The sequence below is a fragment of the Canis lupus genome, chromosome 27, assembly GCF_011100685.1.
Source record: "Canis lupus familiaris isolate Mischka breed German Shepherd chromosome 27, alternate assembly UU_Cfam_GSD_1.0, whole genome shotgun sequence".
NCBI classification, from domain to species: Eukaryota; Metazoa; Chordata; class Mammalia; order Carnivora; family Canidae; genus Canis; species Canis lupus.
The window spans coordinates 11,805,227-12,093,584 of record NC_049248.1 but is presented as its reverse complement, the minus strand read 5'-3'; the positions used below and the strand labels follow the sequence as shown (position 1 = coordinate 12,093,584).

Here is a 288,358-nt window from a genome sequence, read left to right as displayed (position 1 = left end):
ATCTACCTTGTTGCAAATGACAAGATTTCCTTTTTTTTTTTTTTTTTTTATAGCTGAATAGTATTCTATTGCACATACACACACCACATTTTCTTTATACATTCATTTGTCCACAGGAACTTAGGTTGTTTCCGTGTCTTGGCTACTTTAACTAATACTGTAGTGAACATGGGGGTATGGGATGATTCTTTGACAAAGTGAATTTCATTTCCTTCAGATATTTACTCAGGAGTGGAATTGCTGGATCATATGGTTCTATTTTTAATTTTTGAGGAACTTCCATACTGTTGTAGCTGTACCAATTTATATTCCCATCATCAGTGCACAAAGGTTCCCTTTTTCCACATCCTTGTCAGTATTTGCTATCTTGTGTCTTTTTTTTTTTTTTTTTTTTTAAATGAGTGCCTACCCCTAGGGAAAGGTCTGCTGAGGGACTTGTGGTTGAACTGATTTATCATTTTTCTTGTCCCCGTGAGGAAATTTCTGCCTTTCTTCACTGCATGGCTTAGGGCTGTTTTTGCATTTGAGTAGGAGATTTGAGATTCTGTCTATGGAGTTCCTGTCTGGGTGAATTCAAAGCAGAGATCCCTGAGCGGGAGCACATGAGACATTGATCAAATATATAGGAAGCCCTACTAGATTCAGGCAGCTTTCTAGGCACTGACCACGACCATAATCCAGTCACAGAGCAAATAACATCACTTGAGTTCTAGATGGGAGTCAGACAGTCCTACAGTGCAGCCAATATGACATCATCCTGGCTGCTTCTAGGTGTGGATGAATCTTCTTTCCTGTTTTTTTTTTTTTTTTTTTTTTAATTTTTATTTATTTATGATAGTCACAGAGAGAGAGAGAGAGAGGCAGAGACACAGGCAGAGGGAGAAGCAGGCTCCATGCACCGGGAGCCCGATGTGGGATTCGATCCCGGGTCTCCAGGATCGCGCCCTAGGCCGAAGGCAGGCGCCAAACCGCTGCGCCACCTAGGGATCCCTTCTTTCCTGTTTTTTAAATTGAAGTATAGTTTATACTTGATAACTATAATGTTATGTCACTTGACAAGTTTATACCTTACGTTACACTTACCCCAAGTATAGCTAATATCTGTCACCATACAATTCTATTACAATACCATTGACTATATTCCCAATGTGTTCTCTCTTTTTGATGATAGCCATTCTAACAGGTTTGAAGTGATACCTCATTGTGGTTTTGGCTTCTGATTCTCTGAGGACTAGTGATATTGAATATTTTTTCATATACCTGTTGACCATCTGAATATCTTCTTTGGAAAATGTCTTTTCAGGTCTTTTGCCTAGTTTTTAATTGGGTTATTTGTTTTTGATATTGTTATATAAGCTTTTTGTGTATTTGGATTTTAACCCCTTATCAAATGCATGGTTTGCAAATACTTTCTCCCACCTTGCAGGGTACCTTTTCATTTTGTTGACCACTTCTTCTAGGGGTTTTATGTTTATCATATCTTAGATTTAAGGTTTTAATCCATTTTCAGTTAATTGGTGTAAGATAGGGATCTAGTTTCATTCTTTACATGTGAATATCTGATTTTCCGTGCACCATTTATTGAAGAGGCCATCTTTTCTCCACTGAATATTCTTGACTTTTTTGTCAAATATTAGTTGATCATATCAATTTCTGTATTTTTTCATTGCTGGTGTGTAGAAATGCAATTTTTCCATATAATGTATATATGTATGTATTTTTTTAATTCTTTAGTATTTTCTGTATTTTAGAATTATGGCACCTGTGAATATGACAGTTCTTCCTTTCCAGTCTGGAAGCCTTCTATTCCTGTTTGATCGTGCTGACTAGATCTCTCTTACAGTGTTGATTAGAAGATATCCTTGCTTGTTCCTGATTTTGGGGGAAAATCCTTAATAATAATTATAATTATAAATAATAATTATTATAATAATTATTATGCCATTGAGCATGATCTTAGCAGTATGTTTTTTTTTTTTTTTTGTAGACACCTTAATCAGGTTTAAGAAGTTTTCTTCTGTTCCTAGTTTCTTCACAGTTTATACCATGACTGGATATTATATTTTGTCCAGTGCTTTTTCTGCATCTATTGAGGTGATCATGTGATTTTGTTTTTTATTTTGTGAACGTGATGAATCTCTTTAATGATTTTTAGTTGTTAAACCACTCTTGTATTCTTCAGGTAAATCCCATTTGGTCATAGTTTATTTTTATTTTTTATTTTTTTTTAATTTTTATTTATTTATGATAGTCACAGAGAGAGAGAGAGAGAGAGGCAGAGACACAGGCAGAGGGAGAAGCAGGCTCCATGCACCGGGAGCCCGACGTGGGATTCAATCCCGGGTCTCCAGGATCGCGCCCTGGGCCAAAGGCAGGCACTAAACCGCTGCGCCACCCAGGGTTCCCCTGGTCATAGTTTAGAATCCTCTTTAGATGTTACTAGTTTCAGTTTGCTGACATTCTGTTGAGGATTTTTATATCTTTAGTCATAAGAGTTACTGGTCTGTAGTTTTATTTTTCTTATTCTTTGTCTGCCCTTGGTATCAGTGTAGTACTAATCTTATGGAATGAGGTGGGAAGTTCCTCTTTCTCTATTTTCTGGAAGAGTGTGGGATAAATATTAATTCTTCTGTAACTATTTAGTAGAAATCATTGGTGAAGTTATCTGGACCTGGGGATTTCTTTATGGGAAGATTTTAAATTATTAATTTCTTTAATTGTTCTAGGTCTTTAGGGTTTTTTTTTTTTTATTTCTTCTTGAATCACTTTCGTTAATTTTTTCTTCTAGGAATAGTTCCATTTTGTCTAAGTTGTCATAAAGTTATTCACCAGATCTCCTTATAATCCTTTTAATTTCTATAAGGTCAATAGTGATGTCCCTCTTGTAGTCATGATTTTATTAATTTTCCAATTTATGTCTTTTCTCTTTTTTGGGGGGCCAGCCAAGCTAAAGGATAGTCTGTTTTCTGGATCTTTTCATAGAATCCACATTCAGTTTTACTGAACTTTTTTCTCTACTGTTTTTGTGTTTTAATATTTCATTGATCATCGCCCTAATATTTTTTTTCTTATGCTAGCTTTGCATTTAGTTTGCTTTTTATTTTTTTTCTAGTTTATTAAGCTTGATACGTTTTGAGATTATCTTCTTTCCTAATACAGGCACTTTAGGGATAAATTTATAAAATTTACCCTAAGCACTGCGCTGGTGGTATCCCATAAATTTTTTAAATAAATTTTTTATATGTTGTGTTTTCATTTCCTTTTAGCTTAATATATTTAAAATAATTTTTTGTGATTTCTTCTTGGACCCATTGCTTATTGAGAAGACATTAAGGAAGAATTTAGAAAAATTCAGAATTTAGAAAATTCTCATTTGTGGATTTCTCAAATTTTGTTACTGTTGATTTATTAATGAATTCTGTAGTTCTCAGAGAATACGCTTTATATGATTATTCAGTCTTTTAAAATGAATTGAGATTTGTTCTGTGACGTAGTATGCAGTCTATCCTGGAGTAAGTTCCATGTGTACTTTCAAAAATGTTATGTTCTCCTGTTATTGGATGGGAATTTTCTTTAGAGTTTAGTTTAAATTAGTGGATAATGCTCAGATTTCCATATCCTTATTTTCTGTCTGGTGGGTCCTTTTTTTTTTTTTAAGATTTTATTTTTAAGTAATCTCTATCTCCAACATGAGGCTCAAACTTAAAACCCCGGGATCAAGAATTGAATGCTGCATCAACTAAGCCAGCTAGGCAACCTCATTTTGTCTAATTGTTCTGTACTTCTGTGAGAGTAGAATGTTCAGATCTTGGACTGTTCGTGTTGAACTGTCTTTTGCTTTCTTATTTGTCAGGTTTTTCTTCACTAGATTGAGGCTTTCTTTTTATGTGTGTGTATGTTTATAGTTTATCTTCCTCACGATTTGAATTTTTGTTGTTATAAAATGTACTTCTTTACCACCTGTATATCTTTGTCTTAAAGTATATGTTATCTGGTTGAGTCACTCCATCTCTCTTAATGGTTAGTGTTTGCTATGACCTTTTACTTTCAGCCAGTTATCTGTGAATATAAAATGTGTCTCTTTTTTTTTTTTTAATTTTTATTTATTTATGATAGTCACAGAGAGAGAGAGAGAGAGAGGCAGAGACACAGGCAGAGGGAGAAGCAGGCTCCATGCACCGGGAGCCCGATGTGGGATTCGATCCCGGGTCTCCAGGATCGCGCCCTGGGCCAAAGGCAGGCGCCAAACCGCTGCGCCACCCAGAGATCCCAAAATGTGTCTCTTGTAGACAGCATATAGTTGAATCTTGTTTTGTTTTACCCAGTCTAACGATCTTTCTCTATACATAGAGGTATTTTTTTGAAAAGGAAAAACTGTGTATATTTAAGGTGTTCAACCTTTTGCTTTGATTGAAGTGTTTCTTCACCTTTAGTGTTACTAATGATATGGTTGGGTTTACATCCGACATTTTGATGGTTTTTTTAAAAGATGTTTGTTTTTGGATCTTTTTTTTTCGGTTCTTTTCTGCCTTTTGTATTTAGGTATTTTCTAGTATGTCATTTTAATTTCTTTTTTGATTGATATATATATACACACATAGTACATCTATACACATATTAGATATTGAATATATGTATATATTTTAGAGAGGGAGAGAGGGTAAGGAGGGGCAGAGGGAGAGGAAGAGAGAATCTTCAGTAGGCCCTACACCCAGCACAGAGCCTGTCGCAGGGCTCGGTATCACAACCCTGAGATCATGACCTGAGCCAAAATCAAGAGTCTGAAGCTTAACCGTTTGAAACATCCAGGCCCTCCAATTTTTTAACTATATTTTTGAGAATAAAACAATTTTAGTGATTATTCTAGGGTTGTAATATGCATTTTGTCAAAATCTACTTTATGATAGTACTGAGGTAATTCCTTTTGTAAAGTATAAAATTTTACTTTAGTGTATCTCCATTCCCTCTCTCTTCCTTTTTGCTGTTATTGTCGTTTATATTTGTTATAACCAATATCATGTTACAATCATTGCTTAATATGATCTTACATGTTTTAAAAGGGTTAAAGAGAAAAAAGAAGAAAGCATTGTATATGGAGTCTTTTTTTTTTTTTTTTTAAGATTTTATTTATTTATTCATGAGAGACACAGAGAGGGAGAGAGGCAGAGACACAGGCAGAGGGAGAAGCAGGCTCCATACAGGGAGCCCGACGTGGGACTTGATCCTGGGACTCCAGGATCAGGCCCTGGGCCGAAGGCGGCGCTAAACCCCTGAGCCACCCGGGCTGCCCTGGAGTCTTTTATATTAACCTACATAATTCACTGTTTCTGGTACTTCTTAATTCTTCTTGAGGATTTAAGTTAACATTTCGTCATTTCCTTACTCCAATATAATTCTGTTTTCTCCCCTGTCCTGTCCTTAGTCTTTCATACCTTTTATTTTTAAAAAATGTTGTGTTCTATTTCTTTTTGATTTTTAAAAATTCCTCCTTAGGGATGCAATGTGTACAGCATAATGACTATAGTTAACACTGCTGTATGATATACAGGGAAATTCTTGAGAATAAGTCCCATGAATTCTCATCCCAAAGGAAAAAAATGGTTTTTTTTTTAAGTTTCTACATGAGATGATATTGAATAGTAGCTGAACCTATTGTGGTAATCATTTTAAAATATATGCAAATCAGACCATCATGCTGTATGCCTTCAACTTAATACAGTGATGTAGGTCAGTCATTTCTCAATAAAGCTGAAAAAAATCACAAAAAAAGAAAAAAATTCCTCCTTTTCAGTTTGTGTCCTTATTTGTTGTGTTTATTGATTCTTATGTTATTTCTACTTAAAACTTCATTTCTGAAGTGATTTATTCTTCTAATTCTTCAGCTCTGTCACCTCAGTTTTGAGGGTTTGTTTGTTTGTTTGTTTATTTATTTATTTATTTATTTATTTATTTATTTATTTATTTATGATAGAGAGAGAGAGAGAGAGGCAGAGACACAGGCAGAGGGAGAAGCAGGCTCCATGCACTGGGAACCTGATGTGAGATTTGATCCCGGGTCTCCAGTATCGCGCCCTGGGCCAAAGGCAGGCGCCAAACTGCTGCGCCACCCAGGGATCCCAGTTTTGAGGTTTTTAATGTTAATTTGTGTTATTCTTTTATGGCTAGTATTATGTTAAAGTATTATTTTGCAATAGGTTATAAATTTTATTTATTCCAGAGCCATACATTTCTGGCATATTTTGTCAGGATGTTATTCTTCTTTTTATTTTTGGTTTTGTTTTGAATACCAGGTTTTTAAATGAGATTTGCCCTTAATACTTTTATTGTCTTATTTTCATGTATAATTGTTTTTCTTGAGCTTGTGGAAGAAGGCAGTCAGTGTTCATCATAACTTTTGTAACTTGAAACTTGATAGAACTCTCATGGTGTGTGTGTTCTAAAAAATGGCACCTTGCTTTCTGACATTTCCTGTTTCCTTCTCCCGTTTTTTTTTTCTGTACCTTATCTCTCTTACACCTATCATTCTCATTTTTCCTTCTACTCTCAGTAATTTATCCTCAGTATGGCAGCTTTGTCTGGAAGGGAACCCTGGAATGTCAGCTTTGAGAGTTCACAGTGGTTCAAAGTGCACTAGTCCCTTCAGTGCCAACCATGAATTCATTGTGTTCACTCATTTCTGGAGTGGCCCAAACCCCTCCTAGTCAGCTGATGTTCTTGATGTGTTTGCCCTGCTTTCCATTGTAATCTTATCTTGTGTGTTCTCCTGTTCTAGTTCTTCTCATTGCCCTGTTTTTTTCTTTCTGATTCCTCCTGCAAAAGTGCTGATGCCAGTCAGGTCTTCATGCATAGCTCTTGGTAGTTTTTCATGCCTTTTTGGATTTTGTGATAATATTTTTTTCCTTAGCTCTGTTGTGAATGTTGTCCATGGGTTTTTGGTTTTGCTACCTAGTTGTTTTCTCTCTTTTCATGTGGAGGAATTGTGGAGATTTTTCATACTTGTGCTGCTACTACTGCTGTCATCTCAGGTATTATAACAACTTCACTTATGATGAAGGAGTCTCCCTCCCAAGGTTAGGTGCACATGTCAAAACTCATAACAGTAGTGCTTTCGTAGGACCAAACAAAGATTTATTACCCACATAGGTGGGGAATTCTGAAACAGGGGCAGAGGACAGCTTTCTGGGAAGAAGTCCAGAAACAGAGAAAGTGAATGCAAATGCACAAGTGTTCTACAAAGGTAAGTCCAGTTGGTGCAGATTTTGAAAGAAGCACACTCCCCAAGCATGGAATATGAAAAGAGGTAGCAAGTGGCTCTTGTATTTGTATTTGGGGGTATTGATGAGGTTGAGACCTATCCAGTACACTGCTGAAAATGACAGACACAGGGAAGGGATGATATTCAGAGGTTGTCAGCACTAAATCAAAACATCAGGGGATCCCTGGGTGGCTCAGCGGTTTGGCGCCTGCCTTTGGCCCAGGACGCGATCCTGGAGTCCCGGGATCGAGTCCCACGTCGGGCTTCCGGCATGGAGCCCGCTTCTCCCTCCTCCTGTGTCTCTGCCTCTCTCTCAATCTCTGTGTCTATCATGAATAAATAAATAAATAAATCTTAAAAAAAAAAAAAAACATCAACAGCGATCTCCGTTTCTTTTTTTTGGTCTTCATAGTAGAGACCCATTTTTTAACTCCTGTTGTTGTGGCATTACTACTGAAGAACTGGGTTTTGATTTTGTCTGCCATATTTATTTTTGGTACCCATGATCAGCTCCTTGAAGAAACTCGCCTCCTTGAGAAACCAAGAGATAGGCCTTCTTAGTAATCCCAACCAGAGAGATGAAAGGTGAAGACTATATACAGTTATCTTTACTTTCAGAAACAAGTCACCATCGGTTGGACAAATCAGTAAATAACCAAAGAATATGTTAAGAATGAGTGATAGCCTTTTTAATTCTGTTTTTTTGTTCAGCTCTGTTAATTATATGTATCATTTAAGATACTTAATTTTATCAAGCATTTACTGAGTGTCTCATCATTCCACTTAATTTGTGCACACAGTGTTGTGTGAGATCCTGGGAATATAAATAAGCCAGGGTCTAGTATTTACTTGATTCTAATATCATATTGATTCTTAAGAACTTTTATTGATTTACAAACTACTACATGAAATGTGCATTTCAGTTGTAAAATGTTACCCCATCTCAGAAATGTTAAAATATGGAAAAATACATCCTAAAATTGAGGAATTATTTATGAAATTTCTATTAGTACCAAGCATAATGCTAAATGCTTTTTTTTTTTTTAAGATTTTATTTATTTGCTTGACAGAGCACAAGCAGGTGGAGCAGCAGGCAAAGGGAGAGAGAGAGGGAGAAGCAAAAGCAGTCTTCCCACTCAGCAGATGGTAGGGCTTGATCCCAGGACCCTGGGATTATGACCTGAGCCAACAGCAGATGCTTAACCACCTGAGCCACCCAGGTGTCCCCATGCTAAATGCTTTTGCGTATATTATCTTTTAATCTTTAAGCAACTCAGTGAGGGTCGATTATTATCTTTCATTTATAGATAAAATAAAGCTGGCAGAAATTATTTAAGTATTGTCAGAAGGACATTGAACTCTGATTTTTTACCAATTTATAAGTTTTCAGTCAGTATATAAAGTGAGTGTATCTTTTAAGGAGGGATTTTTTTTTTCCTGTTTGTTTTCCTGTTTTTACTTCAGAGAGTGAATTTTAACTTTTTATTTAATAATATACAAAGGACTTACTTAGAAGGCTTTTTTTCTTCCCAAAGTTTTTCGAAGATGTGATTATGGAATTTGCGCTTGAGGGTAGTTAATGAACTGCTAAGTCACTTAATACTATTCTTCAGTTTTCAGTTGTGTTGCTTGTCTTTCTTGGCAGCTTCTCAGAACTCTCTTACTATACTGAGTTTTGGTAGGCTTTAGTTTGAAATATGTAGACCTATTTAAATTTGGGCTTGAACTATGATATCGTTCCTATAAATAACATAATCATTTCAGTAAACCTAATAAAGCAGTTCATTTAAAACGTGGAAGAAATCATCTCAGACATTGACATTGTGACAGTTTTTTGGGGAAATCAGAAGGAAAAGTAGTCTGCTAGGGAAAAAAGAAAAATAAAAATGGGAGGAGAAATTGTGGTGATCTGGGCTGGCAGGGTAGGGATAAGTTTCTGAAATAGAAAATTTGTTTGGTAAACTAGTCATGCTAATCTTGTGATCAGTTTTTTAAAAATCTGGCCTGAATTTAAAACACCTTAGGCTAGGGCCATTCCATGTACAATAACAGGTGTTAACTCTGCTTAGATAAAAATTATCTTACTGCTCTTGATTTTAATTTAATATGCTGGTGGTCTCTTCAGTATTTGAAATCATCAGATAGTGTCCAGGACCTAAAAACTGATTCTATACCCTGAAATATGTAATGTTCTTTATTTCAGTTGGTTACATTTTCCACTTATCTCTCCTAGTCTATTTATGAAAATATTGTATTTGGGTTTTTTTGTTGTTGAAAATATTGTATTTGATATTAGGTAAATATCAAAGAATTTTTTTCTTGAATATTATTTTGTCACAGAAAATGATTTGTTCATTATTTAGGAATATTTACTAATAACTCCATGATACTGCAGAGTTCTGTGGTTGAGTACTAATCAGGCTATCTTTTCCTTCATATAGTATGGATTGCTTGTGAAATTTTTGGGTCTGTCTGGTTTCATGAACACATGATGCCTGTGACAGCACTTGTTTTTGTTTGTTTGGTTTTTTTGTTTGTTTGTTTGTTTGTTTTTTGGTGGTTTTTTTTTTTTTTTCTACCTGACTTGTAGAGGTTAAGTAACCAGATAGCAGAAAACAAGCAGAAATGATCATTTACTAGACTAGACTGGAGTTTACAGAAAGAACTCCACCAGAACACCTTTTTTAGCCTCAAGTATATGTTTTTACTTTCAGTTACCAAAACCATAGGAAATGATGGAAGAAACAGGCTTGGATTCTTTGTTTTTAACACATCAAGAAGGGGTAGACCTATTGCAGATTTAGAACTACTTTACAGTGCCAACTTTAAACCCTGGGATTTTTCTTTTTGCCTACCTGTCTTCTAATAAAATGAATTTTGTGGAAGGATGAAGATGTGAGTACTAGAGATGGGAATTGACAGCAGTGCTAATACTTGAGCCTTCTCTCTGCTAGTTTGTAATGAACCTGTGGCCTATTGCCAAGTACTTGGTGGGGAGTTTTGGACACCATGAAAATATATTTGAATTTATTATGTGACTTATTTTTCATAGGTACATTTGGCCTTAAGATATGTGTTACTTGGGATTTGTGTGTGTTATTGTGGAAAACAAGAGTGTTTTAATGGGCAAAGTCAAGTTTTGATAAAAGAAAATTTATAAATGTTTGAGTTTTTCTGTTTTTGTTCATAGGCAGGCAGTGGTTAAAGGTTCTCTTCCACATCCTTTTGCCTTGACATTATTTGAGGACACATTGTACTGGACTGACTGGAACACACACTCCATTTTGGCTTGCAACAAGTACACTGGCGAGGGTCTGCGTGAAATCCATTCTAACATCTTCTCTCCCATGGATATACATGCCTTCAGCCAACAGAGACAGCCAAATGGTAAGTGATCTTGATTTTTAAATTGCAAGTTGGAATAGCTTTAGCACTCAGATGTCTGGCTTTAGTCAGGGCAGGAGGAGAGAAGATACATCCAAAGGTAGTGGGAAGGAGTAAAACATAAAGAAAACATCAAAATACAATTCAGGTTAAAGGCAGCCTAAACTGTAACTTGTTAATCTATCACTGTCAGCCACCTCAGCCCTTTGTTTGGGTTATAGTGGTTGAGAAGAGAGAAATAAAATAAGAAATCGAGATAGCTAAGTTTATACACGAATGCATTTCTTATTTATGTTACTTCTCAGTGTGTTTTTAAAAAGAAGTACTTTTCTTAAATAGAAACTTCTGTGAATCTAACTGGTGAATTGAATTATCTTAGGTTGCCTAATACCTGCATAAATCTGCATAACCTCCTCCCCACTCCGTTTTCTTAGTTTTGCTTCTATTTTTGTTCAACCTTTGTAGTGACTTGGGCTTTGGCTGCTGGGAACAATTTCTTCTAAGAGAGAAGTAGAATTAGGTTTAAAAGGAATATGAGAATGTTAAATGTTTGGCACTTGTATATAAATAAATGTCTGGCATGTGTCTGAGTATATTTCAGATTGTATTCCATAGCCAAAAATAAAGGGTGTTTGGATTGTGCATTGCTTTGTATTAGCTCTATTCATTTGGGTGGGGGAGGGGATAGTCAAATAATGTATTATATTGGAATCTGATGATCATGAGTCCATAAAAGTGTTTTTAAATGTATGTGTAGCCCCTTCATAAAAATGTTATATGAATTTTTTATTTTCGTGGTTAGCCCTTAGGAGAGAATTTCCCTGGGTTTTTGTTGTTGTTTTGTTTTTTTAATGGCACTGTTGATCCTTTGTGTTTTACTAGTTTCAGAATTTGCAGTTGTCATTGCTGTATCTTTCATATTTTGTTGGTCTCCATCTTAGGTTGATTTTTAAATGAATATTATTTAAATCCATCCCTTTCCATAGTTTCAACAAATGTGCTAATGAATCTCCACTTCTGTTTTTTCTCTTTTGGTCTATTATGCCTATCCATGTTAATCTTTCCAAAGTGGATTTTTCAACATCCTAATTACTTCTTTGGCTTTCAGTGCCATCCACCACAATTTGTCCCTATTCTCTGTGCTCACTCGGCTTTAGCTCTTATTAGTCAACAGAAACCTCAATATCCAGTTGGAATATTTGCCTTATTATCTCACCCAATGTACAGCCTCCAAGCTTTTTATTCATATAATTTTACCACATTTGAAATGTCCTTCTCTCCTTCCTGTCCTTCAAGGGTCCTGTCATGTCCTATGTCCTTCATGAAAGTTTTCGTTAACCCATAGTGATTTATTTTCCATTTGACTCTCTACTTATTTATGTCTATCATGTGCAAGATAGCACTTAGTTTCATTGTTTTGTATTGTTTTCTAATTTGTTAATTTGGGCATACTGACTAAATTGTAAGCTCTTTTAGGGTAGTGGGTAGTGGCGTCCTGCTTTATTTCTTGTATATTCCTCTTTGGGTACAAAATACTAAGTCACTTCTCGCTGATTAATTCCTTTTCTTGCAGATGGTTTGGTAGTCAAGGACCTGGATGACATTTGGTAATAATTTAGTTTATCACAGTTGCTCATGTTATGGTTGTTAACCTTTGTGTACCTAGAGTGAGGGAGGGCATCTATAATCATTGGTATTAATCAGTGTGATTTATATTTGACAGCTACAAATCCATGTGGAATTGATAATGGTGGTTGTTCCCACTTATGTTTGATGTCTCCAGTCAAGCCTTTTTATCAGTGTGCTTGCCCAACTGGGGTCAAACTCCTGGAGAATGGAAAAACCTGCAAAGATGGTAAGAAGTTGGTCTCCAAGAAGGAAAAATTTCCCATCACAACTGGAATTCTTTATGATTTGTTTTATTTCTCTATAGTAAGCTCTGTATATTAATTACAGTGTTTGGGAGACAAGTCACTTAATTTTTGTCTTCACAATCAGTTATATAACAAGGGTGTTTTGTGTTTTAGGGCATATCTTTAATACTGCTTATTAAGTCATTTTAGCATTTTGACTGAATTTTTAACATGGTATTTTTTTAGATGCTATTTCTTTTTTGATGAAATGTCAGTTATAGGTATCACAGTTGATTCTTGTGAAAAATTCAATCTTTTAACAATGGATAGCATTTCCTCTGTGCAAGGAAGCAGTGTTTACTAAACTTTAAACTACAGCGATTTATCATGGGGTAGGTATATTTCTAAATAATTATTGATGATATTTTAAATCACCTTTTAACAACAGAGAAGTGCTTTCAGAAGAAGAAAAAAAAAACCCATATTCTGCTGTATTAAAGCAACTTTTTTCTATACTTAAACACTGCCTCTTCTCCTTATTCTCTTAATTCCCGATAGAAAGAGGGCATATTGAAGAAATATGTTGATTTAGGACATTTCAGGGGACTTCTGGTTTGGGAAACCATCAATTCTTTTTCTTCTTAATGAGAATGTTATTCTTCATTCTTACTTCTATGGATTACTATTTGATTTTCTAGCCACCAGCAAGACCTGGTAAGAAAATTGTTACATTTAGCAACGGCTTCTTTATCTAACTCTGAAAAGCAGAAGCCTTTATTTCAGAGTGTGTTAGGGAGTTCCTGGCAAGGGGGTCAGGGAGTCAGAGAGATGGAATTGAGTTGGTGTACAGGATATTTGTCATGACTTGGCATTGATAAATTATCCTCATAGTCAAAGGTGAAGCTGGCTGACTCTTGTCAGACGGTTTCCATGGCAAACAATAATTTGGTTTCAATTTAAAACAAAAGGTTTTTGTAATGTTTCTTTTTTGTTTAAAAATGTAGCCTGACTTTAAAATAGAGGATTTATTTTAGCAATAGTGGTCTGTCTATACCCTCACAGCAGTGCAAATGTACATGTCTAGTATTTGGAATTTTAGATGTACATTTGGCATGTAGTAGCTTCAAGTTAACTATTCTGTTTTGATCACCTTGCTCAAATTAACAGCTTCACTTTCTATGATTTCTTTGCAGAGTTTTGGGGCTGGCTCTTTTTGGTAGTTAGTAGAGGCAGTGAATAGTACAAAGTTATTCCTACTTGATACCTGCTATGGCATTTAGGGCTGTATTTTCTCTAAGATCAAGTCATTTATAATTAGTCCTTGAATCAAAAAACTGTAAAGAAGGGCTTTACTCCTCTTCTCAGTTTTATTCAGCTATAATTCCAGATTGATATGAAGCGTATTTTCTTTTAGATTCATTTCTTTGGGAATCCTTTTTCACTCTTTGAGTTGTCAGCTTGCTTATTATCTTTTATAGTTAGATGCTTTTATCAGTGCTTTACTTGAACATTAAAAAAATCAAAACAAAAAAAGGTTGAAATTAATATCCTTATTCTCAGCTGTGTTTTATGTAATACTAATTTGGGTTAAAAACATTTCATAAATAAGTGATTTAAAACTCAGTGAAACAAAAAATTGAAAGTGTTTCTTTAAAAAAAAAAAGATTTATTTATTAATGAAAGACACAGAAAGAGAGAGAGAGAGGGAGAGACACAGGCAGAGGGAGAAGCAGGTCCCATGCAAGGAGCCTGACATGGGACTCAATCCCAGGTCTCCAGGATCAGGCCCTGGGACAAAAGTGGCGCTAGGCGCTAAACCGCAGAGCCACCGGGGCTGCCCAAGTGTTTCTTTTCTAATGATAATAACACATTAGTTAATATTTATCAAATATTTGTGTTCAGTACTTTCCTGATTTTTACATGGATCTTATTTAACCCTCAGAGCAACCTATGAGATATAGATGAAGAAACTAGTTTTAGCAAGATGAAGTTTTGGCTAAGTTTGTATAGGAACTTAAATCCAGCTGTGTCAGATCCACAGCTCTTCATCTTAACTAGTATGTTACATTTATCTGATGCCCTCTCTTTGCTGCTGCTTTTTCCTTCACTATAGCCCCCTCTGTACTTTATTATGTCAGGTATTGCCTTATTCTCTTTGTTAAGACAGCTTAACTGAAATATAACTTACATGCTATAAATTTCAGTTATTTCAAATACACAGTTCGGTGGTTTTTAACTAATTTACAACTGTGAAACCATCACAATCCAGTTTTAGAACATTCTCAACAAACACAAAAGATCTTTGTCTTTTACGTTTGTAAATAAACCTCCTTCTCAAAGGATCTATACTATGTCTCCTTCCTCCTTTAATATTCAGCTACTTAACTTCTTAGTCATTACATAGTCACTCTTCATTATATCTTTAAGTAGCTGTAACTAATTCCAGGGGATATAAGCAAGTGAACCAGAGGAGGAATCAAAACTTGATTTGGAGAGCTGAGCCAATATAGAGCTTGACCTCATAGTCACGCTATTACTAGTTAACTGTTACTTTCCATTTCCACCCTAAATAGACCCTGAATGTCCTTTTATACTACTTCACTTTTCAATTCCTGAAGTTCTTTACTCTTGATTTAGAGTGACTAAATTTTGCCTATGGGTTTCAATTTTTTCTTCATTTATCTCACTTCACTGTTCTAGGTGCCACTGAATTACTGCTTTTAGCACGAAGGACAGACTTGAGACGTATTTCTTTGGATACGCCAGATTTTACGGACATTGTTTTACAGTTAGAAGACATCCGTCATGCCATTGCCATAGATTATGATCCTGTGGAAGGCTATATCTACTGGACTGATGATGAAGTGAGGGCCATACGCCGCTCATTCATAGATGGATCTGGCAGTCAGTTTGTGGTCACCGCTCAAATTGCACATCCTGATGGCATTGCTGTTGACTGGGTTGCCCGAAATCTTTATTGGACAGATACTGGCACTGATCGGATAGAAGTGACAAGGCTCAATGGTACCATGAGGAAGATCTTGATTTCAGAGGACTTAGAGGAACCCCGGGCTATTGTGTTAGATCCCATGGTTGGGTAAGAAGCTCTGCTGATAGAAAAATTTTGCCTGGTGTTTCTATTTTCTCCAGATTCCTAAAAACATTGACAAAAACAATATGGAGTATGTGTTGGTTTTCAGTAAACAGCTCTTCAGTGGCTGTTCATTTTTAGAAAATAGTGATTGGAATAAAATCTCAAGTTAAAGAATTGTTAGTTTTTTTCCTTGAATATTTTGAATACTTTTTTTTTCTAAATTAAGTCAGTGCTTGCTGACTTTGGGTGTTGTGTTGGCTACAGATTTTGCTGAGGTTGCATCATGACCGTGAAAAATGTGGAAAGAAATTATTTTCAGAACTCTTTTTCTTCCCCTAGGAGATTTAATTTTATCCCATTTTCAGTACTTCTAGAATGGTATGCTAAAGGATATATCTTACTTTGTATATCCCAAAATACATGACTAACACAATTTTTTTTTTGAAAGGGGAGGAGGTCATGACACTTTGACCACAGTCCAGGGAAATACAGCTTTCTATATACTCATCAATGTTATTTGTTACTATGAGATTCATTCTTAGAGTGAATGAAGTGACAAATTATTTCACTTCAGTGTAAAACAGTGTCTTGGAACCACTTAAACTCCTAGGAGCCACAACAATTACTTAGCACTACAGAAAGAGTAAGTTTTTTTGGGAATTCAGTTTGTCATCTGAAAATTACTATTAGGATAGCCTTTTTGTGTCAGAGATGACAAGCCAACAAGAAAAAAAAGATGACTGGAGTGTCTGGCTGCCTGAGAAGAGCATGCGACTTTTGATCTTGGAGTCATGAGTTCAAGCTCCATGTTTGGTGTAGAGATTACTTAAATTAAAAATTTAGAAAAAAAGAAAAAGAGATGACTGTTAATGGGAAGGAGCACAAAGTATTTTGGAAAAAAAAAAAAAAAAAGATCTCATTGGAAGAAATTTTTTATTATCCGCTCTAGAAAACACTGTTTGATCTGAAAATATCCTACCAGCATGTACAAACTGCTATTATGTCTTAAACATAAATTTTGAGTATATTTCTTATTTTTTTCTTTCTATGGTGTTAACTGAGACCAGTGTGATATGAGGGTGGACCTCACCTTTAGGATATCTGAAAGTTACAGTTTATTATCTGTTTTTAGCTCATTTTCTGTATACCTCTGTAGGTACATGTATTGGACTGACTGGGGAGAAATCCCGAAAATTGAGCGAGCAGCTCTGGATGGTTCTGACCGAGTAGTGTTGGTTAATACTTCTCTTGGTTGGCCAAATGGTTTAGCCTTGGATTATGATGAAGGCAAAATATACTGGGGAGATGCCAAAACAGACAAAATTGAGGTTGGTTTCTTGCTTTTTCATTTTTAAATCAGTTTCATAATGGTTTTTGAGTTGATAATAATTTGATGCAGATATTCTAACCTCTTGTCTGGGGTGCCAGAGGTATCTTTTACAGGAATTTTACTCAACTTTCAGGATTCTAGGGATTATGTACTTTCTTCCATTGAACCTTAAGATTTTTGAGCTGTACTGGCATGAGAAATGGATATTCCTTTATTTCTAGTCCTAAAAGCTTATCTGAGTGATTTTCCTCATTATAGATAAAGCTACTGTCTGAATTTTCTAGGGACAGTGTCTGCACAAATCAAGTATTATTTAAGACCTATACTGGAAGAGCTGGTAGTTCTGTCAGGAGAACAAAGCCCATATGTGTATATATAACTTTTTTTATTACTAGTGTTGGGGACAGGTGGTAGCATATATTAAGTTGTAAGGTGGTTGCATGCAAACAATTTTTAAATTGATTTATGAGCTGTGTAGGAGAATGATTAATTAATCAAAGCTTGAGGGAAAATATTTACCGTATGGTAGAATTAAGTTGTAGCAATCAGGATAGAATTATGGTGGAAATAACCAGTGGTGAATCACAATAAACTAGTGGTTTATGGCAATGTTTTGTAGATGGCATATACTTTGATGTTGAATGTGAACTCTAAATTTCACAGCTTTGAATTAGGCTGTGCTATAGGTCTTAGGATCACATTCTTAAAACAGTTTCTTTCACAGTATTTCTTGGGAGAGTGCATGACTTTTTTTTTTTTTTTTAAGTGCATGACTTCTTATATAAGGAATAGGCTTGGAATGGCCCTTTGGAGCCACAACACATATCTTCTAACAGATAGGTAATTTGAGCCCGGAGCCATTATTTTAGAAAGGTAGTTCTTAAGAGTGCCAGGGACTCAGGGAATAATGAATTAAAGGGCCTTCTTTTCAGAATGGAAACTTGGAATAGAAAAACGCATTAGTATTCCACAGGCTCAAATACTGAAGACTGCATCTCTTATTCTTCCAGCTGGTTTGCATTAATAGAAAATTTTGCATAGACTTAACTATATAAATTTTCTCCCTGTTAGGGTTTCACTGTTGTTCTCCTCTACCCCCACCCCCGTTAAATCCAAGTTAGTGTTTGAATCTTTAACAGTTTAGAGTACAGTGCTAATGAGACCAAAGTTATGGGTTCTTTTTTTTTTTTTTTAAGACAGGCTATTAGCGTCCTACTTGGATCAGCCTAAGTACAGATTGCACATCCATTTCCAAGCAGTTCACAAATATGTATTGTTGACCAGTTATGGACCCTACATGAGGTATAGGTATTACTACTCTTAGAAAAACAATTTAAAGCTCATATGTCGTACAAGAATTTTTGTACATAAGGGAAGAACACTTGATTTATTATTTCATAGGGATTTTTAAAATTCTATATTTGGTAACCTTTAAGCTTGTGCTATGATTGATTCGATTGTAAATAAAACATTTGTTTCTTACTGGGAATTTTTCTTTTTCTTTTTTTTTTTTTAATTTTTATTTATTTATTTTTTAATTTATTTATGATAGTCACAGAGAGAGAGAGAAAGGCAGAGACACAGGCAGAGGGAGAAGCAGGCTCCATGCACCAGGAGCCCGACGTGGGATTCGATCCCGGGTCTCCAGGATCGCACCCTGAGCCAAAGGCAGGCGCCAAATCGCTGCGCCACCTAGGGATCCCTCTTACTGGGAATTTTTCATGTCTTATTTCCCACACTTCAGGTCACTTTCATTACTTTAGATATAGAAATTTTTTTTTAAGATTTTTTTTTTTTTTTAATTTTCATCCATTTATGATAGTCACACAGAGAAAGAGAAAGGCAGAGACATAGGCAGAGGGAGAAGCAGGCTCCATGCACCGGGAGCCCGATGTGGGATTCAATCCCGGGTCTCCAGGATCGGGCCCTGGGCCAAAGGCAGGCGCTAAACCGCTGCGCCACCCAGGGATCTCTAGATACAGAAATTTTATTCAAAAATCACAACTAGTCTGGAGGGATATAGGTAGAGGAGTGAGAATTTTTGGAGGTTCTGTGTTGACCATGTTTGAGAATAAGAATGAACCACATATAACAACATATAATATTGATTAGACAGGATTTATTTTCTTGGTTTGCAATAAGTGCAGTAGATCTTAAAATTGGTGTTCATTCTGGCCTGTTCTGTCTTACTGAGCTGTATACATGTATGCAGTGGTGTCATTTCCTCCCTCACTTCTCTCCTTTCTTCTTCCTTGAGTGGTACCAGCATCCTTAAAAATCTGCCTTCACACCTATCGCCTATTTCTCCTCTTCCAGGTTTGCTCTCTGTCCTTGTTTTGATAGATTATTTGGGATTAGTGGTACATCTTCCTCCACCAGATTTTACATACAAAGACCTCCCTTTGTTTTTTCCCCTGGAGATTCTGATGAAGTTTCTCTAATTGAGTATCAATACTTTTGTAATTTTCTTTTCTTAGACACATCTGGGAAATAGAGCAGGTATTGTTATTTATTCTCTTCCTAATTTATGTTTCTAGAATACAGTATATTAAGGAAAGAGCACAGCTCTTCATCTAAATTAATCCTGCATAACTGGGGGAGGAAAACTGTTAGTTTCTCTTTTTGAGACTAGTGGTGATTATAGGAGCAACTACCACAACAAGTTTATGTCTCACTTTACTGGATAGTAAGTTGAATATAGTGAACTTGAAAACTTTTGGAAAAATAAATACTTTTTTAAATGCTTCTTTTTCTAAAGAGATTATTGGCTAGCCTTTTGTTACGTAGCCTGTGATCCTAACTACTGATCTTTACTAGTTTCTTTTTTTCCTCCCAAAGATTTTATTTATTTATTTGAGAGGGAGAGAGAGCACGAGTGGGGAAAGGGGCAGGCAGAGGGAGAAGCTGATTCCCCACTTAGCAGGGAGCCTGATGTGGGACTCCATCTGTGGAGACTCCTGGATCATGACCTGAGCCAAAGGCAGACACTTAACTGAGTCACCCAGGCGCCCCATGATGATTTTTCTTAATCGTTTTTTTCTAAGATTAATTCTTCCTTAAGAAATTATAATCATCTGCTGTTGAAATAAAGCTCTTTTGATTATATGACGGGTACCAACAAGTACTTCCTTTTGAATCCTTGCCAGTTTTTAACATTCTGTGCTCCTTAAATTTGATTTTACTTTCAGTTTTAAAGAAATATTCAAGATAATGAGCTTAGATACCTGAATCTTTGCTCATTTCTACTTTACAACACTATATGTATGTATGTGAATGTGTATTTTCCCCCACTTGTTCCAAACATATTATGACTGAAGAATGATATTGATAAACACTCAATAGATTTCTCAGCTCAACAGAATACCTGGATTAGGGGCTTATATTCATTGAGTTTTAAACATCGTGCTGTCCTTTTATATTATCTTGCATCTGTTTGGGGTATATTTTACAATAACATATTTTTGAATTCCTATTTGAAAGTTACCTTTTGATGTACAATTCAAGCAACATTATTTAACTTGTTATAATCTACAGCAGCCAAAGTAGTACATCATCTAATTATATACCCTGTTGTCTCATTATCCACTCTACTTTGTCTGGCTCTAAAAAAATTATTGCACATACATAATGAGAGAAACTTGCTTGATGATGAGTGTAATCATGCTTCCCTAAAATGCCACAACAAACCCTAGAGCCTCACCAAACAGGATGCTTTGCCTTGCTTAGGAGTTAGTATAGTTTTATCTATGTAAATTAGAATAATCTGATGCATGTTATTTTAGTGACCACGTTTGAACTTGCTCTTGATCTTTTTAAAAATGTTCTGTTGTTACCCTTCTTCTCATGTTTTAGTATAAAACCATGTAATATGTGTGGAGATATTTTTAGTTTCAGCCTACCTTTTTTTTCCTTTGGTTTTTGTATACCTGAAGTAAAAGAGTGCAGATTTTAATGTCCTACTTTCTTAAGAGGAGAAGTTAGCTTCTTCATAGTTGGTAACGGTGTTTAGTTGTTATGAGTGGTAATCTGTGGATCTTTATTGAAATGTTTTGTAATAGCAGACTCTGACCTTAATTCTTATTTGATTTTCCATTTAACTGAGAGACCTTAGATAATTCATATAATAATCTGTTCTTTGTATTTTGACAGGTAAGATCATTTAAGCCAGATGATGTTTAGGTTTCTTCCCATTATAACATCTTCTGGTGTTTTTTAATACTAACTGCATTATTTTTGATTAAGAACAGATAATATATTTGCTTTGGGAGAGTTGCTTAAAGGAAATTTATATTCAGGTGACACGAATATTTTCTTTTTTATTTACATTTTTCCTTATTTACTGTGCATTGAATCCCTATTAACTAAAGAAAGGGTTCAATATATTTAGTAATTCAGTTTTACTGAAAGTATTTTCTCCTTTTAATATTCATTTATATTTTGTATTGACCTTTATACAAGCTATTCCATTATTAACATGCCTAGTAGGTTTAAATAAATGTTTAAAGCTGTTGTTTGAAATTAGCCAAACATGTAAATGCTTTTTACTAATGGAGTCCCTATAAAACATTATTTTTCAGGAGGTTATTTCTCTGTAGATGGGAAACTATTATACTTTTATGTGTTTCATATAAATTTTATTTTTACTGCTTTTAGAAGGTTTGGAAAGGGTAGGTAGCTAAATAATGGCAAAGACCACAATTTTGAGACTTATTCGGAGGGAATTTGTAAAACATTGAGCAGTTAAAAGTGACAAGTATTTTAACTTCTTACTTAAGTTTAAAATGATCACCAGCTATTTAAAGATTCTATATAATAGTTTTTCTTAAAGTTATCCATATGAACAAAGGCTTCTCCTTCAGTTTTTTTTTCCACTTTAAGTGTAGTTTACAATTAAAAATTTAGACCTTCTAAGAATATTACAGTGTAGGCCCTATAATTTTTTGTTGTTGAACTCGTAGATTTCCCAAACCATTCATTCATTGTACTATCATTTTGTTGTTGTTGTTAGATTGGATCTGAAATAAGTAAGTCTCAGAGAAGAATTAGAATTCTTTTGGTTGTAGCAAGATTTTTCAGTAGACTGGTATTTAGTATTTCATTTATAATTACGAGCTTCTGAAATCTTCTAGGCTTCTAGAGTTTGTGTGAATGAAATTAGAGGCTTTATGTGATTTTTAAAAACCCTGTTCAGGATTTTTTGTTCTTACTGTTCATTTATTTTTGATTTTTGATTGACTAATGACTTGGCTTTTATATTTGGTTGAGATTTATAATATTGCTTTTATGTTTTAGCTACAGTGTTATTCTTAAAATATGAAAAAAAAACTCTTTTATGCCATAATAAATTTCATTAGTCTAAAGATAGTAAGTAAACAATGTTTCATGGGTTTCAAAATTGTTTTTGCTAGTTCTCATAAAATTAGCTATGTCTAGATATAATGCTCACACAAACATTATTCTTTTTGTCCCAGGTTTCTCTTCCTAAAATTAAGCATTCTTCAGTGCTTTGCTTAGTTTGCTTCTTTTATTTGCCTAAGGTCATATAATTTTCTATTTGGAAAAAAAATGGAATTCCAGTTTTCTGATTCCTAATACAGTATTTTTTGTGTTGTGTGCTATTTTGCCTCTTTTTTAGAAAGAAATTTTGAAATAATTTCAGACTTACAAAAATTTGCAATAATAGATCTTTCACCAAGTTTCATTTTACCTGCTCCTAGAACAATTATCAACTCCAGGAAATTAACATTTGATACAATTTCCATTATTCCTATTATATTTATTAATTGGAATTCTCTTGTAAGGAAGAGCTGTTCCCTCTCCTTTTCAGTTTTTTATATGTATATTAATATGGAACCATGGATATTTATTTTATAAAATTGTAGAATATTATAAGGTTATATTCCATTATTATCATTGTATTGTTGCAAAAATTGTTCCAGAGTTGGCATTAGGAGCCCTTCAACTTGATTCCTGTGACCTTTTCACTAATCTCCATCTCTTTTTTTTAATTGTGGTAAAGAAAAAAACCCCACATAACATAAAATCTACCATCTTAACCATATTTAAGCAGAGAGTAGAGTAGTGTTAACTATGCATGTTGTGCAAGAAAATCTCTAGAACTTTTTCATTTTGCAAAACTGAAATTCTATCAAACCAACTTCCTTTTCTCCCCACCCCAGCAACTACCAGTTTATTTTCTGTTTCTAAGAGTTTGTCTTCTTTAGATACCTAAAGGGAAATCATGCAGTGGAATAAGAATCATAGAGTATTGTCTTTTTGTTGCTGGCTTATTTCACTTAGCATAAGTCCTCATAGTTCCTCCACTTTGTAGCATATAACAAGATTCTCTTCTTAAAGGCTGAGTAATATTTTATGTATGCACCACATTTTCTCTATCCATTTATCAGTGGATATTGAAGTTGGTTCCACCTTTTGGCTATTATGAATAATGCTTCAGTGAACATGGATGTGCAAATATCTCTTTGAGATCTTGTTTTCATTTCTTTTAGATATATACCCAGAAGTGGGATTGTTGGATCATGTGATTCTATTTTTAAGTTTTCAAGGAACTTCCACTGTTTTAAAGCACTTTCTGGAACAATATATTCAGCTTTATCTCATATTTTCTTGCCTCAGCCATGGAATCATCTATTGCTCTAAGGAGCCATGGTTCTGTCTAATGAAGAATAATATTTAAAAAACAATATATGGGGGTGGGGTGGGTGGGCACCTGGCTGGCTCAGGCAAAAGAGCATGTTACTCTTGATCTCAGGGTTGTGAGTTCGAGCCCTACATAGGGTGTGGAGATTACTTTTTAAAAAAACTTAAAAATAAATAAATGGCAATATCTGAATACTCTCTGGTCCTAGAGTATTTTGCCTTTCACTAATAAGGTGTTGATTATTATTTCTACTCAGACTCCAAATAGAATTTATTCTAGGGATGCCTGGATGGCTTAGCAGTTGAGCATCTGCCTTTTGGCTCAGGCCATGATCTTGGAGTCCCCAGATCCAGTCCCACATTGGGCTCCCTACAGGGAGCCTGCTTCTCCTTCTACCTATGTCTTTGCCTCTCTCTGTGTGTCTCTCATGAATAAATAAAATCGTTTTTAAAAAAAGAATTTATTTTAGTTGTGCTTGAAGAGAATGAAAGGAAAGAGAGCAGTTTTCCCTTGTTAATATGTTTATGTTTTCTGCATTAGGGTTTTTTTGAAGGCTTTAGGACAGTGGGACTCTTAGAAGTGTCTGAGGAAGCAGTTGAGTATAATTGACCAAGGTGGTGTTGTATTCATAATAATGGTGTCTTGAACTGAAAATCTGTTCTTAATTTTCTAGTTCTCCTGAGTAACTTTGGTTTTAGAAAGCTTTGGTCACAATAGCAATTCCTAGCTCTATCTGTAAAAGAGCATAGTAGCTGTAATTGTTTAATATTCTAAACATGACTCCTTGAAAAAAATAAAACTACCCTAGTGAAGCTATGATATTTTCTCTTTTCACATTAAAAATCACTTGTATTTACTGAAATAACTTGAACAGTTTAAAAGGCTTTTTTTAAAAATAAAGATTTTATGTATTCATGAGAGAGACAGAGAGAGAGAGAGAGAAAGAGAGAGAGAGGCAGAGACATATGCAGAGGGAGAAGCAGGCCCCCTGCAATGAGCCTGATGTGGGACTCAATCCCAGGACCCCGGAATCATGACCTGAGCTAAAGGCAGCCGCTCAACCACTGAGCCACCAAGGTGCTCCGCAAAGGCTGTAAAACCTAGGACAATAATTGCCCTTAATGCTTTTATCACAGGTACATTGCATCTCTTTACTTCCCCTATTGGTCTCAAAGCATTTCTCTTTACTTTTCACCCCACAGATTCTGCATGATTGACTGTTACTTCCATGGATATTTATTCCATTTTTTAAAATGACATTTCTGTGAAATTTTATTTTATACCCTATTATCAGTCAGCCTCCAATGAGATCTATTTTCTCTTTATATGTGAAGATTAATTCCCTACCTGTTTTGGATATTGGCTGGGACATTAGAAGATGAATGGTTCATTATAAGCACAGTGTTTAAGTTTTTCTTTTAGGATGTCATAGTATTCCCACTCTAGTTCCTTTTATGATAGGTGCCTGGTTGTCCTATTGTCATCTATTTCTTGAACATGTCTAGTCAAGTGAAGTTGCATAGCAACAACTTTGGTAGTAGACTGGCTGCATTCCAAAATTTCATGGGTAATCCTGTCTTGACATTTAATAAGCTGATGAAACTACTCAAAAAACCAGATGTGATATCTATAGAAGGTTTGCTATAACCTCCTTTCTGTGGAGATATTCTGGTTAACCCACATCTGTTTCCTGTTGTAGCCCATATTCTCAGTGTGGTTTGTAATATTTGGGAATGCCTCAGAATAGTTAAATCCGTACCACAATGTGGTTGAAACAGTTGAAACCACTGGAGACTCTGGTTCAGATTTGGAGGTAGATTTTAGAAGTGACAGAAGCCCAATTTCAGTTTAACTAATTAAACCACTCTGAGGTAATACAGCAAAGCACACCCTCAAAAGCTGCCAAAAGATTTAATTAGTGTTGGCTCAACTTTTAAAGCATAAGGGTAATCTTTTGGAATCGCTTAAAATGGTTCATTTGTTCTGAGTTCAGAATGTACAAGCAAGCTTTAACCAGGATTTGTGTTGTTATTTTAAACATAAGGGGCTTAAAACCATATTTACAAACCCAGTAACCTGTCCAAAACTGTTACTTGTTGGTTAAGAGAAATGTGATAGTGCTTTTCTTTGAGACAAAGCAGCATGTTCTTTTTTTCACTATGTTGCTTCTGCCTAGTAGAGATTGTGTGGCTGGTAAAAGAGAAATATTTAGGGAGGAAGCCATTTTCTAATAGAAGTGTCACCTTTGCAAAAGTAATGGAAGGAAACAGATTTCAGAAAGTAATCATTGGACTCTGTGCTTAAAGGGAAATGTATGGTTCTTTAGATGTAAAGTCTCACAATCAGATTTTTTTTTAAGCTGTTGATCCCTTAATATCTTCAGAGGATTCTTATAATTGCTTTCCACATCATAACAAAAATGATAACAGCATTTGGTAATGACAGCTATTATTACTATTATTATTCAAGTGCCCTTGGATTTTCACCTTATCTTTCCTTCCTTTTTTCATTTAATTATGAAAAATTTAAGACATGCAGTAAAGCAGAGTGAAGATTCTCAGGAACCATCAGCTTTAATCATTACTATTAGTATAGGGTCAATCTAGAATTCTCTTAATGGGAAAGCCAAGGAGATGGCAGATATGGATTATCTTATTAATATAACTGTGGTTTTAATACTTACATGTTGGGATAACCTAAAAGAAATGAAAGAATCAAGCCTTTGTTCTTGTTCTTACAAGTCTCAGCTAGTACTTTGAAATGTAAACTTGTAAATGTGATAAAAGATGGAAAACATAATTTTATTAATTTTTTCCCATCAGAAATCATTTTTTGAAATAATTTTAGCCCATATTAGAATTAAATGTAGGATAGCTAAAGAGGGAGGAAAGACCGAATGGAAGACACTTAATCATTTGTGGCTTCACTGAGCCTGAAGGGTATAGGGCAGCCTTGTCAGAGGCAGATGTTGAAAGGACAGAGATGTAATCTAAAAAAGAAGTAAATTAATTTTGTTGTAGGCTGTATAGTCACCACCATGAAATTCTAATCCTGCATAGTCCATTATGGTAGCCAGTGGCCACATATAGTTATGGAGCACTGAGAAAGTGGCTACTCTAACTAGCCATGCTTGAAGTGTAAAATACATACTAAGAAGACCTAGTATGAAAAAAACCATCAAAGTCTCACTAATAAATTTTTAAGTATTGATTACACGTTGAAATAAAAATATTTGGGTATGTTGGATTAGATAAAATACAGTATTAAAATTAATTTTACCTGTTTCTTTTTATTTTTTAAAATTTGGCTACTAGAAAATTTAAAATTACACACATGACTCCCATTTGGGGCTTAAATATTTCTCTTGGGCTGCCCTGTTCTAGACTCAGTCCTGTCTTAAAAACTGCAACAGACAAAACAGGAAGATAGGGAATTAAGGGAACAATGTGCTTATAAAATTACATTAAAAGATCTTTAGCACATTTTAATTACATTGTTTATTTGGAAATAGATGTGATACATCTAGCTTTAATGTGCACTTTATTTACTCCCTCCCACCATACCCCTCCCCTGCCCCAAAGGAAAATGACTCCTGGTTTTTCTTTTAAAGTGAAAGAAGGATTAGCTAAAAAGGACTAACGTTTTAATGGGTAAACCTACAAAATCCTTAGTAGTGGCTTTTAAGGAACTGTATTTGAATTCTTGGCCCCACTGTGCTAATCTAAAGATCTTTGTAAGACCTTTATTACCATTTGTTGTTGTTCGACAGATGTTGCTAAAAAACCTTTTATTTTTAATATGTCCTTTGCTCTTTTCTCTTCTTCCTGAGAACCCTGGCTTGCACTTAAAGCAGCATTAACACTGATCCAAACACCAGTTTTGACAAGGGCCTAGACCAAAGCATTTTTAATCTATAATCCTTTATGTGTAATTCTGAAATGAAAAAGCTCTCAAAACCAAGTTATTTCTGCTAATTCATTTGGTGGCAAACCTGACTTGAAGCAATGGAAGACTATCTGGAGTCTTTATTTATCCGTCTTTGTGGGAATATGTATATGTTTTGCTGCAAAAAATATTAATGTGTTTGGCAGCAAGTGCTGCCCTGGACCTAGGCAGGGGTGATATGCTATGTTCATTGTGTTTACCTTTTTAAATACCACAAAAAAATCTGAATTCTGAAATATGGCTGGCCTTAAGACTTTCAGATTTTGGACCTCTGTTACTATCCCACAGTAACTGGAAATATTTTATTAACCATACTTATGTATTGAAGATGTTTATTTTAGTACAGTCTGAACACAGTGACAGAGGTAAATGAGGTCTTCCTGAAATAGAATTTTGTCATGTCACTCTCCTTTAAGTCCTCTCAGAAGCATCTTGTTTTCTGTAGTTCTCATCTTGGAATTTCATACCTGCTATAGGATGGTATCTGCCTGAGGTTGTGTCTCCTTTGAGTCCCTTTTGTGTTCTTTCTGCCTGGACATATTTCTTTCAAAGTCAGTCACACAAGGCATCTTTGACTATATCTTAACATGTGTGTTTTTTTTTTTTTTTTCATATTCTGGAAAATCCTTTTCTCTTTCTCTTTGTCAAAATTCTTCCAATTCTTCAAGATGTGCATGAGCTCCTACTATTTCCTATACTTTTTCCTGATAAGCTACAGGCCAGAGAGGTGTCACCTTTGCAAAAGTAATGGAACCATATGTGTATGGTTTTAATGTAAATATAGTTTACCTCCTCAACTAAATTGTAATCGGCTCCGTTATAAACTTCTTAGCATTCATTACGATGTCTTTCATAGTGAATGTTCATTAGATATGTTTATCACTGATTTTGGGGCTAGGGGAGTAGAATTAGGATCTGGTACAGCAGCAAAAGTATATGTGATCTAATTGCCAAATTGTTTGCTCCTTTTTGTTTACTGTTTTAGTTAACAAACATCTAAGTAGTGTAAGCAAACTATACAAATGGGGTTGGAAATGGGAATAAGGCTGCAGCCTTAGGTAGTTTTCCATTAGTTGCCAGAACATAGAAAGGTCTGTATTGTTTTTATTCTTCAGTTTAGCAGTGTGGAGTTGTATTGGTTTTTTATTTCCACATATTGTTTTATGTTAATGTTTCAGTTTTTATTTTGAAATACTACATTTAAATATATTAATTCATTACAGCCATTTAAATATAGCTGTTTACATTAAGGGACTAAGGCATTTTATTAAATAATTTTAAAGGCCAAGAACTAACATTTGCTGAGCATCTACACATCCGATACTATCCTATATATTTAATATTATTTTCTTTAATCCTTAAATAATTTAGTGATACAAGTTCTCTTCCTGTTTTACTTGTGAGAAATAGCCTGAGGGTACCCAGTGAATGATAGAGTTTATATTTGTTATGCCAAAATGTTGTTTGCTAATGATTACATATTTGCAGAGAGCGGAAGCATAGAGAGTAGCTGCTAAGTAGAAAATGCTTAATTGTGTAAACTAAATAGAAAATGCTTAATTGTGTAAACTAAAAGGATCTTTTGGAATTGTGCTTTTGTTGTTTTTCTTACTGTGATGTTCAGTTTCTTTGCCCATTATCCAAATTCTACTTAAGCTGCCATCTTTTAAGCTGTTCATTTATCAGATGAACAAACAAATGTTGCGGGCTGAAATAACAAAAAGGAGAAAAGGTTGGTTGATCCTATAATGTCTTTGGAGGAAAAATTAAAATTCTGTTTTTATAAAGAAGTTCAATATTAGGCATTTAATATAGCCTGTAGATCAGCAAGTAAATTTTAATAGGAAGGCGAGTATATGAGCATAGTACAACAAAATTAATGTTAATTTATTAAATGTAAGATAATGCAGAATAGTTGATTTAAGATAATACTGAAACTAGAAATAAAATCAAGTCAGACATTTTTAATATATTATAAACTTGTATGAAAGTAGTACTTTAGAGTGTTACAGTGCATAATATTTAGCACTGTGTGTTGGACACCCTCTGATAGGATGAACTTCCCCAGCAGAGAACAGAAGTTCACTGTTAAGTATATGACATTTTAGATGAGGTAGCAGTACATGTTCCAGGAGATGCAGTTCGAAATATCATGGTAGAAACTGATTCAGAGACCTTAGATTAGAACTTTATACATATTTCTTATCTTTTTACATAATAGTAGAAGCTATAAGATTTGGTAGGCTTTGAAGGGTGGTTTGCAAAGAAGAACTCGGGAAGCCTTGGAAAATATCCAACCAGGTTTGAAAAAGGAAAGGGAACCAGTAAAATGAAGCGAAAAGAAGCCATCCTGGCCGTAGAAAAAGATAAGGTCATGTCATAATAGTGCCATGAAAATCCAGTGCATAGTTTCAGTGAGTGATTAGGAGTATCAAATGTTTAAAAAAAAAAAAAAAGGCAAATGAGCACAAGAACTAAGAAAAGCAATGGAAGCAGTCATTGACCATTTTCAGTAGATTTATTTCATCTGAGTCATAGATTGGAAGTCAATTGTTGAGAGTTAAGGGACTGAGTGGTAAGAGATGGAGGCAGCTGTTCCAGATCACATTCAAAAAATATGGCAGGAAAAACAGAATCATTCAACTTTAAACCATGTCTTTTTAAGTTGGGGGAAAATGTGTTGTGCTAAAGACAGAAAAAAAAGGACCCTGTGGAGACAGAGATACTGAAGATCTGGGAAAGAAGAAAATAGTATTGAGAGGAAGTTCTTGTAAGGGGGTTAGAGGAAGATGCTGGAGTCAAGAGATAATCTATGTATTAGGATGGGGGTAAAAGTACAGAGTTTTAAAAAATAAACTTTCCTTACCTAAAATAAAGATGTTTCTGTCATAGGTCTAATAAAGGAAAGCTTTTTCACTATGATCACTGTTTTCCAGGCAGTAATACAGCAGGGCCAGAAAATCTTTCTTGGAGCTCTGCTTTTAGGAGGGATCAGGAATATTCATTCTCCAAAAATACGGAGTAATGTGGTTGGCTTTTTTTTTTTTTTTTTTCTTTAACATGGGTTTAAAATTTTTACATGGTTTTAAAATTTGGGCAAGAATACCTTTCATTCATTCAAATGGGTAAGCTGTAGGATCTAAGGATAAGACCTGTTACATAAATTTTCATTTCCATTTTATTTATTTATTTATTTATTTATTTATTTATTTATTTATTTATGATTTTATTTATTTATTCATGAGAGAGAGAGAGAGAGAGGCAGAGACATAGGCAGAGGGAGAAGCAGGCTCCATGCAGGGAGCCTGACGTGGGACTCGATCCTGGGTCTCCAGGATCATACCCTGGGCCAAAGGCGGCGCGAAACCACTGAGCCATCCGGGTTGCCCTCATTTCCATTTTAGAAAGGTTTCTTTAAGTGTCTTAGGAAACTATCTCCTTTTAAATATTATTTGACAAATATTTATTGAGTTCTTTGTTAGACTAATAGTATATGTGGTCAACACATAAATGGATGAATTAGTTTCCTGCTATTCTAGAGGTCACATTCTAGTTAGGTATGTAAACAAATTATTGACTCTTTTTCTCTGCTTCGTCCTTTTACTCTTAAATACCAAAATAATTTTAAGATATAACATAGACATAGAGTATGTCCAGGAGTGATCTGTTGTAAGAAAATATGAATGTAAAAAAATGTAGACTTATGTCTCAAATTAAGAAATTATTAACTTTACACAGTATTTAGTGTAGGAACTAGAATAATGTTTAATTCTTTTAAACTGTTTTTTACTTATAAAAAAACATTCTATTTAAATAGAGATTTATACAGCTGGCTTAATAGAAGTCCTGCTGTATCTGATAGGAACAGATAAACATTCAGTTAATCTCTTCTATCAGATATAACTGAAATATTTATTGATAACTTGTAAGTGAAAATACAAGGATATACACAGTTTTGCTCACTCAATTGTTAAGTACTTTGTTTTCAAGATTTGGCTGTTCTTGGAAAGTCAGCAAGAATTTTAAAATTTTAGAGAGGAGAGATAAAGATAACATCTGGTTGTCATTCCATTTAGGCGATCACAGTATTGACTTACACAGACTATTTTCTACTAATTTTATGATAAAATTAATACTTGCATAAAAGATTATGATACTGTTCTTAGGAGGGTTGGGGGAAAAAGACTTACTCCATCTTTTACAACAGAAGATTAGTACATGTTGCTGGAATGTCAAGGAAAGAAAAGATGTCTTTGCCACTTCTAGGAAATTACTGAAGTTTTTAATGAGACTGTCAGAATTAATTTAATAATGTTGCTGTATAGGGTAGTTGGAAAGAGTAGGTATGTCATAGTTACTCGAAACTTAGTTTCAGAAAGTGTTATAAACTCCAGATACATTTACAATTATAATCTTAGGAGACTGAGAGATATATTGAGAGCCTTTTATCTGTAGGCTCTCAAAAAAATTTAAACAAAAACAATGAAATAAATATAGTAAGTGGAAGGAGTCCTAAAAAAGATAATAACTGGGACGCCTGTGTGGCTCGCGGTTGAGTGCCTGCCTTCATCCCAGGGCATGATCCTGGAGTCTCGGGATCAAGTCCCACCCACATCAGGTTCCCTGCATGGGGCCTGCTTCTCCCTCTGCCTGTGTCTCTGCCTCTTTCATTCTGAGTCTCTCATGCATAAATAAATAAAATCTAAAAAAATATATATATAATAACTATGTTTCTAAGCTGTGTGATCGTATATGAATCTCGGTTTCCTTCACTGTAAAAAAGACAGAACTCTCAGGAAAAATATATTAAACAAAATATGTAATATAATGTATAGGAAGGTACATTAGAATATTAAAAAAATGTACAAGCAAATTTAAGTTAATTTATTTTTTTAAGTTTTACATAGTTAATAGAGATAAATTCGTAAACTAATATTGCTAGAATTTTTAGAAGGGTAATAATTATTGAAATTGTAGAAATAGAGATAAAAATGAGCTTCTACTGAGTATTTAAAATCATTCTTGTTAAATTAGCATGCTGTCTTTTTGTAAAAGAAAGCACTATAATAGGTATAACCAAGATGACACTTTTCAGTTTTGATACAGCAGGCAGTTGGATTGGTTATTTTTATATACGTTTGAAGATTAAGTACACATCTTTACTTCTTGTCTTTAAACTTAAACTTGAAGGTTATGAATACTGATGGCACTGGGAGACGAGTACTAGTGGAAGATAAAATTCCTCACATATTTGGGTTTACTTTGTTGGGTGACTATGTTTACTGGACTGACTGGCAGAGGCGTAGCATCGAAAGAGTACACAAACGAAGTGCAGAAAGGGAAATCATCATAGATCAGCTTCCTGACCTCATGGGCCTAAAGGCCACAAATGTTCATCGAATCATTGGTAAGTAATTCCAAAATTCTCTCAGAGATGGAAACCAGGAATGAGAAAATATAGAAATAGTGGCTTGTAAAGCGGCAATGTAAATTGTTGATGTGTTATGGGAATGTAGAAATCATCTGTTAATTCTTTTTTAACCAGGAATAGCCTTTTAAATGTAGGCTTTGTACTTAAAATGTAGTACATGGTCCCATTTCTGACTTTGACTAGTGCACTGGTCCTTAGGCAGTCTGGTGGTATACTGCTCCCAGGAGGTCACCATATGATGCTAACTTAGTATGGGCAGCTGAGTTGCATTGTTCATAAACTACACGTCAGAACTCCTGGGTTCAAGTATTCCTCCTGCCTCAGTCTCCCGAGTAGGTGAGACTACAGGCCTGTGCCATTGTGCCTGGCTTTTTATTCCCTGTTAATAGTATTTTTTATGAGATTAGACTTGAATGTATATTTGGGAGCAGATATAATCATACGTCTTTGTGAACCACACCCTAGTCATTTTTAAGTGAACATGTGTTGATTGTGTCGATGTTTGTGTCCCTCTATGCCCTTTTTTAATTAATGTATCTTTTAGGTTCCAACCCCTGTGCTGAGGAAAATGGGGGATGTAGCCATCTTTGCCTCTATAGGCCTCAGGGCCTCCGCTGTGCCTGCCCCATTGGCTTTGAACTCATCAGTGACATGAAAACCTGCATTGTCCCAGAGGCTTTCCTTTTGTTTTCACGGAGAGCAGATATTAGGCGAATTTCTTTGGAAACTAACAATAATAATGTGGCCATTCCTCTCACTGGTGTCAAAGAAGCTTCTGCTTTGGATTTTGATGTAACTGACAACCGCATTTACTGGACCGATATATCACTCAAGGTTAGCCCAAGAACAAGAATGTTAAAACTGAAGACTAGAAGGGAAAATTTACAAAATGTCTGAGTCTTCATGCTATGATCACTCTCCTTCATTGCTTAATAGGCAGAATTCAACAAAAGCCCTTAACTTTTTAAAGGACGTCAAAGAGAAGGTCCATTCATTATTTAATTAAGTGCTTTTTAAAATACAGGATATTTTGCTTGAGTGTTTTAAATCTGCAAGATATAATCTTCTACTTTTTTTCTTTTTTTTTTTAATTTTTTTTTTGTAAATTTATATTTATTTATGAGAGTCACAGAGAGAGAGAGAGAGAGGGAGGCAGAGACACAGGCAGAGGGAGAAGCAGGCTCCATGCACCGGGAGCCCGACGTGGGATTCGATCCCGGATCTCCAGGATCGCACCCTGGGCCAAAGGCAGGCGCCAAACCGCTGCGCCACCCAGGGATCCCTTCTACTTTTTTTCTATTTGAGGATGATGAGTGATATTTTCTACAAGAGTCAGCAGTTATTTATCCCATATAAATGACTTCTAGAGACTTGACTCAATTTATTTTAAACAAAATTTTGTAGTCTGGCTGAGGTAGAAAACACCAATTTGAGTTAGAGTATAGCTTTTTCCTAAAATAAATATCAAAAAGCATACTGAATCAATAGGAAGAAAGAACTCCTGACCAGAAAATCTGGAGAATAATCTTTTGTACTTCTAGATTGTTTTGGGCTTATTTGAGATAACTTGTGTAAAATTTGTCTAATTTGCAAATACCATGGGTATTGGAGCTAGAGTTGAATTCTAATGATCAGTAAAATCTATTAATTGAGTGAATAAATGAAGTAAATAAATATATTTTGGCTTGTATTGTATGGCCTTCTAAATTTCCTCATCTTGAAAATGGAGATAATACTTATCTTGCAGGGCTATTTTGAGGATTAAATGAGAAAATAAATGTATACAAAGTACTTAAGGCAATGCTTGCTAAGAAGTAGCAGCTATTATTACTTTAAATTTTGGGAGGATTCAGAGTTACAGTGGTAATAATGTGATAATGGTTATATACATTTTATAATGGATAAAGTTGTTGGGATATTTTCAGATTGACATGATGACATGGCATACTCTCAAGAACCTTCAGGAAGCTGACTACCAGTTATGAGTCTACAACATTCTGGTCATATCTTTTTTTTCACTTGATTACTAATAGATTACTAATAGATTTTGAAGGCAAAATCATTCTACTGTCTTACTGGAATAAATTTTTGATCCTTAAGAATTACAAAAATTTCTCCCTGGCTTTGATAGTAAAACTTGAGGTCACAGTTGAATTTATTAGAGATTGACATCAGGTTTTTTCTGTGCTTGTAAAATATGTGAATTAAGAAACTATACCTCTGGCTCTTCTGAATCCTCCCAACCAGCAAAAACCAAAACAAATACTCTTTCTGGATGGTGTTTTGTACTTAAGCCTTGTGATTCGGTTGTTACTGTTATTTTTGCAGACCATCAGCAGAGCCTTTATGAATGGCAGTGCACTGGAACATGTGGTAGAATTCGGCTTGGATTACCCAGAAGGCATGGCAGTAGACTGGCTCGGAAAGAACTTGTACTGGGCTGACACAGGAACGAATCGAATTGAGGTGTCAAAGCTAGACGGGCAGCACCGACAGGTTTTGGTGTGGAAAGACCTAGATAGTCCCAGAGCTCTTGCACTGGACCCTGCTGAAGGGTAAACAACTTTGATGCATGCATTTTTTGCAACTATACATGGCCTGGTTATGCATTATATCTTTGATGTCTTAAGTAGTGCTTATTTAGGACTCTAATAACTAAACCATAGGTAGTAGGCTTTATTTTAAAACCCATTAGTTGAGGGGCACCTGGGTGGCTCATTCAGTTAAGCGTCTGACTCTTGATTTTGGCTCACGTCATGATCTGAGGGTTGTGAGATCAAACCCCACTTTGGGCTCTGCGCTCAACATGGAGTCTGCTTGAGATTCTCTTTCTCTTTTCTCCCTCCCCCTCCCCCTGGTTGCACTTGTGCACTCACTGTCTCTCTCTAAAATAAACAGAATCTTTAAAACCCATTAGTGGAGATTTCACTGATTTAGAATTACTTATTAGCTAAATTTTACTTTTGTCATTATTAACATTAGGTAGAGAAAGATTAGTGAAATGGATTAGTGTTTTAAATTACCCGGCATACTTATATGCTAATAAACAGCCTTTCTGAAGATATCAAGTTTGCATTTGCTTGCATACTCTCTCAGGTTAAACCAGATTCCAAAACCCACTGAAATAATTCCATATACTAAGAATTAGTTGTATTTTAAAAAGCTCCATTTTAGAATATTCATTGATTCAAAATGGACAATTAGTTTGATCATGTTTAGAAGCTTAGAGAAACTTTGATATTAAATAGTAAACTTTTCAATAAATAAATAGTTGTTTATTTATAACATGACATTGTGTTTCAAGGATAAGTGATCCTCTGACATGATTTAGCAAGTTTTAGAAAGCCAACAGCTAAGAAATCTGAAATTTGAAGAATAATTCCACTTTCAAAAGCAGAAGTTAACAATGAGAACATATAAGCATATTTACCATATCTGTAGTTTAAAAAGTTTCTTTGAAATCACATTAATTGCATTATCAGCTAGTTACCATCTAGTTAGAAGGCCATAGCAAAGAAAGTTCTTTGTGCTGACATGTTGTGATTGGATTACGGTGATCTTGATTCCAAGCATGAGTTACCAGATAGATAACTTCAATAGTTGAGACTAAGGACTCTAGTTTATGGCAACTGACATTTCTCTCACAGTTGTTTCTCCTTGCTTCTTGTGTGCACATGCCTGTCACCTGACAAATGTGAATACAGAGTGAGCCCAGGACTAATTTTAATTTTCAGAAGTGTGTTCATGCATTGTTACCAAGTCAGCCATCAGCTGACAAGCTAATGAGTAAATGTCTGTACTCAGATACTTGATGAGAGTTGGCATGTGAAGTGCTTTCCTAGTCCCCATATTCAGAATGTCTCAGAACTAGTTACTAGTTTAATTGAAAAAGCCTTTAGCTAAGGATTAGTTTCTAGTTCTCACTCTGCCACGTGACTGAGTTGAAGAAATGAGATCATTCACATTTCTTTTATTGCTTTGGCCTCTTTACATCTGTAAAAAGCCTATACTATGGGGCTGCTCTAAGTATAATGTGGAAAACTTGAAAAAATAAAACAAAAGCAAGAGAGCGTTTTAAAATTTCACAGGGATTATAGTAGTAGTGTCACTGCCCAGCTGACTTGATAAAGGGTGATTCATTGCTTTTATACATATAGTATGTATCCTTACACTGTGTGACCAAATGCATTTCAAATTTTGCTTTTTAACTTCATTTAAAGGCTATTAAGTTTTACCTTTGATGTACTCCTGCAACTTGTTTTTGGGGAGAGTGATTATGCAAGTCAAAAAAGAAGTCTAAAAATTTGAAAACTCAAATTACTTGTGTTTGGAAAAATATAAAAAGAAAATATTCAGAAATGAAATCAGATTCTGAGCTTAGAGCTTTAATTTTTTGGTATCTTGAATATTAGATTTATAAATGCAAGAGCTGCAGTAAGGAAATCATTGGTTTGTTTCCAGTTTCTGGGTTTTGGATGGAACAAATTCATTGGAAAGACTAAAGAAAGCTGACTCACTTCCTTTTTAGGATATGAGAAAAAAAATATTTTGTTGAGGGTGCCAAAATAATTGAAAAAATTATAACCATGATTCTGTTTTATCAATTTCTTTGATTTAATGTATATTTTCTTTAGTTATTATGCATGAATATGACCCTTTCTCCCAAATAATCAAAAGTGAAATGCTAAATATCTGTTGTTTTGAATTTAGATTTATGTATTGGACTGAATGGGGTGGAAAACCTAAGATAGACAGAGCTGCCATGGATGGAAGTGAACGTACTACATTAGTTCCAAATGTGGGGCGGGCAAATGGCCTAACTATTGATTATGCTAAAAGGAGGCTTTATTGGACAGACCTGGACACTAACTTAATAGAATCTTCGAATATGCTTGGTAAGCTGTACTTCTTTTTATTCAGGCAGATAGTATGTTCTTTCTGTGTAAAAATCTGTGGCTGCTCTTTACCATTGGTTAGGACTATTAATAGAACATCATATGAATGTCTAGATTCTTCCTCTGTCTCTTATTGTGTCCTGTTTATTATTGTTAATAGTGGGCCAGGTACTTGGATTCGCATCTCTTTATTTTGTGGAAATTTTATTATTATTGGGCTTGTAATAGAATTTATAACTCCCTAGATATTCCTGAAGTGACTTTTTGTACTAGTAAAATAAGTATATTCATTTCCATCTTTTTATTGAAGGAAGAAGAAAAGTTCAACTTGTAGACCCTTATGGAGAAAAGTAAGACTGTAGTCAAAATAGACCATTTGTAGAAGTTTTAACAAACTCAGTGATTTATAGCAAGAATATAAGTTTGAATCATGGGGTCAGACTGCAGATAGATTGATTTCAGAGGACTGGTCTGGTTTTTAAATTGCTTTTAAATAAAATGTTCTATTTTAAATTGCTTACAAATGTAATATTTTCTGAGTTACAACTTTTTTTTCTTTTTGCCAATAAGACGTATACCCTCACATGTTTCATACCTCTGATTCTCCCCTGTCTACTGCCGTTCTGAAAATAGGACTCAACCGTGAAGTTATAGCAGATGATTTGCCTCATCCTTTTGGCTTAACTCAGTACCAAGATTACATCTACTGGACCGATTGGAGCCGACGCAGCATTGAACGTGCCAACAAAACCAGTGGCCAAAACCGCACCATCATTCAGGGCCATTTGGATTATGTGATGGACATCCTCGTCTTTCACTCCTCTCGGCAGGCGGGCTGGAATGAGTGTGCTTCCAGCAATGGGCACTGCTCCCACCTCTGCTTGGCTGTTCCAGTAGGAGGTTTTGTTTGTGGATGTCCTGCCCACTACTCTCTTAATGCCGACAACAGGACTTGTAGTGGTAAGCTGCATTTCTCCCCAAAGCAAACTAGAATTTGAGGAGAAAGCAGGATTTTGAAAACACTGTGTAGTTCATGTTCTTTTAGGGTTAAAAGTTGTAGAAGTCCAGAATTGATCATTTGTCTAACAAAAGAGAAGGAATAAAGATGGAAAAATATAAGTTTTTGTAACTCACTATTTGATGATAGCTAGTTGCTGTTATAGAAAAATTGTTATAGAAAAATTAAATCTTTTACTTTGAAGCATTAAATATCTAATGCACAATTGCATATTGAAAAAGACAGTCATGCATTGCTATACATAATTTATATTCATTTTTATAAAAAAGTATAAACAGTACAATAAAGAATCTTCAAAATACAACCTCTTTGTCCTTTGAAGTTCATAGAATAGACTAAAGATAAAAAACTGAAGTGTATAAGAGGCCAGGTGGAAAATGCATCTGAGTAAATTTAGCCCTGTATGAAACATTGTAAATATATGGGAACTAGAGAGCACATGCTCTGAACATAGTGGGTGGTCGCTACTTAATTTCAATTGATGTTAGTAGATCTCCTCATCCAGTCATGAATCCAGAATTTTTTTTTTTTTGGCTGCAATATCTTCTGATATTTAAATATTAGCAATACTTATATTAAACATACATTAACCACATACACACAGCACTAATAGCAAAACACTGTAAACAGACATTGTTGCCTTGGAGAAAGTTGGTTTATGGTTCAAGTATATGTGAAGGCCCATGTCTTTTTTTTTTTTTTTTAAAGGTTTATTTATTCATCAGAGACACAGACTGAGGGAGAAGCAGACTCCTTGAAGGGAGCCCGATCTGGGACTCAATCCCGGATCCTGGGATCAGGCCCTGAGCCAAAGGCAGACGCTCAACCACTGAGCCACCCAGGTGTCCCAAGGCCTGTGTCTTGTTGGGTAGACAAGAACTAATTGGTAGATAGGATAAAGAAATAGAGATTTCTCAAAGAAAGAGTAAATTCATGGTAGAGACATGTTAGGATTATGACTGACTAGCATAGATGGTAACAAAACTCCTATAGGGTATTAGATTAACTAATACTATTCAAGTATTAGTAGTTTTATATAACATATATTTATAATATAGAAAATATTACATATGAATAATGTAAAATAAGTATATTTTAATATAACATTTATATATTCTATAATTATATATTAAATAATATAACAAATATTACATATAATAATCATTAACTATTTAGTTAACTATTGAAATTACTTTATTATGTGCCTGAAAGTATAAGAAGTCACATGGGAAAGGATTCATTGTGTTCAGACACAAGGCTTCAGCTGTGAAAAACAACAGTATGAGTTGATAGTTTAATGATTTGGAGTCTTTGCCGCATATTAGTTTTGTGTTTTACTACAGCTAGTCACATAAACTTTTTTTTTAAGATTTTTATTTATTTGAGAGAGAGACAGTATGAGTGAGTAGGGCATTGGGGCAGGGCAGACAGAAAGGGAGAAGCAGACTCCCCGCTGAGTGGGAGTCCAGAGGTGAAGCTCAATCCCAGGACCCTAAGATCATGTATGACCTGAGCTGAAGGCAGATGCTTAACCAACTGACCCACCCAGGTGCCCCCAGTCACATAAATTTTTTAAGTCTTAAATTTCCCATTTGTAAATGGGAATAATAACTACCATGTAAGGTTGCTATGAAAATTAAGACATAACATGATTTGATTGCTGTATAGAATGTATTCGAAGAGAAAAAGGCGTGGTAGCAGGGACGTCAACTAGACTGGTGTGGTAATCAGGTAGACTTGCTTGGGATGGTAGCAGTGGTGATGGAAAGAAGCTGGATTAAAGGTGTATTTTGAAGCTAGAGTGAACAGAACTTGTTAATGGGTTGTATGTGAGGGAAGAAAGGGAAAATAAGCAAGGATGACTTTTAGATTTTAGGTTTGAATAGTTTAGATAGGAGACAAGAAGACTAGAGAGGAAGACTAGTTTTCAGAATGAAATAAAAAGTTTAATTTTTGGCATATTAGATTGATTTTCCTATGGGACATTGAAATAGATACATTAAATAGGTGATTGGAGAGAGGGGAGGAAACATGAGATAGTAGATAAATTTTGGAATTGCTAGCATATGCTTAAAATGGATGAAATTATTTAGGGAGGGGATCCCTGGGTGGCTCAGCGGTTTAGCGCCTGCCTTCATGCCCAAGGCGTGATCCTGGAGTCCCAGGATCGAGTCCCACATCGGGCTCCCTGCATGGAGCCTGCTTCTCCCTCTGCCTGTGTCTCTGCCTCTTTCTCTCTCTCTCTCTCTCTCTCTCTCATAAATAAATAAAATCTTTATATAAAAAAAAGATTATTTAGGGAGAAGGTTTAGAGTTGGGGTCAGCAAACTTTCTGTTAGGGCTAGAGAGTAAATATTTAGGCTTTGTGAATCATAGTTTCTCAAACCTCTTCACCTCTGTCCTCTGGTAACCTAAGGAACTCAGTTTGAGAAGGGAAAGCAACAGCCAAAGAGGTCAAAGGAAAAGCAGGAGAGAATAGTGGCATCAGAAATAAGATTGTTCCCAAAAAGTACTATGTTGAATGCTGCTGAGAGATTAAGTGAATCCTAAAATAGAATTTTCTGGATTTTTGAGTAAGGAGGTTATTAGTAACCCTGAAAGAGAGTAATTGCAGGGAAATAACGGTGAAAGATAGAGTTGGTCAAAATGTGAATGGAGAAAGGGAAAGAGGTATGTTTTTTAAAGAAGTTTGACTTTGAATGGAAGGAGAACATAGAGGTAGTAATGGAGGATGGAGACAAAGGGACTATGGAAAGACCTTTGGAGATCATTATTTTAGCTGCTTTTATCTGTGCATATTAGTTGGTGAGTGAAGGCTATGAGAAATCAGTGCTGAGTGTTTCTAGTATCTGTCTTTGGCTACCTTTTGGTGATAGATCACTAATGTTTCAAGAAGCTTTCTGTTGTATGCTCTTTCTATAATGAGTACTATTTAATATTTGTGTAGAGATGTATTAGCCAGTGTTCTTTACCTGTGCTTTTTCTTTTTCCTGTAACATTTATCACTCTTTGATATCCTATATAATTTATGTACTCTAATATTTACATATTATAACTTCTTTATTATGTTAACTGCTTTTTCTCTGTCTCTTGGAATATAAACTCCTTGAAGTAGCTTTTTTGTTTTGTTTTGTGTTTTCACTGATATATCTTAGGTGCCTAGAATAGTGCTTGATAAATAGTAATGATTCAAGAAATCATTATTAAAAAAGGATGAAGACAGGACAGGACTTGGAAGAATACATATGATCTTCCATTTGATAGCTCTGTGACCTTGGGGAAAAACTTAACCTTTCTGAATTTGCTTACCTAAAAATGAAGGTGATAATTTTGGAGATTAACATCTAGAATGATAAAGGACATGTTGGAAGTCCTAAATAAATGTTTGTTTCTTTTCCTTCTCAATTCTCTGAAATCATCTTATTCTTTTACTTTAAAAAGTGGTGGCCACAGGGCTCTCCATAGTTATTGTCATCTAATGTTTATTGCATCATGTGTGTGTATTCATTTATTCTTTCAATGAATTATTTATTAAATGTCTGCTACATACTGAACATTGTTTGAGCCAGTGGAAAATGTAGCAGTGGATGAAATAGACATCAGTCTCTGCCCTCATAGAGCTTCTATTCTAGTGGACAGATATTGAACCAAATAAGTAAACTATACCATGTATTAGATGGAGATAAATGTTACAGAGAAATATTAAGAGTAAGAAAACGTGAGGATGAGGATTGCAACATTAAATATGATAATCAGAGAAATCCTTACTGATAAAGTGACATTATGTCAAGAACTGAGGGAGGTAAGGAGATGAACTAGGTGGATATTTGGGAGAAGACCTAAGTAAAGGGGATAGTAAATGCAAAGGCCCGAGGAGGGAGCAGTGCCACTGGAACAGAGTAAATAAAGAGATTAAGTTAGGGAAGAAACAGGAAGCCAAATTGTGGAATCCCTTGCTCAGTACTGAGGTGGCTGGTCTCTATGGTACCACTGTGCAAATTAGGAAAAGATGTTTCCTTTGGGCAGTCATAGACACACACGTGCATAGCTTGGCTAATGAAGTGTGGACTAGACCTTGGTCCCTACTCAGTGCCCACGGCACAGTGCACAAATGGCACAGTCAGTTGCATGGACTTGGCCTTATAGTTAGTTTATGAAGTTCTTACACAGGAGCATCACCTCTCTTTAAGCTACAGGTGAACAACCTTCCAAAGAGCTGAAAACCTCCCTCCTACTTAACACCTCACCCCCCAACTTATGCATGTGGCTGTCTTCATTGTGAGAATGCAAATCTCAGCCTGTATGACAGTTTTTAAATTACCATTTTGCAGGAGATAAGGGAGTTAATGGTTATATAAATTAGATGGATTTAGGTTTACAAAATTGCATATTCTTTGTCGCTTTAAGCATGGAATGACTAATCAAGTCTTCACTGAAATAAGTCAGAACATTAGCTCCCTCTTAGAGATATTGAGCCAATTAATTGTAGTTGTTAATGTCATCCATAGGCTTTTTGAAACAAGCTTTTCTTTGAAGCCATATATGGCTTTGTCTTAATCTACATTTCTAGAACACCTAACTGTAGACTCTAATTGAAGGTTAAAACTGGACTCAAAAAAAAAAAAAGTACCCAGTGCATTGTAGAAGTCAAATATATATTTGATTGTTTCCCACACAGGAAAAGCTGGCAACTAAAACTCTGGAGTCTAAGCCTCATTGTACATCTTTGTATAAGTGGTGATTATTCAGTTAGAAACTTAGTTTAGAGCCTCCCCTCCCCCCTTTCCTTGATTTACAAGAAAGTAGTACTGCCAAAAAATAATTCTTTAAAAAGAAAAAAGATAGCAACTCTGTTGTGACATGTATTTTTACTACTTAAGGCATGGATTCTACTGAAATTGCTAAAAGTTGTTAAGTCAATATGTGAGGGAGTTGATTCCAGATAATGGAGGGTTCCCATGGGATCATTGAAATACTTTTAAATCTTCCAAACTGGGTATGGGCTTTTAGCCAGTGAAGAATTTACATAAAGCAGAATTCTTGTGTTGTGAACGTAACATTGTGTGTCAACTATGCTTCACTTAAAAAAATAAAAAAGAATTTCAGTGTTGTGAATACCAAGTTTCTTTATGAATACCAATGAGTTTCTTTGGATTGAAGCCAGTGTACATTTGAGCGTAAATGTAAAGTAAACCAGGGAACCACACATAATGGAGTTGTAAAGAATGGGGGTTAGGAGGAAATAAAGTAAGGAGTTCTGGATTGGCCATTTATGTTTATATCCATGAGAAGGACAAAATTCTACTGGATTCAGGTGATGACTGAATATCAAAAGAATAGAGTATAATTATGGAATTTATATATGTATGTTTTAATGAAGATTTTCAAAATGCTGATAGACTTTGAAGTTGTCAGTAGCGCTATAAAATTCTGTTGTTCTCTAGATATTTTCCTGCATTAAAAGTAATTATATAGTAATCAGTGGCTTAGTCCCAGAAATGGGAAATTTAGTTTCTATTGCATTTCTCCATTTCATAAATTTAGGACATCATAAGAACAGAATATTTTTTATGAGAATTAGAGATAATGACTATAAAGTATTTGTTTTTACTAGTTTTATGTGTTTGAGAGAGAGAGGAGGAAGATAGATTTTACTGGCTCTCTCTCCTTGTAAGTATAACATACACAGAATGCAAAATAAAACTTGTATCTGCAATCCATGAGGATTTAATTTCTATTGATACCAACCTTATTTTTTAAAAAAAGATTTTATTTATTTATTTGGCAAAAAGAGAGTGAGCCTGAGGATAAGCAGAGGGAGTGGCAGAGGGAGAAGCTGATGGCCCGCTCAGCAGGGAGCCAATATGGGTGATGCGGGATACCCAGGACCCTGGGATCATGACCTCAGCCGAAGGCAGCTGCCTTTAACACAACTGAGCCACCCAGGAACCCCAATACCAAATTTATTACTGCTACTACTGATATAATAAACAGTAGTTATTTTTACTTTACATTTATATAATTTTTCATTGAGGTATAATTGACATAACTAACCTTGTAATTTTTAAAGTGTGTTCATATATGTTGTAAAATTCTTAAAGCAACTCAGTGAGCAGGACAAGATAGCTATAACCTTATTTTAGAGTAGAGCAAACTTTGATCCAAAGAGGTTCAGTAACTTAGTTATGATCAAATGATTAGATTAATGGGAGAGCTGAGACTAAAACCAACCTTGAAATTTCTGCTTTGACCAGTGGAAGCCATGGTTCTGCCACCCACAAGAATAGGTTATGGAAGAGTTAGAATTATTTGCTTTGTAGATGAAAATTTTGATAATCTTTATCAGTGCTTTGTTGAAATCAAGTCCTCTTTTATTTTTTCTTTCTTTATTTTTTTTATATTTTTTTCCTCTTTTATAAACTCTGGACAAGATGGAACAAAATAGGCTAGAGACCTGTATCACTGGGTAAATTCATAACTGATTTGGTAGCATAGTGCTGATTAGGGTAACCTTGAGGAGAGTTTCTGGGGACATTCCAAGGGTTTTATCTTCAGCCTTACCTCTTCAGCATCTGTGTCTGTTTTGTATGAGATGCAGACAATAGGCTATCAAATATTTGGATGATAACAAGGCTTAGAGTAATTTTGTTTCAAATTTGCTCTTTTTTTCCTTTAAGCTCCAACTACTTTCCTGCTCTTCAGTCAAAAGAGTGCCATCAACCGCATGGTGATTGATGAGCAGCAGAGCCCTGACATCATCCTTCCTATCCACAGTCTTCGGAATGTCCGGGCCATTGATTATGACCCACTGGACAAGCAACTCTATTGGATTGACTCACGACAAAACATGATCCGAAAAGCACAAGAAGATGGCAGCCAGGTAATTCAGGGTTCATTTCGAAATCTCTTTCTTTTGCCTGGTAATTACAGTAACCAACCACCCTATTTTACTTATTTCTTGAGTGAGAGAAAGAAAAACTGAAATTCTGGACCTAGTAGCTTTTTTCCTCCTAATAATCCTTGATAACGATAATATTATTGGAATAAAAATTGTATAAGGAAAATTTATGTTCATATGTTGGTAATGACTTTGTCACTGCCACTCATATTTGTTTATATAGTTTTTTCCACTATGGTTTCATTTACATGGAATGTTAGAAGCTTTGAAATCAAATCGACCTTGGTTTTGATCTTTGCTCTGTCACTTACTAGGATTCTTAGGAATATTTTTTTTTAAGATTTATTTATTTATTTGAGAGAAAGCAAGAGAGCCGGGCAGGAGGGATGAGAGCAGAGCCTGACATGAGGCTTGATTCCAGGACCCTGAGTCCGAAATCAAAAAGTAGGCTGCATAACTGACTGAGCCACCCAGGCACCCCTCTTATGAACTCTTTAGCTGAAAACTATGAAAAGCACATATCCCATTATCTGTTACATAGTAGGTAGAGACTCAGTAAATAACACTTTTATTAACAATTTTAAAAAGTTTAAAGGACAGGAAACATATAACACATTCTCATTAAATTAAAAAACATCTAGGATATGTTATCACTAACCTGATGATGGGGGGGGGTGCTATTATTTGGTGACTATAGAGTGAGAATGAAAATATTATCATCAGGGCAGCCCGGGTGGCTCAGCGGTTTAGCACCTGCCTTCAGCCCAGGGCGTGATCCTGGAGTCCTAGGATCGAGTCCCACATTGGGCTCCCTGCATAGAGTCTGCTTCTCCCTCTGCCTGTGTCTCTGCCTCTCTCTGTGTGTCTCTCATGAATAAATAAAATCTTTAAAAAAAAGAAGAAGAAAATATTATCATCAAATCTTGTCTATACTTACATACCAGTCACAATTTGCATACTGTTATCTATACTATGTGACTTTCTTTCTGTGACTAAGCAGTTTTAGAATGGGTTTGCTTATTTGTCTTCCTTATAACAGTGATCTTGGATTTTGACTGTATCAAAATTTAGGGTGATTGGATTACTAATTTTTGATATGTCTTAATATCCCACAAAAAAGGCAAGGAAATAATGTATTTAGAGGCTCTTGAGGGATTATTAAGGAGATAACAGTTATAGTGGTATATCACAGATGCACCTTCCACGGTATAGAGCCAGAGCTAACAGGCTGGTAAATAGTAGAGAGAAATTATAGATGTTACTATACAGCCAAGGACACAGCAGATAAACAAGATAGCCTCATTAAAGGGTATGTTAACTCAGAGTTGCCAAGTAAAAGAAATATAACTTATTCAGGTAGAACACAGATGAACTGAACCTCTCTAATTGCTTTGTTAAAAAGATTGTTTTTCAGTGGTTTGAGGATTGGAGAAAGACATGAGTGGTAGATGTGGTTTATAGCCCTAATTGGTGTATTTCTCTACAGAGTTTTTCCCTTCAGCACAATTGACATTTTTTAGGCTGTATAATTCTTTGTTGTGGTGGGATGACCTGCACATAGTAAGCTATTTACCAGCATCCTTGACCTCTGTCCACTAGATGTCAGTTATGCCCCCCTGGTGTGGCAATCCAGAGTGTCTCCACACAGTGCGAAATGCCCTGAGTTGAGAACCACCACTTTAATGGTATTTCTGAGGGGTGGTTCTAGCTGCTGTCCTCTCCTGTTTACAGGAGACAGTTCTTATCAATGCACTAATACGTTCCTAGAGCACCTAATATGGCCTCAGCTCTCTTATCTGCCCCATGTCATTAAAAACCAGAGGGAACATTTGAAATGTATGGTAGCAGAAAAGCACATTACACATTACAAAATGTATTAGTACGAAATGTCCAGTGACTTGAGATTTCCTTCTCAGGTTTGTAACCATGTATGTACGTGTAAGCATTGTGAGTGATCACCTCAGGGTTCCCCAGCTTGGAGTCTGATTTTCTCTGTGTATGTCTTTTTCTATCCCTAGGGCTTTACTGTGGTTGTGAGCTCAGTTCCAAATCAGAACCTAGAAATACAACCCTATGACCTCAGCATTGATATTTATAGCCGCTACATTTACTGGACTTGTGAGGCCACCAATGTCATTAATGTAACAAGATTAGATGGGAGATCAATTGGAGTGGTACTGAAAGGCGAGCAAGACAGACCTCGAGCCATTGTGGTAAACCCGGAGAAGGGGTATGTTGCTGAAGCTGCACACAGATATCTTCGCATCTGAGACCCTCATCAGCCTTCCTTTCTGCTCCTTTGTTGTTTACCTTTAAGTATCCTGTACTCTAGTGAAAAACTTGATATTCGCCATCCACCTGCCCCTGCATTTTCTTATATCCTTGCTTTCTCTGATTTTACTGCCTAGAATTTCTTTCTGTAGTCACTATTGCTGTAGTTCTCATTCCTAACCATGCCTTCAGGACCCTTTGCACTGCAGCATCCTCTGTGAAGTTTTCCTTGATCTGCCCAACCCGAGCCAGATGTGATTTCCCCCTTTTCCAAATGCCCAGCACTCTGTACCTATGCCTCTCTAGTTATGCTTAGTCCTCTACCTTCTACTTGTTTTCAGTGTTGTATTTTCTACTAGACTTTAGGTTCCTTTATGAGAAGAACTAGTATATTTTCTTTCATTCAATACAGAGCTTTACATTTGGTAAATAATACTTATTTGCAACTGAATGAATAAGCAGTTCAGCAGAGAAGTAGCTTATTGCAAAAGAGTTATAGGAAAGAGATGAGCTATAGAAGTTAAATATAAGAAATAATTCACATGTGACTTATTTTTGGTTATGAAATAGACTAATTGGAGAAGGAATTTAAAATTTTGTGTTCAAGTCTCTCTGGTTACGATTATTTTATTTATATATACTGTAATGTTCCAAAAGCATAGGTGTGCCTGTGTCTATCACTTTATTTTATTTTATTTTTAAGTAATTTCTACACCCAACATAGGGCTTGAACTCACAACCCCAGGATCAAGAGTCCCATGCTCTACCAACGGAACCAGCCAGGCACCCCATCACTTCATTTTATTAATCCATGAAAATTAACTCCCCAAAGAAAAAAAGAAATTAGTTTCCTAAGAACTTCTATATACTCTGTGTTACTGTTGTTAAAAGTAATAAAAGTATCCCATGGCCTTTAAAAATTATATATTCTACATTTAAAAATAAGATTTTAAAATATTTTACTCCTTTTAAGAATATTCTCACTTTGTATGGTTTCTTATTTTAATGAACTTACGGTTTTCTCCTTTCTCTTCAGGTATATGTATTTTACCAATCTTCAGGAAAGGTCTCCCAAAATTGAACGGGCTGCTTTGGATGGAACAGAACGGGAGGTCCTCTTTTTCAGTGGCTTAAGTAAACCAATTGCTTTAGCCCTTGATAGCAGATTGGGCAAGCTTTTTTGGGCAGATTCAGATCTCCGGCGAATTGAAAGCAGTGATCTCTCAGGTACCTAAGAAATGTATTTCCTTATTTTAATTTGAGTTATTAAGATGATTCGTTACTAGAATTTGTATTTTTCTTCCATTGTATTATTTTTGCACATTTCTTTATGATTCTACTTACTAACAGGTAGTTAGCATCATGTTGGTTGGAAAGCACTTTTTCTTCAACCATCAGCATGATTAGTTCCTCTGTTATCTAGTAATTTCCTAATTTTCTTGATTTGGGCTCTACAAATAATATATTTCTTTTTTTTATAATTTTTTTTTTAATTTTTATTTATTTATTGATAGTCACAGAGAGAGAGAGAGAGGCAGAGACACAGGCAGAGGGAGAAGCAGGCTCCATGCACCGGGAGCCTGATGTGGGATTCGATCCCGGGTCTCCAGGATCGCGCCCTGGGCCAAAGGCAGGCGCCAAACTGCTGTGCCACCCAGGGATCCCCTATATTTTTAATGCATCACTTCTTTTCTAATTCTTCTGCTCTAGTTTATGTTCTCATCTTCTCTGGCCTGAGGTCTAGCCAATGAAATCTCTTGCCTGCTGATTTTCCCCCCTGAAAGTTTATACACTGTTCCTAAATTGATTTTCTGAGCATGGTTTCTAATCATGTCACTGCTACTAAATCACATCACTGCTACTAAAAAAATGTTCAGAATAGTCTTATAACCTGAAGAAAAAGTCTAGTTGTATACTTACATTGCTGTTTGCCTTTCACAGACCCATCATCAAACTCAAATGATCTAAACATTGCTGGTGTTTTAAACAAATTAAATCATTTGTTGGTTCTTCAGATATACTTTTACTTTCTTATCTGTCTTCAGACCTCTGTCTACAATCATAGTTATTTCACTTCCCCTTTGATTTCTGATGTCCAAATACTCTATGTGGCCTCACTAGTGATCAGGTAAATGAAATTAAAATAATAAACTATGTCTATCAGAGTGGCCAAAATATGTTAAAGTTGGTTATACCCAACATTGGTCAGAATGGTAGAGAATGGCATGCTGTCAATGCATTTTGGTATAAATGGAATTGATAAGACCTTTTTGGAAGACAGTTTGCCAGTGAATTTCCCTCTTAGATAGGTTTTTGTTTGTTTGTTTTACAGAAATACCCATTTGTACAGAGGTCACTGCTGAGCATTATTAGTAATAGTCTGTCACAGAGAAATACACTTTGCTATGTCAAGTGTATGGAATATTACAATTATTCCCCCAAAATGAGATAGATCTGTGTGCACTGACATAGAAGGATAATTTTTAAAAATTACGTTGTATAACAATGTTTATTAAGATCTAGTTTTTGGGATGCCTGGGTGGCTCAGCAGTTGAGCGTCTGCCTTCGACTTAGGTCGTGATCCCGGGGTCCTGGGATCGAGTCCCACCCACCTCGGGGTCCCTGCATGGAACCCTCTCCCTCTGCCTGCGTCTCTGCCTTCTCTCTCTGTATGTCTCATGAATAAAATCTTAAGGAAAAAAAATCTAATTTTTAAAACTTAAATTAATTTTATATATGTATACACACACTATAATTGATGGCAGCTTACCCTCTAAAAGTATTTATACTATGTGTGGACACTGTACGTATACACACATACCAATAGTTGTATATACTATTAAGAAATATATGGGTATAGGGATGCCTGGGTGGCTCAGTGGTTGAGCGTCTGCCTTTGTTTAGGGCATGATCGAGTCCCACATTGGCTCCCTGCATGGAGCCTGCTTCTCCCTCTGCCTATGTCTCTGCCTCTCTCTCTGTGTCTGTCATGGATAAATAAATCTTTAAAAAAAAAAAAAAAGAAACATGGGTATATACGTTTGTATGTTCTTCGAGGAATAGGCAAGCATATACACCTCGAGAAAGGCCTGGAAGGCTAGCATACTAATATGTTATTTCTATGTCATTTGAGTTTTTATATGTTTAATACATTTATAATTTTTTTAAAAAAACTATAAGATATCTTTTCAGGCTCAAATGCCTCCTTCCATTATGCTTTCTCTGATTCCAGTCATGTACGCATTTATGGATGTGTGTACACATACCTCACATGGTATATTCTTTCCCTCATCTGATCATCTGTATATCTTATGTCATTTATAATTTGAATAATACTTATGTCAGTGTTCTCTTACTAGTGTTGAGGGTGGGGTTCCCCCCTCTTTCTTTCTTTTCATTTATGGCGTTTATTTTTTGTTATAAGGGTAATACATACCATTAAAGACAATTTAGAAAAGAAAAAAAAATCTGAAACACTGTCATTAGTAACACTTTAACTTCTATTTTTTAATGCATCTTTTTTTCTGCCCTTGTAAAATGGTTCCAACATACAGAAAGTATAAAGTGCTTGCCATCCAACTTTGTTAAATCTTAGTGTTTGGAGCCATATTTGCTTTTGAACTCCTTCCCTTCCTCCTTCTCTTCCTTGAGATGAAAAATTAGAATCTTAAAGCCCTTGTGTGTCCCTTCCCAATTCTATTCTCCTCACTCTTTTCCTCGAGGTAACTGTTGATGTTTTTATTGCCATGCATATTTTGTTCTGTGTGTGTGAGTGTTACCATACATACACATATAGCTATTTAAAACTTTTTTTCACTTTTTTATTTTTATTTTTTTTTAAATTTTATTTATTTACTCATGAGAGACACAGAAAAGCAGAGAGAGAGCCAGGCTCTCCCTGGGAAGCCTGATACACCACTCAGTCCCAGGACCCCAGGATCAGACCTGAGCCAAAGGCAGATACTCAACCACTGAGACACCCAGGCACCCCATTTTTTTCACTTTTTAAACTGAATATAATCTTATGTATTCCTTTGTAGCTAGCTTTTTTCAGATATATTATGGTTTTGAGATAATCTGTGTTGATCCATAACTCTGTTAGTTATTTTCAGCACTAAATTAGTACTTCATTGTATGAATCATTCTGTACTTTATTCTGTCTTTCTAAACTGCTATTCCCCATTTTTTGGCATTAAAGGCAGTGGTTTAGTGAGTATTTTTATACAGATACTTGAACTTTTCTCTGTGGCCTAAACCTTGTAGTAGAATTGTGTTATGTATATATTCACCTTGAATAGATACATCCAGGTTTCTCTTTAATGATTATATCAACTTAAAATCCCCATTAGGAGGGGATGCCTGGGTGGCTCAGTGGTTGAGCGGCTGCCTTCGGCTCAGGTCATGATCCCAAAGTCCCTGGATTGAGTCCCACATCAGGCTCCCTGCATGGAGCCTCCTTCTCCCTCTGCCTGTGTCTCTTCCTCTCTGTCTCTGTCTCTCATGAATAAATAAATAAATCTTTAAAAAACAATCCCCACTAGAAGTATATGAGTTAACCTTCCAGTATTTGGTATTGTTAGAATTCCCAATTTTTACTAATCCAGTGGTTTAAAAAGTATATCTCATTGATAAAATTTGGATTTCCCTGTCTGATATTAATTTATTGGTCATTCATATTCCATGAATTGCTATTTATTGCCCATTTTTCTGTTACTGATTTTTAAAAATTCTGTATCAGACTGTTAATCCATTATCAAGTTACATATATATTGGAGGAGAATTAGCATGTTTAAGAAATTCAGTCTTTTCATCTACGATGGTGGTCAGAGATCCCTCCATTTGTTTAGGTCTTATTTGATCATTTTTAGTACATCTTTACACTTTCTTCTATAGAAAAGGATATGTATTGCATGAATCTTCTTCCAATTTGTGATTTACCTTTTTTCACACTTCCAATGATGTCTTTAGATGAAAAAGAAGTTCTTAATTTTAGTGCAGTACAGTTTACTAATTTTTCCCATATGATTAGTGCCTTTTATGTTCTATTTAAGAAATCTTTGCCTACTGCAAAGTCACAAAGATATTTTGTGGTGGTTTTTTTTTTTCCTAAAATTTTTTTTGTTTAACTTTTCTCATTTAGATTTATGATCTATTTAGAATATATTTTTGTAAATGGTGTGAGGTAAGGGTTAAAAAATATTTTTCCCTCATATTACTATTTGATTTTACAAAGTTTCTGAGAAGGTGATTCTTTCTTCACTATACTCTAACATCACCTTTGTTATAAATGAAGTGACTGTATAAGTTTGTTCCTGGAATCTAATGTTCCCTTGGTCACTTGGTCTTTCATGATATTTTGTCTTAATTCTTATAATGTCCTAACAAATTTATCAGGTGGTTTCCTTTAATATTTCTTAAAGATAGTTATTGTTGACCATTTACACTTCCATTTATATTCTAGAATCTGCCTCTGAGTTTCCACCAAAAATGAAAGAAACCTAGTAGAATTTTGACTGGGTTTACTTTGAATTTATAGGTCAATTTGTTATTTTTTATAATATTAGTCTTCCAAATGCTAAACATGGTATATCCCTCCATTTATTTAGAACTTTAATTTTCTCTGTGTTTTATACTTTTCTGTGTAGATATCTTTCATTAGAGTTATTTCTTGGTATTTGAGGCTTTTGAATGCTAGTGATAAAGAGTATTCTAAATTTTTAATATTTCATTTTCTGATTGTGGGTGGAATACAAAAGCAGTTTCCTTTTTTTCTCCCATTCTGTTTTGGAGCTTGGTCCCAGGGACCTTGCTAAATTCAGTTATCTGTGGTTTCTTTAATATTTGAAGATCATAGAATCATTTATCTACAAATTAATGAAAGCTTCATTTCTTCTTTTTCAGTTCTTTTTCCTTGTTGCTTTATTGCACTGGCTGGAACTTCCAATACAGTGTTAAATAGAATAATAATAAGAATCATCATCATCATCATCATCCTTGGGTTGTTTTGTTTTGTTTTGTTTTCTTGATTTGGAGGAAATCATTCAATACTTCGTGATTAGGTATTATGTTTGCTAAGGTTTTTCTGTAGATAACGTATTTAACAGATTAAGGAGGTTCCCTTCTATTCCTACTTTGCTAGAATAAATCAAACTTGGCATGATACATTTTTTTATTATATTGGTCGATTTTGTTTACGATGTTTGTGTCTGTATTCATGAGAATGATTATCCTTTAGTTTTCCTTTCTTATAATGTACTTGTTGGTGTTTTGCCATCAAGGTTACGTTGGCCTCATGAAAAGAAATATTTCCTCTTTTTCTGTTTTCTAAAAAAGGTTAGTATAATGTTGGTGGTTTTCTTTCTTTTTTTTTTCTCCTTCCTTATAGATTTGTAAACAATCATACACCTTGGTCATGGATTTCTTTATGCGTCATATTTTTAGCCTCTTACAGACAGAGCCTTTTACACTGGATTGCATTTAGTACCTGTGTAGCTTATTGAATAAAGAAGCATATCTTTTCATTGTTGGTTGTGGTGTTTAACTTACACCCCTTTTAACTGCCATTAAAGTAGATCAGGTCCTTATCATGTCAGGGGTCCTCAGTGACACTGTTAACAGCTCTTTTTTCTCAGTGGTCCACTTTAAGCCATCCTTGTAATACCACCAGCTAATCTTTTTTATTCACTCCTAATATTTTAGGCTTAATTTAAATTTTCATCAAAGTAATACATGTAAATATTTGTGGAAATCAAATGCTTCTTAGTTTATAACAAAAAACAAGTGTACTGCTCTATCTACTCTCAGTTCCTACCCTAAACATCTACTTTGTTATTTAAAATAACTTGCTTAAAATGGCTATTTCTTGATATTTCAACTTTAGACATCACACATTGACTTCCTGTGATGGAAAATAAAGATTTTGCTTTCTTTAACTGTATAGCCTCAAAATATTCAAGAATTTTCCTCCCATCCTCCCAGGATAGTTATAAATTTTAAGTTCCTACTTAATTGTTATTTATGGCTATGAAAATATTACCATTAGCATGTTTCCTTCTATAGCTTTTTTCCCCCAAAGCTAATCTTGTCTAATGTAAATATTGTTTCAGTACCTACAGATGCATCAAGCAATACATCTTTTTTATTTTTAATTAAAAGCATACCTCTTGAATTTATCATCTTATTCCAATCTAGGTTTGCTTGCTTTTTAGGCCAACTTCCTTTCGCCATTATTATCCTGGGAATGCACTTGCCAGTCTCCGTGGTGCTGAAACCTATTTACTGAATTCCATTTCTCTGGCTAATTTCTTTTTCTTGGTAGAATACGTCCTCTATTAGCTTCTTGAAAGGAGTTCATAGTAGGTTAAATTTTTTCATTTATTTGTCTGAATTTTTCTCCCTTACACTTGGTTAATAATTTGGATGTTTGGATCCCTGAATGGCTCAGCAGTTTAGCGCCTGCCTTTGGCCCAGGGCGTGATTCTGGAGTCCTGGGATTGAGTCTCGTGTTGGGCTCCCTGCATGGAACCTGCTTCTCCCTCTGCCTGTCTCTCTCTCTCTCTCTCTCATGAGTAAATAAAATCTTAAAAAAATAATATTAATTAGGATGTTGTATAGCATTCATGTCTCATAACTGTTTTCTCCCAATTTTGAAGGTAGAACTCTGTTGTCTTCAAGATCTCATGTTGAGAAGTTTGATATCATTGTGGTTCCTAACTATTTATATATGATCCTCTATTTTCCCCTCCAGAAGCTTTTAACATCTCTTCTTCCAGATGTTCTAGAATTTAATGATAATTAAATTGTGCCTTTGTATGATCCCTCCTTGACTTCCCTCTTTGTCTCTTTCTTACGTTGAACTGATTAGTAGGTGATGCCTTTCTATCTGGAAACTTACATCTTCAGTTCTTAGGAAGTTGTATTTGTTTTTTGTTTTTTTTAATGTTGTTTCTTTAATTATCTTCCCATTCTGGAACTTTTACTCAGTTGTTGGATTTTTTTTTTTTTTTTAAGATTTTATTTATTTATTCATGACAGAGAGAGAGAGAGGCAGAGACACAGGCAGAGGGAGAAGCAGGCTCCATGCCGGGAGCCCGATGCAGGACTCGATCCCGGGACTCCAGGACCGTGCCCTGGGCCAAAGGCAGGCGCTAAACCGCTGAGCCACCCAGGGATCCCCTTGGATCTTAACTATAACTATTTTTCTCAATTATCCATGGCTTTGTCCTTTTGTTCTGCTTTGAGTTTTTCAAGTTTATCTTCCAGTCTTTTTTTTGAATTTTTTTTTCAGGTATCATTTTTTATTTCCAAGGACTCTTGTGTTCTGTGAATGCCTTGCCCCCATCATAAGTATCCTGTTAGGTTTTTGTTGCTCTTGATTTGTTTTCTTCTGCATTAAATTTCATCTATTTCTCTAAATTCCTTTATTCTGTTTGTTTTGGGCTTTGAATTTAAAAGTAGAAGTTTTGGGGCACCTGAGTGGCTCAGATGGTTAGGCATCAGCCTTTGGCTCAAGTCATGATCTCAGGATCCTGGGATGAAGCCCCATATCCGGGCTCCCTGCTCAGCAGGGAGCCTGCCTCTCCCTCTGCCTCTCCCCCTGCTTGTGCCCTCTCTCTTTCTCTCTCAAATGAATAAATAAAATCTTTAAATAAATTTTAGATATCTGGTGATCTTTAGTTGTCTTTTTTTTTTTAATATTTTTTATTTATTTATTTATGATAGTCACACAGAGAGAGAGAGAGAGAGAGAGAGGGGCAGAGACACAGGCAGAGGGAGAAGCAGGCTCCATGCACTGGGAGCCCGACGTGGGATTCGATCCCGGGTCTCCAGGATCGCGCTCTGGGCCAAAGGCAGGCGCCAAACCGCTGATCTAGGGATCAACTAGGGATCCCTAGTTGTCTTAAACTTAATAGTGAGGCATTAAAAACTCTGCCTTTCCCCACTGCTGCTGCCTGTGAAGGAGTGGGAATCTTATGAACACCTGGCTCTTTTCTGATGGGACCCCCAAGGTGACACTATCTGAAGTTTTTTTCTCTTGGACACCTCAGGTTTTTTTATTTTATTATTGTTGGTGGTGGTTTGTATTTCCTATAGGGATGTCTTCTGGTCTTCTGGAGGAATATAAAAGCTGGCTGCTAGTATTCTTGGAACCTTAGTCTCACCAATTAGAAAGTAGATTTTTAACTAATATCCCCTGTAAAATCCCATGTATGGCACTACCTCTTTGTCTTTGCCTGGTATGTTAAAAATCTGGTTCAGTTTCTTTAGCAGGTATATCTTCAGTCTTCTGATAGAGGAAGAGAGGAGACCCAAGAGGTGAATAGCTTCTTTTACTTATTTTCAATCAGTCCTCTTCTCTCAGCCCCAGCCATGTAACTCCTCCCCTTGCTCATCCAAAATTACCTGGTGCTTCCAGTTCCTGAGCTAATTGATTTTGTTGTTGGCTTCACCAGCTGCGGGCATTTAGTTTTCTTTGGGCAACTATGTCATTATCCCTGGTCTGCTCCAACTTCTAATTTGTATCATTTTGTGCTCTGTTGTCCTGTTTGTTCTTATGGCATTATACCTTAATTTTTTACTACAATTTTTAGGAAGAAGCCTAAGAGAACTTGTGTTTAACTTACCATGGATCTGAATGTTTATCTAAGCAGTGCTTTCTCATCTGGAATATCTCCCTGTTTTTCTCCCTTTTAAAAACTTAGCTTTATGCTTGCCTCTTTCCTAGAACTTTCCCTGATATTTCTAAAATAGAAACTAATACCTCTCTTTTAATTAAACTCTAATCACTTAGGAACCAAGAAAATGTTCTATAGATATTTGAAGGACTATTATGAGGATCAGGGAAGGAATGAATACATTTTTTCTTTTTGAGTGAGGGAGAATCTATGGGGATGGAGAATGGGGCACAGATTCCAACACACTGTATGAAACAACCTTCTTAAAGTTCAACAGTAAGAACAGTTGTCTGTTAAGAGTTAACATCCTATGTCTGGGATGTTATAGAAAGAATTCTTTGTGGTAAGGTTTGAACCAGATAACTTTTGAATCAGTCATTTTTTCTGTGTTTTGAGTGGCCAGATAGAGTGAGGGTGGAGTTGTTCTTCACAGAGCCTTCAGGTGTACTCAGCAAGTAGGGGAGGCCAAGAGCTGAGAACTCAGAGCTCTGGGCTCACCACGACTGCTTTATCTAGAGAAGTCCCATTTTTATTTGATTTATATGTTAAGACTCTTCATAAAATGTAATTTGAAAAATGGACTCTGCTTTTTAAAAATTTTGAAAGCTACTCTGTCTTTTCCATGTTTCTATGAACGAGAGTATTTTAGTATGTATTGGGCACTTACTTGCTTTTGTTTGTGGTTAAATGTCTAATCTGTTCTCTGATGTGTATGTGTCTTCTCAGAATGATTTTAACTTGCGGTAGACACTTCATCATATTTTTCTTTTCAGTACTTTTGGAATCTAACTGATATTTGATTGTAATTGCTAAATATGTGACTTGACCCATATGAATCATTTCTGTTCAATGTTCTCTTTTCAAAGGTGCCAACCGAATAGTATTAGAAGACTCCAATATCTTGCAGCCTGTGGGACTGACTGTGTTTGAAAACTGGCTATATTGGATTGATAAGCAGCAGCAAATGATTGAAAAAATTGACATGACAGGCCGAGAGGGTAGAACCAAAGTCCAGGCTCGAATTGCCCAGCTTAGTGACATTCATGCTGTGAAAGAGCTGAACCTTCAGGAATATAGTAAGTGCTGATGGCATACTGCTAATTGCAGGATTCATGTTTGTTGTAAGAAATTAAGATAGAATTAAGATGTTCTGTGTCTTCTTACCTTTTTTATTTTAATTAATTTATTTTTAAAGATTTTATTTATTAATTTGAGAGAGTGAATGAGTGAGAGCAGGAGCCAGGGGAGTGGAGCAGAGGGAGGGAGAGAAGCAGACTTCTTCCCACTTGTCAGGGAACCTGATGTAGGGCTAGGCAGAAGAAGGCAGACACTTAACTGACCTCAGTGCCCCTTCTTACCTTTTTCTTTAAAGATTTTTTGCACTTTTAATTTTGCCATTTTTTTAAAACCTTACACAAACTCATCTGGGAGCTTTTTCAAATTAACATATTTTCCCCATAAAACAGGAGTGGGGAAAGGAATGGTCTTGCTCCTTTTCAAATGTTTCCCCAAATACAAGGGCTTTACTTGTCATGTCTTCTTTTTCACCTTCAGCCCCTTTAAGAATATTGGTAAAAGGATATATTTCTCTTGTTCCTTGTGTGCCCCCATCATTTGAACAAAAGCAAAAATTATATTTGTGTAATTTTGAATATAGTTATCTTGGAATAACCTTACAAAGCAAAAACAAACTACAAATTAGTGTGTTTAGAAGTTTTTGAAATAAGTTTAGAGAAGATTGCTTAACAGCACTTGGTTTTCTTCCTGCTAGATACATTTTTTGTTTCTCAGCTTAGAAAAGTGCCCATAACATTTTTTTTATCTTACTAAAATCTTTTGAATATGGCTAATCATCTTGCCCTAATTTCTTGATAATATGAAAAGACTCCTCGTAGCAATCACTACTCTGGGTTTTATGTGATTGTACCAGGAATGCTAATGTTAAATGAAATATTAAAGAGAGAACTATTGAACTCCTTAACTTCTCAGCCTAATGCTTTAAAATCGAACTGAAGTATGAAAGGAGAATAGCGGAATGGAAGCACCATTGCTTGTTCAAGTTTTCATTATGTTGTCACTGTTCATGAACTTAGAGGGATTTGAGAATTAGAATCGTTGTCACTCTAAGTTATGACATACGACTTAGGCTGAACATTTAATAGAAGTAAGGCCTTAATTTCTAAGCTATTTATTCAGTTGACCAATGAATGTTTTATTGCAGGAACTCTCAACGGAGATTTTCAGAACTTTTGAGGGAATATCTTTTTTTTTATAATTCAACACTTAAATATGATTTTTTATTAGGAAAAAATTTTTCTTTAAATTTCTGATATTAAAGAGAATGAGATTTTTATCAGAAATTTCATGGAATTAAAAGGTTGTGCTATGTAGGTTATATATTCTAGTGTAATATGACTGATGGCTGTTTTGGGACATCTGTGTAGTCTAACACATCTGCTGAGTTACAGATAGCTGACTCTTTCAATCTCATCAACACACACTGAAGCAGGGCTGATGTGTTATTGAGAATACAGACAATAAATGGGTGGCTACATTAGATGTTGGTATTCTGATGACATGTCAAGTTGCTTATAACACAGGCTAAGTGGAAAATTCAAAGCAACATCATTAAATCCAATTTGTGAAACAGACTTTGAAAAATTGCTTAAGTTTGTATTTATTTAATTTAGTCCAAATTTAAGGAAATTAAACATTTGTAACATTGCAAATTACCTTTTGCAGTTGACTAAGCAAATAATTTTGGTTGTCTCTGAGTGGTTGCAATCCATGTGAATTTAAGTTTTTTCTTCTTAACAACTCTAATATTCCATATTTCATAATTTCTATATTTCATTCAACTATAGTTTATGAGTAAAGTCATCTTTTAGAAAGGTAGAATTTCTGAGTTAAAATCTTTAGAAGAGTTTTTATATTTTAAATAGAATAATGTCTAGGACTCTGCATTCTCCCTAGCAATGTTTTTAGTTTCACTAATCAATTTGTTATATATATAAATATTTTTGTGTTTTTAAATTGTCCTCATTTTCTTGCAATTGTGTAGGGATATAATGAGGAATTTTATTGTTAGTGGGATTAAAGTCCAAGGTAATTTTATGTTTGATTTCCTTGGCAATTCATAAGTTGATTTTGACTGAGGTGTCATTTCTTCCCTTCCTCTCTCCCTTCTTTTTCTTTCTTTCGTCGTCTTCTCCTTTTTTATTTTTCCCCAGGACAGCACCCTTGCGCTCAGGATAATGGTGGCTGTTCACATATTTGTCTTGTGAAAGGAGATGGTACTACAAGGTGCTCTTGCCCCATGCACTTGGTTCTGCTTCAAGATGAGCTGTCCTGTGGAGGTAAATATGTTATTTCCTTCTGCAGGTCCATATACCAGTTAACATGTTCTATGACTTAATCTAGCATTCTGTGATTTGGTAGTGAAATTACTCTTTCTCCTAACTTGATTGGTCACTTACATTCCATTCATCTGTACTATCTTAGCCTTTTGGGTTATTTGTGAATAAAGAATAACCCAAAATAAAGAGTAATTTCACTGCCAAATCAACAGAATGCTAGATTAAGAGAGGCAGAGGGAGAGGGAGAAGAGCTAATCCATCATGACAAGTAGCAGATGTAACCTAACCTTGGGACTAAGGTGGAAATGCCCTTATTGGGGGAAATTAATCTTGTAAATGAATATATTTCTTAATAATAAAGTAGCTTTTTTCACCCCAGAAAGTCACAAAATAAATTAATTCTACTTCCTAAAAAAAAAAAAAAAAAAAAATATCTACTTCCTATAATCTCCATTTACTGAATTCTAGATTCTACCAATTTAATGTATCATTTGCTGGGAATGTATCCAGTGAAAAAAGCATTCTTTTATTCCCATCTATTGGTAGTTTGGTATTGTTTTTACTTATTTACCTAGCAAAAAAAAATTTTTTAAGATACTACTGCAGTAATGTGATAGTGAAATTGGTTCAGTCACTCATGAGAGCATAATAAATTGGTATATTCTTTTGTTAAAGCATAGCATGGTAGCATCAAATACCATAATAATAGTCACTACCTTAATTCAGAATTCTCCTCTTGGGGATAATCCTAAATTAATTCAACTGAAGAGAAAAGACCATTCTCTACAGTGGCAGTCTGCAGATTGAAAGCAATTTAATTTTTAATGATAGGAAAATTAGGTAAAATAATTTGGTTTATACAGCTTTTAAACATGACCATAAGCTCATATAAAAATGTAGCCAAAATTTGGCTTAACTAGAAGCCAAAAAATATTTTTTGATTTTTCAAAAAATCAACTATTCAGATATGATTTTCTACTATGACAACTACACAAAATACATATTTCTGTGTACAAAGATTGGTTTATATACTCAAGATATAAAAGTTGTTGATAGGATGGAATTTTAAGCATATCTTACTCTAACTTTACTTTAAAAAAATGTATTGAGTAGCAGCTGTGAGACACTCTGCTGAGACTGCAGGAGATTTGAAGATCTTTGAGATAGAGCATACAGGTTAGTGGGGTAGATCAAATATGTGCACAGTAAAAGCTAGGTTCTGGTACTTGAAGGGTCTTTCCCCAAAATAGCAAGTGTTGAACAATAATGTGAATGTCTTTAATGCCACTGAACTATATACATTAAAATAGTAAAGTTTGTTATGTATATTTTACCACAATAAAAAAAATAGCATGTGTTTGTATATCAAGGTGCCAGGTTGTTACTCTAATAAGGCAAATCTTAGAAAAATTACCTTTATGTAATTATAACATAGATAAAACAAAGATACCATCTTTCACTTAGAAGATGTCTTTTAAGCCCCGGTGGCGCAGCGGTTTGGCGCCGCCTGCAGCCCAGGGCGTGATCCTGGAGACCCTGGATCGAGTCCCATGTCAGGCTTTCTGTATGGAGCCTGCTTCTCCCTCTGCCTGTGTCTCTGCCTCTCATTCTCTCTCTGTCTCTATAAATAAATAAATAAAATCTTAAAAAAAAAAAAAAAAGATGTCTTTTAAAAGACCTTTGACTTTTTTCTTCACATTTAGTGATTATTTTAAAAGCGTGTATTAAATATTTTTAACTATGTGTTAAATTAATAGGGCCTTTTAACAAATGTGTTACCAGCACTCAAATCAAGGTATACAGTGTTGTCATTAGGAAAAGTACCCTGGTGTCCTTCCATAGCCACTTCTCTTTCAGAAGTAACCACTAATCTGATTCTTATCCCCATAATTTAGCTTTGTCTCTTCTTGAACTTTATGTAGGAATCATGACATTTGTATTCTTTTTGTGTCTGATTCTCTTAAGATTTTTGTGATTCAGCCATATAGAGGAGTTTATCAGTAGTTTATTTCTTTTTATTGCCGAGTAGCGTTTCATTGTAAAAATATGCCACAGTTTATTCCCCTTTTGAGGGACATTTTAATTGTTTTATTTTTTTGTTCTTAGAAATAAAACTACAGTCAGTGTTAGTGTATAAGATTTTTTTGTTATGGCACCTGGCTGGCTGGTTGGTGGAATATATGACTTTTGATCTTGGGGTTGTGAGTTGGAGACCCATGTTCAGTTTAGAGATTACTTAAAAATAAAATCTTCATAGGGATGCCTGGGTGGCTCAGCAGTTGAGCATCTGCCTTTAGCCCAGGGCGTGATCCTGGTGTCCCGAGATTGAGTCCCACATCAGGTTCCCTGCATGGAGCCTGCTTCTCCCTCTGCCTGTGTCTCTGCCTCTCTCTCTCTCTCTCTCTCTCTCTCTCTCTCATGAATAAATAAAATCTTTAAAAAAAATTTTTAAAGATTTTATTTATTTATTAGAGTGAGCGAGAGATAAGAGAACGAGCAGGAAGAGAGGGAGAGGGAAAAGCAGGCTCTGCACTAAGCAGGGAGCCTAACATAGAGCTTGATCCTAGGACCCAAAGATCCTGACTGGAGTTGGAAGGCAGATATTTAACCAGCTGAGCCACCTAGATGCCCCAATAAATTCTTTTTTTAAAAAAGTTGGGATTGATTGATAATTTAACATTGACTTTACAGTGGAGATAAATGAAGTACAGAATCTTAATTCATTTGCCTGACTTTCAAGATATGTTTTCATTTGAGCCTGCCTTATCTACTGCCTTATCTCCTTTTATATCTCACTTTATTTTTGTTTGGCTGTTTAGAATTAGATGATTACTGTTGCATGTTCTGTTTTGTTTTGCCTCTGGACTTACTTGTGGTATTTCCGGATTTTTTTTTTTCTTTTTTTGCATGCCATCCTAAGTCTTAATTTATTTTTCAAGGAGCATCTCCTCATGATCTATAAACCTTTACTGGCGGCAGGGCGCCTGGGTGGCTCAGTGATTGAGCATCTGCCTTTGGGTCAGGTCATGATCCTGGGATCAAGTCCCGCATCAGGCTCCCCACAGGGAAGCCTACTTCTCCCTCTGCCTATGTCTCTGCCTCTCTCTCTGTCTCTCATAAATAAATAAATAAATAATATTTTTAAAAAAATAAATAAACCTCCACTAGCCATTATTATTCTCCCCTTCCTCTGAATTGTAGCATTGTTACCACAGTTTGCCTAACATAAAGTTCAGAGTGACATTTTGTTGTATGTTCATTAGTCTCTTCCTAGCCCTAATCAAAATAAAACTCTTTAAAGCATGGACCATATATTTTACCTGTTTTTATTCTCCTCATAATCATTTATAGTGCTGAATATGTAATAGACTCAGATTCCCTCTCTAAATAATAGCTCAAATTCCCCATGTAAAATGTTCACATTTGCAGTATTCTCTACTTTAAAGATAAAAAGTTTGTGTTGCCTAGGTGGTGCAGTTGTTTAAGCATTGAACTCTTGGTTTCTGCTCAGGTCGTGATCTCACGGTTGTGAGATTGAGCCCTACTTCGGGCTCTGCCCTCAGCACCGAGTCTGCTTCAGATTCTCTCTCCTCCTCTCTCCCTCTTGCATAGTCTCTTTCTCTGTCTCTCTCAAATAAAATATTTTTTTTATTTAAAAAAAAAAGGTCTTCTGATCCATAGTCCTGTTAATAAAGTTATGTTATCTAGAGAATTTACTAACAAACAAGTTTTTTTGTTTTATTTTGTTCTAAAGATTTTATTTATTTATTTATTCATGAGAGACACAGAGAGGTGGAGACATAGGCAGAGGGAGAAGGAGACTCCCTATAGAGAGCCTGATGTGGGACTCAGTCTGGAGATTCCAGGATCACACCCTTAGCTGAAGGCAGATGCTCAACCACTGAGCCACCCAGTGTCCCTAACAGACATGTTTTTAAAAGAAGTCAGTGAGCCTGTGGTAATAGCAATGAAAGGCAATGGGCCAAAACTAAGGAGACTCTCCTTCTGGTCCTGTCTTTTATTGTTAGCTATCTCTTTTTTATCTGAAGCTCTGTGACCTTGGCCAGTCACTCTCTGAGCCTCAGAGGCGTGTCCTCATTTGTAAAAACCAAGAAATTGGTCTTGAATGGCAATTTTCAAAGTGGCCTCAGCAACTTTTACATTTTTAAAAGTTATTGAGGACCCCAAACAGCTTTTGTTTGCATAGGTTATGTTTATCTATATTTAATACAGTCAAAATTAAAACCAAGAACTTTAAAGAATATTTATAAAAAATAACAGTAATAAGCCCTTACATGTTCACAAGTTAAACCTGTTAAGAGGGATGCCTTTAAAAAAAATAAAAATAAAAAATAAACCTGTTAAGAAAGTTAACTACATTTTCTGAAGCAAAATAATTTTAATAAGAAATGTGGCAATTTTTTTCATTTTTATAAATTCTTTAATGGTGGCCAGATCCTCCTATCTACTTCTACATTCAATCTGTTGTAATGTGTGGTTTTGTTTGAAATATATAAGGAAATTTAGCCTTGTAGAGAGGTGTAGCTGGTGAACAGAGAGCTATAGTAATAGTCTTTTCAAATAATTATATATCTTGAATTCTACACCAAATATTTCAAGTGGAAGTTTTCTGTAGGTTTAGTTGCCATGTGGAATTTGAAACCATAGTAACTTTTCATAATCTCATATTAAAATTTGTTGATCTATTTTGTTCTCTGAATGGGTATTTTACCCAAGCATGATTTTATAACCATACACCATGGTCATTTAGAAATACTAGAATTCCAATCAGAAATTCCCAGATCTTCAGATTTTAGACAAATATCAGAAATCACATGTTTATATCACCACCTATCTCACTAGGAAAAACTTTCGAGTACTGGGAATCTGTCAGCCTTGCAGTGTTAGATACAGGTTTTCCAAAATTCTCATTTCTGGTTAAAAGTTCCATTGTTATGCTACAAAAATACAGTGTTATTGATTTGCCATTGTTTTCCTTGAAGTAACAGGGGCTCACTAGTTCATTTTTTAGAAAACTTCCTGCCAGATACCTAAGTATAAATAACTATAGTTTGTCAGTAGTTCTTTCAAATTAAAATAAAGATGGTGTTCCATTTTGGGTTAAGCTTACATCTCAAAGTGCTTTCCCATGAGAAACCATCATACTGGGGTATGCAACTTGAGCTTTATGCATAATTCCCATTTTATCAGATACTATGGTAAAAACAGCATATATTCAAGGAGTTGATTTTATTTTATTTTTTTAAGGAGTTGATTTTAATATAGTAAATACTTTGATTCATCAAGAACACTTTAAAATAAAACTGGCCTTTTCTTTTTTTTTTTTTAACTGTGAGTATGTGGTGGGTGTGTAGAATGCACTGACTACTAAGACAGTTTGATACCACTGCCTTGAGTTTGCTAAGGAGCTGAGACTTTTACCCATCATTCCTTTTGTTGCATCAGTGCAAGTGTAATGAGAAAGGCAAGTGTCATCTCAGTATTATTATAAAATAGTTTTGACTTTGTAGATCTCCTTCCCCAGGGATTCCTGGACCACTCTTTGAAATACCTCAGCACTAGAAAACTTATGAATTTTAGACTAACTTTAAAATATTTGGAGGTTGATGATTATAGTGATCATTCCTCAGTTATGTGTGAGATTATAATGGATTGCAAATAATCCCACTTGAAGTATCATATATGAGAAAACTTCTTTCTGTCTTACAGTTTTGCAAGTCAGTAAATCTAAATGTAATGTAAAAATTGTATGCTCTGTTTAGATGGTATAGTTTACAGATTTTATCTATTAAAAAGTGGTTTGCATATGTTAATTAGTAAATGAGCTTCACTCAAGTGTGTTTGTACTTTTGTGTGACTATTGTTTTTGTCACTCCTCTCCCTCCTGTTCTTCATATTTGAAGAACCCCCAACATGTTCTCCTCAGCAGTTTACTTGTTTCACGGGAGAAATTGACTGTATCCCTGTGGCTTGGCGGTGCGATGGGTTTACTGAATGTGAAGACCACAGTGATGAGCTCAATTGCCCTGTTTGCTCAGAGTCCCAATTCCAGTGTGCCAGTGGGCAGTGTATTGATGGTGCCCTCCGATGCAATGGAGATGCAAACTGCCAGGATAAATCAGATGAGAAGAACTGTGAAGGTATCCGAAATTCCTGGGGCCTGGTTATTTATTCTTTTTTTTCCATTAACATTGGATTATTCGAAATTCAGACTATTGCTTTGGCTCAGTGGTAGTTTCGGGGTTTTTTTCATTTGACATTATTATGACATTATTATGACATTTGACATTATTTGTTTAAACATATTAGCATATTCCAAATTGTTGTTTTAATCCACTTAACATGCATAAGGTTTATATACTTTAGTAAGCTTTGCAGATTGAGAGATGAGGCCCAAATTTTATAGACTTTCAGTATGTAAAAATAGGGCAGCCCGGGTGGCTCAGCGGTTTAGCACCGCCTTCAGCCCAGGGTGTGATCCTGGAGACCCAGGATTGAGTCCCCCGTCAGGCTTCCCACATGGAGTCTGTTTCTCCTTCTGCCTGTGTCTCTGCCTCTCTCTCTCTGTGTGTCTCTTGTGAATAAATAAATAAAATCTTTCTAAAAAAAAATAGCCTGTTTCCAGTGAACTCTGAATTAGTGGATTTATTACAATGTAAAATAATTTCATCTCTTCCTCTTTGCACCACTAACTTGTAACATGGTGAAAATGAACAAATTCTTTAGAATTTTTTAGTTTTAAGAAATGCATGTAGATAGAATTCTTTCATTCTTAACAGAATTATTAGTGAAAGATGAATTAAATGTAAAAGAACAAAACAGGAAATTTCCTGTTGGATTTCTTTTCCACTCTTTTTTCTCTACCAATGGAAATCCCCAGAGAATAATTTTTAAGTTATATTTTAAAGTCTAATTTGTTTTTCCTTTGCACCCCGAAAGTACTTTTTGACTCTTGCCAGAGTTTGACTTTACATGCTAGTAAAAATAAGAAAACTATTTACATTGTTTTCTCAGTGCTGTGTTTAATTGATCAGTTCCGCTGTTCCAACGGTCAGTGCATTGGAAAACATAAGAAATGTGATCATAATGTGGATTGCAGTGACAAATCAGATGAACTGGATTGTTGTAAGTAGGACTAAAACCATATATATTACTCTTACAGGAGAATTGTTAAAATACTTTTTCTTTATGGGTAAGTTTTGCTTATAATTAGTATTTCTTTATTAAGAAAGAAGCATTAGGGCATTTGGGTGGCTCAGTCAGTTAAACGTCCAACTCTTTGAGCTCAGGTCACAATCTCAGGGCATGAGGTTAAGCCCTGAGTCTGCTTGAAATTCTGTCCCTCTCCTTTTGTACCTCTCCCCACTTGTGCTCTCTTTCTCTCTAAAATAAACATCTTTTAAAAAAAGGAAAAGAAACAAGCATTAATGTTAAGCTAGTTATTTGTAGAAGGATTTTTTATGTTTTGCTTTTAATAATTCTTTAAAGACAGCAGTTTTCTTGGCACAAAAATCTTCACAGAAACATTTAGGAAAGCATCAGAAAAGAGTAAATATTATTTTGCCACAACTAAGTTAGGAAATTCTCAGACCATTTAGATATGTAGAAATCAGTCAGTGGTATAAGCTTGAGCTTCTGAGCATTAGCCCATGTTTATCATCTCTCATTTTTTTCTTGACCTGTTTCCAGCAGTTTCTCAGTGACTTTAAGAGCTTCCTTAGAATACAGACTAAGGATTTTTGGCTAACATATATACCCCTATGCCTAAAGACTCTAGGATACCTAACCCATAGTTTCTTCAAGGTTCATAACTACTGACCAATGTCCTGATATAAAATACATCCCAAATTGATAAACTTAGTTCTAAATGGAATTCAGCATATGGCAGGTCTACCCTATCAAACTGATTTAATGGAATTTAGGTAGACTTCATTTAAAAACTCTTTGCTTGTAATGAAGACATTATGCTAGTATTTAACAAAATTCAAATGGGAGCCTTACTAAGACTTTTAGAACCTATTCATTTGTTCAGCAAACTTTTATTGGTTCCAGTACCAAGTTTTTCAAAGTCCTCTATGGTTGAGGTACTAGTGAGAATAAAGATTTTAAAGCTAAATAGAGAATGGATTTGAATTCTAGCTCCACCTCTTACCAGCAAATTATTTGTTGTTAAACTTTAGTTTCTTTATCTTTAAAATGAAGATAATATTGAACCTGGTGGTTGTGAAAAGTTTAAACAATTTAATGTATATAAGATCTATATAGCCTGGCTCATAGTAGATACTATTGATCAAGGAGTGTGATAAGTGATATTAAATATGGTATAATAGAGATCCGTACAATAGAAGCACCAAAGAGAGAGTGGTCAGATCTTCATGAATGAAGATGGGGTTCATCAAGGAAGATTCTTAGAAAAATAGTGCTTAAGATTGGGTCTTGATCGGTGAATAGGGTTAATTATACAGATAAATGGAGAGATTGCATTTCAAGCAGAGAGAATATGCTATTCAAAAGCAGAGTGAAACAGGCAGCTTTGTGAAACTACATGTAACTGGGGCTGCCAAAATATAGGCTGTGTCTTGAGGATGGGTATCAGTAAGATAACATACTTAAAGATGAGATCATGGAAGACTTTGCTTTTCTTCTAAAGAACCTAGACAGGATCCAGAATAATGAAGAGCCATTGAGAAGCTTAAGTAAAGGATTGGCATGGCTATGTAATTGTAAAAGCTGTAGAAGTAGGTGGATTGGAAGTATAAGATTATAGGCAGGGAAATGTTAGATTGGGTGCTTTCACACTTTTTTGATCACATCAAGAGGAATACAAAGATGGGGTGTACACATAAACAAAAAGTTTCTTCTTTGAAGAAACAAAAGAAACCTATGACAGTACTCACCCATATTATGTAGAATGTATCCTGAAGTTTTCTGTTTTAAAATGCTGATTGCGACACACTAAATTGTTTTCACTATCTAATGACTTACAGCCTCTGGTTTAAAAATGCTTAGGAGGAGGCTGTTGTAGTTCAAGCAGAAGATAATTATCTAGATCAAGAGGAGCAGTGGTCGTAGAAAGGAGAGGATAGATTTCAGAGTTACTTCAGAAAAAGAGTACAAAGGGTTTTGTGACTAGATGAGTTGATAAATTTAGGTTGACTCAGGTACCTCACTGCTATTACTTAGACTATATAGCAGGGATTAAAAACTAAAGGATCATTCCATATTTGACTGCAGATGTAATATTTGGCTGGTACAGGTTTTTTATTAATTTTTTACAATTTAATTTAAATGCTTTCAATTTGCCCCAGGTGCCATCCTTTATTTATGATCTAATTTATCCCTGAAGCTGACAAAACATGTCAGATATTGGTGAAGGTGAAGGTGAAGGCGGTGTAGATAGGTTGCATTCAGGTTGTCAATGGGCTATCCCAGGATGCTGTTGATGATTGTATGGGTCCTTAGATCAAGAGAAACAGTTTATTAGCTGTTTCTGAAACTGGCCTCTTCAGTTTATTAAAGATAGTTAAAACTGAGGCAGTGGATGAAGTTTCTCAGAGTTCAGTAGAGGAAAATAGCAGGAGATAGAACTCTGGCAAGCACCTACACTTAACGAGACAGAAGAGAAGGAAGCCAACAAAAGGAGACAGAGAAAGAATGATCAGAGATAGTAAAACTAAGAGAGTGGTATTTTGGAAGGATATCGATTAGACATTTTTGAGTAGTTAACAAGAGGCATCCGTATTGAATGTTTAGAGAGGTCAGCAAGAGGAAGAGTTCAGTGATTATGGCAAATAGGAGAACTTTGACCTCTACCAGACAGGTTTCACTGTGGTGGTGATTTCAGTGAGCTAAGTAATGTGACCCAGAGACTAAGAGTTGGTGAGAGTGGATATAAACTATTCTTTCTCAAAGCGTGGCATTAAAAAGCAGTGCCAAGGCACTAGAAAGGAATAAGAAAGCTAGATGGCTGCTCACAAGGACTAGAGAGAGTCAGTACCCGGAGTCCGCAGACAAAATATGTAACTGGCAGCCCCTGTGTATTCTGTAACTTACGGATATCCTTTTTCTCTGATTTATTTAGTCTGTCAGGGAGCAAGTTTAGCTGTGTGGGTGGGAGACTTTAAGGTAAGATGAAGCAGGAGGAAGGTTTTTAAAAGATCTGCAGTTGTGGGGCCCCTGGGTGGCTCAGCTGATTGAGCATCTGACCCTGGATTTCCGCTCTGGTTATGATCTTAGGGTTGTGAGATCAAGCCCCTTTGTGTAGGGTTCTCTGCTCAGCAGGGAATCTACTTGAGATTCTCTCCCTCTCCTTCCCCTCTTCCCTGCTCACCCTCTTGGTCTCTCGCACTCTTTTTCAAAAAAAAAAAAATATATATATATAATGTGTGTGTGTGTGTGTATATATATATATATATATGTATGATCTGCAGTATGAGATAAGTCTGACTATTCAGAATGGAAAGATTTTCCTTCTAAATAGAAGAGTGACACTAAGTTTGACAACCCTTTTGCTATTTCCCTTTACCTATAATATTGATGCCCCCTGCTTCTAAAGCTTCAGATAGCTTAGGGATTTAGTTAAGCTGAATGCTGTTGGCAGGGTCTTCCTCTAGTGCTCTCATGCTCTGGCCTTTCTAAGTACTCAAGTATCAGAGACCTTACATTTCTTGCCCTCAAGATTCATCCTGAAGTCACCAACATATTGGGCCTCAGAGCTAATGCTCTCTTTAGCTTCTAATCTCACCTTCACCAGGCCTGTATGTCACTTTTCAAACCTAAAATCAAGCTCAGAGCTGGTTTTTGGCTTCTTCATTATGCCAGGTAAAACATTTGATGACTTTCCTGGGTCCATCCTTTTTGGCCCTGAAATTCAAAATAACCATGTTGTTTTATTATATACAAAATGAAGTAGGATAAATTTCGTCTATGTATTTAGAGCTTGATGTTTAAATCTATAATTCACTTACATCTTTGTTTTTATCAATTTACAGGTATACTTTTCAATGTATTATTTTATTTCTGTCTTCACTTAAGGATAGTTCATTTTGATTTCTAATGATATTTACCTGTATACCCATGGGGCATGGTGTAATGTATTCATAAAAACAAACAAAAAAAAATGGCTGTAACTTCCCTAACTCACATTCTATGTAGAGGCCCTCTTTTTTAATAACTATTTTGAGTCTACAGTTATTTCTCCATTATATAACTGTACTGCATTCTCATTTTAGATCCAACTGAGGAACCAGCTCCACAGGCCACCAATACAGTTGGTTCAGTTATTGGAGTAATTGTCACCATTTTTGTGTCTGGAACAATATACTTTATCTGCCAGAGAATGTTGTGTCCACGTATGAAGGGAGATGGGGAAACCATGACTAACGATTATGTAGTTCATGGACCAGCTTCTGTGCCCCTTGGTTATGTGCCACATCCAAGTTCTTTGTCAGGATCTCTTCCAGGTGAGTTAAGACTGATTGAGAACCAAGTCTTGGTTCCTGGCAAGATTGCCAAATTTCCATTATGGAAACAGGATATTACCTAGAGTCTATTTCAAACTAGGCTACTTTGGGTTTAAAAAATTATAAGAATATTCTCTTTTAGCACTGTTTCTTTCTATGAAAGGATATAAAGCAAATACATAATACATGCATTTATATATACCTACTGTGTTTATTGCATGTACTTACGTATATTGCATTTCTGGATGTACTCTACTGAAAGTGAATAGCTAGACATTTGGTGAAGAATCATAAACTACAAGTCCTTTAGATGCACTACCAGGGGACCTCAGTACTGCTGAGTCCATGAATTAAAGGTGGCAAAAAAAAAAAAAAAATAGATATCCTTTTCAGCAGATTTGGAAATAGCTGGGTGATAGTAGGGAGGGATATATTATCTATTAGGGTTTATTTAGGTGTGTAGCCAAGTAGCCAGAAATTCTATGTACTTGGGTAGACCATATTGCTCTAGGAAAGTATGGCTTTCTTTTCAATACTTTCTGGTACCCATAGTGAAAAGAAGCCTTTTTTAAAAATTAATATGGAGAAGGAGGCATCAAGCAAAAGCTCTCAGAAAATAACTTATTCTGGGTGTTAAATCTAAGTAAACAAATAGGATTTTGAAAATGTTAATGATAATGGTTTCTTGTTGCTATACCTATTTTCAGTTAGTGAAACATGGGAAATCAACTTGGAAAATAATAGAATATCTTCTTCAGCATTGGTGGTTGTGATACCAACAACATTTGCATCCAGTAGATGAAGAAGTAATCTTCCATACTTTATATTCATGTCTTTAAAATTGGATTTAGTTTCATTTTGAGCAAATCTATTGTTTAATCTATCCTACTTTGCAACCTCCACTCCATAGTCCATTTCTTTTGCAAACCCTCTAAGGTTGAAAACTTCCTATTTTGAAAAGCTCTGCTTCTGTCCTTGGAGAGAAGGGGTGGGAGCTATTTACTTGGCCTTATTCTAGGCCACTTCTCAGTAGAATACGTGTTCACTTCTAGAGAATATTCATTTCCCTTCTCCATTAAGTATTTTCAATTATTATTAGGAAAAGAGGGCTTAAATTGTTTTGAAATCAAACTGTTAGGCTATTGGTATTTGTAATCTGAGTATTGAATAAAAATATTTTATGCATGGAAGTAATTTTTTTAGATCTTACTCATCTTCAGTATTTATCCTCCTCCGTTTTAGGAATGTCTCGAGGTAAATCAATGATCAGCTCCCTAAGTATCATGGGGGGAAGCAGTGGACCCCCTTATGACCGAGCTCATGTCACAGGAGCATCATCAAGTAGTTCTTCAAGCACCAAAGGCACTTACTTCCCTGCAGTAAGCAGTCTTGTTTTCCTTTGTTTCACTTTGAACACTAAGATAAATAGGATCCTAGATTTTTAAGTTATTTAAATGAGGGTACTCAATGATGGTAATATAAAAAGTTTTTTTAGTATAGAACTTAGGCATATAGAGATCACAGATAGGATTTACCACCACCATGTGAACATTTTTAAATCTTTAAATTTGCCAGCATGTTTGTAAGCACTAGACAGTAATTTCATAGTTTGGGTAAAAGTAGAACTACTGAGTAGTATCTCCTGAGGCTTAGACTCTTCATTCTGTGACCTCCCCATAAAGGAAGCACACCTGGTATTTCTCCTAAGTCAGTAATGTTTCTCTAAACATTTATAATTTTAAAAAATCAGAACCGAACTGTACTGAACTTAAAACAGTGACTTACAGATTTTGTTCTAATCACCTTGCACTGTTCAGCCATGATGAAATTGTGTCTTGCGAGGGGTGGAGACCTCCTCCCTACTCCTAAAGCACTATTTGAGGCCAGTTCTTTGGGAAAGAAGGTTGTGCTAACCGTGTAAAGGAAAAGAGTACTAACAGGTGAAGGAAGAAAGTATAATGGTCTTTATCTGTCAGAGACTATTGTTATTTTAATAATTTAATTACTTTTCCATTTAGATTTTGAACCCTCCGCCATCCCCAGCCACAGAGCGATCGCATTATACTATGGAATTTGGTTATTCTTCAAATAGTCCTTCCACTCATAGGTCCTACAGGTAATACATATCTTCCTCTAGTATAATCAAAGTATTTATTAAAAGAAAGAAGTATTCTAGTTGTGGGTTTGATGTAGCCCTGCATAAGTAGATGCTGGTCACTGAGAGAGAATAGGCATCTTGTCAGGTAATGTTAATGTTGCCCCTGCCATACATCCTTTTCTTTCAGGCATTATACATTTTTTAAAAGAAAATCACAAATGCTGACTTTTAGAGTAATAAAGCAGAGCCCCTAATTTTTTGGCAATATTCTAAGGAGAAGTCACCCACCAAAATAACTGATCTTAAAATAGGTTACTGCTCCAGTTAGATTTGATAGATCATCTAGGAATGGATTATTGACTTAAGACTGGTTCAGAGAGTTGGGAGAGCTGTAAAATAGCGGGGGCGGGGGCGGGGGGGGGGACTAAGATCATGGGAGTTGAGAGAAGTTGAGAGGTTCAAGCCCTTGCTTCACATGCTTTATTGTGATCTGGAATGAAAAATTTCTCACGAAGTTGCTTGGAATAAATCATGACTTAGTAGAATAAATGAAATATATTTGTAAGACAAAAGGGGAGAAATTATGCCTTTCTGCTGCTTTGTGTCTGTAGAGCAGGTGACATACTAGCGTATTAGCGCCTTCCTTTTTTCATCTTCTTTCAAAGGCCAGCACAAAGTTAACAGTTTGACAATCTCTATTTGAATGCTGAGTGCTATGTTTATTGGCATCCCTCAAGTGCCTGTTATCCTCTAGTTAAGGTCTTTCCTAGACTTCTAGTCAAATTGTCCTGATACAACTTTACAGATGTATAGAAACCAAGTGGAAACTGTTTATAGTATCTTATTCAGAATTCACATTTCAGTTTATAGAAAACACTATTTGAGACAGGCTTGATTATGAACTGATATTTTTATGTTTTATTGTAAATGTTGCTTTCCTTGCCACTGGTTTGTTCTAAAAAGGCAAAATAAAAAGCAGAAACCTGGAAACTTTAAAAAAAAACAAATGAAAGACATAAAATTTTACTTTTAAAAAGTTAATTTCTTTGGGGCACCTGGCTGGCTCAGTTGGTAGAGCATCTGACTCTTGACCTCAGGGTCATGAGTTCAAGCCCTGCGCTGGGTGTGGAGCCTACTTAAGAAATAAGTAAGTAAATGTAAATTAATTTCTTTAAATTGAATAAAACATTGTTTGATTAAAATGAACATAATTGTAGCAAAAACATTTCTTATTGGACCATTTCCCACGTCTTAAATTAGGCCGTTTCTTTCTTCTGAGTCACACTTTTCATCATTTGTTGAGATTTTTGTCCAGACTGGAATATAAAAGAATTTTGTTAATTTTCTTTTTTCTTAGCTCTGTTTTATTTTCCCCCCATGAAAATGGAAGTAGTGGGCCTTTTAAATGTCAGGCCAAGAAATTTCACCAAGACTCAATGTGTGATTGAACAGAAAGATAAAACCTAAAAAGTACTATGACATCATGTCAATATTGATAGTAAAAACACTTGAGAACCTGCTCAGCAGGTCATGTAACTTTTGGTCTTTGGCGGCCATTGCTTTTGAGGCAAACCCTCAGTGATATCATATGGTTATATCTTGGGATAGTATCTTGTGGCACGCTGTAGCACTGGCCGTTTTATGAATTGTTACTTCAGTTTTACTTGTACTCTTGGCCCTCTCTTCAGTCACTTTGGTGACAAAGCATATGAAGAAATCTTGATTGGGATAAATATGAAATTATGAAATAAGATCAGCTTTACTATATTTAGAATATGAGGTGTATGAAGTTACAGATAGAGGTAGAAATGATAGAAAAGCTATCACTTTTAGCTCTTTTCACTAGTGTGTTCATGGCTTCTAGGTGCCTTTTTTATTAGTCGTGCTGCAAATTTGATTAACAGCTATAGATTACATGAAAATGTAGAACAATTAAGTATAAGAAATAAATTAGGTCTCTGAAATACATATTAGAAAGTAGGTATTTAGAATAGATGATGATGTTAGACAGTATACTTGTCTATACACAGGGGATCAAAACTCTTTTCCCCAAACCACAGCACTTTCTCTTTGCTGATAGTAACAGTGATGGGATAGATATGCCCCTTAGGCTGCCTACCAAAATTCAGTCAGGCTTGCACAATATTTGAGTTTTAAAGAGAGAATGAAGTCTTCAGACATCATAAGTCGTTCATTAAATTATAGAGCAGTTAAAGGATGTTAAAGGAATACAAACATGTTTGAGTAGTATCAAATATGTAAAGACCCACTCTTCTGACAGACTCTGGAACAACAGAAATTGTTGAGATCCATCCACTATGTAGACTAAATGCAAAATGTGTAATAGAGTGCCAGAGGTGATCATTAAGTATAACTTTGAATAGTTCTTTGCTATCCGGTGATATGGTTTAACTTAAAGATGTAAGTAAGAGCACATCCAGAGACTAGGTTGAGTTTATTACCTCTGCATTCCCATCCTATCCATTTTTAAATGCCTCTAGTCACATTTTATTTGCAAATATGAAATATATGCTGTCTTCCTTAATTGGCCATTGCAAATTACCTCCTATTATGTACAAGTTTAAATATGTAAAAGTTTAAATTGAAGGTAATAGCATATTACCTTCAAAGTGAAGTTTACATCTAGTATGTCTGTATTCTGAGAGGGAAAACTGCTTTTCTATAAAACTAAATGTCTGCCTGTCTTGATTTCCCCCATGCCAGCTACAGGCCATATAGTTACCGGCACTTTGCACCCCCGACCACACCCTGCAGCACAGACGTTTGTGACAGTGACTATGCTCCCAGCCGAAGAATGACCTCAGTGGCAACAGCCAAGGGCTACACTAGTGACTTGAACTATGACTCAGAGCCTGTGCCCCCACCTCCCACACCCCGAAGCCAATACCTGTCAGCAGAAGAGAACTATGAAAGCTGTCCACCTTCTCCATACACAGAGAGGAGCTACTCTCATCACCTCTACCCACCGCCGCCCTCTCCCTGTACAGACTCCTCCTGAGGAGGGGCCCTCCTCCTCTGACTGCCTCCAACACAAAAATGTAAATACAAATTTGATTGAGATCTGGAGGGGGGGAGGGAGCTGTTAGAGAAAGATGAGGCAGACCATGTACAGTTAAAAATTATAAATGGGGTAGGGAATACTGGAGATATTTGTACAGAAGAAAAGGATATTTATATATTTTCTTAAAACAGCAGATTTGCTGCTTGTGCCATAAAAATTTGTATAAAAAATAAATTTGTACTAAAAGTTTTATTTTTGCAAACTAAATACACAAAGCATGCCTTAAACCCAGTGAAGTGACTGAGTACAAGGGAAACAGGAATAATAAAGGCATCACTGACCAGGAATGTCTAGGCTTTATTGATACCAAAAAAAGAGAGAGTGAGAGAAAAAGAAGAAGAAGAAAAATTTAAGTCCATCTCAGAGAAGCAAACCATAGATACTTGGAAGTAGCCAAATAGCCTTCGTGTTAACTAATATTTGAGGGCCAACAAGTTTAAGAAATCACGAAAGGAAAAAAAAGGAATTAAAACTAACTTTGGACAAAGGGCTTTGTTTTCTTTAGGAATCCAATTATTTTAGTGAGGAAGATAGGTATTTATAAAAATCCCTTCTGAGTGTTGCTATTGTAGGAGATCAGCTGTCCGGTAAGATGGTGTGGGGCTCTTTGTGTGTGCAAGTCTTCTGTCCCTACCTTAGAACCCACAACCTCTGTCAAAAGAATTTTTTCTCTAGGTGTTTTTACCTTGCTTCCTCACCCAGCAACCTACTAGTAGGCCATTTTGCCAAGATACACAATTTATTCAAAGCTTTTTATCTGAGGATTGATTACATGGGATTTTCTAAATTAAGGTTTCATTTTAATATTTTTACTAGCTCCATTCCTCTGTAGGCTTAGCTCTTCAATTTGACTGCTGTTTTTGCGTAATGATCAAAGGTTAGACATATTACTGTTCCTCTTCCAAGATTGTTTTAATGCTCATTAAAATCTCTTTTTACAACACATATAGGCAATGTTTAAGAATTACAAATTTAACCATTATGTTTTTGTTGTAAATTAATCATATATCCTTGCAGTACTTTCAGCATATAATATCACAATATGAAATCATTTATATATTTTTTTTTCCTAGTAAAACATTTAAATATGTTCCGGTTAGAGACAATCTATTTAAAAAGAGAAGTTTTTGTTATCATTAGGTTTTCCCTTTATTAACTGTTTGACATTTTCATGTTCTTTAGGCCAATTTTTCTCAGAATGATGTCTACATACATACCTCTTTTAATTTGTGACGTGAGTTTAATATCTTCCTGTTATCCAATGTGAATTTTAGATTGTTTTCAGATTATCCACAAATTATTCCTATACTCACTTCTTATATATTTTTGTGTGTTCTCTCTTATCCCATTATGGATTAAGAAGATTTAACAAATTTACCAATATGGATTTAATGAGAAGGCCAACCAATAACTTCTCAGCTGTCAGAACTTGGGTGGAGGGGAATAATGGAAGGCTCTTCCATGACCTGCCTGACCTGCGTGGTACTCGGGCTGCTACATCTTCAGCTCTTAGGGCTGACATATGGAATGATTCTAGCACTGCTCTGCCACCTTGCCAGAAGTTAGCTTCCTGCTTTTTACATGTTTCTAGCACTTCTCTGCTAAAACTGAATGTGTTTTTAAACTAACGTATTTTTACTTTTAACAGATGTTGGTCAGTTATTGAATGATTTTTATTTTATTTTTTTTTAATTCTGCCTTGCTGAGGCCTCTCTGGATTTCAGGGCCCAAGAGAAAACAATGAAAGAAAAGATTCAGGATTTTGGCAGAGGCGAAGTAAGTTTTTAAGCAATTAAAAATACCTAAGGAAACTAATTTTTTTAAAGATAGAAAAAAATGTGGTTTCAGAATAATGCTTAGATTGTTGGGGACACCTTATATTAATCAGGTGCACTTGATTTTGCATATAAGTTAATGGTTATCCATCAGTGTCTTGCATTTCATCAGGCAAGCATTAACACTTCCTGTTGGCGGTCACAGTGCTCACAGTCTAACAGAATGGACACTGGAGTTGCATTCTGTGACATGGGGGCCTTTGATGCTTAAATGAAGATGGAAAGGTTAGCAATAACTGGGTATCAATTAGAATTTGAGAATTCTATATGTTTACATTTTTTTAATGTGCATCTTTATCCGGTGGGCTTCCCATGTGGAAACTTGCACTATAACGAATTAAGAAGAATATTGCCTTGTTATATCTCAGTCCAAGTGCTTGTACTGCGATGGCAATGGCCTCTTCTTGCAAAATACTGATTTGTGTGCCAATTTGTTTGAAATTATTTGAAGGCAGGTTCCGCTTAAACTCAAAATCCTCTTTCTGGGGTAGTTGAGTTGGATTCTTAGTATTTGGGGAGGGTACCTTTAAATGAGAGAATTATCAGAATTCAGCAAGATTGGCCCTCAGGTTACATGGACAGTTAAGCTTAAGTAAACTATCTTGATTATTAAACATAAGTTTAATTGGAAAAATTGAAGATAAAAAATAAACATGAGCACAAGTCAGGAAAAAGTAGAAAAGGGTGTGGAATTTACTTTATTGCTATATTAATTATCATGGGGGGAAAAGGAATAAAATATTATTAGATTCTTTAAATACTAAAGTATATAATTTTGAACATATATCTTAAAGTATGCCTATTTACTGATATGATTAAAATTATGAGAAATGAGCTCTAGCAGAGTATACTTCTTGTGCACTATATAATAGACTAGTCTTCACTGAGGGTAGTCTTTTATAACTCTGAACTTTAATAATTTGAACTTACCTCCTTCAGAGCCCTGGTCTTCTAAACAGTGGCCCAAGGGATTTTGCTGCTTAAATCAGATAATGGTATATTCACAAGAAAAAAACAGAGTTAAGGGATAGAATTTGTCAGTATTAATTTTTGTTTCATGAAATTTTATTCTGCCTTTGATATTTGCTGCCGCTCTTCTGTAGTAGCATACATGAGATGTTTGTCTAGCAGGAAATTATTTTAATTTTAATATAAAATACTTCATGATATACCATCAAGAGGTATATGACCTTTGAGAACAACTATTCTAAAGGGATGATATGTGTTTAGAAATGAAGACTGTACAGCACATTTTCACCTTATCGGGCAATAATTTGGGAGCAGAGCTTTTGAGCAGTAAAATTTTAGCGTGGTTGAGCATTTGAAAATACTCTAAAGTCAGTAATTTGTATAAGGCCAACTCCAGCTTTGATAATACATAAATATAGACACCATCTGCATTAGGTAGCAATTAGTTTTGGGGTAAAGTCTTTTAAGTTTTGCTGTAAAGACCTATTAATGAAGAATACTTCACGCAGAGTTAGTAGCTGAGTCACCTAACCTATTAATGAATTCCTGTGCCAGCAATTATAATAGTCTACTTCTGGTACCAGAGAGGCTTGCTTTCAGTGAACATGCTTCTCTGTGATAGTTGTGCTAGTATAGTCTTGTGCCGAGATTCAATTCCTAGAACTGTGGTTTTTAAAATTTAAAACAACTTAAAATTGCTTTTTCTCTTGCATGGGAAACTTGCCACTTCATTGATTTGCATGCCATAAGAGCTGTGCATATTGGTTACCATTAAACATGTAGCAAAATTCAGTAACAAAAGTCTTGGGCTTTTCATACTAATAAGCTTACATGACATACCTAGTATGTTTGAGGTGTGGCTATGAGTATGTGATTATCAGTTGGCCAGCAAATGTTGGGCATCCACAAATGAGACTATATACTAAGTGTAGACAGGGACAGAGTCATAAGTGTATAATCAAGTATTGTTTAAAACATATTCTCAGAATTCTTGAATTTAATTTCATTTGGTATTCCTTTCTTTATTCAAAGCCTAAAATGAGCCAAGAAAAATAACATGATTTTAGAAGTACTAGTAGCTGTATATGTGGTTTCTGATTTCTGGGATGTAATCATTTTGTAATATTGTCTCAAAATTTGGCGTTTGAAATTTTCAGTTTTAGGGGATATTTAACATCTATAGTTTCAAATTTTTAAATTTATGAGCATTGTAAATCCATATACTCAGGATATTTCCCTTGGACTTGATTCTACACCTGAGTAGAGTAGAAGGAGGGGAGTAGTCAGTAAGTTTTTAGCTCTTGCCCTCCTTCAGTCCAGGAACATTTTCCTCAGTTTTTCTTTTTCATAAGGCATCCTTAAGCTATGATTAAGTTTATTGCTGGAAAAAATCCTCATGACTTTACAGATAGAACTATAAACTATGTGATTTCTTGTACTCAGAGGATAGACCTAACAAAAATTAACTTTCAGATTTTCACCATTACCTAGGGTTTACCCAAAAGTTTACACCAAAGATTTAGAGACAATGTGCTTTTGCTTAACTGTCCGGTTTTTCTTTTTAAACAAATATAAGCAGGGCAGGGATATATAGATACATGTCTAAATATGAATATTGAAAGGAAAAGAAAGTGAACAAATCTAATTTTACATGAAATTAAATATCTGGGGTTAGTAGAAAAATTTGAAAAGAGTTAAGAGGATACCAAGAAGCTTAAGCTGGACTAGCCTTATTTGCAAGTGAAGGATCTGGTGCTGCTTTCAGATGTTTATCCTTTGTGTTTTAAAATTTTTTCTTAAGCTTTAATCTTTGTTATTGTCTTAAAGTCAGCTGGTGTTTCTTGTTCATGGACTTTGGTACGATGGTGCTTTGCAAGGATGTATTTATATTTTAATGGCCAACATTTGGTCAGCCCGTGTCCACTATTCACTTCCCCCTTTTTGTAAAATAAGTGCTTTAATTGTAAAATGTATAAAAATACCTTGTATAAATTCCCTTTTGATTATTACAATAAGCTGAGTTGTAACAAATGAAATGTTGATTTTTATAATAAAACCGTGGAAAGTAAAAGTGTCAGTTCTTTTTAGCAAGAAATTAAAACAGCTGACGGTGCTTTGATGTGACTTGTGTTTCAGAGGAAACAAAACCCACCTTTATTGTTTGTACTTCAAATAAAATACAACCTTGGAAGAGAGGGTTGGGAGGCCTATTGATTGCATAGTTCAGTGTTTGACCATCCTTGTATTGAGAACAGGGAATAAGGAAAACATTTTGTGCTTCCTGCTCTGGCTTCCAGTCAACTCCTGGAAGGAGCCTTGCTGTGGACTCCAAACATCCCCCTTCTCCAAATTAGCTTTAAAAATGAACATTGCTTTTCCTGATGCAGAGCCCAATATGATAGGATACTGAAGGGTAGCAGAATATACCACCTCAAAATACACCACTTGGCATCTTGATTATTTTGTTAGGTAAGCACTTTAAAAACAGTTAATACAGGTAGAGGCTTTCTCTGAGCTCTCCTTATTTGCCTAAAGACAGATCCTCCAGAAGGAACACAGTTACAAATCATAAATCCCCTCCCTGAGAGTTTCATCAACCAGGGAAAATTACCACAGAAGAGGAGACAAACCAGCCAGCCAGACTTTGCCACAGCAGTCATATCTCCCACCTGCTCTTCTAAGGGCCCAATCATCTTTCCTAAAAAAAATCACTCTTCCCTGAGAGGCATGTATCTTCCCTCCCCTTTCCCTAGAGGGAAGATACTAAGCCATCTTGGGGAGTTTCTCATTGTCTCCCACGGATATATAAAGTGTACATGTTAAAGTTCTGGTGTTTTCTCTTGTTAATCTGTTTATTACAAGGGTCAAAAAAAGGAGGTCTCAGCTAAGAACTTAGGAGGGTAGACAATTTTATTTTCCTTTCCTATAATACTCTATCAAGAGAGGGATGAAAGAACCAATGAGAACTCAAAACCACTCGATTGCTGCTCCAGTGTCGAAGTTTGCTGTTTTAATGGGAAGAGAGGAAAGCTTTATTATATGGCATTAAGGAATTAAATGTTAGTGTGACATTAGTAGATGCTTTTGAGTAAGTGAACTTACCTTGATTTTTTTGCTGACCCCTCGTGTTCTTTCTTCTGGAAAACAAAAATCACAAGTCGTACTGTTACCAGTCTAGTCAAAGAAAGGAAGGGCAGAATCAGGTTGGTTTGCCTGATTTAAGCAGGCTCAAGAATGAGAAGGACAGTGCAAGTTGTTTTGGGTCCTTATCTCTGCAGGTAGGTTTTCTAAGTTTATACAGTCTTTTAAATTTTTAATCCTTTGCTTCATGTACAGTTGCATTGTTTCTGTAAATTGAAAATAAAGAGTGTTGGGATTCAAGACATGATACCTCAAAATATGGTACTTGAGCATGGTGAGTATTTTAAGCTGAAGGAATTTGAGAAATGGCATATGCAGGAGGAACCCTCTGACCTTTCCCTGAAGCAGGTCATAAACCCTAATGTGAGAGGAGCCTTCCCTGTACTCAGGGAAAGGAGCATCCTTACTTCAGAAGATGAAGGAACACAGAAGAGGAATTTGAACAAACCAGCCATGCTAAGTTTGCCCCAGTGTGTTACATATAGCTCATATGTTCTATCCTATCTTTCCATAACTCTACAGTTTTCGTCAAAACTAGCATAAAACACGGGTTTAACCATTTCTTTGGGTCTTCATTTCCTTAGGAGGGCTCCTGTGTCATGTAAAACAATATATTTGTATGCATTTCTTTTGTTCATCTCTTACAGGGATCCAACTCAAGAACTTAGAAGATATTTTTCCTTTCCTACACTGTGCTCAGTATTTATTTATCCTACCATACAGGCTCCACAGCAGCTCCACCACTACCACCACCACCACCCTGCCCTAGTCCCATACCCTGCAAATTATCTACTATTTGTATGGTTTTTTTTTTTTTTAAGATTGTATTTATTTATTCATGAGAGACACAGGGAGGCAGAGATATAGGCAGAGGGAGAAGCAGGCTCCCTGTGGGGAGCCCAAAGCAGGACTCAATCCCAGGATCCTGGGATCATGACCTAAGCCAAAGGCAGACACTCAACCACCCAAGTGAGCCACCCAAGTGACCTTACTATTTGCATTTATTAATTCATCTTTAATCACCATATAAAGCCAATCTTTCTAAGACACTAAAAATAAAGGACCATTTCGTTAAGATGTGTCCAACATTTACTATGCACTAGGTACTATGCAAAGTGTCCACTGCCCTTTTTTTCCCCCCTCAATAATCAACTGATTAATAACCAACTTTGACAGGAAATGCCCAGTTTGAAAAACCAGTACAAAATTTTTATCAAGCAGTTGGTAGTGGGTGGAGCGAAAAGGACACTAAATTGAGATTGAGATTCTAATCTCTGTAGTTAGAAGAGAACTACTAGAAATGAACTACTACTATCTCTTAGTAGTTCATTTTAATGAACTACTAAGGCATGTCTGAACTCATTTAATCTCTCAGTATTTGTTGGTATTAGGCTCTAATAGAGTTTTCTGAACCTTGACTCTAATTGGCCAGTTCCACTACCTGTTCCAGAGAGCCGCTTGTACCTAAGGCATTGTAGGCGATGAATAGTATTATTACAAGGTAGAGTCCGCTGGAGGCCAAACACCTGTGAAGTGTCCTATTCTGGGCAGATGTCTATCTGAAGAGGCCTTCCAACGTGGCCCCTTCTCTAGTCTTGTTCTGCTTTCCAAAGTAATTTATATCTCTCACAAGAGACTTGGTATGGGGCCCATCATACATTAGCTGTATGGCAGAAAAATATTTTAAGAACTTTTGACTTCTGATCATCCTACCAAAAGCTCCCCCACTACCATTACCCAATTTCATGGTCTTGAAGCCGCCTGTGTTTTGTAAATAGAGTCCTCTTGGGAATTCCTTGGGAAGGAAGGACTAAGGGGCCTCAAATTTCACGCAATGCTGTGGTTCTTAGATGCAGATATATATCATGATAAGGTTTTTTAAATAACTCAATTTGGATCTGGAGCTATTTATGTTTTCTAGTATGTCTATTTTTGTCTTTATGTCTTTCAAGGAATTTGTCCATTTCCTCTAAGTTTCAATTTATTGACATAAAGTTTGTCTCTTATCCTTTCAATGTCTGTTTTCATTTCTGACATTGGTCATTTGTGTCTTGGTCAGCCAAACTGAAGGTGTATCTATTACTGAGTTTTTTTTTTTTTAATCAGTTCCTGTTCAAATTTGTTCTTTATTATATGTCTGTTTTCTGTTTCGTTGTTTTCTGCTCATTATTTCCTTCCTTTATTTGGATTAAACTTGCTAGTTGCTTAAGATGAAAGATTAAGCCACTGATTTTAGTAGACCTTTTATGATAAAAGCATGTAAAGCTATGTGTTTCCCTCTAAGCATGCTTTAGCTGCATCCCACAAATTTTGACATTTACAAGAAGTTAAAACATTTTCTAATTTCACTTGTGATTTCTTCTTTGAACCATGGATTACATAAAAGTATGTTTAATTTCTAAATATTTGGAGATTTTCGGGGTGCCTGGGTGGCTTAGTGGTTGAGTGTCTGCTTTTGGCTCAGGTCATGATCCCAGTTTTCTAGGATCAAGTCCTGCATCTGGCTCCCCGCATGGAGCCTGCTTCTTCAGCCTATGTATCCGCTTCTCTCTGTCTCTCATGAATAAATAAATTTTTTAAAGAATCTTTAAATATTTGGGGATTTTCCAGATACCATTTTGTTATTTTCAGATTTTGTTCCATAATCATCATAGGTAGTCTGTGTGAGTTTAACTCTTTAGAATTTATTGAGACTTGATTTATGGGCCAGAATATGGTCTATCATAGTTTTATGGGCACTTGAGTTGTGTTAAAAAAAAAAAAATCACAGGCCCAAAATGGAATCATTTATGCTAGGCCACATCAACAAACAGGATGTAATTCTTCACCTAATTGGCAGTTTCAACCTACCCCAGAAATGTAGTCTTAACCTGTCAGGAATTTTCTGGTTAGCACCAATAAGGTAATCTCACATGGGTCCTCCCCATTCTCCAAAGGAAGATGAAGCAATCCACCTAATAAGATCCTTTTGTTCCACAAAGGAAAGTGACCTCACCAGAAATAATCCTTTTTCCTGTTGACAACATCTTGTCCTGCCTTTAAAAACCTTTCCTTTTCTGTAGCCCTTTGGAGCTATCTCCTACTTGCTAGATGGGATGCTGCCAATTCCTGAATTGGTTAATAAAGCCAATTAGATTTTTAATTTACTTGCTTCTTGTTATTTAACAATACTATTCTGCAGTTGTTGGATACACTGTTCAATAAAAGTCAATTAGATCAGTTTGGTTTATACCATTAAGTCTTCTAGATCTTTGCCGATTTTCTCTTCTGTCAGTTATTGGGAAGTTGAAATCAAATGTAATTGTGGATTTGTCTATTACCCCCTTTTAGTTTTGTCAATTCTTGCTTCATTTTGAGCTCTGCATAATTTAGGATTGTTGTCTTCTTAATAATTCACCCTTCTCGTGACGTAATGTCCCTCTTTGCTGCCATCTTCCTTGACTTGAAGTCCACTTTGACTGATACTAATGTACCCATTCCAGCTTTCTTACTAATTTTGCATTGATTTTTCCTTTACTTTTAACTTCCGTTTCATGTTTAGACATAAAACATATAGTTGGGACTTCATTTTTATCAATACTACTTCTGCCTTTGGTTTTTAAAAAAATTTTTAAAGATTGATTGATTGATTTGACAGAGAGAGAGGATCCAGAGAGCACAAGCTGGGGGATGGCAGAGGGAGAGGGAGAAGCAGGCTCCCAGCTTAGCTTGATGTGGGACTCAATATGGGGCTCGATCCCAGGAGCCCGATCATCCTACCAAAAGTTCCCCTACTACCACTACCATTACAAAAGCAGACACTTGGGATCCCTGGGTGGCGCAACGGTTTGGCGCCTGCCTTTGGCCCAGGGTGCGATCCTGGAGACCCGGGATCGAATCCCACGTCGGGCTCCCGGTGCATGGAGCCTGCTTCTCCCTCTGCCTGTGTCTCTGCCTCTCTCTCTCTCTCTCTCTCTCTGTGACTATCATAAATAAATAAAAATTAAAAAAAAAAAAAAAAAGCAGACACTTAACCAACTGAGCCACCCAGGGGCGCCTAGTTATACCTTTTTTTTTTTTTTTTTTTTTTAAGGTTTCATTTATTTGAAAGACCACAAGCAGGGGGAGAGGGAGAAGCAGACTCTCCGCTGAGCAGGGAGCCCAGTGCTCAATCCAGGGCTCAATCCAAGACTCCAGGATCATGACCTGAGCTGAAGGCAGACACTTACCCAACTGAGCCACCCAGGCACCCTCAGTTCTGCCTTTTAATTGCAGTATTTAGCCATTATTGCTATAATTGGATTTGTCTGCCATCTTGGTTTTTTTTTTTTTTTTTTTTTTTTTTGTCCCATCTGCTCCTTCTTATTTTCTCTTCTCTGGACTTATTTTGAATTGAGTATCTTTTAGGATTCCAGTTTGTTTCTACTACTGACTTACTAGCTATGCTCAGATATAGTCATTGCTGTATGATTTACAGTTTACAGTATGATCAGTATGCATGTTTTATTGTCATATACATTCTGCATGTTATATCAAGATACATTGTTTTTGCTTTAATCAATTATCTTTTTTAAAAATTTACTTATTTTCTTTTTTAAAATTATCTTTATAAGTTTAAATGTGAGAAAGACATTTTTACTTACTCATATTTATTATTATTTGGTGTCTTCATTCCTTTTTATAGATCTGAGTTTCTGATGTAATTTTCCTTGGGCTGAAGAAATTTCCTTTGGCATATCTTAACAGTGTTGATTTTTTTTTTTTTTTTTTTTTTTTTTTTAAATTTTTATTTATTTATGATAGTCACAGAGAGAGAGAGAGGCAGAGACACAGGCAGAGGGAGAAGCAGGCTCCATGCACCGGGAGCCCGATGTGGGATTCGATCCTGGGTCTCCAGAATCGCGCCCTGGGCCAAAGGCAGGCGCCAAACCGCTGCGCCACCCAGGGATCCCCAACAGTGTTGATTTGATGCAGGACAAATTATGCTTTTGATTGTCCAAAATGTTTTCATTTAGCATTCACTTAAAATTTTATGACAGCTTTATTCAGGTATAATCAATATACAATAAACTACATGTATTTGAAGTGTACAGTAATTAATTTTGTGTTGTATACACCCATAAAATAAGACATGGTAATAAATAGTTCTATCACCCCAAGATGCCTCTTTGTAATTCCTTCTTTCTGTCACTCTGTTCCCAGGCAATCAATGACCTGTTTACTATCACAATAAATTAATTGCATTTTCTAGAATTTTATATAAATAAATTTATAGTGTGCTTTGTGTGTTTAGCTTCTTTCACTTAGAGCTTTATATCCATGTTACAACATATACCAATAGTTCATTCCTTTTTTTTTTAATTGAATAGTTTCCCATTGTATGGATATATGACGATTTGTTTATCCATTCGCCTATTGATGAACATTTGTTGTTTCCCATTTAGGGCCTTCACAAATATAGTTACTACATTCGGTACAAGTTTTAGACCAAATTCATTTCTTTTGAATAAATTCCAAAGTATGAAATGATTGGGTCATCTGGTAGATGTTTAACTTTTAAAGAAATTGCTAAACTGTTTTCCATTTTGGAAATGTAAAATTTTACATTCTATTTTCTTGAGTGAGTTCTGGTGGTTTGTTCTTTAAGAAATTTGTTCATTTTATCTAAATCATTGAATTTTTGGCATATAATATTCTTATTATCCTTTTAATATCTGTAGAACCTATAATATTCCTTCTCATTCCTTGGTGATTTGTGCCTTTTCTCCCAATCAATCAGGGTAGAAATTTTATTGATCTGCCCAAGAAACTATCTTTGGGGATGCCCGGGTGGCTCAGTGGTTGGGGGCCTGCTTTGGCCCGGGGCGTGATCCTGGAGTCTCGGGATCAAGTCCCACATCAGGCTCCCTGCATGGAGCCTGCTTCTCCCTCTGCCTGTGTCTCTCAGGAATAAATAAAATCGTTTAAAAAAAATAACTATCTTTTGGTTTCATTGCTTTTATACATTTTTCTGTTTTCTATTTCTTTGATTCCCTTTATTTCTTTTCTTATGCCTACCCTGCATTTGCTTTTTCTAGTTTAAGGTACAAGCTGAAGTCATCAAATGACTATTTATTTACTTATTTATTTATGAGAGACACAGAGTGAGAGGCAGAGACACAGGCAGAGGGAGAAGCAGGCTCCATGTGGGGATCCCAATGTGGGACTTGATCCTGGGTCTCCAGGATCAAGCCCTGGGCTGAAGGCAGATGCTCAACCACTGAGCCACCCCGGCTGCCCAGTGACCATTCCCTTAATACAGGTGTTCAGTGCTATAAATTTCCCCTTAAGTATTACTTTAGTTCCCCTCATAAATTGTGATATGCTATGCTTTCATTTTCTTTAAATTCAAATTTCCTCTTTAATCCATGGATGATTTAGATATGGGTTATTTAATTTTCAAACATTTGAGATATTATCTAGATAACTTTGTTACTGATTTAGAACTTTATTCCACTGTGATCAGTAAACATATTTTGTATGATGTGAATCCTTTAAAATTTACTGACATTTGTTTTGTATGGCTCAGAATATAGTTTGTAAATGTTCTGTATGCAACTAAAAAGATGTATTTTCTACTATTGTTGGTTTTAATGTCCTATGACATCAATTACATCTACTGGGTTAGCAGCATTGAAGGCTACAGTATCCTTACTGATTTTCTGACTACTTGTTTTATCAGTTATTGAGAGGCATTGAAATCTACATGATTGTGAATTTGTGTTCCTTGCAATTCTATCAGTTTTTGCTTTGTGTACTTTGAAGCTGTTATTAGGTTGTGATATTATGATTTACAATAAGAAATATAGGGCACCTGTGTGACTCTTGGTTAAGTGTCTGCCTTTGACTCAGGTCATGATTCCAGGGTCCTGGGATCGAGCCCTGCATTGGGCTCTCTGCTCAGGGGGAGCCTGCTTCTCCCTCACCTGCTCCCCCTGTTCGTACTCTCTCCCTCTGTCAAGTAAATAAATAAAATATTTTAAAAAAAATAAGAAATATATATTTGATTGTTGTCCTTTCCTCCTCCTGACAGAACTAATAAAACCCTTGGAATTTCCTAAGTGATGAGAACAATCACTTGTTCTTGAGAACACAAAGGTGTTTATTGTTATATTAATGAGGCAACTTTTGGAAAGCCTAAGTAACCTGTGGATGGGTTGTCAAGGGAACCAACCATGTGAATAGAGGGAGTGGAACTTTCAGTCCCATCCCCTGACTCTGGGAAGGGGAGAGGGCTGGAGGTTCAATCAATTACCAAATAGCTGATGATTTAATTAATGATGCCAATGTAATGAAGCCTCCATAAAAAGCCAAAAGGTTGACGTTGGGAGAGCTTCCAGGTTGGGGAGCACATATAGGTCCTGGGAGACTACACTCAGAGAGAGCATGGGAGATTTATGCTCCTTTCCCCATACCTTGCCTATGCATCTCTTCCATCTGGTTGTTCCTTTTATAATAGAACAGTAATCTATAATAGAGCAGTGAAATGTTTCCCTGAGTTCTGTTAGCTGTTCTAGCAAATTAATTGAACCCAAAAAGCAGATTGTGGGAACATCTGATTTATCATCTATTGGTCAGAAGCCTAGATGATGTCTAAGGTCTGTGTTGGAGGAATCTGACATTATCTCTGGGCAGATTAGTTGAGTTGAACTGTAGGATAACCAGCTAGTGTCAGAGAATTCTTGGTGGTGTGGAAAAAAACATACACTGGAAGATATGTAAACATTAGAATTGTTCTGTCCTTTTGATAAATTGACCATTATTATTAAATGACAATTGATATTAATATTCTTTGCTCTGAAATCTAGTTGACTGATGTTAATATAACTACTCCATCTTATCTTTTGATTAGTGTCGTCATAGTACTTCTTCCATCATTTTACTTTTAACATAATCATGTCTTTATATTTAAAATGGTTTTTGTAGGGATGCCAGGGTAACTCAGTGATTGAGTGTCTGCCTTTGGCTCAGGATGTGATCCCAGGGTCCTGGGATCAAGTTCTACATCGGCTCCCCACAGGGAGCCTGCTTCTTCTGCTATGTCTCTGCTCTCTGTCTCTCATGAATAAAGGATAAAATCCTAAAAAAAAAAAAAAAAAAAAAAAAAAAAAAAAAAAAAGTGGTTTTTGTAGACTACATATAGCTAGGTCTGGCTTTTTAAATCTAACCCAGTAATCTCTGCCTTTTAATCGGGATGTTTACACCACTTTCATTTATCATGATTATTGATATGGTTTTATTTTATATACCAACCTGCTATTTGTTTTCTCTTTGTCTTGTCTGTCCTTTGTTCCCCCTTTCCTTCTTTCCCACTTTATTTTTAGATTAAGCATTTTTATGATTCCATTTTGTCACCTTTGTTGGCTTATTAGCTATAAATCTTATGTGACTATGTAGGTGTGTGTATACATTTCAGTGGGGTTTTTTGTAGATTTATAGCATAGATTTTTAACTTTCTAGCCTACTTTTGAGTGGAATTATACTTCATATATAGTATGGAAACTTAGCAATATTTCCATCTCTCTCCTCCCAGTCTCTGTACTATTAATCTCATATATTTTATTCTATATGTTAAAAAGCCCTACAATATATTATTTTTCCTTCAAATGATCCATTATCTTTTAAAGAGATTTAAATAAGAAAGAGTCAGGATGCCTGGGCGGCTCAGCATTTGAGTGTGTCTTTAGCTCAGGACATGATCCTGGATTTGGGGATCAAGTCCTGCATTGGGCTCCCTGCAAGGAGCCTGCTTCTCCCTCTGCCTATGTCTCTGCCTCTCTGTCTCATGAATAAATAAATATAAATAAATAAATGTATGTCTTATATTCACTCACATACTTATAATTTCCAGTGCTCTTTCTTTTCTCTAGATAAGATTTCTATTTGGTATAATTTTCCTTCTGCCTAAAGGACTTCATCATTTTTTGTAGTTCAGTTCTACTTGTGTGGACTGTAGCTTTTGTACATCTCACAAAGCGTTTCACCTTTTTTTTTTTTTTAAACATCTTTTTGTTGGGTATAGAATTCTGTGTTGACAGGTTTTTTCTCTGCTATTTTGAAGATGTTAGTCTACTTTCTTCTGTTTTGTATCATTTTCCAAGAAAAGCTTGCTATTTTTAGCTTCTCTATATAATGTGTCTTTTTCTCTGGCTTCTTAAATATTTTTTCTTTATCACTGGTTTGGAGCAATTTGTGATGGGCCTTATGATGTGTAGTTTTCTACATTTTTTTGTATGTGTGCTTGTCATTCATTGATTTTCTTGGTTCTGTAGGTGTATAGTTTTCATCAAATTTCAAAAATCTTCACTCCAGTACACATAAATTAGGCCAATAGAAGTCATTACACAATTCACTGCTGCTCTGTTAATGTTTTCTCCCCAGTCTTATTTCTGTGTTTCATCTTGGATCTATTGCTGTCTTTAAGTTTACTTATCTATTTTTTTATAATGTCTCATTACTGTTCATTCAATCCAGTGTATTTTTCCTCTCAGAGTTACAGATTTCTTGAGTCATATGTATAATTTGTGTTCTTCCCATGTCCAGCTTTTCCTCCAGCTTATTGAATATATGGAATATAGTTACAGTGGTTTTAATATCCTTGTTTAATAATTGGGTCAGCTGTATCATTTTGGGGGTGGTTTTTCTTGATTTTTCTGCTCATTATAGGTCTCATTTTCCTACTTCTTTACATATCTTGTAATTTTTTATTTGGTGTCAGATATTGTGAATGTTACCTTGTTGGGTGTTAGATATTTTTTTAAAGATTTTATTTATTTATTTATTTATTTATTTATTTATTTATTTATTTGAGAGAGAGAGAGAGAGAGAGAGGCAGAGACACAGAGGGAGAAGCAGGCTTCATGCAGGGAGCCTGATGTGGGACTTGATCCTGGGTCTCCAGGATCATGTCCTGGGCTGAAGGCAGCACTAAACTGCTAAGCCACTGGGGCTGCCCGGTGTTAGATATTTTTGTGATCCTATAAAGATTTTTGAACTTTGTTCTGGAACACAGCTAATTCACTTGATAACAGCTTAATCCTTTTGGTTCTTGCTCTTCATCTTTCTTGGGAAGAACCAGAAGCATGTTTAATCTAGAGCTTATTTTTTCCCAGTACTGAGGCAAAATTTTTCTGAGTATTCTGACTATTGCTATGCAAATTTTGAGGTTTCTCCATTTTGGCAAGTGGAAATAGGCACTATTCCCAGCCCTGTGTGTGCCTTGGAGAGTGTTCCTCTCAATAACTTTTTCACATGCATGTGCTGATCAGTATTCATCTGAAAACTTAAAGGGACCTAACCTGGAGATGTCTGGAGCTTTGCATGCCATTCTCTTCTGTCCATTATTGCCCTGCAGACTTGAGTTCCCTGGCCTTCTTGGACATCAAGCCTCCAACTCCTCTACTCTGGGAGACTGCTGAGCCCTATTTGGGTTCCCCGCCTTCCAGCACAGCCTGGAAATTCTACCTGCAATATGCTACGGCAGTCACAGGGCTTTCTTTCTCATCCCTTGGGGATCAGTCCTTCATTACCTGATACACAATATCTTGAAAACTGGAAACCATTATTTCATATTTTTTGTCTGTTTTTTTTTTTTCTCCAGTGTTTTGAATAGAAGAGTAAACTCATTTACTATTACTTCATCTTGCCTGGAAGCTGCAGATGATATTGGAACATTTGGAGAGTTTGTTAAACTACACATATCTTGGGCCACACTCCAATCTCATTGATTTATAGCAATGAGGCTAGGGTATATGATTTTGCAGTTGTACATTAAAAATATGCCAGGTATTAGATAGACAAAGATAAATTAGACATAATACTTGTTTACAAAAGAGTTTATAATCCAGTGCAAAAGACTGGTTCTTATGGCATAATGTATTAAAAATAATGTCTATAAATAGTGTGTTATGGAGCATCCTTTTGAAGAAAGGCATCCAAATGTAGCCCTATGGCAGCCAAGGGAGGGTTAGCAAATGCTTCCTGGAAGAAATAAAGGAGTGAATTTGGAAAGATGGGCTGGAGTTAATTAGTGGAATTAGTGGAAATAGGGGGAGAAAGGACCAGGAGGCTAGAGCACTCCAAGAGACAGTATTGTTATGAAGGCTTAGAGGTACAAGGTTGCTTAATACATTTGGGAAACTACAAATAGTGTGGAATGGTTGGATCAACATGGAAGAAGAGGAGGTCTCCAGTGTCTCCATCTGTAAAAGGAAACTTTTATCCCTAATTTTCTGTGGGAGTGCAGGAAGTAAAAGAGAATAACTCATTTTAATTAAGATAGGTAGTGAAGCATGTCATATTAGATACGTCCAATTTTCCTATGAAGCTGAAAGTATGTCTGATTAATCCATCCATTTATTTGTGGCTCAGGTCATGATCCCAGGGTCCTGGGATTGAGTCCCACATTGGGCTCCCCACCGGGAGACTGCTTCTCCCTCTGCCTATGTCTCTGCCTCTCTCTGGGTGTCTCTTATGAATAAATAAATATTTTTTTAAATTTTTTTTATTTATTTATGATAGTCACACAGAGAGAGAGAGAGACAGAGACACAGGCAGAGAGAGAAGCAGGCTCCATGCACCAGGAGCCCGATGTGGGATTCGATCCCGGGTCTCCAGGATCGCACCCTGGGCCAAAGGCAGGCGCCAAACCGCTGTGCCACCCAGGGATCCCTATTTTTTTTTTTAATAAACAACTGTTTTATATCAGGCTACATCCTGGGTGCAACAGATCCAGAAATTTTTAAGATTATAATTTGATAGTATTTTTTAAATTGTTTCAGTAGTTGTTTTAAATAATTGTTAAACAATTATGCAACATATATCACTTAACAATAACAGCTCATTCAGAACAGTATCAATTTCAGAAAAGCAATCAGTGACTGCTTTGAGAGGAAATTTTCTTTTTTTTTTTTTTAATTTTTATTTATTTATGATAGTCACAGAGAGAGAGAGAGAGAGAGAGAGGCAGAGACACAGGCAGAGGGAGAAGCAGGCTCCATACACCGGGAGCCTGACGTGGGATTCGATCCCGGGTCTCCAGGATCGCGCCCTGGGCCAAAGGCAGGCGCTAAACCACTGCGCCACCCAGGGATCCCCTAGAGGAAATTTTCATCTTACCTGAGGGCAACACATAATATTGAACATAAGTGACCACTCAGCACCAAATACCAAGCACTGTTGTAAGCACTTTTTATAAATTAACTTATTCGATCCTCACAGAAATCTTAGTACTATTATTAATTTTTACTTATTTTAACCACAAGACGCTCTTTTGACAGTGGTCTTTCCACATATTTATTTTACCATGGACTCATCGTTACACTACCACAAAAAAAATAAAGTTTCAGAGATGTTGAGAAATAGAGGTGGGGTCACTGAGACAGTTGAGGGTGGTGGGAGTAATTATTTTCTGCCAAATGCAAGTTTTTCAAACTGCCAAAGAATTTTTCTAGGGAAGTGAGTCAAAAGGCAGATAATGGCTGTATCTCCCCAAACCAGTGGATATAGTAGTAAAATCAGGAGTCTGAACTACATCTACCAACATGAATAGCAACGTCTTCCTAAAGGTAGATTTGAAACAATGCCATTATTAGGCCACCCCAAGTGTAGTTTAAAGTAAATAGTACTAGAAACTGAAGAGTAAGCACATGCACGATTTATCATTTCACCCTCATGGGATCAGCAAATATCTGTAACACAATTTCCCTTAAGTGGCCAAGAGAGGCAAGATGATAGTTTCTGTTCTAAACATTTAAAAGGAAAATTACCACTTATCTTCCTAGACTTCCTACCACATTCAAAGGAGGACCTGAAAAATATGGACATCACAGGCCATACTACTAAATTCTATGAGCTGGAGACAGACAAGGCCTCTCCTGAGGCCTCTGGATTCACAGGAACAATGATTTTGGAAACTTCAATGTCCCCTCTGCCTTGCACATTTGTATTTTCTCCCACAGTCTATGCTGAGACCAATGTAGACAGGATCCCAGTTAGAGTATTCCAGATGATAGCTCTTCTGATGCTTCAGTCTACCTCTTCATGTGATATTCCAAGTACTTTATCCTAGAAGAGAACAAGAGTAATAGACTCATAACATTCCAGGTTTGATTCACAGTTCAACTGAAAACATATACCTGTGAACTCTGCTCTCTTGTCCCAGGCATGACCCAGGGTTTGGAGACTATGACAGGGTTAGGGGAGGGTTTGGAAAGATGACCAGTGTCCTAGGTATTCCTGAAAGGAAAACATGTGCTAAGGACTTATGTTACACATCCAGGGCTACCAAGCTACATGGAAAAAAGGTTTTGATGCTGTACTTAAAATTCAAAAGAGTAAATGCTTGACAGGTTGAGGACTATGGAGGATGCAAACCTCTCCTTACAAAGTGCTGCAAAATGGATGAGGTTGCAGGACCACAGGGTAACTATTTGAACAGTGCTTCACAATGAGGAAAAATGGCCAAGGAGTGAATGAAAATCTCATGGTAGCTCATTTAGCATGCTTTTTAGATACAGTTGCTATTCATTTGATTGACTGATTCACTATTCTGGGAGTATTGGCTGAACATCTATGATGTATATAGAAGGAACCACAGTATTAAGAGACAAAGAGGCATAAAATACCTAGGCCTGCCCTCAGATTTGTAGTTTAGTTGGGAAGATAAGATGCATTTGCACAAAATGAGGAATACAGAGATAGTCAGAGACCCTGGAAATCTTGTGCTTGGAAATCATTTTCCTCCTTCTCCACAACTATAAGGGCACCCTGGAGAGCCACCAAAACAGCTGGGGCTAATGGAAGTCCCTAGGTACTTGCCACCTCAGCATCATCTTTCTTTCCTGTTCATGGACACTGAGCACAACTTTCAGTCCACATCTCCTCCACACTTCAAGAGGTCCTAGCAACTCATAAATATTATTTTATCAACATCTTCCTTCTTTATTTTTTGCAAATATTCCTCTATCAGCTTTGGGAAAATTAGCCCTTTCTCTCATTCTTTATCCTCCTTCTCCTAATTTCCAGCTACATGTTCCAAATTAAATGCAACTGTGGCCAAGACTTAAAATTAGGATTTATAATGGGCCAGAAAAGTAAACTAATAAATTACAAATGATAAAAAACCCCAATGCCATCAAATTCTAAGGCCTTTGAAAATGCCCTTTATTATTTCTACCAAAAATCCATCTATTTTCTCTAATAAGAACTGTTTTTCTCTCTAGCACCAGCAGCCAAATTAAAAACTAAGTAAATAAAAATATTTTTTTCTTTCCTTACTTTTTTGTTTGCTTATTAGAATCAGAACCACCATTTTTCATAGCAGATTTATTGAAATATATCACAGAATTCATCCTTTTTAAGTATGTAATTCAGTGGTTCTTAGTATATTCACAGAATTGTGCAGTCATCATCTTTGCCTGATTTTAGAACATTTTCATCACACAAAAAGAAACTCCTTATCCATTAGCAGTTACTCCCGATTCCCTCTCCTCTCATCTGTCTCTATGAATTTGCCTATTCTGGATATTTCATAAAAGTGGAATCATAAATGTAGGACCCTTTTGTCTAACTTCTTTCACTTAGCATAATGTTTTCAAGGTTCATCCATCTGGGACATTAAGGAGGGCACATGATGTAATGAGCACTGGCTATTATATAAGACTGATGAACCAACTGAACTCTACCTCTGAAACTAATAATGTGCTATATGTTAATTGAATTTAAATTTTAAAAATGGGGGGAAAAAGTTTATCCTTTTATTTTGTTCCTTTTCATGGCTAAATACCATTCCATTGTATGGATATATCATACTTGGTATTTCCTTTCATCATTCATCACTGATGAACATTTGAGTTGTTTCCACTTTTTGGCTACTATGAATAAATGAATGGATTTATGACCATTCATGTACAAGTCTTTATGTGAACATTTGTTATCAATTTTCTTGGGTTGATACCTAAGAGTAGAATTGATAACTCTATGTCTGATATTTTGGGGAATTGCCAGATTGCTTCCATAGGGGAAGCATGGCTAGTGGGTATGAAATGATATCTCATTATGTTTTTGTTGTTGTTTTAAGTAGACTCCACGCCCAGCGTGGAGCCCAATGCAGGGCTTGAACTCATGACCCTGAGATCAAAACCTGAGCTGAGATCAAGAGCCAGACAATTAACCAACTGAACCACCTAGGCACCCCTTCGTTGTGGTTTTGATTTGCATTTCCCTAATGTTGAAATGAAGATGTAAACAAACATCTCTTCATGTGCTTATTTGGCCATTCGTATACCCTCTTTGGAGAAATGTCTATTCAAATTCAGTGCCCATTTTAAAAATTGGGTTTTGCCTTTTTATTGTTGAGTTGTGAGAGTTTATTACATATTCTGAATACAAGTTCCTTATCAGATATGGGATTTGAACATATTTTTTCCCATTCTGTGGGTTCTTTTCACTTTCTTGGTAGTGTCCTTTGAAGCAGAAAAATTTTAAATTTCAATTTAGTCCAATTTATTTTTTCTTTTGTTGTTTGTGCTTTTAATGTAGACTTTTTTATAGAAAACTTCTAGCATTTCAGCTGCATTATCTAACTAGATAGACTTTTGAGACCTGGCCTGTGAGCCCAGTTGATACCAGTTGATACCTACAATCTCTTTAGAGAAATATATCAACAAGACCAACAAGGATGGTTCTTTCCTATACATAATTACAGTACAGACATGAAGTGTTGTAAGAGGTCAGAGGCTGGGGAGTCCCTTAAGCTAAAGTGGTCAGGAAAGGCCTGAAGCAGAAGAGGGACTTGATGGGGTCATGGAAGAAAGAACAGTTAGAGCCAAAATAATGTCAAAGAATCTACCCTTTTAGCATGAGTTAAGGCAGCTCAAATTTAGAATACTTGGAGCCTTAGTTGTTCAGATCAGCCACTTAAGGCTATATACCTGGGGCAAATATGGAAAACAGGAAGGAGGGCACCTGGGTGGCTCAGTGATTGAGCGTCTGCCTTTGGCTCAGATGGTAATCCCAGGGTCTTCGGATGGAGTCCAGCATCAGGTTCCCCATGGGAAGCCTGCTTCTCCCTCTGCCTATGTCTCTGCCTCTCTCTGTGTGTCTCATGAATAAATAAATCAAATTTTTAAAAAAGAAAGAAAAAGAAAACAGGAAGGAACAGAAGACTAAGTAAGCTTAACAGGAAGCCACTGAAGACCATGGTGGGCACTTCAGCCCCTTAGCAAGATCAGCTGTATTTTCCTTCTGGTAGCCAAAAAACCAAGCCTGTTTGGAGGCCTCAGGGCAATGCTGGCCATGCATAAAGCAGACACAAACCTGCTACCTTTGGACCATACTAGTGGCAAGAGGACTAAGGATAATATGGGACAAAGGCCTGTCTGTCCTTCCCAGGAAGGGTCTGAACAGACAAAAATGCGCTTGCTGAGCCTATTGAGATTTAAAGCTATGGGTTAGGGCATTTTGAAGAGGTGAACCTTATGAAGCCATCTGACTATGGCAGCTTTGGGGAAACCTCAAGGAATGAGGATAAAGAATGGGGAAGAGTTGAGTCTGAGATAGGGAGCTGAAGTTCGTCTGGTTTGCCTGACAGTAAGAAATTAAAAACAGACACAAATTTGGGGTGCCTAGCTGGCTCAGTGGGAAGAGCCTGTGACTCTTGATCTTGAGGTTGTGAGTTTGAGCCCCACATCGGGTGCAGAGATGACTGAAAAAAAATAAATACAGTCTATTTTTAAAAAAAACAAACAGATAAAAATATAACTGTTTGCTTTTTGATTCATATCAAAATGTCCCTGTCAAAACGGCTATGTCCAAGCAGCAATGAGCAAATATCATGAGCGCCGTATCTTTCTCTGCCTGTCAGTGTCTGAGAGAAAAAGGAACTGTCTGCCTTTCCCTGTCTCACTGCCAGACTTCCACCGCCTGCAAAATTTGTGAAAACAGAAATTATATCTAAACATTTTATATCTCTGTATCTCTTCATTTCCTGTTGTATCTGACCAGTGTCTCTCCTCCAACACACATACTCCATGTACCCTTTGGGAGCTCAGTAAATATTTATTGATGATGAAGATAATCACTACAAATATGTTCCCATCACTGGGATATATCTCTTGCCACTCAACTGTTCTAAATCCATGAGAGCTGCTTCAAAGATGTGTTCCCTTCACTTAAAAAAATAAAAACCCTGAAAAAAAAAACAAAACAAAACCATAACTTTCTATTCCACCTCCTCTCAATTCTGGGAAGATTCATTTTGAAATAGGATGCACTTACCCATCCACCCTGCTGCTGGACCCAGGGTGAGAAGTTGTCTTTCAGGTACTTGGTTCCAAATCCCAGCACCCTGTTCATGGGGTGGTTGTCAATGGCAGTGAGCTTGGCCGTGACGTCTATTGCAAGAGCAGCCTTAAAGCCCCGAGCTCTGACCTCTGATTCTCCCCTGGTGTCAACACCCCTTAAGAACTGGTCTGTGATGGTCTTGAAAACAGGGTAGGACAGCCGGTCCTGGAAGCTGTTCATTAAAGCCTTGTCTTTCTTCAACTGTGTGCAAGACGAGATGCATTTAGTACAGCAGCCTGGCCAGTGAAGCAGACTCTCTGGTCAGCAGTGGGCCACAAAACTTTACCCTGGGGGAAACCCTGGATTCTAGGCATATGGAGATTTCTTAGTGAGCGGAGACTGGAAATCCTTGAGTTCTGCCTTTGAGGAATTGATAAGCTAAACAGGTTTTCAACAAATATTGTTTCTTTTTTTTTCTTTTTTTTTAATTTTTATTTATTTATGATAGTCACACAGAGAGAAAGAGAGAGGCAGAGACACAAGCAGAGGGAGAAGCAGGCTCCATGCACCGGGAGCCCGATGTGGGACTCGATCCCGGGTCTCCAGGATCGTGCCCTGGGCCAAAGGCAGGCGCTAAACCGCTGCGCCACCCAGGGATCCCCAAATATTGTTTCTAAAAGGGATATTCTGGGGGGGTGCATCCAATGCTATGTAAAGATTTTGGTGGATTAGTGTTCTTTATGTGAGCCCAGCCCACCCCCCAACTTCTGCGAGACACAAGGGGCCTGTCTGAATTAGGAATCTGTAGCAAGAAGGACTAATGTCCTCTACAGCAAGAATGGACTCCCTCTGATCAGTGACTATTGAAGAAGTTAGATTCAAAACCCCAGTGGGGAGCTGGAAGCCTGGACTTTGCCAGAACAGAAGAATCAGATGCCAGAAAGAAACACCTTCCGCAGAGTACCCTGGCCCGTCCCGGCCTTGCTCCTTTGGGTTGCCCCTGGCTCTGGCCTCTCAGACAGAGCTGTGCTGTGTTGCCCCTGTGCTCTCAGGGCTGAGCGGCTTTCCAGGCACTAGGGAGCCATGGAGGGAGCAGGCCTTCCCATCGTCCCTGTCCCAGGCTAGTGGGAACCCACACCCAGACAGCAAAGCCAGACCTTCTGTGGGTTCCTACCAAAGTCCGCCATGTTTTCTACATAACTAATGTAAAGTATCACTCCAAATCATCAAAGAGAGATTTTTTGAAGTGGTAATTGAAGGGGTGAAAAGGAAAGCATCGCCCTATAACCACAGAGGTCTGCTTCACGCCACCTCCTGTCCCTTGCCTCCACAGTTCAGTGCAAGTCCCTGCTTAGGGAAACTGGGAAAGAGGGTGCCATGAGAGAGCCACAGAATCTTCAAGCTGTAAAGAATCCTCAAGGATTCGAATAGACCTCTCTCCCAGTCCAAGGACTGCACTGCTGGCTGGTCACTGGCATCTACTTGACATTCTTCTGGGGACAGGAAGATCATTCCTTCCCAAGGCAGTCTTCAGTGCTAGAAAGTTCATTCCTAAAATGGAGAAAACCAATCACCCCATAATGTCTATCCATTGATGTTAGTTCTGGAGGAAAATAGGAGTGCACGTTCCATGTTCTTCCTCTGCACCCCTGTTCATCCTCTACTGTGGACCTGCAGCTCACATACCCTGCTGCCTTTTCTTTATCTGCTATCCCTGGTTCTCTCAGTTTCTCATTCAGCACCATCCCACATGCCCTTCACCCTCCGGACACCATCCTCTGGGGACACCCCTGGCAAATGCATCAAGAGGGGAGCATGTTGGGACTAGGGTAGGCTGGCCGGCCAGTTTCCTCTCTTGTACAAGCCCCATAGGGCCAGACTTCCTCCCATTGATCCTGGTAGGACAAGGAAATGGGTCCACAGGCCAGTCCCTGACTGATGCACCCCAAAAACCCCTCAGCAGTCTGTGGGTAAGCACACAGAACTCCCCTCTGCGTACAGTGGGGTCCTGCTTATCAGCTCTGTAGCTGAAGACACCTTCACACCTTCCTGAACAGAAAGGACGGGTCTCGATTTCTCAATGGCAAGAGATCCAAAGTTTCCCCAAGTAGCGCTAACCCGCCTCTCTGCCAAATTGCTGAGAGAGGCCCGGAGCAGAAAACAGTCCGGCCACTCTCCAGGGAGACCTTGGGAAGGATGCCAGCCTCAGAGCAGGCGTGGGACACCGATATCCAGACTCCGGGGCAAATGCAAGTCTAAACTTCCCCGAGGATCAGTTACATGGGGAACCAGATTCGTAATTCTCTTCAGCGAATTTTAATTTATTGGTGTCTTTTCTTGCAATAACAAAGTTGCATTTTTCATTTCCAAAAATTCCAGGGAGGCTCCAGAAGGTTTACTTATGTTTTCCAAAGTGATTCATTTTTGAGATGCTGCCAGCGTGAAGAATTTTCACTCCAAGGGAAATAAAACTCAGGACTAAGTGGAAACCAGAACTTGCAAAGGAATACAATCTGGAGTACGATTCCATTCTCCGTCCCAGTGCGTGGGCACAGAAAGAAACCACATTAGTTCAAGAAGCTCCATACCTCTCTTTCCAACCGATCCCCTGAATATTTCAGCAGCTCAACGATTTTGGCTATTATCTGATCTTCTCCGTCTGTCAGGAGGAAATTCCAGTTACTTCTTTCAAGAAAAAATATAATCTATAATCTTAATTTTTCTTCCCTCTCCCCTCTACCGCCCCACAATTCTTGCAGCCTGCTTAGGGATTGAGGGAGACATGTGCTCTGTAATTCTTAGTAACTTAACTCTTCCCTCACCTTGTCTGATGAGGCACCAACCAGACACCCTCTCCTACAGACCCCTCCTTTCCTTTCTTCTTCTTTTTTCCCTTGGCACCCCCACTTCTCGCTACGAAATGCATCCTATATTCATTGTAAAAATGTTGTTGACCATGTTAGTTCCACCACTCATGATCCCATCTCTGAAGATAGTTGGGAGAACTTCTTTCTGGTCTGTAGGATTCTCCTGAGCAGACGGTGCTTTTTCCACGTGGACACCATAAATTCCATTTGGTGCTATACCCCCTTTGTGCTGCTAGAAAGTGCAGAGCCTGATCTGTGGCTCCCATCTAAGAGGGGGTTATAGTCTTCTTGGCCTGCATTTTGGGGAATTAAACTCATTCCTAAACCCACCTTATTTTCCCACTAGTGTTTTCATTTTACATTATCTTTCAAATGTGGTCTCTTTTATCCTCTGAACAGTGTATACTTTGTCTGCTGTCTTTACAACAAGGCAGGGGATAAATAAAATTATTAAGTTCTCCCACCCCGAAGGCTAACATGGCAGGTGGATGGAGATGAGGCTGCAGTCGGTGTGTAGTGTGTATGTTGGAACGGGGGAGGTGGAGTATGTTTTTTCTTATCTCAAAACATGCTAACTACTGACCAGGAGGAAAATGATCATTGCTATAGAACAGAATCCGAACAGAGAAAAGCTAGTTACTGATCCAGAGGCACTTCTCCTTTATGGCACAATCTCCGAAGTCATGGAGTGAGGAGGGGAAGGGAGGCCGGGAAATGAATCCAGCCCATCAACATCCCAAGAAGGTCCAGCGCCCATGCGAGTTTTTATCTGTCGCGGCCGCCTCTCTCAGGAAAAGTTGCTGTAACAACGGCCTGCATTTGTCAGGTGCACAGACCAGAGCCTTAGCTCGAGGCTGGTGCAGGGTATTGCTTTATGTCTCCCAGACACCCAGGGGATAACAATAAAGTGGATACACTTTTCAGCACAGGCAGACAGACCTCCTCTCCTCCGGCACCTCACTCTAAGCCTGGGTGGTACTGTGTGCTCCCAACAAGACTGCACGAGGCTGGTGGCCTCAGCACTCTGCTCCCAGGGCTGGGGGGCACCCACGCCAACACCTCGTCCTTTGGCCTACTGCCAACCCTGGGGCTCCTCTGCCCCAGCCCCTCTGCTGGTGTTGGGGTGAGTGGAGCCAAGAGCAGGGACAATCGTCAGTGGGGGAAAAGAGGAGCCAACTTCTCTTCCTGTGCATCTAGTTCTGCTCCCCTAAACTCCAGAATTCCTGCCCCTCCAATGGGAGCTCTGGTCCTAGATCCTGCTACGGTTTTGCTGACAACCGACCCTGCCTGGTCACAACCTCTCAGTTCTGCTTCGTGTTGTGCACAGACCGACATCTGACAACACCCTGCTCTTTCACAGGAGCCCAGGGCAGTGTTAGAAATCCCTGGGCTGATGCACCATCGACACCTCGAGCAATTCCATAAGCAAAATGGTCCTCGACCAACACGACCAGATGAAATGCTGCATTTCCCTCTGTGGTCGGGGCTGAGTGCTGGCTTTCTACTTCCTCCTCTCCCTCAGCAAGAGGCTTTTCTTTGCACCTAGCAGTGAGCTTGACACGGTGCTTCAGAGCATTGGTGGTGCCCTCCCCTTGGCATGGGCTGGTCTCAAAAGTAAAAAGGTCAGCGCCTGCTGTGTGGTGCTGTCATGCCACGGAGGCGCCTCAGCCGCAGAGCGCTGTGCTGGTGAAATACATGCCTGCGCCTCTGCCTGGCGAACACTCCACCCGACCCGAGCAGCCCAGGCGTGCAGAAGGGGAGTCTACCTTTCTTAGCACCGGCGCCTCTAGGCGGGGACAACAGGCCCTGGTTCTGGAGGAAGTGATGGACAAAACTCCCTTTGGACCTGCAGCTTCCTCCCGGGTCGTGGGGCTCCTCAGGCGGGGGCCAGGAATAAACAATTTCAGCAACGCGGTTGGCAATTGAAACAACTTTCGAGTCTACAGCTGAAACAAGACAAAAATGGTGCTGAGAGGCCCTTCCCAGAACTTTGTCTGGCTCATTGGTATGCACAGCCCCCCCTCCCTCCCCCCTCCTCCCCCCCCCCCCGCCCACCCCCTCCCTCCCCCCTCCTCCCCCCTCCCCCAGCTAAGTGAAAAGCCCGGCCTAGAGGGAGAGGAAACTGCCCCGGGGTGGGGGTGTGTGTGTGTGGAGGGGGGAGGCCATTCCTCAGAAAGCCCTGGTAGTTGCCTGGCAGAGGCGGGGGTGGGGAGGAGTACACAGAGGAATGATTGCCACCTTGAAACAATTGCCCTTCTGCACCCTCTTTTTGAAGCCTTGCAACATTAGGGTCCCCTTTCCCCTTTGCGAGGGAAGAAACACAAAAGAATGTGCTTAGTCCTTTGCTCAAGGGAATGCTCATTATGCTTTTATTTTTATTCTTTTTTTTTTTTTTGAACATCCTTTATATCTTGGAGAGCTGGCCCCAACGTGCATAGGAGGGCATTCAATAGTTTGACAAGCCTTTGGGGGTTGGTCACTGAGGAGAGAGAAATATCCCTGCTCTCAGGCCATATTCATTACTTAAGCCCATTATCAAGTAAACACCGAACTCCCCTTGCTCTTGCTCTCAGAGTTATGGTCTTCTCTCTCATCCACGTCTAATGGGAAACATCCAATTAATGCCGGTAGGTAAACCGAGATACATAAAGCGCAATCCATGTATGCCTTTCAAGAATTTATCATTCAGGAAAAGTTATGTATTTGCACACATCACTGCAGAATACAGCATATGGGGACATGAAACTTTAAGTGGCAGTGGCCCCCTGAACGTCCTAGCCTGTGAAGGACAAGTCAGCTCTGGCTCTGGTCAGGGCTGGAGTCGGGTGAGGTGGGCAGGTGGTACCGGTGAGTTATTTGGTACCAAAATTTTCATTGTTGATTTGTCATGAGAAATTTGTACAAGCTCTGTCTTTGATGTCATATGGAGCATATGTAATATGTGAAAAACACTACTATTCCGTTCACTCGTTTGAAGAAAGTGACAGTGGGGGTTTAGCTAGAAGGTTGGAGTGTCCAGGGTAACTCCTGGTTTGTGAATCAGAAATGGATAAGAGAGGCAAGGCCTGGGTCCCAGGGGGTAAGGGGAATTGTATCACTGGCTTTGACATCCCGTGGAGCTGCTGAGGTGATTTCTGACTCCCTCTCCCTAGATTCCTACATGAGAGCTTTGGTGCTCTCTGTTCACACTCTGGGCATCACTGGGAGGCCACGGGAACTAATGCTTTGTCAACAATGCCTTCCTTTAAAAAAGGGCATGATGGTTTCTTAAAAAGCCACATTTTTCATGCGTGGCCCATAGGGTTCAAAAATAGATAAGGAGAGAACTGAGAGACGAATTAGAAAGTCAAAGAGAAAAGGATCGATGCTTTTCCTTCCAATTTTAACAACCAGACCAAAGACATACTTTCTACCTTATTGCAGCCCAATTGGCCTCCTCTGGGACATTTGCCACGCATGGCCCCTGGCAAAGAAATGGGGAAAGGCTGGATCCCAAGGCCAGAGTGAACCTTCTCTTGTGTGTGCAAAAGAGAGGAAAGGACAGCTTACATTCTCTTCCTCTGTAACCCTGTGCAACCTGTCTAGGGTGGTCAGCACATGGCTCTCCCCGTGGGAGTCAAACTGTGCCCATCTTGCACCCAGAGGAAGCAGATGAAGGCCTCAGAGGCTGTCCCTTCTCATCCTCCAGCCCCCGCCATGTGGCAGGGAGATCCTGAGGCCACTGGTGGGCGCTGAAACAGCCACCCTGACTCCATTTCTATGAACCGGTGGATATGGAGTGAGGGAGGCAAGTGACATATGTGCAGGAAAAAGTATAAGCAAACACATTTCGACTCAGATGAGCCAGCTCATGTTAAACTAGACTCTCATTTTAAATACCTTAATTTTAAACACGGAGCAAAGAAAAGATTCCCTTCTTGTTAAGAGTCTATCTCATCTGATGGGTAAGGGAAAATTAGATGGGGCAGGGAGAGGACAGAAAGGCTGTCCATCCTTTGGGGTCTCTGGTGGCGGAGGACGTCATTTTGGTGCTAAGGAGAGCAAGGGAGCACAGTTGAGAGGCTGCCAGTCAGCCTTTGGCCTGAGGCATTAAAAAAAAATTTTTTTTAAAGATGTATTTATTTACTTGAGAGAGAGAGAACAAGAGAGAAAGGGAGCATGTACGCTCAGGAGAGAGGATGAGAATCTCAAGCAGACTCCCTGCTTTGCTTGAAGTCTAAGTCAGGGCTCAATCTCATGACCTGGAGATCATGACATGAGTGGAAACCAAGAGTCAGATGCTTAATGGACTGAGCCACCCAGGTGCCCCCCCACCCAAAGCATTTGTTTTAAGGAGAAGGGGCAGGGCATTTCTCTATGGTTGAGACTGCTATTTCCTTCCTTGTATTCATTTTCTTCGTCCTTAGCAAGAGACCCCTGAGATGTCACAGGCAGCAACGAGTTCAGCTGAATGGACTGCATTTTCCAGCCTTCCTTACAGTAAAGAGTGGCCAACAGTTGTAAGAAAAGTTGAGTACAGGTTCAAGAAAGCTCTCAAAAAGGGAACAGAATCATCTAGAATGAAGATACTCTTTGTGTCAATCTGTCCCACTTGCTTCCTCTTCTTCCTGCTTGAAAAGTACAGGTGATAGCTGGAGTCTCTGCAGCCACCTTGAAATATAAGGTGACTCTGAGGTTGGAAGCCACTAGCCAAGGGATCACAGAATAAGAATCTCTAATGATTGTTGGAGCTGCCATATCAGGCCTGGGCTGCCAAACTTTGATTTTCTCTTATAGAAGGGAAAAATACTCTACATTATTGAAGCCATAATTTGAGTTTTCTACTCTATGTATCTGAACCCAATCGTGACTGTATCATTTCACATGCAGCAAATCCTAGCTGTGGACACAAGGGTTCACAAATCAAAGAACCTGGGTTGGTATTGACACCCATTCTTCTACCTCCTAGACTTTGATCTTGGGACATAACCTTATAATTCTCACTGAAGCCTGATGTCTGAGTCCTGGAAACAGCAGCAAGGTCTAAATTGTGACCTGCAGTTAAAAGGACCCGGGTGACACCGACTGTTAAGCTCTGATTTATATGTGGCAAAATAGAAACAGAATGTGAAGCTCTCTTGAGTCACATCCAATGTAAAAACCAACTAACTACTCACAAAATTAAAAAGCAGGCAAGAAAAAGGTGAGAAGGGAGGATACATTGAATATAAATGTCTATGGCAAGGGCTCCTTGGGAAGTAATCATTTTGGGGCACCTGGGTGGCTCAGTGGTTGAGTGTCTGCCTTTGGCTCAGGTCATGATCCTAGGGTCCTGGGATCGAGTCCTGCATCAGGTTCCCTGCATGGAGCCTGCTTCTCCCTCTGCCTATGTCTCTGCCTCTCTGTGTCTCTCATGAATGGATAAATAAAATCTTGAAAAAAAGGGGAAGTAATCATTTCTACTATTTTAGAGATACTATTTTATCTCTATCTATAGAAAGATCTTAGAAATTTTAATAAATAAAGGCAAATGACACTTCAGTACTATTGAAATACAGAATTCCTTTATCACAGGAAACCCAGATTAAAGTCTGTAAATACTTCCTCTGTCTCTCGGCAAAGTCCAAAGGATAGCCAAGCAGAGAAGCCTATTTAGGGGCCTCCAAACTGTTCTGTATGGTCCAGAGCTCAGCTACCATCTGTACCATTGCGGGGTGGCGAGAGGATGAGTCCTCCCAGATAATCTCACCTCTAACTTCTACTGTTCTAAAATTTTCTAAGTCTAATGGGAAGTAAAAGATTCCTTGATCCTAGTGAGTGAGTGAAAACTGCCAAGTGTGGGTAGATTCTCCAAGTAAGCCAGGACAGTCACACCATCTTAAAATTGAGACATTACTGCCACCTGTTGACTAATTATTGACATATTACCTCAACCATCAAACCCAGCAGGAGAGGGGGCTTTCTTTCAAAATCTGGGCAGCAGGCACTTGGCATCGTTGATGGCTTGTGGATGAAGGGCAATGCTCTGTGGTGGAGCCCTTCATGAAAGTGTTTTATTCAATATAATGCATTCTGCCCCACTGAGGAAAGGTTTTGTTGAAATGCTTCTCAGTTGTTTGTTTTTGTTTTTTTAGAGTGCTTTATAAAAGTATTATTATTATTATTATTATTATTATTATTATTATTATTAAAAGTATTTTTGTATAGAGCTCCTTGATCTTTCCATCCACCCTAAGAGATCGGGAGGGTGGGACACCCTGGTGTACAGATGGAAACAGAGGTCCGGACAGGTGAGCTGATTTACCGCAAGAGAGCAGCAGCCTGAGCCCCTGCAGAGGGCTCTGCCCTCCATGCTGGTCTCTGGCACAGAGGATCAGGATTTTGGGCAGCAAGATTATTTCTAAAGTGGAGCCAGAAACCAGTCCTGCCACCCTTCACTGCCAGCCTCTTACTTTCTGCTCAGTCTTGAGAAAAGCAGGGCAATCATGACTGAATATTAACAAGCTGGGAAACTGAGGCACAACAGTGTCCTGTCTCAGGCCACATTACCAGCTGGGAGGAGATGAAATGACACACACACAAAGAAGGGAAAGATTTTGTTGTGGGAGAGGAAGCCCCCAAAGCCTACCTTCCTGCTCCCTGCGCTGTTCCACGTTAGTAAGGGACCTAGACCAGTGCTGGCTCCGATGACCATCTTCCTGTTCTGCTGCCGTCTGGCCCTCCACACGGAGCATAGGTGAGTGCTGGGAATCTTCCTCTTTTTCTATGACTCCAAAGAATGTTCTCCAGGAGGACTTTTTCTTGGCTGGGCTGAAGGGCTTCTCACTGGATGGGGAATTTCTGCAAGGCCATGACACCTGTGTCTGTGAGTCATTTGCCACCCAAGCCCTCGGTCCTTTCTGGGAGAAACCTTGTCTTCTAGGCAGCCTTGGCGAGAAGATGGCAGAGGTGTTCTTGAAGACATGGTGTCTGGCATAGAACAGCAGGATTTTGAATTCTATGCTGTCTGTGTCATCATCATCCAGGGGGATCTCCTCCAGATCACAGGAACTGGTGGTGCACATGACGAGCCTGCAATGACAAAGCCCACACGTGTCCTTTTACCTGTGAGCACACTACTCTCCATGGTCAGGGGAGACAGGCGTGGAACTCCATGAACATTTAGTGAGCCCCTATTCTGTTTGTGCAGGGAGGCGGGAAGTCATCAGAAGTGGAAAATTCAGAGTTCCTTCTGGAAGTGCAGTCTGAGACGAGGAAAAGAGGAGGTGCATAGACAGCTCCACGCAAAGAGTGGACAAGGAGCTGGATCAGGATTGCAGATAGCCAGTGTGGGGAGAAACAGCGCGCTTCCAAGGGAGAGCAAGCGAAATCTCCTTGACAGATGGTAAAGGTTTATGTGGGGGGCACCTGGGTGGCTCAGCAGTTGAGCATCTGCTTCTGGCTCAGGTCACGATCCCAGGGTCCTGAGATCGAGTCCCACATCGGGCTCTCTGCATGGAGCTTGCTTCTCCCTCTGTCTGTGTCTCTGCCTCTCTGTGTGTCTTTCATGAATAAATAAATAAAATCTTTAAAAAGAAAAGAGAAAAACAGCTTATGCGGGTGAGTGAACAGGGTGGACAGAGGGCAGCAGACTATGGTTGAGTCTAGGATCTAGGACATGTGTGGAGAGTGGTGAGAGAGCTGGTGCTCTGTGCATGGCTGGGGCGGAGGGACGTGGAGGGACAGGAAGTGAAATGCCAACTACGGGGGCCTTTGAACATGTGACTGAAAGTTTTCTGTGTTTTCTCAATCGGTTCCATCAGTACATCTCAACAGGAGCCCCAGACCATGGGAGGCAGTTAAAGGGCTTCTTGGGGAGGGTAGGTGAGCAAAGGGGGAGGCTAATTCAGCGGAAGGAAATGCCTGGGGTCCCTGACCCTTCCCAGACTCTCTTCCTTCTTCCTTTATGGTCTGCATTGGCTTGTATGGGTCTAAGCTCCGCAGACCTGCCTCAGGTAACTGAACATAAACAAAGCTTGAGGGTTATGGTGTGAGGTGTGGGGGTCATGACCACTGTGCTCCCTCCTCACTTCCAGTTTTTCATGTCCCCGTCCTATTCCAGGCTTCAAAGATCTTTTCTTCCCTCACCCTCTCCCAATATCACGGTCACGTGATGCATCACGGTACAACTTTTGCTGTCTGGGATCCCTGGGACATCTTCGGAAAGCACTTGCTCCTCTGTTCACATTCTTCCCCTCCCCCGCCACATGGTCCCACAGGGCAACAGTTTGCCCCCTTCCTGGTGGGGGTGTCAGTCATCCCCATTAGGATCCTTTCCCAAGTCTGCCTAGGTTTATTCTCTTCTCCTTAACACAAGATAAGCCCCACCAGGGCAGGCCTGTTCATGTGCTGTTTCCTCTCTGTCACACACCCAGTACCTGCAATAATGCCTGGCACAAAAAGGCACTTGACAATGGCTTGTAGAATTTTTTTCCTACTCCAAGACAGACTGGGCTCAGATCCTAGCTCTGCCACTAGAGGTTATGTGACTTGTCTCTATAACTTGGTTTATCACTTTTTTTTTTCAAAGATTTATTTACTCATGAAAGAGAGAGAGAGAGAGAGAGAGGCAGAGACATAGGCAGAGGAAGAAGCAGGCTCCTCCCAGTTTGTCATGTTGAAAATGGGGATGATAACAGTACCCAATTCATACTGTTATGAAGATGAAATTAATTAATATTTGTAAAGCATTTAGAGTAGAACTTAAGTGTTTGAACAAGTGCCTGATTAAGTCTTTCATTGCAGAATATTTATGAAACTCACTTTGAGCACAAGTGATTTAGTTAAGCTCCAAGGGGGTTCCAGATGGCATTAGAAGAGTGCAATATTTGGAATGAGGAGTTGGGTTGAAGAACTGCTTTTTTTACTTATTGGCAAAGGGACTGAGGCAAATCACTAGCCTCTTTGACTTACATAGTTTTCTACTTACAAAATGTGACTCATGTTATCTAACTCATTGACCATGGAGGAGGACTAATTAAACTGTGAAAATCCTTAAAACAAGTGTTGGTCTGCACAGAGTAGTGCTTTACATATTGGTTTCTTGATTTAGGTAATCTAGTTTATGTCCCGGGTCATCTGCCTGCTTAGCTGTGTGACTGGGTACATTTCTTAATTTATTTGGACCTCCATTTGCCATCTTCAAAATGGAGATTAAAAAAACAAAACAAAACAAGGGGTACCTGGGTGGCTCAATGGTTGACCATCTGCCTTTGGCCCAGGGCGTGATCCTGGGGTCCTGGGATCGAGTCCCACATCAGGCTCCCTGCATGGAGCCTGCTTCTCCCTCTGCCTGTGTCTCTGCCTCTCTCTCTCTCATGAATAAATATATAAAAATTTTAAAACTAAAACTAAAACAAAAAAACTCTGCTTCATCAAATTTGCATGTGGATGGATAAAAATAATTAGTGTGTGTAAATCACTTAAAATAGTGCATGGCAGATGATAAATGCTCAAGAAATATTGGCATTATTATATATTACAATTATTTTAATAGGTCACTTTTTTGTGAGTAAATATTAATGTAAAAGCAAGCTCATCAATGCTTCATTATCTAACTAGTGACTTACAAATATTAGTTTCTTTACGAAGGCCACATTCTTCCTATAGATTCATATGTATTTGTACATAGTATGTGTGTATATAAAGTATCTATTCTGTAAGGTATGTAGGCTGGGACCTGGTCGGCTTTTTCAGCACCTAGCACGATGCCTGACATATGTAAGTTCTCCATAAATATTTGATGAATGAATGAAAAATGATTATAGAGCTGCCAAATAAAATACAGGACATCCTATCAAATTCGAATTTCAGATAAGCATATATTTTAGTATAAATATGTCCCCAGTATTGTATGGAACATACTTCTACTTTAAAAAAAAGTATTTGTTGTTCATCTGAAATGCAGATTAAACTGGGTATCTTGCATTTTTGCGCAAATCTGGCAACCGTATGAATGAAAGATATAGTTTAGAAATATTGAGAACTGAGGCACACAAAAGCAACTAAAGTGGACCAAAGAGAGAATGAGCAACCCGAGACAAGCTAGAGAAGGAGCCAGAAAGGGTGAGGGGAGAGAGCAGGACAGGCGTTCAGAACTGTGGCAGCAGCACAGGCGTAAGGAGCTGTGCCCAGGTGAAAACCCAGGGCAGGGAAGTGTCAGGACAGAAGTGATAAAGTTTAAAATGTGAAACTTCCTTTGGAATTGGGCAGCTCAAGGATGGCACCAGTGAGAAATACACTCAAGTCCTGCAGGAACGAGGTCTTGAGTGGGAGGGTGAGCCCTCTCTTCAAGCCATACTATGCATCCAAAGACACCTGCATGTAAGTTAAAAAAAAAAACCAAAAACTCCCAAAGCTTTCTAAGGTAGTGGGAAGACTTGAAAACTGTGTGTGTGTGTGTGTGTGTGTGTGTGTGTGTGTGTGTGTGTGTGTCACTGACCAGAGAGGAAGGGTCCTGACTTCTTTAAGAAACAAGCCTGCTGAATGCTGATGCAGGAGCAGCATCAGAAAAGGAAAAACCAAGGAGGTCAAGATGGAGCAGGGTCTTTCCATTTTTGCGAAAGAAGAGATTTTTGTCATTTTACAGGTACAGGAAGGAACAGAGTCCTTGCTCCCCCTGCCCCCCAATAGGCGAGACTGAAAATGAGAGAGAAGCAGAAAGCATTGCAGTGCTGAGGTCTGGATGAGGCAATCCTACTGCGAGCTGCGGGGTGCAGGGGTGCTGTGACCCTGGCCTGGAAACCCCTGGGCTGAAACAAATAGCTGACACCTAAAAGTATTAGTTTGGACACTTCAAATGTGTTTAACAAGCATAGGGATCCCCCCCTACCCCCCAAATGATCTTCATTGAAAACGATCTTGCTACCTTTGTAGCTAAGTCTCATTTTAAAAGCCACATTGGGGGAGTTTACCCCATGTCGGATCCCTACTGCTCTCAGCCATTCCTGTTGAAAGTAAAAGCCCAACTTTTGGGATTATGGAAACTTACACCATAAATTTTATGCATGTATGCGGAAAGGAAGTCCGGGTCCTCCCCCTCTCTCCGCCCCCACCCTCCCCAGTGGGCTGGACCAGACCCAGGAGTGGGGAAGCAGCTGCAGAAGATCACCTGTGAGGCTTAGGCTACTTCGGAGACGGGACACAGCCTACTCCTCCCACACCCTCTGTTTGTCTCCTTATCTGGAACAAACGATGGCAAACCTACTTTGGAAAGCAAGGTTACAGAGCTGCTTGGATTGGCCTCTTTCCCCTTGCCCCAGTCACTGAAATGGCTAAAGCCCCCGCCCCCAGTCCCCTGCCCCCAGGGTCCCCGCAGCCTGGCCTTTGGGAGCACCCAGCAGAGAGGGCAGTGTGGCTGCCCAGCGTGTTAAGTGGGGAAGCTCCTCAGCTGTCATCTATCACCAGACCCCCTCCGGGGAGTTTTAGCAGTGGATTCGTTTGTCAAGGTTAGATTTCTCTTCCCTTCCCTTGGCGGGTAATGGATAAGCGTGCGTGCTCTGTGATTCCAGCACAGAGGCTGCCACAACCAGTGCCTGGAGCTGGTGGGGAAGGAGTTGTCTCACGTGGCTGTGGCTGGGCCCGCTGGGGGTGGGGGTGTTGGGGGCACCTGCTCGGGCCCAGCGGAAGAGCTGCCTTCCACCGCCTTCCACTGCTCTGGGCAGAGGAGGCCCGGGTGTCACCTGTGCCTGGAGACACTCCTCCCCAAGGGAGCTCCCCCAACCACAGTTTCAGCTCAGTTTTGTCTGGTGGCCCTGAGCCTCCCCCGTCAGCACCCTATGCCCCGCTGTGCACTTCAGAGCCTGTCTGTCCTTTCCCTTTGTCCCTGGACTTCAGACTTTTTAGTACCTCCAGGCCTCTCCCCTGCTTGTCATCTCTGAGGATGACCTGTTTTTTAATCCTAAGGGTAAAATGAGGCAAAAATGTCTTAACTTCCCATGTTAGTGAAACAGAAGCACTGAGGCTGGAGGGTGAGGGGTGGGGACTCAGAGAGGAGGGAGCCTTCTAGAAGGGGAGGGAGAGCGACTGTCCATTTTACCTGGGCCCCATGCTCAGGGAAGCCACTGAGGGTCTGCAAGAGCTAGACCACGTTCCCAGCAGGTGCTTAGCACTCTGGGCGGCAACCCAGGGATTCCTGTCCTCAGCCCCATCCTTGCTCTAGAGGTGGGAGTTGGCATCCCCATGGGCTCCTGACCACTGATGGGCGGTCGCATCCTCACACACACGCTGTCATATACTCCAAGAGGCCTGCGTAATGTTAAAAACCATCCAGCCAGTTATGTACACTTAACTGCACTATCTCAAACCCCCTGTAGCAAAGGAGAAATGAAAGAGAAACCTGAGAGAGCTGTCTCTCCTCTTCCTGGAAACACCAACAAAATAGATTCTTGCCTGTCATCTTATTTCCAGAGACTGACATGATAAGAACTTTCAAATAAAGCCAGTCAACCTCTCCTCTGGTTAGATTGGCCTCCTTGGCAAAACCAGGCCTGTAGACCCAACCGTGTCCTCCTGGGGACGCTGAGAACCTAGACTGGTGCTTTCTGGTGTTACCTGGGAATGGAGCTGGCTCTGGCTTCTCCGGCTCCAGGTCAGGTGGCAGCAAGGGTAGTTCTATACCTGAGTCTCTCTCCGTAAAACTTAAGAGGAAACTTTCACCGGGTCTTCTGGGCTTCTCATTTAGGGAGGTTCATGGGATGAAGACTCACTTGGCTGTAGCCTCTGCAGGTTGGGGACGGAGGCTGAAGTAAGCCTCAGGCAAGGACTACTACTTCCTCATTAAGCCCTGCCCCTAGCTTTTTAACTAAAGGAGGGGTTGACCTTTGCCCATGTAATTTGACTCTAAAAGTAGTTGGACATTCTTTATCAAAATCTCTCACTGCCCTTTAGGACAATGAGGTGGGTATTTCCTCCAGATAGTTCTTTACATTCTTTACGTTTCATCGGTTGAGCAAATGTTGGCTGGCCGCCTAATATAGGACAGGCATAGTACACACATTTAATCTTAACACCCAGAGGCAGGTGTTAGGATTCCCATTTTACAGATGAGGAATCAGGCTCTAGGAAGCAGCGTGTTTTGCCAGTGGTCCCTGCCAGTGGAGCTGAGACCCAAACCCTGGCCCCCCTAGCTTCACGTTATATCATGTTACCCCTCCACTGTTATTCAAAGATTATATTCAAATGGAATCTTTTCCAGTGGTTCCAGACTGACTCTAAACCTCAGCCATAGAAGCCACAAAAACTCATTTTCCCCCCACAATTTTAAAGATAGAATTCCCTACATATATGAGAGAAGGGAGTCACATATGAATTCACATTCTATCCAGATTCTTAACTGAAAGAGACATTTATGGCCATATATGTGATCCTGAAACCTTGAGAGCTGGCCAGTAAAACATGAAGATGAAGGAAGTGTGAATGGGGAAAGAGGAATTAAGGCTAATTTCATAAAAGTGAAGGAAGAACTGGCAGTTTAAATGTTAGGCAAACAGATCCATGAGAAACAAACGGACAGTGGTTGTGGGAAAGTCAGTTCTTTGCTGACCCAAAGTGAGTGTTAATCAGCAAACTAGTATTTACTGCACATGACATGTGCCAGTCTAGTCAACTTACGGGGTAACAAAATAATAAGAATGGTTTTTCTTAAAAAAAAAAAAAAAGTCGTTTTGGGGTGCCTGGGTGACTCAGTCGGTTAAGCAACCCACTCTTGATTCTTTTTTTTTTTTTTTTTTTTTTTATTTATGATAGTCACAGAGAGAGAGAGGCAGAGACACAGGCAGAGGGAGAAGCAGGCTCCATGCACCGGGAGCCCGACGTGGGATTTGATCCCGGGTCTCCAGGATCGCGCCCTGGGCCAAAGGCAGGCGCCAAACCACTGCGCCACCCAGGGATCCCCCACTCTTGATTCTGGCTCAGTTCATGATTTCAGAGTCATGAGTTCAAGCCCCACGTGGGCTCTGTGCTCAGTAGGAAGTCTGCTTGAGATTCGCTTTCCCTCTCCACTTTCCCTTTTCCCCTGCTCCTGCCTATGTGCATGTGCTCTCTCTCAAAAAATAAAATCTTAAAAAAAAACTTAGTTAAAAAAGAGAGACATATTCATTTGAAATGGTTAAAGAATCAACAAATGCATATCATCAATAACTAAATCACATCGTGTGGGCTAGAGTTGTTATTGGTGTTCAGAGTTATATAACTTAATGATACCGGTTGCAGAAACCATTTACAATCCCATAAGATCTTGGCAAGGTTAAGTATAAACACAAGAAGCGGGAACTGGTACAGGAGGCAGGCTCATTGAAGATACACAATATCCATTAATCATTCAATTTGGCGACTCCCATACCCAACAAGCTAGCACATAATAAGGATGGGACTTAATACATGTTATATATTAAAAAACCAAATACACTTTGTCCTGCTCCTAAAAATACACATAGTGTTGGAGAAAACCTGTAAAACATAAAATAGCATACATTAAATAAAGACCACCATGATCTAGTCAGTGGTAAATGTTATTAAAAATTTGGTGTATTTCCTTCTCCCTATGACAAAAACTTCTAGCAACCTCTGGAGTATCTACCCCGCCCACTGCCCTTCCCTTTCACACTGCTTCCAATTATGGCACTTATTAGGATGTACCCCTGCAGAGCAGTGGACCAAATGACCCCTGCCCCTTTAATCATATCCACGTGGACAAGAAGTGAACTGCTTACTACCCAAGTCAGGCCAATTCAATTCCATATGCCAGAAATTTGGAACTGTGTACAAGGACTCTAGCCAGACTCTGCCGGGTGTTTCAACTGGGTGGCTGTGTTTGGGTTCCACGTAGCAGAGGAGCAAAAGTAGGCAGACTGAGAAAGCGAGGAAGAGACTAATCAAGAGAGAAATGGGGGATCCCTGGGTGGCGCAGCGGTTTGACGCCTGCCTTTGGCCCAGGGCGCGATCCTGGAGACCCGGGATCGAATCCCACGTTGGGCTCCCGGTGCATGGAGCCTGCTTCTCCCTCTGCCTGTGTCTCTGCCTCTCTCTCTCTCACTGTGTGCCTATCATAAAAAAAAAAAAAAAAAAAAAGAGAGAGAGAGAGAGAAATGGGAAGCAACAGGGTGCCAGGGAGCAGGAGAGAGTGCTGTCCTGGATCCTGGGAGCTCTCCACTTGCCACCTGGGAGCTGGGAGACTCCTTTTTTTTTTTTTTTTTTTTTTTTAATTCAGCTGATCTGAGTGTTTCTTTGAAGAGAAAGATTCCTGAACAAATACAATGTACACGGTTTTACATAGTTCAGATGTTATCATAGTTTTGTGACTTGCTTTTTCTCCCCCCCCCCCCCTTTTTTTTTTAACTAGGCTCCACGCTCAACATGGGGCTAGAATTCACCCTGAGATCAAGAGTCCTGTGCTTTACCGACTGAGCCAGCCAGGTGCCCCCTTGTGACTTGCTTCTTGCATTTAGCATCTATCATAAGGTTATCTCCATATGAACGAACATATTTTGTAAATAGAATTTTTAATGGCTGCAGAGGTCCAGTGAATGGAAGCACTAAAATTATTCAAGCAGGCAGATATTTTTTAAATGTTTTGCTTGTTTTCATGTGTTCACTATTATAAATAATATTTCACAGTATAGTTTTGTCATCTTTGCCCCTATTTTGCATTGTTTCCTGAGGAATGATTCCTAGGAGTTGAGTTATTGGCAATGGATTATTTTTGCAATTGTTATATTTATTTTCAATCTGCCTTAATCTTAGATTCTGGAATTTATTTGACCTCTGATGGGAACTATGTCTAAGGGAAAAATATGTGTTTGTATGTATGAATAAAAAGCTCATCTCAGGAAAACTTTGAGTATTTTTGCCCAACTTTTGAGTATAAAGTGAATACCAAGTAAGACTTGAAAGCCCAGATGAGCAGATTTTGGAATGGACACCATACTACTCTGGGGCTGATTCTCATCCTTATTTCAATCTTGATGAAACTGGATGAAATGAAGCAACAAAAGAATGAAACTGGTTCAAATGAAACATTTGAAAAAAGGAGCAGAGGAAAAGCATCATTTGTTACAAACTCTACCTGTGAAGGGCTTCAGAGTATGCTACTCCAATTTGGCTCTAAGGGATGTTTTGAGCTGAAAGCAGTTAAGAAGCAGACACGGGACACCTGGGCAGCTCAGTGGTTAAGCATCTGCCTTCAGCCCAGGGCGTGATCCTGGAGACCCTCCTGCATCAGGCTCCCTGCATGGAGCCTACTTCTCCCTCTGCCTACGTCTCTGTGTTTCTCATGAATAAATAAATAAAATCTTAAAAAACAAACAAACAAACAAAAAAAAACAACCGTAGAGCTGGAACCAAAGGAGTCCACAGAGAAACCTTACTGAAGCAACATCTTCCATTAGTTTCTCATGTAGATTTACCTTCGCATAGTTTGCTGCCCCAAAAGCCCTTTTTCTTTGTCTTGTCATTTCTCTATAAATTTATTGTCCTCCACTCAGCTTTATTGAGGTGTAACCAAATAAAATTGTAATATACTTGAAATGTACAACATCATGATTTGATATATGAAACATCTTTGATACTATGATATTATCATAGTATAGATGATAGTATATATCATCTATGATATTATGAAAGGACTTTCATCATGGAGTTAATCAGCAAATCCATCACATCACATGCTTTTGGCGGGGGGTGAGAACACCTAAGCTCCCTCTTAAATTTTGATTTTTTCAATACAGTCTTATCAACTATAAAGTCACCATGTTATGCATTAGATCCTCAGACCTTATGTATCTTATAAGAAAGTTTGTAAGCTTTCACCAGCCTCTTCCTATTTCCCTCGCCTCCCAGCTACTGGCATCACTCTATGCTCTGTTTCTACCAGTTTGTTTTTGCTTTTAAGCTTCTACATATACATGACAACAAGCAAATTTGTCTGGCTTATTTCACTTAGCACAATGTTCTCCAGGTTCATCCATGTTGTCACAAATGGCAGGATTTCCTACATTTTTAAGGCTGAAAATATTCTATTTTATAGATATTTCTTGAGGAAACTTCATGTGGTTTTCCATAGTGTGTGTTTCAGTTCACATTCTCACCAACGGGGCACAAGAGTTTCCTTTGCTCCACATCCTCATGGGCATTTAACATTTCTTGCCTTTTTGATAATAGACAACCTGACAGGTATGAGCTGATACCTCATTGTGGTTTTGATTTGCATTTCCTTGACGCTTAGTGATCGCAAACACCTTTTCATGTACCTGGTGGCTGTCTGTAACTCTTCTTTGGCAAAATGTCTATTGAGGTTCTTAGCCCGTTTAAAAACCTGGTAGTTTGGGGGGTTTTTGTTTTGTTTTGTTTTGTTTTGTTTTTGTTTTTGTTTTTGCTATTGTAGGAGTTCCTTGAATAGTTTGGATAGTAATCTCTTATTGGACATATTATTTGCAAATGCTTATTCCCACAGCATATGTTGACTTTTCATTTTGTTGATGGTTTCCTTTGCTGTGCAGAAGCTTTCTTAGTTTGATGTAGTCTCATTTACTTATTTTTTGCTTTGTTCCTTTTGCTTTTTTCAAATCCAAGAAATCATCACCAAGACCAATGCCAAAGAGTTTAACTCATATGTTTTCTTCTGTTTTATAGTTTCAAGTCTTGCAATCAAGTCTTTAATCAATTTTGTTGATTTTTGTGTGTGGTACAAGGTAGGAATCCAGTTTCATTCCTTTGCAGGAAGATATCCTGTTTTCCTAACACCATTTATTTGAGAGACTTTCCTTTCCTTATTGCATATTCTTGGCTCCTTTGATGAAAATTAAGTGACCATATACACATGGGATTATTTTTGGGCTCTCTATTCTGTTTCATAGATCTATGTTATTTGTTTTTATGCCAATACCATACTGATCTGATTACTACAGCTTTGCAATATAGTTTTAAATCAGGAAGTGTGATGCCTCTGGTTTTGTTCTTGTTCAAGATTGCTTTGGCTATTTGGAATCTTTTGTGGATCCTTACAAATTTTAGGATTATTTGTCTATTTCTGTGAAAAATGTCATTGGGATTTTGGTAGGGATTGCACTGAATCTGTATATGACTAGCATGAATGTCTACCCATTTATTTATATCTTTTAATTTTTATTTTTTAAAATATTTTTATTGGAGTTCGATTTGCCAACATATAGTATAACACCCAGTGCTCATCCTGTCAAGTGGTCCCCTCAGTGCCCATCACCCAGTCATCCAGTCCCCTTGCCCACCTCCCCTTCCACTACCCCTTGTTCGTTTCCCAGAGTTAGGAGTCTCTCATGTTTTGTTGCCCTCTCTGATTTTTCCCACTCATTTTGGATAAAGAAGATGTGGTATATATATACAATGGAATATTACTCAACCATTAGAAATGATGAATACCCCCCATTTGCTTCGACGTGGATGGAACTGGAGGGTATTATGTTGAGTAAAGTAAGTCAATAGGAGAAGGAAAATCATTATATAGTTTCACTCGTACCGGGAATATAAAAAAATAGTGAAAGGGATTATAGGGTAAAGGAGAGAAAATGAGTGAAAATTGTGTCTTTTTAAATTTAAGTGTTTTATAGTTTTCAGGATATAGATCTTTTGTCTCTTTGGTTAAATTCATGCTTAAGTATTTTACTATTTTTGATGCTATTGTAAACAGGATTGTTTTCTTTATTTTCTTTTTCCACTAGTTCATTGTTAGTATATATAAATGCAACTGATTTTTTTAAAAGATTTTATTTATTTATTTATTTATTTATTTATTTATTTATTTATTTATTCATTCATGAGAGACACACAGAGAGAAAGGCAGAGACATAGGCAGAGGGAGAAGCAGACTCCCTGCAGGGAGCCTGATGCAGGACTTGACCCCAAGACCCTAGGATCATGACCTGAGCCAAAGGCAGATGCTCAACCACTGAGCCACCCGGGTGTCCCTACAACTGATTTTTCTATATTGAGTTCTGTAGCTGAAATTTATTGAATTCATTTATTAGGTCTAACAGGTTTTTTTGGTGGAGACTTTCGGGTTATAATATGTCATCTACAAACAGAGACAATTTTACTTCTTTTCTTGTTTAGATATCTTTTATTTCTTTCTTTTGTGTAATTGCTCTGGCTAGGACTCCAATATTATGTTGAATAGAAGTGGCTAGAGTGGGCATCCTTGTCTTATTCCTGATCTTAGAGGAAAAGCTTTCAGTTTTCATCACTGAATGTGATGCTAACTGTGGATTTGTCATGTTTGGCCTTTCTTATGTTGAAGTATGTTCCTTATAGATCAGATTGTTGGCAGTTTTCATTATGAGATGAAAATTTTGTCAAATTTTGTCAAATGCTATTTTCTACATCAAGTGGTCTGATTTGACCACTGGTATGATTTTTATCTGCCATTTTGTTATGCAGTATATCACCACATTGATTTGTGAATGTCGAACCATACTTGCATCCCTGGAATGAATCCCACTTGATTATAGTGTATTGATTCCTTTAATATATTATTGAATTTGGCTTGCTACTATTTTTTGAGTGTTTCAGCATCTATGTTCATCAATAATATTGGCCTTTAATTTTCTTTTCTTGTAATGTTCTTGTCTGGTTTTGGTATCAGGGTAATGTTAGAATTATTAAATGAGTTTGGAAGTGTTTCCTTGTCTTTTATTTTTTTTGGAGGCTAAGAAGGATTGGTATTAATTCTTTAAGTATTTAGTATAATTTATCAATGAAGCCATCTTCATTATCTTTGCCGGGAGATTTTTGAGTACTGAGTCAATCTCTTTACTAGTGGCTCTTGAGTGTCTCTCAGACACTTTGTTCTTGGTGGCTCCCAGTAGTTAAGGGTGTGCTGAAAGCTGTTAGTGTGCCAAAGGAGAGAATCACAGTTTACACCTAGATGAAGGCTGATTGGAAGCCAAACCCTTAGGCAGCAGCTGGGAAAGTATGCAATTACTTTGGGGGACCTTCCAATGGAAACTGAGAGAGATAGGCTTTTTTGTCTGCTCTCTTTGCACTGGACCTCGGTGTATAGCTGTGAAGTTGGGTGCTCCTACACCCATTAAGAACTGCTTCATTGCTTGCTATAGTCCTTTGGGATTTATGAATACAAGACCTGTTGGCTTTCAGAACCAGGTCATCTGGGGGTCTGTCTTTTGGCTGACATCTACAAAAGTTGGGGTGCCAGACACATGTATAAGTTCCTTCCGAGGAGATACTGGTGATTTGGAGTGGGCTAGAGGGAGAAGGCAGAGGCAAACCATGTTGGCTATTGGAGCTGGGTGATTTGGCAGCTCATTCCTCAGGTGGCGACCTTAAAAGTTGGGGCACTAGGTGTGTTGACAAGATCCTTCCAAGGAGATACCAACAGTTTGGTTTTATTATTGGAGCCACTAGGAGGGAGAAGGGAGGGGAAGTGCCCACCAGCTCTTTCAGGCTCCAGGAAGGATTGCAGTTAGCACTTAGACTGGTGCTAATTAGAAGCAAGACCCTTGAGCAGCAACTTGTAAAGTGTGCACTTTCTTAGGTAAAACTCAAAGAATTTTTCTTGTTCCCTCTGCTCTGAGCCCTGGGGGACAGCCAAATCCAGTGCTTGCATGCCTGTTAATAGCTGTTTCTTTGTTTGCTATAGTTGTATAGATGTATTGCTTTTCTGTTAAGATGCCCTATAAGCCCCAAGTTCTAGCCACCCTTTTGAGTTACACATCACTGAGTTTCTCCCATGTGTATGTAAGCTGTATGTGTTAATAAACTTTTATTTGTTTTTCTGTTGTTAATCTGCTTCTGTCTAATTTGCAGGGTCCAGGTGAAGTACCTAAGAGGCCAGGGGAAAAGGTTTTCTATGTCCTCTACACCTGTAAGGAAATCCTTTAAGTCGTGGTTAGAATGTTTGAGTGAAGACCAAATAAAGGAAGTGAAGTGGTAGTGTTGCGGGATTGCTATGACCAGAGGAAGATGGATGATGCTTTGGTACAGAGATCACATTGGCACAGAAGCAGAGTATAACTGTGATAGCAGATTAAAAATACCTTGACTTTTTCTAAACCTTCTTGATAAACAAAGAGAACTTCATACTTGATGCTAATGCCATCTCTAAAGTCACAGGAAGCAATGGTGCTAAATTTTGCCTACACTCGAATCTTGCACTTCGCGGAGGGCAACTGGTTAGTCTCCTAGAAGCAAGGGGAAGCTTGAGAGAAGGAATTAATGTTGAACTTAGTGATAATGAAGATAGGATTCTGGCCTAGCTGAGCATTGCCTTGTAGGCTAAAGACAGGCATGGTTTCATGGCCATGGGCTCCAACAGGCATCATGGTGGCACCTGTAATTTACTGAGTCTTTATCAATGATTAACTCAGCTATGTGATAGGTACTCGTGTTATGCCCATCTTACAGATACGGAATTGAGGCACAGGGAAGCCAAGTAAAATTGCCCAACATAATACGACCTCAAGTGGAAAAGTTGGGGTTTGAGGGAGCCTAGGTGGCCAGGCTTCTGAGTTCAGGACCCTAACCACCGAAACTGACTGCCTTCTTAATACTTACTGTATAGATATATCCCTGATTGTTGATGCTTTTCAATCATCTTTTTTTATTTTCTTGACTCAATTTTACTGCTGTTGAGCTTGGTGTAGGGAACAACAAGATTTTGAAATGGACGGAAAGATGTTATTGGCTATCTTTTCAATGGAATGCTAGAAACTGTGGAGATTATTTGATTTTCTACATGTGACACCTTTGCTTGCTTTAGATTGGGTTATTTTACAGTTCTGTAGAGACAAAAGCTGACTTACAGGAGACTGATAGTAATGCAAAGTGTTCTTTCTATTAACATGTTTCCCCGATGGAATGGGGTTATTGATCTCCTATAGGTATTGACTAGTTTTTTCCAGTTTGCTTCTATTTATCAATTGGTTCCAGCATTCCTTAACTGACTATAAATGTGTGACAGTATGAATTGTCCTTTGAACTGGTTGTAATATTATACCAGTTCCACCATCCATTAATGAGGTAGATACAATATTTGACACATGTTCTTTTGGATTATGTGGGAGTTGACAAAGATTCTATTTGACCACATTCTAGCCAGCCTCATTCTGAGCCCTTCCCTGACTAGGCCTCACTCTTGGCCCACAAAGACTTGAATGGAGCACTAACATAATTTCCAAGAGCTCATGGCCACACCCTACCATGGCCTGAGCTAGGCCCCCTTAAGGTGCTTGCCTGAACAAACTCAAGGATCACACAAGAACTTACAGTTTGTTTGAGCCATCACCTGAACACAGAGCCTGTGTCTGCCAGCCTTTGTGTGAGGGTAGGAGCCTAACCAACACAGATGGTTTCACTTGGACCAACCCTCCTTTCCTTTCTGTAATTTTTCATTCTTCTGTTCACTGGGTCTCTACTCCTTTTTTGCTCACTGGTTCTCATTCTCCCTTTGTTTTTAAAATATTTTATTTATTTGTTTTTTTTTTTTTTTTTTTTTTTTTTTTTTTTTATTGGTGTTCAATTTACTAACATACAGAATAATACCCAGTGCCCGTCACCCATTCACTCCCACCCCCCGCCCTCCTCCCCTTCTACCACCCCTAGTTCGTTTCCCAGAGTTAGCAGTCTTTACGTTCTGTCTCCCTTTCTGATATTTCCCACACATTTCTTCTCCCTTCCCTTATTTTCCCTTTCACTATTATTTATATTCCCCAAATGAATGAGAACATATAATGTTTGTTTAACCGAAAGAGAGAGAGAGAGAATAAATGGGAATAGCAGAGGCAGAGGGAGAAGCAGGCTCCCCACTGAGCAGGGAGCCCCATGCAGGACTTGATCCCTGGACTCTGGGATCATGACCTGAGCAGAAGGCAGACACTTCAATGACTGAGTCACCCAGGCACCCCTCATTCTCCCTTTAAAATACCCATTCACTCCTGAGCAAATCCTAGTTTATTTCAGTTCACACTGGACTCTTCCCCCATTGCAATAGTACTTTTCTGTTTAAAATCTGTCCTTACTATTTTACCCAGGGGCCAGCTTTGTTTATTTTACTTTGAAAAAATTATCTCCTAACATGGGTTAAATCACTTAATTCTCTGGGTTAATTCACTTAATTCTCTGCACCTCATGGTACTTCAGGCTCTTTGATTATCTGATTGATTGAGAGGCATTTGGATGGAGATCTTGAGGTTCTGGTATTGGTTGTTTTTAACGGCTTAGTTACAGTTACTGACTCACTGACAAATAATGTAGTATCAGAAGGGCTCAGGCTATGTAGGTAAATAGATTGGAGCCAAATCCTGATTCTGCCTTTTACTAGGTAGGATGTAAAAGGGAGTGATCTGGAAAAGCAAGCAAAGGGGGCATTTTACTTTGAGGCCAAAAGGAAGTTCTTGCATGAGCTCCCACTTTAAAAGAACACATGTATGGACACCTGGGTGGTTCAGTGATTGAGTATCTGCTTTTGGCTCAGGTCATGATCCCAGGTCCTGGGATCAAGCCTTACATCAGGCTCCCTGTGGAAAGCCTGCTTTTCCTTCTCCCTATGTCTTTGCCTCTATCTCTGTGTCTCTCATGAATAAATCAATAAAATCTAAAAAATAAATAAATAAGAATACATGTAATAGATGCCCAAAGGAGTTGTTAAAATGTTATTCTGTCACTTGTTAAAATGATAAGGTCGACGATATTCAGGAATATGTATAGGGACCACCACAGTGAGGTTTGGCACTAGGGGAGGGAGAACTGACTTAGCTCTGAATCCAACAGGGAAACGTGGGACTTCCTAGCCAAGAAGCAGGGTGGAGAGGTCAGTGGATGGAAAACTGCCAGAAGAATCAGGGGTAAGGGGGAATCTAGCTAAGCCAACCTGATAGGATTCTTGCTGGAGGCAGGCCAGGGTGGCCAAACATTCCCCAGGAGATGGTTGGGGATGAAGGATCTGGTCAGATATCAAGGCTGATCTGATGTCAAGGGTGGAAGATTCTGGCTAAACCAACTTGGCAGGATTCTTACAAAAACTGGGCTCTTGGAGAACATGCCTCCAGGATGGGGCCTCTTTGGGCTCAGGGGAGCCTGGCTACAGTTCAGTCAAGAAGAGAGTCTTTGTCAATGGTTAGGACAAAATGCAAATACAAAATGTGGAATAGGCCTGGAGTATGTGTCAGCCTCTTTGCTGAGGTTCTTGAAAATATGACAAAAGAAAGGATTTTTTTTCAGATTCATTTACAATGACAGAAATCAGGAAGAAAACAGAACACTCTGGTTCAAATTTTTTTTTCTCTATCAAACAGCCTCAGTGGGAAATAATAAAGAAAAATTGAAGCTTTCAAGCAAGAGGAGATGGTGGGGGTGTGTTATCAGCTCTAAGTGAACACAGGCCTGGTGTGGGGAGCCCCGGGGGCCACTGTGGTGTGATGGCGCTTGATGATTGGACATGACTTGCACAGTTTTCAGGGAGTTGGCACCCCTCAAAAGGCTTACCTATGGTGATTCCCTGCATAATCCTATACCACGTTATTAAACGGATGATTTATGGGGCACCTGGGTACCTCAGTGGTTGAGTGTCTGCCTTTGGCTCAGGGTGTGATCCGGGGTCCTGGGACCAATCCCGCATCGGGCTCCCTGTGAGGAGCCTGCTTCTCCCTCTGCCTGTGTCTCTGCCTCTCTCTCTTGTCTCTCATGAATAAATAAATAAAATCTTAAAAAAAATAAACGAATTATTTGCAAACCGTTAGAATGGGAGGTTCTGAGTATTCACGGAGAGTAAGCGCAAAGAAATCCCATCTTGCACAGGTTAGGGGGTGTCTTTGATAAAGTGCATGCTCACTCCAGCAAGGTTTGTGATAAATATTCTCATGAGATGCATGTGAACAAGTTGGAGAATTGCAGTCTAGTTGATGCTGTAACTGCAAAACTTTCTGGGTTTATTTCTACCCATTTATTTATTTATTTTAATTTTTTTTTTAAAAATTTCTACCCATTTATACTCCAACCATGTGCTGATGGAATGAAGGTCCTGAGCTCTTTGGATTCTTTTCTCTCCTATCTCCTTTTTTCCCTAGGTGTGTGAGTTTGGGCTACCTGGCCCACCTCTCCGGCCTTTCAATATTCTGTAAGAAAATGCCTCCATCTCTGTATGACTATGTGAATAATTGGTTCATATAGGCATGATTTACCTCTCTGAGTTCTGTCCTTGATTCTGTTTGACATTTTTTGGTAATTACTTAGATGATGGCAAGTTTATAGATGATGCAAAGAGATGGGAAAGCATTTGGGTGAGCTGTGGCCCCAAGAATCAGATGATCCTGGATACGAACCTTGGGTCTGTCACTTCCTAATTGGACATTGAGCAAGTTTCTTCACTTTGCCAGCCTTGATTTGCTGTCCCCTTAAGTGGGAATAATGGTAACAACAACAGCAATCATAAAGGACTTCATGTAAAGACTAAACTACTGTAGAAGATACTATATGAAAAACATTCAGGGTTAATGAATGCTCCAAGGACCGTTAGCAGATTATTTTATATTATTACTGAGCTGGGAGAGATACCATTGGCTAACATATTGTATTTCAAAATTATTGTAGGGTGAAACTGTGAGTTAAAACATAGCATCTAATGGGGCTTAATGAAAAACCCAGCATTTTGGATTAACTGATCAACTGCATGTGAACAGACTGGGACTGACCTGGCTTAAGAACAGTTCCCGTCAAAAGGGTTTTAGGGATTTTAGATGACTGCCAACTCAGTGTGAATCACTGATATGTTATGGCTGCCAAGAAAATTGGGGCTGTCTTAGGCTGAGTTGATGGGAATGCAAAAGGAGCTAGGATGTCACGGTACTGTCCCCTGTTGAGGGAGAACATGCCTACAGAGCTGTATCCAGTTCTGCCCTTGTGTTTTTTTTTTATTGAAGAAGTAATGCAGGAAGCCAGACTACCTGAGTTCAAAGCCTAGCTCCACTGTAAGACTAGCTCAATGAACTTGGGCAAGATATTTAATCTCTCCATGCCTCTGTTTTCTTATCTATAAAATGGGGATAATCAAACTTGTATTTATGTCATAGGATTGTTCTGAGGATTCAGTGGGATGCAAGTGTTATTATATAATGCTCCCAAAGGTGTCTGGCTCATAGTAACTGCTATTCTAAGAAGGCCATCATTGGGCAGCCTGGGTGGCTCAGCGGTTTAGCACGGCCTTCAGCCCAGGGCATGATCCTGGAGACCCAGGACCGAGTCCCATGTCAGGCTCCCTGCATGGAGCCTGCTTCTCCCTCTGCCTCTCTCTCTCTCTCTCTCTCTCTCTGTGTGCCTCTCATGAGTAAATAAATTAAAAAATATTAAAAAAAATAAATTTCTATAAGAAGGTCATTATTCGGGATCCCTGGGTGGCGCAGCGGTTTGGCGCCTGCCTTTGGCCCAGGGCGTGATCCTGGAGACCCGGGATCGAATCCCACATCAGGCTCCCGGTGCATGGAGCCTGCTTCTCCCTCTGCCTGTGTCTCTGCCTCTCTCTCTCTCTGTGACTATCATAAAAAAAAAAAAAATAAATATTAAAAAAAAAAAGAAGGTCATCATTCTAAGAAGGCCATTGTCAGTGTCCCCAAAATGACACGGTCAGAGTGGTGAAGAGTTCTGTATCAGTTGACAGGCAGAACAGTGAATGAATTATCCTCCTCTTATGCCCCTGTCCCAAACATACAGATCACTCCCTTGATACGGGTAGGGCATCACAGGTTTGGACTCTTGCCTTCATTGGAATCCTTCAACTCAAACCCTTTTGGATCTCTGTCACTAGGAGTTAGGGATCATTTACTTTAGGGCCCTCATTTTTAAAAAGATTTTATTTATTCATGGCAGACACACAGAAAGGCAGAGACACAGGCAGAGGGAGAAGCAGGCTCCTCAAAGGGAGCCTGATGTGGGACTCAATCCCAGGTCATGGCCTGAGTCAAAGGCAGACATTCAACCACTGAACCACCCAGGCGTCCCTAGGGTCCTCATTTTAAATATGCTCAAGGTCAAGTAGGAAGTTAAGAACCAGGGTCCTCAAGCCCGTATCATATCCTTTGTTCGTTTCACTCACCACCCACTTCCTTCCCTGCATCTGCTTGTCAAAGTCTTTCAAGTCCCAGCTCAAATCCCACCTCTTCTTAGAAGCCTTTCCATATCCCCCAAGGTGAACTGGTCTACACTTTCCCCATAGCAAGTTCTGAATGTTTTGTAGTACTTATCAGTCTTTGTATTAGAGTTTGTCATCCATTCTTCTGTCTTTGCCCCGTTTACCTGAAGAGCAAAGAGACAATTTATTCACTTAGCATGTGCACTGTGCTCTGTTTACATTAAAGCCATCACAAAATGCTCATTGACTTGGTTATTAAGGTTGTGTAATGTGGACCATTAATCCTAGAAGAGAATAGATTTAAGGAAAATGGAACTATGTCTCATGGGGAGGAAGGATTAGATTTAGCTACTCAGCTCCAGAGAACAGAACGAGGACTAAAGGCTAGAAGTCACCAGGGTGCAGATTTGATCTGGCTGATTGGAGAGAATTCTTCACATGACAGTCCTTTAATAGGGACCTGGGTGTCTCACAAGAAGTGAGACTCCATCAGTGAAATTATTCAAGCAGAGGCTTCATGACCACCATCAGGGATGCAGTAGGCAGGAATATAGGATACATCCTTGAGATTCCTTACTAGCTTGCTGTGTTTCGGCATCACTATAGATCTTGGTGCCGTGTCAGGGTCCACGTGGAGTCACAGACACAGCACATATAAGGGATGCCTGGTGCACTAACAGGTTAGAGACCAAGCCCTGGAAACCTGTGTCCGGGTATGAATGGGTCTCACTCAGGTTCCTTCTTGGCTCTCCCTAGCCCAGAGCACGAAAGAGACTGTACCTCCACAAAAAGCCAGATCTTTTGCCCACTTGCTGTGTTTCTTGCAACATCCTTTCCCTTGCTTTTTCCTATTTTGCTCATTGCTGTCCTGTGGACCTAGCAGGTCAATTCATGCCAAACTTTACTACAGTGAAAAGTCCTGAGTGCTTCCCAATTGTATACTGAAACCTTTCAGCTTAGCTTCAGGTATAGATTATTCAAACCTTATCAAGCACTTCCACATGAGAGCCCCAAATCCATCCCTTCTAGTCTCTTAGCCATGAAGTTATAGTTTTTCTATTTTTCCAGGCCATTCCATTTCTTTTTCAAATTATGGGTCAAGGGATGCCTGGGTGGCTCAGTGGTTGAGCATCTGCCTTCGACTCGGCATGATCCTGGGGTCCTTGGATCAAGTGCTTCATCAGACTCCCTGTGGGAAGCTTCTCCCTCTGCCTGTGTCTTTGTCCCTCTTTCTGTGTCTCTCGTGAATAAATAAATAAAATCTTTAAAAAACAGAACAAAAAATGAATTATGGGTCAAGCCATTCCTTTTCTGCCTGGGTTCCAAATAGACTTCTACAAGCTCCTGGCTACAACCTTTCTGTTTTCATAGGCTTCTCAACATCAAGTAGGCACCCCCCTAGAATCACTTTCAGGACTCTGTTTTCCCCATTTCTGAGGCTGCTTTCCAAGACTTCTCCCTAACTGCTGCATAGTCAGGTATTGATAGTGATCTCCCATTGACTCCCTCACTCCCTGGAAGTCTACCTTTGGGGGAAGTGTTGCTTTCCACCCTTGGCCCTGAGTATCTCTGGCAGGTGGCCTCATTCATAAGGTTCTTGCTCAGAGAATGCAGGTCAGTAGAATATCTACCATTCATCAGCCTGATACATTTGCAATCTCCAAAGTATCTGCCTTCATAGTATTCATATCTAGGCAGTATCCAACTTCAGAGTGGGGTCTATTTCAAAAGTTCTTTTGTAAAGGATTTGTTTAGAACTCACATTTTCCTCCTGTAATAATGTACTTCATGGTGGTTAGTTTTGCCAGGCCAGTCCAGGAGAGCCCATTTTACTTGCAGGATCAAGCTGAAACACCAGAGCCATAGAATCGTTAGGAGTAATAATAGTCTGAAGAATACAATCATGGTTTAGAACTGTGTTTCTATGGGGAAATATTTTCAGAGTTCTCATTTGGAATGCTAGGATTCCTTTACTTGCCTGCAATTAGGCTAAGCGTGCCCCTTGCTGCCATGTTAAAAGAAAATAGAGCCACTACAATTTATTGAGGAATTATGACACACTAGGCAGGGTAGACCCATCATGTGAATTACATTGTTTCACCTTGGCATCAGCTCTGATGGGCCGTGGAGGTATTGCTATCATCCATCTCTTGCAGATGAGGAAATGGGAGGCCAAAAGAACTGATCAGTGACTTTGGAGAGGGCTTCTAAGAAAATAAAGTCTGGTGAGTGCTAGGAAAGGCACAGGGATTCTAGAAGATGTAAGGGGTGGGAAAAGGAATCAGATGGGGAGGCATATGGAATAAAGATTGAGTCTGGGGTAAGGTAGAGGCACATGACAGTGGGACATGTAGAGGCAGATTGGGCTCAGTGTAGGATGGTTTCAGACATTGTATATCCTCTTCCCCTGTGACCTCTCTTTGGCAAAGAGACACTCAGATCCTGTTATAAGGTCCCTGAAACAACACAGAATACAGCCACAGCCTGCCTAGGAGAAGGAAGAGTGGCGATGGGTGGTTTCAGCCTTGCAGGTGATCCTGGATGGTGCCGTAGAGTCCTTCATGGTCTCAGCACTTTGTCGTGCCCTCCCATTGTGACTACAATGATGTGCCTTGTCCTTTGATTCTGGGCTAAGTTGTGTAACTTGCTTCAGCCTTTATAAGGCTGAGACCAAAGCCCAGGCCTGGAGATTACTTTCTTGTGCACTGTGCAGTTGGCATGGGAACATGTGCAGGCTGGCCTTCTGAGGATGATAGATACATGGAATGGAGTCAGGTGGTTCCCCAGCTGACACAGAGGAACCCACCTGGATCTGCTAAGCCCCTATATACATGAGTGGGGCCAGCCAAGATCAACAAAGCCACCTTGTCTATAGTAGCTGAACCTTGCAGACTTATGAAAAATAAGGTGGGGTGTTTCGTTTTGTTTTGTTTTTAAAAATTAAACTTTTAATTTTGAGATAAAAGTAGATTTAAATGCACTTGGAAGAAATAATAAAGATCCTGGGTGCCCAGTTGGCTCAGATGTTGGAGCATGTGACTCTTGATCTCAAGGTTGTGAGTTCAAGCCCCACATTGGGTGTAGAGATTATTAAAAAATAAAAAGAATAAATAAAATAAAATCTTAAAAAAAGAAATAATAAAGATTCTATGCACCGTTTATTCAGTACTACAGTACAGCATCATAACCAGGATATTGATATTGGGAGAGTCAAGATACAAAATACTTTCATCATTGCAAGGATCCCTCATGTTCCATTTATAGGCACACCCCCTTCCCTCATGCTCCCACCCCCTCCAGACCCCCTGGCAAGCACTAATCTAGCCTTTGTTTCTATCATTTTGGCATTTCAAGAATGTTAAATGAAAGAAATAATAAAATATGCAAACTTTTGGAACTGGGTTTTTTTTTCCACTAAGCATAGTTCACTGGAGATTTGCTTGTTATCACATCTATCAGTAGTTTATTACCTTTTATTGCTGAGAAGTGTTCCAAAGTATGGATGTACTATAGTTGTTTAACCATTCATCCATTGAAGGACACCTGGCATATATATATCTATATATCTATATTTATCTCACATCTTCTTTAGCCATTCATCTGTCAAAGGACATCTTGGCTCCTTCCACAGTTTGGCTACTGTGGACATGGCTTCTATGAACACTGGGGGGCAGGTGTCCTGTCCTTCCACTTTATCTGTATCTTTGGGGTAAATACCCAGCAGTGCAATTGCTGGGTCATAGGTTAGCTCTATTTTTAATTTCTTGAGGAAGCTCCACACTGTCTTCCAGAGTAGCTGCACCAGCTTGTATTCCCATCAATAGTCCAAGAGGGATTCCCTTTTTCCACATCCTCACCAACATTTGTTGTTTCCTATCTTGTTAATTTTAGCCATTCTCACTGGTGTAAAGTGGTATCTTATTGTGATTTTGATTTGTATTTCCCTGATGACAAGTGATGTGAAGCATTTTTTCATGTGCTTGTTGGCCATGTGTAGGTCTTCTTTGGAGAAATGTTTGTTCATGTCTTCTGCCCATTTCTTGACTGGATTGTTTGTTTTTTGGGTGTTGAATTTGATAAGTTCTTTATAGATCTTGGATACTAGCCCTTTATCTCATACATAATTTGCAAATATCTTCTCCCATTCTGTAGGTTGCCTTTTAGTTTTGTTGACTGTTTCCTTTGATGTGAAGAAGATTTTATCTTGATGAAGTCGCAATAGTTCATTATTGCTTTTGTTTCCCTTGCCTCTATGGACGTGTCTTACAAGAAATTGCTGTAGCCGAGTTCAAAAAGATTCTTCCCTGTGTTCTCCTCTAAGAGTTTGATGGATTCCTGTCTCACATTCAGATCTTTCATTCATCTTGAGTTTATCTTTATGTATGGTGTAAGCGAATGGTCCAGTTTAATTCTTCTGTATGTGGCTGTCCAATTTTCCATTTATTGGAAAAAAACATTTATTGGAAAAACACCATTTATTGAAGAGACTGTCTTTATTCCGTTGGATATTCTTTCTTGCTTTGTTAAGATTAGATGACTATAGAGTTGAGGGTCCATTTTTGGATTCTCTATTCTGTTCCACTGATCTATGTGTCTGTTTTTGTACAGTACCACACTGTCTTGGTGGTCACAGCTTTGTAATACAGCTTGAAGTCAGGCATTGTGATGCCCCCAGCTTTGGTTTTCTTTTTTTTTTCTTTTTTTTTTAAAGCAATTTTTTAAAAGATTTTATTTATTTATTCATGAGAGACACACACACACACACAGAGGCAGAGACACAGGCAGAGGGGGAAGCAGGCTCCATGCATGGAGCCTGAGGTGGGACTAGATCCCGGGTCCCCAGGATCACGCCCTGGGCTGAAGGCGGCGCCAAACCGCTGAGCCACCCGGGCTGCCCCTTTGGTTTTCTTTTTCTACATTCCTCTGGCTATTTGGGGTCTTTTCTGCCTCCATACAAATCTTAGGATTATTTGTTCCAACTCTGAAGAAAGTCCATGATATTTTGATAATATTTTGAATGTATAAATTGCTCTGGGTAGCATAAGCATTTTCACAATATTTATTCTTCCAATCCATAAGCATGGGATGTTTTCCCATCTCTTTATGTCTTCTTCAATTTCTTTCATGAGTGCTCTGTAGTTATTAGAGTACAGATCCTTTACCTCTTTGGTTAGGTTTATTCCTACATACCTTATGGGTTTTGGTGCAGTTGTAAAGGGGATTGATTCCTTAATTTCTCTTTCTTCAGTCTCATTGAAAAATAGAAATGCAACTGATTTCTGTGCATTGATTTTGTATCCTGCCACACTGCCGAATTGCTGTATGAGTTCTAGCAATTTTAAGGTGGAGTCTTTTGGGTTCTTCATATACAGTATCATGTCATCTGCAAAGAGGGAGAGTTTGACTTCTTCTTTGCCAATTTGAATGCCTTTTATTTCTTTTTTGCCTGATTGCTGAGGCTAGGACTTCTAGTACTATGTTGAATAACAGTGGTGAGAATGGACATCCCTGTCACCTTCCTGAACTTAAGGGAAAAGCTCTGTTTTTTCCCATTGAGAATGATATTCGCTGTGGGCTTTTCACAGATGGTTTTTATGGTATTGAGGTATATTCCCTTTATCCCTACATTTTGAAGAGTTTTAATCAGGAAAGCATTCTGTATTTTGTCAAATGCTTTTCCTGCATCAATTGAGAGGATCATATGGTTCTTGTCTTTTATTAATGTGATCTATCACATTGATTGACATACAAATGTTGAATCACCCTTTCACTCCAGGGATTAATCCCACTTGGTCATGGTGAATAATCCTTTTTAATATACTGTTGGATCCTATTGGTTAGTATCTTGGTGAGTATTTTGACATCCTTGTTCATCAGAGATATTGGTCTGTAATTCTTCTTTTTGATGGCATCTTTGTCTGGTTTTGGAATCAAGGTAATGATGGCTTCATAGAAAGAGTTTGGGAGTTTTCTCTCCATTTCTATCTTTTGAAACAGCTTCAGTAGAATAGGTATTATTTCTTCTTTAAATGTTTGGTAGAATTCCCCTGTGAAGCCATCTGGCCCTGGACTCTTGTTTCTTGGGAGGTTTTTGATGACTGCTTCAGTTTCCTTGCTGGTTACTGGTCTATTCAGGCTTTCTACTTCTTCCTGTTTCAGTTTTGGTAATTTATAGGTTTCCAGGGTGCCTCCATTTCCTCCAGATTGCCTAATTTGTTGGTATATAGTTGCTTACAATAAATTCTTAAAATCATTTATATTTCCTTGGTGTTGATTGTGATCTCATTCATTTTATTAATTTGAGTCTTTTTTCTTTTTAGTATGTCTGGCTAGGGGTTTATCTATCTAATTAATTCTTTCAAAAACTAGCTCCTAGTTTTGTTGATCAGTTCTACTGTTCTAGTCTCTATTTCATTGAGTTCTGCTCTAATCTTTATTATTTCTCTTCTCCTGCTTGGTTTAGGCTTTATTTGCTGTTCTTTCTCCAGTTCCTTTAGGTGAAGGTTAGTTTGTGTATTTGAGATTTTTCCAATTTTTTTGAGAGGGACTTGTATTGAAATGTATTTCCCTCTTAGGACCATCATTGCTATATCCCAAAGATTTTGAACAGTCGTGCTTTCATTTTCATTAGTTTGCACGAATCTTTCTAATTCTTCTCTAATTTCCTGGGTGACCCATTCATTATTTAGTAGGATGCTCTTTAACCTCCAAGTATTTGAGATCCGTCCAAATTTCTTCTTGTTATTGAATTCTTGTTTCAAAGCATTGTGGTCTGAAAATATGCAGGGAATAATCTCCACCTTATGATATCAGTTGAGACCTGATTTGTGACCCAGTATGTGGTCTATCCTGGTGAAATTTCCATGTGCAGTTGAGAAGAATGTGTATTCTGTTGCATTAGGATGGAATGTTCTGTATGTATCCATGAGGTCCATCTGGTCCAGCGTGTCATTTAAATCCCTTGTTTCTTTGTTGATCTTCTGCTTAGATCTATCCTTTGCTGAGATTGGAGTGTTGAAGTCTCCTACTATTAATGTGTTATTATCTATGTGTTTCTTTACTTTGTTTATTAACTGGTTGATATAATTGTCTGCTCCCATATTAGTGGCATAAATATTCATAATTTTTAAGTATTCTTGTTGGATAGAACCTTTAAGTATCTTATAGTGTCCCTCTTCATCTCTTACTACAGTCTTTGCTTTAAAATCTAATTGATCTGATATGAGGATTGCCACTCCAGTTTTCTTCTGAGGTCCATTTGCATGGTAAACTGCTGTCCACCCCCCCATTTTCAGTCTGAAGGTGTTTTTACATCTAAAATGAGTCTTTTGTAGACAGCATATGGATAGGTCTTGCTTTTTTATCCAGTCTGATATTCCTTTGACTGGAGCATTTATCCCATTTATGTTCAGAGTAACCATTGAAAGATGAATTTAATGCCATTGTATTACCTGTACAGTCTCTGTTTCTATAGATTGTTTCTTTGGGCTCCCTCTTCACTTACAGGATCCCCCTTAATATTTCTTGTGGGCTGGCTTGGTGGTCACATATTCTTTCAGTTTCTGTCTGTCCTGGAAGCTCTCTATCTCTCCTTCCATTCTGAATGACAGCATTGATGGATGAAGTATTCTTGGCTGCATGTTTTTCTCATTTAGTATCCTGAATGTATCCTGCCAGCCCTTTCTGGCCTGCCAGGTCTCTGTGGAGAGGTCTGTTGTTAATCTAATATTTTTCTCTATATGTGTTAGGAACCTCTTGTCTCATGCTCTTTCAGGATTTTCTCTTTATCTCTGAATTTTGCAAGCTTCACTATTATATATTGGGGTGTCGATTGGATTTTGTTGATTTTAGGAGGCATCCTCTCGGTCTCTTTATCTCTCTAACTCCCCAGATTAGGGAAGTTCTCAGCTATGATTTGTTCCAATATACCTTCTGGTCTTCTCTCTCCACAGCCTCTGGAATCCCAATACAGATGTTTGTTTTGTTCCCCCCCGCCCCCGAACTATCACTTCTTGGAGCCTCTCCTCATGGGCTCTTAGTTATTTTTCTCTTTTCCTCAGCTTCCTTCCTTTCCATAAATTTGTCTTCTATGTCACTTATTCTCTCTTCTGCCTCATTTACACTAGCTGTTAGAGCCTCCAGTTTAGGCTACATCTCAGAGTATTTTTAATTTTGGCCTGATTAGATCTCATTTCTGCAGTAAGAGATTCTCTAGAGTCTTTATGCTTTTTTCAAGTCCAACTAGCAACTTTATAATTGTAATCCTGAATTCTATCTCCAACATTTTACTTAAATCCATATCCATTATCTGTGGCATAGAGTATTACCTCTGGTTCTTTTAGGGTGAATTCTTCCTTCTTGTCATTTTGTCCAGTGCAGAATAGGCGTAGGAGTGAGTAGAGTCAAAAATATCAACCATGACCCAAGCAAAATACACACTGGACAATTCTGAAGAGGTCAGGGACCAGAAAATTTAAAAAAAAAAAAAGACAAAGAAAAACAAATTAAAAAAACAAAAAACAAAAACAATAAAGGGGGGGAGGGGGAGAGAAATGGTGGGGGAGAGAGAATATAATCTTACAGACTGGACCAAAATTGTGATCCACTTGGTTCTGGGTGTATTTTGGTCTGTATATTAGAAGGAAACAAATTTCAAAGTTATATATATAAAAAAAGCAAAACTTACAAAAATACAAAAATAAAATTGAATATGGTGAGAGGAAGCCAAAAATGAAGAATATATCTATAACATGTAATTGTAAAATATGAATTAAAAAAGAAAAAACTGGGATCCCTGGGTGGTCCAGTGGTTTAGCGCCTGCCTTTGGCCCAGGGCGCGATCCTGGAGACCCGGGATCGAATCCCACGTCGGGCTCCCGGTGCATGGAGCCTGCTTCTCCCTCTGCCTGTGTCTCTGCCTCTCTCTCTCTCTCTGTGACTATCATAAATAAATAAAAATTTAAAAAATACTAAAAAAAATAAAAAAAGAAAAAAGAAAAAACTTAAAAAAGGAAGAGTTGATAACATATTATAATTAAGATGGGAAAAAAGGAAGAATATTGGAAAATTTTAACTTGAAAGATAAACAAATCATAAGAGAGAAACCTCGAGTCTATACACTATTTTCTCTCAGTCCTGGAACTTTCCAGTGCTGCTTGGTCAGTAAACTTGCTCTTCCCCTGTCCTTCCAGCTGGTCTTCTCGGGGAGGGGTCTGCTGTGCTGATTCTCAGGTGTCTGTGCCTGATCAGAGTTGCACAGCCCCTTGCCGGGGGGCTGGACTCAGAGTAAGCAGTTCTCTGGTAACTTTCTATACCTCTTTTGAGGGTGAAAGGAAAAAAAAATGGCCTTGCCCAGATCTCCAGGTCCCCATCCCAAGTGGAGAGATCCCAGTGAATGCCAAACTGCAAACTCCTATATTGCCCACTCACTCAGAATCCCCTCCGGGGTAGGTGGGGGACACTGACTTGTGCAATCTGCAGGGCTCCGGCAGGAGAGGTTTCATCTGCTTCTGTAGGCATCCACTCAGTCCCTCTTGGAGGAAGGGAGGGTCGCCCTGCTTCTGTCTGTGGCAGGTCCCTGGCATAGAGAGCATTCACTAGGTCAAGTATGCACCTGCTCTGCTTCTCCTAGAGGAAGATGAGGGTTGCTGCGTTCCAGTCCTTTGCAGGGATACAACACGGAGAGCTGTCCCCCTATCTGACCGTAGTTTGAATTTTATGGCTCAACAATCCTGAGAAGGCTTGAGAACAAACCTTCTCCCGGGTTCACTGACCTAAATCTATTTCCCCGCTCCAATGCTTGGGAACTCTGCTGGCTCAGGTACCCTTGTTCTTTCCGTGCCTCTGGGAATATTGAGACCCCACCGTCCCTCCTGTGATTCTGCCCTGTTTCACCACTGAGTGCCTTTCAGGCAGGGAAAACTCTGACAGGAGCAGATTTCTACAGGTCCCAGTTTTGAGCCCCAGGGCTGTAGCACTTTCCTGCGGTGATTTACAAAGTCTCCCTCCCCCTGCCATTTATTTTCTGATATATCCCCTCTGTTTCTCTTCTCTGCACTCCTACCTTGCAAGAAGCGGTCACTTTTCTATTTGTAGAGTTCCAACTGTTCTTTCTTTACCTTGCAGGTTGAATTCATAGGTGTTCAGGATGGTTTGATAGTTATCCAGCTATATATGGGGGACCAGATGAAACGGGACCCCTTCTCTTCTGCCATCTTGCCTCCCCCCCTTTTTAAGTAGGCCCTATGCCCAGCATGGAACCCAATGTAGGGCTTGAACTTATGACCCGGAGATCAAGACCTGATCTGAGATCAAGAATTGGAGGCTTAACCAACTGAACCACCCTGGTGGCCCTGTACGTTGTTTTTTTTTTGGTTGTTTGTTTGTTTGTTTTTTAAATCCTAACAGAATCTTTTACAGAACATTTTAAATTTTAATGAAGTCCAATTTGTTAGTTTCACCTTTTGTGGATCATGCTTTCATTATTATTTTTAAAAATATTTTTTATTTATTTATTCAGAGAGAGAGGCAGAGACAAAGGCAGAGGAAGAAGCAGGCTCCATGCAGGGAGCCTGACGTGAGACTGGATTCCCGGTCTCCAGGTCACACCCCGGGCTGCATGTGGTGCTAAACCGCTGAGCCACCGGCGCTGCCTGGATCATGCTTTTAGTGTCAAGCCTAAGAACTCTGCCTAGCTCTAGATCCCGAATATTTTCTTCTAAATGTCGTATGGTTTTACATTTTACATTTAAGTCTGTGACCCATTTTGAGTTCACTTTTGTGTAAGATGTGAGATTTAGGTTGAGGTTCATTTTCTGGTCATGGATGTACAATTACTCCAGTACCATTTGTTGAAAAGACTGTCTTTTCTCAATTGAATTGCTTTTGCACCTTGTCAAAAATCAGTTGGGCTTATTTGTGTGTATCTATTTTTGGGTTCTCCATTGTGTTCCATTGACCCATGTATCTATCCCTCCACCAATACCATATAATCTTAATTACTATGGACTAATTCCTTCCACTTTTTTTCTTGTTTTTCAAAATTATTTTTAGCTATTCTAGTTCCTTGCTTTTCCATTTAAGTTTTATTTATTTATTTTTTAAATATTTTATTTATTTATTCATTACAGACACAGAGAGAGGCAGAGGGAGAAGCAGGCTCCATGCAGGGAGCCTGATGTCGGACTTGATCCCAGGACTCCAGGATCACACCCTGAGCCAAAGGCAGATGCTCAACTGCTGAGCCACCCAGGTGTCCCTCCATTTAAGTTTTAAAATAACCGCCTTAGCTACAAGAAGATCTTGCTGGGATTTTTATAGGAATTGTCTTCTATTTGTATATTAATTTGGGGAAGATTGACATCTATGTTGCATCTTTAGCTATGTTCTATAGTCCATTTATGTTTATCTATCTTTATCTATATATCTCATCTCTATATACTTATATTTATCTACCTTTATCAACATATCTATATTCACCTATATTGAATCTTTTAGTCCGGAACACACTATATCTCTCCATTTATTTAGATTTTTAAAAATTTCTTTCATCACCATTGTATATATATAGTTTTCAGCATAAAAATCCCGTGGGGGGGGGGGGAATCCTGTGTATGTGTTGCTAGATCTATGCCTAAGTGTTTCATTATTTTTTGGGTGATTGTAAATGGTACTATATTTGTAGTTTTGGTGTCCATATGTCCATTGTTTTTTTTTCCATATGTCCATTGTTAATGTACAGGATTAACATTGATTTTTGTATGCTTACCTTATATCTTGCAACTTTGCTGAACTCTGTAGTAGGAGTTTGCTTTTTTGCTTTGTTTTGTTTTGCCTTAGTGCAGAGGCTAGAACTTCCAGCACTGTGTTGAATAAGAAGAAGGATGAGAGTGAATATCTTTGTCTTATTCTTGATCTTGAGAGGGGAAAGCATACAATCTTTCACTGTTAAGTATAATGTTGCTGTGGGCTTTTTGTAGATACTCTTACAGAAATGAGGAATTTCACTTCTATTCATATTTTTCTGAAAATTTTTATCACAAATAGATGTTGAAATTTGTCAAGTGTCTTTTCTGTATCAATTGATAAGATCATGTAATTTTTCTTCTGTAGCTTGTTAATATGGTTAACTATACTGATTAATTTTTGAATATTGCAAGAGTCTTCCATCCCTAGAATACATCTCATTTGTTCATGGCATATAACTCTTTTTATGTATTGCTGAATTCTATTTGATAATTTTTTAAAATTTTTATTTATTTATTCATGAGAGAGAAAGATAGAGAGAGAGAGAGAGAGAGGCAGAGGGAGAAGCAGACTGCATGCAGGGAGCCCGACATGGGACTTGATCCTGGGTCTCTAGGATCAGGCCCTGAGCTGAAGGCGGCACTAAACCGCTGAGCCACCCACGCTGCCCTATTTGATAATATTTTGTTAAAAATTTTGTAACTATTCTCAGGAGGAATATTGGTCTGTAGTTTTCTGCTTTTGTCTGTTTTGGCATAAATCAAACAAATTAGGAAATGTTTCTTCCTCTTCTATATTCTGAAGAGATTGTGTAGAATTGGCATTAATTCTTTTTAAAAAAGATTTTATTTATTTAATTGAGGAGAGATAAAGCACAAACAGGAAGGGGGCAGAGAGAGAGGGACAAGTAGACTTCCTGCTGAGTGGGGAACCTGATGTGGGGTTTCATTCCAGAACCCTCAGATTATTAAGGCAAACATTTAATCGACTGAGCCACCCAGCCGCCTCAGCATTAATTCCCTTAAACATTTAGTAGAACTGTCTAGTGAAACCATTTGGGCCTGGGGATTTCTTTTTCCTTTTTAAATTTTAAAATTATGAATTCAATTTCCTTATAGTTAAGTGGTTATTCACATGGCCTATTTCATTTTGGTGAGCTGTGGCTGTATGTGTGTGTGTGTGTGTGTGTGTGCGCTTTGGAATTGGTCTATTTCACCAAAGTTGTCAAATTGTATGTGTGAGGAATTATTTGTAGAATTCCCTTATTATCCTTTTGATGCCTGCAGGGGCTATAGTAATATGTCCTGTTTCATTCCCAGTATTGGTAATTTGTGTCTTCTTTTTTTCTTTGTTAGTCTTGCTGGAAGTTACTCAATTTTATCGATCTTTTCAAAGAACCAACTTTTTAATTTTTTCCATTGTTTTCAATTTCATTTATTTTTGCCCTTATCTTTATATTTTCTTCCTTTGGCTTGCTTTGAAGATATTTTACCTTTTCTTTTTTCTAAGTCCTTGAGATGGGAGCTTCAATTATTGATTTGAGACCTTTCCTTCTTTCTAATGTGTGCATTTAGTGCTATACATTTTTCTCTTAGAACTGCTTTACTGTGTCTCATAAATTTTAATATTACATTTTCATTTTCAACTGGTTAAATGTACTTCTTGATTTCTCTTGAGCCTCCTTTGATCCATGAATTATTTAGAAGTGTGTTGTTTAGTTTCCAAGTGTTTAGGTATTTTCCTAATGTCTTTCTGTTATTGATTTTTAGCTTTGTTCCATTTTTTTTCAGTTCCTTTAAATTTGTTGAGGTTCATTTTATTGTCTAATATGTAGTCTATTTTGATATATGTTCACTGGGCACTTGAAAAGAATGTGTATTAGAATGTATATTCTGTTATTGGGTCAAGTGTTCTATAAATATAAATTAGGAGCCATTTGCTAATGATGTGGGAGAGTTCTACACTCTTGCTGATATTTGCTTTAGTTGTTATAGCAATTGTTTATTGTATTTAAACCAGTTGTACTAATGTAATTATTGATATGTATTTTAAGGTATTAAGGTATAAGGCTTAAGGTATTTTGGTTTTTTTTTTTTAATATTTTATTTATTTATTTAGGATAGTCACAGAGAGAGAGAGAGAGAGGCAGAGACACAGGCAGAGGGAGAAGCAGGCTCCATGCACCGGGAGCCTGACGTGGGATTCGATCCCGGGTCTCCAGGATCGCGCCCTGGGCCAAAGGCAGGCACCAAACCGCTGCGCCACCCAGGGATCCCAAGGTATTTTGTTTTTGTTTTCCATTTGTTCTCTGTTTTTTCTTTCTCTGTTTACTTTTTTCTTTTTTTTTTTTTGTTTGTTTTTTTTTTTTGTTTACTTTTTTCTACCATCTTTTGGGTTAGTTGAACATTTTTCCATTTTGATTTATCTGTAGTGTTTTTGAATGTATCTCTTTGTATAGCTTTTTTAGTGATTGCTCTGGGTATTATGCTATGTATACATAACTTGTCATAGTCAACTGGTGTCATTTTACCAGTTTGAGTGAAGTATAGAAAACTTTCCTCTCTTCACATCTCTTTCCTTTCCTTTTTAAAAAACAATTGTCTTAAATATTTCCTCTACACACATTAAGAACTACGTCAGTGTTATAAATTTTGCTTCAACCATCAGACTTAATTTTGAAAATGAGAAGGAAAGTCTATTGTATTTGTCTATATTTTTACTTACTGTGTATTCTCTTCCATGTTCCATGGTGTTCTAAGATTCCTTCTCATATTTCCTTTCTGTTTAGAGAACTTCCTTCCAGCATTCTTTTAGGATAGTTCTACTGGTAACAAATTTTCTTAGTTTTCCTTCATCTGAGAATATCTTATTTTCTCCTTAATTCTGGAAGGATCTTTTTGGGGGGATAGAATATTGGATTGGCAGTTCTATTCTTTTTACCATTTGAAAAATATTTCACCACCTCCTTTTGGCATTCATGGTTTCTGATGAGAAATCTGCCATTCTGATTGTTTTGCCCGTTTCTCTCTAGCTGATTTCAAGATTTTTTCCTTGTTTTCAGTTTTCACATACTGAAAGATCAAGATCAAGAACTGATGTATCTTGATATTGCATTTCTTTGGGTTTGTCTTGTTTGTGGTTAGCTCAGCTTTTTGAAACTGTAGGTTTATGTCTGTTGGCAAATTTGGGTAGTTTTCAACTATTATTTCTGTGATAATTATTTTATCTTTGCTTTCTTTTTTCTCTCCTTCTAGGACTCTGATGACGAGGATATTAAATCTTTTGTTATTGTCCATGAGCTCTGGAGGTCCTATATAGTCTCCACTGACATCATGGTAGAGGTGGTTTTATAAACTTCGAGCTATGGTGAAAATCCTGACTCCCATTAGCCCTCCTCTGATACCATTTCAGCAGGAAAAGGAGAGGCTTCTCTTTCCTACCAGGTGGAGAAGGAAGCCCAGGTTCCTCCCATGGTCTGTACCAGGGATTTGTTCAGCCTAAGGAGGTCAGTCTTGTTTCCAAATGCCAGGCAGAAATCTTGAGAGACTCAGAGCACAAGCAGCTTGGAACGTCACTGTTAAATGGGTCCTGCACAGGCCAGTGAGTCCTGGCTTTGACTCACTGCTGTGCCAATGATCCTATTGGTGTCTTTTGTTTACATTCACAGCTTATGTATCATTCTTATGGCCACTGGATCCCTGGGTCTGGTGGGCCTTACTGAAGAATGTGTAGAATGTTTCCATTTTGTAGTGTTGTTAAAAATGCTCCAAAAACACCCTTGAATATATAGAATTGAACACTTGGGCAACTGTATCTGTAGAACATATCCCTAGAGTTAGATTTGTTAGATCAAAAGATATGCTTCACAAGCCCTTCTCAGGAGATATTCCCTAGGCATTAATTTTCCCCCTATGGTTAGGCTATATATTTTTCCCTCAATATCTCTTAGCTTTTAAAAATGCATTTTCTTTTGTATAATTATCTTGAGGTTGTTTATACATTTTCACAATTTGGTTTCCTCTGGCACAGTTTTTTGGCAGGTGCTCAACTACTTCTTTAATGTAGAAGTTTAGCTCACTTTATCCTGACCCTCCAGATCTTATAATATTGGGAGATCGAAATTTACTTCTCAAATCCCTGTGTCTTATAGAACACAGACACAATCTAGATATGTTCTATCTTCTTCCTCTTTGTATTTATTGTGGAGAATCCATAGGGACTACCAACCAAGTGTGGGTTTTCAGGATAATGTTTATTAAACTTTTAAAATTTAACATTTATTTATTTATTTATTTATTTATTTATTTATTTATTTATATTCACAGAGAGAGTGAGAGAGAGAGAGAGGCAGAGACACAGACAGAGGGAGAAGCAGGCTCCATTCAGGGAGCCCAACGTGAGACTTGATCCGCGGTCTCCAGGATCACACCCCAGGCTGCAGGCGGTGCTAAACCGCTGCGCCACCAGGGCTGCCCTTAACACATATTTATAAACCGGCTAAGGCACATTCTTACTGGAGGCAGGTGCTGCATTCAAAATAAAATAGATATGAGGGTTTTTTTTTGGGAAAAAGTATTATGAAATTGGAGAAATTGAAAAAAAATATTTATTTTAAAGATTTTATTTATTTATTCATGAGAGATAGAGGCAGAGACATAGGCAGAGGGAGAAGTAGGGGAGCCTAATGTGGGGCTTGATCCCAGGACCCCAGAATCAGGATGTGAGTCAAAGGCAGACCCTCAACTACTGAGCCACCCAAATGTCCCCAAAAATGAATAGTTAGACTTTAAACACGTAGAGAGAAGGATGGAGATGGAGCTCCATCCTTCTCTCTTCATCCAAATTACAGTGAAAAAAATAAAATGGCATAAACCCATAAAGACAAAGTGAATCTAAGGGGAGACAGGAGTAGAGAAGAGATGTGGTCACGCCTGGGAGATGGAAAGTGTTTTGAAGGATAGTAATTGACTTAGCAGATAGAGAGGCTAAAACCCAAGTGCTGTGGGAAAGGAAGATTGATGAGCAGCATGATATTTGTTCACTAGAGCTCTTTGAAGGGTTCTGGAATTGGAGATACCAGCTGAGAGAAAAGAGCAAGGGTGAGTCATGGAGCCAAGTAGAGAGAGATGGTTTGAAAGTTTCCCTAAGGATTTATTATGCCTCTGACCCACACTACTGTGGGACAGCCTCTCTCTAATCCCTGTAGAACAGAGAGTTCCTTCCTTGAAGAAACTGACCAGAGTCTGTGGCTCTGGACCATGCTAGCTGGTGCATCCCCATCATCCTCCCTGCTCCCACTATGGTGCCAGGCTTATCACAGAGACCCAGTTCACCAGCCCCATCATGTTGGAGATCAGAGTGAAAAGTCCATGGAAAAAGTCAATGGTTCCAGAGAAAATACTCACAAAAAATTAAAATTGGGAGGGAGGTGTGTATCTTCTAATAACAGAGTGACTCAACACCTGATCAGTCTCCCAGGCACCAGGTGACAAATCTGATCCAACCACACAGCCTTTCCAAACAACTTCTTGGTGTCTCATTTTTACGCCAACTATCATTAGATTCTTGATAAACACCACTAAAATAAACGACAGAGAACAAAGTGTGTGTGTGTGTGTGTGTGTGTGTGTGTGCGTGTGTGTGTGAAAACTATTAATTGGAAGAAAAAGGAAATGTTGAAAGGAAAGGGCAAAAAATTTAAAGAAAAATTATAAGTAAGTATCTTTAGAGAGATGAGAAGACATTGCAGCCATGAAACAAGAATGGATGTCATTAAAACAAACAAAAGCAGGGAAATATCAGAAAACAAGAAAGAGATCTTAGAAATTAAAATGACTAGAGGTGCTTGCCTGGCTCAGTCAGTGTAGCATGTGACTCTTGATCTAGGAGTTGTGAGTTCAAGCCCCAGGTTGGATGTAGAGAGTACTTAAAAATAAAATCTTTTAAAAAAGAAATTAAAATGATTAGAATAGAAATGAAAAATTCAACAGAGTTTGGAAAATGAAATTGAGGAGTTCTTGCATCAAGTAGTTTAAAAAAATGGGAAATAGGACATTGGGTTGGTTCATTCCTCTTTTACAACCTACTTTTCTCTTGTCTCTCTTCCATTCCTAAACTTTCTTGTAGTTAGATTTGCCTTTGACACACTTCTGGACAATGAACCATAAGTTGAAGTCTGAGGCTTTGTTTTCTTGATACAAATACCACCTTTTCTGCTTCCTCCCCGTTCCCTTCATTCCTGCATTGAATGTGGATGTGATGGCTGGAGCTGTAGCATTTATCTTGCAGCCATAGGTGAGAGGCCAAGAGGCCCAGAGATATTTGCCCTGACATTCATAAGCCTCTGAAATAATGCCAGTCTAACCACCTCTTGACTTCCTATGTGAGAAAAAAAAATCCCTAATGTGTTAAGCTGTTTAATTGGATATTCTTGTACTCCTGGCTGAACCATATTCCCTAATATGAGAGAAAAGTAAAAAAAAAAAAAAAAAAGAATATCTGGGGTGCCTGAGTGGCTCAGTTGGTTAAGTGTCTGACTCTTGGTTTTGGTTTAGATCATGATCTGAGGGTTGTGATATGGAGCCCTGTGCTGGGCTCCATGCTGGGTATGGAGCCTGCTTGAGATTCTCTCTCTCTCCTTCTCCTCCCTTCCTTTCCCCTCTCTAAAAACAAAATTAAACAAAACAAAAAAAAAACAAAAAACAAAAACAAAAAACTAGTTCAAGTGGTCCAATATCCAACTGTTACAAGTTTTGGAAAAAGAAAACAGAGATAACGGGTGGGAAAATATTATCAATGGAACAAAAGAAGAAAATATCCCAGAACCTAAGCTTTCATATCTTGAAATAACATATTAGCCCAAGTCACTAAAAATCACCAGGATGTAGAATGGAAGTACTTCACAGTTTGCTTTCAGATAAATGGAGCAGAGGTCAAGAAATTGACTTTACTACAATAAAAGAATGTGTAGTACAAAGAATTAACATTGCATAGATATTCAAAAGGCTTGTCAGGAAGCATTAAACCAAAAATGTTCTATTTTGGGAGGACGAGAACTTGTGGAAATGTAGTATCTCTGGTATCCATTTAATAGAGTGGTTTAAATTTGCACTGTTGGTTAATACCTGGAAATTGCCATGTTTTGTTTTAAAGTTTGCCTATTTTGAAAGAATATGCGCTATGAAATTTTACAGACCTGGTTCTGATCCCAGTTGTGTGGTGTAGGCAATTTCCTTAACTTCTCTGTGCCTGCTTCCTCGCCTGCATGGCTACCTTAGAGGTGATTGTGGGGACTAAGGGGGGTTCTGTATTTAGAACTCCTGGCATAGAGCTGGCATTTTTTAAAAAAGATTTTATTCATTTATTCATGAGAGGCACAGAGAGAGGCAGAGGGAGAAGTAGGCTCCCTGCTGGGAGCCCGATGCGGCACTCGATTCCAGGACCCAGGGATCATGACCTGAGCCAAAGGCAGATGCTCAACCACTAAGCCACCCAGTGCCCAAGCTGGCATTTCTTAAATGTTGATTCCCATTAATGATGTATCTTAAATTGAGATTGTGCCTGTATCCACACACCACAGCCTTCCATTCTTCCCTTGTCTGAGATGGTTAAGAATCTGAGTTACCCGGGTTATGAGGATTATCCAGTCTGTTGGTTCCCAAATTGGGATTAGCCAGACCTGGGAAAGTTGTAACTAGGATCTATGAGTTACCTTCAATATTCTAAAAGCACCCCAGAAATCATACCTGTCCTGGGTATCAGGAAAAGCTCTCAAGTGTTTTTGCTTTTGCCTAGGACATAAACTCATGGTGGTAACACTGGTTGCTTTATGATGGCCAGAAGCTCCAATGGGCATTTCTACAGCCAACTACTAAAGATAGAAAAGTTATTGGTTATATTTTTAGAAATGCCTTTTGAAAGGCAATATCTTGAAAATTCATGGAATTTATGGGGAAAATAGCGAAGAGGGCAACAATTCTTGGGTAGTAAGTTCCACCAAGATTAAGTAACTTGCTTGAGTTGCCACAGGGGGTTAGCAGCAGTAGTGCCAAGGGTAGAACTGATTTCTCCTGGTGTCTCGCTGACAGCATGTTCCACTACTGACAGAAGCTCTCCAGACCATCTCACCTTCCCACTGCCCTATGTACGGTGACAGATGTCAATCAGACTTACTGCGGTGATCATTTTCCATTATATACAAATATCAAATCACTATGTTGTACATCTGAAACTAACATGAGGTTACATCATAAATTATATTCTGTATTTAGAACTCCTATATTAAAATGTAAATTATACCTCAATAAAAAAAAATCACTGCTTTGGAAACTTGAAACCCAAGATGTTCAGTCCTCCCATATGCACAGACCCCCAAAATCATGGGAAGGATGAAAGTATTCCTGACAATTTGTCATGATTTACAGGCACAGCCAGAAATTTCTCTCATGTTTCCTTTTGTCATTTGGAGAAATTTGTACCTTAGAAGATTTAAAATGCTTGGTTACTTAAGAGAAAGAGAAAATTCTGTTGCTTGCCTATATTGCTTTCGTGCCTGTGTAAAAGCAGGGAGTTTTTGGCCAAGGCAAATCAAAGTGGATGAAACTCCCATGAAAAAGACCAGGCATGAGCACTGAGCATGCATCTGTCTGGAAACTGGAGCCTTCCCTGAAACAAGAGAAGCAGGAAGAAAGCTGCTTGGGTGATCACGAGGTGGCGCTGCACACACGCTTGATAAATCCGGCAGGTTTTCTCAATCTGGGGAATTTTTCCTGATTTACTGAAGCAGGAAAAAAAAAACAAAAAACAAAAACAGAAAATATGAGTAGGTCCCGTACTTGAGCTTGGAACAGTGGAAAGGAGGTGGTTCAGAGCCTCAAAGCCCTTGCTCTCTAGAATTGCGTGGCAGAGAATCCACTCGTGTTCTTCAGGTTCAGAGTCCTAAGGAGCTGCTGACTCCTCCAGGGGCAGGGCCTCAGGGAGTGACCGGCTCCAGCAGCAGGGAGCCCCAGTTACTCTGGGACGGCCCTCACTCCAGGATTGGGGCCCCAGTCGCTCATTCCTGTACGTCTGGCCATCTGACCTTAGGAGAAAGGCAATTTCCATTTCTATACAGGGAACTCATTTCCTTCTGTTGCTTCCTTTATTTTATTTTCCTCCCAAGAATTGTGAATTCTCAGTCGGTTGGGTCCTGGGAGGAGGGGATGGACAGAGCATTGAACCCACAGTGCCCCTTTCTTCCTTCCCACCCCTCCCCACAGCCTAAGACCCTCCGGTACCTTAACCTCCCCCTTTCCTCCAAAGGAAAAAAATGGGAATAGTATATTCATGCCCATTGACATCATGGATTTTCCTGCTGGTCCTGATTTAAAATATCTTGAAAGTTTACTTTCAAAGGATAGCTTTGTGTTAAAGGAGAAAATAAAAACCTGGAGCCTCCTACCCTATAGCGTTTCCTGGGACCACAAAAAACAACCTGGGCTATCTGCCTCTGGCACCTTGGATTCCAGACCAATATGATGGCACCCAGGCCACCAGCTCCTGGGATCTCTGCTGATTTAGCAATGACTCCCCCAGGTTTTACACCTGCAGCACCCTGCACCATCCCCGCCCCCCTGCAGAGTCACACCCAGATGCTGCTTGGCTGCTGCTTTGGAGGAATCAGTGTTCCAGAACAGTGCTTCTCATACCTTAGTGTGTATCAGAATCACAGAGGGGGCTTGTCAAGACTGGTTTACTAGGTCTGGGGTGCAGTCAAAAAAATTTGCATTTTTACCAAGTTCCCCTGTGAGGCAGATGCTACTGGATCAGAGACAAAACTTCTAGAGCTGCTGTTTCAGGGCACCGAGCTGGTAGGGGGAAAGGAGAAGCAGTAAGAAGTCTGTGGCTGTTACTTGGCTGTTTTGTTTCCCCTCCTTGGCAGTGCGGGGGTGAGGGCGAGGGCAAGGAGGAATGTGTGCCAGACTGCAGAGGCCCCAAGGGGGCCTGACCTCTTGGGATGCTGTAAATCTTTATCTTTTCTTTCTAGACTAGTGGTTCTGAAACTTGGCAGCACATTGGATTCCCTTTGGGAGCTTTAAAAAAATTCCTGATGACTGGCCTCCAGTCCCAGCGATCTTGCTTAAATCGGTTTGGAGGTTGCTTTGGGCATTGGACCATATGAAAGCTCCCTAGGTATTTCTTTTCTTTTCTTTCTTTTAAATATTTATTTATTTATTTATTTATTCATGAGAGACACAGAGAGAAAGAGAGAGGCGGAGACACAGGCCAAGGGAGAAGCAGGCTCCATGCAGGGAGCTCGATGTGGGACTCGATCACGGGACTCCAGGATCACGGCCTGGGCTGAAGTCTGGCACTAGACTGTTGAGCCACCCTAGGTATTTCTGATGTGCAGCCGGGATTGAAAGCCCCTGTTTCAGGTTCTCCTCTCATTGTATTCTTATCTAATCCCCAGTGAGTGGAAGTACTAATCATCGGTCCTGGAAGCTTCCAGCTCTTTCTCACACCTCCCTACCCCTGCCCACATTCAGATTGGAATACTCTTGCACGGCTCTGACTATTGAACTCCTATGCTTCCTTCAAAACCCAGTTCAAATATTTCTTTCGTGGTAGAGACTCTTTTGGCTTCCCCTGACAGTTAATAGGTTCTTTTCCAATCTCCTGAAGCACTTTGCACACACTGGAATCACAACTTTTATTTCACTGCATTGTAATTATTTGCTTTTATATCTTTTCTCCTCACTTGATGGTATATCCCACAGGGGGTTAGAACACTGTGATTGAATGAATCCCTTGGTTGGAGATGAGGTCTGACATACAAAAGGTCTGGATAAGGAAGTTTATTAATTTCGGTTCTGTTCAGCAAACTGAGTGCCTACTGCGTGTGAAATTCTGGTGGGTGCCTAGGTGGCAAAGCCGGGTGAGCCATGACCCTGCCCTTGAGGGATTGCTCCTGAAATCGGGCTCTCAAGGTAATTTTGTGCTTATTTGATTCAGCTTGGGAACCACTTTCAGGAGGCCTCGCAGAGCAGAGGGAAGCTGGGCCTCGTTTCACACCCTCCATGGCATTTACCATCCAGCGGACTGGGTGAGTTTCTTAGCATGTCGTATGTGACCTTGCCCTTGTCTACCTCTCCAGACATGTAGTTTGCCTACAGTTTACTGTGTGGCTTGTAGTTTCCTGCACACATTGTGCTATTGCCAGTCGGAGGGTTTCTGCTCCCCCAGATGCCCCTCCCATCCTTGTTTGCCTGGCTAACAGCTGTGGCCTAGGGGTCTTCCCTGATGCCCAGGCTGAATGCCTTCTCTTTGTACTCTCTTAGCATTTTATACATAGCTCTATCATAGTTTGTTATGAACCTGGCGCACAGTAGGTTCTCCATAGGGTTTAATTGAACCTGATGTTTACAGGATGATCTCCAACTTTATCCTGCCTACGCACCATTCACACAGCTTTAGAATGGGGGTGGGTGGACATTCTCCTGGGGAATCAGAATATTGAGGAGGAGGGAGGCAGGGTCTGGTTAGAAACACCTGCACTTGGCACCAGATCCTGGCGTGTGCTCTGCTCTCAAGTTGAGAGTTGCTGAATTACGGTAAGTCAGGCAGCGCACGTGCTAGGTGCTTTTAAAACCGTGGATGTGACCGACAGTCTTCACAACAATCTTGCCAGCTAGCTATTGCTGTCCTCATTGCAGGGATGAGAGAACTGAGGTTAAGTGTTGTCCACAGCCACACAGCAAAGTAAGTGGGCAGAGGGATGCAAGGGCCAAAGCCACACTGCTTTCTTTCTCTTTTAAAAAAAATATTTTATTATTTGTTGACAGAGAGAGAGAGAGAGAGAGAGAAGCACAAGCAGGTAAAGCAGCAGGCAGAGAGAGAAGCAGGCTTCCCACTGAGCAGAGAGCCCGACGTGGGGCTCGATCCCAGGACCCTGGGATCATGACCTGAGCTGAAGTCAGACGCTTAAGTGAGCGAGCCACCCAGGTGCCCCAGCCATACTGCTTTTTGATTGGCTTCTCCACCTCTTTCCTCCACCAGAACTGGGTGTTTCTTGTAGGCACGGACATGGTCCGAGGGACTTTTGTACCCACAGCCACTTGACACAGGGCCTGGTGTCAAAAGGCGTTCTGTAGATGAGATCCGAGCTGAACCGTGTGACCCTCAGCCACATCTCTGTCATCTGACAGAGATAGATGTCCACGATGACACATTTAGGTGAGACGCCGCTGCTATCATTCAGGGGGGCTTTACTGTGTTCAGCAGCCGGTGCTTTGTTCACACCCTGTGTGAGGGCCCTGCTCTAGTCAATCTTTGGCCTGTTAAAAGCCTTTTCAAGTTCCAGTTTTACAGTTACCTGCTTTCTGTGTCCTGGGTTTGATTATGATTCGCCTTCTGGCTCTGTCACCTTTGTTCTGTCCTGCCATTCTAGCCCATCCACGCAGGGCACAGTCTCCCTTTGTATTTTTCAGCAGAGCCTTCTTCCCTCCAAGGGTTCACGTGGCAGACAGGTCAGAAGCTTGTCTCCTGCCTTCCATGTGTCTTGAACAACACTGTAAACTGCTCAGCTTCCCCTCCCACGGGGGTAGATCTCAAGCCAAGTTCACGGGGTTGTCTCCATGAAGCCGTGGAAATGGTCCCTGTTGGCTGGGCTCCCTGCTTTACCGCTGACAGTGGTCCCTGGCTGCGTGCGCCCGACAGACCGGTGTTGGCAGCAGCATGACCACTGTGAACCTGTTCTCCAAGGTTTCATATCCCCCACGTTCACTTTCCCACTTCTCCCACTCCGTCCTGAAGCCCACTGCCAAAACCTCCTCTCTCTTATAAGGGCAGCTTTATAACAGAGTTCCCCTTTTATTATTTTATTTTATGTACGCAACAGATCTGTAAGTTAGGTTGGGTCTAATTCTACCATCGTGCTATTTCTTCTTGATTTTGGCCATGTACATACATTTTCCTTCCTCCCCCTCTCCTGTCTCCTACTGGATTAATGAAGTATTTGCTAATATTCTATTTTATCTCCTGTATTGGCCTTTTATTTTTTTAAAGTATTATTTTTAAAAATTATTTTTATTTTTTCTATTTTTTTTTATTATTAAAGAGAGCAAGCACAAGTGGGTAAGGGCAGAGGGACAGAGACTCTTAAGCAGGCTCCAGGCTCATTCAGAGACCCTGATGTGGGGCTTGATCTCACACCCTGAGATCATGACCTAAGCCAAAATCTAGAGTCGATGCTTAACTGACTGAGCCAACCAGATGCCCCCTCCTCTATTGATCTTTTTGTTAAAGCTCTTTGTTTTATGAGAGACACCTAACTCTGGGAAATGAACAAAGGGTAGTGGAAGGGGAGGTGGGCGGGGGGTTGGGGTGACTGGGTGACGGGCACTGAGGGGGGCACTTGGCGGGATGAGCACTGGGTGTTATGCTATATGTTGGCAAATTGAACTCCAATAAAAAAATTTAACAGAAACGCAACTCTTTGTTTTATCTAGTGGTTAGTGAAAATATGCATCTTTACCGTATCACAGTCTGACTTGAATTAATAGAAGACTTCATGTGAAATATAAAGATCTTGTAACAATATGCTTCCATTTACCTCTCTCCTGTCCTCTGTGATAATGTTACTATACCTTTACTTCAGCATGTGTTAGAGACCCAGGAACAAATTGTCATTATTTTTGCTTTAAACAGCCAATGTGTTTTAAAGAAATCAAAAAATGAAAAAGAGTGTTGTTGGGATGCCTGGGTGGCTCAGTGGTTGAGTGTCTAACCTTTGACTCAGGGCATGATCCCAGGGTCCTGGGATTGAATCCTGTGTCAGGCTCCCCAGAGGGAGCCTACTTCTCCCTGTGCCTGTCTCTCTGCCTCTCTCTCTCTCTGTCTCTTGTGAATAAATTTAAAAAAAAATTGTTTTTAAAGAGTGTTATATTTCTGCCTCATATAGTTACCAATTTTGGCACTCTTCTTTCTGTATTTGTAGATCTAGGTTTCTATCTGGTTTCATTTCCCTTTGGCCTGAAAAACTTCCTTTAACATGTCTTTTTTTAATTAGAGAGAGAGAGAGACAGATCATGAGTGGGGTGTGGGTAAAGAGCAAGGGAAAGAGGGAGAGAGAATCTTAAGCAAGCTCCACACCCAGCACAGAGCCTGACCCAGGGCTTGATCTCACAATCCTGAGATCACGACCTGAGCCAAAATTGAAAGTCGGATGCTTAACCAACAAGGCCACCCAGGTGCCCCTCCCTTTAACATTTTTTATTGGATCAGTGGGTTGGTATTTTTCATCGTATTTGGAAGTCATTACTTTTTTTGAAATATTTCTTCTTCCCTCATTTCTCTTTGCTTTCTTTCGGAGACCTCAGTTATGTATATGTTAGTAGGTTAGTATTGTCTCATGTGTAACTGAAGCTCTGTTCTTTTTTTTTTTTTTTTCAGTTCTTTTTCTCTGTGTGCTTCAGTTTGGTAATATTCTGTCTTCAAGTTTACTGATCTTTTCTTGTGCAGTGTCCAATCTGCTGTTAAGCCCATTGTGCATTATTTCAGCTACTGTACATTATTAAGTTCTACAGTTTCCATTATGTTCTATTTCATAGTTTCTCTGATAAGATTATCCATCACTCATTCCTTATGTCTGTTCTTTCCTTTAAATTCTTGAACATGTTCCTTTTTGTCATTTTAAAGTCCTTGTCTGCTAATTCCATCTGTATCACCTCTGGGACACTTTCTTTTGACTGCTTTGTTTCCTTCTTGTGACATGTCATCCTTCTTTATTACATGCCAAAACTTAAAGATGTTATTGTCTTCCTTTCAAGAGCGTTGGATTTGTTTTGGCAGGCAGCTGGCTACTGGAGGGTCAACTTGATGCTGATGAGTGTCAGCCTTTGGCTTGTTACAATGGGTCTGCCCTGCAGACCAGGTGGCCCTGCAAACGAGGTGGCCCTGCAACTGAGATGTGGCCTCTCCTGGATCTCAGTTGAAAGTCCAGAGTAGTCATCATGTTCTTGCTGCTACGGCCACTCAGAATATCAGTGTCTCCCCCGTTGTGTGACCTCTGGGATCTCTATCAAGACACAGCTCCCCAGCATTTGTTTTTCCCTGGTCCTTGATGTTTCACTCTGCATGCATGCAGCTCTGTTTGCAGCCAAAGACTCAGGTAGTCCCTGTGTGGGTTTCCGGGTTTCTTTTCTGCGTGTCTCTCTCCTGTCTAGTACTCTGCCCTGCTGACTTCAGCCCCTTGGGCAACCCACATGTTTGATCTTTTCTTCTCCCACCTTGGCTACCTCCCTGCATTGTGGTTTGGAAAGCCCCCAGGCAGAAGGCCAGAGAGAATGCGGATTTCACCTCTTTTGTTTTTCTTCTCACAAGGTTCCCATCCCTGCACCATCTGTAGTTTGGTACCTAAAAACAGTTGTCTCATGTTTTGTTTAGTTTTAGTGTTGTTAATGGTGGGAGGGTAAGTCTGATAGCCCTTACTCTGTCATCAGGATGCCGCAAGTTACTCTGTAGTTTGGTTGGTATTACTAGTCTATTTTATAGTAGGGGGACCTCAGGCTCGGAGTGCAGAAGTGTCTTGCTCAAGATCATGCCAGAACCAGCTGAGTAAGTAAGGGGGTAGTGCTCAGGTTGGAGCTCATGTCCGGGTTCTAGAGCTGCATTCTCAACATCATTTCTTCTTTTTACTTCCCATTTCCCTTTTCCATCTTGTCCCTCTTCCAAGCGAAGATACAGCAATCTCTTGTGCTCTGATCTTCAGTTCTATCATATTTCACATCACTTCTTATTTTTGTGTCTTTGAACCTTGCTCTACCTTATCTGGCAAGTTCCACATTTTTAGTATTCACCGTCCTTTGGTGCTTCTATTTACGTCAGAATATCTCGCCATGTTTCTTACTTGTTTTTATATTTCCTTGGTCCCAAGCCTGTACTTTCATGTAGACATCTTGACTGAACCAAAGAAGAAATGGGTTTTATTTTGTTCATCTTTCTATTCTTTTCCCCTACGTGGCATTGAAAACAGGTACTCAAGGAAGGCTAGGTGGGGAGTGGAAGTCCGTGGGTGTCAGAGGGGGCCCCCAAACCCTGCTGCTTCTCTACACGCAGCCTGAATGTGCTTCTCTATGGATATGGGTCATTAGCTGATGATTCATGACTTTCTTTACTCTTCTTGGCACATTGGGATTAGCTTACTGTCTCTTTTCTTCTCCTGGAAACACTTCCATAAAGGTCCCTTTTATTATCCATTTCGATCATGCCACTAAAATCTATCTACTCCATTTTACCATTACATTTTTCCTTACATTTCCAGCACACTCTAGAATTTTGTATGAAATTTCCTTATTCTTGCTCTTTCTCTTTCCCCCTTGTTTCCTTCTCTGTGCAAGCTCTTCTGGAAGCCTTTCTGTGGTACTTTAAATTCCATCATTTTAATTCCGATTTCTTCATACTTGTCCCTCTATTGATTGTTTCTACTTGAGGGATTCTGGTTTTCTCTTTAAAACCTTTGATTTCAGGGCCACTTCCTCATATCATTTTCTAACATGCCCACCACTGCCATCCCGGGAAGATCAGATTCCTGCTCTCCCCTTGATCTCTCTCCTCTTTTACTTTTTAATCTCTTCTTGTCCCATCAGGAATTTACCCCCTTCTTTATATCCCTGCCAAACTTCTAGTTTTTGAGAAGTGAATTTTGGCTTCATCAATAAAAATGGGAGCTTCATTTATGTGACATGTCACAACCTCTATCCTTTTTTGTACATAAATAATGTCAACTCCCCTGGCTCCTTTCCATTTTGGTAACTATGTAGTCAACTGTTGGCATCTGTGTTTAAATAAACATTTTGTAATCCTGTGTTCTTACAACCTGGGTTATTTGTTGGGGCACTTACTTTAAATCATTCTTTTTTTTTTTTTTTTTTTTGTCTCAAGAATCAGTGGAAATATTCCTTTTCTCTCCTGACCCATACTGGTCTTGTGGCATTTTGGCAGGGGGTTATTTTTATATATGACTTTTCCTTTTCACATTTCTTTTGGGGGTAATAAGGATTTATTTGGAGGGGGGATATGCATCTCCATGAAATGGATAGTTTTATTTCTTCAGCTCATAAATATCATTATGTATCATCAGATCCAGATTCCAGAAGTGTTTGGAAAATTCCTATTATAAACTCTAAATAAAAATCTTACTCTTTTAGGGATGCCTGGCTGGCTCAGCAGTTGAGCCTTTGCCTTTGGCTTAGGGCATGATCCCAGAATCCCGGGATCGAGTCCCACATCAGGCTTCCTGCCTGGAGCCTGCTTCTCCCTCTGCCTATGTCTCTGCCTTTCTCTGTGTGTGTCTCTCATGAATAAATAAATAAAATCTTAAAAAAAAAATCTTACTCTTTTAAAATTAGCTGGTAAGGAAACCCATAAATCCAGGTCTTCTCCATGTTTCTGGAGAATGATCTGCTCCAAACAGGTAATATCCAGACTACTTCTTGCACAAACTGATGTTTAGTTTATATTTCCCTAGAGTCCTTTAAGTGGTAGGTCTTGCCTTCTTTTTAGTGGTAATTTCATGCTTCTGCTTTTAATTACTGTTTATCTCATTTTTGTGAATTTAATTAGTCTTTGAAAACTTCTTTTAGATTTCTTTTTCTTTGTTTCCTTTTCTTCCTGCCCATCCCTCCAGGACTTGGGATCATGTGCAATGATTTAGTCAAACCTCTCTATCACTTTCCTGCTTCTTCTAGTCCCTCTCGTGCACTTCACAGACCTTACCCCATGGAGTCAGACTTATCCATGTAGGTACCTTTTCTGGTTAGAAGCTACCTTCTCCTAAGTGTCTCCTCAGCACACTGATCACCATGCCCTGGCTTCTTTCATTGATTTCCTTTTACTTTTTTGCCACCACCAGCTGAAATCAACTTTTATTTCTCTCATTTCTCTCTGATGTTCTAATAACCCCGAGTCCCAGGTAGCTTCCTTAATCCATTTGAGCAGATGTTCCCATCAGACCTTTCATTTTGCACCTTTGAAGCCAGCCTGGTAGGTCCAGCTTCCATGTTTTTATGACTTGTTCCTGGGCAGTCTGCCTATTCTCTCACCAACGAAATTTACACTCAGTTGGTTATGGTTTTATTCTCAACATCTGAATGTTTCACTTCGTATTACTCTCAAATGATTTCTTAGGCTTCATCTTTTATAGGTCTTTATCCTATATTAAAAGCATAAGAAAATATCTCAAGCTTTTCTGACAACAGTTCAATTTCATATTTCCCCAGTCTAAATCCCATGAAGGTCAGCTGTTACTGTTCTACCAAGATGGCTAATACCTCACCAAATCTCATTAACCGAATCATAATGTATTTATGAATAAGGTCTTTAGGTTTGATCTGACCTGGAATCACCAGAAAGTTCCTAAACTATCTTGACCCCTTTTTATTGATAAAGTCTCTAAAATAAACCGGATTTCTCTGGTGGTCTGAACTTACTTCATACTCCTTACTACTTATTTCTAAAGAGATCTGCAAATCTATATTTTGGGTTGAAAATTGAAAGTCAGGTTCTCTACCACAAGTCTCAGACCACAGACTTTAGAAGACATTGCATGGTTGCTATGCCCAGAGTCTGGGCAGTATAGGGGAACCTTTTACTCTGTCTAGTTCCCTATGTTATTTGGATGAAAGCTGAAACTATGTCCCCACACCTGATTTAGAATTTCTCTAAGTTTGAGGGCTTCATTTTTTTCAGTCCCCAGACTTACGGAATTGGGACTTCTTTGTCTGCATTTATGGTTGATTTTATGGTCAGCAGAACTGGCAACTGTCTAATAGGAGTAGTAAAAGACTCCCAGGTTTCAAACCCACTGGTACCTTTTTATGATTGCATCAACAAATGTTGGTTACAGTCCCTTAGTGCACTGTTGGCTGGGTTGTTAGGCTCTGGTTTTAAGACACAGTTGTTAAAAAGCAAATATTCTTTAAGACTCTTATCAGATAATTTCTTGGGGAGGGCCCTGATCATTCCACTGTCCTTGGAGTCTGGTGGACACTGATTCCTATTCTTAATAACTGAACCCACTATAAAGTCTTTGAGCTTCAGTGTCCTCATCTGTAAAAAATGAGTATAATAATACCTACTTCACTGAATTGTTCTCATTTCAATGAGGGCTTTGGAAGGGCATTGGTATTACACAGTGCTAGGTAAATGGTAGTAATTTATACTTCTTTTTGTTTTTTGTCTAGCCTTGGTGGGTAGTGGGGGGGTGGCATTACTGGCATCCAGAACACACAAAAGACAATGATAAAGAATGATTATAAAAATAAAGGACGCAGGGCAGAGGGGAAAGCCTACCCTGAGGTAGAGAGAGCAGCATAAGAGTGAGAACCATGGGTAAAGTAATGAAGGAAATATATATGTCAAGCAAGAGGTGTCCTTCTTTCTTTACCCTTTTGTGGAGTGGTGGGTGTCAGCACTTGTTTTATTGTAGGAGGCGGGAAGGGAATATACTATACAGCTTTTTGATTGGAACATTTTCTTTGGAGGAGCCAGGATCATACTAAAACCATGAAGGTGTTAGATTCCAAAAGAATAGACATGGAATTGTGGACAAAAGATGGAAGACTCACAAAGGAAAACTGTTTCCACTCACCAATTTTGCTTAGGACGGACCCTAGTTTTCTCTCTTATGTTGTATGTATTCCCCTTAGTCACCTAGCTTGGGTTGGGAGTCAAACTGATGGGTTAAACTGGTGAGCTGAAAGGAGATGAATGTTGACCATGGAACTGTGTTATACCCAGAGGAAGGGCTATGGGGCTCTGAGTGGGACCCTAACTGTGGTCCTTCTATTTCAGGGGTCTGTGTGGTGTTGGGCATCAGAGGAATGGGTTCAAGTCTGGTCATATTCTCTCCTCTCCATGTAACCTTGGATCTGTCTCCTGACCTTTCTCAGGCCTTAGTTTTCTGATATTATCTAATATTACTACTTAGGTCACTTATTAAAAATATTGTGTTAATGTTACTGCTAATGTTTTCTGTGATGATTAAGTGAAAGGGACTTGGTCATTTTTAAAGCTCCACACACATTTTTCTATAAAATTTGTATGGAACTTTGTTATTTTAAAGTTGAACCATATTAATGTAACAAATGAGGAAACTGTAGTCCAAATAGGCTAAGGGAGTGTTAAAACAATTAGTGACAGAGGTAGGAATGGAACCCAGGCTCCCGTCTCCCAGGGAGGGGAGTGGAGGGAGCCCGGAGGATTGTGGGTGAGTCTTTGAACAGGGGAACAGGTGAGTAGGTTCTGAAAGCAAGGGACAGAAGGCGGTAAGAGGTTCTTTGTGTGTGTCGGGCAATGGGTGAGGAGAGCAGAACACAGAATGGAGTCTTTCATAAGTGAGTTACTGCTTGGCCTTATTCCCAGAATACCTGCTAAGCTGAAACTGCCCAAGGGAAGGGGCCTTCGTTCATCCACAAATCCTTAGATATTCTTCTAACAAGTGAGTTTGTGTGGATGGTAGGGAGCTCTGAGGAGTCGGAGGAGGCGAAGTTTTCCTCCCTTGAGCCAGAAGAAGTGTAGTCGGGAGGCGGCGGGGGTGGGGTGGTGGTGGTGGTGGTGGTGGTGTAGGACATGCAGGGAGGGAGGGAGGCTGGGAGCAGGGTACGGGGAGGGGTCAACATGGTTCCGTGCTTCGTGCCAGCTAGGCCTGGCCAGGTGGACAGAGCAGCCCTCTGTGTTAAGGAGGCAGATTCTCTGACATCAGCCACCATCTCTCCCTTAGTGTGCTCTGAAGGCAGGGCACCTCTGTTCAGGGTTGTGGGCAGGCTGCTCCCAAGCTCCTTTAATAAGACGTTCCTTGAAGGTGATAGGCTGAGACAGGGACAGGCACAGGAAATAGGGAGAGATTCACAGCTCATTTTGATATCTGGGTTGACTGTTCTGATTTATGCTCCCTCTCTGACTTCCAAAGGGCTCCCTCTTTGTCCTTCCAGAGGACAGTGGTGTACTGGATTTGGCTCATTCCAACAGGTTAGTTTTCTGGGCTTCTGTGAGTCAGTGGGTATCACACTGGCAACTTGAAATAGGCCAAAGTAGGGGTATTTATGCCAAGGGAACTGGCAAATGTTACAAATCAAGGCCCTTTTTTCCTGGCTAACTGGTTGTTAAATTGTTACCATCACAATATTGGCTAAGTGGAATATGGAGTTCCATTGAGTTCTTTGGACTGGCTTCTATTCAAGTTCTGTCTAATTGGCTCCTAGAGCTTCCTGAAAAGATCCAATAGGCCTAATACCCTAATTCAAAGTATCCACCCCCTTCGGGTGTTGGATCCCTTGGGAAAGAATAGTAGAGGGGACCAATGCAGAGCTCTGCCTTGGGCTGGAAGTGACCAGGGTCTTGTTCCAGGTTTCTGGCCACCATTACTTTGGAGAGACTAGAGACAACTACTTTGGGGGCAGAGTGACCACAGTTCATATGACGGAATCAGGCTCAGGGCTCCGAGCCTGCTCAGAACTCCATGCCAGGGCTCCTTGCTTTCCCTTACTTATCTTTAGATGGCAATCATACAACACCAAGATGTCAAACTGTCGCTAATTTCTAACCAAGGCATCTGGTGTTTGGCAGGTCCCCAGGCATCTGACTCTTATGACTTTGAACCACTTTGACCTTATTTGTATGTTCAGACCTGAAAGCACTGCAAATAGGATCTGCTCTGTCTCCCCACCCAAACCTTTCTTGCCTGATCCTTCATCCCACTTCTTGGTTAAAACAAAACCCCACAACTAAGAAACCAACCAACCAACATCACCCAAAACCAAATGAAACCCCCTTTTGAAAAAGGAAACCCCAAACATCATTCTCACCAATCATTCCAGGAGGAAGCTAACTTTCTGTCTTCCAGAAAATGATAGAAACATGCTATTCAGAAAGCACCCAGCTCATGAATCACGTATCCTCCCACGACTTCATCTGCACGAAAATAGATGCTTCATCTGCTTGCATTCCTAGTTTTCCTGCCCAGAAGTCATTATCCTTTGGTGACATCAGAACTGGTTGCTCCAAAGGATGGTTGCTGGTGAGGTGCAGGCAGTGCCAGCTGGTCCGGTGCCTGGGCACAGCAGTTCTGAAATGTCCCGCGAGGGCAAAGGCTGAGAGCTGGGCTGGGATGCAGGGAGGGAGGACAGCTGACAGAGGACACTCTCTCAGAGATGACCAAATCGAGCTCCTGTATACTTTCCGTTAGGGGCCCGAGAAGCCAATTGACCTGCCCCTAGTCATTCCCTGAGTGGGTGGAGAAATGAGGCAGACACAGAGGGGGCCGCGTCCAAAAAGTTTTACCAGATGTGACCGCCAGCAAGGTTTGGATCAGGCTGTTGCCCTTGCTGTTAAGAGGTAAGTTGGTGCTCAGGATGGTGGGGCAGCTGAAACATCGCTTTGCGGGGGGAAAGAGCACAACTCTTGAACCCAGTATGTGGATTCTCCTCCTATGCTGCCCCGCATAGGGATTGACAAGCTACTGCCCAAGGGCTGAATCCGGCTCACTGCCTGTTTTTGCACAGCTGGGAAACTTAAGAAATGGCTTTTATGTTTTTAAATTATTGAAAAAGAAATTTAAAAATGGAACATTTTCACGATACATGAAAATTACATGAAATTCGAACTCCGGAGTCCATAAATAAAGCTTTATTAGAACGCAGCTGTGTCTATTCCTTTTACGCATTGTCCGTGGCTGCCTCTGCTTCACGGCTGAGTCAGGGAGCTGGTGACGTGGCCCGCAAAGTTCAAAGTATTTACTCGCTGTCCCTTTATGGAAAAAGTTTGCTAGTCCCTGGACAAGATGCCTCTGGAAGGTGCTTGTGGCTCTCCCATTCTAGATTGGGTGACACATTTACATTTGCCACCCCCTCCCCAACTTCGGTGATGGTTCTCCTTGTGAATTCTCCATCTGTTCCTACCACTTGCTGTTGGGGTTGGATTCAGCCCAAGGAAAGCAGAATACAAGGAGGCTGTGGCTTGAAACCCTGGGCTCTCATGAAAGGCAGGGGGACAGGGAAGAATGAGAGGAGGGTGACACTGGACATGGGACAGAAAACCATTTCTTAGTTTAGTCATCGGGGTTATATTTTGATCCATTGAATGTTGAGCCAGGAGAACATTGCATTTCCCTTCATGTTTCTAAAAGCTCACACTCAGGGCAGAATTTCTAGTGGTTTGGAGACAAGGACTGGCCTCTGGGAAGGGTCCCCTCTTCTCTTCTTAGCCTTCATGTGGTAAACACGAGTCTGGGGAGATCTAGTCCCGAGGCCTGGAGAAGAGCCCTGGATTAGGCTTTGGCCCTGCAGTGAGAAGGGTCCTGTGGCCCTATGTCTCCCAGCCTCAGACCCCAGCCTTGCTCCTCGGTCTCCACTGTCCTGTGTCATTGACTGTGGTCCGTGCCTGGTGCCTGGTACTGCAGGACAAGCCGCTCTACTTGGGGCTGTTTCTTTAAACATAGAAGCCAAGCAGTTGTGGAAATGCTTCCAACTACAACTTGTGGGCAGCTCTTACTACACAGCTGCTGCTCAGTTCCCATTGTCCAAGGAGATTAACAACAAAAAATAGCTTGGAATTTTCTTTTTATCTACTGCATGTAAGACATGGAGATAGAGGGATTGTGCCCAGTGTGTGTGTGATGGGAGCAGGGCACTGTCACCACCCCTGGATTAGTAGCCAGTCCCAAACACACAGCTTTTAGAGCTCTTTGGACCAGTTTTCCATCCGGGAATCTCTCCTATACGTCATCTGACAAGTGACAGTGAGTCTCAGTACTCTTTCTTTGATGCCTTCTGTCATGTTCTCCTCATCCCTGACCCAGCCTGTCACACAGGCCTGGACTTGTCCAGCTGAACATGTTATTTGTCATGATCCCTGACACTCTGCTTGCCGCCTTGGGGACCCTTTCTAAGAGGCATCTTGGTGTTGCAGAAGGAACACGAGCTTTGCCAGAGGTTGGAATTCGGGGCATTTAGCTATGTGACTTTGGAGAATTACTTAAATTTTCTGTGTCTAGATAGAGAAAGAATGTACTATTTTACAGCACAATCATGTTGATTAAATGAGATAAATGTGTAATATGTCTGGCACAAAGTTAGCCCTCACAAGTAGGATTTATATCCCACTCTGGCCACATTTGCTTTCCTTTCTATTTTTCTTTAATGTAGTTTCCAGAACTGAACATAATATTTGAGATATGGCTTGAACAATGCAGGGTACAATGGAGCCATTTCATCCCTATTAGGACAATAATCTTCTTCTAATGCAGGCTACTGTGAGCTTGGCTTGCATTGTTTGAGACAGCCTCACTACTGAAATTTCCAAGCAATACTGGGTTGGGAGTCAAGACAGTATTCTTTTCCAGTTCTTCCATTTATTTTCCTGATAAATATTTATTGAGCTTCCATCGCGTACCATGCACCAGGTGGTACAACAGTGAACAACGCAGACAACTGCACCCCAGTGAGGGAGCAAATGGTCAAAGGTATAATACAGTGCGGGGGGGGGGGGGGGGGGGGAGATACAAACTATAAATCAAAACAACCCAAATAAAACAAACAAAAATAAAGCTGGTTAAAGGATTGAGGGACTCCTGACACTAATTAGTTGTATAGACTCGGTAAAGCAAAGAGATTGAATCAGATCTTTTCAAACAATACTCAGAAGAGCCTCAGGGGTTTGGGAAGATGCCTTTGGGTCTTTATTAGGTGAGGTGAATTGCTGGGAGGGGTTGCTGACTCATTAGACCTTTTGCCTCCTCTACAAAGCAGTCCCAAAATGTCTTCACTTGGCCCCTGTGTAAAATTCTCATCAATGAAAATGTTCTATTATTTGAAAAAAAGCTTGAGATCATCTATATTGGATAGTCTCTGGATTCTCTGCTTAGCTCAAAGACTGAGAATTGCTAGAACTTTTCCATTTGAACTACTGCTAAACCAGATTTCCCTCGGTCTGAGTGAGTGGTGTAAAATAGCATTTACATCTATTAGTGTGAATTTTTATCTTCTTAGCTTTGGTCTATTGATCTGGTAGCCCGAGATAATTTTGCAACATTAATTCTAAGATTCTACATATTAGTGATACCTCCTAGCTTTGGTTTTTCTGCAAATCTGTTTTATGTGTCTTTTACATCTTTATCCAGATCGTTTACAAAAATGTTGATTAAGATTCAGCCCTGGGGCAGAGACTTTTGATCCTTTAACAGACTATCAGGTTGATCTAAGCATAGTCAATGACCTTTGAATTTTATGTGTTCAAATGGCTACAGACCCATCAGAGTATCATAGCACCCAGCCAGTATTTCCTCTTCTTACCTCAATACCATCTCATTTGTGTGCTTACTTAATGGCTATTATCTATCTAATCTGGGATCGACCCTGGGGAAACAGATAAATAAGACACGAGGGATTCACAGCTAGTAGGAAAGATGGAAATGCAAGCCAATAATCATAGCCATATGATGAGGGCCAAAGGGCAACATGAACCAGGACGTTGGGAGGAAGTGCTCAGCTTTGCCTGGAAATGTCGGGCCTGAGGTGGGGGGTGGGGTGGGGGAGGGATTTTCTCAGTCAACAAGGCATCTCCAGATTACCTCATTCAAAAAGGTACCCATGGGAACTGTTGTCCAAAGTCATATGAAATCTAGATAGGTGACACCGATGACAGCTTTCTGATCATTCCCAATACTTGTTTCTGGAATTTAATTTTTAAAAAGGTGAGATGTTATCTGATAGGCTGGGGGCAGATGGAAGTGAGGTCAGAGGGGATGGATGCATTAGCTGAGGGCCTTGGGGAAGCTAAGCTCAGGCTGGAGTAATGGGAGCACAGGGGAGAGATCATAGGGGCAGGAAAGTCAGGGTTTGTTGAAAAAATGGAGAGGAGGACTGAAGGAGAGTGAGAAGTTGTTCAACACTCTAGATTTTCTATTTTGGGCACCTGGGTGGCTTTTGGTGCTATTACCCAGGACCATGAGGAGAAATCCATCCCAAATAAAGTTTTTTTTCTTCTAAATAAAGTTTTTGACCAAAAACATGAAATAGATCCACCAGCTTATTTTAAGCATATTAAAAAGGAGAATAATTGGGTCATTTCTATTTGTCTATTTTATAGAAAAAGGCTACACAATGTTACACTTTATTCAGATTACAATTAGAGTGATTATGAATTAGTGTTCTACACCATTACTCAAGTCTTAAAAATTAGAAATTGCTGTAGCAGTATTTGCTATAACTTAACACTATGAGAGATTTAAAAAACTAACAGTCACTGCAAAAAAAAAAAAATTAAAGAACTACTTCAAAGCAAGCAAAGTCAGTACCAATACAGATATTTAAAAAAAATAAATTTAACAAGCAAGGCTAGAGTTTGATAAATTCCATATCTTGTGATCTATTCTTGTGCATTCTTCACTTCTTGAGTCACTCCCCAGATCGGTTTGTATTGTTACTAAAGGATGATTTACACTGTCAGTGTCAAACCAGGCCAGCTGATTGTTGTCACCTGGAGGCAGCCCATCCATGCGTGAGTCCTGGGCATGCCCCAGTCTGGCAGCCCATCAACTGGATAGTCAGCACCAGGGTGGTGGCCACCTATCTCATGCTTCATAGAACTATGAGACAATTGATGGAATATATTTTTTCCCTCCTAATTCTTTGGCTTCAGATTTCCAGTGCTAACTGCTGATTTAGGAGAGGATGGCTTCTGATATATGCCTGGAGAAGTAAGAGAGCAGTGATGATTTCCTTTCTCCCCAAGGGGATGCTTATACTGCGACAAGCCCTCTTCAATGTGACCTGGCTGCATCCTTTCTAAACTTTAGCTTCAGTTTTGAAGCAGAAGGAGTATTTACCTGTCACATGCTTCTAACTGGGTTACCACTTTATTCCAGTCTGCCAGGGACTTTCCCAGTTTTAATAACCAAAGTCCTGCCGACTACGAGTCCTTTTAGTCCCAGGCAAATCGGGACTGTACGTCATCCTAGATGTACTTGAAGTGCAAGAGTGCTTGGTGTGTGCACAGAACATTCTTAGCAGCCTTGGGTAGGCAATGCAATTGCTGGAACACAGCGTAGCTCTTAAGTCTTATCTGCCCTGAAAGAGGTACATGGGGTCTGGGAGGCAGCAGGGAGGATCCAGGGTGGCTTTGTGTGTTGTAGGGATGGGGATTGAGGTCACCCCAGGGCAAAAACACACAGGGCAGACCAGAGGGGCTTCGAGCAAAGCTATGGCTGGGCTGCAAGTTGGTCCTGTCACCTCTCTGGGGGGCTGAGCCAAGCCTCCCCTACTCTACTTTCCTGAGCACCTAACCGAATGGAGAAATTGCATGGAGAAATCCAAGAAGACAGAGCAAAAGGTCAGGCTGGGCTCTCCATCCCTCAGACCACAGCAGCTCAGATGCAGGAGCTTCCTGGGAGCATTGCTGCCCCCGGTATGCTCCCCAGCACGAGAGGCCACGTACTGCTGCAGGAAGATGGGGAAACAAGATAGGCAGAGCCACAGTTTTCTATGAAAATGTTAGGTAAGAAGACAAAGTGACTGTGGGTATCCTGAGACGATGGTGGGCATCAGATTTTTGTCTGTCTTCTCCTGCCTTCCCTGCATTTACACACACACTCACTGGGGAGGGATGCAGAATGGGGAAATTTTGCCTCTCTTCACTTCCTGTATGAAGCATAAGAAAATCTTTGGCAAATCGAACCCTAAATTTATTGCTCAGCTGAAATCCAGCAGCCCCCATGGCACCCCTCTCCTCCCTGCACCTCCCAAAGGTTAACTAGTTCCCACAGGGTGCAAAAAAGGGGTTATTGAAAACAGCAGGGTTTTTTTTTTTTTTTTTCCTTAACTTCAGCACTTCTGGTAAATCTCTGATCCAGCATCTAGTGGTTAACCACTGATACAGGAAATGACATTTAACGTTTTTATCACTCAGCCAGAAATGGAAGAACAAGGCAAGTCTGTGTTTAGGGAAGATGGATGGTTGCCCACCACCTTCATCTTAAAGGCACACCATCTCTTTTTCTGATTGCCTTGGTGGTTGGTGGCTCACTTCCCCCTCGGCCTCGGCTTTGCTGACAATGAAGCAGGCATGGCCGAAGAGTCACAGCCTTGCTGCCAGAGGATGGGGATCCAAACGTTGCCAGCTACGAAAAGGATTCTGGGAAGCAACAGGTTCCTCTTTTCCACGAGCCGTTGCATGTGGGGACAGCAGGCAGGAAATGAGTGTGGATGCCCCAGGTCCCAGGCGTTGGAACCGCAGCATCAGCCCAGGGTGAGGCTGGGCCTGGGGCCACCCAGTCAAGGTGAGACTTTCAACAAAGCCCCTGTCCGGTGGTGCTAAGTGGAGGACAGTCCGCAAAGGGTCATTAACCCCTTTCGAGACAATCAGCAAAGCAAGAGTGTTGAACACCACAAACCACAGTGAGAGAAATGACATTTGGTTTCACTTGTAGTTTCCCTCGGTCACTGGGTTCTTCTCCATTTCTTGTCGCCCTTTTGCGATGAGGGGTTTTCAGTGCAGCTGCTAAGGGGACTCCTTGGAAGAGCATGAATGCCAGCAGCCACGACGACAGGAAGCACCCACACTGCTGGGTGGTACTGGATTCATGGTCCTTACACGCTCCAGGCCTGCAGGTGCTAAGTGCTATAGCCAGCCAGCTCCCACTGTGGGTTGCCAAAGCCATTTACTAGGAAGCCCCAAGCTCCGCCTTCTTGCCCAGGCTCCACCACACCCACTGGCCAGAGAGAATCAGGAGGCTGAGGCATCTAACCCTGGACGCCCTGGTTGGGGTGGGAGGGATCCAGTCAGTGCATTGCTGGCAAACACGGCTGTATCCCCCTATTAATCAGGGCCTGAATTCTCTGATAAAATTCCCCAGGTCCCTTCCTTCTCTTACTAAAAACTAGCATGATCTTGTTTTTCTGAAGAGAGTCACTGGGTGCAAAATTCTCTTGCTCTCTGCTGCCCTCCTACAAATGCATCTCCATCAACACTAGGAGGCAGGGTGGTAGAGTGGGTGAGTTCTGTTCCAGGGGGCAGCAAAGTTGGTCGGCTGCACATTATCCGCCAGGGAACTGACTGGAGTCACTTGCATTTTTGCTCTGCATTTTTCTGGAAGGCATTGAAGCGAGGACCCCTCACAGCCTCTGGGAGCCTCAGTTTATCCATCTTGGCATTTGCTGTGAAGAGGTAATGAAACCTAAAGAGCTCTGAAAATAAACATGTCCTTCCAAATGTCTACTGTCCTCCATGCAGAGAAATAAGCTGCTGTGTGGCATGAGATGTGTTCAGGTAACAAATACTGCACATCATTTTCTGTGCAGGGCACCAGTCTGACATGTTCTCTGAGCTCAAGGAATTAGTCTACTCAGTGGTGCTCATCTCTGGCCACCAGCTAGAATCATAAGCAGGAACTTACAGAACACCAGTGTGCAGACCCACCTGAAGAGCCTCTTGTTTAATGAGCACTCTCACATTTTTTTATAAGGTTCCTTGGTGATTCTATGTGCAGATTAAACAACCACTGATCTAGTTGGAGGTATGGATAAGTTAAATCAACAAGCACTATATGCCCTGATTTTGGCAAACACAAGTTGCTATGGGAGTATGTAGGCAGGGGCCCTTCCCCAGCCTAGAAAGTGCTGGGGAGACTTTGTGAAGTAGGAAGCCTCACAGCTCAGACTTCAAGAGCAGGAATTAAGCAGGAGACTCTGGACCAAGGGCCTGAGGGGAGGGCAGGGGAGGATATGAGGATTTCCAGGGAGAGTGAGAAGCATTTTCCAGGTCCAGGGGTGAAAAAGAACAAGACACTCATGTGGGATTGCAAGTAGTTCAACATGGCTGGAAAAAGCCTGGTAGGAAGCCCAGTGATAAAGCCAGAGATGAGGCCAGCACCAGAACATGAAAGGTATCGAAGGCAATATTAAGAACTTTGGACTTTATCCTGAGGGAGAGAGGGAGTTAATGAAGAGTTATAATGAGAGAAGGGACTGTGATCCATTTTGCACAGAACCAGACAGGTGAATCAGCTGTGGTTGTGTGAGTACCAGAATCTGATTGTGTGAACACCAGGTAGGAAGGTAACCAGACGGAGGTAGGAAGGAAGTTAGAATATGCTTCAGTGAGAGCTTCCTAAACTACATTAGTGGTTATGGGGATAGCAAGAGGTGGGTAGATTTGGGAGACATTTCAACACAGAATCATTTCAATGTGGGGAGTAAAGTGCGACAATGAGCAAGGATAACTTCCAGGTTTTTGTCAAGGGCAATGGAATAGATGGTGGTGCTATTCCCTGGGCTGGCCCTGTGGGAGGTTCCCTGTGCAAGTGAGGAGGATTAGCCCTGCCAGCTGCTCACATAGAGTACTAGAAGTTAGCCAGGACTGGATAGGCCTCTGTTGGCAGCTCTGGGGCCTACTCAAGTCTCCCATGGGTGGCTCAGAGCTCCTGGAAGCATCAGGGGAGGGTATGTAGCTCAATGAAAAGAATAGGGTATTTACTGAATTCTTCATAGCTTGCCAGCCTATTCAGATTCTGATGTAACATGTCTCCCTCACCCCTTGCCACCCAACACACATTCGAGATGCTCAATGTCTCAGCTAGACCAACTCCAGATACTGACAAATGATAATAACCACTTTCCATTTTTCTGTGACTTATGACCTCATCTCCATTTTCTCCTTTAAGTGAAATCTTCTGACTCCCATTGACCCATATAAGAGAACTTTTAATGACAGAAATACCTAAAAACATCCTTTGTGATCCAGGCTCCCTCTAGACTCTTTGTCTTCACTCTCCCAGAAACTCTTCACCTTTAAAGACTGCCATTCATTTTTTAATGCACATGATTATGTGTCTCCACTTCCTACAGCCCCTTGATGTCACCCTCTCTTCCCTGCTTTTAGTCAGTTTGGGCTGCTGTAACAAATGACTGTAGACTGGGTGGCTTAATGACTATTTATTTATTTCTCACAGCTCTGGAGGCTGGAAGCCCAGGACTGGGGTGCCAGGATGGTTGGGCTCTGACAAGGACTGTCTTCTAGGTTACAAACTGCGGACGACTCCTTTCTGTGTCCTCACAGAGGGAAAAACAGAGCTCTCTGGGATCCCTTTTACGAAATGTTAATCCCATTCATGATGGTTCCACCCTCAGGACCTAATTACCTTTCAAAGGCCCCACCTCTCAATACCATCACCTTGGGGGGTAGGATTTCAATATAAGAATTTTGCAGGGACACACATACTCAGTATAGACTAAACCCTTCCTCCTGTGACCACTTCCTTTGATTCTCTATCTTCTGATCTCCCTCTCTGTGCCTCTGCCCTCCACTTTTCTTGCTTTTCTTGGACTTCTTTCCTGCCCTACCTGCCATCCTGTTATTCCACAGATATATTGGAAAGTTTGGCAAAGATGTCAGTCAGCTCCTATGACTTTAATCTTGGTTATTAGGGTCACTTAATGTTAAATATGACAGCATAAGGGAAGATGCTTTGTAAATGGTAAATCACCAAATATATGTGAAATGATGATGATAATAACAGGCTTGGGGGGTTTCTGCTTGTTTAAAGCATCAGAGATAATAGTTGAAGAATAATGAGATTTTATCCTTAAGTTCCCCTGAAAATTGAGGATCTACTGTGTTGATCTTTCACAATTCAGATTCTCAATTGAGATGAAATGTTTGTTGGAAGATTCATGTGACGTTTAGTTTGCCACTCCTGCTGTTCTTGTCATTTGTAAGAAAACTTGTTCTGCAGACCATATATGCTTTTGTCTGTTTTTTATTGTTGGCCCTTCTACTTGGAGTTTTTCAATCTATCACACATACATTGAGTATCTTATATTCATTCATTCATTGATTCACTCACTCTGTAATTTATTGAGTCTTACTATGTGGTAGACAATATACCAAATACCAGAGATCTGATGGTGGGCAAATCTGAATAGGATTCATGCCCTCATGAATTTACATCTTAAGTTTGAATGTGGAGAGAAACACAGTAAGATAGTGATACAAATCACTGTTAGTTGCCAGTTTATGCTGAGTGCTATGAAGAAGCCCATAGTGCTATGAGAACAGATAATGGGTAGAGTTGACCTACATTGGGGGAAGACTTCCTCAAGGAAGCCGTACTTCTGCTCAGATCTGGGGGGATGAAGAGGGGTTAATTAAATGAGGCAAGGGGTTTCAGGCAGAGGCAAAGATGTGGGACTGAAAGTGGAGAGTAATAGAGAGTATGTTATAAGCAGCTGGGGATGGGCAGACTGTGTGGGCTCTGTGGGGGTGTTAAGGATTTTGGTTTTGTTTTTAATCTCAAGGATTGGAAATCCTCAGAAAAATTTTAATTGAAATTATGTTAGGTTTGCACAAAGGTAAATAAAAATCTCAGACCTATCCACTATCCTCAAGAAATCTTGGTTTATGGAAGGAACCCAAGGAAGCAAGATATTTTTCTGGGTGAGGAGTGGTCAGAGAAAGCTTCAGAAATGAGGTACTATTTGAGCTGGGTGTTGAAAATAGTTTTCCAGATAATATGAGGTGTGGGAAGGGGTGAGGAAGCAGGGAGAATCAGCACATTTTGGGAAGAAGACATTGCATATGCAAATACCCAGGCCCAGAAGAGTGATACAGATTTGTATAAAGACCAGTCATCTGTTGTGGATGGAACCAGGATGCTTTAGGAATCATTAGGTGTATTTTGCAATATCCCACCTTTCTTTCCTTTTCCGTGTGGTAGCTTTGCACTTTCCACCAGGCTTAGGTTTAGATGTGGCCAATGGAAGTAAGCAGAGGGATGTCTGTTACTTCTGGGTGGAAGATTTAAAAGTTAATTGCCTTCTTTGCTACATTCTCTTTTTCTTTGACCATTTACAATGTTCCAGAGAGTAGATGCTTTCTCAGACTGTGTCCTAATATGAGGCTTACTGTTGACAATGGAGGCCGAGCCACCAGTGATCTGCTAGGGACATAAGGATGAGCAAGAGACAAACCTCTGTTGTAAGCCACTGGGATTTGTGGGCCACTTGCTACTGTATGATAACTTAGTTTATTCTAACTGATATGGGGGCCTTTCAAGAACTGTGAAGGGTCTGAGATTTTATATTGCCTGTAAGCTACCAGCTACCAGCCAGAGTAACATGGATGCTGGCAAAAGACATGAGATTCCTGAGTCAGAGATCAAGGATTTTATTCCTCCCAGAACAACAATCATGAGCTTCATTGTTGCACTGGCTTTCCTTTTTTTTTTTTTTCCCAAGTCCCACTTGGCAATGTAGAGTGCCCCAGATGGAAGTTACACCTGGTGAGTTTGTGTCACAGATGAGGAAATCCAAGTTTAGGAAACTCCAGTCTTTAATAATGGACTGCAAGCCAATTGCCCAACCTTTGTCCTGGAGGGAGATAATTGTCTTTATTGTACTGAAAAGCAAACAAACTTTCTCTCCATTCGGAGGCAATCTCTACCTCTGTTTTCCAAAGCTGCTCTCTACACATTCTTGAAAAGATACCTGAAACAAAATTTGCTAGTCCTTCTGTTTGTAAGAAGTGCAGAAATGTGAGAGACCTATGGAGATTGCCTCTCGACAGTATCTTTGGGTAAGTGGAGGAAAATTAATTTTGGAAGACATTTGGGACCTGATTAGGAAGGATTTCATACTTTGAACTTTGTCTAGTAGGCAATGCGGAGCCATCAAAAGTTCTCAAATGTGATATTGAGAAGAGAGGATGAATCAAAAAAGGAGAATACTAGAATTAGGAGAAAGTTTAGGATTAACTATGTAGGTTTGGAAATTTTAACATCTGAAGGGAGCTAAAGCCACAGGATTGACCTCTACTTGGATAAATTCTATAACCTTCAAATCTCAGATCAAATAACATCTTATTTAGTAGTTTAAAAGAATTATTTTTTCATTGTACTTTAAATTTAAATTTTAGTTTTACTATTATTATTTTTTAAAGATTTACTTATTTATTTGAGAGAGAGAGAGCGAGAGAACGCAAGTCCGGTAAGGGGCAGAGGGAGAGAGAGAATCTTCAGGTAGACTCCTTGCTGAGCACAGAGCCTGTTGTGGGCTATGATCCCAGGACCCTGAGCCAAAACCAAGAATGGACGCTCAACTGACTGAGCCACCCAGGTACCCCTAAAAGAATTATTTTTATTTATTTATTTTTATTTTTATTTTTTAAAAAGATTTATTTATTTATTTATGACAGACATAGAAAGAGAGAGGGAGAGACACAGGAGGAAGGAGAAGCAGGCTCCATGCCGGGAGCTTGACGTGGGACTCGATCCCGGGACTCCAGGATCGCGCCCTGGGCCAAAGGCAGGTGCCAAACTCCTGAGCCACCCAGGGAGCCCTATTTATTTATTTTTAAAATGTTATTTAAATTCAATTTGCCAACATATAGTATAACACCCAGTGTTCATTTCATCACGTTCTCTCCTTAATCCCTGTCACCCAGTTACCCTATCCCCCGACCCACCTCCCAAAGAATTATTTTTTAAAAGCAGAAGATTTTTGTCAAAGAAGTTGAGTGCAGATTTCCAACCGATAAGACAGATGCAAGGAGATGTACTTTGGTTAAAGCAATAATGGGAGTTCTAGAGCCCGGTTCCTTGACCCTCTGCTGTCCCAGCAGACACCCAGTGACTTCTCTGGAGCCCATGGGAGCCACAAACCACACTTTTAAACCACTTTTCTTTTCCCAGTTGGTGCAGGCAGGATTAATTGCTCCTTCCTCTCTATTTTCTCAACAGTTTGATCTTATCACGAGAGCAGCATTTCTCACCTTGACACATGTTTGTGGAGAGCATCTGTAGTCCTCATCTCTGTATCTCCCAGTGCCCAGCACAGTGTCCCACAGAACATCCCACTGGCAGGCTCTCAACCAGGGTTTGCTGAATATAATTGGATTGATGTTAAAAACACATTGATGGAACAGAGAAATTAGAACTAAAGTTTTGGGTTAAAGCTTTGCATTTTAAATTTGATTAAATATTATAGACAATTCCTTGAGTTCTAACCCCAGGTAAATAAGAACCAAGGAAATAATGAAATAAAAGGATAACAATTTCTGTAGTAAAACAATTTTAGTTTTGGTTGGTTTTAGTTTGTCTAATGTACCAACAAATGCTTATTCAAGGCACGAAGAGCTTTTTCTTACAAAGGAGACCATAGTCCAAATAAATAACATCCTCCACATTAGACTGAGAAGATTGCCAGACCTGCCCCAAGTTTGTGAGTTCACCTGCGTTTTCAATAGGCAGGAAGGGAAGCCCTGTGTTTACTCTGCTAACATGTGCCAGCAGAATATTTACATCTGAAAAAACTGAATAATTAAAAAAAAGTTGAATAAGTTCTCTCTAGCTTTTATACCTGTGGAGTTCACAGGTGATGTGGTGAGCACAGCAGTCCCTGGAATCTGAGTACTCTGTATTTCACGGGCTCTATAGCTGTTAGTGAACAAATCCATATGACTTTCCGGTAGAATTTCCATTCTACCATGCTCTGGTTCTGTCCTGGCCATGCTCTGTCTGTCAGAAAGAAGGTTGGCCCTGAGTTCAAGTAAGAGGGAGGGAGGGACAAACCCAAGATCCCACTGTGAGGATGGATCCAGGGTTTGCAGGGCTGAAACTTTGACTATTTTTGGAGTAAATTTTGAGTAAAAGAATGCAAAATTAAGAATGAAAAGTGAGGGGATCCCTGGGTGGCGCAGTGGTTTGGCGCCTGCCTTTGGCCCAGGGCGTGATCCTGGAGACCCGGGATCGAATCCCACGTCGGGCTCCCGGTGCATGGAGCCTGCTTCTCCCTCTGCCTGTGTCTCTGCCTCTCTCTCTCTCTGTGACTATCATAAATAAATAAAAATTAAAAAAAAAAAAAGAATGAAAAGTGAATATTTGTTTAGAATGAGAATAGAAATCATCAAAATATTTTTAGTAACTCTTGCCTTTATAATTCTATTTAAACATTTATTTTTGCTATATATCCTGTGTTTTCACCTAACAACAGTTTTGTGATATTTTCTACAGAGTAAACAGGAAGATTATTTGGTCTTTTATCTAGCACAGTTAATGAAAGAATTTATTTTTATTACTGATCACTTAGAAAAATTTCTTCCAGCTTCACAACTTGTGATTAGTAAAGCCAAGAAAATGTTTAGCATTGCTGAAATTGGCAAATCACTATCATGTTTCTTTCATATAGGAGCTGGAAGATTTCAGGGCATTTGAGATTTTCTTGTAAGTTTCCATCTTAGATACTCTTTGAATTGATCACATCCATGTCCTCATTTTTCTGGTACATTATTAATTTTATGTCATCATCATCCATGCCAGTATCCTGTGTCAAATCAGCAAGAAATTTAAATGTATTCTCAGTATATTCCTATGATTCACTTTTCCTCATTAATTGGATTATCAAATGATCCAAGAGCTTATTACTTATCATTACTTCTACTTGAATGTACCCCTTCTCTTCCTCTTAGTGAATTATTGCCTTTTATATGATCTCATTTTATTTATTTTTTTGTTACAATTGCTTGCTTATTGATGTTAGGGTAATATCTGTTGATTTTATTATTCATCTTTATTGTTTTTATTTTACATTTCATTATTGTTTTAATCTGAATACTCTCATAGCTCTTTAATAAATAGACATTAAACTTTAATCATAAGGCTATAATTTCTCATTTGTTTTATTGCATCATTACAAAACTTCTTGGATGTTGGAGACAGACAGGAAACAAGTTGGATTATGATCTTAACCCAGCACCCAGAATGAGCCAGCATGGACCTTGGGAGGGTGAGGTGGGAGTTTGGTGGATGTTACTTGTGAACATAAAGACTTAATGCAGGTGGGGGCAGTTAATTTGGGTTGGAATTGCTGCTAACTTGTCAAAGCAACCCAGGGAAAGGGAACATTAGGATGGGAAACCGAGATGAGGATGTCAGAACAGAAGCAAGGTAGATTCTCCTTAAAGAGTAACAAGGATGCTTTGAACAAGAGGCAAATACTATGGAAAAGGCTGGCCATTCAGGAAGCCATGAGGGAATACTAGAGGCTGAAGGTAGATGGTTAGGCTGGAGTATATTCAGAATGGGAGCAGGACCAGGATTCCTCCAGCAGTTGCGAGTGGGCCTGACAGCATTGCAGTCAGTGTAGTCTTGTAGTCAGCATCAGGCTGGTGAGGTTCTTCTTTGGGAGCCCCAGGTAAGAGAAAAGTCCTCCCTTCTTCATGAGGCCATGAGTCATGTGGAATCTTAGATTCTTCCCTGAGCCCTAATGGGCTGGATTTTTCTTTCTTTTTTCTTTTCTATATTCTTTTTCTGGGGTGGGGGTGATGTGCGGTGAGGTTAGGGGAGTGACGGGTAGGTGCCGGGCCATGTGAAGGTGGACTTGAGTGAAGGCATGTTAATTTCCTTTCCTTCCTTTGCTTTTACTTTCCTTCCTTTATTTGTCCTTGCTGTCTTTCTTTCTTTTTTTTCTTTTCTTTTCTTTTCCTTTCTTCTTTTCTTTTCTCTTTCTTTTCTCTCTCTTTCTTTCTTGCTTTTTAAGATATTATTTATTTATTCATGGGAGATACAAAGAGACAGGGACATTGACAGAGGGAGAAGCAGCTTCCTGTACAGAGTCCAATGTGAGACTCGATCCCAGGACCCTGGGACCATGACTTGAGCCAAAGACAGATGCTCAACCACTGAGTCACCCAGGTGCCTCTCTTTTTCTTTGTTTTTAAAATATTTTTTAAATTTATTTATTTGAGCAGGGGGGTGGGTAGTGGGGGGTGAGAGAAGATGAGCAGAAGGGGAGGGAGAGGATACCTAGGAGACTCCATGCTAAGGGCAGAGCCTGACATGGAGCTCTATCTCACCACCCTGAAACCCTGCCTGACCTGACTAGAAACCAAGAGTTAGCCGCTTAACCATCTGAGCCATCCAGGTACCCCTGGGCTGGGGTTTTCTAAACCAGATTGAAATACTTTGGAAAGAAGCAACAGTGTATAATTGACCAAGACTATTGGAGTCAGAAAGATGTGGGTTTGAATCCTGGCCATGTAACCTCTTAACTCCCCCTCTGCAAAAATGGGAGTAATAGTACACATTTTGGGGGTAGATATTAGATAAACCTTATAAAATAATATCATGGTAAGCATAATAAATTCCATAGTTGAATAATCTAGAATATATGTGATTGTTAAAAATGTTATAGTTTTTTTTTTTTTAAAAAGAATTTATTTATTTATTTGTGAGAAAGAGTACAAGCAAGGTGGGGAGGGCCTGAGTAGGGAGCCCAACTTGGGGCTCGATCCCAGGATGCCAGGACCACAACCTGAGCTGAAGGCAGGTATTTAACCAATTGAGCCACCCAGGTGCCCCTAAAAATGTTACAATTTTTAAAAATAGGATATATCTTAATACTTTTGCTGTATTTTCATTAAATTAATTATTATTTCCTAAATGAAAAGAATGACAGAAGATTGACTTATCTCAGATAGGTCTTAGAATTCTGAATTTCTGCCTTGGCCTATTTGCTTGTACTGTCAATGCTGTTACACACAGAGACACGCACGCGCACACACACACTTTAGTGGACATCATTAAAAAGTAGAGCCAGAGTCCTTGACCTAATTCTAGAGTTTAAGAAAATAACTAAGTTCTGATTCCCTCAACTTTAAAAAATTTTTTTAAACAAGTAGACCTATGTTACTTATGCGATGATTCCTGATTTTGGAAAGGAGTCTGTTTTAGTTATTGGTGTGTTGCTGCTCATCAGCTCTAATTTCTCAGATTTTTTTGTTAATATTGCTTTATTTTCTTTTATGCCATTATTTGGATTTATTCTTTTCATGTGCTCTCATGTAATGTAATCACATATTCAGCTGCAAGACATCAAGTGCTCCATCCTCTCATGAGGGAGAGGTGAGTTGACTCCTCCAGAGCATGTTCTCCTGTAATTAAAGCCAGTAAGTTGCATTGGGACCCTTTTGTCCTCTTATGCATCCTCACCTGCCACCTTTCCAGTGTGTGTGAGATTTAAGTTCTGTTTGTGATAGTCTTATCTTGAGAAAGTATGGAAAAAGGAGCATAAGTATCTGTTTGGGAGATTAGACCAAGTTACATAGACCAGGAATTTTTCCACAGAATATTATTAGACTTTAGCCCTTGGAGAAAGGTGAAGGAAAAGCCATCCTGATCATGTCTCTCATAGATAAGAAGTCCAGTTTGGTTTTGAAATCAGTGGTGACTCATTTAGCAGTTATTTTGTCCTACTTATAGAGACCTGGCTCCACCAAAAATTCTCTTCCTGGAGGCACAGGAACTTCAGTATAAGAAATGAGTGTATCCAATAACAATTAGTTCTCAATGCCTGTGTTTGGATCCTATGAAGGAGCCAGCCGATGAAAGGTCAGTCCCTTTTCTGATATCATGATCATGGAGAGCGGGACCCTCCAGAGGTTGGCCATCTCCTAGCCAACATGATGGTGTGAAACCGTCCTGAGAATTGTGAGCCCTGGGTAGAGTGAATGCTTTGGTGCCCGTCTTATTTGGTTGGATGATACTTTAAGACCCAACCTGATATTTATAAACTCTTCCATAAAAAGAAGGCAAGCAAAAGAAAGAAAGAGAGAGAAAGAAAGCAAGAAGAAAGAAAGGAAACAGTGGCCTGTCAATGGCCAAGTCATAACTTCAGATGGGTCATTAGCATCTTTCATGCTTCATGTATCCTGATCAAGGAATACTAGATTAGAAGAACATTTTGCATTGTGTCCTGAGTTGAAGAGTATGATAATACCTTTTCTATATTTTCTCTTTTTTATTTGCAACCCTGAATATCCTGTCTTTTTTAAGTGGCTGGTGCAGACTGGCCAATTTAATTAAACCACACAGGAGGACTAGGGAGGATTTGGATAAGCCATTGTACAATGGTGTGTCATTGTCACCATGGGGGCCATATGAGAATGTGGATGACTCATAGCAAAACTCTGTGTATGACCGGGAAGAACAAACTTCCTGCCAATGATGGATTGACTGAATACTCTCTGAATATTGAGAGATGCATTATAATTAATAAGGACAAAATTAAAATGACAGTAAACAACACATTTGACTTCCCACCAAGATTTCTTGTCCAGGAAAATAATATCTCTTACAGAGGGCAAACCAGACTGGAAGGAGCCCCTTCCCCAAGTGAGAATGTAACACCTTCCTCAGGGATGTGAATAGTAAGCAGTTTATGGAAATTTTAAATGGAAAAAAGAAACACGTGGCTGTCCTCATATGGACCCATGGCTTTTTGCCATCTCATGTCTTATCAGCGATGCTTCTATTGCAAGTGATAAAAACAATCCGACCCTAAAGGGTGTAAGCAAAAATAATTTATTACTGATACAACAGTCCCAGTCTCCAGGGACTACTTTTACCACATTGCTGTCATCACACTCCCATTCTCTCTGTGCACACCCTGGCTCTGCTTGCCTTCATCAGGCTCCATTCTCAGGGGCTTTCCCTTTGGGGTTGTCATGACTACAAAGCTCCAGGCCTCACTTCTTCCCCCCTTCAACCTTGGGGAGAAAAGACATCAGGTCACTTTCCCAGAAGTCTCAGCAAAAGTCCCATTTCATTTCATTGCCATTGTATCATATGCTCATTGTGGCCAGAGAATAGAATGCTTTGATTGAAGGAGAGGTGGGTCCTCTGACAAAAAGTTGGGACTTTTGGCAGAAGAAGGGAGAATGAATGTTAAGGATGCAAATCACAGTTGTCTATTTGTGAACCCAGAGCCACCAGTTCTAGGCCTTTGTTGTTCTTGGAGATCCTCTGACTTTCTTATCTGGGATAAGTTCAGAACACGTAGGGTAGAAGAGGATGCACGGGCTCTTTCCTGAAGGCTGGTTGGCAGCTGGGCTAATCCAAACTCCTGCTCTTCCCTTCAGCTGACACTGCCTAGAAAAGAAGTTTAGTATGAGCAGCAATTTTATAATGTGCTACATTAAAAAAAGATTTTATTTATTTATTTGGGAGAGAAAGAGAGAAATTATCGGGGGGGGGGGTGAAGGAGAAGTAGACTCCCCACTGAGTGGGGAGCCTGACGTGGGGCCTGATCCCAGGACTCTGGGATCATGACCTGAGCTGAAGGCCAATGCTTAACTGACTGAGCCACCTAGGTGCTCCTGTAATGTGCTTCTGATACATGGGGAGAAGTATGGGTGCAAGGGTTTTCCGGAACTAACAAGCATATAAGAAAAATTGGTTTTAAATGATCTTTCTCTCCCAGTGGGTGCTTAGTGACTCATCAGAGGCTCCCATTTTAGCATCTAACCATTCCTAGACCAGTAAAGTTCTATGCTTTTTCTTTCCTTCAAATCCCTATCCCCAGATGAAAGGCATAGGAGCCACAATATAGTGAATGATTTTATCAAGCAGGAATCTGGCAGTGGTTCTGCTTCCTGGTTGGCTAATAAAAAAGTCTTGGGCCATTTAATTTGGTGATTGCTACAAAGCAGAGGAAAGTGATTTTTGCTCCCTATTCCTGGGAAAGAAACAGAACAATATCGCTGCTTTCCCTGAGTGTTCTGTAGTTTTGAGAGAGGCTTGACCACTTTTAGGCCCACATATATATATTTTTTTCCCACACAAACACTGAGCAGACTTCAACTAGAATTTCTTTTGATTTCTTATCTCTTCGTTAGATTCTTGATGCCAAGTTCCACTTTATGGCAGCTATAAAGACCTTTCTAACTAATGGGCATATGGCAGTTGTTGGCATCTTTAGAAGTGCTACAGGGAAGCACAATAGGCAAACACAGGACACTTTAAATCCTTATCAATTGTACAGCTGTTTGATCCAATGAACGATGGTGGTGCAACCAAGGGGACTGGTGCTAGAAAGGGAGGAGCTAAGATCTTATCTGAATGGTTCTCAAATCTCCATCCCATGTTCACTTTTGGGAACATCCCTTCTTTCTTGCCAAGTATTGACAACTCCTTCTCAGAAAACCGTAACACAGCCTTCCTGGAATTATCAGGCTGTGTGTGATCACATGACTTAGACAGAGATGCTATGTCCAGTGAGCCTCATGATGGAATGACTAGACCATCACTTTTTTTCAAGAAATAAAAGCATAAAAATATCATCTATCAAAAGATCAGCCTGACAATCAGGCTACCTGAGGAAACTTATTAGCCATAAATCATCCCAGAAAAAGATCATTTCATTCTATCACTAATCTTGAGTTTCCATTGCTCCAGAGAGGTAAGAATGCATGGTGCATATTCTTCAGTTTTTAAAATCGTCTATTAAATTCCATTTCCAAAATGAGAAAATTCACACATGTTCTCTATAACTAGTAAAATAATATAAAGAAGGAAAAAAATAAGCATCTCTTTCAATGTCTTTGCATTTATACCTCTGCTCCTCTCAGTAACCGATGATGACCTGCTGTGTAGCTTTTTACAACTTCCCCAAGTTAACATAGGAATATGCTATTCTGACTTTTAAAAACTAAGGATCACACTGTATACCATTCTATGCAACTTGTTTTTCTCACATAATAATTTGCTATGGATATCCCTCCAGATCTAAATAGCCAAGCCACACTTTTTAACAGCTTCATAGTAGTCCACAGTATAAATCTACCAACACTTACTCAATCTCTATTTGATGGATATTCAGGAAGTTTCAAGATTTTCACCTGTAGAAATAATGCTGAAATAAGTATTCTTTTAAGTAGCCCATTATAAACTAGTATTCATCTTCCCCACCTTCACAGGCCCTATTCCTAGAGTGGGGGTTGCTGGGTCAAAGGTTACAAGTATGCAAATTTTTAAAAGCTATGGCTAGGGGCTCCTGGGTGGTTCAGTCGGTAGAGCATATGATTTTGGCTCAGATCATAATCTCGGAGTCCTGGGATCCAATCCCGAGTCTGCCTCCACAGTGGGGAGTCTGCTTTTCCCTCTGCTCATGCTCTCTCTCTCTCAAATAAATAAACAAAATCTTTATTTTTTCATTTTTTCCCTAAGATTTTATTTATTTATTCATGAGAGACACAGAGAGAGAGGCAGAGACATAGTCAGAGAGAGGAGCAGGCTCCCCAATGGGGAGCCTGATTTGGGGCTCGATCCCAGGATCCCAGGAACATAACCTGAGCCAAAGGCAGATACTCAACCACTGTGCCACCCAGGCATCCCTAAATAAAAGCTTTAAAAATAAATAAATAAAAGCTATGGCCAGCTTGCTTTCTAAAAAATGTAGCAATTCCCATTCCAATGGCAATGTGTGAGTGCTTGCTAGCACAGAATATTATAGGTTTTTAATTAAGAAATTAAAAAAATTATCAATCTGAAGGGTGGGAAAAAATGGCATCTCCTTATTACTTGATTTTGCGTTTCCTTTCCTACCAGTGAGGATAAGCATCTTTTCATGTTTATTGGCCATTTGGACTTCCTCTTGTGGGCATTGCCTGTTCTATTGTATTGAGTTGAATATGAATCATTACGGTGTTGCAGATATTTTTCCCAGCTGCCATTTTTCTTCTTATTCACCTTTATTTTGTTTTTAATTTTGTTCCAATTTTATTGAGGAATGATTGATATACTTCACTGTATAAGTTTAAGACATACAACATGATAATTTGATTTACATATATTGTGAAATGTTTGCCCAATTGTTCAGCTAATATCCATCTTCTCATGTATATGCAATAAAAAGAAAATAGAAAAAAGGAAAAACATGTTATCCTTGTGATTAGAACCTATAGGACCTGGCTATTATTTGACTTTGATTTTGTTTACCTTTGTCCTTTGTCAAAAGATATTTTTTATGTCCTAAGTTTATCTCTCTTAAACATTTAAAAACTACCCATGCAATACTAGTTTTTGTAGGGGAAATCCTTAGACATACTAAACCAAAAGAAGAAAATAAAAATCACCCATTGACACACCACTCACAGATAACCACCCATGGATCACTATATTTTGAGGGATCTACCTCTTGACTGTCTTCTATGTCCAACTCACTCCTAGATTTAAAAAATCACCACTGAGAGAGAGGACTCTGAATGGATATAGTGATCAGAAGAGAAAGGGAAATGCAAATATGGGATTCATTTCATAGTTGTATAACACATTTAGGAAGACACATATAGGGGCACCTGAGTGGCTCAGTTGGTTAAGTGTCTAACTTTGGCTCGCGTCATGGTCCCAGGGTCCTGGGATCGAGCCCTACATTAGGCTCCCTGCTCAGTAGACTCTGCTTCTCCCTCTCCCTCTGCCCCCAGCTCATGCTTGCTCTCTCTAGTGCTCTCTCTCTCTCTCTCTCAAACAAACAAAATCTTAAAAAAAAAAGAAAAAAAAAAAGGAAGACATGTATAACAGATGAGGGTGTGAGGGTTGGTACCAATCAGAGGGAACGTTAATTATTCATATTGTCACACCACTGGAGTGGGGGCAGGGTTGATCTAGTCTAGCTGAACTGGGTCTGGGCTGTGCTGTGGTTTTAGTTAGATTCAAGTCACCTTTTCCTCCAGGATTAGAGCAAAAGCAGGACTTTCCTTTCAGAAGTGCTCAGTTTTGGAACACTGGTAGATTCCCATTTCCTTATAGTCTATAATATATAAAATATATATAAAAGCTACCAGCTTTGTGTATGTCTGGGAATCTTCCTTGCTGTCTATTGCTTTGGCTTTCAGTTCCTCAGGAGATCTCTCTTCACCTGGCTTCACTGCCCTGGACAGTGCCCTTGGTGAAGACTCAGTATTTCTCAGGGATTCCTCGGGTCTCCTGTACTTCCCTCAGTCTTCAGAAAGGCCAGTGAAGTCCAGTTGGTAAAGGCTCCCGTGCCTCAGAGGTATTGCTTTCTTTTTCTCCTGTTGTCTCCAGCCTTGAGAAAAGTCTGCCTTGCAGTCAGTGAAGGCCTGTGGAACTTGAGAGGAATTCCTTCCAGCTCTCCAACTGACCTCCAACTTTAGGAGCACATGGCCTTCAGAGCACTTGGTGAGTCTGAGTGTTCCTTGGATGCATTCCCTCAGCTCTCTAGCCCTGCTCTCAGCCTTTAGCAGGCTGCTGCTTTGCCCTTGAAAAGGCTCAGTGCCTTTTCCTGGGGTAGGAAGTGGGGCTGATGCGTGGATCTCTCTTAGGTCTCTTGCCTTGCCCCTAGCTTTTTGCTGACTATCCCCCTCCACTCAGTGAAGGCCTGTGGAGAAGGTAAGTCACCTTGCTCTGTGACTGGAACTTGGTATTCTCATCGGTCAAGTTAGCTCACAAATAGCTAAAAGTTTATAAAAAGTTTGAGAGAGAGTGATGGCAGAGTCCTCCTCTTTACTGTGCCAGCAATGAAAGAAGCCATAGTCTCTTGTTTCCTAGGAAGTGTTTATCACTTTCTGGAATTTACTTTGTTTAGATTTGTGTCCTCAGCTCTCTGATGAGTTTGAAAGCTATCATTAGTGGTTTCTCTAGCTTGTTCTCAGTATTAGTGGAGAATGATGATCTCTTGTGACTTTTTTGCATTTTAAATGGGGGCATAATACTTGGGAATATTTTGAAATATGGAGCTACTGTAACCTGCTAATTAGCCTCTTCCAAATACGTTTGCCATTTTTGTGGTTTTGCAATAGAAGTTTAATTTTAACCCGAAATACCAAATGACTGACATTAAATCAGGAAATGGCACATGGAAGCTGAAATTCCAGTCTTTGGAGGGCCCATCACCTCTACCATGAAGATGAGGAGTCTTCTAAGCTGGTATTTGTCTTGGCCTTATTGGCGTACTCAGCAATGTGGTTTTCCTGCTGCTCACCTTCTCAGTGGCCTCTGTGTGAACACCTCTACAGGTCTTCCAGGATCTGTTGAGTGGCTTACTCTAGCTGAGGGCTACGTTATTGACTCATTAAGTAATTTTGAAATCAGCCATTAGATCACAAAACTTAGATGGGAGGAGAAGAGGAAAAATACCATATCCTCTTTTGCAACATATCTATGCTTTCCTCATGTATGCTGGCACCGCTTCCATTTTTTTCTTGGTGTTAGGTTTGTTGTTATTGTTGTTTTTACTAGGCAAGAGGGTCAGCTCTTAGAAGCTCTTTCCAGTTAAGCCATAGATACCGTCTGAGAAAGAGTGTCATACTGTATTATCTCTCTCCCCACCCTTAGCAAGGTAGCAAATGCTGGGAAAGTTATCAGCTTGCAATGTTGTGTTTAGTTACATTATATTCTGCTTCAGTAACAAATCTACTTAGATAAGGTTGAGGACCAAGCCATAGACCCTCAGTTAAGACTAGATTTGACTACGTGTGACAAAAAATCCCCAAACAAACCAGGATAATAGTGGTTTATACATGACAGCAGGTCGTTTCTCTTTCTGACATAAAAGTCTTAGTCCAGAACATTTCTTCAAGTCAGGGACCCAGAATCTCTCTACCTTATTGCTCAGCTATGTGAGACCTTGGGCTCATAGTTCAAGGTGGTGTCACCCATGTTCTAGGAAACAAAAATAGAAGAAATGTAAAGAACCTGGGGAAAGAATGCAGATATGCTATCTCTTAGAGCAGGTGTTCAAAGGCTGTCCAACGCATTCCTACTCAATTCATTAACAAGAATGTTTTCATATGGTAACAGTTGCACACGTGGCCAATAAACATAGCCTTTATTATAGGCAGCTATTTGTCCAGCTACAAGTCAGGGGTGTTTTGCCATAGAGGAAGAGGAGAATGTATTTTGGGAGTCAACTAGCAGTCTTGGTGGCCAATTAGCTTTCTGAGGAAGAACCTTATAGAGTTCCAGGGTAGTCCTGGTCTTGAAACTATTTCTTGGAGGAGAACACTGAATATGTCAGTAACCTCTATTCCAATAACTGTCCCCCTTCCCTGTTAACTACATGGGTCTATAGAACCAGAGCAGTAAAATATTCAGAGAAGAGCATCCAAGATAACAAAAGTACTAAAAAGTTGTGCCACTTATGGAACAGCTGAAGGTACTGAGCATCTTTAGCTTAGAGGAAGGAAGAGCTGGCAATGACACAGGATTTTCACATATTTGAAGTGTTGTCTTATGAAGGGTCTGGATAGACCTGGAGTAGCAGTCTAGCCAGTGAGTACCTGTTATAAGTAGAGTAATATGAGTTCAATATACAGAAGGAAATTCTAATCATAAGAGGTGTCTCGGAAGGTGGTGGGCACACATTTACTGTCATCTGCCTACCACTGCTAGTTGCTGAGGAGAAAATAGTCAGCAAAGAAGGTTTGATTCTTGCCCTGATGACACCTGCAATCTAATGAGGAAGACAGAAATTGATCAGATAATCATACCTGTATGACCTGTAAGTCATAAAGGCTCTTAGGCTATTGGCTCTGAGAGAAGCAAGGGACAGTCAATCATTTGTAGACTTCATATAGAGAGGATTTGTGCTTGTGTAGAGTCTAAACTAAATGACTCGTGGTCTCTTCTGGTTCCTTCCCAGAAATGTGCTTTAGATAGTTACACCTTGAGAAGAATGGGAGAGATTTGCCTTGAAGGACCAAGTGAATTCCAGATTTGTGGGACTGCCAAAATGGACTTTCTAAAGTTCCACACTAGGTCACCATAACGAAGCCAGATTGTGCTAATCTTTTGATAGAGCAGGTTGGTCGAACACATGTAAATTGAATGAGTTGAGAACTCGAAGACTTGAAATAGTGAGTTTTAGAGAAATAAAGACCCTGTAAAATCTGTAAAATTTCTGAAAAGTTTCTGAAAATCCTGATAAGTTTTCCCACTGAGGACTTAAAAAAAAAAACATAAAAAAAAAAAAAAAAACAAACAAAAAAAACTCCCAACTCCCTTTGCCCAAGAAAACAACCGGGAAAGAAATCATACAACTCTTTTTCAGCTCTCCCAATGTCTAAATATATCAATATACAAAACATGATAATTTTATGAGTGAAACAAGTTATACATAATGCATTTCTATGTTCCTAAACGAACAGCATGACTTTATATCTGTAAAGGGCACTAAAAATAAGCTTTGCATATATTTCATTCCCCTGCCCCCAAATTTTCTTTGAAGAAAAAAAAATTTTTTTTTGTTCCTCCATGGCTTAAGTTTTCTAAAAAATCATGCATCTAGCCTGTTCTTTTGTTCTTGCTGTCTTGTAGCATGTGTTCTATTCCTGTAAAGTTTATCATATGAAATTAACTGTTCTTTTAGCCTAACTGATATATAAGATTTAACTCTGTATAAGGCCTCACATTTACCTGTTAGGGTGTCTAGAGGGCAAAGGATTGGGGACGATTGTTCTGTCAAAGGTGCTAGCCAAGGTGGGCTGCTTCATTTCTTCCCAGCTTTAGTTTCCATGGGGGCCTGCCAGGCACACTGACATGCAGTAAGTTTATCCAAAGGACTCAAGAGCCATACAGCTAGAGAGTAATTTGTCTTCTTGACATCCCTGGGAGGCATTCAGGCAAAAAAAGGCTGTTACTACTGGCGGGGATTGGCAAGAGGATCAGCTTGGAGTCTGGACAGAGTGGTTGAGGGGCAAGGGTCTTAGGCTTTGCCATCCACTCTGCTGGGCAATGGACAGACAGGTCACTCACTATCTCTGAGGCCTCGATTTGCTCACTGAAGGATGAGGGTAGTGCACAAAATCTCCATGGTCCTCTTGGTTCTACCATCCCAAGAATCTTTTATCCTGACCTCACATTCCAAAGTAAGAAGGTCAGGGGTTTGATCTAAGGTAATAAAATAGATTAATGGGAGCATTGTGCCTCCTTGGTTCTGAATGGCACCACAGTCTTTTGGATAGACATGTTTATCCAGGTAAATATGCTGGACAATCTTGGTTTACCATGGGATGGAGTGAAAATAAATCTGGGGAAAAGCAGCGTTGAGGGAAGAGCAAGTTCTTCCAGTGCCAAAAGGATTCTGTGTCATAGCAGTAAGCACCTTCCATGCCTACTTTAGGCTGTGTCACCTTGATATCTTTTGGGGAGTAGAGTTGGAGAAGGAATGATCCCTCAGTGTCTGGTGCTGTTTTGTTGGCTTATTTCCTCCAAAAGCCTTCCCCTTGAATCCCTGGCTTAGTTTGTAATCAGCCAGCTTGCTCCTGGCTTTGAGCTATTCCTGACCAATGTAATAATGCCTGGGCTACTCTCCCCACTATGGTGATGGAAATGGGCTGAGTTGCTGGGTGACACTTTTGTCCTAGTGGTACAAGAGTCCTTGGGGCTCCTTTGCCCTTCCAGAAATGACTTCAAGGGCAGGATTGCCAAGAGGCTGCCAGGGAGTCTGGCCTTGTTTTGTCTCCAGGCTGGTTGGCAAACCCGAGAGGCTGAGATGAATCTGAATTTAGGAGTGCTTAATGCTGATTTAAAACTTAAGCTGTGTTCTTGGAACTAACCTGCATCTATAAACTTTTGAGTGGATTGCAATCAATATGTAAAATGAACATACGTGCTCTTTCAAAAATGACTAATCTCCACTCAACCACACTATTTCCTTTCTTGCTGCCCACATTGTAACACCACAAGGGTGGTTCTATTTATTGTCAATAAAGGCACTTCTTAGATTTCTTAGATCTGAAAATGAAAAGAAATGCTTTAGTTTGTATATGAGGTGATGTGGGTTTTTATGCATGTAGAAAGTAATTTTGAAAAATTGGAAATAACCTAAACTTCCATCAAAGAAGCACTGATAATTTATGGTAATTCATAAATGAAATACCAGGCAACATAGAAAATGATTACATAGATATTCTGTTGATACACTTTGTTGATAGACTACACTGATATGTCAAATAAGAAGGTTAAAACTATGTGTAAGAGGTGATCTTATTTTTGCAAAAAAAAAAAGTGTGTATGTAAATGTACAGTATATGTGCATAGTATATATGGTGTCTGCTTCTATACTGTAAGCATTGAGAAAAGCCTGGAAGAGAGGACTCACCTAGGCATCTGTAGTAAAGGGACAAGAAGAAGAACTTCCAGTGTCCATGTGGCCAGGATCCAGGGCCTTAATGTTTTCACTGCATTGTTTAGGTATTGTCACCTTGATTTCTGGTGCTCTGAAGTTGCCTAGTCTAAAATATTTGAACAGTGTGGCCTACTATGACTGATGGAAATATGGGTGGTTGTGTTTTCTGCTCACCAGATTAAATTTTTTCCATAATGAGCATTTATTACCTCTGTGATGAAATAGTAAAAATAAGAAAAAGGGATTCAGGTGAACATTCTTTCTTGGGATGTTTTGGTTGAAAGTAATTGGAGTATTATTTCTAGTCCAAATCACTGAATCAACTTCCTCCCCTTACTCCTTTTTGGCTCTAAGTCCTGCATACTCCATTATTTTGTGTAATCATATCCCTTTCCAAGTAATGGAGATGTCTTGACACACGGAAGAATGGGCCTTCCAAAAGAAAAGTTGTTCCTGTTCCATTTGGGTGGATAATACTGACCTGTAGGGCACAAACATTGTCTGGGAAGCCAGAGGAGAAAACCAGAAGTAGCCAGAGAAAGAAGAATGGGTTGATACATGGAGGTTAAATCATCACAGTGGAAAATTGAATTATTGTTCTCACTCCTCCACAGCATTCAGAGATGATTGATTAATCATCAGCACCCTTGCTGTGGGCTTCATGGTTGATTCCTGCCCGTAAACTTTGGGTTTGGCCGAAGAGATTATTAACGGATGGGACTTGCCAGAAGCTTGAAAAAAGCCTGTGCATTCAGGCTGCTCTGTTTATATATCAATAATCTACCACTAGAAGGACTTCCTCCAGGTAGCTGGTGCCCAGTCAGCTGGGGCCCCAAAATAAACCTACATGCCTATAGCTGTATCCACAGTCTGGAGCCAAGGATAGCTGAAATGCAGCCTGAAGTGGAGCTCCCCAGCCTCGCCTCACCTAGCCTAGATCAGCTGAATCACAGTCAGTCTTGCAGATTTGTGAGTACGAGACTAAATCCTTGTTGTTCTGAGCCACTGAGTTTTGGGGGTGGTTTATTATGTAGCCTTATTGAGGTAAGAGCTGACTGCTATACTGGTCTAACTGCTAAACAGACTCTCCTGAGTCCCTACTGGCTGAAAGGGGAATTCTGGCTGCTTCTGCATAATAGGTATGCAAGAACCATCCAGAGATGTTATGATGAGAACCTGGGAAGGAAAATAATACAGTCAACGTGACTTCCCATCCTTCCTAACCAACTGCCACTAATTTTTCATCCAGGGCAAATGTAGCTTTCCTTACTTGGTTACAAATGCATTCCAGCATCATCTGAGCTCTTCAAATTGAGGGTTACATTGCTAACATTCTAGCTCTAAGTCCACAGTAATTCAGTTTGCTGTTATCGCCTGACCAGTGAGTGAGTCATTAGGAACAGTTTACCAGCCCGGAAGCCCAGACTATACCACTGACTCTGAATTTTCTGTCAACCCTACTATTCTTCACAAGACCTCTTTCCTCCCATTTTAGCTTTGCTCTTAGCGTGAAGTCCAGTAGGCTGCTGGACAAATCAGAGGTCACGGTAGAGAATGGTAGTGGAAAATCACAGACATGGGGGCAGGGATATTGGATGTAGTTTGCTTTCTGTCCAAGAACTTTGCAATCTGGGGGGCTTTCCTTGAAGCCAGGATTGCGTTTCGATTCCCAAGTGCAAGCATTATCCAGATTCACCCTCTCCTTCTGTGCTTGGCAGGAACTGTAGAACTCCCTTGGATGCTTGCCTTATGTGCCATCAATTGTTAATGCTCGTTAGATGGTGGCAACACAGTCCCGGGGTGGCACTCTCGAGGAACACAGACTTAGGGATATTAGCACATAGAGGTCATCTGACAGCTTTCCTGTAACAATGAGGAAGTGAGTGCCAGTCACAGCCCCCACACAAAGTGCACCCAGAAACAGTAGGGCTGGAGCTGGGAGCTGGAACAGCAGACCTCCTTACACTGGCTTCTCTTGGTTTCCATAGATCTCCACCTTTCCTATTTTCTACAAGAATATCCACTGAGAGTTAATTTACTTATGGGGTTCACTCTTTAAATCAATGAACTTAAAAAAGCTTTAAGAGTCACAAATTGCCAGTGTCAGCAGTTTGGAAAATATGGAAAGGAGCAAACGAAACACCAAAATCACCTGTGATCTCCCAGCACAGACATCATCAATGCTGATATGCTTTTGAATCATCCGACCTCACAGTCTGTTGTGTGGCATACGGGTCATTTCATTTAAGAATTTTGTAGAAATCACTTCTCTTTCCCACTTCGTATTCTTTTTTTATTATTATTATTTTATTTATTTATTCATGAAAGACACAGAGAGAAAGAGAGAGGCAGAGACACAGGCAGAGGGAGAAGCAGGCTCCTTGCAGGGAGCTGGATGGGAGACTCGATCCCAGGACCCCAGGATCACGCCCTGAGTGGAAGGCAGATGCTCAACCGCTGAGCTACCAGGCGTCCCTCCCACTTTGTATTCTTTGATAACCCTCCATTCTCATTACTGAAAAACAGTAAGATCTACTTAACTTTTCCAGTATATTTGGCAGTTTACTTTTCCTCCCATTTTTACTGTCATAAATAACGTGATGAGAATTCTTTCCCAGAAGGAGAAAGGGAGGTACTTTGGAAAGCACTGATATTGTGTGGTGAGGTGGACACAGTCACTGCATTGTTATTCACAAATAAGTTTATATTACATTTTTGGAAAGCACTATAAAGATCCTTAAACACTTTCATATCTTTTGACCATAAGATTACTAAATTTCAAGAAAACAATCTGGAATATAAACAAAGACCTATGTTCAAAATTTTCTTTGCAACGTTTTGTTTTATCAATAGCAAAAGATCGAAAAGATAAATTCCCTGTATCAGGAATTTAGTTAAATAAATGATGGTTTATTCTTCTGATTGAAAATGGTATTTATAAGGGTTTTGACTAATAATGGAAAATGTTGATTGTCAGTTTAAAAAAATGATACAAAATTGTGTGTATTGTATGAACTTAACTCTGAAACAACACGCATGGGAGAGAACTCTACCAAATATTAGTGCAAGATTGATTTTCCCCCCTTCTTTGTACTTTTATATCATCTTAAATATATTACTTTTATAATCAGGAAAAATTGTGTTGTTGTTCTTTATACTCACTTATTAGAGATGAGATCACTTCCAGGGAAGGGAGGTATGACTGGTCTGTGTGGCTTCTCCTTCCTTCCTAACAAGAAACATTCAGAACATGGAAGAAGTCACACCCCAGTTCTCTTACCCCTATAAACAAGATCAGTGCCTTATTGTGTTCGGCTTAACTTGATCTGACCTCCAGTTGGGTTTTCCTGAGTATATTTTTCTATTTTTCCCTAATTCAATTTTCCTAGCTTTCAGACATTTCAGTGCTTTCTCCAGAATGAATTAAAGCACATATGTTGGGTTTAACCCTAAATTTTTCTCTTAATTTTGTTTTTGTTTCAAATCTCAGGTAATGTTATTTTTCAAGTTGTGTGTGTGTGTGCATGTGTGTGAGTGTGTGTATGATTTTGTTGAGATATAATTTACAGACCAGGCAAGTCACCTACTTAAAATGTACACTTGAATGGTTTTTATTATTTTTTTTAAGTTTTTTTTTTTTTAAGATTTTATTTATTCATGAGAGACACAGAGAGAGAGAGGCAGAGACACAGGCAGAGGGAGAAGCAGGCTCCACGCAGGGAGCCTGACATGGGACTCAATCCTGGGTCTCCAGGATCAGGCCCTGGGCTGAAGCAACGCTAAACTGCTGAGCCCACCACAGCTGCCTGGTTTTTATTATTTTCATGACAATCAACTTTAGAACATTTTCATCATCCCACACACAAAAAAACTCTGTACCTCTTTTTTTTTTTAAAGATTTTATTGAGAGAGAGAGAAAGAGAGAGAAAGAGAGAGGCAGCATGAGTGGGAGGGACAAAGGGAGAGGGAGGAGAGAATCTCAAGTAGAGCCTCATATGGGACTCCATCCCAGGACCCTGAGATCATGACCTGAGCCGAAACCAAGAATTAGACACTTAACTGACTGGGCCACTCAGGCACCCCAACCTTGTACCTCTTAATAATCACTCCCATTTTCTCCAGTGCACTCAACCCACTCACCCTGGGTAGTCCACTAATCTACTTTCCATCTCTATAGATTTGTCTACTCTGGACATTTTACGTAAGTGAAATCATACAATATGTAATTTTTGTGACTGGCTTCTTTGAGTCAGCATAATGATCTTGAGGCTCATCCATGGTATAGCATGTAACAATACTTTATTCCTTTTTACTGCCAAATGGTATTCGATTATGTGGATTTACCACAGTTTATTTACCTCTTCATCAGTTGATGGACATTTAGATTATTTTCAGTTTTTGGTTATTACGAGTAATGCCACTGTGAACATTGCATCCTAGTTTTTATTGTGAACATATGCTTTCATCTCTCTTGGGTATTTCATAAGAGAATGAAATTGCTGGCATAGGTAATAACTCTATGTTTGACTTTTTGAGGAATTGCTGTACTGTTTTCCAAAGTAGCTGCTCCATTTTACATTCCTGCAGCAATGTATGACATTTCTGCTTTCTCCACACTGTTGCGGTACTTGTTATTATCCCTCTTTTTTATTACAACCACCCTAGTGGATATGAAATGGTCTCTCATGGTTTTGATTTGCATTTTTCTGATGGCTAATAATAATGAACATCTTTTCATGTACTTATTGGCCATTTTTAGATCTTCTTTGGAGAAGTAGCTATTCAGATCCTTTACCTATGTCTTCATTGGATTACTAGTCTTTATTATTGAGTTGTAAGAGTTCTTTATATATTCTAGATACAAGTCCCTTATTGGGTATATTATTTGTAAATATTATATGCTGTGGGGTTTCTTTTGTTTTTTGTTTTTAAAGATTTTATCTGTTTATTTGAGACAGAGAGAATGAACACAAGCAGGGAGGAGGGTCAGAGGGAGAGGGAGAAGCAGACTTCCACTGACCTGAGAGTCTGATGTGGGGCTTGATCCCAGGACCCTGAGTTCATGACCTGAGCCAAAGGCAGATGCTTAACCAACTGAGCCACCCAGGCACCCCTTGTGGATTGTTATTTTACTTCCTTGATGGTGCCCATTGCACAAAAGCTTTTAATTTTGATGGAGTCCAATTTATCTATGTTCCCCTTTTGTCACTTGTACTATTGGTGTCATTTCCAAGAAGGCTTTGTTTAACCCAAGGCTGTGAAAATCTACTCATATTTTCTCCTAAAAGTTTTAGAGTTTTGCTCTTATATTTAGGTCTCTCAACCATTTTGAGTAAATTTTTGTGTATGGTGTGAGGAAAGGGTGGCTATAGACTTAAATTGTAGATTAAAATTCATATGTCAAAGCCAGGACCTCTGATGTAACCGCATTTGAAGATAGGGACTTTAGGAGGTAATTAAGATTAAATGAAGTTACAAGGGTGGGGACCCAATCTGATAAGACTGTGGCTTGTAAGAAGAGGGGGAGAGGGATCTTTTCCTCCACCATGTGAGAAGGCAGCCATCTGTAAGCCAGGATGAGAGGTCTCACAGAATCCAATCTTGGACTTCCAGCTTCTAAAACAGAAAATGAGTTGCTGTTGTGGAAGCCACCCACCCTATGGTATTTTGTTATGGTGGCCTGAGTTGACTAACAGAGAAGTCCAACTTCATTCTTTTGCATGTGGATATCCAGTTGTCTCAGTACCACTTGGTGAAAGGACTATTCTTTCGCATTGAATTTTCTTGGCTTCAGTTGCTCTTAAACGAGCTCATGACTGAGAAAGCAATCCAACCAAATCATCTGTGAGCAGAGGAGAAACAGTGAAATAAATAACACCATTCCCCTCCTCAGTTCATAAGTAGGTTAGGACATTCTAGAATTTTGATCTGAAGCTTTGTCTATGCTAAGCATGAACTTTTGAATCTCCCTTTCTTTGCCAGCATTTGATAGTACCTCAGTAACCTTGCATCTGTTTCTATTGGCAAGATAAGCAAGTGACATCAGGCACGTAAGACTCCAGTGCCTTAAGAAAGGCTGTTCTTATGTTCTGGAGTTTAGCTGGTGTTACTGTGAGGAGAAAGGGGTGGGAAGGAAGGGAGGAGGAGCCAAAGAGGACATGTGGGCAAGTGAATACATATTTACTAACAACTTTAGTTACAAACCTATAGATTTTTACGGAAATCTAAACCCCAACCAAAGAAAGAAAAGCTTTGTCTATCCAGTTCCTTTTCCTCATAATCCATGGCCAAGTTTAATTCCTGCTCCAAACCAACACTGAAAGAGAAAAAAAAGCAACAACAACAAAAAACCCTTTTGCTCCTTGCAGCACACAATGGATTCATTGATCTGAGAACAAGTTAGTTCAATTGCTTGCTTTACCTTGCTGCTGGGGAAAAAACAAAAACCTCCTATAAAAACATGGTTTGTGGGAAAAGGTGGGATTACTCAAAAAAGCTTTCCTTTGTTTCTGTGGACACTCTACAGAGCTGGAGTTGTGTAGTGAAAGGGGCATGGGCTAAAAGTCAGGTCTTGTAGATTGTTCCTGGCTAAGCTACTGATCCAGCCAGTGGCCTAGGCATACCCAGAAGTCTTCTCAGGTTACCTGAAAGAAAAAAAAAAAAAAAAAAAGGAGACAAGCACAGTGATTCCTCCATAAGACCACACTGTTGGATTGCTACCCTTCAGCTTTCAAGGACTCCACGGTGAATCCCTGGAGACAAAGAGAGCAAGAGTCTTCCCTCTACCCTTCTACACTTTGGATTGGAATAGAGGACTGAAAACTAAAACCAGCCAGGCTGACACTTGTGTGCACACCTCAGTTAGCAATGTGGCCAGGTGTCCTCAGTGAGACAGGTAATTCTTGGGGGGATTTTCTGTTCACATGTTCAAAGCTGAGATGAAGTTTGCACAAACCTTTTGGTCCAGAGCATGGAATGCCATGGGCATGATTCAGATTTTCACATTCTGCATGCATTGGTATCTTTGAGAAGGAAAGCAAAGAAGCTGATGAGGCAGCCTGATAGAATCTGTTCCCTCTTCTTCATGGAGGGGACATCTTGGCTAAATCTGCTCTTGCCCAGCTCCTTCCCTGCTTCGTCAACATAGCATTTCTGGAAGCTGATGTGGCTTTGGGTCACAGCCTGTTACAAGAATAACCTTTTTGTAAGATTTAGTAGGCCTGAGTGTCTTTTGTTCCCCCTTCTTTATTACATCATGCATAACTACATGTGAAATTCAATTCTTCTTGTTGCTTAGGAGATGGGCAGAGTCCCTAAAGTCTGAGAATATTACAATAGGTGCTAAATAATTCCACATTATAAAAGAATATGCAGTTGGATCACTATTCCAGACATACAAAGAAATAGTAAAGCCCAGATCTGCCAGGATTAATTCTCACCCACCTGCAACCTTTATTTATTTATTTTTTAGAAAGATTCATTTATTTATTCATTCATGAGAGGCACACAGAGAGAAGCAGAGACACAGGCAGAGGGAGAAGCAGGCTCCCTGCTAGGAGCCCGATGGAGGACTGGATCCCAGGACCCCGGGATCACAACCTGAAGCAAGGGAGACACTCAACCACTGAACCAGGCATCCCAAGAAAGGCAATGCTATTAAGGTATTTGCTAGAGCAATAGGCTTAAACTGAAACTAGCCCGGCAACCAGGGCATATGGTCACCCTCGTGTTCAGGTGACTGTGTTGGAGATTCCTATAACCTTTGCAACTGCCTCCCACAAGTGTCAGCTTTGCCTAACTACCAGGCCCTGCAGATACCAACATGAGGTCACAGTAGCCCCAGTCATATAAGGCAGATGCCCTATCCCTCTAGCCCCCCTTGAATCTGACCTGGAAGGGATCAGGAGCAGCAGCTGGCCAGGGTGGGAGGGTCGGGTGGGGGAGACCAGGAGGAAGATGGCCATGCAACCCTCCCTGCCTCCAGGCAAATAGTTGGTGTCTGAAGTACAGCCTTGCCAGAAGACCAGAGACTCTCCAATCTAGATAAAAGTTCTGAATTTGGATGATTACCATGGCCTGGATATTTAAAATACTAAATGAGGCTGTTTTTGTGACTGAAGATGATCCAGGTGCCTAGGAACGATCAGAAAAGCTACCAGACCGGTCTGAAATCTCAACCAGTGCCAGAGAAAGAACTGCTTACAAAAGGGATTTATTTATTTTTTTTGGTAAAGATTATATTTATTCATGAGAGACACAGAGAGGCAGAGACACAGGCAGAGGGAGAAGCAGGCTCCATGCAGGGATCCCAATGCGGGACTCTATCCCAGGACCCGGGGATCACAACCTGAGCTAAGGGCAGACACTCAACCGCTGAGCCACCCAGGTGTTCCCTACAGAATGGATTTAAAGGGACAGCAGGAGAAAGACGAAATCTTTCCTACCATCGAGACCTACTGAATCTACTTCATTCATTAAAATATAACTAAAAGAGGACGTGGGCACCTCATCTATATCGGGCTCAAACAATGATTACATAAATCTAGTGTGAGGTTTCGAGAAGCTTCCCACAGTGCTGTGCATAACCAATCATTCCTCACTCCCTGAGTTGTAGTGGGACTGGCAAGGGATCTGCTCCCATTGACTTTAGCTCAGAAGATTGTGGATATGGGGTCCAGCACATGCTTGGCACCCGAGAAGCATCAATGAGTATAAGCTAGTATGATTTCCTGAGCGTCCACTGTGGGCCAGAGGCATATATTTTCCCACTTCATATTTAATCCTAAGGTCTCATTCTTCAGTTGTAGAGTTACAATTCTCACCAGGGTTCTTTCTGCTACAGCTTGTTCCATTCCAGAGCTGCTAAATTCTTGAAGAACAGAGAGAAGAAGATGCATTTTATTAGTTTTGTAGGCTGCTTTGCAGTTCAGTGTGGTGGTCGAGAGTAGGGAGCCTGGAAACAGGTGGCCCGAGTTCAAATCCTGTCCATGAGCCTTATGAACCATGTGACCTTGAGAAAGATAGGCAAACTTTCTGTGTCCTATGAAGGAATCAGAGGCAGCAGCTGGTGAGTGTGGAAGGGTCCAGTGGGAGAGAGAGGAAGGAAGATGGCCATGCCAACTTCCCTGACTACAAGCAGCTAATACAATTAGTATATAATACAAATATATTTTAAAAAACAAATATTATTATACTGTACAAATAACTTTATTGGGATCCCTGGGTGGCTCAGCGGTTTGGCGCCTGCCTTCGGCCCAGGGCATGATCCTGGAATCCAGGGATCAAGTCCCACATCAGGCTCCCTGCATACAGCCTGCTTCTCCCTCTGCTTGTGTCTCTGCCTCTCTCTCTCTCTCTGTCTGTGTCTCTTATGAATAAATAAATAAAATTTAAAAAAACACAAATAACATTATTGCTTAGAGCAATAATATTGATATCTATTTTACAGGGTTGTTGTGAGGTTTAAATGAGCTAATCCACCCAAAAAGCTTGAGAAGATTCTAGTATATGCTTTAAAACATTGGCTGTTGTTATTAATGGGCTTCAATGATCTCATTTCCTAGATGCGTGGAGCACAGAACTCTGTCTGGCCCATGGGTTTAGTAAAGAGTACATCTTGGAACTATGGCACTTCGGATCAGTTTAGACTCTGCAAGCCTGACATTGTACTGCTCTCTCTAGTTGAGCAGGACCCCTCATGGCCTCTCGAGAAGGTCAGGTTCATCTTGTCTGGAGCCTTTGCTTATGCCGCCTCCATGCCTGCCCCTCCCTACTCCCCTCTGTCTGTGCAGAATCTATGTTCTTTCCAGTGTATTTCATTCCGGAGATTAGATCTGCATCTGTGATGACCGATTTCTTGTCCCATCGCTTCTCTCCCTTTTCATGTTATTTGCTTTTCTTAACAAAGGAAACTTGCAACTTCAGTTCAAATTTCCTTTAACAAAAATTTCCCAAAAGATAAAGTCCTTCTCAGGAGGCTACTTGGAACAGGAATCTGGGAGCTTCCTCTTTCCTTCTGTGTGTGGGCAGAGTTTCCTGTTTGCCTGGAATGTTAGGGTAGCCTATCCCCCAATGGTTCTGGGAGGAAAGGACCCTCTGGGAGGCCTCTCCCCAACATTTGTTAGAGGGGCCTCATGATGAACTCTGGTTACCCAAGCCTGAGAGGAGCTGCATCTGCTCCTCCCACTGCCAGCTCCATTTTTTTTTTTTTTGCATTTTCAGCTTAAATAACCGGATTCAGCACTGGTTCCACTACCAGCCTAGAAATCATAAGCAAAGACATAGCCTCCTAGCTAATTTTTTGCCTATACTTTTCAGAGCTCCCTACTCTACTGTAGACAAAAATCTATATTAAGGTGCTAAACGTGAGAGTGGCTTCAAGAAATCTGGCTTCAAAATGGGCCAAGAGTTCTTGTTAGGCAGCCAGATAATGGGCGACAGTGTTTGAAGTCGTACCAAGTGTCTGGTCAAAGCAGAGATGGCAAGATAAAAAAACCTGTCTTAGAAACTGGGAATTGGCAGATGCTAGAATTTTTTCCATGTTAAACAGCACATAAAGGAGACTAAGCTGGTCTGAAGGAAGGAGAAAGGACCAGGGCAAAAAAGGCTGGTGGGCAGAAAGCAGTTCCAGGTGAAGCACGACCCCTGAGGGTAGTGATGCCAGGACAGAGGCCAATAGACCAGGAGTCTGGATCCATGGTGCTGCCAAGAGGACTCTCAACCCAAAATATAGAGCTTGGGCCTGAAGTATACAGAGAAAGGAAACTTGTTCAAAAAAGGCAGTCCTGGGCAGTAAAGCATGGGAAAGCCTGGTGGATAAGAACTGAGTTTGAGGTCAGCCCCGTCATGTAGGAGCTGGCGACCTTGGTTAAGTTACTTATCTTCTGTGGCTTGGTTTCCTTGTTTTGGAAATGGGGCTGATAACCTACCTCCTACGTTGCTGTAAGAATTAATTGAGATGATACATCTCAAGTGCCTAGTGGAGACCTAATACAGACAGAGCCCTCAACCAACAAATGTCACCTGGTGGAAGTAGTCAGTGTGGTGTTCCCAGGGTAGCACCTGGAATGAACAGTTAGTCTGGAAGAGGGGAGGGCTATGTTGACAAAGATAACTTTTTTTTTTTTAAGATTTTATTTGTTTGAGAGAGAAAGGGAGGGAGAGAGTACACATGTGCATGAGTGGAGCAGAGAGGCACAGGGAGAGGGAGAAGCAGGCTCCCCACGGAGAAGGGAGCCTGATGTGGGGCTCAATCCCAGGACCCTAGGATCACAATCTGAGCAGAAGGCAGACACCCAATCAACTGAGCCACTCAGGAGCCCTGACAAAGAGAACTTAATATGAAGCTGGATTCAGTAACAATGCTATGATTTCCCTCTTCATGGGTAGCTAGTCCTGGAATTCCTTATAGGCTGAAACAGTAGATTTCTACACCAAACAATTGACTTATTGGTGTGATAAGGAATCTGGGGTAGCCAGCTGAGACGAGGGTCAAGTTTAGAGTCTAGAGAAGAGTTACCTTTAATTCCTTGGGAGTAAAAACAACCTATTTTTCAGGAAGAGTCCGCCATGGTGAATTTTTTTTTTTTTTTTTTTTTGCCTATGTATAGTAGGAATGTGGAGATGTAAAATAATGCAGAGGTTAAGGGTTCAAGCCAAGCATTGTTCTCAGTCTTTAACGTCCATTAGAATCACCTCAAGGCCTTGCTGGGGCAGACAACAGGGCCTGAACTTCACAGCTTCTGTTTTTTGTTTTGTTTGGTTTTTAATATGTCCTCTCATATCTGTGCCTCTGTTTCTGCTCTTGCTATGTATACAGTACAATATTATTTGGGGCTGTTAAAGGCTTCATGTTAAATTTATAACTTAAAAAACTGGGCAGCCCTGGTAGTTCAGTGGTTTAACGCCGCCTTTAGCCCAGGATGTGATCCTGGAGATTCGGGATTGAGTCCCACGTCAGGCTCCCTGAATGGAGCCTGCTTCTCCCTCTGCCTGTGTCTCTGCCTCTCTCTCTCTCTCTCTCTCTCTCTCTCTCATGAATAAATAAAATCTTAAAAAAAAAATTTAAAAACTGAGTGGCTTAGTCAGTTGAGCATCTGACTCTTGGTTTCAGCTCAGGTCATTATCTCAGGGTTGTGGGATCAAGCCCCGTGTGGGATTTTGTGCTCAGCTTGGAGTTGGTTTCAGATTCTCTCTCCCTATCTCTCCACTCACTCTCTCTCTCTTTAAATAAATAAATAAATAAATAAATAAATAAATCCTTTTAAAAACCTGACTTTCCAGGTCTCTCTGCCTCTTTTTGTACCTTTTGGGGGGAAGTCACTAAATTCATTCAAGTTTTTAAAAAATTTTAACATTTAGTAAACTTTATAAAAGATTTTATTTATTTATTCATTTATTTGTTTGAAAGAGAGAGAGTGCAAGTTGGAGGAGGAGCAGGAAGCGAGGGACAAGCAGACTCCCAGCTGAGCATGGAGCTGGACTCAGGCCTCAATTATACGACTCTGAGATCATGACCTGAGCAGAAACCAAGAGTCTGGCACTTAACCAACTGAGCTACCCAGGTGCCCCAAATTGATTCAAGTTTTGAAATCCTCTGATATTATTTAAATTTTTATGCAGTCGTAAGTACCTTGAGAATAGCCATGTCATAAAGTTCAGTTAATTTGTTCGCTGGCTGATTATTACAATGACCTGTAACTGATTCCATCTGAGACCATAAAAACAGGTCATTAAGACAAATGAGTGGGTTCAGTGACTCGTAGACCCCTTGAGTTTATGAGATCTAAGTTGCCTGTTATGTCTTCTAAATATTTTATTAATTAATGAGAGCTGGAGATCAGAGCTGGGGTGCAGAGGTGCAAGGGCTCCTGGCTCCAGGGGTCCCAAGCAGACTGGACTCAGCCACTCACTGCTGCCAAAATCCAGAGGCAGAGAGATGACTGGTGGTAAAGCGAGAAAGGAATTTATTTCAGTGAGGTCAACATGGGGAGGACAGTGGACTAACATCTCAAAGACTGTCTCCCACCACAGTTTCGGATTCAATGGGTCTCGAACAGAGTTCCCAGGAGGTGCTGCTGGTCCAAGGACCATGCTCTGAAAACCACAGTTATGGAGTCCGATGGACTTGGTTTTAAATTTCTCTCTTCACTACTTTTACAACCTGAGCCAACATATACAACCTCTGGGAGCTTTGGTTTTCCCATTTGTAAATAGAACAATAATTCTTACCTCTTGGATTTGTTTTGAATATCAGTTGAAAAATATATGTAAAGCACCGACCACTTAAAGAAAGTCACTGTGAATGAGTGGATGGATGTTAGGGATGAACATAGCAGGAGTGGGAGGTTTAAAGACCTGGAACATCTGGGATTAGGAAGGGCATTCAGAAGCAGGGTGGAGAAGCCAAGCTGTTTCCCCTCTGGCTCCTGTCTGCTCCTGCTGTCATCAGGGACGTGGGAAGGGATGGGGATCGCGGGAGGCAGAAGCTTTGGAAGCCTTGGCAGAGGGATGGGACTTGGCTGTTTTCAGCAAAATAGATATTTCTGGCTGGGTTCTCAGCTTTGTAACTCAAGGCAGAGGCATGTCTAGAAGTATTTTGAAGTCAGAGAGATGTTCCACTGAAGGGTCAGCTGTTCCCATGTAAAGCTCTTGGGGCTGGATGTGGCTCCTCGGAGGACACTGTGTGCACAGGCCTTTGGGCTGGGGCTTGGTGGTCTCTGCTGCTCAGAATGTTCTTCTCCTCTGGCCTTGTCTGTGGAACTTGTAATCATCCTTTAAGGTGTTTTTGTCTCTGGAAAACTAATGGTCCTTCACAGGTGGATTTCCTTGTTAACACCTCTCTCTCTCTCTCTCTCTCCCCCTCTCGACTGTGAGCACTTAAAAAGCACAAACTTTAACTTGTCTTTATATGCCTTTTGTGTTCTCTAGCAAAAGGCTGGCTCCATAAATGTTTCATAAGGCATGGAGGAAGGAAGGGAGGAAGGATTTGCATTTTAAAAGTCACGTTTCTAGACGCAGGATTGACATCCTACCCTTCAGTTGCATCTTCCACACTTAACTCAGTGCCCCGAAGACATCAGGTGTTCAGTAAATACTTTACAAACGTTCCTGCTTTTCATTAGGACTTGCTCCATCTGAATTGGGTTTCAAGCTTGCTTAACTGCTTCAAACATCTTTGAGTTTCTTCCTTGCCCTCTGATTGTTTGCTTGCTTTACTCTTTTACGTGATCGAATCTTTATTTCATTCTCTCCTCTCCTGAGAATAAATTAATATATTGGACCTGTAGCTAGAGTCCCAATAAATAACTTTCTATTTAAATTTTGCTTTATTCTATATTCTCTGATTTTATCATTATAGTTTTGAATGATTTTAAGAATCTACCGGGTTGGGAGCTCTTTTCTCCCTGTGCTTTGCCTAACCCATGAAGGAAGAAGCCCCACTAACAAAGTCACCCTCTGGGGACCTGCTCCAGCTTGTGAACCTGTCAGCTTGGGCTGCCCTAACAAAATATACCACAGCTGGGGTGGCTTCGACAATAGAAATTTATTTTCTCTCGGTTCTGGAGGCTGGAAGTCCTTGACAAGGTCCCAGGGGCTTCAGTTCCCAGTGACAACACTTGTACTTGCAGATGGCTGTGTTTTGCTGTGGCCTTTCCTCTGCAATATATGGGGTGGAGAGAGAGAGAGAGCTCTGGTGTCTCTTCCTCTTCTTAGAAGGACACTATTTTCATCAGAGTAGGGCTCCACCACTATCCTCTCATTTAACTTCCCCTCCATAAAAGTCCTAGTTCCAAATACAGTCACACTGGGAGCTGGGGCTTCAATAGGTAAATTTTAGGGGGACACAATTTAGTCCATAGCCCCATGGTTGCTCCTCCCTACAAGTGGAGGAGGAGTTAATGGGATGACTAAGAGCCTGACACATCCATTGGGCTGATTTTTAGGGGCCAAGTGTGATGTAGAGATGGGGGCTCCTGCTCCCCTGGCCCTCTCTGTTGAGACTCAGGGGGCTGGTGTTGTGTGTTGCTCACATGTGGTGAGCAAGACAGTGAGGAGACTCATGCTGCCTGAGCCAGACAGACCCCTGCTCCATCTTTTCCTGCTTTTCAGCCTACTGCTGGGTGCGTAAATCAGGCCAGGGCTGCTCTACAGATGTGTCTGTCTGCAACTCTCAGAAGGAGCAGGACACCTCCTTCAACTCCAGTCCAAGCCACATTTGCCAATTGAACTTTATGAGAAAACACTGTCCTTGGAGCTTTTGAGCTATGCGACGACTCTATTTTAAATTGCACCCCTCCGTGGCCTAGCCTTTCCCAATTCCTGACTCTGCCCCTTTCTCTTTTCTCCATGGCACTTTTCCATTCTCTAACATTCCTTCGACTGAACCGTAAGAATCTTCTAATAGACTTTCAAAAGATTTTCTGAAAAAAAAAAAAATATGTTAACTGAAAGGTCAGAGTGTTGTTCAATGGAGGTAGGTGGGGAGTATATTTAACTTAGGAAATAATACTTTTAAGCACATTGGGTGAAGAGTCTATGAACTGTCATCCAATACCTAAAACTTGATTTTGGAGCAGAGGCAATATAAACAGGCTCTGTATCTTTGGCTCATGGAAGCTATGCGGGAAATGGTAATGATGATGGGGAACACTTACTGAATCCTTCAATGCTCAGGCCAGAATGCTAAGTGATTTACATGCATTTTCTCTTCTAAGTATTCCTGTGATGTAGCTAACAGCATTCATTTGATTTTACAGCTAAGGAAACTGAGGTCTAGTGAGGTAAAGTGACCAACATGGAGTCCAATTCAGGTCTGATGCGCGTGTTGCTCAGCTTACGCAAAGCATATTCTAACCATTAGAGCTGGCCAGCAATGAAGTGGAAGGATTACCACGTGGTCTCTTTGCTCTGAGCCTGATCCAGCAGAGGCTGGGTGACCATCTGTTAGGGCTGCTGCAGAAAGGAGATCGATTTAGACAATTTCTGAGTCTCTTTCCAACTGTAAGATCTTATGGAAACTTGACTGGCGGTCCTGTGGGAAGGAATTATATTTGTTCTTTGTAGCTCTGTTCAATAGAGTAGCATTTCTCAGGCTTTTCCATCTAGAAATCCCCAAAGTCAAAGGCAAGTGAATGGATACTCCTGGGAGGTCTGGGGCAGAGTTTCCAGAAGCAAAATTTTGTGTCAAATCTGAAAAACAAATTATTTGAACTTTATATTATACATGAAAATATGCTGTTTGTTTTAAATTAGAAATTTTAAATTAGTATTTTAAATGAGAAAATCTTTTCAAAAGAAGGGATATTCAACACAAAGCTTGAATTCCACCCCCACCCCCCCGCCATAAACCTTCATTTCAGTTTGGTTCATCAGGAAAACATGCCATACTTATTTTATGAGTTTACAAATCCCCAACACATTGCCAAGTCTCCCAAGGGAAACATTTATCTTAGTATGAGAAGTAAAGCTGTCGTGTTAAGACCAGTGGGGAGGAGTTATATAGAGGCAGATCAGATTTTATCCCAATGCAAGTGAGTCTTTCTAAGAGCTGCAGTGGTCCAGCAGTGAAAGGGAACCTTGAAAAAAAAGTAGTAAATAAGCAGCCAATGAAAAGTTCCCTAGCAGAGATGGCCCAAGGGTCTGGGTAAGTTAACAGGGGACTCCATATGGGGAATGCTCGTGCCAGAGCAAATTCATAGCCATGGTAAAAGGAACAGATGAGGCGCATGTTCTTCACCACTCAGAAAAGGTTTGTAGATTACTAGAGTAACAATGGCTAAAATATACGCCAGGCCCTATTCTCAAAGCTTCCATGTGTCATTTAGTTCTGAGTGACCCTTATTATTATCAATCCCATTTTCCAGATAGGGAAATAGAGGCACAGGGAAATTAAGTAAACGGACCCAATTTCTCACAACTGCTAAGAAGTAGAGCTCAACTTTGAACTCGGGCTATTAGGAGTGAGGGTGGAACTGGCTGTCTACCACCTGTCCCCTACCACCGGTCCCATACCACATGATGTCATCTCCTTGGTTTCCAGCTCTGACCTAGAAGGGATCTTGTCCACAGGAAGGAGACCTGGTGGTGAGTAGTCAAGACATCTGGACTCTGGTCCATACTTGGTCACTAACCAGGTGACCTTGGAAGGGTCACTTACTTTTCCTGTTTTTTCCACATGCTAATTCATTATTTCTGAGCCTGCCAAGAGGACCATAGTTTTTTACATATCTTTCATTAAAACTCAGAGAAATTGTGCCACATCATGTAGGAGTCCTACTGTGCTACCAGTAGGACTGAACTATATAGTAAAACAAAATGAAGCAAAGCAAACAACTAAAAAAAAAAAAAAAAAAAAAAAAAAAAAAAAAAAAGCAAAAAACCTATTGGAAAGTGCCTCTCTCTCCCTTGGATTTACTTTTCTAGCAGGTGGAATCCTGTCCCTGGGGGCTCTAGACTCTGTAGGGACTGTGTCTTTGGCTAGACCAGGGATTGTTCTTCATGGCTCCCAGCAGCATTATAACAGGGTTTACTGAACTCCTCTTACTCATGGTGTATTTGCAACTGCACAAAATTATGGATAGATTGTGTCCAGATGGCCGTCTGGTTTCTAGTTTTAATGGCCACATGATGCATTAATGTGGGACAGTGGCTTCAGCTGTGAATCATTTCTGGATTCCCTACTGCAATAGTGAGATGAGGAGGAATTTTCAGGATCTCCCAGGGAATCTCTGCACTAAGGTGCTCCCCTCCAAAAAACAATGGAGGCTGAGGGATGGGTGAAATAGATGACAGGAACTAACAGTACACTTATCATGATGAGCACTGAGTAATGAGGCAGAGAATTACTGAATCACTATATTGTACACCTGGAATGAATATAACGCTGTATGTTAGCTATGCTTAAATTATAATTAAAAACTTAATAAAGGAAAAAAACACAACAATGGAGCCACACTGATTATTGAGACTTTTCTCTTATCATAGCCCAGGATGGGTGAGGCAAGTGCCACACCATTCTTTCCAGGGTGTTCTTTAAATCATGAGAGGATCTCACAGGGAAATTGGGCCACTGGAGGAATATTACCCCTCATTTCCATTTCACCTTCAGAAGACTCACATCCACGTGAGAGTCAAATGCACCCAGGCTTGGTGTTTTCAATCTGGAAAATTTGCCCGAGTGACCTAAGGGTCTTATACACTTGTGTTTTGTAGGTGGCGAAAGAAGGCAGCATTGATCTGGTGTCTCTGGAAGATCTTCCAAGTGGCCTAGTAAGACTGGAACAGCTCAGAAGAAATCATCTGCTCACTCATACATTCCACAAAGCACGTCTTGAGTACCTACTAGATGGAGATATATTGATTTATATCTATGTATCTATCTATTATCTATCTATCATCTCTCTATATCTATCTATCTAGTTCTAGATACATAGCTCACAATATGGCTATTCCATAAGTAAAACTTGGCAATACAGTGAAACAAGTACAGTATCAGGGTGGGCTCAAAGAGCTGTGGAGTGAAAGATAGCCTGTCTTGAGTAGGACAAGAGAGACGGGCATTCCAGGAAAACAGAATGAAGGGAGTAAGCACAAAGAAACATTGAAGGACCGCTATCACCTAGGCCTGGGAAGTTTCAGTGTGGCCAGCACACAGGATGAGTTTATGGAAGGAGAAAAGTATTTGGAGATGCAAAGATAGATTGGAGCAGCTCATGAACCTACCCCACTGACTTGTCAACCTGGCCTAGAAGTGGGAATGAAGGCAGTGAAGAAGAGGAAGGCTGAGGGCAGATGGAGTGGATTGAGGGCCCCAGGGGGATGAAATGAGAGGAAATGAATATCAAGAAGTTTATAAATGCATTGACTACATTCTGTGGGCCAGGCAATGAGCTAGGTACTCCATCCACATTTAACACCCATAGTCACCAGAGAGGTGAGTCCTGTAATTATCTTTTATTTTACAGATGAGACTTGGGATATGGAGGTAAAATAAATTGCTCAGTCACAGATAGTGAGAGAGCTGAGATTCAAACCCTGGCTGTCTTATCCAAAGGAGAAATAACTTAAGGCCAGAAACGTAAGAAAAGGAGAAGGAAGTAAAGTAAATACTTGTCTCAAGTTATTTGTCTATTTCATTATAAGTACTCATTTTTAGAAATGTTTTATTTGTCCTAGGAGGCCTTTCTTTCCAAAATCTTTGGTAAAATTTTCTTCTTTGCTTGTGCCTTTTCTTATTTCCTTCTCTCTGCAACCAGCTCATTGTGAAAATCTTTTCAGAATGCAGTTGTATGGAAAGCTAATGCAAAATAAAAATTAGTCTGTAAAATATATTAACAAGGTAAGCAGCATCTCTTTGTGGGTCTCTCTGCACGGGTGATTTGTTTCTCAGTGCTGGGGTCTGGAGAGGAGAGTCACAGTGTCTGTTTTGTTTTTTCATATTTCCTGAGCAGGACACCGGGACTTTTGGAACTCATGCATATCCACCCATAGTTCAGTATAAACTGACATGCAAAATAATTTGAATAGGACAGAAAAAAAAAAAAAAAGGAAAGAACACCAATGAAATGCCTAGTCACCACCATGAGTCTGACTTGTGCTTCTACGTGATTTATCAATATAGTCAGACTGCTTAGTGTATGAATCCATCTTTGTCCATGAGCAGGGGGAGAAGAGAAGCCTGTGGTCGTATCTGCATGGCCAATAATGGTGTCCTTTCATAGGTGAGATGCTCTGAGAATAGTATACCCTTGCTCCTTTATGAGCATCAAGTCCTCTAAAGGAGATCTAGGCATTCATTCCTAGACCCTCAATGCAAACTCTAACAAAAAATGTTTTCAGGAGTGGAAGATGTGGACTGAAAAGCTATTCTTGGTTCACACGGTGGCTCCTCTATCCTACTAGCTGCTAGGGGCTCCTGCTAGTTAGCTGAGTGGCATCCAAGGGCAATCCAAGTGTAGGGGTCTGGAGGAAGGCTCTTTATTCCTCTCTCACCATGACAGTGCTCAAAAGGAAGAAAAAACCAACCTAATCTTTATGCATCTCTTTAGAAGCTGTCAGAAAGGACTTCTAGGTCTGGCATCTTTACATGTGCAGTGTTCTTAAGACCATCACATAGCAGAAACAACTGAATTGCCATCACCTCTTGAGTTGGGCTGGTCTGCTTGGCTCAGGGTCCTAAAGTTCAGAACAGAGGAGCAGAGAAAGGCACTCCGAAGCTGTGGGGGAACCACAGAAAGCACCGCTGGGAACTGAGACATGAGGCCTCTCCTTATCCATTCATGAAGCAATGCTGCAACTCTAGAGATGAAGGACATCTGTTATAATGAAGTCTCTTGCTAGTGGAGTCCAGGGGTTCTGACTGGAGTGGGTTGAGAGAGTTTGACAGAAAACTTAAGAGATGAGTATAGACAGCACTTTCAGGGAATTTTGTTGCAAAAAATGAAGAGAACAAAAGTAGGGCAGTAAGTACAGGGCAAAGTCAATGGAATATTTTTTTAAGATAAGAGCTATAATAGTTGCTGGGATGTATGATGCAGAGTTACATGTATCATTTCAGGTACATCTCAAAAGCATAATGTTGAGTAAAAGGCAAGTGCGGAATAGAATACAAAGCATGACATAATTTTATTTAAAATGTAAAATATAGGGGTGCCTGGGTGGCTCAGTTGGTTAAACATCTGCCTTTGGCTTAGGTCATGATCTTGGGGCCCTGGGATGGAGCCCTGCATCAAACTCCTGGCTCAGTGGGGAGCCTGCTTCTCCTTCTCCCTCTGCCACTCCCCTTGCTTGTGGTCTCTTACACTCTCTCTGTCAAATAAATAGTCTTTTCAAAAATGTAAAATATTTAAAAAAATCCCCATCATTTCTTTATGAGCATATAGGTAGTCCATTTTTTGACTATTCTAAATTGTTTATTAGATAAAAATTTTATAAATATCCCTTATATTAGCAGTAACAGTAAAGCTGGAGAATATTGTTGTGCCTTCTCCAAGCTGCAGAGGGAACCACTGAGAGTATGGTGGCACCTGAGGCCCTTTCCAAGGCCATGGCTCTTGTGGCCTACAGATGTGAGCCCTGAAATCCCCCTGTGCTTGAGGACTGATTTCATGACCCACTGGGAGTCAGGATTTCTCCTTCTTCTTCTTCTCCTCCTTCTTCTTCCCCTTCTTCTTCTCCGTCTTTCTTTCTTTCTTTCTTTCTTTCTTTCTTTCTTTCTTTCTTTCTTTCTTTCTTTCTTTCTTTCTTTCTTTCTTCTTCTTCTCCTTCTCCTTCTCCTTCTCCTTCTCCTTCTCCTTCTCCTTCTCCTTCTCCTTCTCCTTCTCCTTCTCCTTCTCCTTCTTCTTCTTCTTCTTCTTCTTCAATTTTAAGTAATCTATATGCCCAATATGGGGTTTGAACTTACAACCCTGAGATCAAAAGTTGTATGCTCAGGACGCCTGGGCAGCTCAGCGGTTGAGCACCTGCCTTCAGCCCAGGGTGTGATCCTGGAGTCCCAGGATCGAGTCTCATATAGGGCTCCCTGCATGGGGCCTGCTTCTCTCACTGCCTGTGTCTCTGCCTCTCTCTCTCTCTCTCTCTCTCTCTCTCTCTGTCTTTCATGAATGAATAAATAAAATCTTTAAAAAAAAATGTATGCTCACCAACTGAGCCAACCAGGCACTCCAGGATTTCTTATGATAGCTAAATGGAACGAGTCAATGAAGAGAACCTTGAAGAATTTCTATATGGAATCTTCTTCAACCCAGTAAGAATTCAGAGCTCTCAGAGTTCCCAGGGGTACCTAGCTTGCTCCTCAGCAATAGAATGAAGACTTCGAGCAAACTAGCTGGTTAACACCATGATGGACAGGATTGCTGTAGGTTGCACTCGGGCACACACCAGCCCAGTATATGACATAACCTTGCTTGGCCTTGTGTCCCTGTGTGGGTATTTTATGGGGTCAGGGGAGCAGATAGTTGGCAGTACTGTCCACAGCACCCAGATAAGAAAACATATTATGTGGAACTGCTTCTTCTTCTGTAAGTTCTGATTGTGATTGTAAACACCCATTTTGCTTACCTGGTGGCTGCAGCCACATGGAAAGCATAGTGAATATTTTTTCAAAGTCTTTATGGAACTGATACCATTAGCCCCAGGCCAATGGTTGCCTAAGGAATGGAGGGATCAGGGAGGAACACACAGAATTACATGTATCTAAAGTCTTTATTTATTTATTTATTTATTTATTTTTTACAAAATAAAGAAACTGAATAAAATATAGTAAATTGTTAATAATGTTAAAGGTAGATGGTTATCCACCATGGATATACAGCTATTTATTTTGTTATAGTCTACACTTCTCTCATTATATTGATATACTTAATAATGTAAAACAAGAAAATATAAAAATATCATCACCATCACCACCAACAATAAAGACATCTGGTCCCCCTTGGGAGATTTCAAATATCAATCTACCAGAATATTGGAGTATGGGTTATGATTTCTTAATGTCTCTTTTTTCCAGGCCTGTGATGCTGTGAAAACAAAAAGTTCATTTAACGCAAATGTATTAAGTGAAAGGCTTATCAATTAGTTAATGTTTTGCCCTCCACCATCTCTCTTCCCACATTAAGGGAGTGTTCTGGTATATGGAGGTGATCAGGAGAAGATGGAGTGATCTTTGCATTTTTTAAAAAAGATTTTATTTGTTTATTTTTATTTTTTAATTATCATTTTATTTTTTAATAATATAAATATTATTTATTTAGTTGAGAGAGAGACCACACATGAGCAAGGGGGAGGAGCAGAAGGAGAGGGAGGAAGCAGACTCTCCACTGAGCAGGGAGCCCGACACTCTCCACTGAGCGGGGCCTGAGATCATGGCCCAAGCCCAAGGCAGACATTTAACTGACTGAGCCACCCAGGGGCCCCTATTCATTTATTTTTAGAGAGAGAGAGAATGCATGTGTGAGCAGAGGGAGGGGCCGAGGGAGAGGAGGAGGGAGACCAGCAGACTCCCCGCTGAGTGGGGAGCCTGATGTGGGGCTCAATCTTATGACTCTGAGATCATGAACCAGAGCTGAAATCAAGAGTTGGACTCTTATCCAACTGAACCACCCAGGCACCCCAACGGGAAGATTTTTTGATGACAGTTCATGTCAGTAGAATATACCTGTGCATTTTTTTTTAATTTTTATTTATTTATGATAGTCACACAGAGAGAGAGAGAGAGGCAGAGACATAGGCAGAGGGAGAAGCAGGTTCCATGCACCGGGAGCCCGATGTGGGATTCGATCCCGGGTCTCCAGGATCGCGCCCTGGGCCGAAGGCAGGCGCTAAACCGCTGCGCCACCCAGGGATCCCTACCTGTGCATTTTATTTAAAGTAATGTTGACAGGTTTGCACAAACCATTTTGGAGAGCAGTAAAAGCCATGGATCGATGCCTGGATTGAGCCACATGATCCCACCACTGGAAAACACAAAGCACAAAGCTCATCCTTGTGGGTTTTATTTTGTTCCTATTAAGAATAGGGAAGCAGCCTCAACCACCTTTTCCTTGTTCACACTCGAGCCTTTGCCTCGAATTCTCTGGAGCGTGTGCATGTGCTGGATACTGCAGAGTGGTTGGAGGGTTGTGTGATATTCAGGAGGACAGATGAGGGGACACAGGAAAAGAGGTCCACTGGAGAAAGCCTTTTATAGTTAATCAGGATGTGAGTTGGAGTATCTGACTTTTTAAAACAAGTCAGAAAACAAGCTAAAACACCTCAGTGGGGATAGATTAGGAGGAGGATCTGGCAGGAAGAACAGAGGCACCTGTTCCTCATCTTTTGGCCCCTCATATTTTCTGAAGGTTTGATACAAATCTGGCATATCTAATGGACCAGTGGAAGAAAGTTCTAGAAAAGCTGGCTTCATTTCAATATAAGAAAGTGTTGTTGTTTTTTTTTCTCCTTCAGATAATAGAATGTATATCAGGATGCAAGGCTGCCTCTAGTGAGAATCCAACTTTAAACAGACCAAGCTGGGAGGCTCCTTATCAATGATGTCATGAGTAGTTTCAGTTTGCCTCTGGGAGGAGTTTTTACAAGAAGGTCTAGCTCCAAGGGTGGTGGACGGATTCTCTGAACTAGAGGGGCTCTCTCCCCTGTTCTCATAGCACTGTTCCCTCTCCCAACCATCCCACAGGACCCGAGTGGGAAGGTAGAGAGTGTGAATATCACAGTCTCCCCACCACGCTACTGCAGGGACATTGCATATGCATATGCAGATGAGCCAACCAGAACTGTTCTTGAACTTTAGAAGACTCTGGATTCAGTGAAATGTAATTGGATGCTCATTCCTGGGTACCCGTGGGCAAACTGCCTAAGTTCTTTGAGTAACTTGAGATAGCAAAGAAAGAAGAAATACATCTCAGTGAAGACCACATTTCTACAACACCCCAAATTTACTTTCAGGGTTTGGCTCTATTTCTTTCTGTGAGACACAAGAGTTTAGAGCCGGGAAAATAAATCTGACTGCTCATCTGACACATCCGATCTGGTTGTTGAAAGGACTGAGATACCAGCCAATTGTTCATGACCTGTCTCATCGGGAGCTCAGCAGCTGGCTGCTAATGGTCAGACACGCAGACCTGGCCAGAGTCCACAATGGAAGGTTGGAGTATTGTGCTTGAGGATGGCTCAGGATGGAGTCCTTTGGAAGGACACCAGCCAGATGTCCAGGCCCATTTGGCTGGTCAGGCGGCAGCTGCTTTGTTGCTCTGTGGGATGAAGCAGCATTCTCGACCCGTGGAGCTCAGTGGTCAAGCCACAGAGTCATTCAGAGGCAGGGTGAGGGCAGAGTCCCACACAGAATGGCAGCACCTGCGGTGTCCGGGGAGCCAAATACTTGAGCAGTTCCAGAAAAAGTTTAAAAAAATCTCTCCTCCTCCCAGCCTGCTCTTTGTTAATTGGAATTACACAAACTTCAACATCTGTTACATGCATCCATGCCCAAGAAGAGATGGAAAGAAGGAGGTGGCGCGGAAAGATGCCTGGCACTTCCTTTTCCTGGTGGCCCCTCACCTTCTGCAACATCACTTCCCACCGAGGCCGGAACCACCGAAGACACTCCTTCAGGCAACAGAGGAGCACTTTGGAACATGCAAAGATTTGTCCACGGAGCCTCACGGACGGATGAAAACACGACCTGTCCTGGGTCTGATTAGCAGAAACACACAAGGATAATAAAAGCTAGCTTGCACTTAGTATGATTTTTCAAGGCACTACTGGACAGTGTTCCCCCAGTCCTTTGCACTCAACAACATCCCCATTTATAATCAGAGACTGATTTGGTGGTTGAAGGACTTACAGGAAGAAGATCACAGGCTTAGTAATGGTGAAGCCAGAACTGCCAGGATTCTGCCGTCAGATCCCTGTTCTGTTTCCGTGCGTCCACCAGTTTCTGGACACTTGAGGCAGTCGCTGGGGTGGCAGCTGTAAGCAAGACATCCAGTGGCAGAAATCTAAGGGGATCCAGAACCAAGAGCTGGTGAGGGGCCCTGCAAGGCCTCCAGCATTGAGGCCTCCAGGCCCTTGGTGCTCACCTCATAGTTGCTCCCAAGAACAGAGCTTTGTCTCTCTTGTTTATCTATGGATCCCTAGTGCCTTGAACAGAAGTACTCAACAAACACTTGCTGAATTAACTTGGTGCACTATTATCCCTCCCAGAGGGTTAAAGGGAAAGGGACTTTGTTGTGGTCCATGTTGGATTCTCCTATGAACTATGAAGGAGAATATTATAGTGAATGCTTCGATGGCTCTGAAGAGATAAATAAAGCTTCCATCCTGGTTCTCTGCATTAAAAGCCTTGGGACCTTGGGCTAGTTACTTAAACCCCTTGAAGGCTTCATTGCATTCTGTGTAAAATGGGGAACACAGGAGTGTTATGAGGATTAGAGGAGATAATGCGTGATGGATGCTCAGCCTTTAAACATTTAGCCCTTTTGGTTTTCTTTCTTTCTTTTTTTTTTTTAAGATTTAAGAAAAATAAGATTTTATTTATTTATGAGAGAGAGAGAGGCAGAGGGAGAAGCAGGCTCCATGCAAGGAGCCGGACGTGGGACTCAATCCGGGGACTCCAGGATCACGCCCTGGGCTGAAGGCAGGCGCTAAACCGCTGAGCCACCCAGGGATTCCCCCACTTTTGGTTTTCATCACGAACTTGAATCATGGATTGTAAGCATGGAGGATGATGAAGCCACTACCTCTATGCTCTATTATCCTTACATATCTGAGGAGTCAGGGCATTCTTGGGATTTATCTCTCAGGGGGTGTCAAGGTTCTACTGCATAGAACATGCTCTCAAAAATAGTCCCTCCTCCCCGTGGTCACCTCTCACAGCATGAATATATTTATTGGTGGATGTATGAATTCCATACCTACTCTCCCATCAAAATAATTAATGTTTCATGGCTTCCTTTTAAGTATATTGTACTATTGACAAGTCAGAGAAAAATAAAATGCTATTTATAACTAAAGGGATATTTATTTACCTTGCACAATGTATTTTAAGTCGGATTCCATGCAATTCCATTGGTAATTTCATATCCAACCCAAATAGCACAGATTTTCTTTCCCATTATTCCTGAATCCTAATTCACTCAACCTATCCCAACTCTTAGGCTGTTTGGACACAGTTGCCTTTACGTCTGATTTTTGAGTTATCATTACTCGGCATTTGCCAATATTACCAAATATTCTCATTTACATGATCTCATGCAATCCTCGGGCAACACATGACAAGGCAGTATTATTCCCATCTTACAGATGTAGAAGGAGATGTCTGTGGAGGTTTGGTGAGCTTGCCCAAGGTCATAGCCAAGAAGCAGCCACCTCCTCGACCTCTGGCGGGTGTGGGGGAGGTGGGTTTCTGACTCCTGAGTTCAGCATTTTCCCCGTCATACTCCAGCTGTCCCCTCTCCATCATCATCAAAGTCTCCAGCATCGGCTGTGACAGAAGGGTATGTGTCCAGCCGAGTCATTATCTGTTGCTCTTTATCTCTGGTGCCTCCTGGTTGTCACTTGCAATTTTCCCTAGCTGTTTCAGCCACTTGCAAGCCCCGGGTCTGACTCCACCTGACTGATCTTATTATATCCTGAAAAGGAATACAAAGGAAAAGGCCTCTGTGTTTGGGTCCACTTCTCCTGTCACTTCTCTGGGGATCCCCAGCTTTTTGCCCAGGCTTCTTCATCATCATCGTGGCTTTACTTTTCAAACTCAGAAGGTTCTCTTCCACTACCTGCATTTCTCCTGGCACAGCTGACAGACCATCCATGTGGGTAGGGTGATTTTTGCCCTCAATTGTAATAAAAATTTTAATTATTCATCAGTACAGTAGCTGTTAGACAAATGCCCAATTATTATTCATCCATAGCTAAGTAACCTCCTGCTCTTTTTTGGAGCTGTGACAAACACAGCCCTTCCAGAGCTGGCAGCGGGCTCAGATCAAAGAACGCTTTGTGTGTTGCTTTAACCAGGAAAGGAAGGACAAGGAAAGGCAGCGCTCTGTGCTTGCAACTGGGGCTTCCTGCCTCACCTGTCCCCCCGCATGATGCCGGCCTTACAGCCTGGACTCAGGGAGCCAGTCTGGAGAGGGGGGAAACTGAGCCCCGTAGTAGTCAGGCTGGCAGCTGCGAGGCATCTTGCACGGCCCCCTGGTTCACCTGGCAAGGGCTCGCTGGGTGGAACAGCTGCACGGGGCCTTTTGCCAAAGAATCAACTGAATTGCAAATTTGCAAACGAGGCTATGGAAAGTGACTCTTGATTAGACCAACTTTGTAGCTTTTATTTATTTATTTTTGCTCCATGATCCGGGGCCTCTTCGCTGCAGGTCTGGGGTCACCAGGGGGGACATTGCAAAGGAGGGAGTGTTCCAGGGCCAGCCTGTCCTCTTCCTCCTTTCCCTTTCTGCGGGCATGCTCCCCCTCACTGCTACCCTGCCTTTAGGACCTTCAGGCCCATGCTGCTGATCCCACAATCCCACAGGGTGGGGGCTTTTCCTGGGCTGGACTGCTCTCTGGGGTTCCGTCTTTCCCTACACTTTCTTCCCAAAATTTACCGGGAGACAGATGTTGGCCAGAAAGCACCTTGCACTCTGCCGGCTCTCCAGGATGCCATCCCACCCATGGGGGAAGATGTCCCAGCGTCCCCGTGTCTCGCTGACCTTCTGCCACCTGGAAAACTTCAGTCACCTCTGGTGGCTTCCATGATATGCCACAGCTCTTTCTGCCCTCTGCAGACTCTAGGTAGCTCTTCATACACTTGTGACTCCTGACCCCATCCTGCCTGGGGCATCTTGGTCCGGTGTCCCCTTGCCCCATTGATCTTAGGTTTCCAGGCAAACCCACCCCCCATCTCCTGTTTTCGCATCCTCCTTCCTCACCCTGCTCCCCCCCCCACCCTGGACCCTCACCTCTCTGCTCAACTTTGTCAAACCACTCTTCCTCCACCCCTCTCTTCTTTGCAACCTGCCTCTCCCCTAAGGAACACCACACATGGAGCTTCCTCCACTATTGGTTTTCCAGTCTTCTATTTCCTGACCAAGTAATTGATCTCCCCTTAACCTAAGTAGCTTTCCACCTGACTCAGAGCAAGAATTGAAGCCCTTACAATGTCTCCATGTGATTGCCTGCTGTTATACTCCAATGACAACAAATCCTACTTCTTTTTTTCTTGTTCCTCCAGTTTCACAGGTCAAACCCCATCTTGCCTCAGGGCCTTTGCTCGTGCCCTGCCCTCTCAGGCTGTAACACACTTTCACCAGATATTCCATGTCTAACTCCCTTCTATATCCATTCCAGATACAGTAATGTCCTGGCTCTCCATCACCCTACTAACCTAGGGTTTCTTCTTTTCTTCTTTTTTTTTAAGATTTTATTTATTTATTCATGAGAGGAGAGAGAGAGGCAGAGACACAGGCAGAGGAAGAAGCAGGCTCCATGCAGGAAGCCCGATGTGGGACTCTATCCTGGGTCTCCAGGATCACACCCTGGGCCGAAGGCAGGCGCTAAACTGCTGAGCCACCCAGGGATCCCCCCTAGGGTTTCTTATAGCACTTATTATCCTAACATATTGTGTATGTGTATGTGTATGTATGTGTATGTGTTGTCTGCCTCCCTCCATTAGAATATAAACTATGTGAGAATAAGGATTTTATTTTGTTCACAAATAATGAAGTACTTTGGACTGAGTCTACAGGTGGTGTCCCCTCCCCCTGCCCCACCAAATTCATATATGCCGACCCCCAGTGGAAGGCCATATTGGAGATGGGGTCTTTGGGGGTGATTAGGGCTAGATGAGGTCATGAGGGTAAGGCCCTCATGATGAGGTTAGTGCCATTATAGGAAGAAACACCAGAAAGCTTGTCTTCTTTTCTGTCAAGTGAGGACACAGGGAGAGGGCAGCCATCTCCAAGACAAGAAGAGGGCTCTCTCCAGAACCTAATCATGCTGGCAACTTGATCTTGGACTTCCAGCCTCCAGAACTATGAGAAATAAGTTTCTTTTATTTACACCCCCCAGTCTGTTGTACTTTGTTATGGCAGCCTGAGGTCCATTATTTGCTTAAATGAACACATCAGTGTCTCATGGAGCAAGGGGCCAGGAATGGAGAGCTGGGGATCTGTGGTTATTTGTTAGCTCCCAGCTGCTGCTCCCACCCTTACATGAAGCCCTTCGTGCTTAAAGTTATTACTTTCTTCTTGTCCTCTTGGGTGTGTCACCCCCTGTCCCCCTATAACTGTCTTGTGGACAACTTTAGAATCTGGCTCCGGCTCCCTTCTTCCTCTTCGTCCATCTCAAATTTTAACATCCCCATAGGTGATTTGCCTCTCAAACAGCTTCCTCAATATCAAAGCCTCTTAGCTCCCCTGTACTCCGCCTCCACCACCACCACCACAGGAACTTATTCCCACAGTAGCAGCTCCAGCCCAGAACTCTCAGACCCCTGGGTTTCATGCTGTCACCAGAATGCCAGAATGCCTGGCTCTCCCTCAGTCTCCTTCCCACCTACAATGCCCTCTGACTTTGTGCAGACTGCTTGGCCCTGGGCCCCTCTAGCTCTGCCTGGCCAGTAGGCTCCTGAGCTGTCGCAAACTACTGTGCCCTTGCCAGACCACACAGAATCTGGCACTTGAGGAGGTGGGTGGGGGCTGAAGCCTACCCTGCACTTTGCTTGGTAAGCTTACTGCACCTGTGCACAGAGGCAGGGCAGTGTCCCTGCAGGAAGCAGGAGCACCTTTATCTTCTCATAAAAGAACAGACCTTGCCAAGCCATGCTCACACAGCGTGTGCTCAGAGGGGCATTTAAGAAAATATTCCCAGAGGTACGACGTAGGCTGTGGTAGCCTTGACATACCTGCTAGTAGACAGCTGGGACTCTTTCTGTACTACTTGAACACTTCCCATGGTGTGAATACCAGCTTCCCCATGGGGCCACAGAGGGGACGGGAGACCAAACACACAGGAAAGCTCCCAGTCTCCCTCACTCCCTTGCTGCAGGGGCAGTGACTTAGGTCCCACCAACCTAATGTACCTACAGGAGATGTCGATGCAACACTGGATTATTCAGGGGAGGCAGAGCAGGGGCGTCTGTTTTCCTGGGAGCCTGGAGGGGAGGGGGTTTCATTCTATAGTTGGCAGCTATGGTGATTGGCCTCTGAGCTAAAGCTTTGTGATTACAGTGGAGGCTGAGTCCCTAAGACGGGCCAGTCCCACCATGTGTGGGGGGCGTCATTCCTGGGTGCTCAGCCCAAGTCTTTACAGCTCTTGCTGATTTTTTTTTTTTTTTTTGAGCTATCTATATCCCTCTCTTTTCCAGCCAGCTGGAGTGGATTCTGTTCTAACTAGAGCACGGGCCACCGTGTGCACCCTCCTTGCCTCTCCCTTCCCTGTTCCAGCCCAAGTCCTGTGGTTATCTGAACTCCTTGCCTCCCATCCCCCCATCCTTCCTCTGCACCCACCCAGGGAATACCTACCCCACTCTCCCCTCCCTCTACACCTGGGCAGCTGGTGGGGGGAAGTCACATAGCCAGGCAAACTGTCATCATTTGTATTTCTGCCTCAGCTGGGTCTGTGTGGGTGCCCCGTGGTGCTTTCTCCCCACACCGTGTCTGGTCCATTGCCCATTCTCTTTAACAACAGTTTAAATTTGCCACCATTCCCTGTATCCATGGCTTCTTCATTCTCAGGAGACAGCCCTCTAACTTCCTGTCCCACTCAAACCTTTACCCCATGCCTCCCTCGAGTTTATGCACCCTCCCCACATTTCTTCCAGTTCAGACCATAGGGGAACCTTGCTCCTATTGAAAGGCAATCTTGTCAGGATCCCTGACCCTGCCCCATCTCACCATCTCTGGATCGTGCTTCAGCAGTTACCGCCACTTGCTCCTACATCCTCTGTCTTTCTTTTATCTTCTCAAAAAAATACCTCAAGGGGCAGCTCAGTGGTTGAGCATCTGCCTTCTGCTCAGGACATGATCCAAGGGTCCTAGGATCAAGTCTGGTGTCGGGCTCCCCGCAGTGAGCCTGCTTCTCCCTCTGCCTCTCTCTCTCTCTCTCTCTCTGTGTCTCTCATGAATAAATAAACTCTTTAAAAAAAAAAAAAAGCCCTCAAGAACAATTAGTTTGCATATTAATTATTTTGTAGGCAAATTGTTTCCTCCTATGAGGAAGAATCCCCCCCCCTTTTTTAATAATCTCTACACCCAGTGTGGAGCTTGAAGTCACTACCCCGAGATCAAGAGTTGCATGCACCACCAAGTGAGTCCTACCCAAGGAATCCCTTCTTAAGCTAAGAATTTATACATAAGAGTAGGGGGTGAGAAAACACTGCAAATGATCTGTACACAGTAAATCTTGTTCGCACTTTTTAGGGGGTAAACTGATTAGGTCAGCAAAGATGGCCAGCCTGGACCTCTTGTCCTTGACTAGGTCCAAAAGGGAGATGGAAGAAGATAGTCTAAATTGTTATGGGTTCTTGAGAAAACTTGGAGAGTCTGGCTGAGGAACTCATGTTTCAGGCTCTCTCTCTCCAACATCTACTAGCATCCTGCCATCAGCTCCTCCATCCCTGTGATGACTTCTCTCTTCCTACTGGATCTTTCCCCTGAAACTCTCATCACACTCAAATAATTTCCATCTTGAGAAAATTACCCTCTCTTGACTTTCCCCTACTAGTATATTCAAACTTCCCTGAAAACCCGTGTCTCTTCTCCGTCTCTGCTTCCTCACCTCCTTTCGCCCCTTAGTCCATGTGGCTCTGTCTTCTGAACCCCACCACTCTACCAGAACTTTCACATGAAGTTCCTTCACGACCTATGTACCAAACACAGGGGATTTTTTAGTTGTCTTCTTCCTGGATTTTCTTGCTGCCTCGGACCGCAGACTCCCAGGATGCTTTTGGGTCCTGGTTCTTTATGGATATCCATGATCATGCAGAGTTCAGAGGGCCCTCCCTTTCACAACACAGACTTAGATATTGGCACTCTCCAGGATTTTTCTTGGCCAGTTCTCTTCCCCCTGGACTCTAAGTATCATCGCTGTCATTTTTACAGCTAATGACTATGTGCTGGTGAGTCCCAAACCTGCCAAGTACTGCTAGAAAATTATACAGAAGAAAATTACAGTCGGGGGAAGGGAGAGGATTTGTTTTAGCTTAAGATGGAAATGCTAGCACTTTGCTGGATTTCTGCCATTTATTATTCACCTTTCACTAGGTAGTTACTCAAATGTTTGAGGGAGGTGATCAAGTTTGCCAAGGTGACAGCAGAGCACCACTTTCCCTGAACCACTCCTTCTGTTCTGCAGCAGACACTTCAAAATGAAGATGGGGAAGTAGCTGTCTTTTGGTTCCCTCCATCCATCTGTTGTCCCTTGGGTTCCTCTGTAAATATTGACACTAGTGAGGCCCATTATAGGCATGGGGAACATTCTCTGCCCCTGGAGAGCTGCCATCACTCAGATGGGTGGTTGGGCCTTGGGAATGGCAGCCACCTCTTATGTACACAATCAGTCAGGCCACCAGGGCCATTTGTCTGCTGTTGAGACATAATCTGGGTCCCCGGCTGTGCAGCATCAGATAAATAAAGAAAATCCTCAAGGGGCTGTTGTAGTTTACAAATTTTGTGCCAGAATTTTTCTGGGAGCTCCCTGGAGGAGCTCCCTGGAAGTACCTGATGCTTTTCCAATGGCATCTTCTCTAGTGCCCCCTCAGACGCCCCCGCCCCTGCACCAATGATCTCTGCCATACACTGGGACAGTCACCCTTTCTTTTGGCGTTTTCTTGCCCTCCACCATCTTGTGTATGTGGCTTTCTCCTTGAAGGCAAAGGCCATGGAGGTTACACATGACCCATTTGTAGTGTGAAGAGATGCAGAAGAGTGAGCCCAGACCGTGAAACAGAAAGAGCATGAACTCTGTGTTGGACAAATGTGTGTGTGAGTTCTGTCCAGCTGTTTATGGGTATGTGACCTTGGGGGTAATTACTTACCTGAGACTATGCTTGGTTAACTATAATATGGGAATAATAATTCACTTAGTCACATGGTGGTTGCAAAAATAAAGTGAAAAGCACAGGCAAAAGCACTTGTCATTATTAAATGCTCCCAAATGGTAGCCATTAGTATATCAGTAGTAGATGCTTAATAAATATTTCTCTCTTCTATTACTTTCTCCTTTCTCCCTGGAGAATTCACTTAGCCCTATGATTCATCTATCACATCTATAGAATGCAAATTACTCTTCTCTACTCTCTCTTGGCTGGAACAACATTTATTGTTGTTAGTGAGTATTGACTCACGTGTTTTTATGTTTATGGTTCATGTCCTAAACTCTAGTGTAAGGTTCCTGCAGTAAGGATCCTATTTTATAGCTTTTGAATCCCTACTTCTCTGCACAGTGCCCCAGTCGTAGCAGGTGTTCAGTAAATATTTGGTGACACAGATGAGTAACATTTCACCTTAGAATATAATCAGTGGTGGGGCAGCCCAGGTGGCTTAGGGTTAAGCGTCTGACTTCAGCTCAGGTCGTGATCCTGGAGTCCCGGGATCGAGTCCCACATCGGGCTCCCTGCATGGAGCCTGCTTCTCCCTCTGCCTGTGTCTCTGCCTCTCTCTCTCTCTCTCTCTCTCTGTGTGTGTGTGTGTGTCTCATGAATAAATAAATAAACTCTTTAAAAAAAAAGAATATAATCAGTTGCATGTTAGGGTGAAAGTACTCCCTTACCCTTCACTCTATATTCTAGGCCCAGCCCTGCTCTCCACATTCCCTTATATATAGCCCTGACCCCACCCAAGCTGGGGCCTGCTGTGGTAGCCAAGGCTGGAACAGATTGCTGTGCAAATACTTGGCAAAGTAACAATCTATTTGTGGATAAGCAGAAATTGGCTGTATTCTCGGTAGAGTTATGAACTGTCACTATTAACACCCATGAGTCACTAACATCATGGTGGGCTGAGTGATTTTTCTGCAGGCTTATAAGGCATATTATACTAAAAATGCCACTGTCCATCTGTCTAATCAGTGCCTGTTCCATTGATGTCACAGATATTTAAATGAGCTTCTTTCTTCATGCCCAAATACACAGGGGCTTTATGTAATTCCCAGACTCCACTTGTGGGGGAGGTTGAGGTATCCCATAATGGGTTTTTGGTTGTTATTGTTTTGTTTTTTCTTTTTTGTGGTTTCCAGGAAAAGCTCTGGTATGCTGGGAGAAGTTAGGATAATAGGAAACAAGCTAATCCTGTGCTTCCATTCCCTAAGCCAGATCATCAGCCCCACATCCTAGAAATGGAAGCAGTGAGGACTGAATGGAGTTGCAGAAAGGTAGAATGGCCCTTAACACAGGGGAATTTCAGCCCCAGAAAATTATACTTCATTGACTATGTGCCTCCATGTCCACTTTCTGAATCACTCATAAACTTATCTTGTGACCAGCTTTACCTATCATAAATCTATCATAAATAAATAAATAAATCTTTAAAAGTAACTTTACTCCTTTGTAATTAGCAATCTGTGGGTAATTCCTTGAAATGATGTGAATATCCTTTTTGTTTTTTTTTTTTTAAAAAAGATGTATTTATTTATTTATTCATGAGAGACACAGAGAGGGAGAGAGAGAGAGGCAGAGACACAGGCAGAGGGAAAAGCAGGCTCCATGCAGGGAGCCCGATGTGGGACTCGATCCTGGGTCTCCAAGATCAGGCCCTGGGCTGAAGGCAGCACTAAATCGCTGAGCTACCGGGGGTGCCCTGGTGTGAATATCCTGATGCCCAACACTGTTTACCCAGTGGCCTCAATATCTAATTATGATCCCTGTCTGAGTCAATTTTTGCAAATTGGCTGTATTGACCCAGATGTGTTCAGTGGGAGCCCCTTAAGGCCACGCTCTGAGAGCCTTTGACATGATTCTTGGTTTTCATACACTTCCTATGAGCAAAACAAGAGATCGAAGGCTCAACTTACTTTTTTCTGGCCCCAGACCTGGGAACAGATGTTTCTCCAAGGAACTCTGGTCTCTTTTAGTGGGGAATGGTATGTAGATACCAAGATCTGGTTGCTACGTGTGCTCATTGCTATTGGTGTGTTATTACACCTGGGCCTTTTCGATGGAGGTAACAGAAAATATATTTAAAAACTGTAAGTTCACTGATACTTATAATTAAAATTTATCCTTAATTTTCTTTTTTTAAAGATTTTGTTTATTTATTTGACACAGAGAGAGAGAGACAGACAGACAGACAGAGCACAAGGAGGGAGAGCAACAGGTAGAGGGAGAGGGAGAGGCAGGTTCCCCACAGAGCAGAGTGCCCATGATGGGACTCAATCCTGGCACTCTGTGACCGTGACCTGAGCCAAAGGCAGACACTTAGCCAACTAAGCCACTCAGGTGCCCCTATCCTTCCTTTTTCTTATTTTAAATTTTTATCTCTCTTCTCTCATAGTGAAAATCTTGGTTCCTAATAGCATTCATATATTCATTTATTTACTTTATCCTATGATATACATAAAATATTTTCAGAACATCATACCATTATTACTACTACCAAAAACTACCGATACCAAATGTTCAGTAACATTTAAGATTTCTTTGCAGTTTTGTCCTTAGAATATATATCCCACTAAAGATGTAAAGAATGTAGACTTTAAAAATTATTCAAATCAGTTTCTTAGTGTGGTTTTGCTATTGTATTTATATAAAGTTAGGTTAGTTTTTATAATTAATAAACTTTATTTTTCAGAGCAGTTTTATATTCATGACAAGATTGCGCTGAAAGTACAGAAAATTCCCATATATTCCCTACATTTCCCACCTTCTCCCACTATCAACATTTTGTACTGCAGTGGTACATCTGTCACAATCAATGAACCTACATTGATATGTCATCATCCAAAGTCCATAGTTTACATTAGGGTTCCCTCTTAGTGGTGTACATTCTATAGGTTTGGACAAATGTATAATGACTTGTATCTACCATGACTAGTATCATGCAGAATAGTTTCACTAATTCAGAAGTCCTCTGTGCTCCACCTATTAATTCCTCCTTTCCCTGAAGCCCTGATAACTACTGATCTTTTTACTGTCTCCATAATTTTGTTTCTTTCAGAATGTCATATAATTGGAACATATAGTATGTAGCCTTTACAGGTTGGCTTTTTTTTTACTTAGAAATACCCATTTTAGTTTTCTTTATGTCTTTTTATGGCTTAATAGCTCAGCTTTTTAAAGTCCTAAATAATACTCTATTGCCTAGATGTGCCATTGGTGAATATCCATTCAACTACTGAAAATATCTTGGTGGCTTCAAAGTTTTGGCAAATATAAATCAAGCAATATCAAATTTAATTTCACATTTCAAATGTTTGTAGCAATAAGCATTCACATGCATTCACATTTTTATATGGACATACATTTTCAGTTCTTTTGGATAAAATCTAAGAAGTGATATTACTAGACTTTATGGTAAGACTATGTTTAGTTTTATAAGAAACTTCCAAACTGTCTTTCAAAGTGGCCATACCACTTTGCATTCCCACCAGTGGTGAATGAGAATTCCTGTTGCTCCACATAATTGCCAGCGTTTGGTGTTGTCAGTGTTTTGGATTTTGGCTATTTTAATAGGTGTGTAGTGGTATCTCCTTGTTTTAATTTGCAATTCCCTTGTGATATATAACGTTGAACATATTTTATTTTATTTTATTTTATTTATTTTTTAAAAAGATTTTATTTATTTATTCATGGGAGACACAGAGCAAGAGAGAGAGGGAGAGGCAGAGTCACAGGCAGAGGGAGAAGCAGGCTCCATGCAAGAAGCCTGACGTGGGACTCGATCCTGGATCTCCAAGATCACAACCTGGGCTGAAGATGGCGCTAAACCACTGAGCCACCCAGGCTGCCCAGAACACCTTTTAATATGCCTACTAGCCATCTGTACATCTTGGTTCAAATCTTTTGCCCATTCTTAAATCAAACTGTTTTCTTATTTTTGAATCTTAAAAATTCTTTGTACATTTTAGATAATAATCTTTTATTAAATGTATTTTTCTGCAAATATCTTCTCCCAGTCTGTGACTTGTCTTCTCATCCTCTTGACATTATCCTTTGCAGAACATATTTTTAACTTTGATGAAACCTATCTTATCAGTTCTTTCTTTTGTGGAAAACGCCTTTGGTGATGTACCTATAAAGTCATACCCAAGTCAGCATACCCAAGGTAATCTAGGTTTTCTCTCATGTTATCTTCTGAGGGTTTTATAGTTGTGCATTTTACATTTAAATTTGTGTGCTATTTTGAGTTAATTTATGAAGGGTGTAAGTTGTATGCCTGGTTTTGTTTTGTTTTTTTGTTTTTGTTTTTTTTGCATGTGAATGTCCAGTTGTTCCAGCACCATCTGTTGAAAAGACTATCTTTGGTTCATTGTGTTGCCTTTGCTCCTTTGTAAAGGAGCATTGACTATATTATGTGAATCTATGTCTGGGCTCTCTATTCTGTTCTATTGATCTACTTATTTTTCTCTTGCCAATACTACACTGTCTCAATTACCATAGATTTATACTAACTTTTGAAATTCAATAAGGGTCAGTTCTCTGTGTTCTTTTTCAATATTGTGTTGATGATTTGGGTTTTTTTTTTTTTTGTCTCTTTATATAAGCTTTAGGATTAATTTGTCTGTATAGATAAAGCAACTTGCTGAGATATTAATTGAGATTGCATTGAATCTATAAATCATGTTGGGAAAAACTGACATCTTAACAATATTGAGTCTTCATCCATAATCGTGGATTATATTTACATTTACTTAATTCTTCTTTGATATCTTTCATCAGTTTTTCTCATATAAATCTTGGACATATTTTGTTAGGTTTATCTCCCTAAATTTAAATTTTTGGGTGCTAATGTAGATAGTAATGTGTTTTCAATTTCAAATTCCACTTATTATTTGCTTTCTTATAAAACAATGATTGACTTTTTGTGTTATGTTTGTATCCTAAAACTTTCTTATAATCATTTATTAGTTCCAGATTTTTTTGTCAATTCTTTTAATTTTCAACATACATGGTCATGGCATCTGTGAACAAAGACAGTTTTATTTCTTCCTTTCAAATCTGTATACTTTTAATTTCCTTTTCTTGTCTTATCACTTTAGCTAGAACTTCCAGTGTAGTGTTGAAAATCAGTGATGAGAAGGGACATCCTTTTCTTGTTCCTAAGTTTAATTTTTAATATTTTCATTCAGTTTTAGGCTTTCTTAAAAAACAAATTCTATGTCTATCACTCTTATCCTTATCCCCTTTACCCCATTCTTACCTATCTTTCTTGGTACCCATTTGTATTTATTTATGGTTTTATGTTTTCTGTGGGGATTTTTTGCAAAAATTAACAAATATGTGTGCTCCTTTTTATTTCCCCTTCATTTTTTTAAAAAAAGATTTTATTTATTTATTTGTGAGAGACACAGAGAGAGGCAGAGACATAGACAGAGGGAGAAGCAGGCTCCCCATGGGGAACCTGATGTGGTACTTGATCCCAGGATTCCAGGATCATGACCTGAGCCAAAGGCAGGTACTCAACCACTGAGCCACCCAGGTGCCCTTTTTCCTTCATTCTTAAACAAGATATGGCATACTATATATACTCTTCTGAACTTGGATTTATTTATTTCACAATACTTTCTGGGGATCATTAATATTGAGTCATAAAAATCTTTCATATTCTTTTTCATTGTTGCATATTCTATTGCATGGATCCACCAACAGTTAATTGAAAAGGCATTTGGGTTATTTCCAGTATTTTGTTGTTGTGAATAATGCTGCAATTGAATAACCTTATATGTATATTGTTTTGTATTTGTAGAAGTATATCTTCAGGGTAAATTCCTAAAAGTGTGATTGTTAGGTCAAAAACTAAAGACATATATTGTTTAATTTTTTAAATATTTTTGAGTATAGTTGACATACAATGTTACATTAGTTTCAGGTGCACAGCATAGTGATTCAGTAAGTTTATACATTATGCTACGCTCATCAGAGTGTAACTACCATCTGTCACCATACAATGTTATTACAATATTATTGACTATATTCCTTATGCTGTGCTTTTTATTCCTGTGCTTTATTCATTCCACGACTGGAAGCCTGTATCTCCCACTCCTCTTCACCCATTTTGCCCATCCTCCCACCCACTTCCTTCTGGTAACCATCAGTTTGTTCTCTGTACTTACAGGTTTGATTCTGCTTTTTGTTTATTCTTTTGGTTTTTTTTTTTTTTTTTTTTTTTTAAATTCCACATCTGAGTGAAATCATATGGTATTTGTCCTTCTTAGTCTGACTTATTTCATTTAGTGTAACACTTTCTGGTCCATTTATGTCCATTTATGTTGTTATGTTGCTGCAGATGGCTTAATCTCATCCTTTTTTATGGTTGTATAATACTCTAACACACACACACATACACTCACACACAGCACATCTTCCTTATCCATTTTTCTACTCATGGATACTTAGATTGCTTTCATATTTTGGCTTTGTAAATAATGCTGCAATGAACATAGGAGTGCATATCTTTCCAAATTAGTGTTCTCATTTTTTTTGGGTACCTAGTAGCAGAATTATTGGATCATATGGTATTTCTATTTTTAATTTTTTGAGGAACACCCTTACTCTCTTTCATAGTTGCTGCACCAATTTACATTCCCACCAACAGTGTGTTAAGGTTCCTTTTTCTCCACATCCTGTTCTCCAACACTTGTTATTTCTTGCCTTTTCGATTTTAGCTATTCTGACAGGTGCAAGGTGATACCTCATTGTAGTTGTGATTTGCATTTCCCTGATGATGAGCAATGTTGTGCATCTTTTCATGCATCTCTTGGCCATCTGGATGTCTTCTTTGGAAAACTGCCTATTCAGATCCTCTACCCATTTTTAATAAAGAAAAATTTATTTTTGGTGTTGAGCTGTGTAAATTCTTTATCTATTTTGGGTATTATCACCTCATCAGATATATCATTTGCATATATCTTCTCTCATTCAGTAGTTTGCCTTTTAGTTTTGTTGATGGTTTCCTTCACTGTGAAAAAGCTTTTTATTTTGATGTAGTCCCAATGGTTCATTTTTGCTTTTGTTTCCCTTGTTTAAGGAGACATATCTAGAAAAATGTTACTATAGCTGATGTCAGAGAAATTACCACTTGTGTTCTAGGATTTTTATGGTTTCAGGTGTTACATTTAGACCTTTAATCCATGTTGAGTTTATTTTTGTGTATGGTGTTAGAGAGTAGTCCAGTTTCATTCTTTTGCATGTAGCTGTCCAGTTTTCCCAGCATCATTTATTGAAGAGGCATTGTATATTCCTGCCTCTTTTGTCAATGATTTATTGACCATATAATGTTGGGTTTATTTCTGGGCTCTGTTCCATTTTTTGTGTCAGTACCATACTTTTTTGATTACTATAGCTTTGCATTATATCTTAAAATCTGAAATTGTGATGCCTCCAGCTTTGTTTTTCTTTCTCAGGATTGCTTTGGCTATTTGGGGGTCTTTTGTAGTTCCATACAAACTGCAGTCATTATTTATTCTGGTTTTGTGAAAAATGCTGTTGGTATTTTGATAGGGATTGCACTGAATCTGTAGATTGCTATCACTTATTGGCTTTTGGCTAAGATCAAGTGAATCTGTAGATTGCTTTGGGTAAAGTCATATACTATTTTATTGGAAATTGCCAAATTGCCCTCTCTATAAGTTGAACTATTTTTTCACTCCTACCAGCAATATATTAGAGGACCTCTTTTCCCATGGCCTCAACACCTTGAGTGTGTTCTCAAGAATTTGAATTTTTGCCATCTTGGTAGGTGAGAAATGGTATGCAATGTGAGCTTCATTACAGTGAAGTTGAACATATTTCCATGTGCTAAGGCAGGTCCTTATTTCTTGACTAGATGATTACCATGACCCCCTGACTTTTTTTTTTTCCTTTTAATTTTCTACAATCCCACCAGGGAATTCCTTTTAACAAAAGCAATATGATCATGAAGTACTCTTGGTAAAAATGATCCAATCATGAACCTTGTTTGTAGGGAAAAAATTAAACTTTTAGCATGGCATAAAAAATTCTTAATTAGTTTCCTGTATGTCTTGATTCTACTCTCTTATCCCTATTTATTCCTGCTTCACTTACTCTGAATATTTCCTTTTCCTTTTTTTCTCTGCTCTTTCAAGTCTCTAAGCCTTTATGTTTTCCATTTCTTCTTGGAATCCCCTTCCCATTCTCGCTAAAGAACTCCTAGTCATCTGCCAAAGCCCAGTTCGGCTATTATTTCCTTGATAAAGTTCTTCTTAACTCCTTCAATGGAGTTACCAATCACTCTGGGTTCCCACAGAGTTGTGGTACTAAATCCTACAAAAGCATACATCAGATTGTGCTAAAATTGTGTATTTTTGAGTCTATCCCCTCTACTCTTTGAACACAGGAAGTCATTTTATGCATCTGCCCCATTTCAAGCACTGTTCCAGTTATATAGTGAGTGCTAACTGAATGTTTGCTTAATGAGCAAATAAATTATGAGTGGTATTTCATTACTCCTGGTTTCTGCTTATATAGAAGTTGATATTTTCTTTTTTCCTTCTGGGCTTTCCTTCTATAGGACGCCAACGTATAGATCTAACAGTTCCATCAATATGACCAGGCTTATGAGCATTTCACAGCTTACCCCCACCCAATGTCCTAAACTAATTTCCTTTAGCAGATGATGAATCATCCAATTATTGAATCTGAGGGCTGGGAGAAATGTAAAGGAATCATTTGATCCCTCCTCCTCAAGACAGGACTTAACCTTCTTCTCCATGATGAGGAGAGAAGACTGTGTGTTTTAAGATCTCAACATCAGCAGAGTGCATGACTCTCCTTTCAAATATGTGTCCAGTAGTGCTTGAAATAAGTCACCATTATTTTGGGTTGTGACATGGATGTGGTGACATGGGATGATATGGATTGAATTTTAAGGTAACAAAGTAGATATTTCTTTCCAGGTCAGACAAAGCGCAAAAATCTTGTCACTAGCACTGTTCTCACCACCTGCAGATTTTTTTGATGAAGACATGGTTTAGATATAACTAGTATGTCTGGAGAACACAGATGAGGGTATTTTACCTGACTCTTTTCACTTTCTGATTTTCTGCTCTCTAACATTATTGCAATTTTAATAGTCATCATTACTATTAGGCACTAGATTGTTATATTATCCACACTAATATGATCCAAATGAAAATTGGCATCTGACTCTCATTCCCCAAAGCCCATCAAGAGAGGGGTCCTCCCTATTATCTAAGGAAGAGTTATTGAGTCATTTAAATAAATTGTACTCCCCCACACCCGAATCAATTTGTATGTGTGTTTTTCCTGTTCTCTTCTCCCTCTAATAAAAAGAGATAAACAGTTACTAAAACCCCATAAGGGAGATGTCTTAGCAATTTGGAGTGGGGCTGATGTGTGTCAAATATTAGGGAGCACTTGTTGTCATACATCTTTAATCTTTAACCAAGTTGGTAATGCTTACTCTAAAGAATAGTACAATCTGGAAAACTGCTCAGGGAGATGGAAATTGAGATTTGCATTCAGTTTAGGATGCAGTTTATTCAAACAGGTACTGTGCTAGACTCTAGAGATAGGGCATGGTCCTTGCCTTCACGGAGCTAATTTTTTACTGAGGGAGCAGAATAAGAAAACAAATGAATAGATGAAAAACAAAAACAATTAAAAATGTTGTGGAAGGAGTAAGAGGATCAGTTAAAGATAATAGGGATGACTTGTTTTTGATAGGTTGGTTGGTCCCTTGGAGGTGATATTTAGGTGGAGATCTAAAGGACAGGAAGGGCCCAGCCAGATGAAGAGTGGGACAAAGATGTTCCATGGATATGCAAGAGCATATGTAAAGGCCTGAGGCAGCAAAGACCAAGGCTTTTTAAAAGAAATTGAAGAAAAGGAAACTGGTGACACCTCAGCTTCATGAAAAAGAGGGGAATAAAGCGGGATGTGATTGAAGACACAGGCGGGGTCAGATCATGCAGTGCCTTGGGGGGTTACCGTTGGAGTCTGTGCTACATTCTGAGGGTAATGGGAAGACAGTGTAGGGTTTTAAGTGACCTGGTTGACATTTTAGGAAGGTCACTTTCAGGGCCCTGAGAAGAATAAATAAATATACATATTTAAAAATCAAATAATACCAAAAAAATACAACTGGCAATACCAGTCCCCTCCTATTCCTCAGTTTTGCTCCACAGAAGCAACAATTATGAACTCTTTTGGCTATTTTCTTAGTATTTAGCTCTAAATTTCTCGATCACACGAGTACATTACTGTATTCCTTAAATACCTATTGATTCTTGGTTGTTTATTGACATTCAAGAGACAGTCCCTCATGCTCGGGTTAAAGCTTCATGTACACAGCTGGCTTTGTTTCTGGTGACTAGGAGGCCTCTCAGGACAGAGAAGAGACAGTGAACCAGCCAAATATCTGTGTCTGAAGGTTGTTTCTGTGGGGCACTCAGTTTCTCCAGGGAGAAAGTTCTTTTGCCTGAGAACTTGTCTTTGACTCCTGTTGTTCTGGGAGCATGGAAGGGGAGGAGGGCTGGGTCAGCTTCCTACGGTGGAACACACAGACATTCTATTAATTACCTTCTTTTCAGCTGTGAATGGCACTCTTGCCTTCCTTTGTGGCTGGTGTCCATCAGTGGAGCGATAAGCTTCAGTGTCTCAAAGACTAAGCCTCTAGTCTGCTGGCTGGTTTAGGAAAGGGTTCTAGTCGCTTTCACTCAGAGGGTGGAGGGATGCAGAAGAATGAGGAAAGCTGGTTTTGAACTGGTTACAAGATATTCATAAATAGAACTGTGACATATTTAGGCAGGGGAGAAAGAGCTGAAGTCTTGTTTGGAGAGATAAGGCTGGAGTCATCCTCTCTGGAGTATATTGAAGGCCCCAGAGATAGTGCTGTCATTCGGGACAGTGTGAAGAGAGGTGAGATGAGGCCACAAGACTCAATCCCAAGGCACTCCATCAGGGAAGGAGGGAATCTGAGGCCAGGAATGAGGCAGTGTTGTGCCCAAGATTGTGAATCCGAGAAACCACCAAGGAGCTGACACCAATGCAAACACACGAGGGTTTATTTACAAGCTCAAGCTCGAGCTTGGGTCCAAGTATACCCCACACAGCGAAGCAGGGACTTGGACCCCGAGGCTAAGAGGCATAGCAGCTTTATAGGGGCCAGTGGCCAATGGGATTGTAACACACATAGAAAGTTGCACAGTCATGTGGGTCCGCACGCAGGAGGCCAGTTGAATCACAATTTACCCTATAGTGACCATTTGAACTGGCCTACCTGGTCGGAATTGGCACGCAGTTTTGGTGGGCACAGGGCGGGGTTACATTTTTATGAGCCGATTTCTGGTAAGGGTGTGCCCAGCGGCTTGACTAGGGTGGGGCAGCGCCTTAAGCAATAAGCAGGTCATGTGGGGGTCATACAGGGGGTGGCGGGTGCAGCACAAAATGGAGTTAGTCTTGCTCTGCTTGTCCAGGGGTAGGGGATTTTTGTTAAATTTCCTGGGTCCCACAGCAGTTAAGGGAGAGAGAGTCTCCTTGGTATGGGGTTAGAGGAGGGAAAGGCCTACTTCACTTTGTTTGGAAAAAACTGATAGCTTAGAACCCAAGCGTCCACAGCAGATGAGTAAATAAAGTGTGGTGTGTATAAACAACAGAATGTTATTATTCAGCCTTGAAAAGTAAAGGAATTTTTGGACACCTGGGTGGCTCAGTGGTTAAGCATCTGCCTTTGGCTCAGGTTGTGATCCGGGGTCTGAGATTGAGTCCCACATCAGGGTCCCCGGAGGGAGTCTGCTTCTCCCTCTGCCTGCGTCTCTGCCTCTCTCTGTGTCTCTCATGAGTAAATAAATAAAATCTTAAAAAAAAAAAAAGTAAAGGAATTTTTTAATTAAAATTTTTTTGAAAGATTTTATTTATTTGAGAGAGAGAATGAGCACAAGTGGGGGGAATAGCAGAAGGAGGGGGAGAAGCAGACTCCCTGCTAAGCAGAGAGCCTGACATGGGGCTCAATTCAAGGACCCTGGTATTTTGACCTGAGCTGAAGGCAAACACTCAGCTGACTGAGCCACCCAGGTGCCCAGAAAAGAAGAGGAATTCTGACACATGCTAAACATAGGTGAACTTGAAGTTCTGCTAAGTGCAATAGGCCCATCATAGAAAGGACAATTACTGTATGATTCCACTTATACAAAATACCTAGCATAATCAAATTCATAGATACTCAAAGTAGAAATGGCAGTTGCTGGGATTTGGGGAGTGAGGAAAAGGGAGCTGGTGTTTAATAGGCTCAGAGTTTCAGTTTTGGGAGATGAAAAAGTTCTGGAGATGGATGGTGGTGATAGTTGCACAATGGGAATGTGCTTAAAGCCACTGAGCTGTACACTTCAAGATGGTTAAAATGGTAAGTTTCATGGGGGTGTGTATTTTACCACAATTTTAAAAAAAGAAGAAAATTAGAAACTATTAGGTCATCCTAAGACCAATGATGAAATAAAAAGAAATGATATGGAAAAAAACACAAACCTAAACTAGTAGCTAAGAAAAAGCAACAGAACCCTATAAACCTGTTTTGTTAAAAACAAAAACAATAACAGCAAAACCCTGTTTTGTTGGTTTAGGGTGGTCCCCCTCACTCTTTATATATTGGTCCATGTGAGAGTGGGTGTGGTGTGGGGAGACAATGAAATGTGAGAGGAGACAAAGGAGGTTAAGGAAGAAACATCTGGGAAGGTGAAGGTGTGCAGACAGACAGAAGAACAAAGGTGGGAGGAGGGCAAAGAATAGGGAAGAAAGCTTCCCATAAAGCCATGACAGCTAGGACAAAGGACAAAGGCAGGCCAGCCCCTCATTGTCTTGGGTTTGCTTCACATCCATATGACAAGGACGAGGACAAGGACGTAGGTCCCACAGAGCTGAGCCACACATCTGGATAAGGTTCAGGTAAAGTCAACTGAAGCAGTGTTTCTCTGAGCCTGCAGAACCCCATTCTGCAACTGGCGACAGATGAATAGTGTACTTTCACTCGTGTGGTCACATGTCACCATAATGTTTCTTAGATGGTGCGTCATTGTGGAGAGAGCTTACGAAAAATATACATGGATATACCTCTAAACTCTGTCACTATTTCAGACCCACAAGGAAATGCATGTGCAGCATGGTTTTGCCGTGCTCCATAGAAGAGGATTTTAAGAGAGATCCTTGATTTTTCTAAAACACTTATTTTATAGCACAGGTGGTCCTTATTTAAAGAAATTAGGAAGTAAAAGTAGGCAAAAAGAGGAAAATTAAAATCTTCCCAAATTCAACTCCTTAGAGATAACCACTGTTACCAAATTGATGTACTTCAATTCCTATTTCCCGGGTCCTTGAATCAAGCAGGCTTGTGACTGCTGCAACCGACAGGGAACGGTGTAAGTGATGCTAAGTGATTTGGGAGCTAGTCATAAAAGGCCTTGCAGCATCTACCGTGCATGTTGGAACGTTCGCTCTTGGAGCCCTGATTGGCTCTTGGAGGTCTGACTACCCTGACTAGTCTACGAAACCATGAGGAAGTCCCAGCCACGTGGGGAGGTGGCCTGTGGGTACACCGTTACCAATGGCAACTGCTCCACCACAGCAGAGGTGCCAGACAAGGGAGCGAAGAGAGCTCCAGACATCGGTGATCAGACATAAGTCACCCTCCAGTCCCTGCCCTCTGCCCTGGCCAAATTCTTGACACACAGAATCTGTGAGCTCCATCAAATGGATGTGGTTCTATGCCGCTAAGCCGGTGCGTGGCTCATTGTACAGTTATAGATCACTGGAGCACCCAGCAAGTCATTTCCCTTCTCAGAGACAACCACCATTACCAGCTTCTTGTGTATTCTGTAAAAGGTATTTTATTAATGTAAAATCATGTATTTTCCCTTTTAATATCTTTTTAGTACAATATGGTTTCATAGCAGACACTTTCTCCTGTACTTTCATTTTTTTAATTTGACAACATATCTTGAAGATTCTTCAATTATATGGAGAGAGCCTCTTCATTCCTTTGTAGAAGTATACTATTTTATTATATTTTTTAAATGAGGAATTCATATTTTTATTTTTATTTTTTGACATACCTATTGTATCAGAATTACAAACTTGCTGGTGATGGGGAGGGTAAAAATTTTCTTTTACCCGTCTCATCAGTTTAGTTCTGACTTGTCTTACTAGTTTAGTTACTGTCTCTCTCTCTCTCTCTCTCTTTTTTTTTTTTTAGGTTTTTATTTATTTATTCATAGAGAGAGAGGGACAGAGACACAGGCAGAGAGAGGAAGGCTCCATGCAGGGAGCCTGACGTGGGACTCGATCCTGGGTCTCTACGATCACACCCTGGGCTGCAGGTGGTGCTAAACTGCTGCGCTACCCGGGCTGCCCCTGTCTCTTTTTTTAAATGGAAGTATAGCTGACACACAATGTTACATTAGTTTCAGGTGTACAACATAGTGATTGGACAACTCTATACATTGTGCTGTGCTCACCATGAGTGTAACCACCATGTCCATCACCCTGGACGCTATTACAATACATGGACTATATTCCCTACACTGGATCTTTCATCCCCATGACTTTTTCATTCCCTAACTGGAAGCGTGTGTCTCCCACTCCCCTTCACGTGCTTTGCCCACTGTCTCTCTTCCCTCTGCCAGTCACAAGCTTGTTTTCTGCATTTATGGGTCTGTTTCTGCTTTGGTTTTTTTGTTTTGTTTTTTAGATTCCCTGGATAAATGAAATCAGATGGTATTTGTCTTTCTTTGTAGTATTTTATTATATATTCCACAACTAGCCCTATTTTGGTGGACATTTAGATCATTTTCAGCCCTTTACTTTTGTAACCAGGAAGCAACTGCTAGGGACATTTGAAATTGTGACATTGACAAGTTGCTCTCCTTGGGGGTTATTTTGATTTTCTTTCCTAATGGGAATGCTAGAGTATGGATTTCCTAAAATATCCAGTGCTTTGTCCAATTTTGTTTTAAATATCTGCCAAACAAATTGATAGGAATAATGATGTTACTATAGTTTAATTATTTTATCATGATAAAATTGAATATCTTTTCTTAGGAATTAAGAGAGCTGTATTCTTTCTTTCTCTCTCTCTCTTTTGGTGTGTGTGTGTGTGTGTGTGTGAATGATCTGTTAATATCCCTTGGTCATTGTCCTACAGGGCTATGATCTTCTTACTTTTTATTTAGTGAGCTCTGTATATAATAGAGATAGTAACTTTTGGTTGTGATATAAACTTAAAATATCTGTTTTTCTTCTTGTCAATATCTTTTAGGGGGGCAAAAAATTTAAAGATTTTTAAATGTTGTCAAATTGCTCAGTCTTTTCCTTCAAGGCTTCTGAGTTTTATGGCATTCTCACTGTGTCATTTATTTTTGTAAATGTCATACAACTATAGGAAAACAAAAGTCTATACACAGTAGCTCAAGTAAATTGGATTTTTTTCTGTCTCATAGTGAAAAATCTAGAGTTGGTGGTTGTTAGCTTTGATTCAGCTGTTTAGCCATGTCAGGGCCCATGTCCCTTATACTATTCTTTTAGCCTTTCCCTTCTGGTCCCAAGATGATTTCTTTAGGACCTGCTTCTCCCTCTGCCTATGTCTCTGCCTCTCTCTCTCTCTGTGACTATCATAAATAAATTAAAAAAAAAAAATTAAAAAAAAAATTAAAAAAAAAATTAAAAAGGACTAGCCTTTCAAAGGGGATGGGTGCCTGTATGTTTGTCCATTTTTATTGGGAAAGCCAAGAAAAATTTCAAGCAGATTTCCACTTAGGTTTAATTGGCCCAAACCAAGTCACATAGTCACCGTAGCTACAGAGGCTGCAAAAGTGGAGAACAACCCTGCCATCATGACCCATTTTGGGGGGTTGGGCCTATTGCCCCCCTGAATAGAATTGGGGTTTTATTTAGCCAGCAAGATGTGGGAAAGTGGGTTTTGAATATAATGGACAGACAATTCAGTGTCTGGCACATTAGAGATGCCTTTTCCCACTACAAGATTGTAAAGTAATTTCTGCATGTTTTCTTCTAATACTTTTAAGACTTAATTTTTTCACATTTCAATCTTTGACATATTTGGTTTTTATTTTATTATTCATTTTGGAATACAGATATAATTTTTTCTTGAGATGACTACCTACTTGTCTTAACACTATTTTTTTTTAAGATTTTATTTATTTATTCATGAGAGACACACACAGAGAGAGAGAGAGAGAGAGGCAGAAACACAGGCAGAGGGAGAAGCAGGCTCCATGCAGGGAGCCTGATACAGGACTCGATCCTTGGACTCCAGAATCATGCCCTGGACTGAAGGCAGGCACCAAACCGCTGAGCCACCCAGGGATCCCTTAACACTATTTTTGGATAATTCATTTGGTTCTCATTGATTTAAGATTCTACCTTTATCTTATGCAAAACTCTTATATAAATTTGAGTCAACTTCTTGATTTTTCTATCCTTCTGCTCTATTGATATATTTATGAATCTGCACCATACTATTTTAATTAGCTAAAATTTGGCAAAATAGACTTCTTTCACTATTCTACCCACCCCCGCCCCCGGCCCCCGAATTGTCCTGGCAATTATTGTATGTTTATTCTCCAAATAAGCTTTAGAACCACTTTGTCTAGTTAAAAAAAAATTCTGTTCATATTTTATGAGGATGGCATACATTTTAGATTAATTTAGAAAGAATTAACATCTTTGTGATGTTGAGTCTTCATGTGTAAGAATAGATATGACTTTTCATTTAAGACTTTTTGGGGATTCCCTCAGTAACATTTTACAATTTCCTTGCATATTGTTTTTAGAGTTACTCCTATGTGTTTTATCTTTTGTTCTCATCATCAGTGGGATCATTTGTTCCATCATAAATTCTAAGCAGAGGGATCCTTGGGTGGCGCAGCGGTTTGGCGCCTGCCTTTGGCCCAGGGCGCGATCCTGGAGACCCGGGATCGAATCCCACGTCGGGCTCCCGGTGCATGGAGCCTGCTTCTCCCTCTGCCTGTGTCTCTGCCTCTCTCTCTCTCTGTGACTATCATAAATAAATAAAAAAAAAAAAAAAAAAAAAAAAAAAAAAAAAAAAAAATAAATTCTAAGCAGATATTGTTTATGGACAAAAAGACTTGATTTTTCAATGTAATTTTATACCTGGGCAATGTCAGCTTCTTATAATTTATAATAATTTTTAGTGGATTGTAGTGGGTTCTCCAGGCAAATATCCGAGTATCACCAAATGCTGCACTTTTCACTTTTTCTTGTTGCCCTATTTATTTAATACTTACAGAATAGTGTGTGTGGTTGTATTTTTTTTTTTTTTAGAGGGGAGAAGAGCAGAGGCAGGGGGAGAGAGAGAGAATCTTAAGCAGGCTCCATGCCCAGCACAGAGCCAGATGTGGGGCTCAATCTCACAATCCTGAGATCATGACCTGAGCTGAAACCAAGAACCACCCAGGCACCCCCAGAATAATGTTAAATGGAAATAGAAATGGTGATAGTAGACAGCCTTTTCTTATTCATGAATTTAGCAAAGAATGTATATAAATTTATATATATATTTCTTTATGTATGTGTGTGTCTATGCATATGTAATATTCTCAAGGAAGAATCCATATATTATTATGTTTGTGACTGATGCCTTTTTAGAAACCTTATTTTGAAAAATAAAATTAGGAAATAAGCTTCTGATTTTAGATTTATTGATCAGGTGGGATATATTCAAGCAGCACAGAGGAGAGGTTAGTGGAGAAAAGATATCTTATTCAGACAGTAGTGTGATTATTAAGCTTATGAGGGTCAAGGGAATGTTTTGAGAATGAGGGTATGTTGCAGTAAAACACATTTTTATTTACTGGCAAATGGGATCCATTTCTGTATTGCCCAGATACTTAATTGTCAGACTGAATCAATGCTCATAATTGAATGTTAAATTCAGCGTGGTATATTTTGAAATGACCCCACCTTCTTCCACATACCTGCAATGCTCAGATCTTCCTGGAAAGAAATTTTAGTAAAAGTAATGTTTACATACATAATACAAATATACTAAAGCAGAGGGATATGTGTACCCTGATTTGATAGCGGCTATTATTACCTATAATAGCCAAATTACGGAAACAGCCCAAGTGTCCATCGTTGTCAGTCAGAGAAAGACAAATACCATATGATTTCACTCATATGTGGAATTTAAGAAACAAAACAATTGAGCAAAGGGAAGAAAAAAAAAAGAGAGGGAGGCAAACCAACAAATAGAGAACAAACTGATGGTGACCAGAGGATGAGGGGGTGGGAGGATGGATGAAATAGGTGATGGGAATTTAAGGAAGGGCATTTGTTGTGATGAGCAGCACCAGATGATGTATGGAAGTACAGAGTCACTATATTGTACACTGGAAACTAATGCCACACTGTGTGTTAACTAACTGGAATTTAATAAAAAAATTTAAAGCAATTTTTCCATTCATGTTTGCTTTTTTGTTATCATTCTTCAAATCTGTCGAGTCTTTTGTAAAGCTTCCTTTTTGATGTGAAAACAAATAAAAATTTTTATTTAGATTTAATGAGGGAGAAGAATGTAGAGAATGTAGGGGGGGAAATACTGTTTTTCCTTCTGGGGAAAGTTAATTAGGCACAATAATGCTGCTTAAAGACTAAGGCCTCTTTTGATGGTCTCAAGTTTGCAGAATCAATGTGTACTGTTATTACCCTACTCTTTGCAAAGAAGTAGAATTCATGCTAAACCCTCACAGGTTGTGCTTTGACACTTGGGACACTGACATAGATTTTAATGTTATTTGCTATTTCCTGGAGTGAGCTTTTAATGGGCTTGAAACAAATAGCAGCACAGAATGAAGAAAGAACCACTTTGAGTGACTGTGCCCAGGTGTCAAAGATGGGAGAGGAGCACCCAAGTGAGTTAGAGTTGATAAGAATCCCACATGCTTTACTGTCACTCAAGCTCTCCAGGGAGCTCAAAGGATGTTACCATATGGTCTGATTACCTCTCCCAGCAACTCTGGGCCATAGGTAATGAGTAGAAAGGAAGCTCTCATCTCTGGTAGTTAAATGCTGGACGTTGAACAATGAGAGCTCTGTTCTGTTCGCATTCCCCAGACACTGTACAATGGAAACTCCAGTCTTCTCTGAATTCCCTCTCCAGGTGAGGTGACACCGGCCATGACTTCTCTTGCCCTCCTCTTAGTTGAGTCAGCTTTGGTTTCCCCCTTCTGTTAGAGAAAGTGAATCCCACACTCTTTTTAATCATAATCGACAATACTGGCTTTGTGGATTCAGCTGTCTTTCTAGTGATGAAAGGTGAAAAGTGATAAGTTAGAAACTGGACCCATTGAGCTGGCTTGGCTACAAATCAATGACCCCAGGCAAACAAGTCTTATCAACTTTCATTAGATCAATTCTAATCCCTGAACTGTGTAATTCTTCCCGAGGTATGGTCCTTCTCATATCTCTAGATGCAGCAAAACACAGAAAAGTAAACCACAGGTGTCAGGATAGGAGATTTGGAGAGGGATGTGTCACTGATAGTTACAGGGTTTGATGACTGTTAATAGTGACGTCTATTATATAGTTTTAAAGGTTCTGAGGGAGCTCATATTGCTTATTTTTGTAAAAGTGAAGTGAGGAAAAAGGGAAAAGAAGAGAAATTCCCAGGAATTTAGCTTTTGAAGAAGAGAGATGAAGTTAGTATTTACCTGCTAATTACATTTGCCATTATTATAGTTGTATCAAAAAACTGCCCCACATCTTGAGATAAGGATTTTGAGTAGTGTGGCTGCCCACATCATGCCTCTGAATCTACAGCTTCTGAGATTGAGTAATTCACACATAAGAAGGGATACAAAGTCCTCCTTAGGACTTCTCAGACCATTTACTTTAAAATGAATGTAAAACATAGCTCCTTTGGACATTGCAATTTATTCCCACTTAATTAGATGGTATTGGATAAGAAGGAGAAAGGCTGGAAGAGAATGGAAGGGGATGGCAAGCAGTAACACATATACTTGGAGTCAGCAAAAATTTAGATACATAAATATGGTACATTTAATAAGCCAAGGAATTATAATAGCGGTAAAGCTTCTATACAAAAAAGGTTTTTAAATAAAATTTAAAAAGTCATTCAGGCAACAAAATATTGAAGAACACAGTTGGTAATTTCTCTGACATTGGCTACAGTAACATTTTTTAGATATGTCTCCTAAGGCAAGGGAAATAAAAGCAAAATTAAACTCTTGGGACTACATCAAAATAAAAAGCTTTTTCACAGTGATAGAAACCATCAACAAAACTAAAAGGCAACCTACTGAATGGGAGAAGATATTTGCAAATGGTACATCTGATGAGGTGATAATACCCAAAATAGGTAAAGAATTTACACAACTCAATACCAAAAAAAAAAAAAAAAAAAAAATCTGATTAAAAATGGGTAGAAGACATTTCTCCAAAGACATCCAGATGGCCAACAGACACATGAAAAGATGTTCAACACTGCTCATCATCAAGGAGCTACAAATCAAAACCACCATGTGCTACCACCTCACACCTGTCAGAATGGCTAAAATTAACACAGGAAACAGATACTGGAAAGGAGAACCTTCTTACATTGTTGGGTGGGATTGCAAATTGGTGCAGCCATTCTGGAAAACAGTATGGAGGTTCTTCAAAAAGTTAAAAATATGACTACCCTATGACTGAGCAATTGTACTACCTGGTATTTACCCAAAGGATACAAACATAGTGATTTGAAAGGGCACATGCATCCCAATGTTTAAAGCAGCATTATCAACAATAGCCAAAATATGAAAAGAGCCCAAATGTCCATCAATTGATGAATGGATACAGAAGATGTGATATTATGGAAAGTGAAATAAGTCAATCAGAGAAAGACAAATACCACATGGTTTCACTCATATGTGGAATTTAAGAAACAAAACAGATAAACAGGGGATGGGAAAAAAAGAGGGAGGTAAGCCATAAGAGACTTAACTATGGAGAACAAACTGAGGTTGCTGGAGAGGAGAGGTGCAGGTGATGGACTATACAGGTGATGGGTATTAAGGAGAGCACTTGTGATGAACACTGGGTGTTGTGTGTAAGTGATGAATCACTAAGTTCTGCACAGGAAACCAATATTAAACTATATATTAACTAACTACAATGTAAATAAAAATTAATACAAAAAATTAAAAAAAATTTATCTGAAAAATAATGTTCTAAAAGAGTAAAAAACAACATAAACTAAAAACAAAACAAAACAAAAGAAAACCAAAACAAAACCAAAGAGTACATTTATCATGATGGGCACTGAATAATGTATAGAATTGTTGAATTACTATGTTATACACCTGAAACTAATATAACACTGTATGTTAACTATGCCGGAATTTTTTTTTAAATCTGCTCTGTAAAATACTGTCAACAGAACAACAACAACAACAACAACAAAAACAAAAAACAAGCCACTGGCTAGGAGAGGCTGGATTTGCAAAAGATACATCTGATAAAGGACCTTTCTCAAATATAGAAAAAATTCTTAAAACTCAACAGTAAGAAAGCAACTCAATTAAAAAATGGGCTAAAGACACCTCTCTAAAGAAGATATACAGATGGCAAATAAGCATATAGAAAGATGCTCCACATACATCATCAGGGAAATGCAAATTAAAACATAAATAAGATATCACTACACACTTATTGGAATGGCCAAAATCCAGAACAGTCATAACACCAAAGGCTGGTGAGGATATGAAGCAACAGGAACTCTCATTCATGGCTCATGGGAATGCAAAATGATACAGCCACTTTGCATGACAGCTTGGCAGTTTCTTGCAAAACTAAACATAGCCTTACCACATCATATGATCCAGCAATCATGCTCCATGGGATTTACCCAAATGAACTGAAAACTTACATTCACACAAAATCCCACGTAAGTTTATAAAAAGCTTTCCTTATGATTCGAAAACGTGGAAGCAACCAGGATGTTCTTGTAGGTGAATGGATAAATAAATCATGCTTCGTCCATACCATGGATTATTATTCAGCACTAAGAAATGATCTATTAGGCAATGAAAAGATATAGAGAAACCTTAAATGCATATCACTAGGTGAAAGAAGCCAATCGAAAAAGCTACATACTATATGATTCCAACTATATGACATTCTGGAAAAGAGAAAACTGTGGAGACAGTACAAAGATCAGTGTTTGTCAGGAGTTAGGGAGGAGGAAGGAATGAATAGGAGAGCACAAATATTTTTAGGAAGTGAAACTACTCCGTGTGATACTCTAATGGTGGAAACATGTCATTATATATATATTTGTCCTAACCCATAGAATATAGTACACTGAGTGAACTCTAATGTAAACTGTGGACTTTAGATGATAATGAAGTATCAATGTAGATTTATCACATGTAACAAATGTACCAGTTTGGTGGGGAATATGGATAATGGGGGAGGCAGTGCATGTGTGGGGGCTGGAGGTATGTGGGAACTCTATATTCTCTGCTCAATTTTGCTATTTATCTAAAACTGCCCTTAAAAAGTAAAATATATTAAAACAAAAATGTCATTCAGGACTTAAAAGAGTAATTTCAGTTTTCTGAAAATCTTATTTATCTTTTATATCACCAATATGCATGACAAATAAATTGCTTATTAAACTGAATTTTGAATTCTAAAAATATTGAAAATAGGATGTTTGGGGATTTTGCTAAACATTCTAGTTTTGGGTTTCATTCGGGCTGCAGAAGATCAAGTAGAAAATCTCACAGATATGAGTTAGGGGAAAGAGTGAGTATAAGATGTTCTCTTGAATTATTTTCCTATCTGCCTAGGGAATAAATGTTTCCTTTTTAGAAGGAAGGAGCATATTCTTTAATTTACTTCCTGGATTCTCTCTCTGTTACAGATTCAGGCAAAGGTGAGAATGGGCTGGCTACCCTGAGAGCTAAACTTTAATTGGTGATTTGGATAAAGATGCAAATCCCTTGCATGACTATCAGAAGATGAAGTTATTGTAAAGAACTCCATAAGGGCTGGGTTTTAGATACAGCTCATTCTGAGCTGTATTTGTTATGGCCTGGGGATGTCTCACCTGAGGCTTGGGAGGAATCTGGGCTGACTATGTCTGGAGCTAGGAATATTGGCTCATTGACAAGGGTCCAGCTTGGCAGAGGCTGGAGGTCAAGTCACCTCAAAGAAAGACTGATTGGAAGGACTCAGGCCCTAGGAACAAGGCAGAGTCCAAAAGAAGAATCTAGTAGATGACCCACAGTAAAAGCAATAGGTCCGTTTCAGAGACAAAGACTGGCCATACCATGCACAAATGTTTCTTCTCCAGAACTGGTAGACTGTTGCCACTTGATCTGGGTTCTATCATGGCATCTGTACCTGCTACTGTTTCTGTTTCTAAAGGGAAAAAGGGATTTAGCTCATGACTGGAGGAAAGCAAGAGGGCTGTGCGGATATAGGGTCTACCTACCTAGTAGTTTGATGAGTGCTGACCATCTTGACTGGGTAGGGTACAACCAGGAGGGGATCAAAATGTTTAGAATGCATTGTTAGCTCTTTGGCTTTTCTTAACTAACACAGACGTGAACCTTGCCAGTGGAAACCCCAGGGGACTCTTAGATGGATCAAGGAACAATAAAAGTGCGCTTTAAAAGCATTGTGTTTACATTTGATCTCTTTAATCTATTGATATTTACTGATTCATTATGAGGAGGTCTTGGGTCTAATGGAATCTCTTTACTTCTTGGGGCTGATTTTGGCTTCCCGTATCCTCGCACTACTAATTGTTCCCTTCCTCCAACCAGACAGGACTGCCTTAGAAACAGAACCTCAGCAGTCATTCTGTGATGTGGAAGAGCCAAGGCGGGCCTCCCAAAAGGAGCTTTCCCACCTTAAGGCACTCACTCCCTCCTCCACTCTCTCTATCCCCCGTGAGTTCTTGGCTATTGATTAATGCATGGCTCAGATACCAGCTTGCCATTCCCTTCCTGGATTTGGTGATTTGTATGATCAGGTTAGCCTTTCTGTCCCAGTTCATTCCCCGTAAGCTCCCATAGGGACAGGCCAGATCTTGATCCCTCTTTTCTGAGAGTATTTCCCAGATATAAGGGCAATAAAGCACAGATGACATGAGTTGGTCATGGTTCTGTCTTCCTGGAATTTAAGAAATCTGGGGAAGTGAATTATGGGAAGCAAGAAACAAATACATAAATAATTAGGTATTAGAATCCAAATAATCATAATTGGGAACCAGTATATTCATAGAAATAAGTTGTCAATCAGTCAATCAATTATTATCAGAGCTAATTTAGGGCTAGTTGTGGTTTGGAATTTAGTTTCTATGCATGCTCAAAAAAGATAGCCTTCTCTCTTTCTGGCTGATGCACTTTTATGGAGTACCCAGTATAGGGGAAAGGAGTATAAGAAAAAATATGGAGCAACATCTTCTTGCGAGGTGATACACTCCTTATCCTAGTAATGGATTCTCATGATGAATGCCTCAGCTATGCCAGATGCTCCCAAGTCACTCCATGTTTTCTCCCTCTGGTACAGAATTGAGCATAGGGAGCTAGGCATGGAGGGTTCACAAGGTTTTATTTAATCGTGAAACAGATAAACAGAACTCCTCTTTCTGAGTGGAGAAATCTGATATTGCCTTTGGATGCTACTTTGTCTGACTCTGAATTTTGAGTTCTCAAGATGTCAAGTGTTAGATGGCACTGGTATAAAATTAATGATACTTAGACCAAGGAATGACAGAGATGTCCTTTAAAAGCTGTATGTTTGCATATGATTTATTCCATTTGATGGGTTTTTTAAATTAAGTGATTAAGAAAAGGTCTGAGGTTTAAAGAGAGCCTTGGTTGGATATAAGCAGCTAAGATTTGTAAAAGAAAAAAATTGTTTAGAGGACAAAAAAAAAGGGCTGACCAAAGGTGATTCAAACTCTATTTGGAAACAAATAAAATTAAATGCTTCCTGTTGGTGGGAATGTGAACTGGTGCAGCCACTTTGGAAAACTGTGTGGAGGTTCCTCAAAGAGTTAAAAATAGACCTGCCCTACGACCCAGCAATTGCCCTGCTGGGGATTTACCCAAAGATACAGATGCAGTGAAACGCCGGGACACCTGCACCCCGATGTTTCTAGCAGCAATGTCCACAATAGCCAAACTGTGGAAGGAGCCTCGGTGTCCATCGAAAGATGAATGGATAAAGAAGATGTGGTCTATGTATACAATGGAATATTCCTCAGCCATTAGAAACGACAAATACCCACTATTTGCTTCGACGTGGATGGAACTGGAGGGTATTATGCTGAGTGAAATAAGTCAGTTGGGGAAGGAAAAACATTACATGGTCTCATTCATTTGGGGAATATAAAAAATAGTGAAAGGGAATAAAGGGGAAAGGAGAAAAAATGAGTGGGAAATATCAGAGAGGGAGACAGAACATGAGAGACTCCTAACTCTGGGAAACGAACTAGGGGTGGTGGAAGGAGAGGTGGGCGGGGGGTGGGGGTGACTGGGTGACGGGCACTGAGGGGGGCACATGATGGGATGAGCACTGGGTGTTATTCTATATGTTGGCAAATTAACACCAATAAATAATAAATTTATAAAAAAATTAAGTGCTTCATTGATACTTGCCCCTCAAAGTATGCTTCAGAATCTGGTTGATCTATTGCTCTAGTGTAACTCACTGAGATTTGATATCAGGGGAACTCTTTCCCATAAAACCTCTCTATACTCTTGAAAGATCAGCAATCCTAGAATATATAATGAAACTTTTCATTCTACAAACAATAACGAATATTATTGAATTCCTGCTACTTTTCAAATGCTGTAACAGACACCTACCATGCATTATTTCATTTATTCATTGCACAACAACTAAAGGAAGTAGGTATTACCATTATTTTACAGAGAGGTAAATGGCCAACACAAACCCCCAAAATGAGAGGTAATAGGACCATTCAGGGTAAGGCTGTGAGCTGAGGGTAGGGAAAAGGGCACACCAGGTTGTTTTTTTTTTTGTTTTTTTTTAAGATTTTATTTATTTATTCATGAGGAACACAGAGAGAGAGGCAGAAAAATAGGCAGAGAGAGAAGTAGGCTCCCTGCGGGGAGCCCAATGTGGGACTCAATTCTGAGACCCTGGGATCACAACCTGAGCCAAAGACAGGCGCTCAATCACTGAGCCACCCAGGTGCCCTGACACACTAGGTTCTAAAGGCAAAACTTATCTATTTACAAATTTTTATGGTGCCTGCTCTCTCCTGCAATATAAAACCTGAGAGCTGAGTATTTCCATGATTAAAAGTGCTGCCCCCCTATAAACTTAAATTGCATCTCAGACAGGTGCAAATTTTTCAGTTTTATGCCAGTTTTCAGTGTGATGCTTTGGGCTACTTAGTAATACCTTCAAGGGCCTGTATAAGTGTTATTATTATCTGCTGGATTTGGGATTTTTATGTCTATTTGATGAGTGAGATTGTACCATAATTTCCATTTTTGTCTTGTCCTATATTGTTTTGGTGTCAAGGTCATGTTAATCTTTTGAGGTAGAAAAGGTGTGCTTTTTTTTTCTTATTTTATAGACAATTTTATAAAAGCATGAGTATTACATTCCTTGAAGGTCTGATTGAATTCTCCCATAAGATTTAGTCCTTGTCTCCTTTACTCTGGGCTGTAGGCATTCTGACTCAGTTGCTTAAAAACTCCAGAGTTCTTGCCTCCTTGAGTACCTTTGCACATACTGTTCCACTGACCTCCCCACTCACCCTGCTTTTCCCCAGTGTCACCTCTTCTGAAGCTCTTTTCTGATAATCCCATCTGGCAGTTTCCTCTATTCTTTGTTATGCTCCATCTTAGCATCATTAGTATTTTCTTGATAATAATTATCATGATGTATAGCTGGTTTAGTGACTTGTTGGGCTACTTGTTTTATCAATATGAGGGAAGGGTTGTGTTTATGTTATTCACCCAATGTTTAGCCCACTGCTTGGCATATGGTAAAGACTTAATATATATCTCTTAAGCACATGACTAGTCATCCCCCATTTATTTAAATTATACTTAAAGTTGGAGAGTCCACATAATTCAGTGTTCCCAAGCTTCTTATCTACTTGAAGAGCCTATTCATTTTTTAAGAGTTTACATTTTATCTTTCCTAATGTAAACCCAGGAAATTAAGTATGCTTAAGTTGTCTTAAATTATTTTTAAGATAAATAAGAGGGAATTTGGGGAAACGGGTATCATACTTTATGTTGTCCTCCCTTTGATTTTTTTGACTCATTAGGTTCTGTAGTCAGCAAACTAATGCCTATTTCCAAAGGCTCCCATTTTACCTCCAGTAATACTTTTTGCTTTGAAGTCTACTTTGTCTAATATTAATATAGCCACATCAGCCTTCTCATGCTTGCTGTTGGCATGGCACACTTTTTCTATTCATTTATTTTTTAACCTATTTGTGTCTATTTAAAGCGTGTCTCTTTTGGACAGCATATACTTGGGTATAGCTTATTATCCATTCTGACAATCTCTGTTATTTATTTGAAATGTTTAATACCTTTACATTTAAGGGATTATTAATTAATAATAATAATAATAAGGGATTATAAATAATTAATTAATTATTGATTTGCTTGTATTTAGATCTTTGTTTTGTTCTTTGTTTTCTATTGGTCCCACCTGTTTTTTTCTCCTGTACTCTTTTCCTGGTTTCTTTTGGGTTAATTGAATACTTTTCATAATTCCATTTTATCTACTAGCTTTTTGCATTTTAATAGTGATTGCTTAAACATTATAATATATATTCCTAACTTTTCAGAGTCTTAAAGTTAATATTGTACTACTTCATGTAAAATGTAAGAACCTGTTAACCATATAGGTTCACTTACCACTGTCCTACTGTCATTCACATCTTAGTTGGGATATGTATTACATTTCTGTATGTTATAAACCTCCTCCCCCCACTCATGCTATAACTTTTGCTCTAATCTCATTTTGTTTAAAGTTTGCTATTTTAAGCACTAGTCTATCTAACAGTTTCTGGGACAAGAGTGAAAATGAAGGCTTAGTTTATAACCTCAGTGAACAACTTGTTTCTGAAACTGTCCATGTGTATTTATAAATTGCTGAGAAGCCTACAGGAAGCCACTTTATTGGAACACCCAATTGCAGCCTTTCACCTAATAAACTAGGTTTATTCATTCTCTTTTTAAATTTAAATTGCAGTGAACATCCAGCCTCCTTCCTCTCACACAAACCAGTTCCTTGTATTTCTTCATGCAAAATCAAATATTTATGACATGCACTTTATTACAAAACTTTGGCATCAAGCTGCCCATAAAATTAATCTTTTTTGTGTTTTTTTTGCATTTCCTTCTGAGACAATATTCTTGTGCCTTTTCTGCTTTTAGGATCTGTTTTTCCTAAGACTAAATTGTCTTCTTATGTGTGGTACTTTTCATATTTGAATGTGTGAATATTTTCCTCTCTTCTTTTTGCCTTCATATTTATGCTGTTGATTGGCAACTTTTGAGGACTGTTTTTTATTGTCTCTGATTCCTTGCTGAGGTATTTTCCTGACTCTGCGCTAAAGACAATGAACCATACAGAAGCATGCTAGCTATGTCACTGGGTAGCTCTGTGACTTTGGGTCAATCACTCAATTCCTTTAAGCTCCAATTTACATGAAGTGATTTAAGATTCCTTCTAGTTTTGTTTAATATTCTGTGTTCCTATATGAACTGCCCTAGCAAAATTATCACTTGTTCAAACACACACACACAAAGTACATGCAAACACATATATACAATTGTCCTCTTTCACTAAACTCTGACACTTCTGCTTTTGGTCTTTCTCACTCTTAGAAGCTGCTGCCAGGTACTCTCTGAATCTCACCCCATATCTGGCTGCCTGCTCCTTGCCCTTCAAATACCCTCAGTGTTTATATTCTTGAATCTGGCTTTTATCTATTTCAACTAACTGTAATCTGCACCACTCTGCTTCTGGCCTTGTACTCCACCTCTGCCTGCTGAATTCACCAGAGTTTTCCACCTTAGTCCCTTTGTCAGACGCTCTCCTTCCACGTGGCCTCCCTAAGATGATGGACTTCCATTCTGCTGTGTCCCTGGCCCTTCTCAGTATATGAATGAACTGGACTGCATTCTTGTGGGTGACAGGATTCCTGAGAAAAGGCCATGGAAAAAGCTGGAAACATTCATGAAGCCAGTGAAGTAGAGTGGTGGAGCTGGCCCAAAGTGAAATTATAACTTAGAGGAAATTTATTTTTAGTATCCTTCCAACTCTCTTTCAGGTATAACTTTTTCTCCTTGACACCCCACATTTGAAGACACCCATTGCTCTTCTACTACACCTTGATGTCTTAGGAGACACCAGCAGCACTCTCCCCTGGTTCTTAGGACTCCAAATTCCAGATCACTGCCAGGCCCAGTCCTTCCCTCCAGCCAGAGTTACGTGTCCTATATCTACTCCGTAAGAGCCCTGTTCTCTAATAGCCAAATCAAGAAACATTGGTATCAAAGGCTGACAGTGGTTTGAAGAGTTTCCTTTCCTGGATAACAAGAAGAAAAAAGTAATCAGTATATCTTATTTTGAAATCAAGTTCTCCTGCTTTGTATCATCTGAATCAAATAACTTACCTTTCCTTGAGTCTCAGTTTCCACCTTAAAATGAGAAAGAAAATCTTTTTTTCATGGGGTTGTTATAAGAATTTATACTACAGTATATACAAGTACTCTTTCTAAGTCCTGTGTAAGAATAAAGATTTTTATGCAGGATTCAAAAATGCTTCTCAGCCTCACCCTATATATCATGAATTGGGGAAAAAGTTTGGTTCACTTGGCAAAAGACAGATTCAGACAGCCTCTACACTTCAGCTGCATTTTTATTTATTTTTTTATTTTTTATTTTTTTTTAATATTTTATTTATTTATTCATAGAGACACAGAGAGAGAGAGAGATGCAGAGACACAGGCAGAGGGAGAAGCAGGCTCCATGCAGGGAGCCCGATGTGGGACTCGATCCCAGGTCCCCGGGATCATGCCCTGGACTAAAGATGGCGCTAAACCCGCTGAGCCACCAGGGCTGCCCTCAGCTGCATTTTTAAAAAGTTTTTTTCCCCCTTGAATAATGAAGGGAAAAAAGAACAAAAAATGAAGAGAGAAGGTAGGTATTATTTGGAGAGTAGAGAATTGAGATTTTTGGAAAGAAGATTCCATGTCCACGTATGCATCCACTTTCTGGAGGAAGGACCCACCCTTGAATAATAATTGAATAATAATATATACTATTTATTGAACTTCTATAATGTGCCAGCCACTTTATATACATTATCTCTACTTTTCAAAGAAACCCTTCAAAATGGTAGAGAAGGAAATGGCCACTCAAAGAAGGTGAGTCTTTCTTCTTTCTTTTCTTTCTTTCTTTCTTTCTTTCTTTTTCTTTCTTTCTTTCTTTCTTTCTCTTTCTTTCTTTCTTTCTTTTCTTCTTTCTTTCTCTTTCTTTCTTTTTCTTCTTTCTTTCTTTCTTTCTTTCTTTCTTTCTTTCTTTCTAATTCTTTCTTCTTTCTTATTTTATTTTATTTTATTTTATTTATCTTATTTTATTTTTCTTTTATTTATAATATCCCATTACTGCAGGGGGTAGATCCAGTTTCCAAACCCACCTCTGTCTGACACCAAAGCTTGTGCTTTTTTCGCCAGACCACCCTGATCTTACTTCCCTGAGGAAGCTAACTGATCCAACTCAGAAGCTACTCACCACCTGAGACACCTGGATCTTCTTCAAAATATGTTCAAAAAATAAAAAGCAGGCATGTCTCAAAATAATGACTGGCCTGAAGGCCCTTGGGCTAGACCTGTTTGAACTGCACCGTGGCCTGAACAGCCTCCCCAGAACTGGGGTTTCTGTGGAGCAACCTGTAGGGAATGTTCTTTGGCAAGTCTGAGCCCAACCAAAGGCTGGAACCCAAAATTATAAAGTGAGGGAGGCTAAAGAAGCAGCACCTCACGACACTTTATAATTATTTTACTTTGGCGTAATTCCTGCTTGATGGCTGGTTAAACCACATTACATGTCCGAAATAGAAGAAACTTTTGCAGGTGAGCATAGAACTGAAGTGGATCTTCTTTATGGCAGATATCTCAGCCAAATGGCTTGATCATGTCAAATTTGGGTCTGAGTCCACACCTTTCATGAGAAAGAGTTAACTCAGTGGTCCTCAAGGGTAGCTTTCCCTTGTGTGTAGCTCGGTGCCATGCCATCATTGGCACTGAGGCAATATTTGAAGATGGCCCTGGTGGTGAATGCCAGGAGCACAGGGAGAGAATGAAGCAAGAGAACTATGAGTGTCTAAAACCCTGATTTCACCTAAGCTGGTTAAACCAAAGCCAAAATTTCTCTTGCAATAGGAAATCTCTGGTTTGGGTATAAAGACATCTCCAGAGTGTTCCATGTTCTAGGTTTGTCTCAAGAGGGAATCAGTACTGGGAGCTTATAAGGGGAAGGAAAGGAAGAGTTCCAAACTGAATTGCCCAAAGCAGATTTCGAATTCTCAGAAAATTTGCATTTACCTACTGATTTGACTACCCAGCTCCAAGTTGATGCAAATGTCTAGTGGAGGCTTTTACTAGGAGGAAGAAACTGGAGCAGAGGAATGGCTTACAGACTTCTAATCTTGGGGGAGGCTCCTCCTTTGGGAGGTGGGCAGAGGAAGCATGTTCTGACTTCCCAGATGGTGTTGCAATCTACCCTATTTTGATCAAGGTCTTGACTAAGAGTCTTATGTATCTTGAGGAGGTAAAGTGACAATTCTGTTGATTAGAAACAAAGGTCAACATCCCTCAGCAGTTGCCATTGGGTGATGTTGCCACTTGGAATTCTATAGAACCAGATTTACAAAAATTTGTTGTATGTTTGAGTTGGGGGAAGGGCTTGTCTGGCATGAAAGAGGAAAGGGAACTAACGTGTATGTGCTGGGATTGTTACACGTTTTTTAAAAAAGATTTTATTTACTTATTCATGAGAGACAGAGAGGCAGAGACCTAGGCAGAGGGAGAAGCAGGCTCCCCAAGGGACTCCATCCTAGGACCCCGGGATCACGCCCTGAGCAAAGGCAGACACTCACCCACTGAGCCATTCAGGTGCCTCATTATGTATTTTCTTTACTGAATCACTTCAATGGTGCTTTGAGGAAAAGAATTCTTTCTTTTTTTTTTTCTTTAATAGACATTTTATTTATTTATTTGATGGAGAGAGCAAGTGAGGGGAGGGGCAGAGGGAGAAGCAGACTCTCCACTGAGCAGACAGTCCAACGTGGGGTTCGATCCCAGGACTTCCAGATCATGACCTGAGCCCAAAGGCAGACACTTAACTGCCTGAGCCACCCAGGCACCCAGAGCGAAAGAATTCTTTAAGAAACTGAGCCACACCCCTTCGGTGAGTTGCTTGAGATAGTGATGAAATGGGACTAGAACCCAGTATGGCTGCTGTTCCTCTTGTTTGTGTGAAGAGTCATCTCTGACTGGAAATGGAAGATTCTCAACTTGGTCAGGTGCACTCTTCCCTTTTCTAACAGAAAAGCAGGAGTCCAGCAGTGAGCAAGATGGCCAGGCGTGCCTCACAGCCGGACCTCCTGGTTTCCCAAGTGGCCAGACTTCTAGGGCTTTATGATGTGGCCCCCTCATGTTCAGGGCTCTCCCCAAACATAATGCTCTAACTTCCCAGTCCCCAAACTGAACCCAAATACCATTGTTTTGTGCACATATGAGCTGAGCCAGGATTTCCTTAACAAGTGGGAGCAAAACAAAATCAAGGAAACTCGCAGACCAATTTTAAATGGAATGAAACCTACACATTTCCTAAAGCTATTGAACTGAACAAAACCAGATCAAAATAGTCTCAGTAAGCCTGAATCAAGGCAATATTTCCCTTGGGTTGAGGCCATTGCCACAAGCAAATATCACTGAGTGCTTAGGTGCTCCGCGAGGTGGAGAGCTCGGCCCACTGCGGACACTAGGGGGGCCTTGGGGGCTGTGGGCTCAGACAGCTGTGGGATGTGGAGGGCTCGGAGGGCCCCTCGCCTGAACCTGCCTCTGACCCCTTCTCTGTGAAGTGATGGGGTTGTACTCATTCTCTGGTGTCCACACTAAAACAGAATAAAACCAAAACAGTGGAAACTTTTCAGAGGTAGCTTTTCGGAGAATCCTGATATATTGAACTGTTACAAGCAGAGCTGTTCCACGTGAAGCAGCAGTCGGTGGCTCAGTGGATCGGAGTAAAATATAAAATCAATAGCAGGCAACTTTGTGCCAAGCACCTTTCCAAGCCCTTTCTCTGTAATACACCTACTCCTCACAACCATCCTTCTGAGGTAGGGCCTATTATTAGGCTCATCCCAGTTTACATTTGAGGAAACTAAGACACAAGGAGGGTAAGTAAGTTGCTTGTGGGTCACACAGCTAGTAAGAGGAAGTGGGGTGGGACCAGGTATTCGGACTTTGCATTTGTTTAACCATGCTGCTCTGTTGTTCTCACACCAGCTGGGTGGGGCACCAGCCTGCAAAAGATAGAAAATCAGAATGGAATAAATCAGAAACTTGGTACCAGCGAACTCAGGTCTGTCTCAGACTCCTGATATGATTGGCGAAATGAAAGCGAGACTCTAAAACCCAAGTTAGACTTCTCAGGGGGACAAAACCAATGTCCTTGCCAGTGCTGCTCTATCTCTGATGAGTTTTGCTCCTGACACAGCAGGTCACACCTCGATATCATAGGCTGCTCCCTCTGGCCCAAGGCCCACTGCCTAAAAATGTTGCTTTGCTTCTAGTTGCAATCTGCTGTAGCTCTGAGACCGGACAATTCAGTGTGCAATGCTATTTACTGGGAATGAATGATTTATTTAATTATGTAGTTTAAAAACCCTCTAATATGCACCCCCCACCCTCGAGGCTGCCTACTTCAGAAATCTGAAAAAGGAAAAGGGAAGAGGGAATATGAACTGCAGAATAGTGAAAAGTGAGAAGTGTTTTGCCAACGCGACAGACAGAAGAAATAATTTTAAAACGCATGCTGAAGGTGGTTTCAGCAGACATGTGATGCATCTCTATCTTTTATGTGCCAGTGACTGACGCTGCCCACTTAGGAATGGAAAGATAACTGTCTTATAAGATAGTCATAGATAAAGTAAAAGTGGGAGAACATGTTCAGTGCCTGTAATAAATTTCTGGAACTTTTAAAAAAGATTGTATTTATTTATTCATGACAGACACAGAGAGAGAGGCAGAGACACAGGCAGAGGGAGAAGCAGGCTCCAGGCAGGGAACCCGACACAGGACTGGATCCCAGGTCTCCAGGATCACACCCTGGGCTGAAGGCGGCACTAAACCACTGAGCCACCCGGGCTGCCCTAAATTTCTGATTTTGTATATGAAAGAGTTCTCTTTTTTCCCAGTCTGTAGCTTGCTTGTCTTTTCATTTTTTTATTTATTTATTAAAATTTTAAAAAAAAATTTATTTATGACAGAGAGAGAGAGAGGCAGAGACACGGGCAGAGAGAGAAGCAGGCTCCATGCAGGGAGCCTGATGTGGGACTCGATCTTGGGTCCCCAGGATCACACCCCGGGCCAAAGGTGGCATCAAACTGCAGGACCACTGGGGCTGCCTTGTCTTTTCATTTTCTTAATGGTATCTTCTGAAGAGCAAGTTTTAATTTCGATGAGGTTCACTGTCCCCCCAATTTTTTTTTCATTTATGGGTTGTATTTTTGGGGTCATATTTAAGAAACCTTTGTCTAACTGAAGGTCACAGAGATTTTCTCTCATTCGTGTATTAAGATACACGTGCCAGGTGTCATGCAAGGCGCCCAACGAATAAAAGTGCCTGCAACATTCTCCTCCCATCGGAGAGCCTGAGGAGGGGACAGAGGTGCATGAGCTCTCTGCTGCAGGGTGGCATTTAATGGTTTTTACGGAAGCACTTGCAGTTTAAACACCAAGGAGAGAGTGTGCAGCACTACCAGAGGAAGCAAAGGTCAACTCAGGCAGTGTGATATGGGATCTCGCGACCAAGACACTCTGGTTCCTAATTTAAAAAAAAGATTCAATCAGTAAGTCCCGCCAGTGAGGATGGTGCCCCAAGACTGTCAGCTTTTTTTTTTTTTTTTTAAGATTTTATTTATTTATTCATGAGAGAGAGAGAGAGAGAGAGAGGCAGAGACACAGGCAGAGGGAGAAGCAGGCTCCATGCAGGGAGCCCGACGTGGGACTGGATCCTGGGACTCCAGGATCATGCCCTGGGCTGAAGGCGGCGCTAAACCGCTGAGCCACCCGGGCTGCCCAAGACTATCAGCTTTTAAGGTCAACATCTTGGGCAGTTTGGATGGAACATCTGCTCGTGTATGCTATTGTCTTTTGGAATGACGAAAATATCATCAGTTTTCTGCCTGCTTACCAGGATCATGATCGGTCTTTCTAGAGGCCAGAAGAGAGGCAGTGACGCCAGGACTTCCCATTCCCTACCGTAAGCTTGGTGGCCGTGCGGCGTCGGGTTAGGAGCACCTGTATTAAGGTCCAGTGTGTGTACAGCCGTCCCTTCACTTGGTGAAGAGGCTTTTGATCTGTTCATTATGGTTGCTGCCCCAAACAGAACAAGCAAACTTCTTGCAGAACATATTGGCCCAAGGGAATTTTCTAGGGAGGAACTGGCGAAGGAATATACGCCACAGAGGCCAGTTCAGTTTTGCATTAGGATCAGAATCTCAGAGCTTGAAGGGAGAGAACTGATGTCTTGCTACTCAAAGTGTGGACTAGCAGCATAAGCATCACTGGCAAGGGCGGAACGAGGGGGCTGGTTAGAAATGCCAAATTTCAAGCCTCACTAAGACAGTAGAGTAGAAGAGATCTTTTGCCCATAATTCCCAAGATGTAGATATTACTAGCAGAATCTGCTTTTTACCAAGATCCCTGTAACTCACAAGCACTTCTCAGGTTGAAGAAGGTCTAGTCAGTGGTTCTGGAGTCCCCTGCCAATACCCTGGCTAAGTGGTCAACGGGGCTCTGCTCAGTAACTCGAGGGACAGTCAAGGTCAGTGAGTAGATGAGAATGATCCTTTTACTTTTCTTTTTTGGTGAGGCTGGTTTGGCAGAGAAGTGGACATAAGTGAATGAGTAGTTGTGCTCTAATTTGTAAGGGCAGGTCAGCCGCTAGAGCTACCCTTTAAAACAGCTCTTTACAGCAAACAGACTGCTTAAAAGATTTGGAGAAAGCAAGAAGAGGTTCTTTGATATGTGGTTCTTAATCCACTGAGCCTCATTCCACAGTATATTTAATGTTAGGGGAAAAAACAGCATTACGGTGTGTGAGGACTGTTAATGCAAATTAGTTGTCATCAATTATTTTGTGTACTTACCATTTCGATGGCCACATACTCTTCTTTATACCAAGACAAACAAACCGATGCTAGCAGTGGTTCCCAGACGTTAGCATGCATCAGAATCACATGGAAAACTTGTTAAAAAATTGCTAAGCCCTCCCCTCCCCCACCAAAGTGTTTAATTGTTTATGGGACAGGAACTGATAACTTGCATTTCTAGCAATTCCCAGGTGATGCTAATGCTGAGATATAAAAACAGTAGCTTCAGATGCATTTTTAGTACCTCAGGAAATCTACAGACACTTATTTGATACTGTGCTCTGATGATCTAGAATATAGGGCCAAATATCTGCAATCCATGGTCATGAAGACAGAGTACCCAGGACAACTTAAATACAGAAATAGTCTGATTGCTTTCAAATGTCTGCTTCCTAAACCTACATCTGAGTTGCTAACAAGCAATTTCATTTGCTTCATTTTCCATTCTTTTAGTTTCTACCCACCTCTGATGGCAGACAGATAGTTCTGGTTGAAGGCACAATGTTTCATATTGAAATCGGAAGCACTTACTGGTTGGCAGGTGGCTCCACTGGCCAGTGTCACTGAGACATTCTGAGCACGGGGGTGGGCTCTGAGCTGTGTGATGACCTTCGAGGTCATTATGGTCCTTTATGTAGTGCTGGGCCCCTACCTCCCCTACAGGATCACATCCATGATTTTGGTAGAATTAAGGGGTTCTATTGTGGGGGTGGACATTGGAATCACCTTAGTCCTCAGTGAGCTGATCTTTGGCACAGCACGGGACCCACGAATCTCTGGTCTGGGTTCCTTCTGGCAAATTTCTCCACCTGTGGCAGATGCTCAGATTTGAACTTTCTGACCCTTCTGGTGCCACTAGTCTCAAGACTGCCTGCAGATGACTCTGACAGAGGCTGCCTGCCAGTGAAAAACCAGGACCGCACTTCATACTGTAATTGAGTGGAGACAGGATTTGCCTCATTGGCGTACCTTGCCTGTATGACTCCATTTCATATTATTAAAAACAGAGACTTGGTCCTTTTTTTTTTTTTTATAAAAAATTTATTGAGATGATGCAATTATAGGCTTTTCTTTAAAAATTATTTGCAACTCACTGGCCCTGAGAAAAGGCATTTGTTTTTTGTATTTTTTTCTTTTTTGTTACATTCATTTGATTCAGTCCCTTATAAACCCCACACCTCATAAACAAGAGATTAGAAATTAAACAAAAAGAAAAAAAGAAAAAGAAATTCTAGATTCGTTCTGGTTTGCAGGTGGTTGCAGTCACAAAGAGAAATCTTCAAGAATGTTCACTTGGCGTGTGTGAAAGATACGGGGAGTGTGTAGTTGTTTAGTGTTGATGCAGATGGGGCTGAAAGAGTATCAGGTTAGTCTTCTGTGGTTTTTAGACAGGCAGGGATTATTGTCACTCCCCTCCCCCCATGGCTTCCTTAGATCACTGCCTTCCTTCCAGACTTCTGCTCAGAAGAGGAGCAGGCTAAGTGGGTGAAAACTTACTAGCACCGAATACTAGGGCAAAAAAATCTGCCCTTTGTTCTTTGGGTATTTCCCCAAATCTTTTATCTTCAGCTTCCTGGGTGGGAATGGGTCAAACGGGTATGGCTGGGCTGGATTCCACTCCTCATTCTGTGCCTGGCATGCTGTCTGTTCCCAGGGCAAGTTGTCCTACCTCTTGGACACTCAGGTCTCCCTTCTGCAGAAGGGACTGAATGTTTCAAAAATGTATTCCAAGGTGGAGCCTAGGCAGTGAAAGGTGGGAACAGTGGTCACTTAGTCGCTTAGGTGAATCTTGTCATAGCCATCGAAGTTTCAGCTAGAACTACATTCTTATCTGGGCAAGGTATCAGCATAGAAAGACCCTGGGTCAGAGGATTCCAAACACACTGTTGAAAGTAGAAAACCCTTCAGTCTGTTATTCCTCTTTTTCTGTGGGGATATTCCCCTAAAACAAAGAAAGGGAGAAAGAAAGGAAGGAAGGAAGGAAAGAAGAAAGGAAGGATTCATGGCATTGGTGACACTGCCTTAGACAAGGCCAAGTTGCCTTGGGTCAAAGAGAATGTTCCTGCCACTTTGATGACCCAGACAATTGCCGGGGCTTTCCTCTGATGGAGAGGAGGCAAAGCGGTAAGCCCAAGATGCAGGTTAGAGAAGGTGCTAGAGGATTTCTAGCTGGAGATACAAGCGAGAGCGACCGCCAGCCCGGCCAGACACAGCTGGGGGGATATTCTCCCTCTGGGGTGGTCTTCTGCATTCTCCTTCCCCATTTCTGGTCTAAGTCAAGGATTCCCATGACAGCAGCAGGGAAAAGCCAGCTATTCAGATCATAGACATGCTTTTAATTTGGTCCCAGGTAACACTGCTGTCACCCCACACTGGATAGATTCTGCAGAGTTAGTTAGCATAGCTCTCAGAGGGACTGTGCCCCCTTCCTCCTCTGAATCCCTTGCAGTCTCTAGCAGATGCTGCAGCAAAGTCTGCCGAATTGAATCTGAGATCTCTGGGGCCTGCGGTGTGTCAGCACTGGCCAGGTGTTAAGTAAAAGAATAATCGAGGAGGACTTTTGCCATTAAGGGAATCAACAGAAAATTCTTATTGGCAATATCTGGGTGGGAAATAAGGATCATATTGGAATTAGCAACTTCTCTTCTGCAAGCTGCCGAAGGTGTCATCCCAAGACTTCCACATTCTTACACGGTATTGCTTTAAGTACAGAAATCCTTGGGGCAAAAGGGAACTTCCCTCCATAATTCAACTGTTGAACAAAGAGCCGGAGTCTTTCTATCTAAGTAAAGTGAACAGAATGAGATGTTCTCATCTTAGGGAAAAGCAACATCATGCCCTGGCTCTGATTTCATAGTCAAACAAAGGGCCTCAGTAAAAACCCACCCTTTCTCTGCAGCCCTGAAACTCAACAGTCTTCCCAACACACAAGGTACTTGGCTTGAGATCTCCAGTTGTGATCCAACATCAGTCATCCTAGAGGCTGGAGAATGTGTCACTGCATGCTGTTGAATGCTCTGGAAAGATATCTGTAGCATGCTGGGGTCCAGCTGAATTTCACCACCATTCAAGCAGACTGAGACCAAACCCGAACCCTTCCTTCATCATGGGCCTCCATGCCTCACAAAGCAGGTGCCTGACCTGACTGCCATCCCACCTTCCTGAAGGTAGGGTTAGGGGAGCATGTGATAGCGGAGGAGGCTGGCCACATCCACGTGTCTCTCTGTGGTCTGATAAGAGGCAGGGCACAGCTGAAGAGCTTTGAAGGGCTCCCTGACTCAGTGTCTTTGACCCATAGTCTGTCTGTCCTTCCCTCCCCGCAGGCTGGCGTCCTTGTCAGTAAGGGTGTGTGTGTGTGTAGTGGGGGGAGGCTTCCTCCTGCCTGTGTTCTTCTAATCCCCACCTGCCTGACTCGGTCACAAGTGGCTTCAGGAGATACCCGGGGCTCTGGCACCATCACCCAGAAGTGCTGCTGATGGTGCCCACAGGTACCCTAGAGAGCTGTGAGATGATCACCCAAGTGAGCAGAGGAAACAGAAATGAGGAGGGACTGCTTTGTAAGGCAGGTCTCATCTTTTGGATTAAAAAAGACTGTCCTCCTAATACTGGATTCTGAACCTGTATTGGAAGAGTCGATTCAGGTGGCTGGAAAAGGAAAAAAAAATCTAAAAACAGCTTTCTAAAAGTATCTGTTATCATCAAAAGTACTAAGGGGTGGCACTTCCCTCATTTCACAAGATACTATGGACCTTATTTTGAGGTGAAGAGGAGCCACCAACGGGTCCATTCTGAAACACAGCTATGAAAAAAGAAAAGAAAAAGGTAATGAATCTGATGAATTGCCTGTCTGCCCGGGTTAGGCAAACACCAGGAGCAAGCGATTGTGTACTCCAGGGGCCTCCCCTCTCAAATGCCCTGTGTCCTACGGGGACCAGGGAACTTAAAAAAGAAAAGGCTAGGGCACAGCAATTCAGTGAGGGCATGAAACTGACCACAACGTGGCCTTTGGGATGGATCACAGAATTCCCCCACTAGCCTCGATCACCTGCACTGGAACCACAAATCCCCCCTGCAGCATATTTTCCACCTACTTTCTGACCATTGGGCCCATGGGGTCTTTTTGGATTTTCTACCTCTTGAAACTTGCAAGCTAATCCCAAGATAGGGATCTTCCGGGGATCTGGGGTCTTTCGAATGATGCAGACAGCCTTCTAGCCATATCTTCTGTCCCACGGAACCGGCATGTCCTGGGGTTCTAGCAGCTACTTCAGGGGGTGGGGAGGGGGAGCAGCCCGCTGGACTGGCATTTCTCTTTCTGGAGGACTGCAGCACCTGTGAGGTCTGGAGCCTCTCTCTGATGGGCAGCCAGATGCCGGGATGTGGCTTTGATTTTGCGGTGCCTGCTGCAAAGCGCCCAGACCACTGATGCCGCCGGGATGTCAACAAATCTCAAGACTCTCTGAGAGGCTGAACTCTGCTAAAAGGCATCTGAAGCTCAATAGCAGGGGAGGAGGAAAGACAGATGGGAGGCAGGGAAGGGAGGAAAGAGCGAGAGGGAGAAAAAGAGAGCTCTCCTTTTCACTTTGTCTTTTTTAAAAGCATCTTTTTTTTTCGTTTTTCTTTTTTCTTTTTTTTTTTTTTCCAGCCAAGACCCAACAGCAACAGGAACAAACCTGATCCACGTGGCAGGATCAAGAGGAACCTGAAACCCTTTGCAAGTGTTCTCTTTCCTGACCAGCTGGTCTTGCCGCACACTGTGAGATTTGCAAAAAAATAGATTATATATAATAGATATATATTTCCATAGGAAAACAACCTCGGATGTCTTCCCCTCTATGAATGATGATGAAAAGTCAAACTGCATGGTCTTAAAAAAAAAAAACAACAAAAACAAACGAAAACGAAAAACACCATGGAACTAACAAGAGGTGGACGGGTGAGGAGGGTGAGGAATTACAGATGGAGAGGTTCCAGATGAGGAGGAAACGGAACCAGGAGTCCTGGGCTGACGCCCTCGGCCAGAATGCCAGCCCCGCCTTCGCTGGGTGGTTTGTCTAAGGTGCTCTGGGGGCCCTCCCGCTGCGCGAGACAAGTGTCACTCCCACTTCTGGGTCTCTTTCTGTCCGGCTCTCAGCCCGCCTGCTTGCCATGCCTCCGGGGCCCTGGTGGGCAGGGGTGGGGGGTACGGGGCCCCCCCACAGCTGCCGGCCCGCCGAGGCCGCGGCTTGCTTCTCTCAGCACTCATCTTCTTGGTATATTTGTTCATCCAGCTCCTGGGACTCGAGGTGCTCCAGACGGTCCGTTCGGCCGCTCATGATTTCATCTGGGGTTTTCATAAACCTTTGGAAGAGGAAATGGGAGGAGCCCAGAGATTACATTTTCCTCAAGTCTGTCCTCACCCTGAACTCTCGACTCAAAGCTGAGGCCCCATCACCTCAAATTGCTGGAGAGCTACTGAACCCAGCCAGTAATGTTAACTTAGCCTGAACTGGAAAGAGGTGCCCCTTCCTGGGACAGCCTGAAACATGGCAAAGGAACTGTAAAAAACAGTAACAAAAACAACCCAAAAACAACCCAAAAACAAAAAACAAAACAAAACAAAAAAGAGTCCTAGGAGATGGCACCCCCTGGAGCAGTGTGGTGCATTCTGCATGGCCATTACAGGAACCCCAGACCCCAGTGCAGCTCACTGATCTGTCATTCTGAGTTTTAAAGTTAGAGTTTCCCAAGGCCCTCTGAGAAGCCGTCTATCCATTTCCATCCCAGACTGTGAGCCCAGGGAATGGCATGCGAAACTGGAATTTAACTCAAAGGATACAATTAAACGTTGTGGAATGGAAAATTTTCATAATAGGGCAAGTCAGCGGTGCTCTTGGAAATCAGAAAGGGAGAAAGGGAGAATGCTTTTCAGTGTTATCACTGATCCCCCCAAACTGCTAGCAATGAATCCCCGTTAGTTATCTGCACTGGGTGCACACAGCATGTCTCATTTTCTTGGTGGAAATAACATCAGCGACTTGTTTCGACCATGATTTCTATGGTTCGGGAAGGCAGCCTGGGTGCACACGCTGTAGCCTCACCGTGGGAGTGCCCTTTCCAAGTGGGCTCTTGGCCTGTCCACCTTTGCCTTCCCAGACCCTCCGCCCTGTGCCAGGTGAACTGTCTTAAAATATACTTTTCCTCTTGTCACTCCATGTTCAAAAGGCCTGTGATGACCACTCATCAGGTAAGGCCAAGGATACACAATCTCTTCGGCTTGCCCATCTGGGCTCTCTGTGACGTCTACGTAGGAACCTCTTGTCCTGCACTGTTGATGAGCATGAACCCTTTAGTCTGGCCAGTCTTTTTTCTTATACAAATCGTGGCTCATGCCTTCCTCCAAACCTTATCTGGCCTGATTTCTTTACTCCTTTCACTTTCTGAGCTCTGCCTCCTTGTCAAAGAGCCATGTAATCATGCTGGTCCCTACTAAAATCTTCCTTCTCTCAATGTCTAGAAATCCTGTAGAGTAGCCACAGTTTAACACTTCACTTGATTAGACCCTGGGTTTTATACCAGGAAGCCTTCATTTTGTGGAAAGTCTGGCTTTCAACACCCACTTCCTCAAAAATGACCAACTCTCCTCACTAATAGCACTATTCCGTCCTTTCATATTGTCGAAAATTGCTATTGGAAGGCTATGAACTTTCCAACCACTTCTGCTTCTCTTTTCTGCCCTTTATTGCTGAACTTCTCAAACAGTATGACTTGTCAAGTTTGCAGTCTACCTTCTCCTTTTATCCCTTAACTAAAACTTCTTCCTACCATCTGAAGTCATTAATGATCTCCTGAGGCCAAATCCACGGTCACGCTATACTTGGCCCTGCAAACTACCCCTTTCTTCTCTTGACTACTTTTCCATAATAAGCTTCTGATGGTCTATGTCAGGCTTGTCAAGAAACATTGAAAGCCTCCATCATGTACAAAACAGAATTATATAAAATAGAATCCTCTCCCTGCTAGACTCTTGTGACCTACTTGTGGGGAGAAGGACTTCACATGTACATCTATTGAAAATGTAAACCACGATGTGGTTTAGGGTCAAGGGAATCCAGGAAATGATGGAGGAAGATATCTATGTGTGTTTGACCAGTTGGAGAAAGCCTCAGGAAGGGCAGGACACCTGAGGTGGACCTAGAGGGCATAGATATTTAAAAAAGCAAAAGTGAAAGGGATATATATTTCTGGCACAGGGAATCATGTTAGTGTTGTAGGGCAGTTGGCAGGGTGTGTGATGAATTCAGAAGGCAGGAGAGTGGGCCAGAGGTAGAAAGGATTATTGAATTAATCTTGGTATAAATAATAAAATCTAGTCAGAGAAGCAATAATAATGCTTTTGCCTTTCTTACATGTTCCAAATGCTCATGAAAGTGGTTGTCATTGGTAGATTCCGACCTGGAACCTGCTGCTAAGAAATCTTGGGAAACAGGGTTTCCAGGCTTCTAGCCCCGGCAAAATAGAATGCAGTGGAAACGGTATGGAAGAGCCAAGGACAATCCAACACAATGACTACCCTGGATGTGGGAAGAGTCAATGATAACTCCACTGTCAAGGCTGGCAGCTTAGAACAACCATGATGCCGCTGATGAGCAACAAGAATTCTGGATGGGGGGAGGGGAGGTTTCTAGAATGCGAAGGTCTTTCTTGAACATTTCATGTGTGAGATACTAATGTGGTATTTCAGTGGACATGAAGTATCAGAAGCTCTTGGAAATGCAGATTTAGAATTTAAGGAGGATTTTAGAGCTGGATCCAAAGACTGAATAGTTTAACCATTAAAGTGATAACTGAAGCTGCTGTAATGGGATCATTTTATCCAGGAAGAAAAGGAAAGGAAGACTAAGTTTAGGGTGAAGGATGAAGGGAAAACACTAGCAGAGCCAGAGAAAGGAGTTTGTTTGTTTGTTTTTCAACTTCATTCGATTCTGCTTCCAACTCTTGAACAGCCTTTTCTGTTGTTTTTGAAGATCTCAATTATTTTCACTCTTCCTAAGTTAACCATAACTCCTGATGCTAACGTCCAGGTTCTCTGCTCTTTCCAATTTATCCCAACAAGCTCATCTACTCATACAGAATGTCACTTTCTACCTGTGTGTAGATAACTCCAAATCCATCTCTTTTCTGTCCCACCTGCCAAACCCACAACCTAACGTCACATCTGTTGATCCCACCTTCTCCCCGGCCTTTACCGGGTCTCCCCACAGCCATTACCACCAGTGTCAATTACCACCACTTCTACTTCTCCTGATTGGTCCTTTAGATCCTTTCTCCTTCTTCTTTTAATTCTTTCTCCTCTCTTGTATAGTACTTGGAATCACAATCTATGTGGAAGGTTAAATGGTTGGAACTCATTAGCTGTGAGGAAGTCTGGAAAGAGGAATGTCTAGTACGGCAGCTTTCAGACTTTTCTGATTATAATGCATCATAAAAAAATACATTTTACCTTGTGACTCAGCATGTGCACATGCACACAACAAAATTTTCACGAATCATTAGTCACTCTTATTTCATGTGATACAGTCTGATATTTTCAATTCTATTCTACTCAGTCCTGTCCTATTTCATTAAAAAAAGTTGTCACTGACTCAGTGAATCGATTTCATGATTCATGAATGGGTCAGGACCTGCAGTTTGACAAACACTGCTTCAGAAACTGGCTTACAGGATTGGGAACCTGGAAGTCTAGATCTAATAGCTTGCTTTGCCACTGAGGATGTTACTCTAGTTGTTCCTTTTAACTACACTGGATGTTAATGCCAGATAATTCTATTTGATCACTGCTTTATTTTAAAGGTGAGTCAGATGGTTGTTTACTTAGCTGTGGCTTTACTATAGTACAGACCTAAGTAAAAAAAAAAAAACAACAATTTTTATTTATTTATTTTTTACCCTAAAATTCTAACAACCCAGCATCCGGTATCCAATCTGGGGCACTGACGGCTTAAGTGTCATCCAGGCAGGTAGAGATCTTGTCTCCCACCTCCCTCTTATTTAAAGAAAATAATATCCTCCCAAAAGAAGGAAAGGAGAAAAAGGAAGTGCTACCTGAACAAAAGCCTTTGTCCTGGCTCCTTCCTGATAATGTTTAGTTTGTAGTAGTGGCGCAGGGCTCTGGACATTTTCTCATAGGTCATGTTTGTTCTGTTCTGTTTGTTCAAAGGAGGAAGAGAGAAAAAAAAAAAAGCACAAAGACATAGTGAAATCAACCTCAGAAAAGACACTAGGGAGCTATTAAAATAAAACCTCTTCAGCTGCTCGCGGGAGCCCTGCCCATTGGAGAAAGCTACCTGCTAATCTGCCGCCTTCCTGGCCCACTGGTGTCACCCGCTCTGCTTTTACCCGCATCGCCAAGATCTGTCCTAAGGTGAATCACCTTTTGTCAGAAGTCTTGGCGCTGCAGCTAATAAAGCATATGCCGCAGCAAGCTCCTTTATTTCCTTTCCCAGGACCAAGCAATGTTACGCTCAGTGAATTTCCTGCACGTTCCCCCTACATGGGGGTCAACCTTCACCTTCTGAGCCACAGAGAATTTTCCTTTTTGTCTGCCTCTTTTTCTTTTTCTTTCTTTCTTTCTTTTCTTTTCTTTTTTCTTTTCTTTTTTCTTTCTTTCTTTCTTTTCTTTCTTTCTTTCTTTCTTTTTCTTTTTTCTTTTTTTTCTTTTCTTTTCTTTTCTTTTCTTTCTTCTTTCTTTTCCTTCCTTCTTTTTCTCTCGCTTTCTTTCTTTGCTTCTTTCCTTCTCTCCCTCTCTCTCTCCCCCCACCCCCCTTTATTTTGTGCTGCAGTGACCTTTCTCAAACTTGTATTTCTGGCTTGTCATTTTAAGGAAGAGATTTTTGTTGTTGCTGTTTAAATTCCTGTTGTGGAAGGAAGAATAGAGTGGTTCCGAGAGCCCCGGGGCTATGGCACAGTGGCCACAGCGGGACTTTTCTGGGTGACTCACACTGAGGAGTCCGTCAGTGGGGCCTTGCTATATTTGGTCATGGCCTGCACCGGGTCTTCCTCAACAGGGCCGGAGCTCAGGCTGCCAACCTCCAGGGCTGCGGCCCCAGCAGGGCTTGGCTGTGCTCCACTCTGTCCCCTTTCACTCAGCTCACCTGGTGTGGTGCCACCCCGGTGCCCTGCCTGCATTGCCTCACATCTACTGGTCCGTGGTCAGGCCTGGATCTTGGTTCCTCATTTGTTTTATTTTTAGTAGGGATACAGATTTATTTATTTTAATATATTTTTGAGGGGGGAGACCCTTTGCTCTACTTTCTTTCCTTTTACTGAGTCGTAAAAACACGTAACAGGACATCCATCCTCTTAAACTTTTAAGCACATACTAGAGTGGTGTTAATTACAAGTACAATGTTGTATAGCAGATCTCTAGAGCTTCCTCATCTTGCTTATGGGGAAAACCTTATGCCCATTGATTAGTATATCCCCCTTGCCCCTGCTCCCCAGCCGCTGGTAATACCATTCCACTTTTTGATTCAATGAATTTGCCCACTTTAGATCCTTCCTGTGAATGGAAGCAGGCAGTATTTGTCTGTGATTGGCTTATTTCACTTGGCTTAATGTCCTCAAGATTCCTCCATGCTGTAGCATGTGACAGATGGGATTTCTTTCCTCTTTATTTTTTATTTTTTTTTTCTTCTTTTTTTTTCTTTTTTTTTTTCTTTCCTCTTTAAGGCTGAGTAATATTCCGCTGTATGTTACACTGTTGTTTCTTTATCCAGTCATCCATAACGGACATTTAGGATGTTTTACGTACTTTTTACATCTGTGGGCTTTCACAGTTTTCCTAACTGTAAAAGATTATATCAGGGCACCTTGGTGGCTCATGGTTGAGCGTCTGCCTTCAGCTCAGGGCATGATCCCAGGGTCCTGGAATCGAGTCCCACATCAACTCCCCACAGGGAGTCTGCTTCTCCTCTGCCTATGTCTCTGCCTCTCTCTCTCTGTCTCTCATGAATAAATAAATAAAATCTTTAAAAAAAATAATAAAAAAATAAAAGATTATATCCTGTAAGTTCCATTTCCTCTTCCCAGCATAGAAAAGCATAGGGCAAACAGTTCTTGCCTGTTTGCTTTTCAAGGGGATGTTGCAGAGTTCGAGTGTAAGCATTTCCATGTAGAAAGGGGCTGCTGTGGACATGGGAGTTTCTAACTGAGCAGAACAGAGGTGATGCTTCCCCAGCTTCCTCATGAGTCCCAGAGCTCCCCAGAGCTTCCCTGTTACCCTAGATCCTGAGGACATGTGAGTGTCAGGGCCAGGCCAAGGGGATGGGATGGAGGGCTGCTCTGAATGCAGCTCTTTCAGACCAGACGTTGTGAAGTGAAGTGGCACCTGGCATAAGTAACAAATGGAAAGTGGCATCTTTAATCATTTCCTTCTCTTTGCAACTGTCTAATTGCTCACCCCATGAGGAATAAACCAAATAATGAGGGGCACATGTAGGAGGCAGAAGCCAGGCAATTATCCTCCAACCTAGAGAGAAGGGCTTTACTTCGGCCCTCATTGGCAGAGTAAACAGCTGGTGCCCTTTTACCTTATGGTTTCCCCACAGTCGAGCCAGTCCATTGGGATCCACTATCCGGAATATTTTGGATTCTTTGTCCTCCCATCGGATGAAGTTTTCGTACCGGCTGTCAGAAAGCAACTGATAGACGTAATCCCAAAGCAGTCTACAGTCTACAGAGGCAAAGGGCAAGAAAACACTTTAGAATTAGGTTTCTTGTTGAGGCACCAAGAATCAGAATGAGAAAATCATCAAATAATCACTTCAGCCTACTGTGGACTGATGGTCAACTTTCTTATCTCACAGTGAGGAGACCAGATCCCAGAGAGACCGCAGATGGTACTGCAGAAGGGCGACCTTTGACCAAGGTCATGACCAATGACTTGAACTTGAGTGGAGTTCCCATGAAAGAGAGCAAGCCAAAAGAGGGGGTAAAACCAGGCCAGGGTCAGAGAGTCAAAGGGCGGGAAGAGAGCCCTAGTGCTCCAGGCAAGCGGCGTGGGATACTTGGTGGCCCTGTAAGATCACTCTGGTGTTGGAGGCTTTACGCACAAAGATGAGAAGACTGGGGCAGGCTATCAAGCGGCAGAAAAACAAGTGTGATGGGTGCACAGCTGCGGGAAAGAGAACTACGTGGTTTGCAGATGACTGGGAGTTGTGGCTAGCGTGGTTTTCAAGAGGGCAGATATTTTCTCATTACGGCTAATTTTGGAGTTCTTTAAAATTGTTTTTTTTATAATGAAATGAGGGTAGAAAGGAACTCAAGGCAAAAAAAAAAAAATAATTTTCCCCATTTGAAGGACTAATGTTCTATCACCTGGTCAGGCCACAAGCGTTTATTAAGTGAGTTAATACAGGCCAGGCATTGTGCTAGGCCTCCTTGGCTTTTGGTGGTGGGTTGGCATATTAAAAGAGAAGACACAGGCTGCACACCTTTCCCTTGTTCTAGTGCTTTCTGGATGTGCCCTAACGGTATGTGGTTTGCCCTCCAGCTTCCCTTGATAGGTGGGCGGAGGCAGACATGTCCTATCCAGGTGTGCTTTCTGGACCAGCCTCCAGATGAGAATAAGAGGCACTGGTTTCCAGGGGTTCACCGTTGATCGTGGCAGCCCCCAGCCAGAACTCCTGGCAGTGAATGATCAATCCCTGAATTCTATATATGCGCTTAGCACTTTACTTGCATCCTTTCTACTCCTCGGAGGCCCAAGGTGGCTGGGCTTTGAATTCCAGGTCTCAGGCACACAGTGCGCTGACTGCCTTCTGTTGGGTGAGGCTCGGCCCACCTGGGAGGGGAGTGTCTAACCGAGGCCTGGAATATTTTAGAGTCAACACATTCACCTCCCAGGAAAAGAAACACACACCCTTCCAAGGAGTATATTTACAAGGGGGAATTGAGTCAGGTCACCTTTGGCAAGCTTCTTAAATCTCTCTGAGTTCTCTTTCCTCATATTTGAAATGGGAATAATGTGTCCTTGACGGGATTACTGTATTAGTGATAGTGCGAGTGAAGGGAAAGTCATGAAGGTCACAACAAAATCACAACAGCAACGCCATTAACTGGGTGCTAGGGGCAGGCGCTGAGCTTGTGTTCCACAAGCATCGCTACACTTGACCCTGGTGACCCCCTGAGAGGCAGGTGCTGTTGCTACTCCTATTTTATGGACGAGGAAGCTGGGGCTTACCGGGTTTGGTAATTTACTCCGGGGGCACAGCTCAAGAGTGACCCACGTAGGACTGCAGCCTCTGCCCGGCTCTGAAGCCCGTGCTCCGCCTCCCTTCCTGATGTGATTTCTATTCCCAGAGAGGCTGGTTAACAGGTAGGTATTTGTAAAGTTTTAGGACTTCCCAGGGCGAGGTTTCACTCTGTGTAGTGCAATCGTGGTGAAAGCCAGCCTTTGCTCTGAATGGCAGAAGAACTGGCATAAAATGTGGCACTTTCAAGAAACTAACATGAAAATGGCCATAAATCTTCCTACGGGTAGCCTCCGATCCACCCCCCAGCCCACTGTCTGTGTCTAAACATTAACGGAATGTGTGAGTTACTGTGTTTTAGAACAGGACGAACTGTGCTCTTCTTGCAGCCCAGACATCGCGTACTCTGGGAGTTGAACCCCATTCTGGTGACAGAAGCAGCCGGCCACTTCTATTATCCCCTGCCAGCCAGACGGAGAGAGCAGGGAACCCCCAACCCTAGCACCACAAAGCACCTGGAGAAGTCAGTGTTACACTATCGCACAACTGAGAAGAATCTAGCTCATTTTTTTTTTTAAGATTTTATTTACTTATTCATAGAGACACAGAGAGAGAATGAGAGGCAGTGACACAGGCAGAGGGAGAAGCAGGCTCCATGCAGAGAGCCCGACGTGGGACTCGATCCAGGGTCTCCAGGATCACGCCTCGGGGTGCAGGTGGCGCTAAACTGCTGCGCCACCAGGGCTGCCCCGAATCTAGCTCAGTTTTAAGGCAACTGGTGCAGGATAATTCTGGTTGCTAGGCAAAGCAGTGAGGTCGGCAACGTGTCTTAACCCACCTGGCCAACTCCTTGTCTCATGACATCTTTACTACAAATGGAAAACAGAGGACTGAGATGTGGATTCAGTTTTTGTCCTGCCATCAAATGGCAGACACATTTTAATTTCCCCACAATCTCTACCAATTGGAATACGGCTGAAAAGAATCAAATATCATCCCATAAAAATGCCAGTAAATTAGGAGGAACAACAAAGGGGGTTTGCACATAGCTCCTCTATCACTTCTCTTATAGGGGAGAAATCATGTTCACTGCAGAGAGATATCATGGCACCTTTGGATTCATCTGGGTTGGGAATGCGAGTCTCCAGAGTGTTCATGTGACTAACACTTCATAAACAAACAAATAAACAAAAAACCAACAAAAACTCCCTGATTGTCTCCAGTAGTTTGATATAAGAAAATTGTGGAAGGGGAGCAATATGTTGCTACTCCCCTCACCTCTATGCCAACTGGAGCTAGAGCGTAAAGTGGATGATCCTTCCATCCCCATCTGCACAAGGACTTCTAATTTCCTAGTTTCTCTGGCTTCTGTCTTTCTGTCGTGGTACATTCTCTTTCTCATAAAACAACGCAGTGTGAACCAGGCCATTTTTCCAAGTAAGAGCTTAACTAGCACTGGGCTACCGTCCTGGTTTTTCAGAAGCATCAAACTTGGACCTTGATATAAACCATTTACTAAAAATGATCTAGAATGTTATCTGCTCTTTGGTTGGTTAAGTGAAGGGCAGGGCTTACCAGAGAACAGACCTCACCTGTATGTTTCAGGAACATTTGATTCTTGCAAAGTTTTCCCTTTCATAAATGTGAAAATAACCCCCAAACAAGCTGCCAATTGATCACTTTAAATGACATTTAAGCCAGCAAAGCCAACTTTAGCTGAGTAATAAAAATACGTTGACATTCAAGACATATTGAATTACTCAATCACTAACGGAGGTAGCAACAGGAATTTTGTGGCATAAAGCAGTTGTTTCAAACTCAAGAGTGTAAGTGGCTTTTGCAACATTATTGATTGTTTTGTTTCTTTAGTTAAAAATTATTCCAGATGATAAAAATAAATGCCTGACCATAGAAGATTTTTTTTTCTTTACAACTAAAGTTCAAGCCATGGGAGTTATTTTGTTTTTAAGACTTCAATTTAATAAAAGGCAGATCCTTTTTAGTTCTCTAGATCCTCTGGAGGTTGTTACCTGCAATTTTTCAGCTCTGTTGAAATCCACATCTGCACAGATACAATGGTCTTTGATCATCAATGAAAATGCTTAATACTATATAATGAAATTCACCAAACTCTATAAATAGATTATCCTATTATAAGACACTTGAATATGCATATGAAAAAATTATATTACAAGGTATTCATTAATTTTAAATGCATTTCTCTTAAACTAAGGGGACCTCTATATTAAGGCACGTGGGTATTTTAAACAAATGTCCATTATTTGGATTGTCTCTTCATGAGAGGAAGTTTATAAAGGGCTTAGCTCAAGTGAAGTGCCATTTTTCAGTCAGAGAGAACATTCTCTCTTTCCTGCTGGGTGAGGTGCCCTGGGTATCCATAGCTAAAAGGCATTATAAAAAATCCCTTCCTGTGGTTAAGGAGAAATATTTTCACTCCCACGTCTGTCTCTTAGCAGAGACTCGTTGTATGTGCTCATGGAACAGAGATTGTAAAAAGATGGGCAATTCACACATAACCAACATGGTTTCTAATGAAAAAACCATGCTAGACAAAACTGATGTTTAAAAATCTGAGTGGGCAAGTCAAGTTATTGACAAAGGGAATGTTTAATGATGGTGGCTAATTAAAATTTTGGGAAAACTTCTGAGAAAGTAATTTTATGTTGTTTTAACTGCCCAAATGGAATTTTAAATGAAGGCCTGTAAACTGGAGTTCTGTGGGTACAATCACTAACTCACCGGATGCTGAGTGTCTCTGTTTCATTTTTCAATTTATTGCAAAAATTAATTTATTTCAGGTTCAGCAACAAAACAAGTAAAATGCAAAATATAAAGTTGCTACTCTGCTTTATAGCAGTGGTTCCACACTAGCAGCAATGTTGAGCAGTAGGGGAAGGAAGGCATTTCCCAGTGTCTGGGGATAATTCTGATTGTCACGACTGGGTGGAGGATGCTACTGGCATCTAATGGGTAGAGGCCAGGGATGCTGCTAAATATCATATAATGCACAAGTCAGCTCCCCCACCAAATCCCAGCAAAAAATCCTTGATCCGATTATCAAGAGTGTTAAGTTTGAGAAACTCTGCTTCTAGAAACACATGCTTTACAGTATGCACAGGTTAGTTTTTTGTTTTTCTTTTGTTTTCCTTTTCTCTTTCCTGTCCTCATTTCTAGATGGGCCATTATCGGGAAGCAGAAAGTTAATAGATCCAGTGCAGCCAACCCTGTGTTGATACACAGAGGTGTGTTTACAATGGGCAATTGCTCGTGCTCTGCTGCGGGCTTTGGAAAACAGAAACCATATGTGCACAGTAACAAGCTGGGTGGGGAGAGGCTAAGGTGAGGAATACAGATCCCGGCTTCCTGGCTGGACTGTGGCACATGGACTACAGGTGTAGACAAGGCTGGCCCTTTGCACCTTTGGTTGCATGAGGTGTAGAGTAACAAAACAGGTAAGGAACAAATAAAATGAAAAGTTGCCTGAGCAGCTCAGTGGTTGAGTGTCTGCTTTCGGCTCAGGTTGCGATCTCAGGGTCCTTGGATTGAGTCCCGCATCAGGCTCCCCATAGGGAGCTGCCTCTTCCTCTGCCTGTGGCTTTGCCTCTCTCTCTGTGTCTCTCATGAATAAATAAATAAAACCTTAAAGAAAAAAAAAAAACAGTTGCTACTCTTGCTTGATAGCTGTGGTTCTAAACCACGGGCCACTTAACCTAGTAGGGAAGGTAACACTTTGAGCTTAAGCCCCCAGCGGGAACCTTGCAATGCTCAGCCCCTGTTCTGCTTAGGTGGGGGCAGCCTGGGAATTCGCATCCCTACCTCCAGGCAGTCATGCTGTATTACAGAAATGTGTGTCCTTAAGCAAACTGGAATTTCCAGTCTCCTGGAGCTCCTTCTATTATTTCCCACCCAGCCACTGTGCTGTTACCGTTTTATCTTTTAAAAACGCTGTCCCGAAACTTCCTTCTCTTTTAGGGCTCTTTGATTTCTCGGTAGCTCACGGTGAAAATAAACGGCAGGGACTCAGCCGATGTGAGAAGTCCACACGGGACATTCCTGGGCAAAGCCTCAGAGGTGAGACACAGCACAGAAATGAATCTCCACGGAGATAAGGAAAGGAGGGCGCCTTGAAGGCGTGCCCTCTGCAGGCCACCAGCCTGCCAGCTCCATGCCCATGCCAGCTCCAGGTGGCCAGTGGTGCTGGCTGGACTCATGGCTCTCCCCTCATTCTCTGCAGCCCTGCAGTAGAGCAAAGAAAAATGGAGCAGGGAAGGGACCCTAATGCTTAGTAATTAGCCAACTGGTGCTGTGTATTTGCATATTGTCTCATTAGTACTCCAAAGTGCCCGGAAGTGGGTATTACTGCTCTCATTATGATGGAGAAGGAAACCAGGACTCAGGGGGCAGACAGCACTTCTGGGGGGTGGGGGGTGGGAGGACAAGGACTGGATTCCAATCCTGCTTCTTCCAGAGTCCACGCTTGCTCATCAGCCCATACTGCTTCCGGGGGAACACTTCAGGCCAGCTGTTGATTGGGACCCTGTGTTGGGAGCCTTTGAGAATTCTGCCAGAGGGTTATCTGCCTAAGATGGTGCGAGATGATGTGGTTGGACCCTTTGGTTTATGAAGACGTCCCACAACCCTGTCCTCTCCTTCCTTAAAACAGACATTTATACACCTCTGTGCAAAGGCTCACATATGTATGTATACCTTGGTACCAAGGTCCCTTACCAGTTTCATTATAAACCCTTAGACTCCTCTTTTGTAATGTATTTTTCCCCTCAAGGCTGCTCCTGAGACTCATTAATAAAAATTAAAAAAAAAAAAAAAAAAAAAAGAAGTTCATGAGTTTCATTTGAAACCATTCACCAGCACCAAATACTGCTGGGGAGGAAGTAGGGATGGAAGCAAGACGAAGAGGACAGAGTGACTTCCCCTGGCCCCCTGGTCCTTGCCCCCCTGGGGACATGCCTCCAACTGCTTACCCTGGAGTCTCAGGCTTATTTTTCTTCATCTGATTTAAGATTAGAGGCTCCCAGGATTGAATTTCTGTGCACACAGAACTCATCCAGTCAATAAAACCAAATCGGGAAAGTATATTGTTTTAGTCAGGTGACAAATAAGCAGTACAGGCGACTTCTTGATTAGAATCTTTTTGTTTCTGTTTAAAATGTAACCTTGAGAGATAATAAGCAGATTTTTGGAAGTCCCTCTGGAGATCTGAAAGATTGCCATGACATGGGTTATAAAAGGGTTGGGAGTGGAGGGAGCATGTGCTGGGCTTATGTCTTATCTGCTGCAGAATCAGCCAAACAATAATGTCTTCACAAACCATGAAGAAGTTCATGTTTGCAAAGAAAATCAGGGGACTAAGCAAAAGTTGTGAGATAAGCACCAGAAAAGAAATATTCTCTATTCAGGTGGGTCATGGACTTGGAACAAGCAAATCTGTATAGACCTCTAAAATCCCCATGTTTGTATAGCAATGGAGTATGAATGGATTATAAACCAGTTTGCCAATGACTCTTGCTTCCTTAGCAGATTTTTGGATGAAGGCCAAGGAGGGGACAAGCAGACGGGAAGTTGGTAACTCAGGTTTTAATGGAATTGAAGAACTTGAAGAGAAAGCCAAAAACAACTTAAAATTTTCTTTTAAGACTTAGCTGTCCATAGTTAAAACCAAAGCAGGAGCTTAGTTTGTTTGTTGGTGTCAAGTTGGAGGGATATTGCCTTGTGTCAGCAAAGACACAAAATTTGGCATATGGAGACGCTGTACCCTATCACCTAGAAAAACACCTGGCACATAGGAAGACACAGGATCATTTTTGAATAAATGAATGAATGATTTAACTACGCCATCCAAGTATTGAAAGGAACAGTTTCTTTCACTGAGTTTTTACTTACGTTCATGATGTTATTGTAACTCTCCTGGACCGGTCTGCAAACAGTCTAGAACTTGTCTCCTTTCTTCTATCACTTGTTATTGTTCCTTTCCCATGTCTTAGGCATGCCTCATCTTCTAAAGTGCAAGTAATTCCTTGAGAGCGGGGACAGGGTTTTCTACTTCCGTATCCCACATCATGCCAATGATTTCAGGCATACTGTACATGTGAGTAAACAATGCCGTACAACAGGGGCAGCAAATGTTTCCTGTAATGTTTTCTGCAAATATCTTAGGCTCTGCGGGCCACGCAATCTCTCCTGCAACTGCTCAACTCCACTGTTGGAGCCCAAGAGCAGCCACACACAGACGACACTAAGTGATTGGGTGTGGCTGGGTGCCAGTGAGACTTGATTTACAAAAACAGGCGGTGGCTGATTTGGCCCCGGGCCAGACTTTCCAATCCCTGCTCTAGAGTCCCAGGTCAGAAGGAAACAGTGTCTTGGAAAGAACACTGGATGAAGCGCAAGGCTGGCCCTGGATGTGCCTGAATCTCCGTTGCTTCACCTGTAAAAGCCCCTTCTAGCTTTGAAATCACTTGAGTTCTAAGAACGGAATGTCAATATAGACTGAAAACATGACTCACGGCATCAGTGGTAACTAGGCCTCATCACTGTATGGCGCTCACTGCTAATATACTCTTTGGATATGAAACACATGGACGAGGCACAGGCCAGTAAAACTTTTGTGGGCTGAGAAAAGTGCTAGAAGGTTCACAGATGCTGCCTCAACCCCTAACTCCCTACCTCCAACCCCCCCCGCCCCCCACAATCCCTTCATGAGCATAAGAAATAGAAAACAAGCCCAGAAAGAAGCAATTTGTTCATTGTTACATACACCATCGGCTATTCAATAAAAAATTTGAACCCAGGGGTCTTGTCTCACTGTATTCCATGTTAAATTCTCTCCTATAAAGTCTGGCTATTCTAACTTACTAGCCTCAACAACAGTCCTTAACCTTTGAAAAATAAGCGCTACCTTTAAAAATATGCTACATGTTATATATAAATAGATCTAATCTGTGATTTGTAGGTAAGCCATTACCTCCTAAATTTATTTCATTGAATATTTTAATTTTTATAGGCCAGTACCTAAGTAAACTATTGTAACTTTGCATGTCACCTCTAAAACGTGTGCTACAAAAAAAAAAAAAAAAAAGTAATAAAAATAAAAATAAAAAATAAAATGTGTGCTACAGGACTCCTGGGTGGCTCAGTGGTTGAGCATCTGCCTTTGGTTCATGGTGTGATCCCGGGGTCCTGGGATCAAGTCTCGCATCGGTTTCCTTGTGAGGAGCCTGCTTCTCCCTCTGCCTATGTCTCTGCCTCTCTCTGTGTGTCTCTCATGAATAAATAAAATCTTAAAAAAGTAATAAATTGTATGCTACATTCCAATTCAGAGATATTAAAAAGTGAGGAAGGGACACCTGGGTGGCTCAGCAGTTGAGCCTTTGGCCCAGGGTGTGATACTGTGAGTCCCAGGATCGAGTCCCACATCAGGTTCCCTGCATGGAGCTTGCTTCTCCCTCTGCCTATGTCTCTGCCTCTCTCTCTCTCTCTCTCTGGGTGTCTCTTCTCTCATGAATAAATAAATAAAATCTTAAAAAAAAAGGTGAAAAAAAAAAAGAATGGAAAAATAGAGTTTTTTAATGGACTTGGATTCCATGGATTTACATTTCTACCTAAAGTAGAAAAAAATACACTGGGCCTTAACTTGCTTTGACTTTTCTCCATCTGGAATGATATCTTTTTCTCTAATCTTCATTGTTCATATTCTAAGCATCTGTGAGCCCAGCTAAAAGCCAGCCCCTCCAAGGAGCCTTCCCTAAACTCCCCTACAGCACTTTAATAGGAGTCCTTTAAAGATATCACACACTGTAATGACAGCCAATGGCATTCGGCTTTTTCAAGATAAAGAGTATATCTTAGACCTCCTAGAACCCTCCACCCTCATGGATGCAGTCCAGTGCCTCAAACACAGGAAGTGGCCAAATATATAAATCCTAAAGTCCTTGAGCAAATGACATCTGAATGGACAAGAATTTGGCTACACTATTTCATCCGCATTCATAAGCATGTTCCTATCCATACCCTCCAGCTACGGTATTCATCAGCATGACATTCAGCGACACGACACCTTCATTTCTTTCTGGGCTTTGCTCATTGAACAAGCTTATGGAACTAGGTTTTCTCATCTCACATCTGCTTTATAGATATAAAGGCTTTTGATGGCTGTTCAGTAATGCCAGAACTTTACATTGTACCTAGGAATTACCCATTGAGCTCAACCCCTACTAAATAGAATTTTATAAGGATCTGACTAGTCCAGAAAGACACTAGAAGTGTAGGAATGAAGGAGACAGGGATCTCCCAAGAGAAACAGTGGAGCCTGCAGTTGTGATGAATTCTCTTCAGAGGGTTAGAATCAAGACTAAGTATCAGACTCTAGACTTTCTACCCCTTTCATTTTACCCTTGAGAAAAATTGAGACTCAGTTCAATTTACCAATGTTGAATTTTTGGTTAAATTAGTTAATACTGGGACACCTGGGTGGCTCGGTGGTTGAGCATCTTCCTTTGTTTTTTTTTTTTTTTTCAAACTTTTTTTTTTTTAAGATTTTATTTATTTATTCATAGACACACACACACAGAGAGAGAGAGAGAGAGAGAGAGAGAGGCAGAGACACAGGCAGAGGGAGAAGCAGGCTCCATGCAGGGAGCTGGATGTGGGACTCAATCCCTGGTCTCCAGGATCACACCCCAGGCTGCAGGCAGCGCTAAACTGCTGTGCCACCGGGACTGCCCGAGCATCTGCCTTTGGCTCAGGTCCTGATGGCTGAGCATCTGCCTTTGGCTCAGGTCGTGATCCAGGGGTCCTGGGATGGAGTTCCACATCAGGCTCCCCACGCGGAGCCTACTTCTCCCTCTGCCTATGTCTCTGCCTCTCTCTGTGTATCTCATGAATAAATAAAATCTTTAACAAAACTTAGTTAATACTTACATCTGGAGATTTTTAAACTTTTGAGTATATCATTAGAGCATTAATGATGAATACTTTGAGGGGACTCTCTCATACTGGATAATGTACTCCCCAAAGGATCTGGGCCCTACAGTTATTCTAGATAAATATCCTGACTTCCTAGGGTCCTAAGGAAAAGCCTAGATTCCCCTCTTCTGTGTATTCTTGAGACAGGGCATCTGTGGGTACCAAGGTTCATCACTGGGTTGGTATGATAGTCCATGGAACATCTTATTGATGAGGCTACATCTATGAGGCTTGTCTGATGTTTACGAGTAAGATTTTAAATACACACCAGCACAATTTTTAAGAGACAAATATTTTAAAATTTATAAACCTACTAAACAAGGGAGAAGTAACTCTGTAAGACTCAATAATTTAACTTTCTTGATGTATGGGCTTCTCTTCGATTCCTACAAAGCCTGTGATAAGATGGCACCACAGAGGAGGTGGACAGGACCGATGTTGCTGGGGAAGACAGGTCACATGAGGGCAGCAATACCAGCAGCAGCCAATGGCACAGCAGTGACTGTCCTGTTGGCCCTGTAACCCAACCCCTATTTGACCTTTGTTTCTCTGGGGCTCCATTTCCTCTGTGGCTTCCCTGGTGCAAATGATCTTCCATATAAAGTGAATACAGCAGTAATAAGCTGCCTGTAAGAGCTGTCCTGAGAATTATAAACAAGTAGACAGTATCTGCAAACTGTCCAGTACCGCTGTATAGACCATGTAAGAAACAAGACAAGAAGGGTATGTATAGACAGGAGAGGTCTGGCCTGGGAAGCACAAGACAGGTCATTTATATGCTTCACAGTAATACATGACCTCATCCTCATTCCTTTTTCTAATCATCTGGGGAAATTCACATGTTTTGCCTAAACTCTCTTTCTTTATAAATCTCCTGTTTTTTTTTTTTTTTCCTTTTTGTGGTTTCTTTTTTTTTAGATTAAAAAAAACCCAACCATACACACAACCATATACATACATGTAAAGGTAGAGAACAAAACAATGTGAATCCCTGTATGTCCATCACCCAGCCACACAGCCATTTGCTCACAGCTAGTCTTATTTTACGCACACCCCACTCATGCCTCACCCCCAGCACCGTGGGATCATTTGAATCAAATCCCGGACACAGATAATTTCATTTTTCATGGCTTTTCAAACATACAAGTCCTATTTCCTTGGCATTTCATTTTCTTGATTCAACACCTCTGATATAAACAATCTGCAGCACTAAAATGGAGGCAACATGGGAGGTACGCTTGGAGCCACAGAAAAATTTAGAAACAAATAATTTAAATAAAAAAAGGACAATGAGTCAAGGCAGAGGCAGTTAATATAGCCTGTAGGACCCTGTGCTGTCATGCTGTTAGGAGCACCACCCCATCCTGGGGCTCCCTTGGAGGTCTGTCCTGGGGTACCCGCTCATGGAGGAAGGGGGCATGTCTCGCCTTTCCCTGACCAGGTCTGACTTCTCCTGCCTCTGTGCCTCCCTCCCACTACTGAACACATCACAATCACCTCCAGTACTGAGCCACTTCCCTGTAAAATCCTCCTCCATTCCTCCTGTCAAAACACGCCTTCTCTCTGCTTTGCTCCCACAGCGCTGAATTATCCTAGCACACAGTCAGTACTCAATAAGTGCACATGCACTGAATGAATTGGACACAGGACGGATTCCATTCTGCCTTGCACCTTACTTAGTGCTTTTCACATCCGTGTCTCCCAGGGATTTTAAATTCCTCAAGGAAATAATTGTGTTAAATCAACTCTGTGTCCCCCTCCCTTCTAAGGCATTCATGGGTGCATAGTGGGTGCTTAACGAATGTCTCACGAATGGAAGGTGCTCTAGGAAAAGAGCCACGTGGCTGGAGGGTGAGGTGTCTGGAGCATGACTTCACGGAAATTAAGGGCAGACTAGCACAAATACAATGAACAGACATTTTCCCCCAGGTTTCCAGAGCTTTCTTGTCTCAGGGAAGCAAATTTGGGCTTGTCATCATAAAAGCAAAAGAATTTGGGAGTGGTTTCCTTCGTCCAAATGACCCAGCAACACCTGCCTCGAAACCATAATCGTGTTTTTCTCTCCCACCTTCTCCCAAGGTGAAGGCTACACTAAGTTACTGCCCATAGGATGGAATTACAGGTCTAAATCGGAGACAAAGGTTCTTTATGCTGTGTCTGGTCATTAATTAGCTGCTGGAAACTTCAAGACAGGGCCATTAGCATGCTCATAAACCTTTTATTTTAAATGTTTTCGCTTAGCCGTGATTCTGATGTGACTCTCCTTGTAGGCTGGACATAGGACATTTGTTTCTTAACATTTCTGAGGCTCATTAACTACTCTATCCCAGCGGCTCATTAACTAGCCCATTAGGGATTTCACTTCATTCCGGCAGAAGCCTCCACTTGCCCTCGCAGAGCCTTTGAGGGCGCCTATCTGAGGCCATCTAATTGGGAATGATGTGAGGCTCGCTGCAAGGCAGGGGCGAGAGGGGGCTTTGTGGGTCTCCCTGGAGGCTGGAGTGGCGGTGAAGGGGTGCGCTCACCTACCTGCTATTCTCCCAATGGGCATGGCGTGCTCCTCGGGTGGGGAGACAGACACCATGATGTGGTTCATGTACGCCAGGTCTTCCCGATGGGAGAGGTTGATGGGCTTCCCTTCCCTATGAAGCCCGTCCTCGGAGAGCCTGGACTGTTTGAAATCCACGGAGTGCCGGGGGTTCAGGATCAGAGGGTGCATGATGGGACTGGGCATCAGCTGGATCACGCGGGTGCTCTCCTGCCGGGGGCTCGATGGCTTCGGGTGAGGCTCAGAGGATGGTGGGCAGTGGTTATTCTCCATGGGAGACACTGACAGGGGGTAGGACTCCTGGTGGTTGTTCTCCTGGTGGAGCCTCGGCCCCTGGGCCCTCTCGGCCGGGGAGAGGCGGCGGATCATGTTGTCCAGGGGGGACCGGAGGGGCCGCTGCTCGGGGTCGGGAGAAGGCCGGTGATTGGCTGTGACAGGTGATCTAGAACGGTGCAACAGTTCAATGGTGGGGGGGTTGTGGTGCACATTCTCCACTGGTGGCCTTGGGGTCCTCTGGACACAGTTATCTGTGGAGCAGAAGGAGAGACAATCACTGACCCCAGTGGACGGTTGGGAGAGGGACCCTGCTGCAGTCCTAGAGGTAATGAACAGTGGAGTCCAGGCATGTGCCGGGCAGACCTTTCATCCCTTGAGACGGAGTGTCTTTCCCACTGCTTAAAAAAACAACTGAAGTACACATACTTGAAATTCTTTTCCTACACTAGACAGGCTAAGAATGTCTACAAGCATTCCATTAATCACTTACTAGTAGCTTATAAACACAAGGAAGCCAAACTCGTGTCCTCTAGCTCTTTGTTT

The 288,358-nt window shown here is 40.2% G+C and overlaps 3 protein-coding genes and 1 long non-coding RNA gene across 38 annotated transcripts in view; 2 read left to right on the top strand and 2 right to left on the bottom strand.

The window, feature by feature from the left end:
- The window catches only part of LRP6 (LDL receptor related protein 6), a 163,030-nt gene extending 80,427 nt beyond the window's left edge, over positions 1-82,603 (top strand). Inside the window, exons 4-23 of the mRNA XM_038576811.1 lie at positions 10,446-10,642; positions 12,363-12,494; positions 15,193-15,589; positions 16,743-16,914; positions 32,713-32,929; positions 33,498-33,787; positions 35,282-35,508; positions 37,664-37,848; positions 38,482-38,808; positions 45,544-45,746; positions 47,783-47,994; positions 49,072-49,262; positions 58,576-58,785; positions 60,940-61,065; positions 66,990-67,226; positions 68,101-68,211; positions 72,318-72,548; positions 73,791-73,927; positions 74,567-74,664; positions 77,371-82,603. Coding sequence (XP_038432739.1) covers positions 10,446-10,642; positions 12,363-12,494; positions 15,193-15,589; positions 16,743-16,914; positions 32,713-32,929; positions 33,498-33,787; positions 35,282-35,508; positions 37,664-37,848; positions 38,482-38,808; positions 45,544-45,746; positions 47,783-47,994; positions 49,072-49,262; positions 58,576-58,785; positions 60,940-61,065; positions 66,990-67,226; positions 68,101-68,211; positions 72,318-72,548; positions 73,791-73,927; positions 74,567-74,664; positions 77,371-77,665 — 4,195 coding nt within the window. The 3' untranslated portion in view covers positions 77,666-82,603. The remainder of the gene's footprint in view (positions 1-10,445; positions 10,643-12,362; positions 12,495-15,192; positions 15,590-16,742; positions 16,915-32,712; positions 32,930-33,497; positions 33,788-35,281; positions 35,509-37,663; positions 37,849-38,481; positions 38,809-45,543; positions 45,747-47,782; positions 47,995-49,071; positions 49,263-58,575; positions 58,786-60,939; positions 61,066-66,989; positions 67,227-68,100; positions 68,212-72,317; positions 72,549-73,790; positions 73,928-74,566; positions 74,665-77,370) is intronic.
- A 13,357-nt stretch (positions 82,604-95,960) lies between these two features.
- BCL2L14 (BCL2 like 14) lies at positions 95,961-132,853 on the bottom strand. 7 transcript variants are annotated; one of them, XM_038576810.1, is made up of 9 exons: positions 132,728-132,809; positions 131,074-131,129; positions 116,412-116,579; positions 114,970-115,064; positions 110,449-110,891; positions 105,608-105,787; positions 103,563-103,633; positions 100,969-101,235; positions 95,961-96,756 (listed from the first exon to the last, which is right to left on the bottom strand). In XM_038576810.1, exons 5-9 carry the CDS (start codon positions 110,882-110,884, stop codon positions 96,718-96,720), a joined length of 993 nt encoding a protein of 330 aa, XP_038432738.1. In that variant the 5' UTR covers positions 110,885-110,891; positions 114,970-115,064; positions 116,412-116,579; positions 131,074-131,129; positions 132,728-132,809; the 3' UTR covers positions 95,961-96,717. The 7 variants fall into 7 exon arrangements, with proteins under 7 accessions (XP_038432738.1, XP_038432736.1, XP_038432735.1 ...); XM_038576808.1 differs by having other exon boundaries at positions 114,970-115,061; XM_038576807.1 differs by lacking the exon at positions 114,970-115,064 and adding an exon at positions 129,164-129,234 and having other exon boundaries at positions 132,728-132,748.
- A 19,024-nt stretch (positions 132,854-151,877) lies between these two features.
- Positions 151,878-219,138, top strand: LOC102151830. Of its 26 annotated transcripts, XR_005379865.1 has the most exons (6): positions 176,167-176,310; positions 187,592-187,705; positions 210,867-210,923; positions 211,932-211,992; positions 212,105-212,374; positions 216,597-219,138. It is a non-coding gene; the product is annotated as an uncharacterized LOC102151830 (long non-coding RNA). The 26 variants fall into 26 exon arrangements; XR_005379850.1 differs by lacking the exon at positions 176,167-176,310 and adding exons at positions 151,881-152,880; positions 153,703-153,793 and having other exon boundaries at positions 210,867-212,374; XR_005379849.1 differs by lacking the exon at positions 176,167-176,310 and adding exons at positions 152,931-153,083; positions 153,703-153,793 and having other exon boundaries at positions 210,867-212,374.
- A 48,200-nt stretch (positions 219,139-267,338) lies between these two features.
- The window catches only part of ETV6 (ETS variant transcription factor 6), a 236,345-nt gene continuing 215,325 nt past the window's right edge, over positions 267,339-288,358 (bottom strand). For all 4 annotated transcript variants that reach the window (XM_038576800.1, XM_038576801.1, XM_038576803.1 and 1 more), the window contains 4 exons: positions 287,521-288,066; positions 274,327-274,469; positions 271,841-271,941; positions 267,339-268,096 (listed from right to left, as the gene is read on the bottom strand). In XM_038576800.1, coding sequence (XP_038432728.1) covers positions 267,991-268,096; positions 271,841-271,941; positions 274,327-274,469; positions 287,521-288,066 — 896 coding nt within the window. In that variant the 3' untranslated portion in view covers positions 267,339-267,990. The remainder of the gene's footprint in view (positions 268,097-271,840; positions 271,942-274,326; positions 274,470-287,520; positions 288,067-288,358) is intronic.

Coding starts and splice junctions, on each gene's coding strand:
- BCL2L14 (XM_038576804.1), bottom strand. CDS start 131,102: ATGACAAACTCTAATACAAAGACTGATAA. Junction 110,892..131,073: donor TCTAATACAAAGACTGATAA/GTACTACAAAAC, acceptor TTGTCATTGCAG/GCTCGTCATGTGCACCACCA. Junction 101,236..103,562: donor GGGATCGGTTGGAAAGAGAG/GTATGGAGCTTC, acceptor TCTTGCACACAG/TTGAAGAAAGACAAGGCTTT.